Source organism: Ooceraea biroi, chromosome 6 (genome assembly GCF_003672135.1).
Source record: "Ooceraea biroi isolate clonal line C1 chromosome 6, Obir_v5.4, whole genome shotgun sequence".
Classification (NCBI taxonomy): domain Eukaryota; kingdom Metazoa; phylum Arthropoda; class Insecta; order Hymenoptera; family Formicidae; genus Ooceraea; species Ooceraea biroi.
The window spans coordinates 2,002,326-2,238,266 of NC_039511.1; the positions used below are offsets into that span (position 1 = coordinate 2,002,326).

At 42.2% G+C, this 235,941-nt stretch overlaps 26 protein-coding genes, 3 long non-coding RNA genes and 1 other non-coding gene across 47 annotated transcripts; 16 read left to right on the top strand and 14 right to left on the bottom strand.

Moving 5' to 3' along the window:
- Positions 1-2,563: 2,563 nt before the first annotated feature.
- On the bottom strand, positions 2,564-13,648 carry LOC105276410 (ubiquitin carboxyl-terminal hydrolase 8). 2 transcript variants are annotated; one of them, XM_026970815.1, is made up of 12 exons: positions 13,017-13,648; positions 12,593-12,937; positions 12,140-12,501; positions 11,125-12,025; positions 10,731-10,900; positions 8,559-8,694; positions 8,284-8,439; positions 6,033-6,263; positions 5,813-5,917; positions 5,532-5,744; positions 5,018-5,376; positions 2,564-4,840 (listed from the first exon to the last, which is right to left on the bottom strand). In XM_026970815.1, exons 2-12 carry the CDS (start codon positions 12,854-12,856, stop codon positions 4,726-4,728), a joined length of 3,012 nt encoding a protein of 1,003 aa, XP_026826616.1. In that variant the 5' UTR covers positions 12,857-12,937; positions 13,017-13,648; the 3' UTR covers positions 2,564-4,725. The 2 variants fall into 2 exon arrangements, with proteins under 2 accessions (XP_026826616.1, XP_026826617.1); XM_026970816.1 differs by lacking the exon at positions 8,284-8,439.
- Positions 13,649-13,799: 151 nt separating this feature from the next.
- LOC105276553 (splicing factor 3B subunit 6) lies at positions 13,800-14,703 on the top strand. The gene is made up of 3 exons (XM_026970817.1): positions 13,800-13,960; positions 14,079-14,197; positions 14,295-14,703. Exons 1-3 carry the CDS (start codon positions 13,928-13,930, stop codon positions 14,518-14,520), a joined length of 378 nt encoding a protein of 125 aa, XP_026826618.1. The 5' UTR covers positions 13,800-13,927; the 3' UTR covers positions 14,521-14,703.
- Positions 14,704-14,768: 65 nt separating this feature from the next.
- On the top strand, positions 14,769-20,066 carry LOC105276408 (SCY1-like protein 2). Its single transcript, XM_011333985.3, has 7 exons — positions 14,769-15,701; positions 15,808-16,046; positions 16,203-16,541; positions 16,660-16,962; positions 17,095-17,479; positions 17,646-18,021; positions 18,130-20,066. Exons 1-7 carry the CDS (start codon positions 15,278-15,280, stop codon positions 18,665-18,667), a joined length of 2,604 nt encoding a protein of 867 aa, XP_011332287.2. The 5' UTR covers positions 14,769-15,277; the 3' UTR covers positions 18,668-20,066.
- Positions 19,225-21,113, bottom strand: LOC105276409. The gene is made up of 2 exons (XR_893399.3): positions 20,663-21,113; positions 19,225-20,580 (listed from the first exon to the last, which is right to left on the bottom strand). It is a non-coding gene; the product is annotated as an uncharacterized LOC105276409 (long non-coding RNA).
- Positions 21,114-23,392: 2,279 nt separating this feature from the next.
- On the top strand, positions 23,393-42,116 carry LOC105276552. The gene is given in 38 exon segments (XM_026970426.1): positions 23,393-23,460; positions 24,013-24,085; positions 24,088-24,164; positions 25,039-25,305; positions 25,526-25,730; positions 25,886-26,107; positions 26,247-26,396; positions 26,533-26,881; positions 27,340-27,470; positions 27,546-27,791; positions 27,877-28,132; positions 28,207-28,425; positions 28,602-28,779; positions 29,028-29,201; positions 29,425-29,566; positions 29,675-31,001; positions 32,662-32,825; positions 32,985-33,029; positions 33,116-33,225; positions 33,325-33,541; positions 33,609-33,774; positions 33,842-33,994; positions 34,142-34,482; positions 35,183-35,255; positions 35,502-35,692; positions 35,836-35,877; positions 35,946-36,055; positions 36,253-36,463; positions 36,758-36,935; positions 37,002-37,154; positions 37,305-37,521; positions 38,538-38,685; positions 38,900-38,944; positions 39,031-39,140; positions 40,277-40,490; positions 40,608-40,788; positions 40,988-41,140; positions 41,290-42,116. Coding segments are annotated over 38 exon segments (7,662 nt in total). The 3' UTR covers positions 41,646-42,116.
- LOC105276407 (neuralized-like protein 2) lies at positions 41,923-44,128 on the bottom strand. 3 transcript variants are annotated; one of them, XM_011333984.3, is made up of 4 exons: positions 43,969-44,128; positions 43,460-43,850; positions 42,781-43,113; positions 41,923-42,691 (listed from the first exon to the last, which is right to left on the bottom strand). In XM_011333984.3, exons 2-4 carry the CDS (start codon positions 43,800-43,802, stop codon positions 42,570-42,572), a joined length of 798 nt encoding a protein of 265 aa, XP_011332286.1. In that variant the 5' UTR covers positions 43,803-43,850; positions 43,969-44,128; the 3' UTR covers positions 41,923-42,569. The 3 variants fall into 3 exon arrangements, with proteins under 3 accessions (XP_011332286.1, XP_011332284.1, XP_011332285.1); XM_011333982.3 differs by having other exon boundaries at positions 43,430-43,850; positions 43,969-44,126; XM_011333983.3 differs by having other exon boundaries at positions 41,923-42,688; positions 43,430-43,850; positions 43,969-44,125.
- A 2,177-nt stretch (positions 44,129-46,305) lies between these two features.
- LOC105276551 (hydrocephalus-inducing protein homolog) lies at positions 46,306-56,094 on the bottom strand. The gene is made up of 25 exons (XM_026970427.1): positions 55,953-56,094; positions 55,650-55,868; positions 55,323-55,524; positions 54,227-54,383; positions 53,833-53,960; positions 53,541-53,742; positions 53,259-53,445; positions 53,062-53,186; positions 52,876-52,969; positions 52,576-52,795; positions 52,135-52,292; positions 51,759-51,998; positions 51,516-51,643; positions 51,198-51,381; positions 50,871-51,109; positions 50,629-50,742; positions 50,436-50,519; positions 50,066-50,286; positions 49,697-50,013; positions 49,410-49,615; positions 49,123-49,202; positions 48,756-48,957; positions 48,119-48,344; positions 47,757-47,993; positions 46,306-47,588 (listed from the first exon to the last, which is right to left on the bottom strand). The coding sequence occupies exons 1-25, from the start codon at positions 56,067-56,069 to the stop codon at positions 47,454-47,456; spliced, it is 4,422 nt and encodes a 1,473-aa protein (XP_026826228.1). The 5' UTR covers positions 56,070-56,094; the 3' UTR covers positions 46,306-47,453.
- Positions 56,095-56,436: 342 nt separating this feature from the next.
- Positions 56,437-56,978, bottom strand: LOC113562114 (small proline-rich protein 2B-like). The gene is made up of 2 exons (XM_026970425.1): positions 56,786-56,978; positions 56,437-56,639 (listed from the first exon to the last, which is right to left on the bottom strand). The coding sequence occupies exons 1-2, from the start codon at positions 56,854-56,856 to the stop codon at positions 56,456-56,458; spliced, it is 255 nt and encodes an 84-aa protein (XP_026826226.1). The 5' UTR covers positions 56,857-56,978; the 3' UTR covers positions 56,437-56,455.
- Positions 56,979-57,073: 95 nt separating this feature from the next.
- On the bottom strand, positions 57,074-69,744 carry LOC105276398. The gene is given in 10 exon segments (XM_026970423.1): positions 57,074-60,151; positions 60,276-60,726; positions 62,057-62,222; positions 64,847-65,013; positions 65,545-65,807; positions 65,911-66,203; positions 66,447-66,819; positions 67,106-67,227; positions 68,711-68,936; positions 69,353-69,744. Coding segments are annotated over 10 exon segments (4,923 nt in total). The 5' UTR covers positions 69,539-69,744; the 3' UTR covers positions 57,074-57,475.
- Positions 69,745-69,866: 122 nt separating this feature from the next.
- On the top strand, positions 69,867-72,291 carry LOC105276399. Of its 3 annotated transcripts, none has more exons than XR_003406670.1 (3): positions 69,867-69,951; positions 70,491-71,311; positions 71,662-72,291. It is a non-coding gene; the product is annotated as an uncharacterized LOC105276399 (long non-coding RNA). The 3 variants fall into 3 exon arrangements; XR_893397.3 differs by having other exon boundaries at positions 69,926-71,083; positions 71,151-71,311; XR_002193062.2 differs by having other exon boundaries at positions 69,926-71,311.
- Positions 72,292-72,975: 684 nt separating this feature from the next.
- Positions 72,976-132,130, top strand: LOC105276401 (ELKS/Rab6-interacting/CAST family member 1). Of its 2 annotated transcripts, XM_026970419.1 has the most exons (18): positions 72,978-76,403; positions 91,190-91,339; positions 93,826-93,922; positions 94,928-94,983; positions 114,758-114,769; positions 117,780-117,947; positions 119,181-119,348; positions 121,211-121,474; positions 122,595-122,981; positions 124,431-124,733; positions 125,622-125,774; positions 125,863-126,051; positions 126,243-126,382; positions 126,569-128,798; positions 130,811-131,068; positions 131,212-131,399; positions 131,547-131,601; positions 131,852-132,130. In XM_026970419.1, exons 1-18 carry the CDS (start codon positions 75,603-75,605, stop codon positions 131,885-131,887), a joined length of 5,655 nt encoding a protein of 1,884 aa, XP_026826220.1. In that variant the 5' UTR covers positions 72,978-75,602; the 3' UTR covers positions 131,888-132,130. The 2 variants fall into 2 exon arrangements, with proteins under 2 accessions (XP_026826221.1, XP_026826220.1); XM_026970420.1 differs by lacking the exon at positions 114,758-114,769 and having other exon boundaries at positions 72,976-76,403; positions 131,852-131,939.
- Positions 132,131-132,193: 63 nt separating this feature from the next.
- On the top strand, positions 132,194-142,111 carry LOC105276402 (putative leucine-rich repeat-containing protein DDB_G0290503). Of its 2 annotated transcripts, XM_026970421.1 has the most exons (6): positions 132,194-133,664; positions 133,896-134,485; positions 134,696-134,865; positions 135,076-135,229; positions 135,303-135,439; positions 135,785-142,111. In XM_026970421.1, the coding sequence occupies exons 1-6, from the start codon at positions 132,941-132,943 to the stop codon at positions 135,867-135,869; spliced, it is 1,860 nt and encodes a 619-aa protein (XP_026826222.1). In that variant the 5' UTR covers positions 132,194-132,940; the 3' UTR covers positions 135,870-142,111. The 2 variants fall into 2 exon arrangements, with proteins under 2 accessions (XP_026826222.1, XP_026826223.1); XM_026970422.1 differs by lacking the exons at positions 135,303-135,439; positions 135,785-142,111 and having other exon boundaries at positions 132,195-133,664; positions 134,696-134,904; positions 135,076-135,169.
- A 980-nt stretch (positions 142,112-143,091) lies between these two features.
- On the top strand, positions 143,092-151,351 carry LOC109610795 (adenylate cyclase type 10-like). Its single transcript, XM_026970424.1, has 22 exons — positions 143,092-143,298; positions 143,494-143,617; positions 143,806-143,944; positions 144,301-144,548; positions 144,676-144,979; positions 145,065-145,192; positions 145,268-145,429; positions 145,502-145,607; positions 145,801-146,217; positions 146,323-146,414; positions 146,528-146,704; positions 146,976-147,061; positions 147,436-147,585; positions 148,518-148,633; positions 148,710-149,030; positions 149,199-149,338; positions 149,510-149,799; positions 149,921-150,119; positions 150,244-150,383; positions 150,461-150,572; positions 150,794-150,932; positions 150,994-151,351. The coding sequence occupies exons 1-22, from the start codon at positions 143,112-143,114 to the stop codon at positions 151,138-151,140; spliced, it is 3,924 nt and encodes a 1,307-aa protein (XP_026826225.1). The 5' UTR covers positions 143,092-143,111; the 3' UTR covers positions 151,141-151,351.
- A 958-nt stretch (positions 151,352-152,309) lies between these two features.
- On the top strand, positions 152,310-154,024 carry LOC105276397 (PEST proteolytic signal-containing nuclear protein-like). Its single transcript, XM_011333971.3, has 3 exons — positions 152,310-152,464; positions 153,025-153,221; positions 153,343-154,024. Exons 1-3 carry the CDS (start codon positions 152,428-152,430, stop codon positions 153,583-153,585), a joined length of 477 nt encoding a protein of 158 aa, XP_011332273.1. The 5' UTR covers positions 152,310-152,427; the 3' UTR covers positions 153,586-154,024.
- On the bottom strand, positions 154,024-155,226 carry LOC105276396 (40S ribosomal protein S26). The gene is made up of 3 exons (XM_011333969.2): positions 155,122-155,226; positions 154,411-154,719; positions 154,024-154,110 (listed from the first exon to the last, which is right to left on the bottom strand). Exons 1-3 carry the CDS (start codon positions 155,122-155,124, stop codon positions 154,078-154,080), a joined length of 345 nt encoding a protein of 114 aa, XP_011332271.1. The 5' UTR covers positions 155,125-155,226; the 3' UTR covers positions 154,024-154,077.
- A 590-nt stretch (positions 155,227-155,816) lies between these two features.
- Positions 155,817-156,769, bottom strand: LOC105276395 (protein aveugle). The gene is made up of 3 exons (XM_011333968.3): positions 156,532-156,769; positions 156,318-156,431; positions 155,817-156,128 (listed from the first exon to the last, which is right to left on the bottom strand). The coding sequence occupies exons 1-3, from the start codon at positions 156,568-156,570 to the stop codon at positions 155,952-155,954; spliced, it is 330 nt and encodes a 109-aa protein (XP_011332270.1). The 5' UTR covers positions 156,571-156,769; the 3' UTR covers positions 155,817-155,951.
- Positions 156,770-158,006: 1,237 nt separating this feature from the next.
- On the top strand, positions 158,007-170,867 carry LOC105276394 (E3 SUMO-protein ligase RanBP2). The gene is made up of 13 exons (XM_011333967.3): positions 158,007-158,478; positions 159,283-159,508; positions 159,627-159,803; positions 159,880-160,192; positions 160,372-160,682; positions 160,759-160,856; positions 160,951-161,074; positions 161,163-167,531; positions 167,701-167,937; positions 168,089-168,445; positions 169,137-169,489; positions 169,569-169,694; positions 169,785-170,867. Exons 1-13 carry the CDS (start codon positions 158,407-158,409, stop codon positions 169,830-169,832), a joined length of 8,811 nt encoding a protein of 2,936 aa, XP_011332269.1. The 5' UTR covers positions 158,007-158,406; the 3' UTR covers positions 169,833-170,867.
- A 153-nt stretch (positions 170,868-171,020) lies between these two features.
- LOC105276393 (3-ketoacyl-CoA thiolase, mitochondrial) lies at positions 171,021-173,737 on the top strand. The gene is made up of 8 exons (XM_011333966.3): positions 171,021-171,228; positions 171,550-171,716; positions 171,815-171,946; positions 172,148-172,412; positions 172,579-172,754; positions 172,854-173,054; positions 173,200-173,354; positions 173,438-173,737. Exons 1-8 carry the CDS (start codon positions 171,210-171,212, stop codon positions 173,520-173,522), a joined length of 1,200 nt encoding a protein of 399 aa, XP_011332268.1. The 5' UTR covers positions 171,021-171,209; the 3' UTR covers positions 173,523-173,737.
- A 46-nt stretch (positions 173,738-173,783) lies between these two features.
- On the bottom strand, positions 173,784-176,533 carry LOC105276391 (odorant receptor Or1). The gene is made up of 6 exons (XM_011333963.3): positions 175,804-176,533; positions 174,698-175,233; positions 174,415-174,514; positions 174,241-174,348; positions 174,023-174,178; positions 173,784-173,957 (listed from the first exon to the last, which is right to left on the bottom strand). The coding sequence occupies exons 1-6, from the start codon at positions 176,059-176,061 to the stop codon at positions 173,904-173,906; spliced, it is 1,212 nt and encodes a 403-aa protein (XP_011332265.1). The 5' UTR covers positions 176,062-176,533; the 3' UTR covers positions 173,784-173,903.
- On the bottom strand, positions 175,370-175,441 carry Trnag-ucc. The gene has a single exon. It is a non-coding gene; the product is annotated as a tRNA-Gly (tRNA).
- A 152-nt stretch (positions 176,534-176,685) lies between the features above and the next one.
- LOC105276392 (dihydropyrimidine dehydrogenase [NADP(+)]) lies at positions 176,686-185,087 on the top strand. Of its 2 annotated transcripts, none has more exons than XM_011333964.3 (17): positions 176,686-176,791; positions 176,950-177,293; positions 177,721-177,831; positions 178,342-178,674; positions 179,765-180,073; positions 180,236-180,562; positions 180,770-180,980; positions 181,084-181,268; positions 181,345-181,560; positions 181,640-181,804; positions 181,941-182,093; positions 182,180-182,300; positions 183,456-183,718; positions 183,908-184,084; positions 184,230-184,454; positions 184,531-184,688; positions 184,783-185,087. In XM_011333964.3, exons 2-17 carry the CDS (start codon positions 177,252-177,254, stop codon positions 184,832-184,834), a joined length of 3,048 nt encoding a protein of 1,015 aa, XP_011332266.1. In that variant the 5' UTR covers positions 176,686-176,791; positions 176,950-177,251; the 3' UTR covers positions 184,835-185,087. The 2 variants fall into 2 exon arrangements, with proteins under 2 accessions (XP_011332266.1, XP_011332267.1); XM_011333965.3 differs by having other exon boundaries at positions 176,694-176,791; positions 177,145-177,293.
- Positions 185,088-185,100: 13 nt separating this feature from the next.
- LOC105276388 (phospholipase A2) lies at positions 185,101-189,156 on the bottom strand. The gene is made up of 5 exons (XM_011333958.3): positions 189,070-189,156; positions 187,203-187,516; positions 186,334-186,493; positions 185,841-185,981; positions 185,101-185,610 (listed from the first exon to the last, which is right to left on the bottom strand). Exons 2-5 carry the CDS (start codon positions 187,498-187,500, stop codon positions 185,532-185,534), a joined length of 678 nt encoding a protein of 225 aa, XP_011332260.1. The 5' UTR covers positions 187,501-187,516; positions 189,070-189,156; the 3' UTR covers positions 185,101-185,531.
- Positions 189,157-189,348: 192 nt separating this feature from the next.
- LOC105276389 (differentially expressed in FDCP 8 homolog) lies at positions 189,349-193,546 on the bottom strand. Of its 2 annotated transcripts, XM_011333959.3 has the most exons (9): positions 193,213-193,546; positions 192,987-193,044; positions 192,612-192,818; positions 192,146-192,437; positions 191,881-192,051; positions 191,732-191,782; positions 191,054-191,295; positions 190,621-190,856; positions 189,349-190,115 (listed from the first exon to the last, which is right to left on the bottom strand). In XM_011333959.3, the coding sequence occupies exons 3-9, from the start codon at positions 192,813-192,815 to the stop codon at positions 189,893-189,895; spliced, it is 1,419 nt and encodes a 472-aa protein (XP_011332261.1). In that variant the 5' UTR covers positions 192,816-192,818; positions 192,987-193,044; positions 193,213-193,546; the 3' UTR covers positions 189,349-189,892. The 2 variants fall into 2 exon arrangements, with proteins under 2 accessions (XP_011332261.1, XP_011332262.1); XM_011333960.3 differs by lacking the exon at positions 191,732-191,782.
- Positions 193,547-193,650: 104 nt separating this feature from the next.
- On the bottom strand, positions 193,651-199,304 carry LOC105276390 (protein FAM122A). The gene is made up of 5 exons (XM_020030748.2): positions 198,671-199,304; positions 197,871-197,934; positions 197,269-197,663; positions 196,953-197,096; positions 193,651-196,714 (listed from the first exon to the last, which is right to left on the bottom strand). Exons 1-5 carry the CDS (start codon positions 198,781-198,783, stop codon positions 196,486-196,488), a joined length of 945 nt encoding a protein of 314 aa, XP_019886307.1. The 5' UTR covers positions 198,784-199,304; the 3' UTR covers positions 193,651-196,485.
- A 6,745-nt stretch (positions 199,305-206,049) lies between these two features.
- Positions 206,050-209,780, top strand: LOC105276387. 2 transcript variants are annotated; one of them, XM_011333957.3, is made up of 7 exons: positions 206,050-206,742; positions 207,333-207,632; positions 207,755-207,863; positions 207,965-208,312; positions 208,399-208,720; positions 208,820-209,385; positions 209,491-209,780. In XM_011333957.3, exons 2-6 carry the CDS (start codon positions 207,355-207,357, stop codon positions 209,344-209,346), a joined length of 1,584 nt encoding a protein of 527 aa, XP_011332259.1. In that variant the 5' UTR covers positions 206,050-206,742; positions 207,333-207,354; the 3' UTR covers positions 209,347-209,385; positions 209,491-209,780. The 2 variants fall into 2 exon arrangements, with proteins under 2 accessions (XP_011332259.1, XP_011332258.1); XM_011333956.3 differs by lacking the exon at positions 206,050-206,742 and adding an exon at positions 207,004-207,238.
- Positions 209,781-210,086: 306 nt separating this feature from the next.
- On the top strand, positions 210,087-214,908 carry LOC105276386 (lysosome-associated membrane glycoprotein 1). Its single transcript, XM_011333955.3, has 5 exons — positions 210,087-210,244; positions 211,294-211,742; positions 211,932-212,151; positions 212,233-212,421; positions 212,542-214,908. Exons 1-5 carry the CDS (start codon positions 210,196-210,198, stop codon positions 212,679-212,681), a joined length of 1,047 nt encoding a protein of 348 aa, XP_011332257.1. The 5' UTR covers positions 210,087-210,195; the 3' UTR covers positions 212,682-214,908.
- A 3,279-nt stretch (positions 214,909-218,187) lies between these two features.
- LOC105276384 (ADP-ribosylation factor-related protein 1) lies at positions 218,188-219,547 on the top strand. The gene is made up of 5 exons (XM_011333943.3): positions 218,188-218,392; positions 218,463-218,633; positions 218,802-218,883; positions 219,099-219,270; positions 219,354-219,547. Exons 1-5 carry the CDS (start codon positions 218,300-218,302, stop codon positions 219,451-219,453), a joined length of 618 nt encoding a protein of 205 aa, XP_011332245.1. The 5' UTR covers positions 218,188-218,299; the 3' UTR covers positions 219,454-219,547.
- Positions 219,548-220,731: 1,184 nt separating this feature from the next.
- Positions 220,732-232,306, top strand: LOC105276385 (AP-1 complex subunit gamma-1). Of its 8 annotated transcripts, none has more exons than XM_011333945.3 (16): positions 220,733-221,102; positions 222,453-222,560; positions 222,928-222,989; positions 223,260-223,452; positions 223,554-223,700; positions 223,799-224,114; positions 224,841-224,858; positions 225,563-225,973; positions 226,047-226,277; positions 226,354-226,575; positions 226,721-226,848; positions 226,928-227,174; positions 227,442-227,718; positions 227,800-227,960; positions 228,059-228,151; positions 229,012-232,306. In XM_011333945.3, the coding sequence occupies exons 2-16, from the start codon at positions 222,541-222,543 to the stop codon at positions 229,111-229,113; spliced, it is 2,628 nt and encodes an 875-aa protein (XP_011332247.1). In that variant the 5' UTR covers positions 220,733-221,102; positions 222,453-222,540; the 3' UTR covers positions 229,114-232,306. The 8 variants fall into 8 exon arrangements, with proteins under 8 accessions (XP_011332253.1, XP_011332247.1, XP_011332251.1 ...); XM_011333949.3 differs by having other exon boundaries at positions 223,269-223,452; XM_011333946.3 differs by having other exon boundaries at positions 220,733-220,936.
- Positions 232,307-232,504: 198 nt separating this feature from the next.
- LOC105276382 (COP9 signalosome complex subunit 5) lies at positions 232,505-234,464 on the bottom strand. The gene is made up of 5 exons (XM_011333940.3): positions 234,145-234,464; positions 233,840-233,997; positions 233,522-233,756; positions 233,254-233,448; positions 232,505-233,044 (listed from the first exon to the last, which is right to left on the bottom strand). Exons 2-5 carry the CDS (start codon positions 233,989-233,991, stop codon positions 232,571-232,573), a joined length of 1,056 nt encoding a protein of 351 aa, XP_011332242.1. The 5' UTR covers positions 233,992-233,997; positions 234,145-234,464; the 3' UTR covers positions 232,505-232,570.
- Positions 232,978-233,389, top strand: LOC113562214. The gene is made up of 2 exons (XR_003406727.1): positions 232,978-233,113; positions 233,225-233,389. It is a non-coding gene; the product is annotated as an uncharacterized LOC113562214 (long non-coding RNA).
- Positions 234,465-235,941: the final 1,477 nt, after the last annotated feature.

Genomic DNA, 235,941 nt, shown 5'->3' on the forward strand with positions numbered 1-235,941 from the left:
CACGAAGTTTCCCTTTAAAAAGCGTGAATTGTTGGTACATTGACAAAGAGCCATTCTTATATTATATATTTTCCTTTTTCTTCCTCCAAATAGTTGATTAAAAGGAAAGAATTATATAGATATATAATTCTCTGTTCAACCAACACTTATATTTGAAAGAAAAAAAGGATACGTGAAGATAATGCATTTTTTTGTCAACTGGTTAGCTTCACTAAAGATCGAATACTTGGTCTAGGTATATATATATATAATTTTACTTTTTACAATATTCACATTTTTTCAAATTTATTGCATGTGGTAGGTTTTAGAAACATTTCTGTTGCAACATTTCATATGACATATTGCGGAATCCTTTTAGAAATGTTGCATATGAAATGTGAAATCTTGAAATGATTTTAAAACCTTCCTGAAAGCTTTCTGTATTAATCGGTGGTGTATGGGAACCAGATCACCCGTTCACAGATAGTTTCTTAACTTTCCTCGTATATCTATAAAATATCAAAAAATATATTTTAACATCGATTCTGCACTCGCAACTATATTTTATCATACATATTTTGTCCTCTTTCGTCTTTTTCTTCTCCAAGCCCGCAATAGAAATATTTGCCGTGCCTTTGCAACAGCTGCGATAAATAATTTCCCTATCTTTCAGTTAATTATTACAATTCCATGCCGTCTACTTGAATGCTGAACGATTCGAACAAGATGGCTAACCGTTAACTCAACCCGAAATTCAACTCGAGACTGTTTGACGCTTCAATGCAAAAACTTACTAATCCGATATTATAAAATAGTGTCATAGTTTAAGACGCAACGTCCGCTCGTCGCGGTACATGTCTATCATAAAACAATTATTAAATATTTACCAGAATTGCTATGCAATTTGCGGCGTAAATAACAACGCGCACCGAAATTCCAATATTCGCGCACTATCTCGAGATTCGGCAGTATCTCAATCAAAGCCGCGACGTTCTTGGTGCTACGAGCGCCATCTAGTCGCGACGCGGCGAACTATGTCGCCACTTGCAGTTACTTATCATCGGATAAAACAGTTCGATTACTTTAAAACCAAGCTTCTGCATGAACCTTTTTTCTGCATTTGTATCCCTTTTTTCGAATAACAACAATGAAATAAAGAATGTTTCGATTTGTTTATTTATATTTATAGTTCATCGCGTCTTTTCGACATGTCAGTAATGTTAATCACGATTTTGTAGTTCCTAAATGATGCTTTTGAGACATTTTCAATTAGCGTTCGATTAAATATCAAACTATTTCAACGAAATCAATTAAAAAACAATATTTATGCAAATTAACGTCAATCAAACAATAAATTAAAGACCTGAAATAACAATTTTGTTCTCAAATGCAGAAGGGAAGAATGTTAACGACAGTTTACAAGGTAACTGTAAAAGATGTTTCAACAAGACGATAATTACAATCCTGGACTGCTGTTCAACAATATAGCAAAATTACACAAAGTTCTCGTGCTTCATCTTGACTTCAATCCCTCATCCGAGACCCGCATAACGACTCCCGGACGCCTCCGCACAACTCTGGCACGGAGTATTCCCTCATTTTTCGCGGAGCGGTCGGAGGGCGAGAGGCGGCCCGAAAGAAACACTCGTAAGCAGGCGGTGACACGCGCGGCCCGCTCTCATACTCGTGCAGTCACGCGGTATTGATTTCGAATAAGTAGGGTGATTAATGTTACGAGAGTTTTTGCGACTCGTAAAGTGCCGGCATACATAAGCGCGCGCGCGGTCCTTACGTCGCCCTCTTCGCTCTTCCAGGGGGGTGGGGTGACGGGGACCCCGCCCACCCCCGGGGGACGAATACCCCAGCGGCATATCGGCCTCTGTAAATTTATCGCGGTGTTAAGCCGTTAATATTCGCACGCCTTCGGCGGCCGGGCCCTTAAATCAATGGGAAATATTCCTAATTGGAATATGGAAAAAGTTGGGCCGAGCGGGCGCCCCCGCCGCCTGCGGGACGCAGGAATGGGGGCGCAGGGGTGGGTGATGGGGGCGCGAGTCGCATTAAAGGATAAGAGAATATAAATTGTCTTAACGAGAACGGCGGCGTGAGAAAAATGGCGAGAAGTTTCCGATTAAGGCTCCGATCGGCGCCGACGTGTATTGAGCTACAGATTGCGCGGGGGTGTTATTAACGGCGCGACGAAGTTTGGCAGTTCCGCGAGGGGTGCCCGCGGAACGGCCACCCCATTGCTAATTGCAATGACATCAGTCGTGCGTACATCCAGCCTGCACTCGGCGCGGAAAAAGGAAACAAAATAAGCGGATACGAAGCGCATATGCAGGCGGCGTAAAACAATCCACCTCGCGAAGCACGTCGATCAGAACGTTAATCGTCGCGGAAAAATTCATAAATTCTGAGCGTATCTTCATTCTGCAAATAGAGAATGGAAAACACTCCAAGTTTTTTTAATGACAAATTCACGATTCGTGAATTCAATTTTTCTTGTTACGTTTCGAATCGTGGAACGAGCCGTATCGTAGCGTCTAATTGATGCGTCGCAGGTTTTTCATATCGCACACCGATGTATCTAGAAATATTTAATGAGACTCGTTTCTCAGATGTATACATGGAGATTGATAAAAATACATTGAAATATGCTCATTTGGAAAAGTCGATTTTCTTGCCTCACACATGTTTGCAGAAGTTTGAGATTTCGCATTGGCGATTAAGCAATTCGCACACTTCGTATCGCAATCGTGTTCAGATATAAATCAGCATTAAAAGACTATTAGACAATAGTGCAGCGAGTCCCCCTCAGGACATCCTGCTGGACGTCCCGCTCTCCCTGGCAGTTGATTACATTTTTTTTGTTTCTTCGATTACTCGAAAGTATCAGCACGTCGGTCATTAAACATTGTAATGGCAAAACTATATGGAACGCAACGTCAAAGTGCAGAATAAGAAACGTGGAAACAATTACCGCACGCAGCTACACTCGCTACTGACACACAAGAGGGAGCGACCAAAAAAAAAGAAAAAAAGTACATTGCACAGAGTTGTGTATTGCTGTTATTAACATAATAATATCCATCAACATCATTATTATCGTGACATCAGACGTCGCGTAACGTCTCGTAGGTAACGATAAAATATATCGTATATGGCAATAATGCGCGTGACAAACTAGCTGAGTTGAGAGTCTGGCGTAAAGTTCTTTGAAAATCTAGAGTCCGTGAGTGTAAATTGCTTCTCACACGCTGGCGATACCGAACGCACAACACAACGGAGTACATCGACTTGCACTCGAGAACCTTAGGCATTACACGTTATATTCTCGTTCATTGACACAATTTTCCAAATATCAAAACGTTACATTCGGGGACCGTTCGCGAAACGTAACTCTTTGGGCTGCTCGCAATCGATCGTGCGGTGCTCGCGCAACGGGGTTGCCCACGTAACTCCGTTTCCCTTCCTCGAGGGGCTCGCGTTCTCCAGTGAAGCGTATCGTTATCAAGTAGAAAACAGTCGAGTCGCAACAATACTGGCAGCGCGGGAGGCAGTTAATGCTGCTAGTCGATCTAAAGTGTACGTATGCTATCTACATCAGCTAGTTTACATCAGCCAACAACACCGTTCCTTCTCGTTTACAATTTCCAAGACGATTTGTGCAAAATATGACGTTACAAACACGACAGACTTGAAAAACTCGAATTCCACGGATTATTTCATTCGTAAGTTGACGCTGAGATAAGGCAAGGAACTATGGCCCCTTCCGCTTCCGCTTTCGACGTACGCGTAAGCGAACAAAATCAACTTCCGACTATTAACTAACACACGATGCTGCGAGATAACATTGCTAAAAAATAATATTGCCATAAGTATAATCTTTGTCTACTATATCTAGGGATACAGGATGTAATTATACATTATACATCTATTCGTTCGCATAGATTGACGCATACATACACGCATACGTAAACACAATCGTTCGCAAAAGTTGAAAATACATACAAGTATGTTCACACGAACGTTCCAGTCAAATGGGAGATCGGTTGCAAAAAATTTTCGAAAGAATAAAGAATCATTTTACATACAATGTATTTCTCTCCTGTTTTATCCTGCGTGTAAAATTATTCAAGATGATCAAAAGCGAATATAAAATATTTGACTTTATACAGTACATCATTGTTATTTTATGCACACATAAAGTATAAACATTTTTGCAATTTTCGCGATTAAATTTTTTCACTTTTCGATTATCTCAATATTTTTTTTTAATTGTTTGCAGGAAAGCAGAAAAGATTGTTACACGAGGAACTTTCTATGTACTCTCAAACTTTGTAAGTAACATTATCACTTTATGCAATCTCTCTGTATATCGATCAATTAATAATTATATGAAGCTATACAACGTATTAAAATATTCTCGAACACAACTATATCTCGCTTTCTCTCTCTGATGCGAGACTGCAATGGAAAATCAGGGAAATTGCCATAGTACATACCATCGTACATATTTACATATATCGTTAACGAATGCCATCACCGATAAAGCTTTCAGTGCCGTCACAGCCCCTATACGATTTTTCGCTCGTGCACAGAATTTATCATACAAAATAGAATTGTTTAATATCTACAGAGCGTCGAAAATCACATTTCTGTGTAATCCATTAAGTGATGTCACACTGAAGACTTTCGTCACGATTGAATCTTGATCACGTCGGACTGACCGGACGTGTCCTCATACTACATAATCTTGTTCGGGAATGATGTGTAAAACAGTAGATAGGCACTCGTGTTTTGAGACTTTACTTGGCTGGATGACACCTCCGTGACAGTCTGGTCGTCGTACTTGTACCATCTGCAAATATATTTATTGAAAATGTTCATTATATTGCCGCCACATCAAGAGTCTCTAAATTCCAACATTTATATTAAACAATGCACATATTACTAATACAACAAAATATTTATCAAAAAAATAAATAAATAAAATAATAAAAATTCCGTCGTTAGCAAGTCAATGCTCTCTACGTACTTATTCTGAGTGGCGTTCTTGCAGAACGCCGTGTAGTGGCCGGCTTCCATCGTCCCGTAATGATTCGACATCGCGTACAGGGTATAATTGTAATTGCGAATGTTGTTCGCTGGTATCGTGTTTTCCCTGTTCTCCGAGACGAGGTAGGGCTTCAGATTGAAGCCCACGAGGGGAAAATCTACGGCGATGTTGCGCTTTTCGAACCAGCCGCCGTTCTCGCCAAAACGGTTCAAGTGAATCACGACGATAGGCGCGAGCTTGACAAAATCGAACTTCTTTATGGCGTCACGAGGCGTTTGACACTTTGGACACTTCCATCCGTTCACTTTCTGTCCCGACACGAACTTGTCCATGCATTCCTAAAATGGCAAAGCAAAACGCTCGGATTACGCATGCTTTTTCATCTCTTACTAGATTTAATAAGTAAAATAAATTTAGACAATTTAATTATATATTACACATAGAAAAATCATGTTATCATCGAAAACTCAATCGTTTAATGTAAAATACTCACATTTAAAGTACATCGATTGGACTGAGACAAAGACATTGTTAAACTATTAAACGTCTCGTACGTAATACTCGCTTGCTTGCAGAATAAACACGTGATAGTGGATTTTAATTGTCCGAAAAATAAGTCTGATATCATAGATTTTTGGTAATTCATCGACTTGTACCATTCCTTCTCCGCGCCAGACAGCGAGGCTTGTGTCGGAATTCTCATTTCCTACGAATAAAGTTCCAGTATCTCTGCAATCAATCTTCGTTATATCGTTAATCGCGGGTTTTTTTTACCTTCTTAAGTTCACCGTGCATCCATTCTAAGAGGAACATGAGAAATTCGTGAGAATCTTGTTGCTCCTCAGTCTCAAATTGCACCTTGTATTGCCCTACCGCACCCTGGCAATGATGACGAATGAGAAAATGATGATATCGACATGACAAAAATCGAGCGCGCTTACTTGAAAAACGGGCAGAATTAAATCGCGCGATTCGGAAGTGAGGATCAAGGTACCTTTAGGTCGTGAGGAGAGATGCTTTTGTACTGGCCTCTCCATAGCGCTTTAATTACTTGCGCCACCTCCTCCACGACTTGGCCTTGCGTATTATCGTAATTCGTGAGATCGTCAATGTACGAATCATCGGTGAAGTACTTGGCCAAGTTCGTAGTGTTGCTCAGACACTGAATGATGCTGTTCATGTAACAAGAATTGCCCAAATTCTTCAAGCCGGTTATGCCTGGGTGCTGCAAGTACAACAGGCCGATTGTCACGCCGGTAAGACGCATCGCAATCAATCGTAACGTAAGCACATACACTCGCGCGCGCGCACGCACGCACACACACGTTATGAGAAAAGATGATACGTTAATTAAAGCCTTTCATCGAAAAGTCTAAACTTTACCGCTTGTCTCTTATACATAGTATTCCATTTTCAGTTCGCATGCCTTTTACAGGCGTACATCCGAATGAAGAAAATAAACTTTGACGAGCACGAGTTGTAGCATTCATATACGGCAAAACTTCGCGCAAAATTTTGTATATTATGAAACTGTTCCAACGCGATTCGCGCTATTGCGAAATTGTTGGACAGAGAGAGGGCAACTGCACGAGCGACTGATCCTTTTCCAAAATGCGAATTTCGCAGTTGCTGAACCGCACGAACTACTTTCGCATAACGTAATAAGCGACGACGGGTTTATCGATCTATTTACATGAACGCGCGATAGACAATCAAATCTTGTAAGACCGTTGTTTGGTGCGCTGACACACCAATGACCAATCTGTCATTTATTATGTTTTCAGAGATTTACTGCTGTTTTCACAGCACGATTATTTTTTAACGGTCAAATATAGTATTTTATGAATACAGTCGTAGATTCTTATTAATATTTATTAAATTGTTAGTTTCGCACGATAAATAAGTATAGTGCGAGCTACCAAGAAAATCGTTAGATGTAATAATTAAAAAAAAAAACAGAAATACATTTTAATACACAGTTTTACGTGAAAGAATAACAAAGGTAATTAAAACTAAGTAAAACTATTAAAATTTTAAATAAAAATCCTCAAATAAAAGTCCCCTTAAATAAAAATCCTCAAATGTATCACCTAAGCATTAAAATAAGATACAAATCGCAGAAGCACATTCTGTTTCTCCACCATTAATTACCTTCCTAAAGTAATTGAACAATTGTAACGGGGTGCATTTCCTTTGCAGATACCCCATAGTCTGGCATTTTTCATCACATTATTCACATTTGAATTATAGCTCGTATTGATAGATTAATATTACAAATATATCGTTTAATTGATCTCGGATAATCAACTTTTTATCACGATTAGCTTCCGCCTTCTGATAATAAGCGTTTTTTTAATAGCGTGAGACAAAAACTCGCGGGTACTTTTGAAAGCCGAGACCAACATGCCGCGACCGGTGATGCTGGATCTGGCAAACGTTTCTCGTACACTGGCACGTGTGTATCGTAGCAATAATCATCAGTTCATCTGCGGATTGGATTGAGAAACCCCGCGAGTGTCAAGTTGTACCACGTGCGCACACCTGCGCGCACACATTTATTGTGTTACGCTGCATGTGCCCGTGCAGTGTGACGCGTGACCCACGAATCGCAGAAATTTCATTCTCCCGTGCGATAAAGTCGCACGAGAGAAATCGAGACACGTGCCAGAACTCGCTGATTTCGCGCGTGTTTGCCGATCCTGATGATAGTGATGTTTACGTAGATGTTACTGTCAAAATATTGTAAGAGAATTAAAGTGAAGAAAACTCGGGCAATTAGTTTTTACATTCTTTCAGCTATGCTTCAGATAAAGAACAAATATGTATATACACAAATGTAGAACTTTCATGTATCCATGTAATCCTAATGACTACGTTAATGGTAAAGGTAATAGTAAAATAAAATAATTATCATACACGGGAGGGAGGAGACAAACAGTACCGTATCACTATATTCTAAGTAATAATTACCATGCTAATGTTAAAATATCACACTCGCGCGCGCAGCACACGCAATTTATGCTAAGCGTTACATAAAGAAGAAGAGTGAGGACCCAACACCACGATCGTTAAACAATAAATTTGGAATAAATTATCACATATTTTGGAACGTGATTGTCATCAGATCTGAGACCGTCGCGGTAAGTGAGAAAGCAAAAAGCTGCGACAACGTTACGATCACAAATTTGCAATTTTGCCGGAAGCGCCCGTACGATTCTTTTTTTTTTGTCTGGATAAGTACTTACAACACTGCCGTGAATAGGAGTCATTCGTTCCTCCCGACTCCCCCAACTAAGAGGAGACACTTTGACGTTTTCATTCCCAATAGATCCATTCTTATTGCGAGGCGATATACGTGGCTTAGAAGTTCTATCTACCCGAGGTGCTTTACGATCTCCCAACTAATGGAATTGAACGTAAGAAATGTTCGTGTGTAATTATGCGGTTGCTATTGTAAATGTAGATAAAAAACAAAAGAAAGTGGACGGGGTAGGTATTGTACCCGCGGGATTTCTCGTACCTGCAGGAGATTCGGGCTCGAGTAGGAGCGCTCCAAGCCGCTGTTGATGGACGAACCATCGATTCTCAGTGGTTCTTTGTAAACGTCGACTTCATTTTGCTTCGTTCTTTCCCGGTATTCCCTCACTAACAGTTCTCTGCATCCACGTATGAACATGCCAGTTATATAAATAATAAAGAATGTGCCCCATCTAATCACAGATTTCATTAACAAGGAGATTTCGCGAACTGCTAACTCAACTTGCGAATGAGCCATAGTGCATTCGAAATGAGAGGTCGAGGGTATAAACGTTATACGTGTTAGAGCTTTTGGGTGTATAGGCCTTAGGTTTTGGAGAAAAATGCTAAATGTGAGCATTTTCCAGCTGTAAGGGAAGTGTGGGTAGCTAAAATTCAGCTTGGAGCGCGCTAGCTTAATGGTTAAGCGTGGGTCTGGTCTTTTTGCCATCCTTGCAAGCTGGGTTCGACCGCGTCGTGACAATTTTTTTTCTTCGGACGTCTCTGTTCAATTGTTTTATTCTTTAAATAATAATTTATTATGTAAATGATGATTTATTATACTGTTTTGTTAAATATTTTGCAGTTATTTATGTGTAATGAAAAATAACAATAGTTTTTGTATATTTTTTATATCTTTTTTAACTTATTAATTCTGACATGGCTGTACAATTTTGATAATCTATATAAAAACATTGAAAACATGTTTCGCACACCATGAACATTTTATAAATGGAAACCGCGTGTTGCAGACACGTGGTACATTTATTGTTACGTACATCGGGTGGAAAACATAACTGATCAATGTGTTTATAAATATATACAAAATATTTACCTTTAAAATACGCAACGCTATCAACTAAATTTTCTTTTGAATCTTTTCTGTTGAAGATATGTTCTTTCAAGAACGGATTCACACTTGCTTCCATTTTTACAGCTCTACAAACTCGATGTTTAACGCAAAGAATAAACGGAGACTAACAGAGTCTCGAGAATAATGACCAAGAGAACCCAACACAGTCCTAACGGTCGTTGTTGCACGCATGCGCTAGAGAGAACAAATATTTTCCAGAAAGTATCTCAAAAAATGATTGAATTCGCTTGGTATGCGTCACAGTTAGCACATGCAAATTATCACCCGCAACACTGTACAGCAATGTCAGATTTTTTTATATAATAAATAAATTTTTATATTATAATTTTACATTTTTATATAATAAAAAAACAGACATAAAAAGACAGAAACTATTGTTATTCTTCATTATACATAAATAACTGAAAAATACTTAACAAAACCTCATAATAAATAATTATTTACATAATAAATTATTACTTAAAGAGTAAAAAATTTTAATTGAACAGAGACGTCTGAAGAAAAAAATTGTCACGACGCGGTCTCGAATGCCAGCTTGCACGGATGGCAAAAAGACCAGACCCACGCTTAACCATTAGGCTAGCGCGCTCCAAGCTGAATTTTAGCTACCCATACTTCCCTTACAGCTGGAAAATGCTCACATTTAGCATTTTTCTCCAAAACCTAAGGCCCATACACCCAAAAGCTCTAACACGTATAACGTTTATACCCTCGACCTCTCATTTCGAATGCACTATGGCTCATTCGAAAGTTGAGTTAGCAGTTCGCGGTATCTCCTTGTAAGCTAACACAATAAGAATCATACGAGCCATGGAACGTACAGAACGAACAAAATCCACTTAAAGTAATACGAAACGATACTAGCATCAAGATGCGAGTCAGAATTTTTAATATATCGAGTCACTTGATCCATATCGGTCTATTGTGTATCACAAATCTGTGAGCGTCTTCATGCGTGTCAAATCACTCGACTGACTGCTCACTATTTACCATTTTCTTGGGCATAGGACAATGTAAACAGTGACGAACGGTGATACTTAACCGATCGCTTTATCAATATCATCCAGAGTGGAAAGAAGCTAAGCTTTTTAATTTGAAAATGGTAGGTGTTCCCAGCCAATCGCTTTTCGTTGCCCTCGCACCGCGCGGGAAAATAAAACCCTCGCGACATGGATACGGAAGAGCGTGAATAATAGAGGAAAACGCGGCTACCACGTTGCTTGTGGCTCGTATTGATTCCTTTTGCTGTTAAAATGTAATAGAATTCCCCTGCAATATTAATTAACCGGTACGTGTACTCACTCCTGCAACTTCTTCCGATCGCTCTCGATGTCTTTGATTTTCTTTTTCAGCAGAGAGAGATTGAACTCGAGGTTTGTCTTCTCGTTGTCATCGGTGGGGTTGAATTTGATCGCGTCCGCCTCCTTGCAGTACACGTTAAACTCATTCTCGACTGTCAGGTACATCTTGTGCTGCAACAGAAATAGATCGATAAAAAGAAGCCAATCGTCGACGATCGATAATTTATTACGATCATCCCGAGATTGATTATGGCTCTTGAACGTATTTTGCGGTAGAAATGCAAAGCAGTGTCCACCTACGGCGGTGTTGCCACATTTTGCGTGCAAGAGCCAATGGATCACGGCTAATGAATGATCGAACGACTGAATTAAAAGTAAGTAACAAGCGTAAGCACCATCTCGTCCAATTTGCCTTTCAGAGATTTGATATCCGTGCGTATGTACTGCTCGTCGCTGGCGCTGTACTTGTCGTCGCGCAGCGAGTAGAGCGCGTACTCCTGGTTGAACAGCTCTTCGGCCAACTTAGACTTGGATTTCGCCAGCTCGTTCAGCTCCTTCATGAATCTCAGCACCTCCTTGCATCGCGGATCGTACGTCTTCAGCGCGGCCGGTTTGCTGCTCCGATCGATCACGGGCTTCGCGTTGATCTCGTTCTGCGACGGTGCCTTGTGCTGAGCAGCTGGCGCGTCCGGGTTCTCAAACTGTTGCGCGTTCGCGGCATCGCCGCGGAACGGCAACTGTTTGCCGTCGATCAAAATCGTCACGTGACTAGTGAAATTCTTGGTCTTGGCCGGCGAGACGACGTCGTTGCTGTTCGACCTGGCGTGCTTCGACGCCGCGGACTTCTTGTCACCGTGATCCATTTCCATGTCCACGTCCTTGACGGCAGTCGCCGCGTTGCTCGGCTTGTTCTGCGCTTTCGTCGAGTCCTCGTTCTCTTCATCCGAATGCAACCAATCCGGATATTCAATCGGAATGAAATCCAAAATCTCGTTCGCGACGTCGTTGAACTCGGGCACAGCCACATTGGAATTCGTTGTAAACGTCGGATACGTCATCAGCCACTCTTGGTAGCCTCCGTTGAGAATCTTGATCTTCTTATACTTTGTGCCGGGATCCCATTTCTCGAAAATGTCCTTCAGTATGTTCAGATAAGTGCTGATCGTCAAAGTTTCCTGCGTAGTGTTCCAGTCCACCAGGATTATTACGTCCACGTACTGCGCCGACCGATGCTTAAATAAATCGAGTGACTGCTTGTCCTTATGAAAGCAATTCGCGAACTTGTAGCCCAGCTTTCTGAAAGCGAACACACCATGATGAACGTTCCAAGCGCGCCGATGAATTGAAAAAAAGGATATTTTATAAAATTAGAAAGTTATAAGCGAAAAAAATTACGCGAGATGTACTTACCCCGGTTTAATTTCCGATTGTGGAATGTTGATGCACTTGTTGAACGTCATTTTGGAACTGTCATAGTGAGCCTTCTGCCTGACGTCGATGATCAAATACTTGCTGTTATTTTTTTGCGATAGAGAATACAATTGATTGCACGATATAAAGTTGTCACTGTCGCCGTACAGAGGATCGTCAGTCGGGGTCTCTGGTAATTTCAAGCTAATATCGCCACTCGGCGCGTAGGCCTTTGCCGCATCCACTCCGTCCGTGTCCACCTCCATTTTCTCCACCGCGTCGTTGTGCTTCCTGGAACTATGCTCATAGCGTATCTCTAACTTTTGCCTCAAGTCTGCAAGTATGTTTTTCACTTCATTTATCTAGAATACAAACATTCATGTATTTACGCACGGCGGCACACAGTTATCTGGCTGGTCACTCTGGCATACACTGCCATACACTGCTGCTTACCTGATCGACGGTCATGTTGGTGGAGATGGACTTGCCGTCCTTGTAATCCTGAGTTTTCTTCAGCCACTCGACCGTGTCCAGCCATCTCTTCGAGAAGATATATGCAGTCTCGTCGTCACCGTTCCTCTTCGCCACCTCGAACTTCTGGCGCATAGTGGGAAGCCTCTGGTACACGCTGCGCGGTTCCTTCCCCGCATAATTGACTCTCGCCTGCTTCACGAGATCATTTAAGCAGGTATACCCCAAATTCGCTCCGTTGGGCATCGTTGCTCGCTCCCGCAGCCTCGATCCTCGCCGCAAGATTGGAGCATCCAGTGACACTGGCGACGTGTTCGGCGCGATGTGCTGTCGGTCCAAGGATACGCGTTAATCGCTTAATCTACTTAGGGCCTTAGCTCATAGTGATTCGCAGAAGGGAACGTACCTGGGCAGGTGCTCCGAAACGCCGTGCACCAGTGCCGTCATTCACGCCTTCCTCGGCGTCATCGTTCTCGAAGGAAATGCCGACGTGATATTTGCAGGTTCGCGCCGCGAACGAGAACGATCGCGCGACTTGAAATATCTTCGTGGATCGTACGTGTCAGGTTTACGTCGACGGATTATAACCCGTCCTGCCGCGAGCGACGACGTACCTCCAGGACGGCAACTCTCTCTCTTGACTAGGCGCACCGGACGACACCGCGACGTCAAACCTCTCGTACGTAACTCGACGCTCCGCCTGTTCCCCTCATTTGCATTTTCTGCACTTTTCCCGTTCCTCCTCTCGCTTCCTCCCAGGCGTGCCGCGTGAGCGTGTATTCACTTTACTCCAACCGTAGCGAGAAGTGTACGTAACAATTACACCAAGATAAAGTTTTGACGGCGAATTGTGAAGTTTAACCTTTTCTAGGAAATCACATTTCCGCAAATTTTCGCGAAAGTTTTTATTTATCGTTTTCTTTCATAAGAAATAATAATAAGATAACGATTGACAATTCTTGATTTTTAAATCTTGTAAATTAATAATTCTTGATCTGACGTAATCAAGTTTTCTTGTTAAATATCAACATTTAAATGTCACGTTTATATATAATAAAATTTTCTCTTCTCACTTTTGTTATAATTCAACCAAATATAATAAATTATTACAGCATTACATTACATTCCAGCGTAACCGGAAACTGTAGATATTTTTATCTGATTTGACAGCTCTGGCAGTCGGCTTTAAAATCCCTAGTCCCAAAAGTCCCTAGAAGGGACTCAACACCAAGCACTGATATTACACGCAAGTGAACGGTCGAAAATTTTGTTTGTAGAACTTTGTGTATAATTTATAGAAAAATCTAAGTTTCCAAAATGACTATGGCAATGTTGCAACGACGTGCGAACGTGAGTATATAGAAATTTACATATTGTTAACAAGTTTTACGATACTAATGCTACAATAATTTTATCTTAACCTAACTCGATTGTTTGCTAATACGTTAATAAAACTTTTATTGCATAGGTAAGGCTGCCGCCAGAAGTGAACAGAGTTTTGTACATAAGAAATTTACCGTACAAGATTACAGCTGAAGAAATGTACGATATATTTGGCAAATACGGAGCTATCAGACAAATCAGGGTGTAAGTAGCGTATCATGTACCTGATTAAATATTTTATATGTGTGAAATCTTATGTGAAAATTGTTACGTGTTTTCATCGTTATAATTCTTATTTTAGAGGCAACACAGCTGAAACAAGAGGTACTGCATTTGTTGTGTACGAAGATATATTTGATGCAAAAAATGCATGCGATCACTTGAGCGGTTTTAACGTTTGTAATCGTTATTTAGTGGTCTTATATTATCAGAGCAACAAAGCTTTCAAGAGAATTGATGTTGATAAAAAGATGGACGATTTAGAAAAATTGAAAACTAAATATAATTTAAATGATGATAAAAAATAATTGATTATACGTACATTTAAGGTATTAATATAAAACAAATTATATAGTTATATACAAATATATATATATATATATGCATATTTCCATATATATATATAGTTCTGTAGATAATCTAATCTTAAATTTTATACTAAATGTCAAATGTCGAGTATCGCACACGAAAAAATATATATTTCTTTTTGCAGTTTCTGCATTGTTTCTTGAACTCCCTCTCCTATAAGGTATATTTGTAGTTTCTGATTTTTTATTAATCCTGCTTCAATTTCATCTATATTGGCCAGTGATCTGTCAGAATTTCCTAGCAGAATTTGTTGATACTGCATAAGTGACAAAAATCATTCAGGCTGTAAATTGCAATTCTATAGATGCCATTCATGTTAAACGGGTTACAGGAATACAGGCGCGCGAGTAGCAGTAGTTCCAATAATTTCGCTAGATGACACCATGATCGACACCCCGTGTCTCAAGCTTATCTTTCGATTATCTCCAGTACCCCGTACTTGGCTAGTGGAAGTGGAGTAGCTGCGCTGTCATACGCGCAAGTGGTGCGATGCGAACGGATTTTGTGCTCCCGATATGATGATTCATTGTGGCGATACGGATTTTCGAAGCGCCCGTTAAAATAACATTCATTTAGGGTAATACGGTATTCTCGGAAGCAAATAATTATCACGATACCGCCGAGTAACGTCTCGCTGACGCTTTATGCGCGCGTGTATCTTCACGGAAGCGTTATTATCGAGCGCCAACCGACAGGATGGATGTTCTGAACAAGCTTCGTAACACAGTCAGCAACACTATCAGCAACACCGTCCAAAACACGGCGTACGGCCTGTCACAGCTGTCCAGCGTCCTACCTGGCAATCCCGTGACCAGGGAATTCGAGGCGACCGCTCATGTGGCGAGCGCTGGGCCAGGATTGTTGTGGAGGGTGTACAGCGGCTACAAGAAGTCCACCAAGCAGGAGGCTGCGATCTTCGTCTTCGAGAAGCGCATGCTGGAGAAATGGTCCACCAAAGCTGATCGGGAACTGGTGCTGGAGACCCTCAAGCGGGGTGTGATGCAACTGACGAAGCTGCGCCACCCACAGGTTCTGACCGTGCAGCATCCGCTGGAGGAATCAAGAGACAGTCTTGCGTTCGCGACCGAGCCAGTATTTGCCAGTCTGGCTAATGTATTAGGTAGACAAATAAGCTTTGACGCACATCAGTAAACTAATTTTTAAGAGATACTATGGGATCGTACTATGCTTCACGAGATTTCATTGAATTTGTTAAACTGTCTCAGGTAATCAGGAGAATATACCTCAACCAACTCCAATGAGCTTGAAAGGTTACAAGTTGCACGACATAGAGATTCGTTACGGGCTGCTGCAATTGGGAGAAGGCTTGGCGTTCCTACACGGCGACGTGAAACTGCTGCATCGGAATCTGTGTCCCGAATCGATTGTTATCAATGTCCACGGGGCGTGGAAGATATTCGGCTTCGACTTCTGTGCCTTAAATCAAAGTTCGGACAGCAAACAGGTATAATGATTATTAGCAGGTCATTAACTGATAAGCCAGGACTGATATCTCTGTCAGTTGTAGCACTGTAGGGCAATATATTTGTTAATCGATTATATTTATCAAGAAAGATATAAAGAATCATGATATCTTTATGCATTTTTCTCTTCTCCGTAGCCATCGTGGTCATATCTGGATTACGATCCGACACTCCCGGCTGTTGTGCAACCTCAATTGAATTACCAGGCGCCCGAGTGCGTATTAGCGAGCAGCAACGGGCCGCCGAGCGATATTTTCGCCTTGGGCATGCTGGTGTATACGATACATTCCTCGGAGCACAAGCCGCTTCACGAATCGCACAATGACTTAGGGAAGTGCCGACGTTTTCTAGAGAGTTTCAAGGGTTCCAACGTCTCGGCAAAACTGTTACCGATTCCCGAGTCTCTGCGCGATACCGTGAAACTCATGCTGAGTCACAGCCCGGAGCTGAGATTAGACGCCCATCAGTTCATCAAGGTAGCTTTCGCTCGCAGCAATTTTCAGTGAAATATACTGAATTCCTTAATTATTTTTTTCATCTAATTAAAAAATAATCGATTACGTGTCTATTCCATTTTGTATTGAATTCTTGCAGATTGAATACTTCACTGACATCGGTGTTAAAACGCTGAATTACCTGGACAAATTGTTCCAATGGGATAACCTGCAAAAATCGCAATTTTACAAAGGTCTTCCGCAGCTGTTGAAGCAACTGCCGCACAGAGTTGTACTGCACAGAGTGCTACCTGCCCTTTACAAGGAACTGGTTAATCCACCTATGATACCGTTCGTATTGCCGAGCATACTGCAGGTGATGGAGGTCACTGAGGTCGAGGAGTTCCGAGAACATATTCTTCCTAATCTGAGACCCGTTCTTGCTTTAGAAGATCCGCCGCAAGTAAGTGCATGCGGCTTCCATGAGGCCTCACCAAAATAGTAAAAATTTTCTAACCTGAAAAATAAAAAAAATAACGTTGATAATTAATTACGGTACAACGACAAGTAACGTGCGTGTGAATGCTCTTTGCAGATCAGCCTGGTCCTCATGCAGCAGGTAAATCTACTGCTCAAGCTGTGTCCCACGGACGTGATCAAGACCGACATAGTGCCTATGCTGCTGCGTGCGCTGGAATCCGAATGGGAGCAGCTGCAGGAGCTCTGCCTGTCGGCGCTGCCGAACATAGTGACGATGATCGAGGGACCGGTGATCAAGAACTCCATACTGCCGCGGATGAAGAAGATATGCATGTCGCCGGGGAAGAAACCCAGCAGTCTCGGAGTCCGCGTTAATTGCTTGCTGTGTCTCGCGAAGATGTTGCCGAGCTTTGACCGCTGGCTGGTGTTCGACCAGATATTACCGTTCCTGCAGGAGGTTCCTCATTCCGGCGAACCAGCCATTTTAATGGCTATTATAGGTAACGTCAAACTTTCATTTCTCTTGCGCAGCAGAGAGACCTACTTCTGGGCATTATCCTATTTTTCTCCAACGTAATTCTAAATATATAATAAAATATAAAATAAATATAATAAAAATTAAAAAAAATTAAAATTAAAATTAAAAAAGAATTTTATTGTTGACAGGTATCTACAGGATGTTACTCACTCACAGCAAATTGGGCATGGGCAAGGAGATACTCGCAACGAAGGTACTACCTTTCCTCTTGCCGCTCTCTATAGAGCAGAATCTTAGCATGTCGCAGTACGAGACGCTCTCCACGCTAATCATCGACATGATAAACCGAATAACGAGCGAGCATCGGGAGGCGTTACGACAGCTGGACGCGGTGCGCCGCGAGACGCAACAGCTCGATCAGGCGCTGTCTCAAGTAGCGTCGCCCACGTTTATGCAAAGTAACCACCTGAACGATATCAGTTTAACGCCCGAAATCCCATCCCCGAATGCTAATCCGAAACCTACGAGTATCGAGAACGGATTAACTATGGAAGATAAATTCAGGTGTGCATCAGCGAGTCTTTCGAAAATTTTGTTATAATTTTATTATTATTTTATTTTCTTCATTATATTGACTCGTAGCATTGAATATGTTGACGTTTATCTTTCCAGGTTGATTCAGCAGCAGGAGACCCATCAAAGGCTGCAATCTCAATCTATATTGACTCCCAAAGCCGTGTCGCAACCGACGAAGCCGCAGCCGAAGGATCTAACCGCGACGCTGCTGAAGAATAATCTGGACGAATTAAATCTGTCGATGTCGAGGTCGACCATGTCGCAGCCGGATTACAACACGGCCAAGAGCACCGCAGGTTTATCCTGGAACAAGAATAACAACGTTAATCAACTGCAGTCGCAGTTTCTGATGTCTCCGACGCTGAATTCGCAAGCGATGCAAGCGAGCAGGCCGATGAATTGGAATTCCAGTGGCATGAGCCCGTCCGTGAATTGGAACTCGCAGCAGTCCGCGACGATGTGGAACTCGATCGCTCCCCAGAACAACATGAATTTTACAGCGCAGCCGGAAATTGGGCCAAGCCCGATGAACTTTCCCGGAACGTTACAGCCTTTCGCGTCGCCGATCAATACGCAGGCCACCGCGAACAAGCCCAATTCATCTGCACAAGATATCATGGACTTGCTTAGTTAATCTAAATCTGGAATTAGCGACGGAATAAAAAAAAGAAGCAACGCGTATGAAAAATTGATGTAACAACGTTGCAGCAATTTTCTCCCTTTCGCTGCATTCTCGCAGCATTATCAAAGATGAAAGTCGCCGTTATACGTGATAACGTCACGAGAAGATAGATCGTCTTTTATACGAGCACGTGCGATCGAGGATTGCGGCGTTGTAGATATTTCAATGATTAACATTTTTATCGCTTTTAACACTTTATACGAAGAGATTTGTATAGAGTAATATAGTTGCAATCTGAAGGGATCTTAAGAAGAAACTGTCATCGTGAGAAAAGCATTTAGAACAGAAGTAGTATCTTCATATCTTCATACGATATTCTCGAAAGTGAAACGTTTTTCTTCGAAATAATTCTTTCGTGTCTCCAACATTTGAGGTCGGACTTTACGCGACGCAGTCTTGTATCGGCGTTCGCCTACGTTTCGCATACATTTTTTATTGCGATAATGTTATCGATAGCCGAAGAAGTTTGCATGTGTTGCAACAACCTTCTCTTCATTGTCAATTTTACGTTTTAATATTGATGAGCCACTGCGATGACTACTTAAATCGCGAGAGCTCCCTACTTGAGATCATCTTTCACGTAACATTAATCCGTACGCTAAACAGAAGATTAATTATACGTTACTACGACACGCGAAATAGTAGTAACCCGGAATGTGATAATTAAACGGAAGTCACACAAGTTTTGTACGGAAACGCATGGTGTCTTCGCCGTGATTTATCTCGCCATACCTGTCTCACGCTTACGTACGATCACGATATGTACATAGTCCGCTCGCGGGTCGAAGGGAAATTTAATATAAAAATTATTTAATGTAGATGTTGCTCACGCGGATCATTCGAAATCACGGATTGTCGTTTCCATTCCACATTTCGTGATTTCGAACGAAATCGCGTTGTTCGTGCGTATACATGTCGCAATCTGTAGATTTTATTGACACCAGTATCATCTGCTGACATCATTCATCATGTCATATCAACATATTAACTGCAGAAACAAGATTTTATTTTATAATGTATATTTCTATTATTGTAAAATATAATTAAAATAATTAGACGTTTATCGTTTGTGTTACGAATGTTTGAAGGTACGATGCATTTAATTTCATCCCGAAATTTCGTACTGTAAAGCATGCCCCTGAGTGTTATTTAATATAAAAATTAATATTCCTTTAAGTAGTATGCAATTGTTATCTCTTCAAGCAAATATTTTTGCAATTCCGATGAGATCGTAGGAAAATTATGCGTACTCGTAATCGTTACCTTGAATCTGTTCGTTATTTATTTCACTGTTGTGCATTATTGTTAACGATTACTATCCGAGTCTAATAAAACTGCTTTAAAAGTGTTATCCATTTTTTAATTTACCATTCTCGTCACATTCGTTACCTTCCTTTCATCCGCTATTAACAATTATATGCAAAAACTTTCACCTAAAATTCTTGAACAAATTTATAAGTATTATTCGGTAATTTAAATGCTCTCGCGTAAATTAGCTTTATCATCATCGATTGCACAACTTTTTTTATTTATAATTCTCATATCTTCTTTGAAAAAAGGAAGATAGGGAATACTGTTTATCTGCTAAGTACCAAACCTTTCCATCTTTCTTTTCTTCAATCAATATTCTCTTTTCATCCATGCAACTCGTTTTCTGCAATTGACGACGCGTGTAAGCTGCGTGTAAGGGACGCGAGTTCATAACCGAAAAAATAAGGGTTTGCGTGTTGAAGAGGGACAATCACCCCGCGTAGTAGTTGTTTTGTCCGTCATAAAGAGCCACCGACTCCTTTGTTCTCGGAACACCGCGCAATTAGGTTTCGCAGACGCCGATAGCCATGCGTGTGTGCAGCGACGGAGAAATGCTGAAAGTATCGATTATTCAAGCTGTACTATCGTCGCCACGAGCCGCTCAAGAAGAAGCACTGAGACGAAGAGAATACTCACCCCCTATGTCGAATAAAAAGACAATAAATACGAAAAATCCGTCGCAGAAAAAAATGAGGGCTCCGCTCGTTAATTGGCTGAATATGCCTACACAACCCTCCGTTCTCTTTGGACTTGCACCGTGAAGGGCTGCACAGAAGTGGTCTCGCACCCCGGGAAGTTAAGTGCTCAAACCCTCGTTTGTTTGAGAATGCATTACTCGCGATAATTATCGCTTGGTCTCGTTATCTGATGATTTATCGAGGAATAAAAACGCGAAGTGCTGGACAAATTTATTCTTATGTAAATGTAATTCTTCTCTATTCTTATGTGTTATCTTTATGTGTAGCCTATAAAAAAGAATAAAAGTACGTTTTAGTATCCTTAATACGTATCTTTATAAAAATCCAATTATTTTCTGGAATTTATGCAGTTATTTTTTTGTTTTAACTACATTTATATTATATTTATATTATATTATATCGACTATTATAAAGTCTTTAATAAAAGAGAGAAAAATGTAGACATCCCCATATACTCAATATACAAGCAATTTCTCCTTTCTCCACCAAATTACGGTGTTATATTGGCCATCCAACTTTACTAACATCAGCCCTTCTTCGTACAAATCACTCAAAGCCACCCCTGACTCCGGTGTTTCTGCAATTACTTCTTGGTCGTTTTCTTCGGAGGCAAGATATCGGATCATAATCCCCCCGGCTATTCCGAATTGGCCTTGCCTTTCCGGTCCCGAAAATACATCCAATGGCCTGACGGTGTGTATAGATCGGGCATTCATTCATAGAAGCCAACCTTCTGTCATAATGTGCGCCCCCGAGGCGCACCACGCCGAATGGCGAACGGGGGTGTGTGGGCAGCAACGATCCATCCCCCGTCTCGCGCAACACAGGGCAAGAGGGGTGGCCGGCGATCTCGGCTTCAGTCGCGATGTGCACGTCGCCACGCCGCAGTTGCTCTCCGTTTCGCGTTTCCGCAGGATACCTCGCCGACAAGCGAAAATTGCGCGTCGAATTTTCCTTGAATTCCGCTGATCTGTCGTAGCAATTCAAAACGAAAAAATGGTGATATTCGTGTGGTCTGATCAATTTATTAACGGAGACTCAATCGTTTACTTTTTGAGTTTGATGTAATCATCGCAGTGTCATCAACATCGGCGTTGACAGCAACTCTCCTCAGGAATATTTTATATTCTCTCGCGACTGAGATAGAAAAAGTCGCTGTGAACTTATTCAATCCAGACGTCTGCAACAACGCTGTCGTTGAAAGACTTAAATAAAACTGTTTGATTATTTTATTAACTAACAAAAGAAAAAAGGGAGAGAAGAGCCGTCGAAATAGAAAAGAGTGCCAGCTTCTTGACATTGTCCGATCCTCGTAAACATTTCTTGCCGGCGTTCTCCCTCTCGGCGGGAGGATAATTTCGTGTCCGTGGAGGGTTGACCCTCGGGGATGCGCGCGAGGGCGTTCGTACGGCGTGGATAGGCGAGCCGGCAATCTCGTGTGCGGCGGCCGGGCTCTCGATATCGATTCCAAGAGACCGCCGCCGTTGGAGTACTCGCGCACCCTCGCCGTCTTTCGGTCAGCAAAACAGTCGCTCATCGCTCGTCATCGTTGTCATCCATGCGCGCGGGATCGATGAGAGGCAAGATTGATCGATCAGGTCGGTGTCGGCGATCGAGCATCCACCCCGTATGAGTGATCTGCGATTCATCTTGGAGAAGATGCGGATTGTCTCGGGATAGAGCAGCCACTACGTGTGAGCAAAGTACGTTGACAATACGTAAAAAATATTTTTTAAAAAATCTAAAACAATCGCAACGATATTAAACATTGAAAGATATTGTTCGTAAAATTATTGGAAACATAAGTTTGAAGCATCATGAAAAATTTCTTAACTCGGCAGAAAGTTTCCTTACGATTTGTATGAAATATAAAATTAATACTTGGTTTAATATAAGGACAATTTTTACCGGTTCAATTATTGCGATTTATTTTACGTCATAAATCGTTGATATATTTTGCGCATGTTTCGCGACTATCACGTTTAGAGCACTCGAATGATCCCAACATCGCGCCTCTGGCAGAGGGGTGATGCTTATCCGCGATATATATCGATGTTAATCACCACTACGCGTGTCTGTAGCGATAAGCAATGCCTGTGTCTGTCTGCGTGCGGTCGGTATTCTCTTCGTACACGGCAACGAACTCATTATTCCAATTGCATAATCGATCCAAATACCGCTTTCTACGCCATTCCGACACGTGGGTTACCCACATTGGTGATCATCCATCATTATTACGGTCATTATTATAAATATACTGTATGAATTAAACAAACTACACGCTGATAATCACTTTCCTTGATTAAATAATTAAATAATGAAACACGTAACAATAGTATCGTGTTTTTCCCATGGAAAATACATGATAGGAAAAGTTGATTTTCTAAAAATTTATAATACAGATTTTGTTAGTAATATAAATGTCTCCGTAAAACGCATTCTTCGTGTGTGTCCCCTTTAAAAAACCATATTTTAACTGGAGAAAGGTATTCACACATAGATCGCATTTTCTCGTAAATTAAGAGAGGGATGCAGACAGTGAGAAGTCCCGATTTTAACGAGTACTTTTATGGAAGGGACGATCCATCCATCCATTTTTGTTTCGCGGTGAAAAGAATCCCCAGGGGTTTTGGACACCCCGCAGAGACCAGTCAGGTCTTTCACAGATATGCACAAATATTTTGTGGACACAGGCGGCATCGGAAAACGATTGAGACGAACATCACATACTTCGGAGTACCGGTCTCGGGGACCCAAGACAAAATTTTTTTTTCTTATATCATTACGTTATTGAAGAGCTTTCATTATTCATAATTTTTTTAAATTATTTTATCATCGATTATTTTTTCAAATCAATTATTATTTTATCGTCAAGTTTGGCAATGTTCTTAAAATGTAAATAAAATATAAACGGAAATTTCTATAAATACGTATGCAAAGATCATAACAAATATTATGTAAAACATGAACAAATTTATTATAAAATATTGCATATTTTAATTATTTTAATATTTTAATTATAATCATATTTTAATTATAATAATTATTACATTGCATTACGCAATGTAAGCAAACTATAATTTTCTTTTATTCAGTTATTGCTGTCTTTATATTTGCATTAACGACACAATAGGCAATTCTACATGAGACACATTGTTTATTAGATTTGTAAATATTACCTGTGCTATCCATCCTTCGCGTATATCACATCAGATAAAAAGTCGTGTCCCTTGATATGGTTGACGTGCAAACGTGTACGTGCGTTTTCTGAAACGGTGCACACTATAGGGACGCGGCCGATCGATACGGACGCGAAAGGACGATGCCCGATTTCGATTTCCCTCCGAGAAGCGACGCGGGGTCGCCCTCGGTCTAAGGGTGCAACACGTGCAATTATACAGGGCTGCAGATTTTCAGGAGCAAAGCGGGGGTTGCAAAACGTACACACGCAAGCTCGCCTCCCGGTGACTTTGATCGTTGGCCCAAAGCGAAATTATGCTACTCCAGCATCGGCTTATTTGCATCTGAGAGACTTAAGAAGCGGCGATGTGTTTTGCATTAATAAATCGCTCGCAACAAAATTTTTAGAATTAATATTCCAAGAATATATCTCATGGATTTTCATAAAATTGTTTCATGAAATGAAAAAATTTTCAACGTTTTCGTCTCGATTGTTCAATTCTTATCTAGGATCTTAAAAACTTAATATTAAAAATTACGTTTTTATATGTACATAAAATGTTTCCTAACACAACGTTAAAAAACGTGACCATAATGTGGCAGAATTTCTTAGAGTACGTAATGCTGCGATTGCATGTGCGATAGTAATCGTCGGGGTTGAGGGTATATCAGAAATTTTATAGGAACCTTCGTTAATCTCATACCGTGATGTAATCTAGGTTACTCTGGTTTACTTTAGTGTATTCTAATGTAATCTAGCATGTTCTACTTTACTATACTAGCTTAATGTAGCTATAGCAGTTTAATGCTATTTTGCTCCGTTTTATGAAAATTTTTTAATCATTTTTTCATCATCGCTATCGATAGGATAGGGGCGCAGAATCTTTGTTTTGTCCGGGTCGCCGAAATATCTCGGTCAGGCCCTGGCAATCATCAATGAAGAGCTGGACATGAATTGGACATCCGAACGGTCATCACTGGGATTATTGATCATCCTTCTTTTGAAATGTGGTAATAATACATACGAGATCGAACATATTGTGCGCAATCCTAATTAAATTAAATTAACGCGTCGCGACGCGTCATATGATTACGTGATACAATTAGCTTAGTAGAAAAGGTAAACAATTTTAGATCACGTTCACCGGTTTCAGGTATCACAAGATCGATGACAGACGCGAAGGAGCCGATACTATTAAAAGTCGTTGCTCCCCCGTCTCACACGGCTTTGTCCGGCGACGTGACCGTTTTTATTCTGGACACGGCGGAAACGCAATCCTCTACGGTATCTACAAGTACCGCGGTCACCAACGGCACAAACGGCGTAAAGAAAGATGAAAAAGAGAAGCTCGATCCGCAGAAGGACGAAGTTAACGTGGGTCGCGAACCGCTCGTGCTTAGGTATGTAAAAACCCCCATAAAATATAATAACGAGCACGCACGGCATTCCGAAATATTCCGACGTACATTTATGTAAGCAGCGACAAGCATCGGGACGAAATAACGTTACCGCATTCGTAATTAAATGTCTACGATTGCGAGACGATCCTCGAAGAAATTTAATTGCGATTAAAGTGATAACATTGAAAAAATTGCATTCCGTGCGCACGCGTGTTTCCAGAGTACTGTACGTCGATGGCCTCACGTCGGAATTGATCGGCGATTTCCCTCTGAAAACCTTACCGCATAAGGGTGAGAATACTTCTGTGATAATACCTTGTGGTGTCTTCTCGCGTGGCGGAATTTATTCATTACGGCTTCAGTACAAGTTCTCAACGGTGGCTGCCAGACACAACACTGCCATTACTGGGCTGCCCGAAATTGAGGTAAGCATCGATCACTTTCGAAAATATCTCTCCCCAGTCCAGAATTTGAATGGATTTAAATTTTTATTCGATCCTCTTCTGAAATACGAAGAATTGAACTTGATGTGTTACGTTATTCTCAAGTCGTTCATTTAATTGGAACGAAACCTGTCTAGATGAGCAGTGCCTTAGACGTAAAGTGGCCAATTCCTTCTCTGCTTCTGGAATCCCAACACCTCGGTACATATCCTAGTCAGCCGGTAGTAGCGACCATAAAGTACAAGGGAATCTCGTGCGTACCTGCCAATGGCGTTCCGGTAGCGGCTTATATTTTGCAACTCATATATTGCGGCACTACTGCCGCTGCCTGCGATCCACAAAACAATAGTCGCACTCAGGTAAGGTGTTACATACGCAAAGACAGCGCATAATATCACAAATCATGTAAAAAATACATGCAAAAAATATTCCGAAACCTCGCATTCGCTAAACTAAGGTAATTCCTCAGATCTAATCTTGTACTTAAACTCCTTTAAGGTGCTCTATTACGAGGAAGTGAACGGCTTCACCTCGCCGAGGGTCATCAAGTTCAAGTGTGAATTTTTCGGGCTGGCCGGGAATTACGCGCTCAGGCTGAAAGCCTCGGACGTCAATCCTTCCGCGCCAACGATCAGCGCGTACATCAAGGTAACTGCACCTCTCTCATTCTGATTAAAACACAATTACCTGAAAAAAATAATTAAACAGGTAATTACTGCTAAAAGCTTATTCCTCCAGAGACGAGTGGATTTATCTACGATCGCATTCTCCTTTGTGCTCGCAGGTGGAATGGTCCGACGAGTTTAGCTTCAACGTTCACGCGAGGTCTGTCTATCCCTGCGAGGGATCGACGGGCATACCGGTCCTCTTCCAATATCCCGCGTGCCGTCTTCAGGGTGATCGTGTGCGCGTCTACGGCCGTCTACGAGCGGACGTGAGCTCCCTGGCACCGCCCTCCGCGTTGCATTACGTGGCGGAATTGAAGGCGGCGCCGGGCAAGCACTCGCTGAACTTCGACTGCGATATCTTCACTGAGAAGTTCATCGAGTATTGCTTCGTCTACGTGAGCCAGGCGATTACCGGCGCGATGGCGGAAGTGAAGCTCGCGTGCATACCCACCTTCCCGCTTCTAGGTGAGTGGCATGCGAACGCGCCCGTTTAAAAGCTAGCCGGCGTTACCTAACAGATTTACCGCCTCGCAATTCTCCTGGAAATTGCGAGAGGCGATTTAGATTTGATCCTCTTAACGAGCCCCGCGATTGCTCGCTGCTTGATCTGGGTCAAAGGTGTGATATGCGCGCACGAACCTTTCAAGCATGCCAAAACTGAAATCAATTCAAAACGAAAATGGTCCGACTACGACTATTAATGAATTTATTGTTTTGTTAACGGTGTTTTAATTATTTCATATATTTTAGACTAAGAAACTAAATTTTAAAGAATTAAACTTTCTTTTAAAAGAAAAAGTTATAAGCATATGTTGTCCTCATAAATCTCTCAGATTGCAATTTTGGGCCAAGACAAAGGGCTCAGCTAGTAAGACACACCCCATGCACGCTTTTCTCCCTTCTTACATTAATTATTAATACAGAAAACGACGCGGCCGGTTGGGGTCCTTGGAGCGCGTGGAGTCCTTGCAGCAGCTCCTGCGTAGGTGGTACTCGCAATCGATATCGATTCTGCGACACACCGCCCCCGAAATACGGGGCGAAATTCTGTCAGGTGAGTTCGAGTGAGCTCGTAAAATCGACAGAAGTTAAACAAACCAATTGACCTTTTGCTCTAAAAATGAAACAGGGAAAGGCGGTTGAGACGGAATCGTGCGGCGGTACCAGCAGGATCGATTTTCAGGAGGCGTGGAACACGGAGGGATGGGAGTGCCGGCACGGAACGACGTTGGCGGCCGCGAGACCGGAAGTCACGGCACAGATCGGCGTTCAGTGTCGGTGCGGTTGTATTATCGATTTCCAGGATACAGCCTTGAACAAGATCCTGGCGGCGAACACCCAAGCCTGTCCCGGCCGTTCCTTCTGGCTGCTGCAGGTAAAATTCTTCATCACATCTTTATTATCAATTTTTTTAATATTTAGTGAACGTTTTACAATACGTTCGATTCTGGTCTTTGCAGGCGAAGGCGGATCACATGATCCGGTTGCACTTGGACCAAACGCAATTTCCTTGTCCGGGACAATACTTCCGTGCACGCGACGGCGACTCGCGAAGCGCGGAGCTCTTGACAGACATCGCGTTCGACAAGAGTGCACCCGCGACGAGAACGATATTCTCCACCGGTCAAAGTTTGCTGCTGGAGTTCTTCAGCGACGAGTTGACCGCCTCAGGGGATTCCTGCGTGGGTGGTTTCCTCGGACACGCGAGCATATTTCGTAAGCGTCAGATTAAGTGGATGTAAGCGTTAGCACGGTATAAATATATGTAATATGTATAATTATTTTTATAGAAAAATACGAGAAAAACAAGACGTCGGCGTCGCTCCCGTCGAAAACGAACTCCACCCCCGCTGTCGAGCAATGGTTCTTCTGGGGACCCGCGCATCTGGCGACAGCATCTCTTTTGATACTGATATTCTTTATATCTATTTTTCTAGCTTTGCAATTTGCGCTGAAATATAGGAAGTACCACATTGCCGAAGATATGGATACCTTGAGCGAACATTCCGGTGAGTGTCTGACAAATAAGAAATAACTACAAACTACAAATAAGAAATACAAATTTATGAGGAATAAGTAATAATTAATGACTAAATTAATATGTATGAGAAATATTATATATAAATTTATTTTCATACGTACATTGTCAATTGAGAATGATGAAATTATTAAATTGATTATTCAGGATGTAGCGATACGCACATGATGGTAGGACGTGCGAAATCGATGTCGTCTACGACGCTAATCTCGGAAGTTGCATCTCTGGTGGGGCTGCCAAGGAAGTGCACGCCAAGACTGTCGAAACGCAAGCTGGCTCCGTGTGCAGTGGAGGATGGCTACGATAGTTCGGATACTTTGGCAGAGTAAGTAGTGACTTAATACTGTGCACACTTAACATAAATATCTAATATTAACACATACACACACATTTCAATATTTTGGTGATTAGTGATATCCAATTCTTCATTTAATGGTAGTTAAATATTTAATATCTCAATCTTGTTCTACGCGAAATATGCCGCAATTTTGCTAAATTTGTTCTACGACCTATCGACCCGTTGAATATTTTATCGTGACCTATATCAGCGTTCTAAGCCTTACTTTGTAACAGGTACGAAGACGAAACTAGCTTGAGCTCGACTACCTTGAAGCCAAAGGATAACGAGGAATGCTCGGAAAGGAGCGTAATACCGAATAAATTAAATACTGATGAAACACCACCGACAGTATCGGCCATCACGTCGGCGATTGGTCAGCCGGAAGTAAAGTACGCCCAGCCAGTCAAGTAAGTATAATTAATTCATGATTTCGTAATGTGTTTTATTTAATATCTGTGTAAAGCAATCGAATAATAAACTGCGAAACGTTCCATTAATTCGATAATATTTGAGAGAATATTTTTTAGAAATATTTTTACGAGTAATATTAAATCACGCGAGTTCAACATAATCTACTTTTGATATGTATCTGAATGGAGTCGAATAACGTACGCGTCATTTACATTGCAGATTACGTACTCTGGGCTCTAACAGCCCTCTGATGGACAAATTGACGTCGGACAACGTCAGCTGTCAAAGCACAGCAAGTATTACCGGAAGCCCGCAGATTGCAAGACTTCACCGTTATACGTCCAATCCATTGCAATCCAAGGTAGAGATGACTAAGCTAGGATCCATCTGAAATCATACAAAGCAAAGCATGCAATTAAACAAAATAAGATTTTTTAATAATAAATCGATGATTAAAAATTGTTATCAGGATTCGGCGACAAGCAGTCCACTGTCGGTTGTCTCCACGTTGCGTAGCGGCAAGGAAACGAAGGACCGCCGAAACCGCGAGCGACTGCTCCAGGGACCGGGCTCAGAGTTCAGCCTGACAAATCCGGAGACGGATATGGAGCTGGACTATTACGATTATAACGTCGCAAACGCCGGCGCAGTGCCGGGCTCCTACTTAGGTATGGATCCAGCTTTTCTCCTATGGATTCCCCCGTTGTCGGTGTCCGAGGATTCTGAAGATCCGTCTGCGGATCGCCCGGATTGTTTTCAAGGCACGATGACGACGACGAGCCCGGCACTGTTCCGATTGCCGGAGAACACCGAGGGCGCAACCCTGACCCCGGCCGAGTACCGGCGGATACGACTTGGCGCCGAGGAGACCAAGCTGAGCTTCGAGCAGAGACGCCAGGACTCGACGTCTTCCTCGTCGTCGTCAAAGAACGATTCGTCGTCGGGTGGCAGCGCCATGTCCGAGGAAAGCAGCGGCAGCGAGAGCAGGACTGCCAGGCTGAATGAACGTCTGCTGCCGATCCACCGGATCCTGGAGGACTCCAGAACCCGGGTGAGCGAGGAGTCCTTGTGCAGTCAGCTGGCCGTCGACAGGACGCAGTACGTCATTCCCAGCCACGACGCCAAGTCCGATGCCTGCCAGGAGCAGGACACCTCGAGGAGCAATCGACGGGGCAGCTACGTGAATATCGCGGATCCCGGCCTGGCGAAGTTGGAGGATAAATCGGAGAAGTCGGAGAAGCGGGCCACGAAAAGCACCTCCAGACCCTACGCGACTCAGAAGACGAAGGACATTTCTCAGGAGGACAAGAGGAACCGCTTCAGGAATGAGAATACATCCAGATTCGCTGGCAGATCGACGGCAAGCTCGAAAACGCCGACAGCATACGTGGACAGCAAGGATAAGGATCTGGTTGCCAGGAACGACTCTAAGTCGGACGTACTTCTGTCGAACTTGAATGTAACGAGCGGCCAGTGTAAGTATCGCGACTTCACGCAATTCACGCAGCCCCGGGAGATCAACAAGCTGTCAGACTGCACCAACATCCCCATGATCGAGTTCTCGGGCCCGCGACTAAACTCACCGGCGACAGCGCGAAGATTGACGACGGACAATCTGAACATCAGCCTGTCCAAGAAGGAGATTCAGAGTCCGGATTACGGCGTTGAGAGCGACATGAAGGCAGAGTCGCGCGAGTCCTTCTACGATCTGATCCGTGAGAGCGAGGACGGCATCAAGTTTGCGGATGATGACGAGGAGTACATCGATAACAGGGCGAATCTGTAAAAACGACTGTGTTATAACTGGCTGCATTGTGAGACTGCAATAAAGATCATTGCTAATTCTACAGCTGGAAATCAGTATCGGCGCGGTTTCAAGAAAAGAAGGATGTTTTGGCACGTTAAACGCTGTTAAAACCAGCTTTAAGCGATTATTGTAGATATTGTTTTAGCCCTTCCGTTATTCTGTATAGCAATGTGCGATGTAATATATTGCAAATGTTCCGTGTAACTCTGCGTTCGTAGGATAAAGAATTATATATTATATTACTGAGGAATAACGTGTCGGATATATACATAATAATTATTATATAATAATTATATATATATTATAATCATTATGTAAGTAAAACTAATAATATTAATTTATTCGCATAAAGATAAGTAACCTTTCTGTAAAAATTCTTTAAGTTGCGCTTTCGATTATAGCTATGCTCAATGCTCCAACAATCTAAAGCGTTCACAGATTATAATAGCGATTAACGTGTCAAGTCGTGTCCGATGGCTGCAAACTTCTCTTTTTTTCTTTACGCGTAAGGACGGAAAAGCAGGCGTTGCTGTAATCGCTATTTTTGTAAATGTGTAAAGTCTTGCACGAATTATGTAAATACTCCGTCCATCGCATTAAACTACAGCAATATCAAAACTCCTTAAATCTGCTCCGATTATTTCGCTCCGCTCGATATTTTTATGTACTTATAAATTTTTAGAAGAGCTCTTCATGCTCCCGATCGAAATACTGTACAAAACTTTAAGAAACATTGTCAATTAACTAGAAAATTAGATCTCATCGTATTTTTATCATGCTGAATTGAATCTTATCCGGAATAATATTACGAGTTTTTGCACAAAAGTCGGCGCACTAAAACCTAAACGCACCGTGTATTCGTCGTAATTTCTATGATGTGTTAATGTTTTGTGGAATTACTGCGTGTACACGAACTATAAGAATAAACAGCTTTCGTATATACATAACATATACACAGCTTTCGATTAAATTACTCATAATTATTCATCGTTACTCATAAACATAAGATGAGACATTTTGGCTGTAAAGGTAAGTAAATCTCTTTACATAATTTTACAATGAGTAAAAACGAAAGACTTCATTTTTACTTATTTATTTCATTTTACTTAGCGATAAGCAAATCCATAGTTTTTGTTGCATAAATCATATTTTACATTTAATATTTAGTAACGTCGGGTTTCTTTATTTCATTATAGTTGTCACACAGCTCTCAAATCGGCGTCAATGTCTCATGGGGGCGTTTGGCGTATCAATCGGTATCGAATTTCACGAAACGCCTGAATTATTCTAGAATTACACTGAAGAGAAGTAGTCGAACCGGAACCGTTGTTTCGTACCGATCAAGATGAGAATATTGCAGGTGTTCGGACTTTTCGTTATCTTACCGTTATCTTGGCAAAATAAAACCAGTATGTAAAACAATCGATGTTTACATCAAAGTAAAATTAATTGTGCTACTGTTTTTAATTAAATATTTAGTTCAATAGTAATTTTTACGTTGTGATTGTATCTCGCTTTGCGAGAATTATTCTAATCAAATACAAGATCTGAATTAAAACTATCGATTTTTGAATGATATTTGAATTATATTGGCTAAAATTCTTTTATTAATATTTTTTCAGTTGCCCTTTCAATAGTGAAGATTCCAGAAACGGACATTGTGACACGAATGTGCAATAAGCTAGAAGCTAAAACCCCTTTATTACGTCTTAAGAGGTATCTTTTTTGCAATTATGACAACGTTATACGTCCGAATGATCACAAAGCGGTTACCAACGTCAGTCTGCAGCTGATGCCAAAAGCGATGGATTTCGTAAGTGCATTATTCTAAAAGAAGTATAATATATATCACATATGGATATGGAACAAAGAAACATATAACGTTAATTTTTACATTCAGCTTATTTTCCGCTCCGTAGTTATTAAATAATATACAGGAGAATGTAAAGAGGAAGAAATGATTTTCTTTAAGGAGGTGCGCGCGGAAATATTGAGACTTCACACATGGATAATACTTGTAAGCGTACAACTTCTTACGTTCAGTATTTGTTTTTTAAGAATTTTAACAAAATATTTTAACAAATATTTGTACGTAATTAACAGTCCTGGACGGATACACATCTCACCTGGTCGCCGAGAGATTACGATGACATCACTTTTATCCACGTGATGAGCTGGAATATCTGGCTCCCCGATCTATGCATCTTCAACACGTAAGTTGGAAAGAAGGAGAGAAGAAAATTGATAGAAATTAGTCTAATCCTCTTCACCTTACCGGACTTTAATTAGACTGATCCTCCCGGTGCTTTCAGTGGTGACATGGTGCAGGATCAATATGATATGCTTTCGATGACGGAGTGCGTGCTGTTCAACACGGGTACCGTCAGTTGCGTCCCGGCAATGAGATTCATCTCCAAATGCGACACCGATCTCACGTACTGGCCCTACAACACGCAGCAATGTAACATCTCACTCGGTTCATGGGCGCACACGGGGGAGGAGGTTGATTTCCAGCTAGTAGGAAATGGGGTACGCGAATAGGAGCAACAGATTGTGAAATTCGTGTAGCCAATTTTCCTTTTCTATCTGTATGTAGGTCAACATGGAAGACTACGTTCATAACTTGGAATGGGACTTCAAGTTCATAGGCTCGATCAAGCATGTCAGAAGGCTAAAGAACGATACTTATCCAAAGATCGACCTCATGTTCTGGATGGGCCGGCATTACGACGTGTTTCATATGTCAGACATCGTACCCATTAGTAAGCGGTTGCTCGCAGAAGTAGAAACTCTGAAGCATATATGAATCTAAATAACACTTGTTTCTAGCTCTGATGCTGCTTACTATGACGGTGCTCTGGCTGGATGTGAAATCGTTTGAACGGTTGGCGATAGCGAGTCTAAACTTCCTTTGCCATACAATCTGCACGTACCATCTGCGCTGGCAATTGCCGTACCATGGCATTAAGCCCGCCAATATAAGTAAGCCGCGATATCCCAAAGAGTCCTGTAAAAAATGAAAATTTATATTATTATATTAATTAAATTTATATTATATTAGATATTATATTACATTATATTATATATTATTATAAATCATGTTGTAAAATCCTCCCGTTCACCTTGTAGTGCTGTTCTACCGTGATTCTTGGGCATTGGCTACTTTTGCGTTAATCCTGACAGCGTTACTACGCAAACTGCAAGATATAAGCACGGAGATGCCAAGTTGGGCTTCGTCTACGACGATATTTGTCTTGAGCAACCGAGTTGGTCGATTCTTGATCCTAACGGAGGAGGAATCTAAGGTGGTGGAGGGAGATAGGACGACCGACAGAAATTCAGATGTTCCAGAATCCGGAGTGACGACGAGGAAATGGTCTTGGAAGCACCTCGTCGTTATCGTTGACTGGTTATCTTTCTTCTGCGTGATTTTCACTTATATCATCATGCTGATCGTTCTTATACCGCGGGTTCATCCGTGATGAAAGACATTAATGCTGAAATATTTCCTGTGGCATCCGCAATCTGTTTAAAAAATTTATTCTGTTCATTTTTGTAATATGTTGAAATACCATCGCATTATCCGTCAGCTGGCTATAATATAAAGCCCTATCTCGTATTGCAGATTATGTTACGTGAAATATGTAAATATATACTATTTATCGCATTAAATTGCAGTCATATTTATAATACACGTCTTGTAGATTATATTTTACGATAATAAAAAATATTTTCAATTAGTCAAGAAATTATTTTATTTTCCTCTCGATTTTTATTTAAATTTAATTATTCCTCTAACTCCTTTATCACTTATTGTTAGTTTATTAAAATCAACTCTATGGCAATTTCAACTGCAATTATTAGCTTACAGTTATACAGTTTGCTTTTAATATCTAAAAAAAGTTAAAAATCGTTTTTGAAGTATTCTATAACAGAACTGATTAGTTCAAAACAAAATTTACGAAATAAAATAATAAAAATTTTGTTTTTTGAGTGTATGCATTCTTGAGATCGATATTTCATTGAATACAATGTTTTTAATTTGTTGGATGTCATACGGCTTCAAATAAGTATAGATACCTTGGGGGCGTCTGGTATATCAACAGTGTTGAATTTCATGAAGACTGATAATCATTCTGTTGCTATAATGAAGAGGATTAGTCGAATCAGAGTCGTCGGCCGATGAAAATGAGGATACTACAGGTGTTCGGATTTTTCGTTATTCTCTGGCAGACTCAATTCGGTACATGTGCAACAAATGTCTGTCTTCACTAGAATAATAATAATTGTGTTATATTTTCCAAATTTAATAATAGAAAGCCAAAAGTTAAAAACTGTCATTATAATTACATTTATCCCCACAAATAATTTTAATATTATAATAATAATCATTTTTAGACGTTCTCGTGTAGTTAAAAAAACATACATAATTAACTGTACAATCCATTATTGAGATATTGATGCAAAGTATTCATTCTTATTTTTCTAGATCCTTTCGCAGCTGCCACAAGTCCAGAAAGTGATGTTGTGATACGAGGATGCAAAAGTTTGGAAAGTAACACGGCTCGGTTGCGTCTTGAAAAATATCTCTTCTGCGATTATGATAGCTCCCTCCGTCCGAATCATCACAAAGTAGTTACCAACGTCACAATAAAATTGATGCCGAAGATGATGGAATGGGTGAGTGCATTATATAAAATGCAACATTATATAAACGGAATCATATAATTTACACGAAAATATATTTATGAAACATAGTTTTATTTTCGCGATTATTAAATAAGCTGTAGCAGCACGTGAAAAATTATTAATTAAACTTACAGAGCGGTCAAGACAGTATAGCTCTCCACACTTGGATATCATTCGTGAGTCTGGAACATTTTGTTATATTATTATACATTATTCTTATTTTAATGAGACATTTAATTAACAGTCTTGGACGGATGGACATCTCACCTGGACGCCGAGCAATTATGACGGAATAACTTATATTCATGTAAAGTCCTACAGAATCTGGATACCCGAGCTATACGTCTATAACTCGTAAGTAAAATCTCTGTAATTACTAATGTACATCATGCAACGTCCACAGAAAATTATGCGAGAATGGTTTAATGAATTTCTTTTAAAAACTATAAGAGGGAATTAATCTAATTGTCTAATTGTCCATGCGCTGTCAAAATTTAGTCTTGTAGCGGCACGTAATCAAAATAAATACGACGGATTTTATGTGCTTTCAGTGGCGATATGTCGGAAGATTCATTTTTGACCGTAACAAATTGCTTGCTCTTCAATACGGGTGCTGTCAATTGCATATGGGCTGCGAAGTACATTTCTAGGTGCAACGGCGATTACACCTACTGGCCTTACGATCAGCAGAAATGCCGCATTGTTTTTGGCTCGTGGTCGTACACGGGAGAGGAAATTGATTTCCACTTGGATGGAGATGGGGCACGTGAATTCTTTGACTTGCTGCAATTACCGATCTTTGATCCCTTTGTCAACGTTATCGCTTACCAGGATCCTGAAAAATCAATACAAAATTTCTCAAAAATCAAATCATAAACTGACAATAACTTAACTATATATAAGATTAATTTGACGTGCCTAGAATTAGCTCAGAGAGATCCTTAGAGAGATCAAACTTAGTATTTTCTTCTCCGTAGTACATTTACTTGCATAAATGAATTTATACTTTATAAAAAGATACTTTAAGAAATAAAACTATGTGACTATGTTTCACAGATTCTCATGGAGGACTACGAGAATAACACAGAGTGGAATTTAGAATTCGTGAGTGCAGCGAAACGCGTGAAAAAATATGAATGCTGTCCGGATGATACTTTCCCAACGATCGATTACACGTTCTTGTTGACTCGCTATAACGGCATACAACAGAAGTCTCAGATCACACCGGCCATGAGTAAGTAATCGTTCGCAAAAAACGAAAGAGACAAGACGAACCTAAGTTGCGTGATGCTCTTCTCAGTTTTGATATTCCTCACCTTGACGGTGCTGTGGTTGGACTCGAGAACGACCGAGCGGGTAGTGATTGCATGCGTAAATTTCTTCTGCCACATGTTCTTCCTTTTTGATTTGCATTGGCAATTACCTTACAATGGCGCTAAACTTCCTAACATATGTAAGTATCAAATTTATAAATAAAATCTCTAAGATATTTTCATTTCATATATCAAATATTAATGTATTAAAATAAGCAAGCAGAAAAATCACGCTAAGAATATATGATTATGTTAAATATTAAATTATGCTTCTTATATTTATCTCGTAGTGCTGTTCTATCGCGATTCTCTGGCGATGGCTACTTTCGCGGTAATCTTGACGGCGTTATTACGCAAGCTGCAAGATATAAGCATGGAAGTGCCAAGTTGGATCTCATCCACGACAACGTTTGTCTTGAGCAACAAGGCTGGACGTTTCCTGGTCTTGAATGACGAAGAGTCCAAGATAGCGGACGGAGTGACTGAAGAGAACGCGGATCCTCCAAAGTCCGGAATGAGAACGAAGGAATCCTGGAGACACTTCGCCGCAATCATCGAGTGGTTGTCTTTCTTCTGCGTGGCCTTCACTTATCTCATCATCTTAATCATCCTTGTACCTACGTCCAATTACGAAAAAAAAAACAATCTTAACGTTCAAAATACTCTGACTGGTTTCATTCATTAATAATTTTTCATGTGCTGTTACAGCTTATTTAATAATTGAGAAAATAAACCTATGTTTCATAAATATATTTTCGTATAAATTAAAATAGATATATGCTATTTTTAATTTCCTAAAATAGCTATATCGTATTTTTCATTTTTCTGTGCAGAATCTCATTAGTGCCACCTTTTTTCTTATATAAATAACTTATATAATTTGAATATAATATTAGATAGTCATGTTTGTAACAGAAAATATTAAAAGATTATTGAGACAATTATATAAAAATAAAAAGATAAAATATATGATATATATAACAAAATGTTAAACATTATACCTACAACAAAATATCAATAAATTTATGTAAAATAATCATAAACATTTGAATTTCTATTACACTCTTCTACCCTGCCGCAAAATACTTTCTATAATTAATACAAAGATAACAATATTAAGTTATCGCGATATTATTTAATCATTTCAAAAACTATGACCTAGCGAACCGTATCTCTTCGAATTAAAAATGAATAAAATGATTAAAAATGATCTTTTATCCTTCCGGCGAAATATACATATTATACGTAGCTTATGGCTGACAAACAAATAGGATTGTACGAATTATTGAGCGCGATAAGCGTTGTTGTTGAGGGGGCGGTCTTCGGGACTTGCAGTTTTACATTTCATTGGGCGTATAATTATCGTCAGTTCGGCTCCCACGTAATCCATCGTCGTGCAACGCAGTCGTCGTAGATTCGTTCGTTACTCCTCGTATATCCAGGATGGGCAGAAACAATCTTCTTCCAATCTCTTCCTTGATATTTATCCTCGTTGTCCTATGCACTAGTGCGACAGCCAGAAGTGATTGCAATAATGTCGAGAGCAAATCGACTATGTTGCAACTGAAAAGACATCTCCTCTGCGAGTATGACTCCACAGTAAGACCAGTGAAAAATAACAATAACGTTACACACGTGACATTTACCGTGACGCCGCATTTTGTCGAATATGTAAGTATTCGCGAGAATTCTCGCAACTAAATTAAACAATTCAATGTCTTAATGTCGATACAAAATACTTCAAATTACATAATACTTGAGATTTCTGCGCAGTTTTAAACTGTATATATAAATTGCGTGTAAGCTGTATAATCAATAAGATAATAAAATATAAAATAAAATTCGTTAACTCGCATTAATTTTGAGGCTGCAACTTCTTTTCTAGCAACAGGGAAGAGAAATTTTCGAATTACATACATGGATATCGATGGTAAGCTCACATAATAGCATCTAAATAATAGGTACATACGTGTATTATAATATTTATTACATCTATATGTTAATATATTGGAATAGATATGGCAGGATGAACATCTGTCATGGGATCCCGCGCAATTCGATAATATCAAATGGCTAACTGTGATAGACTATGAAATTTGGACCCCAGATATTGTACTACATAATGAGTAAGTACCCAGTAAGCAAAATGTGTGCAATCTGCCAGCAGATTGGCAACAGATTACTGCAGAAGTTGATAGCAAATTGGCATCCGTTATGTCCGCATTAGGATAGTGATCTGTCAGCAGAGCCTGCTAACAGACTCTGACAGCGGATTGGCGGCAGAAACCGAGCAGGATCTGTTAACATCTGACGGCAGATTGACGGCAGAAACCGAACAGAATCTGCAGCTTTTGGCCATTCATATTTACGATATATTAAAGCATGTGTTTACTTTTAACACACTATAAATTGCCATTTTATATTACCATGTGTTAAAAGAACGCATTTGTTTGTTTGTTAAATTAAAGTACATTTGGCTTGATGTGTCTTTCTGACAGTTCGTTGCATAATCTCTCTCTTATTGTTAATTTATTCTAATCCGAAGTCCGAATTTTGCTTTCGAACTTCAGATTGCTCGTGGCGTGCGTGAACTACATGGACGTTGTCCATGGGAGCCTCTGTGCCGCAAGTGCAAAAATTTTCAGAAAAATTAATATTATCGTGCCAAGGCGCGTATATTAACTTATATAACTGTTAGGCTAAATCCTAACATCGAGTAAGAACTCGACGTGTGCACCGCATAGCGGTGCGGAGCGAAAACACATATTCATAGCCGTGTAAATTTGAATACTGTCAAAAGCTGCAGATCCTGTTCGGTTTTCTGCTGCCAATCTGCCGTTAGATTCCGCGCGCGCAGATCTTGCTCGGTTTCCGCTGCCAATCTGCCGTTAGATTCCGCGTGCGCAAATCTTGCTCGGTTTCTGTCGACAATCCGACTTCAAGCCATGTTTGCAGATTCTGCTCGGTTTCTGCCGCCAATCTGTTCTTAGATTTTGTGAGCAAGCTCTGTTACATTTCTGGCACCAATTTGTCGAATTAATCGCTAATAACAACTTCTGTATCAAATTTGTTGTCTTATGGCTGGCAATAGTTGATAGCAGATAGTTAGCATCATCTGCTTTCGGCAGACTTGGCTATCTGGGTACATATGTATACACAATATATATTTATATATTTTATATAATTAAGAACGCTTTAATCTAAATTTATTAATAACTCGACTATAGTTCTAAAACATTTATTAAATTACTGGCGCTTTCAGGAAAATTGGAGAGAGCACGTCAAGCTATCGTGGTCTGGCAAAGTGTTGGGTTTCGGAGAGTGGCTTGGTTCACTGGTTAATGCCAGTGAAATTTTCCACCTTTTGTGTCACGGATACCACGTGGTGGCCGTATAACATCATGAACTGCACATTACAATTCGGCTCGTGGTCGCACGCTGGTGACGAAATCAGTTTCTCGTCTCTTCAAGATACAGTACGAATTATCTATTTTCCATCAAGATCAAAATTCACTTCTCTATTTAGAAATTTACACCTAATGGTAATTCAATTTACTTTCTTCTATAAATCTGCCAATTAAATCGGTTTGTAGATATCGGGCGAAATTCTACAGGCAAAAGATGTCGAGTGGGATTTATTGAAAATTTATGTAACGGAACAGGAAGTAACGTATAAATACAATTCGGGTACCACCACCAGACTGCTGTCTTATCACTTTATTTCACAGAGGCATTGGGGTATCATATGCATTGCGTATGTATCTCCCACCATAGGTACGCATCCTTTACGCATACTTCAAATGTTTAAATTTAATTTCCAATCATCTGAAAAAGATAACATAATATAAGAATAAAGAAAATAGATATACAAGTACAGAAAATTTTCTTTAAAGTTTCTCTTTCAAAGTTTGTTTCTTTCATGCTTTTTTAATCAATATTAAATGTTACGCTTTGTTCACGCAAATGTTCACAGCATTGATGGCGTTGAGTCTGACGACACTGTGGCTAGAACCGAAATCTCAGGAACGGATGATTATTGCTAATCTCAACTTTATTTGTCATTTATTGGCTTTGCAAGATGTGCATTGGGAAGTGCCGAAGAGCGGAATTAACATTCCCCTATTGCGTGAGTATTATATAAACAGCAAATAAAACATATAAATTTTATCGCTTATAACATTTTCGTTTCTTGAGTCTCTTACTTTTTTTATATACTCACAATTTTATTTTAATTAACAGAAATCATATATATTAATATTTCTTCTAATTTTACAGTCTCTTTTTACGAGAAATCTCTCGTGATTGCATTGTTCACGATCATCCTTACCAGTTTCTTGCGGTACTTACAAAACCTGAGCAGCGATCCGCCCGTGTGGATCTCAAACGGCACGACGTTCGTCCTGCGTAGCAAAGCCGGCCAGATTCTTTTAATCAACATTTTGAATCCGGCCGCGACAGCCAAAATAGAAGCTGATGCCGATGACAACACCGATCTCATGCCATCGGACGGTAAAAAAATGCCATGGCTGTACGTTACAATGCTCATCGGGCGATTGGCGTTCCTAAGCGTGGTGCTCGCTTATATCGTATTGTTAAGCATGTATTTCCCGACGTATCATCGAATGAAGTAGCGTAGCTCGGTGTGCTCGCATTCACAGAGATATTAACACTCGATTTATTAATCCTCTGATTTTTCTGTGCGTAAATATAAATTTCACCTGCAACATAACATAGACGAAGAATACTTCTAATTATTACGAATTTTTGACTATGCTGTTAAATTAGTATCTGAAATAAAAAGAACAAATTATGAAAAAGATATGAAATGAATCAAATATAAATGAAGTATATCAAAAATGTCTATGGATTCAATTACGATCGGTTCATAGACTGCAAATCCACTTTTTTCTTATAAATCCATTTATTTTGTAAAACAGGTTCTTGCTTTGGATATTTGTATACTACATTATCGTTCGTTCTTCCTCATCTGCTCAACAACAGCGTGACTTACTTCCTATAATTATATCTCGTAATAAATAGAGAGAAGTAATAGAGAAAAGTAATAGAGGAGAATTAGAGAATGGAGCAAAAGTAACTATCCAGAAAAAAAAAATATATATATATATGTATACGTTTGATCTATGGTTGCATGTTACTGCCCCATAAACGATTATCACCGGTAAATAAATATAACTATACTTATAATTACCGAGCTGTTAATGTAATTTCGCTGAATTTGCCATTCCTGGGGGGAATCAACGTTACGCTACTATTTACACATGACGATTTAACAATTTCTCCTTGGAGAATACAATTAAAACTAAGACAAGAAACAAGAAGCGATGTCAAGAAAATATAAATCGGGAATTCTTCATACAAAAGACAAAATTCGCACGAAGTGCATCAGATCGTCGAGTTTCGATCTCTACAACAAAATCTGTCCTTTGTGATGAGCAAATTCCACAAGTCAGAAAGAGAAGGAAGGAGGAAGTAATGGATGTTCCGCAAACGCGTTACGCGCGAAGATATATATATGTACAAATGGAATGAACTTCTCATTGCGACTGGTACAGCAGATAGTCCTTCAGTAGCCTCGGCAGGGGAAGCGAGTTCACCGCGTTCCTGTTGGTGTACTGCAGTATAGCGTCGCGACACGCGCTCTGCAGTGTCGATACTGCTGAAACATACAAAGGACATGTACAATTTTTTTATATTACTCACTGCGCAGCTGGCTGCGTAACGACCCGCCAATACATTAATACTTACCGCCATACAATTGTACTATCCGAACTTGTTTCGTAGTACCATACACGTCCACCACCGCGCGCAGCGGTCCCGCCTTGTAGGGGATGTCCTGTCCGCACACGCCCTGATCCTCACCGTTGATGATGAAGTGCATCTCTGCCTTGTCGGTGCAGCCAGCTTGCGGCACATACATGATGCCGATGCGACTACCGGCGTCCGTGGGTAGAATACACTGGGCCGAGCCGTTTATGTTCGGTTTCAGGGTGTTGAAGGGAATGACCCCGCGCGACGTGTGCACGTTAACTCCATCCGTGACCAATTTCTTCTCTCGGGCTGGGATCCCCCGTCGTATACCTTTAACAAATCAGAATACAACGTTCAGCAACACGGCACGGAGATGTAGCAGTGACTATTCATTCCTCCCAATTGCAGCCTCTGAGAAATCGAAAGAAGAAAACGGAGGATAAATTAAAAAAAGTTACTTATGCGTGCTACTCATCCCGAGTTCTGAATCTATCTGCAACTATGCAGCGAACACTACTGTTAAGTATAATGCGACCTGAACGTACACATTACATCAACTTGTACAGATATCTCGCTAAAGTTTCGATACAACAGAGCTTTTACAAAAATTTCTACGAGAAGGCTATCGATCTCCGGTAATATTAACCAGTAAGAGAGGTGTATGTAGATGACAGACCACCGTCAAAGTTATCCCAGATAGTTTGATTCCTGGTTATAGCAAGGAGCCACGTGTTGCCTAGTCTAACCAAATTGGGCATCGCGTACTGAGGCAGGCTCTGGTTCACCGAGGACGGATCGATCAGGGTAAGACCCAGGCGCATGTGTCCGCTCCATCCTCTCTCCGTCTTCTCGATTTCCACGAGGAAGATCTCGCCGGGCTGCAGCGGCTTCTCGCTGAAAGCCACCGAATTGGCGAAGCTCGTGGTGCGCACCGCTACCGTGCGGTCCTCGCACAAGCTGATGTTCTCCCCGTGGATGGGATGGAACCTGGTCACCAACTTCTTGCACTCATTGCTCATGGTGGCGGGATATCCGGCGCGATCGCACGTTCATCCGAAAAAGATCGCCTGTGGGTGACGATGCGGTATCAATCAGTTATGTACAACCTAACCTTCACCGGATCGGCGAGGATGCAAGTGGGCAAAGTACGTGCACTACGCGTCGACGAGACTCGCGCGAACTTACCGTGACGGGTTGCGATTACGACTTGACGCGAGAACACCGGTTGCCGTGGGACTCAATGTTAGGAGAGACTTTCGTTGAAATAGACTTCTTCGTCAGCGCCGAAACGCGACTTCGCAAATATCACATTTTGTCTGTTTACGAAGCGACCGGACGCCACTGCAGGAATCGCAAGGATCGCAGGTGACCAATGACAGCTATATGTTGACAGTCGGTCCATTTAACGCTGCAGATGCTTCAAAACATTTTCTATTTTTCTTTTTCTTGGAACGAAAAAAAAAGGAAAGAAAGATCTCCCTAGATTTTTCTCTATATAAAAACTAGTATTTTTTCAGCTTATCGTGTAGTCGTGTAGTTAGCACTGCGGATTCTACGAAATACTTTCTATCCTTTTTCTACTTTCAAATGAGGAGAAGGAAAGAAAGTGATTTGTAGTGTTCGCAGTGCTAACTGGACTACAGCCAAAGACATTGAGTTATAACAAAAGTTCGTAAGGTGATGTTAATTCTGTTTTTACGAAAAAATCATTCGATGGACGGAATCTCATGAAGCTATGGCAGATGATGGTGCAACAAACTGGTGAGTACATAGTACATTAAATATTTATGCACACCTTATGTAATATCTTGGAATTTAATTTAAAAAACGCTACGAACTTTTGCTACAATCTAATACTTGTCACTAGCCTTTGTCTACGTGTGCTAACAATTAGCTACCGTATTTATTAAAACTTTCGGTACCGGCCAGATGCGATCAAGGCCTATACCTTTTTGTAAATGAAAAAACTGTAATTAGTACACAAATGGGATTTTATTAACTAAATGAAATATTTCACATACTACAACACGAATATAAATGAGCGTCAATTAGTTAAGATTTTTATAAGTTTATAATTTTTAACTGCTGCACACGCAGGATGAATTTCAAAAATTCACGCAAGCGATTGATAATATTTGTACTTTTATTGCAAACCTTCGCTTTCGATATCAGCGGCATTCGATTCATATAAAAATAGAAGGAGATCGAAAATTGTCGTATGCGCCTCTTCCGCGCGTAATTTAGTCCGCGAAAACTGACGATCGGTTTCATTTACGGCGAGATTATCGCTAAATAATCTTTGATGGGTTCGTGTGTGTTCGGTCATGGAAGGCTGATCTTAAATTAAATTTCGAAGTCTTTTGTCAACAATCGGCAAAAGTGAAAGTAAATTTAAATTACGATGCAAACAGTGGTAATGTTTACGTTACGTGACCTAATCATCTCGAAACGATAAAGTTCGAACAATTTAAAGCATTGCGTGAAAAAAAACCCGAAACAAAGAAGAAAAGAGTATGCATAGAAGCTTAAAATTCATCCAACTACAGTAGACAAATATTTGAAGAAAATAGAAGAGGAAGAAGAGCCCAGTAAGCAAAATGTGTGCAATCTGCCAGCAGATTGGCAACAGATTACTGTAGAGTTGATAGCAAATTGGCATCCGTTATGTCCGCATTAAGATAGTGATCTGCCAGCAGAGCCTGCTAACAGACTCTGGCAGCAGATTGACGGCAGAAACCGAGCAGGATCTGTTAACATCTGACGGCAGATTGACGGCAGAAACCGAACAGAATCTGCAGCTTTTGGCCATTCATATTTACGATATATTAAAGCATGTGTTTACTTTTAACACACTATAAATTGCCATTTTATATTACCATGTGTTAAAAGAACGCATTTGTTTGTTTGTTAAATTAAAGTACGTTTGGCTTGATGTGTCTTTCTGACAGTTCGTTGCATAATCTCTCTCTTATTGTTAATTTATTCTAGTCCGAAGTCCGAATTTTGCTTTCGAACTTCAGATTGCTCGTGGCGCGCGTGAACTACATGGACGTTGTCCATGGGAGCCTCTGTGCCGCAAGTGCAAAAATTTTCAGAAAAATTAATATTATCGTGCCAAGGCGCGTATATTGACTTATATAACTGTTAGGCTAAATCCTAACATCGAGTAAGAACTCGACGCGTGCACCGCATAGCGGTGCGGAGCGAAAACACATATTCATAGCCGTGTAAATTTGAATACTGTCAAGAGCTGCAGATCCTGTTCGGTTTCTGCTGCCAATCTGCCGTTAGATTCCGCGCGCGCAGATCTTGCTCGGTTTCCGCTGCCAATCTGCCGTTAGATTCCGCGTGCGCAAATCTTGCCCGGTTTCTGTCGACAATCCGACTTCAAGCCATGTTTGCAGATTCTGCTCGGTTTCTGCCGCCAATCTGTTCTTAGATTTTGTGAGCAAGCTCTGTTACATTTCTGGCACCAATTTGTCGAATTAATCGCTAATAACAACTTCTGTATCAAGTTTGTTGTCTTTTGGCTGGCAATAGTTGATAGCAGATAGTTAGCATCATCTGCTTTCGGCAGACTTGGCTATCTGGGAGAATAAACAGGTTGAGTAATATATTGCGCTTTTTATCTCGCATGTAATTCTATGTGCGTAACTTTTAATGTGTAATTTTAGATGAATACAGTTGCAGCGATTTCGGACACGAAGGATGATGAAAATTACCTCTCTTGGTGCGGCGCGCGTGACCAAAGTGATGACAGCGAGCGGCTGCATCCTTTTTACTCGGAGACTTGCGACATTTGCCAACAATGTTTGAATAGACATCTGGTATAGAGTAACATAATTTTTCTAACATTTGGAAATTTTATAAAAATGTACATGTCTTTGCTATTTATTATGTAATAGACGATTTAATTAATAAGCATACATTTTCTGTCAATCTTAATCGTCGGTTTCTCAGGATATAGAATATATGTTCCCCGCAAATGAACGTTTAATTACTAATATGTTCTAACAGAAAAAGGATTAGATGGAACAGAGAAAAGGAATATTAATATCTGTGCCAACTTCACAGAGCTAAATTTGCATTTCTTCAATTCTTTTGATTCTTTTTACTTTTTTTTGCAAGGTGGACAAACAGCAATTATACGGGTATATATCGTTCAGTGCGGGGACACTTTCCTTTTCGATTGCTTCCGTTGACAAGGCGTACGCCATCTCACTCACTCACGAGGCTATTATAGAATTCCATTAAAAACGACGGCATTCTCTCGCCGAGTTCTCGAGATGATAATAGGATTTCTTCAACCCCGTAGTAACGAGTCAGAGCCTCGGCGAGTCGCTCCTCCTCCAGAAAAAGACTGCAACGCCGTCGGTTTATTCAGTAAAGTACGTTCCACGCCATTTCACCTATCGCACCCTCGCCCTTACGCTGTTATCGCGGAGTTCGAAAATAGTGCGATGTTTTTACGTGGCAATTCCCACCGCAAATGCGTAGAGTCCTTTCTTGTTGATTTTTCTCTTTCTTCATGACCACCCGGCTGATTCCCGATTTATTTTAATGTCATGACGATCACCTGTCGAGCTGATGCCAAGACAATTCCACGGGATAATCGCGAGCATTCTCGATGCGAAGTAGAATTTTGTATACCATCGCGATGTAATCCGAAGTTAGTAATTGGATCGCTGATGTCCTAATTCTGCGGAATGTTGCTTAAAAATATCGTCGCGTGGGACGCAGGGGATACTTTGTGGATAACTCGTGACGCCTTTTGCAATAAGGATCAACGGATCTTCATTAGCCACCTAAATAATGACACCAAGAATGAAACAAGAATAAGAAGACATTTTAAACGTTCAACTTTGCTTTAAGATATTCGTATTTTATATGCAGCAATTCTCGCGATCATGGTAATCCACGACTAGAATTTAATTCGCAAAGTTTGATTAGTGTGCCGTAGTACTGTAACGCACCTGTAGCTCGAATTCAATCTGGAAAGCGCCGTGCACTGTCGGTTGGAACTCTATCCTGATTTTCATTGACGATAAAGGATCCAGTAGTCCCTTATTCGGCTCGACTGTTAACGCACTGATTGCGGAGTCACTTTTTTCTGTGTCGGATTCTAAATCCCTCTCGTGTATCTCGTAGTTCAGGCATATTCCGCTATGGTTCTCCAAGATAAAGCTCGACTGACACTGTTCGCCGAACAACTGCAGCATAGTTCGATAAATTGAATTAATAAAAAAAAAACTATAACCAAGTACAAGTTTTTGTTGAAAGAAAAAAAATTATCAAATGTGCACTAATAATTAAAATAATTCGAGAGATAATTTACCTTTTGGCCGAAGTCGATAATTTGCCTGTCAACGGAGTATCGAACGTTGTCCGCACTAGCGAATACATTTACTACTTCAGTAGGTCCCTGAAAAATCTCGCAGAGCGCAACAGCTTTCACTTGCATGGGTTCAGAACCACGGAAGATGAAGCGCACACGTTGCGAAGAGTATGGAACGAGAATTCCTTCGTGCGGGACGATATCAAGTATCTGGATAACATGTAAGCTTTGCGATTAGACTTAATATTTCAGCGATATCATTTATCTACTTCTCGCGGAAACTCGCTAGCTCAAGTAAGCTTTTTGTCTCTCCAGGAAGATGCCTTTTCAATACTTTAACAAAGACAATGCTACATACAACAAATTATGAGAAATTAATTATAAGTGCACCTTTTTAATTATTACGTCAACTATCTTTAATTTTATCTCGCATTCCGAAAGACTGTTGTCAATTAACGAGCAATTACAATTTTAGGTGCTTTCTTATGTTTCAACTTACAAGAATTTTAAATTTGTCGTAAGTAACATCTGAATTGTATGAGCAAATGTGTGAGTCACTGCATTAATATAAATAATTTCTAAATAATATCGCAAGCTTATAATTTATGCATGCAACTAATTAAAATAAATATTTTACTAGAAAAGCAGACGAACATCATCAAGCAACTCCTTCAATTCGAAATCGGGATCCATCAGAGCAAGAATTTCTGGATTCTTCAAGCATGACAAGCACATTTCGGTCGTCGATGGAAAAGTGCTTCTTAATTTTTCAAGCGTTTCGTCCAGCGTTTCTGACTGAATTTTTCCTAACAATTCATCTAACTTCGATTTTTGCAGTACTGCAATACAAGATATTTTCACAAGTTTACACAGAAAATGAAACTCTCACGAACTAAATTATTTTAAATATTATTAACAATTTTGAATTATGATAAATCTGTATATATTATCCTCAATGTTAAAAGAATGCGTCAAAAGAGAGGAGAATATTGAATTGCACGTACCACGTAATGTTGAAGTGGATGCGGCAAATATTTTCGTAGTTCCATTTCCATTTTCACGAACTGCTGAACTTTCTCTATTCCTGTACAAGCGCGGAGTGGACTTTTGGCTTCCTATGTTAATTTGAAGTTTCGAGGGATCCATAATATCCTGTAAAAAGTATTCGCATAATTATATTGCCAGTTATTTAAAATAATAAGAAATCATCAAGAATAATTGACCTGCAACAAACAATTTAATAATTTTTAATCCTATTTATGTGTATATATGTATATTGATATTTCAATGCAAATTTACTCCAACATTGTGCACTTGACGTTGAATATCGATGCTCTCTCCGGCCCAGAGAAACTTGTACATCGCAGGAACTGGCCCATTATTAGTCATCCTCAAAGTTTCCTCGGCGCTTGAGCCCGAAATGCAATTAATTATCAAATCTTTACAAAGCAACGTGATATTCGGAAAGTTCACGGTACCCCTACATCGAATCTTGTCCTAAAAATAAATAAGCGAAAGTTTTACAAATTAGTTCGAATGATTTACAAATGCAAATCCTGCAAATTTTACATTTTATACCTTGTTAGGATGCTCGTAATATTTGAACCAGAGAACACCGCTATAACTTTTCGAATAAGGATTATCGGGATTTACATTGGGCAAGAATTTTACTGGAATTATCGTGGTGGTCCCGCCCATCAGGACAATTTTCCTTTTGCATACAAGTACTTCCTGGTCTTTTATCAAATAAAATGGAGATTTCACGTATAGTTGGACGTTTAAATTCAACTGTGATTGATTTGTTACGACCAGTTCGTCTAAAAGCCAGGAAATCGGTGGTATTATTATTATTTTACTCAATATAATAATGTTATCGCGTGATATAATTAAAGTTTTTAATTATTCCTCATCAAATAAATTCCAAAATAGTACGCAGAATTTGTCTACCTGTATCTTGCGAGTCTTCTTCGGGATACATATCGATGCGAAATGTCAATTCTCTCTTATCGAACGCGATTTGTGGCTTCGTAAAAGTAGCCTTAAACGTGGACATTCCTACAAGTTCCCGTTTGCCTTTCCCGTAAATCTGTCCGAATATGTACCAATTTTCTGTCAGGACTTCGTTTCTGTAATGTGAAAAGACGTTTCTCAATAATATTGAAGATTGTAATTATAAAACAGCAAAAATTGTAAAAACATTACTTGATAACATAAACTCGTGAAACTTACAAAATGCTTTTCTAATCAAAATTATTTTTGTCAATCAATGTTTTTAAAATTACAGAGTAAAATTTTGATTATAATTGATGATACTTACACGTTCCAATGTATTTTACATTGAACTATATTCGAACCACTGGCTGGTACCTCTACAGAATTTGGTTCAATTCGAAACTTGCTGCTATAAGATTTTTAATGTTCCACATAACATAATTTGCATAATAATGCAGCAAATCTATGCACTTTTGATAATATTTATTTTTTACGTAAAATAAAAACTATAGGCTTACGTTGAGCGACAATGATTTCTTTGAATACGCACTTCCGGCACGTTCGACCATATTATTTGATAAGAATGAGTACCGAGATTTTTCATAGTTATTGGCAGACTCTGATCTTGATGACTGTTGAAGATATTAAATAATTTTACAAATATTATATACATACATAAATACGAGTGAAATAATTTCTCTTTCTGTCTCCGTTATTATCTGATATAAATAAAAATAAATATTTTACCAATTTGTTTTACCTAAAGAGAAAACCCATATTAAATATTGGAAATATCTGTGGTTCGAAAATAATGCTGCAACCGGTTCCTGTCGCTACCACGTTAATAGAAATCGATCGACTGTTGAGAATGTGCACGATTATGTTGCCAGAGTATTTACCAGCATCGCGTAGAAATATTTCAACTTCAATCTCTGCAGATTCGTTTGGTCCAACCTCGCCGGAAGATGGTTTAACGAGCCATGACGAATTTTTCTTACTCTAAACGATATAATTAAAAAATGTTTACCCTTTACAAGTATCACTAAAATAATCAATTTACTTAAAAAGTTATGTGAGAGATCATTACTGTTATCTTGAATTGTGCAGATATCGGCGAGTCATTAATGATACGAAAATTCATGATTTTCTTTCGAAGCACCTCTGACTCTCCGAAATTCAGGTAATTAGGTTGTACAGATATTACTGGTCCCTGACCGTTACATATAATCGAACAAGCTGCAACAGGAGCTTGCTGACCCATCGTTAGCATACTGATAAAAATAAGAAATGATATTTTAAAATATATTTTACGTTAAAAGTTCGATAAAAATTTTATTAACTTTCGAAACTGCATTCTTTTAGTTTTCATAAATTTGTTCAAAAATTATATATAATTATTTTATACTTTAATGTAATCGTCTGTCTGCCCAAAACTTTTGTAATAATCGAGACACTGATCGTCTTCGACTGTCGCGCCTTTAAGAAACCTTGATAGCATGATAATGAATATATTACGGGCATATCCTCAGATACCTAAAAAACAAGATTATTAGAGTTTATAATAATCGCAATAGAAACATTAATATATGCTTCTCGTATATTAAACTCGCAAAATATTCGTAAATTCAGGAAATAATTTAGTAATTACCATCTGCGGTATTATGCAAAAGTATCCATCCAAATCGGACTTGTTCCCCACGTTAATTGAACGAGAATAAGGGAAATTGATGAAACAGAATCGAATGGAGATCTCAGCGGGATTAATCGAAAGAGAAGGAATGACACCACAAAACCAGATCGGTAATATTACTGGATCCGAATCCGAATCCCACATATCGACTCGAATAATTGACCGTCCACATCGAGCCACATTCGCTGTATAGGTCACCTGCATGTTTCGATATAATTTAATGTCATACCTTTTCGTGTAATTAAGATATTTGTATAAAATTCGATTTTATACAATTTGTATAAGTTTCGATTTTAAAGATTTATTAATCATATAAGTAATTCGAAAGATTTACGTTTAATTGGAGTGAACTATGCGCTTGCACCACTCCTTTGTGTGGATCGATCGTAAACTCGCGAGGATTACTCGGGAAACTTGGTTTCGCCTCAGATCTGGCGAATTCCTCACGAGTAATAGGCGCTTGATCGCCATCTTTCATCACGGATACGTTGAACGAAACTGGCACCAACGATAAATTACGAAGACATACCTGTTGTTTTTTGCTGAATCCTGCAAATGCGTGTACGAACAATCGCGGTTTTGCTAGATGCAAGCTGCGTCAGTTATTGCGAACGATATACCTAAAGCAGTAACGCCAAAGTCAATGGTACTCTTGTCGAAATGCAACGTTGGACATATAATGCATCCCCTATGAAAATGTTCGACGATATTAATTAATAATAAATTTGTAATGAATTTTCGAGACGCGATAGTAATCAAGATAAATCGTACTTTACATGCAAAGACACTACTTCCAAACTCTCTTTAATTACGAAGTCAACTCGCTCCACGAAGTCTCCCTTTCGGTTTGAAGAGAATGATAAGTTGAATGACTTGTACTCGTCCGGGTTCAGCGTTAAAGCAGATGGGGTGACATTAATAGCGCCCCCAAAGTCTGTCGGTTTTGCTTTATAAATCAACGTACCGCAAATGTGTCCCTTATTCACCGCCACAATCTAAGATATAGTTTTATCCAACTTAATCCGAGTGCCGATAATTCGTCTTTCTTTAGACGCAGGCGAACTTATAGCGCTACCTCGTAATTGTGCACGGAGCACAGGAAAATATTCTTGAAGTCGATCGTGATCACATTGAGATAGAGAACTGGTCCCTTGCCGGTTCCGCGGAGGCTGCCATTGGAACGCGAAATTAAACGAGAAAATTCTGAGAATAGAAGGAAGTTTCTAAAGACGTTAGACTTATTGTTAGTTCTCTCGGTAACCTCAGGGGTATCCTGTCCTCGCGACCGGTCACCTCAAGATAAGCGGCGTTCGATATTTCTCCCACTTTCGTGGCTCGAAAAATCACTGTAATGTCTGCGGTGGATTGCGGCCAAATCTCACCACTCTGAAAATTACATTACTGGGAGCACTAAAAGGAAAAAAAGCGACAGCAGTCGTGAAGTTATTACGAGAGTACCTCAGGCATGAGAAGGAACGACGTATGATTATAACGGAAGTTTTCATTCTTCAGCGAAGCAATCTCGTCGGCGTAAATCCGTTGGCAAACGAGCTCGTGAATATCCGGCTGGCAAATATTGTAATAAACGAGATTGACGTGTCGCACCACCTCCATATCGTACACCAGTTGAAACAATCTTTCGTATCTGTAAATAAAAAATAGAGCAGTCGCTGATCAGTAATTTCACGTAAAAATTAGTTGGAAGTGCTTCAGTGAGTGACAATAACAGCTTTATCGTACTCCTCTCTTCGCTGTGTATCCGTATCGGTGTCTTTGAAACGCATCCATTGAAATCTCACGATGTAGTCGCTTCTATTGTGAATAGTCAAGATCTTGCTTCTAGACAAGCTTAAATAAGTTTCCTCCATATTGATACTGTCTCTCTCAATCTGGATCGTGCAATTTATCGCCGAGCTCCGCAACGTCAAGCAAAATTTCTCTCCTGTCGATAATTTACATTATTGTACGACGTTACGATACACGACATTGTATAATGTCATTATATATATATAGTATAGTTCCTTGTCGATACCTGACTCGTAATTAAGAAAAAGATCTGCTTCAAGATCGCCAGATTTCTCGGATAAAAACTTCGCAGTGAGTTGCATCATCTCTCCTTTGCTTAGCATACCCTTCGACGGCTCGACGGAGAAATACGGACTGTAAATAATTATTAATTAATGAGATAAAGTATCATTTATCTCAAGGGAATAAAAATACTCTTCATTTGTCGACATCACTTATTTTAACAGAATAATAATATATATGCGCGCACGTAATATTATACATTGAACAAATCATATATTTAATAATTAAATATCTTAACATACCTTCGCGTGTCTTCTCATTATTGCATTTACATAAAAAACTCAAGTCCATTAAAGCTTGTTACAAATTTTCATAATTAAATTAATCTCTTAACGTACTTGTTTACGCAAAAATTGAAGATTGCCGGCGCATCGCCCACGTTACGCACCGCGATAGTCTTCGACGAGGGAATTTTCACCGCAGTTTCCGGTATCTCGATTCGATCAGGAATATCTAAGATCGGTCTCGGGCCGATCGCTGGAACAATATTAATTTAGTATACAGGGTGAGGCACCTAAAACAGGCCACCTGAATTTCTCGGCTGTTATTGGTGATAGAAAAAAATGTGTCAGACCAAACTTGCATGGTTTCGAGGGACACATAATTTGTTCTAAATAGTTTTTTATTAGGTGGACGCGTAGAGGTCATATGAAGGTTACCTTCGTTTTTTTTAAATGGTATGATACGTAAAAAAACATTTTTACGTACCATCTTTGAAGATGCGCACATTGATCTACGGGTCAAAACATTCAAGGTCACTGAAGGCCAACTGCAAGGGAAAATAATTTACTTTATATTGCCTAGAGTTCTCTGCTATTAAAAATACTGTAAACTCAGAAATGAAAAAGTTCTAACCCTTCGAAATTTTTTCTTTTTCCGCGAAGTTCTGAGTTGTTGTTATCATTATTTTTTATATTGCCTAGAGTTCTCTGCCATTGAAAATACCGTAAATTCAGAAATGAAAAAATTCTAGCCCTTAGAAATTTTTTCTTTTCCGAGAAGTTCTGAGTTGTTGATATCTATATTTTTTATATTGCCTAGAGTTCTCTGCTATTGAAAATACCGTAAACTCAGAAATGAAAAAGTTCTAGCACTTAGAAATTTTAGCCTTCAGTGACCTTGAATGATTTTGACCCGTAGCTCAATGTGCGCATCTTCAAACGCTCTACTAGATGGTACATAAAAAAACATATCATACCATTTAAAAAAACGAAGTTGACCTTCATATGACCTCTACGCATCCACCTAATAAAAAACTATTTAGAACAAATTATGTGTCCCTCGAAACCATACAAGTTTGGTCTGACACATTTTTTTCTATCACCAATAACAGCCGAGATATTCAGGTGGCCTGTTTTAGGTGCCTCACCCTGTATAATATTCTGCATACCGCTAGCTTTACATGTAAGCACAATGTAATAATCTTCTTTCTCTCACCGATTACTGGTACCGCGAATACCTCGACGTCGCTGACGAATGCGATGCAATATTCGTAATCCCGCTTTTCCATCGGGCTGAATCTAACATTATAGACGTGAACGAGACCTGGTGCTATCATGCCACGGCAAATCGATCCGTTATATTCCACGGAGAAAAAAGGATCTGGGTGACGAGAGATCTTCAAGTGCCGCGACGCCTGCGGGGCGACATTTAGAGGGTGAGATCGAGCTCATGCATGTTGCACGATGAATGTCGTAACGAGAAATGCATTCTAAAATATGTATTAACAAAGTGTACAATGATAGAAAGGGGGAACTTTACTTTCGTCACGTTCCGAATCGTGAGCGTCGTGTTGTACACGTCGCCCGGCACGAATTGTTGAAAGAGGAGGATGCGGGGTGAAACCTCGAAACACTGGCTCTCGCAATGATCAGACAAAGATCGTACGTCAATACTGCGATCTGGTTTCAGCAAATAACCGATCCTCTCCTGACAGCTCATGAGCATCTGCTTCATGTATTCGCTGGGAAGTATGCTGTGCTGCAAGAATCGACGACATTGACGAGCGTGGCGCAGACACGAGAGTAAAATACGCTATCCCGTATATTACTTTGATTCACTAACTTCTCGTGATTCCGGATGGCATGATTTGCCGGTTAGAACCGCGAATATTTTCGCGGTATCGTGTATCATTGGATAACACGTGGCTGTACTTCTCTGTGTCTCGGTCATTCTTAACATGGGATTCTACGAAGACATATGTATGCTTCACGTCGCTATTTTAGCAATACGTCATTGATACATGCACTGAGAAACAGTGGAACGTTACTATTCGATGTGATCATGTCACACTGGAATAACAGAAACATTAAATAATTCTGATACAATTAGAATAAAATTGTTATAGAACTGTGCCATCGAACGGGAAATTTAATAACGCAAGAATACAACAATAGAATGTGCAATTGTGCTAAGTAATGCGGATTTTTTATTTCAATTTCTTTAATGAAAACAGAAATTCTCATCTTCGAAACAAGAATCTTGTTCCTCTGGGCGGCTATTGCTTACGCTTCCTCAATTTATTAATCTAATATGTTTATCGATAAGGAATCACAGGCCGCACTGCGTTAATATCGCTTTGAACGACATGGCATGTAATGTCGAGGTGGACAGAATGGCGTTGAATGGCACGGCATATTCGACACGCAGCAAGGATTGCAAATTGCTTTCGAGCAACACATCCCGGGACATGGTCCTCGCGGGCATCCCAGGGGAGGACAGCTCACGTTGCAGATCTCGGGCTCGGGCTTTCTGGCAAGCGAAAGAGAGATTTTTGTGTTTCCTGAAGTTTGTCATCGCGTTGACAATCTTACCCAGTCTTATTCCAACCAACAGACGTATTTTTAACACACTTTCTTTATATTTGTAGATTATGTAGATTTACGAATTTCACTTACAATCTTTCTATCTCGCTTATGATGCCATACATTTCGTCCATAAAATTTCGCTTCTGCTTGCAGTTAGACATATTCGCACTTGTTGAATTTTCTATAAATTTTGGATGCTGAAATTTCACTGAACCTGTACGCACGAAAATTTACGAGGCAGATGATAATAGATTTTCATCTGTTATATGTAACAAACGACTTTGCGTTGTGTCGTTTATTTCGTACAGCGTTGGCTCGTTAAAATTAATTGAATTGATAAATTAAAAGTATTTGTTACTGAAATAAATCGTGAAAATCTTGATATTTTACATATTTATTATATCTTTTTCGAAAACATTTTAAAAAACGTGGACATTTTAGTGCTTTGTGTTTGGTACACAATGCAACATCGAAAACCAAAATCCCTGAAAAAAACATGTATAACAAAAATAAAATCAAAGAATAAACGCGTCAGAGATGCAGGATACACCTACACAATGACATAAAAAAAGAACACCACACCCATTAAAATATATCTTACTGTATAACGAATTAATTAAATCACGCTGTTACTTATCTAATTTGCAGTTAGATTATACAAAAACATAACACTTGATTTTCAAGATTCCAATCCTCACTTTCTCCATGAAAAATGAAAAACTGAAAATGATGTAATACACAGTGGCTACGTCAAATTCTGCAAACAAAAAATGGATCCCATTAAAGTATTCTTGGAGGTTGCAAGTGTCCGCTCGCGATCAACTGATTCGGCGAAACAATGAGATTGTCGCAAGCGTAATCGGGCTTCCGGGGTAGATATGTGACACCTCCGATAGTCCTCGTCTCGCGGACTTCCGGCTGACCGTTCGTTCCTCGCATCGTTTCCGCTATACTCATATGCTTCGTCGTCTCTTCAGCATTCAAGTTCTCCACCGTGGTATCACCACCGGCACGACCGATCCTCGTCATGCCTGGTGCATCTAATCGTTGCGTACTCGCAACATCACCCTGGCCGCCATCGCGGTCTACTGAGTTATGTTCGTTAAGATAATATCGCCGCTGCAATTGGTAACGGTGCTGAAGTGGAGCACCACCACACTGGCTCATCATCGTGAGGTGGCTGCCGCAGGGATCTTGCGCTGCGGACGCGTTTGGCAAGCCGCAAGGGATCGATTGCGCACCCTGCATACAGGAAACCACCCTGGCGTGATCTTGCTGCTGCGAGGTTGCGGCGGTGCCGTTCTCCCTCTCGGCTTGCACGCTGTAACGCGTCCCCGCGTTCTTCCGTTGCCGTGGGTACTCTGGCATCATGGACTCATCGACTCTCTTAGGCCGTAGCATCCGTGGCGGAGGATTGTTAGGATTTCTTCTGTTCTCCAGTCCGTTCGCGTAGGCCCTCTTCTGAATTTGGACGGAAGTCGCGGGCAGTCGCGATCGCAGTTCGTCCGGGATCTCTCCAGGATCCTGCGTGCCATTCAGTTTCACCGTAGGCTTCCTCTTGGTCAGATTCGCAAGATATTCAAGTCCGCGTCTGCTCGTCGGGTCTTTCAGCGCCTTCAGCGCTTTCTGGATAGTCTCCGGATCCTGCAGACCGTCGTTGCGCCTCTGGGGACGGATCATCTCCTTGTACACTCGCATCTTCAGCAAGCTGGAAGGTTCGACCTGCCTCTGCTCGCAGAAACGTGCGGGCTCGATGAAGACTCTTTGATCGTTCATCGATTTTAAGGAGTTTGGATCGTGCTGCTCAGACCAGGTCTTTTGTTGCTCGGAATGGTAATATGGATTATGAGGCATATTACATGAATGTGGAACGTTTAACGGTAGACTCGGCTGACAATATAAGCTGTTCGGCACGTTCTGCTGATGACCATGAGGACAACAGACCGCGCCTTTGCGCGACCAAGCAGCCATCTGCTGTTGATAAGGATTTGTCTGAAAGTGCATTTGCTTAAGTGGCACAACTTGATTGGTCATCTGTTCCTGCTTCGGCGGACGATAATTCTGTTGCTGGACATGCGTGCTACCGATTTCTTCCAGCGGTTGATCACCCATCGTGCATTGTTTCTTCAAGGCCTTTTGCTGCGCTCTCATCATCTCTATTTCGTAGTACGATATTCGGGGGGGTGTGATATGCACCATCCATTCCGGTTTCTCGTCTCTCTCTCTTCCTCGCGCGGATTGATCTAATCTTCTGATCTCCAGATCTGCGTCTTCCGCTTGTGGGATCGCTTGAATCTGCGCGATATAAGCCAGATGCCGGCGTTGCTCGTTCAATAACGCGTCGAACTGGCGGTGTATTATATCATCGGGCACACACTGCTGCTTCAGCGTGGCGATCAGCAACTCCTGATCACGTATCATGTCGGGCGTGAACCTCACTATCGTTTTACCAGCGTCTTGTCGATTCTGTGCTGCTACGACCGACTGCTGACTGGTAGATCTGCGATTCCGCGGCGAGTTGGACCGATCCTGATTCCTAAAACTCTGCTGATCGAAGTTGGCGCTCGACGCAGCCTGCACTTGGCGATAACACTGGCACTGCGATGATGATGGCGACGACGGCTGCTGAAGCGGAACTTGCCGACTCTGGCTCGTCGTCTGCATCCATCGATCGTTTTGCGGCCACGCGGCTTGGAGATTGACGGGATACCCGAAACTCTGCTGATGCGTCGGCAGACTGTGCCGCATCAGCTTCATCTGGCTCACTGTCATGTCCTGCGGCGACGTCATCCCTTGTCCGCAAACTCGCGCGGCTGACAATTGCCGATTGACGTAATGAGCGCAGAGTGCTCCCGGAGCATCGTGCGTTTGCTGCTGCTGTGACGATTGCGGTTGACTGTATGGTTGCTGCAACGTTTGCGGATGATACACGCTCCGCTGCATCTGCTGATAAACTCGACGAGGATTTTGCTGGAACGTGTCGTGCGGCTGCATATGATGACAGTTACTCGCAGATCGGACATTCGATGGTGCGTTCATATCTCGCGAATCCGGCGCTTGCCTCTGTTCCTGCAGCTGCATGACCATTTGTCTGTGATTGACCGCATTCCGGCCGCCAACCGGTTGTTTCTCGCATGCATCGAAAGCGGAAGTTCCGTCACGATTTTCGTCCACGACTGCGCGCGGATCGTTTGAGAATTGTTGCATTTGCGATGGCGCGACCTGAGTTGAAGGGCTTTGAATAATCTTTGGCTGATTCATGATGGCCGAATTTCGTGGTGATCGATCGCGAATGACCGATCCTTGAAAAGCGGTTGGCACGAAAGGACGATGCGCCTGTCTTTCCGGGGACGTGATTCGACGAGTCAGCAGGCTTTCTGATTGCGGATTTGCTTGACTGATTTGCTGATGATTAGCTGCAATCTGTTGCTGACTTGGGCTAGATGTACTTTTCAACTGGAAATGTGATATCATGTTAATCAAAATCATTCTATTTGATAAAATACTTATCAATTAAATTAGAATTTATCAATTAAATTATAATTAGAATTAGAAAATCAGGGCTCGTTAAAATTTAAACCTTTGGCTGCTGGTAAAACGACGAGAATTGAGCAGAGATTGCATCGCCGTGACCGTTGTTGCTTCTGGCAACCGAGCTGGCGAAGAAGTTTTTGGTTTCCCGAGGATCTTGTTGCACGAGTAAAGCGCCGACAGATTCGGGCGAGAACATTGGTGAATTGTCTAATTTCCTGATCTTTTCGGCAGGGAAGCTTTTGAGTCGTGACGAGGAAGTCGAACGTGCCTCCTTTGATCTATCCTGAGGAAGAAACTTGGTTTTCGGGGGTTGCATCTCATCCGGCAGCATTGTCCGATCGTTTTCAACGGGATTATGCAACAAGTCCGACTTGTGCGAATTCTATGAACGGCGACTTCGTGGATCGTTTTTGACGGCTCGTACTTCGCAGACTTGCCGTAGTAGTCAAATGTCTGATGATCCCTTATATTTACGATTCCTCTCGAATGAGATTTTCCTGAGAAAAGATTTTTCGAGATTCACAATTGGACGACTTGATATACAATTTCCAGAAGCTTACCTAGTTTTCATTATCGTAAATTTTGCTTGGGTAAATTTGTGTAGCGTGACACTTGCCGTCAGAAGATTGTATAACTTGGTGAAGGAATTCTCAAATCAGATTTTGTGCTACCGCCGAAAGGAGATCGCGAGTTTTGACGTTTGAAGAAAACAGATAGTTGTCATGGCTACATGGACATGAAATTTACTGAAATTATAATAGTTACGCACTTCATGGAATATTTATGTAGAAATAATAAAAAGATAGAAACGGCATAAAATTAGATCCTATAAAACTTATGAGTGGTAAAAAGTGTTAATAATAAACACACAAATATAAAATTGATAATTTCATAATAAGTTTTATTAACTTTTATATATCTTTTATATGTCAATTTATATGGACGATGGGACATCAGCAATATAATACTTTATAGTAATCTAGAATAACAATATTAAATTTGTCATCACTAAACAGAGTTACAAGATAAATTTAGAAAAATATTACAAGTCGAGTCAACAATCCACTTAAGTTAAGTTAAGAACATGTTTCTATATTACTTAGACTCTTAGAGAATAATGCTCTGTCTACACAGGTTGGTTGATCATCCTCCAGTATAGACAAGGCATCGGATGAGCCACAAATAGGATCATCCTCCAGTGTAGACAGAGCATGAATAGAGATTGATATCAGTTATTTATTTTGTGGATATCAGTTGAATCTGCTCGATTGAAGTTGCTCTCTTTCAATTATCAACAAACTGATAATTAAAGTTATCTTCTTCGAGATATTTTCTTAAATCAATCTTCTTTTTATTTACCATCAAGTGTTTCTTGAATTACTCGTTTCGTTCTCTGTAAAGCAACGAAATGTTACATTATAAATTATTACTCAAAAATAATAAAACGTTGCATTTGCTCAACAAATAAATAAAAACGCAATATAAGTAATCGCATGAATTATATGTCATTTTTATATGTATTGCATAAAGAATCTCAACTATATTTACTTTATTGACGTCGGAATTTCATATAAGTTTAACTGCGTGATTCAAAAAGTGACTTTTACTCAACAAATATTTTCCGCCTTACTTACTCACATAAACTCCTAGCGCGGCCTTTGCGTGTAGTTACATAATTACCAGCCGGTCGTCAATTAGAGTACTCTCTCCTAGCAGGGCGGACAAGGTACTGCAGAACGAGAAACTCACATTAATCTCGGCAACAAATCCTCATAACAGAAAGTATGATAATAAACTGACGGCACAGTGGCTTGCAGGGTAGGTCACGCGGGGGTGTCGGTGGTGGACAGAGCACGCAGGGAGCGCAATTCGTAGGCTGAACGTAAAAGCAGCTAACTGGAGGAGGAGGAGGTGGCGGGCACGGCAAATATGTCACTTCCATTTTCGGTGGACAGGGTGGCGTCGGGCAGCGTGGACAGATGGGTAGATAAACCTTCGACAAAAAATTCTTTCTTAAAACAATTTTTTTCTTTTATTGCTAATAAAGCAGCGATGTTACCGCGGAGTTACCCTGTCAGTATCGAGCAGATAATTTTTATCGCAGTCTCGTCTTATGTATTTTTTATTGCATATATTATGTATTTTAGGTAAGAAAATTACTGCGCAACTAGTTCTCTCGAGATTAGAATATTGTGGAGAAATTCTATAATAAAATTGATATAAATCTGCTATTTATATAAATTGATCTGTTACATCTTTAAAGAATAAATGTTATCTTATCTCGCATGAGCAATTTGAAAATAAAGTACATGTTGAATCATTTTCCACGTTGCCACTTAAGATGCCATTACGATGAAGCACTTAGATAATAGAAATTGATACTTTGTGTACAGCAAACATACTACTGCCTTGATTGGTTTTGGTGCAGCTCGCGGCGGAGAAAGTGTCCTGCATGGGACACGTCGCACGTTAGGCATGCAGGGGTAGCTCACAGGTGGAGTGCAACAAATTATAGGGCACGGAGGTGGTGAACATGGTGGTACACAGAATGGAAGCTGACGCGAAACGTTATTACTTCTGCAACAACTTAGGAATTATGCAGATTATTAAACAGACACAGATAATTATTGGGAACTGGGGCATAGTTGTAGAAATTACTAAATAAAAATTATAATATTTGGTTTAATATAAAACTAATTATAAACAAACGAATTTAAAAAATGTACAATAATTGTATTATTTACATTAAATAAAGAATATTTCACGCTGTGTGAGTGTGTGTGTTCTAAATTGATGATCTGATTATATAGAAGTTTATTTATGAAAAATCGGAAATTTGAGATTTGCGTTAGCGTGTTTTCTCATTAGAATAATGTGAATCCAGTAAAACTTACCCTGACATGATGCAACGCGACTAGAAATACACTGTAGATAATGTTAAAGAGTAATGACGTCTTTGTGTACAAAAATGATTTGTGTAGAAGAAAGTCAAAGTCAAAATATCAATAATAGTCGATTCAGCGAAAAACAATCGATTCCGTTATTGCGAAAAACATTCATAATTACTTTCAATTTTGCTAATTGCTGACAAGAGACACTTCGGAATTTAATTTAAGATAGGTCTTCCATGACCGTGAATACAAATAAGCCGATCAAAGATTATTTGGTGGTAACCTTAGTGACCGTAAACAAATCGGTTGTCAGCTTTCTCGAGGACTACATTTTGCGCGGGAGAGGCACATATGGCAATTCCCGGTTCTTCTTTATTTTTACATGAATCGATTGCTGCTGATTTAGAAAGCGCAGTTTTGCAATAAAAGCACCAACTTTGAGTAATATTATCTATCGCTTACGAGAATTCTTGAAATGATATGCACCGGCTAAAACTCATAAATTTATGTAATTCTTAATTTAACACGCAGCTGTATTCATTGTAGCATGTAAACTATTTCATACACGATCCTATCGGGAAAAAATAATAAATAAGCGCAGAATCGGTTTAAAAATATCTCACAGTTATATCCGAAATAAGTGATTAAAGCTACCATCTCTAATCTTTCCCCTGTTAAGAGCACATTATAATAATTAAACGTTTATTTATGAAGAATATTTATATTGTTAATTGGCATATTGCCTAGAGTTTTCTGCTATTGCAAATACTGTAAACGCAGAAATGAAAAAGGTCAATCGCTTAGAAATTTTTTCTTTAACCGAGTAGTTCTGAGATATTTATATTGTTAATTGGCATATTGCCTAGAGTTCTCTGCTCTTGAAAATACTGTAAACGCAGAAATAAAAAAGTTCTAACCCTTAGAAATTTTTTCTTTTTCCGAGGAGTTCTGAGATATTTATATTGTTATTTTTTATACTGCCTAAAGTTCTCTATTATTGAAAATACTCGAAATCCAGAAATGAAAAAGTTCTTGCCGTTAGAAATTTTTTCTTTTTCCGAGTAGTTCTGAGATATTTATATTGTTATTTTTTATACTGCCTAAAGTTCTCTATTATTGAAAATACTCGAAATCCAGAAATGAAAAAGTTCTGGCCGTTAGAAATTTTTTCTTTTTCCGAGTAGTTCTGAGATACTTATATTGTTATTTTTTATATTGCCTAGAGTTCTCTGTTATTGAAAATACTCGAAATCCAGAAATGAAAAAGGTCTAGCTCTTAGAAATGTTTTCTTTTTCCGAGGAGTTCTGAGATACTTATATTGTTATTTTTTATATTGCCTAGAGTTCTCTGTTATTGAAAATACTCGAAATCCAGAAATGAAAAAGGTCTAGCTCTTAGAAATGTTTTCTTTTTCCGAGGAGTTCTGAGATACTTATATTGTTATTTGGCATATTGCCTAGAGTTCTCTGCCAATACTTCAAATCTAAACAGGAACTTAAAGGAAAAGAATTACTAAGTCGTTGCTACAGCCATCTATTTTGTCTTTACGAGCTTGTGCGAGCTTCTCATATATTTATTACGATCCGTGTTTATGTGACAGCATTGAGTGTGTAAGATGACAACTCGCTTGTGTTTCTCATGCTCGGTATGCGAGGATAATACACAATTTAAACAAGTATAAAACAAGTACGTCTATTAATCGGCAACGAGTCAGCTACGCCACGCAGAATCCAGCCCCATTCGGCGGCTGAGCTGGAATTCCGCGTCTGTTCATACGGCAAGTGTGCTCCTCCAGACGTTCAGCCGCCACGCTGTTTTCCTGCTTGCTGAAGCTCCACAAACGTTCCGCTGCTGCGCTGGCGCGTGGCCAGATCCTCGGATGAACATTGTTCCTGAAAGTAAAGTAATGCAGAATTGTTTTTTGCCTGCTAACAAAGCTGATCGAGTTACCGCGATTCTTTCAATGCTACCAAAAAGTAGATATCAATGTAAGGTTCTCTTGACAAGTGGCTCAGAGAGTTTCTTCTCCACTATGAATAAATATAATTAGAAAGTATATTGAAATATTTATTCATAGTGGATGTACGAACCCGTGTAGAAAAATTAATAGGGTCTTAAAAAGTCCCGATTAATTTCCTCAATATTAATATGGCCCTAAAATGGCATGTAACAAATATTTTTTCGGGACCTTATAAGGAAATAATAAAAAATATTGTTTTAATCATCTGTCCTATCGGGCCACGATGTGGCAATGATAGGGCATCCCTTTTTAGGACATCCCTATTTATTCCTTATAGGGGCCTTTACTTTCTTATTAGGCCCCAACAATTTTCTGCACGGGAAATGTTTTACTCTAATCTAAACCTTTTTTCGTCGATATGATTCGCCAACATGATTCGGATTGGAAAAGGAAACACACTCACTTGTCCACAAACTCCGACCACATGCATGTCTCGCCGCCGAGCATCAAGTGCGTGGCGTTAGCTGCATTGTCGAAGTCGAAGGGATCGCAGTTGTAATACTTTTCCCAATCACCACCGCCGGCAATGTGATCCAGGTACCAGCAGGAGGACAATAAGACCGGATGTCCCGCCGTCGTCGCCCTCTCCAACTCCTTCTGCCAATTTGGCAGCTTCCAAACGTGGACCACAGTGCTCGCGGGCAGCACGACGCCGTTATCAAAGACCTACGGATAGCATAATTTAAATACATTTATTCCTGTATAATAAAAATGCAATTAACAAAGTGGGAAAGGTAAGAGAAGAAAGTAAGAGAGATAGAGGACTCACCTCTTGCCATACGATCGTGCTGGCCTCCAGCATATCACTGATCGTGAGCACTTTGCCTATGTACTCGTTCTCCAGCAGCTCGAATCTTCCGACCATGTTATTCGCTTTCATGTACTCGAGAATTTCAGGATTGCTGGCCCAACAATCGAAAGGTACCTCGTCGCCACCCAGGTGGAGATATTGATCCGGGAACACTTGCACGATCTCCGAGAACAGGTTCCGCACGAACTCGTACAGCGTCGGATTCGTCGGGTTCATGGGGCCTAGTTTACCGTTCGGTTTTCCGGAAGTGTCTGAAAAATGCGAGTTAATTTACATAACTCGTCGCCGCGGAAACTTTAACGGGAACTAATGATCGCTTCATCTATCTTGCTTAGTTAACAGATCAAACGTAACGGAATAACATTATAAATAAAATATGCAAGAAACGCGTGGATCTTCATTCTTGTCTTTCAGCATTTCAACTATCAGACTATTATATTTCAGACTATCGCAAGCGTCGTAAGCGAAGGAGAATACATCGTTCTTTTACTCACCATAGCACGTGGTCAACAAGTCCGGATAGGCCTGACCCCATGACCTGGTGTGCCCGGGTGTGTCAAACTCCGGCATCACTCGGATCCCTCGTAATCTCGCGTAATCGACGACTTGCTGCACGTCGTTGGGCGTGTAGATCATCGAGGAATGGTAAGCACCTTTGGCGGACAGGTCAGGATACCTGGTACTTTGATAGGGGAAGCTGTTGTCGTCGACGATGTGCCAGTGAAAAACGTTCAGCTTGTTGTACGACATCGCGTCCAACGTCAGCAGGATGTCGGATAGCGGCAGATAATGGCGAGAGGTATCCAACAGGAGGCCGCGATGCGCCAGTTTCGGTTTATCCTCGATAGTCTGGCATTGTACTTTCAACTGCAACACATGATGAAATTTCAAAGTTTGCTTATACGAAAAGATTGCAATATTTGTGAAACGAAAGTTCGATAACTGAATATTTATGTTTTTTCAGACAAAACAGTTTTCTGCAATTTAAGCTGAAGGAAGCAACGCGCAATGTTAATGTGGACGTTGTGAGGATCAATGATGCGCCGACGAAGCATCGGCATTTTTCTTTAGATGTTGGGTCTCGAATATTTTGACATTTTGCGTAAAGATTTTCTTGTTTGTGATAAGGAAGTACGAATATTCATATATTTACGCTCGGCCCATCGCCGGACGGTGCCAGTATCTGCGAGAAGGTTTCGAGTCCTCGAAGGATTCCCCATACGGATTCCGCCCAGAGAACAGCGATCGGTGATGTCTCGTTTATCTCGAGCTTATCTGCAACAGGCGCGATACCAATCGTTAAGTAAATCGACTCATCTCATGTAAAAGAACGCAGGTAAAATCACAAAATGATGCCGCATGCTCAAATTCTGTTTGCTTATCGCAGATTACACGGTATTTGGTATTTGGCTTCAAGTTCCAAGATAAGAAACCAAATAGCAGATTATAAAGAATTATTTTATTGTCTGTTTTCGTTTCAATCATTTCATTGATTGCACTGCTACTGCTACATCGCTCAACTCGCTCACATATCTTGCACATGTTCGATCCGTATGCGTCATTTCGCCTTTATTTAATCATACTAAATCAATCGTAATAATTCTTTCAGTTGAGCGGTCGTAACTATTGAGAAATTTTAAGGATCTCAAAAGGTTTCATTATATTTATTATCACAAAACAAAAATGAAAAAGTTATTAACTGTGTTATTTTGCATGTAAATAACACGTTCTTTATATAGAAGCTTATAATTTTGCATTTATTATGAAAATGCATGAACATATATATGTGTGTGCGCGCTTTGCAATTTAATGATATATTCTGCTGTACTCGTTACTCTCTTATCACTTATTCATCAAACGATGTACCGTTTAATGCAAAATGCTTTAGTCTTCAAGTCGATATTAAACCGGTTGGCATTGTGATAAAAAGAAAAACATCAATACCGTAAAAATTCAAGTTCTGCGTACGCAAGTATCGACCCAAATAAACGAATGCTAGATCCGAAACTACGAGATAGTTGCTTATTAACATCATTTAATTACTTTACTGTTGTATTACATGTTAATCTCTAATGTTATGCATAATAACGAGGCAATTTTGCTTGTTAACACAGAAAACATGCATTCAGTTACGATGGTAAATCTTAATTAAACTTACAATAAAGTATGGGATCTTTCAGTCTATCAGCTAAATAATTAAATAATCGGATTTACTCGTCGTTTCTTTAAGAAGATATTTCCATTTTGAAAAGAGAGAAATTTATTCATTTTTTTATAATATATTTTAAAATTATATAATTTTGTAAATGTGCTTCTACAATGATACATTGAGCGAAATGAAAGAACGAATTCAAGCGAACGCCTTTCAGATAGCCAAGTAAGTCGCCCAGCTGCCGAAAAGCAAACCTCACGGGTTCGAATTTGTGAATAATATACGTCCAAATCCGTCTGACAAACATAGTATAGAAGCGTCTTTATAAAGACCTTTTCAAAAATGACATCATGAGTGATTGCTGAGTAGTGCGTTTGTTCGAATTCGCTCTAGCTGCATTATTTCGCTCGATTCGGAAAACAGAAATTCGAAACTCTATATCTTATAATTGTTCATAAAAGAATTTTCTAAAATTATCTATAAAATGACGTTTTAAAAGGAAGAAATGTCTCCTTAATGAATATAATTATTAATCCATTATGCAAATTTTTATGAAACAGAAGATTGATTAGCAACTCATTTTTGTGTAGCAACTTGCGAACTTACAGGATTCGTTCATGTTCAAGTGCGGCCAATGCTCGCCGTTTTGCTCGCACGGCTGCAAAAGCCGGATGCTTAGGGCCTCAAGAATCCCTTTGAAGTGAGGATCCTCTCGGACGGGTGTCCTTGATTGCCCTTCGGTAACCAATCTCGCTATTCTAGCTTCAGTCAAGATGATTCTCATGTACCTTTCTATCGCTTCGATCACTATGTCACAAGTCTCGCCGTGTACCTTGACAGATCAGAATTTTCATTATACAATGCGATACGCAAGACTGAAACTGAAACTGAATATATTTCGCATTCAATTTTCCCTTTAAAATTATCCATTCTCTCGTGTTAAACTCTCCGCCTCGTGATTCGAGATGAGACGATTAACGTCTCGCGCGTGCACGCGCAATCTTTTTATTTCATAATCATCAAGAAAACGACACGATAGCATGACAATGACGAGTACGTGACAAGAATACACATTACTTCTTCCTAAGACAATGCAATACAGTTTCACATAGAACCTTATATAATACAACAATCACACAAGAATCTATTCTTCTTACATCTAAGAATCTAGACTTCTCTCGAATGAAGCTCATTATCTAAAATATGAAAAAAAAGAGAACGATGAAAGGAGACAATACGAGAACTCACCCGCATGTCGAAGTTGGAGGGTCGCAGCAAGTAAAAGTCTTCCTTGATCAATCGCTTATTCGGCCTGGGCCAGACTTCGCCCTTCGTCGCCTGGACCCATGGACCCGCGTCCGAGTGCAGCGAGGTGACCTGCCAGGGCACGGCGACCACGAAGACCAGGGTGACCGCGAGATTCCACATGTTCATCGCGTCCAGACTCGGGAGAGCGAACGATTCAAGCGCACGATCGAGGAACGATGCGATGCCACCGGGTGGTCATCATCTACTGACGAGTGCAGGATGCGATTGGAGAACGCTACGCATATACGTACGACAGTGGTAACGACCTTAGCCCGCGCCACTTAAGTTTTATCGCTTTGGTCCCTCGAGAACCTCACGGTCAAGTGGGAATAACCAGTCCTCTCCTGGCCGTCTCCGTTTTTATCCTTAAATCTTGGCCGCACGGCCGAAAAAACGTTCCGCCGTGCAGCATATAAGCGGACGGGAGGATGAATGAGCGTGCTGAGAATCGTGACTGCAGTCTTCCAATTTCTGACGAAACTCAAGGCTGGAGTAATCTTCGTGTTACTACATCGTCAGACGAATAATTGAATTACAGTGTAAGGCTATATCACTATATATAAAATAACTTTCCTGAAAGCAGTAATAAAAGAATTTTAAATACGAATTTATCAGAATTGAGATTTCGTTTGTCTTTTATAAGATTTTTATCTATCTTCATGTTGAGTAAACAGAATCCTAAGAGACTTTCGATAATGCTGATATTATCAATCGATTTTGATAATCGAGAAGTGCATCTCGAGGAGTGATCATTGATTTGATGATGATTAAGAAAATATTTTTAATTAGATGCGACTTGAATGACATTAATCTTTTAATACTTCATCTTTAAAACTCTTCAATCTCTATCTATTCATCCAATTTGTGACGATATCAATTAATTATCTATATGCGTCGACAGCTTTAATATTCTTATCGAAAATGTGACGTCGCAAAACACTTTTAATTAAATAAAATCGCTTTGTTTATCCAAAGCTTGTTTTCTCAAGTTGTTTTTATTCTTTTTTAAATTTAATTTAAAACAATAGTTGGAAGAAACAAACAAATCTGATAATGAGAATAATACATTATTTTGCAGCCATCTTTAATGTTTAAATGTGTGCAATAGATATGCGTGTTGTGCTCGATATGTCTCACATCTATAAGAAAATACGAAACAAATCTTATCTCGGTTTATCTCGGCGGCATATTATATAGAAATGATGTCAAGTAACTCGTGACCAGCACGAAGTATTATCACAATTATATCATCACCAAAACATTGACTGAAAGTTATAAACAGTCCAGTACAAGGGTTAACGGTATCTCGATTGCTTCGGTATCGACGTCGGCGAATTGTTACTACGACGGAGCGATCAATTGTCTGATAATATTCAGGATAGCTTATCTGATTCATCCAATTTTTCCACTCAATATTATTAAACTATCGCAACATACAAGGTAATTAATTTATTTTCGTTTCAATGTCTAGATTTTCGTTATGTCAAAATATCGCATTTCCATTTCATTAATCGTTCTTTATTTCTACGTATTTACCAAGAACAAATCAATGAATGTCAAAATAAATCAGTGAACAAATCAATCCAGTGAGTTGTAATCGAATCCCGCAACAAGAATAAAACGGAGAAAAAAAGGAGAAAGAACAAAACTTAAAAATGAATAAAGATCGTCGTACGTAATTGATTGTTAAATTTACATTTTACGTTTAATCGATATTTACTTTATCCATTTCAAATAGATTGACTGATTTTTCTGCCAAGACGCGATAAAAACTAGAATGATAGGCAATGCGCTGTAATGACGTGTAATCAGGAATGCAATTACAATCAAGACAAAACGTGATGTGAAATTGCATTCATTAACCTGGTCGGAGACGCACAGAATACTTTGATAGATATGGTAATTATACATTCGCGTTATTAGCATGAAGTTATGCACGTGATTCACTATTTACTCACGATACTTTTTCAACGAATCCATTTAACTATTTGCAGAATAGGGAAAGGCATAAATAAAATAACACGAATAAAATCATTTTATAGATTAAAATAATGAAATGATAAAGTAGATTTAAAAACACAAGATATAAGCTAACTGCAATACAAATTAATTCGCAAGAGCATATGAACTTCTGACGGAAAAGTTCCCTTGAATCTAGAAATAATATTAATCCATTAAATTTTTATATACTGATATATATATATATATGTGCTATTTATATAATAATAAAATTTTTTATTTTATTGCAGAGTGCATTCAGAAATTGTAAAGTCGCAGACACGTCAAGGAACGATAAATTTCAACAAGACGACGCAATCAGAGAATCGCATCAGCTGACATTAATTGACCGCCTGATGCATTCCAAATGGTTTTCCCCGAGCAATTCGCGCGACCGTTGTAAAAGCGATATCTCTGACGTAACGAAAGAAGCATTGCGTGAAGAGAACGCGGTACCGCTTTGACTACGTCAGAGATACCGCCTTAATCATCCAATTCTGTGATGATACGCTACTGCTCGGTGAATCGTAGCTTCATTGATTGCGACGCTCGTAAGCCGGGTCGACGGTCGTCAGGGGGAGAAGGGAAAAGAGATTTCAAGTGGAACGTGCATTTTCAGGGTTGGAATAAGGGGTCGAAGTGCCCCAGGGGCACTCACGTTCCGATAGTCTTTCCCACGTAAAGTCCGTTTGCGTTAGGAGCTGTTGCAGCAACAGATGATAATGCACTTCCGATTAAAATCACTTCAGTGTTTGGGCTACAAACCTCTGCGAATGTTTTTGAGATTCTAGAGCATGTATAACAAAGTTTTATGTTAACAATTTGAAGTTTGATTAATTATTTGTCGCTACAAAATTGCGTTGCAAGTAAATGGTTTATTGTATAATAGCTTATGCATGTATTTCGGAAAATATTTCTTTGGAAATATAATTGTCATACGAACATAGCGAGCATGAATGGCGGGAAACTGCATGCATGAGACTATTAAAATGAAATAGCGCATAATAGTGTATAAATATATTCTATGTATATATATTACCGTTATTCGATATGTTTCCAAATTTGCGATCGACGATACCGTGTTAATGGTCACAAATAATGATATTAATTACAGTCATAGAGTGATCTTGATGTGAATTACGTTATCGCCTGTCACTGTAGCAACTCCGAACTATATTGCATTTTCAGTGCAATTACTTATCCCGATTAATTCAGAACCATTTGTTAACTTGTAACAAGTTTCCGACTTACAATTATATAATAAGTAATTTCCCGTCCAAGTAACTTGCTACTTCGGTCTATCTAAACTGTTTTTCGAATGCCGTCGCTTCCGTTTCGCCAACTCTTATCTCGGCACTTCGTTATTCCGTTAATGCGACGCGCGCCCGCAAAAGTTCTCTCGAAACCCGAGAATTTTCCCTCAAAGTTTGCCGCCTAGTGGCATCGCGGTACCCTCTATGGCACCCTGACACCCTCCTCCCCGCGCACAAAGATCTGCGCGTGCATCTGCGCGCTGGAGAACTACCCCTAGGTGGGGTGTCCATCACAGAGCCCGCTGCACCGCCGATAGGGTAGTCAGGAACGATCAGCGGCGAGGGGGTGCTATCAGAGGGGAGGCTTACGGGAGAATCGAGCGGGTGATACGCCTCGGCGTGGTGGCCGTCGCAATGACGTCGGTGACGTCGGTGGTCGGTGGCGCTGCCGAGGCTTTTAACTTCATCCCCTAACGCGTGCGTGTGGGCGTGTGCGTACGTGTGTATGTACATGTACGCGTACATGTGCACGGGTCTATGACGACACGGTGATGTACGTGGATCGTACGCCACCGGGTAGGGACGTGACTCGCGATAACGTTTCTAGGAAGGTGGCGCCAACGGACGGCCGGCGACGCCGGCGGTGGTGGTGGTGGTGGTGGTGAGCGGTGATGGTGGTGGTAAGGTAAAGGGTGGCATCTCTCCTCGTAGCCGGCATTAGGGTATAGTTCCGTTAATGCGCGTGGACTTGTCGCGCGTCGCGTGCCCAAGCTTCTTCTCCTCGTTTCTTTTCTTTTTCGGCGGTGACCGGTGACGCACACAGACAGCGCGTAAACGCACGCGCGTGCGTTTGCCGTCGTCCGGGGGTGTAATCGCAAACTCGCGCAATCGCGACTACCGTATACGTTCCTGTGTGTGCATGTATGTGCGTGCGTTTATGTGTGCGGGGTGCTTGGCGTGCGTTTGACTGCGCGAGCGATAGGGGAAAGGAAGGACCGAAAGAGAAAGAGGAAGAGAGAAAGAGGGGAAGCAAGAGAGAGGGAGGCGAGAAAAGAGCGACGGCAGGAGGCAACACACAGAGGGTGGATAAGCGCGAGGGTGGCGGCGAACGCCGGTGAAGGCGTCAGTGCACGGGAAGTGGCTGTGCTCCAGTAGTGGACGGTGGATAGTGTAGTGAGATTGGTTGGTTGGATCCGGTCGGTCGGTCGGTGGGTTGGGTCGGTCGGACGGTCGTGGGGTCGGGTTGGTTGGTCGGTGGTTAATAAATTCATCCGCTTCGCATCACTATCGTTTCTCTGCCGGAAGTCTCCCGGACGGAGGGGTATCGTGCATCGTCCACGAGGCTGGAACAGTGATATCACGACGGGAGAAGGAGAGAAAGAGAAAGGAGAGAAAAAGAGACGAGAGAGAGAGAGAGAGAGAGAGAGAGAAAGAAGGTAAGAGAGAAAGAGAGAAGCAAGGGAATAAGATCGATAAGGAGAGACCTTAGGCGCTGGTTTCGCGAAACGGGAACGGCAGTGTGCGACGTGTAGATAGAGAAAAAGAGAGAGAGAGAGAGAGAGAGGAAGAGAGACGGAGGAGAAAGGAACAAGAGAAGATATATCACCTCCTCCGTTTGAGAGAGTACGAGTGTGTAGTGCGCCGACGACGGGCGCACGCGACGAACGTACGAGAGTAACGACACACGCGCGTTTACACCGCACACGAGGGTGGAACGCGAGGAGGAGAGCGTAATCAGTTCGTCGACTTGGCTCGCTCGCGGAAGGGCGGTTCTTGGATCCGGCGCGCCGCAGCCGGTGGCCGAGGGAGAGAGCGGGAGAGATCGGAAAAAGGGAACGAGAGAGAGAGAGAAAGAATCCACACGAGAGGGGGTTCGTCCGCGTCGGCTCGTAAAAACAGGAAGACGGAAGAAGAGGAAGCCGACCGCCTTTCTCTTTCTCTCTCTCCCCCTCGATCTCGATTCAGTCTCGATGGGCTACACCGCCGAAAGAAGGTCAAAGATCGATTCTCGGGCCGACGAGGGTCGTGACCTCGTCGTACGCCGCCGCCGAGTATGAAGTGACTCACGCGCGTAGTAGTACTATCCGCTAGTAGTAGTACGCGTCGGCCAGTAGCACGGAAGTTATACTCGGCGAGGAGGGCGACGGCGGCGGTGGCCAGAGAGAAGATCGATCGGGCTGAGAGAATCATCGTCGCGGCGCGAGGATGAGATCGATCGACCGGCAGAGGAGGCACCGAACCGGCTGAGAGAGAGAAGAGAACGCGGGGAGAGGGAACCTCTCGGTGCGATCGGTGAACAGTAACGTTCTCTTCTCGTCAATGCTCGTGGTTCGCGAACACGCCATCGTACGTAGAGTAGAAACGTCCTCGCGCACCACCGGATGCACAAACTCGAAGGGAACGGATCGACCAGGGAACGTCATCTGGCAGATTCTGACACGCGACCTGGCACACCTCCATCACCCGCACCGGTTGCCCCGAGCGAACCCTCGGACAACGAGCACGACGGCGGTCACAGGACCCTCCTGTCCGGCAATCGGACAGGAAAACGCTCGTTGATCGAGTCACTCCTGCGGACGAACGAGCTGTGATATGAGCGTGAAAACACCCGGGGGACACGAGGGCGACGAGGGACAGGGCAACGACCTCGAGGGACTTTAGAGGTCCGTGGAGGGCAGCGGAATCCTCCTCGCGAGGAGGTCGGGAAACGAGCACTGCCACACGAAACACAAACGGACCGCACAAAGCGATCGCGCGTGGAGAAACGGGGAGACCGCGGATCCCGGAAGTCGCGGACGAAGAGGAGCAAGAAGCATCATCCACCGAGGCGGAAGTGACCGGAGCACTGACAGGACTACTGATTGACCTGGGACGAGACACTGATCGGGACGACCGCACGCCCAAGCAAGGAACGGCTTCACGGAGAGTGTTCCCGTAGAATGTCACGGGACCCTTACTCAAGCGGAAGTGGCGTGGTAGGTCCCGCTGGTGGCACACGCTCGCCACGCAGCGGTCGTCGCGTAGGCGAACTGCCGACCGTTGACCGTAGTCCATCACGTAGTTATGCGAGTGGTCGTGGCAGCCCGCTCGGTGGTCGCAAGCAACGAGGTACTCGCAGCAGCAACAATTCGCCGGAACATCTCGGATACGGCGGCGGCAACTACCATCACCATCAGCTGGGCAGCCCGTACTACTCCCGCGAGGAGGACCTAGGCAGTCCCGTGATGCTCGAAGAGAGGGGTAGGAGTATGTCGACCGGAGGCGGTGGGGGCGGCGGACACCACCGATCCAGAAGCGCCTCGAGACCCGCCATGTCCAGCTCGGCGGGCATGGTAGCGCGTTACACGAGCCTGGACCGTGCCTCCGCTGGTGTTCTGGACCATGATCGGGAATTCATGCCGATACGCGAGCCGCGCGAGCGTAGCCGCGACCGCGGGCTCTACCTGGAGGACGAGCTGTACGGGTCCAGGTCGGCGCGTCAGAGCCCGAATCCGCACATGCTGCGCGACGGCGGAGGCTACATCGGCGAGCTCCAGCACCAGAACAACGATCTGCAGCGCGAGCTCGGCAACCTGAAGAAGGAGCTCGAGCTGACGAACCAGAAACTGGGCAGCTCGATGCACAGCATCAAGACGTTCTGGAGTCCGGAGCTGAAGAAGGAGCGGGCGCTGCGCAAGGAGGAGAGCACCAAGTACAGCCTCATCAACGAGCATCTCAAGCTACTCAACTCGGAGAATCAGGTCAGGGAAACTGCCTTACACTGTATGTACAACCCCTCACGGAACTTGGGCGCGCTGAGCGCGCTGCTGGTCGTAGCGTTTCCAAGACGTGTCTTCGTGACGTAGACGCGATGTGTTCAGAGATCGTTCTGTTCAAATTCATGAATGTGTTCTCCTGAAATTCGTGTCCTGGAAAATCGTCACGTGCATTACCGATCTTTGGTGAACGCATTTCGGCGAGTCCAGATGTTTAATTCAACCCACCACCAGGGGGTTAAATCCGTCTTATCGACTCGGTTGCTCGCCCTCGGTGTGTCGCGAATGCGTGTACGGTCTCTGTTATGCGTGCGGTCGCCTCGTTGCAGGATTCGATTATCGGATTCCACTGGTCTCGCATACGGCTGCATACATTAGCCCTGGGAGAAGCGTCGCGGTTGAACGTTGCAAAGTGTTCCTCTCCCGGGAAGCCGTGGAAATGCTCGGAACGTCGCGTCGTCCTGGCCGAGTCGTCGCGACCCTCACGTCACGAGCGTCCTTGTTAGGGAAGGCCGTCCCTCTCGGAATCAGGTCGCGGGATGCGACCTAGTATGCTCCACGTTGACCCTTCGAGATGCTACATATTTTAACAGTTTCGTGATCGGTGAATTCGACGTGATCCTAAGATAGCGAGGAATTTGCAATTAAAACAAGAATAAAAGATGAGAAATTTTTGCCTTTGCGTATATCGTGCTTTCCGACTCGCTTCTTGTTTGAATTGTAAAGAATATTCTTGGAATTATGAATAAACAAAAGGGGGATGCAAAAATTGCAGATGAATTAAATTTGAGGAGGCAGAAATGCGACATTTTGTCGACGCGATAATTGTCATTAGCACAGATTACGCGCAATATTATGTGTTTATATATATTGTACGATCAAATTTCTGCGTGAAAATTTTCCTCTCGAAAGCCAGAACTATCGCATTGCGTGCTCATACATTTTCACTCACTGACGTCACTGTGAGTCCACGAGGAAATCTCGGGCAGTCAAACATCCCCGAGCGAATTAGTCAAGTAACATGGTGATTAATGCCGCAGTAATGTGCTGTTGCAGAATCTCATTATCGATCGGCTAAAAATACAACCCGGCGGAGGGGGGAGCCACCCTTACGTCAATTTCGCGAGCGTCACATGATCGTCGGCGAGACCGCGGGCGTTTTCGCATTAATTGATTCATCAAACGCGATGCTGCGCGTTTACCAGATTCAATGTCAATTAGCACCGCGACGGTGCATCGCGTCACCGTCGCGCGAATTGTAATCGCCGGGCGGATCATTCATAATTGGCGCGGCAACAAGTCCCGCTCACGCCGTAATTTGTTCTCGCGATTTGTATCGCTTTACGGTATCTCGCGGCGAATCACGTCGCACTAATTAACTCCCATTAGGCTCCCATCGAGAGATTCGTCCAAAGTTTCTGTCAGATTTACGACAATCGAGAGTAACTCGCGGCAACTTCCTCGTCAGTCTCCTGCGATTCCTGAAATATTGTGCCGTCCAAAAATAGAACAGAAGTCCTCATGCAAGGTGCAATCTCCGCCATCCCTGAGATAATCAATACGCACAGGGGGACGGCGAGGGGGCGCGTTCCCCTCCCGATTTGGATGAGCCTCGGTACGGTGTGCTGCGGTACAGCTGGAAATAAGGAAGCATTGAAGCTATTTTATGCATACGTCCGCGTGTACGTACACGCGTTTCACGTACGTGGTGTCGGATGAGTCATTGACCCCGCGAGTGGCGGAATCTCAAAGAGTTAGATATTCCTCTGGCCGGTTGCCCACGTTCGTGCCTCCGTTTCCGTCTGTATCCCCGTCTGCGTCCCCGTCCGTACTCGAATAAACGCGCGTGTCTGTTAAGCGTTCCCCGTGTGCACTCGGATGCTCGCCGCACTTACATCCATCCATTGTTCCCGACTTGCTCGCCTCGCGCGAAATTCGCGATCGTGGGCGAGTCCGGAACGCTTGTAAATTACACCGACGATCTTTTTTCAATGGTCGGCGACAGTGGGATCGCGATTCAATTAAAATAGCAAGTACGCGAATACGTTGCGCAACGAAGTAAATTAGTACAGAAGGAGGGTTGCGTTACAAATGTAAAATGCGTGAGGGAACCGCTACGTGCTCTGCTGTTACGCTATTTCGTAAAATGGGGAACGATCGCGACGTGAAAGCATAAAATGCGCCGCGTATGTATAATGTGTGTGTACTCTTGGTCCAAAGAGGTCTGTTTCATCCGAGCGTATTGTACTTTTTTGCCTCCCGCCCTCTCGCATTAAGGCACGCATTTGTCGTACTGCAACTTCACAATCTCGCGCAGTTAAACCTTTAATTAAGCGCTCGAACAATCCGCTTTAAAATACTTCTGGCGGCGCGGCACCCGCGTAGATGGCATCCGGCGCCCGGACCCGAAAAATTTCGTGGAAGTTTAATTTCCACTTGCAACCAACAAGAAATTCGTGATCGCACACGTCGGGTTACTCGTTGCGGAATTCCCTTGCGTCTCTCCGATTCGCTTCCAGGGGTTGCTCCGCGAGGAATCGCGTGTGATTCTCCGGAAGGGTCGCAGGAATCAGCTAAACGAGCTAATAAAATCGCACACGAGAAGAAGAAGCATAGTGCAAAGACAAGCGTCGAAAGAAACAGTTCTCGTTCGTCTCGTTCGACATTGCCGAGAGAGAAAGAGGGAGAGAGCGAGAGAGAAAGAGAGAGAAAGTGGCGCCTTCGATCGATTCGCACGCCTCCAACGCGAACTTCTCCTCCAGCGCCGTTCCTTCCATCTCAACGTCGGGAACCTGAAAAAACGCATTAAAGTGCCGAGGGGTGAGAGAAAGACGCCCCCGAGCGCGGAGTTAATCTCAGCCTCCATCCTCCCCCTCGTGCGACCGCTCAAAATTCACGTGCACACGACTCTCGAGTAACGTCGCTTGGCTTGCACAATCTTGCGACACTCCTGGTTGTTATTGTATGTATATGCATGCATGCATGCAACTTCCGGTTCACCTCGCTTGACCGAAAGTAGCAAAAAAGGGATGGGCGGAATGCACGGCTAATAATAAACGAGTTGTGTAATCTTAAAGTCTAACGTAGGTCGTTTCTTGCGGCATCCACGTGCAGGCAGCCGCGATCGTGAAGCTGCTCCACGTCTGAATGCCGACAATACCGTCTCTCATCTCTCATGAATGTTCGCGCTGTCACTGTAATTCATCCCGAGTCGCCAGCTGCCATCTCAGGCTCGTGGTTGCACAAAGCCGCTCGAATTTCGGGAACGAGGCGTTGCATGTATCGTGCTGTCGCCGGATGGAAAGAACGCACAATGCGGTATTCCTGATTTCTCCTTTTCATCGAGCGTTCTTAATTAATTACGATCTTATTATTTAGTTATTCGCGTCCTATTCAGCCCAGCCACTTTCGCTGTCACTTTCTTCCAATCGTTCGTCCTCGTAATTGCGCTGACGTAGCTCTTCGAGGTCTTCGTTTCGATGTGAATCGGCTTGGCTCCGATGCATGTATTTATACGTATGATTATATCATCCATTCCGATCAATAAACAGCTCTTAACGTCCCACCGGAAATTCGACTGATTTTCTTTCAGAATAGAATCTTGACGAGAATATTAAAGGTCTTAAACGAGAACCTGACTTAAATAGAAGGGACACTTCCCTCCCTTTCCTTGTAGAATGTTTAGTCCAGACTCATTGAATATTCAAGCGCCTCAAAATCCGCTTTCCGGAGTTAAGGCGAACCCAACATCCAATGAATATTATTAACTGCTATTAATTGATCCTTAGCAAGAAGCCCTCTAGCAAATAATCATTTATAATCGATCGTTGTTGACACATAATTTTTTATATACATTTGAACATGATAATTTTCGTTACATTGTCGTTTGGTTCATACGAGGATACTACCGTTAATTTCCCGGCGGATGTGGCATCCCACATGTTGCATCCTCCATAATAAGGTTCCTTCTTCGTTTAATTGCTGCCGGGTCAGACAGTGATCCGCCCCATTTTTGCGCCCAATGGATCTCGTCGAATTCGTGAACCCCTCATTGCCATTCTCTTCTATATACGTCCGCTTTCAGCCGGATCGGGATTCTCATCGTCTGGTTACTGTGCCCGTTCTCCTCGTCCCTCACCCGACATTCCGTTTTTCACCGTCGAGCTCTCGTCTACCGGCGTCGCATTACAATACGAGGATGACGCATACATTAAGGGCCTTAAGGGAGCTCTCGTAAAGTCCGTTCGAGGGAAAATTCCCTGAACTTTCACGCTCTTATTCACGTTCGTGGATCTTTTAACTTCGAGTTGCCAATGGAATTTTTAATGCGAACATATAATCATACAATGTACCCATAGACCATCCTGGAAAATGAATGACTATAATATTAATAATTAACTTATACTCCATTATATTTGAAAGAAAAACAAAACAGAATTTTTTCGAATAGAATTTTTTTAATAGAAAGAAAATTATGCAAATATGACAAAGTAGATTGTAATCACGTGAGAATGAAATGCTTTTTCTCTGAAGTCATAATCTCCAAGTTAAAAGTACAAAGTTAATCGCTAAAATAATTAGTTTCTCCTCTCGCTGTCCCTCCTGTCGGCCGTTGCGATATTACATCCACGTATTTATTTTATTTCGGTCGTGCGTATTGATCGAACTGACCACTGTTTATTCTGACACCGCTGATGAATGATGAATGATAGTAAAATGCCAAAGGACACGTGGCGGAAATCGGCGACAATCAGCGACGGAAAGCACCCTTGACACGCTGAAAACGTTTCTTCGCGCGACGAGGGCGAGTCGCTGGCTTAGTCGAACGGAATTCGAAGCAATGCGGTCGCGCCATACTTATGCCACATGACACAGGGCCTCGTTAATCCGCCTCGTTATATTTAGGCCGATCAATATAAGCGGATATGATATATTGTACTTTTACGCGACCGCAATCGTTTGTGCGAGCGTGGTCAATGCGAGAACGTGAATCCTCGATCAATGGCGTTCCAGGCAATGGATTACGTAAATTCGAATGAGCAATTTTGAGAAGACTCGCGTGAACTCACCCGGGAAACGCCACAAACGCTGATAAGAATCCACTTTAGCACAATTTTCCAAACCCGATTTCCTGGCTTCAGGAAATCGAAACGATTCAATTTGATCTCTCGATGTAGATATTCTCGATATTTCATGTAATAATAATATTACCTCCTAGTAACAGAATATTACATTTACGACGACACTGTGCCAAATTTCTCGCTGACTTAATCGCCAAAATTAATTTTATGCACGACATATACATATATATAATATACATATATTACATATAATAATCTACATTATTCGCGTAATATATTCATGGATCAATGTCTAACCGACTCGCAGACAATGCGAAAACGTCACGGCGAGATGAAAAGTATGCGTAGGATTTCTTGATATTACATTATATTAATATTTTCATTATCAGAAGCCACACGCGTGATGTCCCGCTATGCAGATGCGTATTAGATGACGGATACTGAGCACCATGAACCGCAGTTGGCCGACATGCGTGATGTGCATGTACAATATTCTTGCTATGCTACCTAATAAGAAACTAATTTCGAATATGTCAGTATATGCACACCAAGCCGAGCTCGATTTAACAATATTGTTATGTCGACCTGACACTTTCGACAGTTGATCTTTCCGGGTCCGGAAAATAAATCTGTAGAATTGTAATTAATTTGCAGAAATCGCTTTGATTTTTGTCAAATACGTGGAAATGAATAACGTTTGCGAAAATTCATGAAAATATCTCCCACACGAGCCACAATCGATTACGGAAACTCTTTGAGGCATGGAAAACATGATAACTAAGTCCAGCCTCGGACACGATCGATATCGAACGGATTTATAAAAAACACTTCACCGACTTGGCCGATAATAGACTGAGCTCTAGATAAACGCGAATGTCAAAGCAGCAAGTTACATAAATTTTGTAGCAAGTTTTAATGGATAATAAACTTGGCCTATTTCGTGCCGCGCGACAATTTTCCATTGATCTCCGAAGAGCATTAACATTCTTCCTAGCGAAGGGTGTATATGACATTTTATGTCTCGAGATAGTAATTTTCCTTACGAGAAACTCAGTGTCAATGAGAATCTCAAGATTTTGTTAATCTTTTAATAATTCGTGTATATAAAAAAATTATTTTGCGGATCAGTAATTACTTACAAATGGGTAATTCCATTTTTCCTCGTGTACATTACAAAAGCTTCGGTTATTTCGGCAATCCAGACATCAAGTAATGCGAGTGACAGGCGTTACCACCACGTAAACTCTGCGGAATATCCCCCTTGTTGGAGTTATTAACCCTTGCCTTGACACAGAATATAGATCGCTATAGTTTTTATACGCACACATGTTGCCGGCGTATATACTATAACAAGACGTGCTTCACGTAAGAAAATATTGAATCCACAAGTCGCAAATAACAAGATGTCTCTTGACAAACTCTGCATATATTGCAGCGTTAGTAAACTGAATTCCTTGACCAACAATTGAATAATAATCGTACAGTAATTGTACGAGTCACGTTGACGAAACGTAGCCGGATGGGGGACAATCCAGTCCAGTCGCTCATTAAATTCGTCGCGATCTGACATTGATTTTTCATACCGCGAATTTAATTTCTCCGTACTCGTTCAACGTTCACTCGCGACTCTCGCGTATCGTTCCTCAATTAACTCGGCTGTGTTATCAATAAATCAGGAACATGTCGCAACCTCGAGAATTCGTTTCATTGGGAAGCTCGCTCTTCTATCTGGGTCGCGTGCTGGGACATCTGGGTTATATCGAGGACACCCGATAAACTCCACTTTTATTCGACGTTTACGATCGATGGTTCCACCCGCGCGTTATCGAGGAAAACGTTTATTCTTCCGTGTATATGCGACCTGTACTCGCCGATCGAAACAGAAACGATCGGTATGCGCGCGAGTATCGCTGCGCCGCTTAATCAAGCGCAAAAATGTCCATCCGATCGGCGGATGTGCTACACAGGGCTAGCCCCCGTTATCATCCCTTTCGCGATTTTCAAAATGATTTCACGCGCGTTTGGGACCGAACGCATTCTCGCCGGCATTTCACTCGCCGGATACGTCCACCTTGCGTGAATTCCATCCTAAAAAAATAGAAGTAAATTTGCGTTTTCATGCGACTCGAATCTGGCCAAATGATTACTACTACATTGTTTATTTTATTCGATCCTGTTTCACTCATCGTTTGCATACGTATAAGGATGCAACTGCAGATGTCATCTCGATGTTTATGGCAGCACGTTATCACGGGGTGTACTGCTCGTAACGGAGGCGCGTTCGCGACGATACAAGTAGCGAAGAATCGTAACGAGCGGCGAAATTGCCGGGGCAATTGTCGGGGATGTCGCACGGCGCTTATGCACGGCAGCGCAGACTGCAGCAATTGTGTTGCGGAGGGGGAGAGAAATCAATTGTGCCTCTTGACATTCGTCGGCTGGTGGACGCGCGCCGCGAATCGATGCGACACGAGCGATCCGTTTCAGTTTCCAGCACAGATTGGAATAGATTCGCGGCCGCGCAGCGAGAAAGAGAATGAAGGGGAGCTGCCAATAGACGTCGGGCGTCGCGAGGCCGCTGTTCCTGCACGATGAATAAAAATAGCGTCGACTGCGATTTAATCGATGCGCCTCGTTTGCCATTCCACGGGAGGAACCGACGAGGCGAGTCTGGAAAGAAAAGACGACTGGAGGAGAGCCCTCGAGAGACGAGTTTCTCGGGTTTCTCTTATCGCAATTGGACCAGGCAGTTTGCAGCAAATATGAATAAATGCATAGACAAAATGTATCTTACAACTATAGTCTTACTGTGATATAATAATTAATCTATTTTGATCTTTGTTGAAATTAGATGATTTGCGTCTCGATTCGCGTAAATTCCGGTTTCTGATCCCTCTCTTTTTAATTTCTAATAGTTTGAAATATTTCGTCGCGATACTGGATGGAAATCATGCGGTATCTTGGATTTCTTCGTGTCGTGGGCGATACGATATCGATCCGCACGAACGCGCCGGGCAATTTTTTAACTTGATGCTTGATTCGCCGCGACGATACCACTTTTACCACGTTCCCCATGTACGGTCGTAATTACTGTGCCGGGTCGCAACGTGCCGTCGTAATTTTAGAACGACGACGATAGAACAAGATTTGCCGAGCGTTAAAAGGTTGGAGAGATCGCGCATTGAAACACGCAGAAATTGCGAAAGGTTAAAATAAAGCGCGTTCGCCTGGATGGATAAATCCTCCACCGAAACTATTTCGAGCTTTATAATGCAATCGCTCGAGTGCCGCGCGTGCTTCTATTTAATATACAAAAGCTTATCACTTATACTACCACGTTGATGGTTCTATGATGGAGGAAATATGCATGGAAATCGACCAAAGAGATATCCGCAGGAAATATCTCGCATAGCTGCTTAAAACATTTAGAAGCCAAAGTATCGCTGAATATCTCAGCTCGAAACTGCTCCGTCTTGTGCTATTCATTGCGAGCACTCTAATTAGTTATTTTGAGAAGAACAAAGTTCTCGGCCGCGAAAACTTGATGGCTCCACAAGTGGAACTAATTGTTGCGGAAATGGTGCAACTACAAAATCGCCAAGTCACGAACAATTAGATTTGCACAAATAATTTCGATTTAGGCAAGGAATGCGAGGCTGTATAATTCCATGATGTATAAATTAATGTGTAAATAATGGCAAGATTCCTGGTTCCTAAGTAAAAATGGAAAGTATTTTACGATAACAAAATTATATACTTTGTTATTACATGCGTCCAGCACATTTATCCTGCAAATATGTGCATGTATGCGTGTATGTATGCAAGGACGGTATAACGAAATTCGCGACTTTTAACGAGCACTCTTCCAACACACACTATCGATCTAACGAGGTAATAAATTTTAAAATCAAAGAGATATTTTACAATCGAAAATTCCATTCCAAGTCTCATTCTTTTATGGACATTTGAGAAGAAGGATCAAGGGTGATTTCAAGATGGAGCCTTGGGAATCGGTACACTTGAGGTAGAGTTTTTCGCCTTCATTTCAAGGGAAAACGAGAATAGTTGGTGAGGAAGGATCAAAGAATGACAAAGGGTGATCTTGGCAAAACATCTGATCAGCTGGCCCACTTGTCAGCCGCAGGCGAGTTTCTACGTAACTCGCTTCTCGATTAATATCGATTCCTATAGTGTCTCACTTTCTCCAGCGCGATACGGTATAATTTAACAGCGCCGGCTCGTTCGACGTTAATTATTCCCGCGCATTCATATAACGCGCCGAAAACTTTTTTAATAACATTTGCCGTGTTCAACAGGTTGCGCCGATAAATCCGTTCAACTTCTAAACTCCGCGGTCTTTATTAATTACATTTAACAATTAATCAATACAACCAACGGGGCATGCTCGTGTTCATCGTTTGTTAGTCCAAAAATTTGACACGCCCATTCTTCGCTTTAAAACTGTAACAGAATATTCCGACATAGTTGTAAAATAAAAATACTACAAACAACAATATTCTCAAATAAATTAGACAATCGATTTTCTCGTTAATTGCTTGAAAATTTAGTACATTACGAATTGCAGCATTATAAAATGCGTTGTTGTTTTTTATTTGCAACATAAAGGAACCCGAAACAACCCCGAAAGAGAGATCCAAGGGATACTGACAGCGTACTCATAAAACTTAAAAGAACAGAGCCATCCCCCGTGCCTCCGAAGACCCCGTGACCGCGAACGAGCTGTTATCTCATGCAACGTTACTCATGTTTAGGATGTCTCGTTCCATTTAGCTGTCGATGATACATGAGCGGTGATCGAGGTGGTCGGAAAACTCGAGAGTAAAGTCCCGACCGGCGTACTTTGGTTTCTTTCTCGTTGCTATAGCATGTAGGCGACGAGCGTGGGTGGAACAAAGAGGAACGATAAAGGGCACCTGACTAAGGGAACAAGAGAGAGAGAGAGAGAGAGAAAGCTCAAAGAAGGATGGAGGGGGACGAGTCGGTATCGCTCGATAACGTTCCTGCTCCGCCATCATCCCCCGTCTCGTTCTTGTTCTCTCGTGCCCACCCTCTCACGGCGTGCCTTTTTGGTTTTGGAGCTTTAGGATGCACGTTTAAAATTGTAAGGGAGGAGGGAGAGAAAGAGAGAAAAGCGCACAAGTTTGTTTTCTTCAATTTTAGCAGTTATTCAGTTTAACATCAAGTGAGTTAATGGAGATTGATTACGTAAAAGAAGCAATGATTTATGAGTAATAAGCAAAAATATGTATTAAATAAAATTATCATCCAATTTGATGAAAATATATATTTTTGATGAATGTACATGCTACTTTGACTGAATTTCAAGACGCGAGTAAAATGACATTTTCCCCATGGCAACGATTCACTGTCATTAAAATGGCTTTAAGTTCGACTAAACGAGGCTACCATTTACGTAATCGTATTGACGTTTGATTCGCGACACGAAACGTGGGTGCAGCTTTCGCAGAAGCCTGCTGCGAGGTTTTTATATCGTTCCAATCCGGAAAAAGGATTTTAGCGTGGGAAGCGATCGTGTTACAGGATTGACGACACCATGAAAATGCGTTCTGCCCGCGTGGCATTATCAATCCCGATACACGATTGCATTCTCGGCTTTATCGCATTTGCTCGCAGGTTGGTTACTCGTAGCCAGATTTCGCAGGATATGCGACAAAGGAGCCGCACATCGATCGATGACAGTCCTTGTCGGAAAGCTTGCTCGGAATGCAACCGATCGAGAGGATCGGAGTCGAGTTCTCTTCGGCGAGAGTGAATATTCTTACGAGGGATGAATCACGACCCCTTACGATTCGCGCGTCATTAAAAGACGAGCACGTAGATCCGAGATATGCGTGAAAAATCTCGCCGAGATCCGCGGCTTTCACCCACTCAGACCATCGTGAATAAATATGAGCATTTATCACCCTTCGCTTATTCAGCGCGACAACTTGAGCCCCGCTTTCATCTGAAATCTCTGAAAATTTTTTATAAACGCTTTGTACGAATTTAAAAAAAAATAGCGTGTCGGTCGATCATTAAAAAAAGCTGTCACCTCTCCTACAACACAGAAGCTTGCAGCAGCATTGCAATAATGTCGCAACGTTGCTGCAAGCTTCTGTGCTGTAAGGGTTGTAACGAGCGGGAGAAATATCAGGATCTCTCGCCACGTGCAATGCTAACATCTTAAATGCTCGGGTTACTCCGTCTTTCGCACGCGGTCGCCGTCAGAAATTGAGCGATCATCTCCACCCCTGAAAACTACAGCTATCTCCGGATGTAACACGTCGCCTCCCGGGATAGCTACCCTTCGGGTTTCCACCCCGTCGAGCGAAATCGATCCGGTCGACTCATCCATGATTTCTCGCGTCTATTTTTCTGCGTACCCGCGCAAATTGATGAGTGTACATTGGACAGATGTGTGTGTGTGTTCATGTGTGTAAACTTCAGGAAAGATTGCAAACACGAATTCTGAATATCAGATATCTGATGAGGGATGAAAGAACGCGAGGCGATCTTTTACTCGCCCAAGAAAGTTGACCACACGCCTCTTTTTCTTGCCTCATTTCGTGAAGATCGATCTGCCCTTAGAACGACCCTTCTTTCCTCCCCTAAAAGAAGCACGCAGAGATTGCTATAGCATACAACAATGATTACGTGTTTCGCCAGGTGGTTTATATTGTCGGAATCTCGTTTAATCTGCTTTTACGCTTGTCAAATTCAATGTGTACGTACGTGCGACCAAATGTAATGACATTGGAAACTAACATAAGTTGGAGAAATGACATTTAGAACTGAATAACTACAGCCACGAATATTTGCGATAACCGGCAATTTTCACGGCAAAATGGTGAGACGCGTGTTCGTTTATTCGCGTTTTCTCGTTCGTGCCACAAACGCCAGCAAATGCACATCACAATCTAATCGTGTGGATCTGAAGTTACCTGAATACCGAAAGAATATCGATATCGATCACATGATAATACCCTCGCGATTCTGCGCTGGCTGATTAAAATCACATCGCGGAAATCGCGTTTCGTTGATCCGCGGAATCTGCCGCCCGCCCTCCGAACGCAGTTCCAGTCTCCGATAAAATCTGCTATAATGCTATTTCCCGCTAGGTCAGCAACGATCGTTTACACAGTTGGTCGGGATCGCGCAAGACGTACAATCTCTCAATGGAAACTTCAGAAATGCTTTTGCGTCTGTTTCATTCGCTTCAATGTTGCGTGTGGTCTTGAGATTTACGGAGAAAATCTTTTCATTAACGTCTAAAATAATAATAAAAAAAGCGAATTATTCTTACTGAAGTTGTTGTTTTATCTACAACGACTTTCTACTTAAGTGCAATTAATCCAATGACGTAATCTGCGGAATTACCAAGATAAATGCGAGGGGTGCATGCAACGCGCGCACTTACACAATGAGAACTTTAAATGATCATTGCGAGACGTTATCGCGAGACGTCATCCGATTAACGTTCGCGGATATCCTGATTAACGTTACGACTCGTGTGGCGGCACGTGAATATCAGTAGCACTGCAGGTCGGCGATTTTTATGTCAGAAGTGCGTTCATCACATCGTAAAAGACACGGTTGGCTCGAGCGTTAATAGGATCTTGTCTTGAGAGGGGCTTCGGTTGAACAGTTGCGAGCCCCGATCTTCTTGCCTCCTTCTTCGATCTTCAAGATGCCGCACGTGTCACGTCTTGATAAAATGTTTACGCAACGTTTATAGCGGTCTCCGATCGGATTATATCTGACGCTCTAATTATCGCGTCTAAGAATATTGAAGGCGGCGTTCCTTATTTTAATGGTATATTTAATTTTCAAGGACGTTAGATAATACGCTTCTGTCTTTTTTATTCACGTTCGTCGAAATTCGTGATTAAATGAATTCCTGGAAATTCATAATAAATTTTATTTTGCATTCTTGCTATTAGCAAAAATTACACGGTGACTGTTGAACGCGCAACGTGTGCTTGACAAAGATACGAGCACTTAACTCTCTTCGATTTTTACGTTCCGTGAATATGTATCACACGTGCGCACATCTGACAATATCGCCTGTCCTTTTATCGCGTATTTCACTCGCAATATTTCATCTCATAAATGTTTTGTAAATTTTAATAAAAGGTGAACGACGCGTCCGAAGTGTACACGAAATTTATAGCATTCCTGACAGCACCTCGGCGAAACTTTAATCAAATTTTTAGCTAACAAGAGCCGTTTCGCGTGAAAAATTCAACAACTTTGGCAAATTAAATTCTCGACACGAAATCTATGTTTCTTCCCCTTTCATCTCTTGATGCAATGTTTAATATCTCAAATGTTAAGCAATAACCTTCAACTGGCTTGAAATCCATCAACGTTTCATGCTTTATTACGTGATTTTGTCCTCATAATTGGATACTTTCGCAAACAAATAAAATTCCATCATAGCACGAACAGCTTCGGGCAACACCGACGCCAACGGTGGACCAAGGATTGAAATGACGTCACGTATGTCAGAATGCAATACCCTGCCTCCGCATCTCATCCACGATGACGTCGCATAGCGTTGATTCCACGCACGTCGAATCAGGTCAATCGGTAATATCGAACATATTGGCTTCCGTGGGAATATTCGTTCATCGTTCTCTCTCGTTACGTGTTCGCAGACGCTCTGCCGTTGCAGCACGATCCTCCTCTGCAATCGACAGCATCCAGAGAAAACTTTCGCATGCGCGCACATGTAATCTCGTGATCAAGCCGATTGTCATCGTTTACCGCGAATCCTGTTATCACGTTGCATTACGATAATGACTGTGCGGCAGTTGAAGCTACGACCATTGTTTCGGATTAAATTTGCATCGTACAACCACATTTTCGTAAACACGTATACTATTACAGAATAAATAAGCTAATTAATGATCCAATTTCATGGCAATTTTGTAACTTCACACATTCATTAAGTCGGAAAGCGAAACAGTAATTTCCTCTTGATTCGCATATATTATAATATTATAAACATAATTTTGTTAATGCCACTCGAGAGTGTCGATTACATTTGTTTTCAGTAATCGAGAAGAAGAAACTTGATTGCAAAGCTGTAAGATATAATTTGCTACATATCTAAAACTATAATTTAATATATAAAATATAATCGCTTCCAAAAACAAGAGGGTCCCATGAGATTAAAACACTCGTCGTTTAATCATCGTGACGAGCAGACGCGTACCATGTCCGCAAAGTGTTTAATCAACGAGACGGCACATCGGTGCGTCGTGCACACGTTTTTTAATCGCGCACCGGAAGTGCAGTCGGGACGTTCTTTTTTCTTCGCGACGCGAAGGAACTTTTGTCCACCCACGCGCTCGTGTCGCGTCGCCGGTGCCATTAACGATGTCTAACGAGCCCAGACCGAAGAACCGCTCAAACAATACCGTACTCGAAAGTACATCTGCGTAAGAGCGGAGAGTTCTTGCGACAGCCACAAGCCAACGACACTTCCGCTGCGATCATCGACGCGCGCGCGAATGAATTTGCAACAATCGTGTGTTTCTTCTTAATATTTTTCGAGAGAAAAATTCAACAATGAAAAAGTTTCCTATCTCGAGAAAATTTTGAACTATAATTCTTTTAATGTAGCGTGATATATCAAAACATTTATTCATAAATTCTGAATTGCAGAAACAAAACATGATGGTCCGTCAACTGGAAGAGGAGCTCAGAATGAGGATGCGCGACCCGAGCGTCGAGATGCAGCAACAAATGGAAGTTTTGTACAATGAGAACGAGCATTTGACTCGCGAGATCGCCATACTCCGTGATACAATAAAGGTGAGTGACATTTGTGAGAGCATGCATTAGCATTGTAATAACATTCAAAAGTTATTGCAACTCGCTTCGCCGCGCGGGTCGGCAAACCGCTCGTAACCTTTTTTGTCGCGGCGCAGAATTATCTCCTATCTCGCGAAATGAAATCTGCAATCCTGTATTTTCCGTCCCGGAATTTGACTTTTCCCGACAGAAAGCTAATTCTCGCGCGTTTACGAGATTAATTTTAATTCTAACCGGCGCGGTGCCGGTTCTCCGCGAAATACGAAAATAATGCAGTCACCGACTCGAAATAGAACGGCGTGTCACCCTCGCGAAAATCAGAACAATTCTGGAGAAATCGCCCCCTCGAAGGGAGCGGAAATCATTATAACTCGGGTATAAATGGGGATAAGTGCAAAAATAAAAGTGCGAAGTTAGAGAAGAGGGAAGACATCTCGATCTCCCCCTGAGTCGACGATTAAATTTAAAGGCGCCGTTTCCGCGTTTTCATTTTCTCTGCGTTCTCTTGTTTTTCCTTTCGATCGATCGAAAGTTCTCAAGAGTTCCCCGACATTTAGAAAATTCTCGCGCGAGAGGATGTATTATATATTGGATGTCGCGCTATCTTCCGATCTTCCGGCACCGAAATGTTTGTCACGTGCTTCAATATTACGAGCGCGTTCAAGAAACATTGTACCCCTCGGAATCGCATCCTCCTCTGTCTTATCCGCGAATTTCTCGAGAATTCTAATGAGGTAGATTCGATACTTCGATCTACTTGTAGCTTCATTCATGTTGAAACTAAAGGGAGACAGTAACGTCGCTGAGCTACTAAAAATTTGATCAAGATTCTGTTGAATACGATGATACTATTGATGTACTTCAGATCACTTTGTATGAATAAACGGTGCATCGGTAGATTGTAAATCGAACCGTTCACGAAATAATGCAGCAACGTGGTTTATCGACTTTCTAGAGTCGCGTGGAGCAGGAGCTCGGTTCAGAAATAGACTCGGGATTTAGATCGCGTATGAGGTAAACGACCGATTGTCTGCGAACCGTCCAGAATGCTTCCGGGAATCTTGGCAAACGACGCGAAAATCAGCGTCCCCGCGATAAATCCGTTCACCGCCTGCGACCGAAGGAAGCCGTTGCACCAACGGAATTGATATACCGCGTCTAGGCATGTAATCGAAGTGTCGCATTTTATATTTAATAACCGGCGCAATGAACGCAATCGACAAGTTTATAAAATATTTTGTTTCAACAAGCAATAATCCTGATAATTAAACAAATACTTAAAAAGGCATGAGTAAAGAACCGATCATGTTTCTCCGGGAAGTAGGTTCATCTCGCAGGGGACAATGCGAATATTTCCCCCGCGAACATGACCGGTCTGACCGAAATGTCGTAACGGAGGAAACGTACTACGTGCGGGACGCAACTGGTCGCCTTTTGGCGACTCGCCAGATTATGCAGTCGGTACCTCGTCCGCCCATAAATTCTCATTACCACACCCGAGGAGCGAGAAGGAGTTGATCGGCGCTGCGAAATTTCCAGCGGAACGTCCAGAGAATACCTTACCATGTAATTTTCGTGATGTAATTTCTGCTCGGTGCTCACACGATTTTATAGACAGAACATACGCTTTTTCTGCAATCTGATTATTTATGTCGGTTGTAATATCCGGTTCATATTCTTGCGTCTTCTTACGTTCAGCTTCGCCCGTCGTCCAAGTGACATTGTATTTTCTCCTCTGTACGACAGGAAAAGCCGGTGGAAGGTTAGCAGCGGGTGTCTAATTCCAAACTAATTACTTTCCCGTCGTCAAAGAGGCGTGCTAAATTTGTTATGCGGACGCCAGGCGGTGACGGTATCCAGCGTTGACGTTCGCGCGAATCAAGCGCATTAGATGGTTACCGGGTCATCGCCAACGTGTTGACGAAACTTTATAAAAATAGCTTTTTTTCTATGATAAATTTGTTCTTCACTTGGTGAAGAAGGAAGCGCTACTCTTGTCATTCTTTTACCTTTAAAACTTTATGAAAAATTATGAAATAACGTCGACATCTCGTTAATTAATCGTATGTTACACTGTTTAGAGCCTTCTTCTTCTTAATCTTTGTGATCCCGTAATGGTATCTCGTTCGCAGGTGCCGAGATAATTTTGTAGTCTTGATATAGTCTGCTGGGGTATGAGCGTAACCAAGTTGCCCGTTATTCTTGATGAAGTCCTAATTACGACGCTCCATAACTGGTTTTATGGTGACCGCATTATTCACATAAATTTTAGTAGATTGAGAACAACGGATTGTAAAATGCTAGAATAACACGCGTGATCCTGTTGTCAAATGTGCTGCAATTTACATAACGATAAATTAAGTCGTGATTTTACGGTTCAGTTAATATAAATATTATATTACACGGATGGCGACAGTTTGTACAAAGGAAACAATTTTAATTAACGTAACTCGTTCACCATTAATTTCTTGACTCTTCTGTTGCAGGAATTAGAATTAAGAATAGAAACGCAGAAACAGACGCTGCAGGCTCGCGATGAGAGTATCAAGAAGCTCCTCGAGATGCTCCAGAACAAGGGGATGGGTGAGGCATTGTTTGCAATTTTTTTGCAGTACATTAATTAATTAATTAATTATTTCAACACTGCGCTTTCTCAAGAAAACATAAAATCCACATATGACTTTAGCTGTTAACAAATTCGCAGAATACTTGCACATAGTAATTAGAAGTCTTTTGAAAGAGAAATATTATTTCTCTCGACGGTGCGCGAATAAGATTTTATTTTAATTTTCACGAGATTTTCCCGACAATTTCCCTGAACGTGCACCGGCCTGCATCATGTTAATCAGAGTTAACTTTGCGAAGTCAACGCAATACTTTGTTCGCAAATGTTTTCTTCGCCGGATGCTTTCTTCTAACGAAGGGAATACTCGATTTTTTCTACAACAAAGTTATTTGCACATTTTGGTTGCTCTCGGCGACTGCTCAAAGATGAGACAAATTACCTCGTCAAGTCTACGGACTTGTTTAAGCGGGCAAATCTGTGCTCCGTCGTCCATCTAATTGCGATCCGCACAAACGCATAGTTGTCTCGTGGAAATGACAGCACGCAGGAAATAACAGGGCAAAAACAGCGCTGCAAGAATGTTAATTCTGCGAAGTAGTTTCGTGAATAGACATCCGTTTGAGAAACTCCGTCTTAATTTAGGATCTCGGATTGAGACAATAATTAATTAAATAGCAGCATTCGGTACACGTAAGTGCAGCTCGAATGTGTCACATCAATATCTATAAACTTTTTACCTTTAATACATTACATAAGCTCAGATTGACTGAAGAACAATAAGCACAACGAGAATTTATCTTTTCTTTCTTAACTTCCATTTTTATTATTGGTTTGCAGTACAAATGCAATTTTTATGAAGTATTAAGAGAAAAGATTGAGAGACTCGAACTATTGCGATAACCGCTAGGATCGGATATCCACGTATACATACACACACACATGCACACGTACACCGACGACATCCGAGAACCTGGAAGCAGACAGTTCCTCCAAGAATTCCCCGTTACTTTCTGCTGTTCTAGGAAAAGAGGAGGAAAGGATCATGTTCCAGCAGATGCAGTCGATGGCCCAGAAGCAGGTCCTTAAGCAATTTCTACCCATGTCGTCATACATATAATCATAATTATATAAATTTATATATATATATATATATATATATGTATACATACATTATGCCTCGCGCACATATATGTATATACATATATATGTGTCATCCTCATTATGTTCAACGCTCATTACGCATTTTCGACGCATACGTGTACATATACGACACATTAAAATTACCCGTTTGTCTTATATTTATACATATTCGCACATATATTATATTATACACGTATACATACACGTATGCGCTGACATTAATCGCTGCCCATCGTTTTTGTACGAGTAGTTGCTTGCAAGTAGCTTGCAGTTATTGCACTGCCAGTGGCTTTACTTTTTCGCCCCGTGTGTCGTGCTATCACGCTTGTACTTCTGTGTCACCTAATCTGAGAAAAGCAAATGAGAAAGAGTGGAACGGACAAAATACGGACAATGGGGAAAAAGAACGGAGCGCCAGGAAGTGCGGGCGGATTAGCCCCTTATTCTTAAGGGCGGCCCATTCTCGATTCAGGGGCTCGGGGACAGCAGGGTTTCTCCGCCCCTCGTGCGACTCGGCTCGATCGTTGCCCCCAAGATCGATCGGGTTCTCACGAGCGACGGAAGGGTTCCCCGTTCTGTGTTCCGCAATAGAATGGCGAGATTAAGGTACGGTATTGCACATGCGAGATCGCGAGACGGCGATAGGCAGAGCCGGTCGAAGTACTAACGCGATACTTCGCTCAGGAGCCACGGAAAAATCCGCAGGTTGAAAATCCGAGGACACGGAGGGCCGGAAGTCTCTTCCGTCTGCCTGGCGACTCGACGATCTGCCCAGGATCCTGGGATCTTGGGACACGTAAAGTTCTCACTCGCTCTCGAAAGACGCCGAATCTGAAAGTCTAAAGAGAGATATCGGAGCTAGGAGTATCTCGGAACGGATATCCAAGAGAAAATAAGAGATCCGAGGAGCGTCCGAGGATCCGATGACCCCGACCATTCAAGGAGCGCAAGTTCAAGTTCCGAATACGCTCGAAGATCCTAGGACCCCCAAGAATTCTCGTGCGTGGTGGCGCAGCTTCGAGGACGTTCGACGTACCCGGCATAGGTCGTGACGATCGTTCGGGATTGTCGAGAGAATATTTCTCTGCCTCGGTACGATGTGTACGAGTATATTGGAGTGCCGCTCGGTTATCGGAGACTCAACTCGTCAATCACGTTGCATTTTACATTGCTTCTGTCGCTGTAATTATCGAGAACGAAAATCTACGCGAGGCCGAGTTCAACGGTTGGAACTGAGAGTAAAGATCCGATTTCCGAGCATGATTTATTCAGATCCGATCTGGGGAATCTCGTTTTGCGATGTAACCCGACGTACAATCGGCTTATCACTATTTGCAGTCAGGAAGTACTTCGAACTCCGCGTACTTCGAGGCAACGCTCATGAGATTCTGTTTATTCCGGCTCGGCAGTGTTTCCTCTCCTATGGAAGAAAAATCGAATCAGAGGTGGAAAATCAACGTCGCCACTCAGCAACTTTTACACGTGTACTTATATGCGCGCAATATATTACATATATATATATATATATATATATATATATGTATGCAGACACGCGCACACACACCCCTCGTTCTCCAACGTAACACGCACGTAATTCGCACTCACATTTCGCGTCCAACGAAAGCACGAAAATCACAGATTTACTCTCTCACAGTGTCTCGAACGCGCACTTCCCTTCACCGTCGCAAGATGTTTCAAAAATTCACGCCCACGAACGCAACGACGACGTGCCGTATCCACCCTCATCGCAGAAGATCGCGGAAACCGCCAAAAAGCGCGCCGAGAAAGAGCCATGCGCCCGTCAGTCAAGTCGCCGCTCTATTGTGCGAGTGTTGCTTTACCGTGTCGTTTATTTTTATGGATTTTTCGATATCCCACGGCGTCACGTGCGTGCTCCGACACCTCATAAACTTCAATATAGGAGGAGTAAAATGCACGGCGACGTGCAGGCGAGAATCTCCGTCGCCGAGTTGCTGATGCCGCCGTAAATAACAGCTGTAAAACGGCTAATCGCGATCGCAGGATTATCGCAGAGGAGCCGCAGGACGGCAAAAGGGCCTGCCAGATACGTACCGTCACGTTCGGATATCGCAAACGAGTAACGTTCGCAAATTACCATCCGCGTCGGTGACGTTTACCCTTTTCCCCCGTCGACGGAACCGGAAGGCAAGGGGAAAGTGTGCGTGTTAAATCCGACATACGCAGGAATCATGCAGGATTAACGCCGACGTGAATTTTTGAAGTGCGTCGATATGTCGTGTCCCCATTGCTTGCTCTCTCACTCAACAACTGTCGCTGCTCTCCGCCTGTGCTGTCACTCCGCGAAACGCGCGTGTCTGTGCCGTTTGCGCCGTAAAAGAGTTCCTGAGCACACCTGAGCACCTGCCACCGCGTCATCGCCAGCATCACCATGCCATGTTCGCTCTGCCCCTACGCAAATTCGTGTTAGATGGTCTTTAGAGCAGATAGTAGCCATGTACCCCCGAGAATCTACTCATTCTCACGTTCATAGCCTACCCTCTCGTTTATACCTACGTACATTCTCGGTACGTGGATGCGAGGTCGTTCGGAAAAGCCGCTGTTATCTCGCCCGTTATGGCCGTCGGGCTCCGCTTCTTCCGTGCTTTTTGACCCACTTTCTTCACGACCGCGTTATTTGGCGTGGCCTGTTTACGCGCGCTGGCCTACGACGTGTTCTCTCGCGAGATTTCACGTCCTCGCCATGCAAGTCTCTCCCGCCCGCGCCGCAGGTGTGTTCCGTGTTCCACAAAAATTAAATAAATAATGGATAAAATTCAGGGATTAATCGGTAAAATTCACACTAAAGGGATTCCCGAAAGTGATTCTGTCTTTCACGCTTAATTTGATTATATTTTTATAACTTGTAGACTCTCGTTTCCGATCAATCCCGGCGAATTTCAGAAAAACGTAATGTTTTGTTAATAACAAAAACTTATTTAAGCGCGCACGTGTCATGAAGCAAAGGGAAGATGATAAAACCAGATCGCTCGTGGTTGTTGATTACGACTAAACGTTTTTCACGAACAACGTCGCATTCGCCATCTCGCTCGGTCTCCTTGCACTCTCGTGTTCCCATGCCTGTTAGATCTAGGACTTAGACGGAGTCTGTGTAGCTTGAGTGGCACTCGAAGCCAGAAGCGATTCGATGGTACGAAGAATTGACGGATCCATCGCACCCTCCCCGCAGTGCAGTTTCGAGCACGAATTGGTCGCAGCGAGCACGTCAACATCTCTCCATCAACGCAGCACGAGAAATCCCCATCTCTCTATCCTCGTTCTTTCTTTCTTTCTCTCATTCTGCCATCGAAATACCGTCACACGATATCACGCCTCGCTCGCCCTTTTCCTTTGTCCCCTGGAAAAAGATTGTATTTGACCGAGAACCGTCGAGCAAACTCTCGAGCAAGCCACTTGCACCAAGCACCAAAGCCTGTCTCGTTGTTCATTGTGCCAATAATTTAGCAGCACGAGCATTGTACCGTGTTATCACCGCCGCCATAATCGTCTTCACGCAATCCTCGACCAGTTAGTCTTCACCGATCCCTCGAAATCCCTCCAACAACTTCCTCGTGTTCCGCACGGGTGCTTAAGACCGGGCAATAACCGGGCTGAATCGCGGAATTCCGTACTCCTGACGGTGCTCTTGTCGGCCAGGGGTGCGGAATCCGGCGCAAACCATCTTCGAATCCCTTCGCTTGCGTCTTCGAACGCGAGAACGAGCCTCTCCGCGTCCGTAGTGCGCCCATGAATTGAAGATCGAACTCGCTGAGATTACAATGCGGTGCCGGTTACTGGCTTTGCTAATTACTTGCTTCTCCGACGAGCAAGATCTCCGTAAAATTCCGTTGTCTCGCTGCGAAGAAGATCCGAAATTCTCCCAAGTCGACGAGCGAGCGTGCGGAAGACGCGCCGATTAGCCCGAGGGAGCGGGACACATTCGAGGTGCCGAGAGGAAACTGCTCAGTCCAATTTCCTCTCTTTTCACTGCGAATTTCTCAGGCCATAACCCGATCCCGGCGCGACAGACGCGCGCGCTGCAATTAATAGCTGCAATCTCGTTGCGCGTAATTAATTGACGTAATTCGAGCGAGGTCTCCGAAGTAAAATGCGCCCAGAGCATCGTAGCAGCAGCAGCAGCAGCGAAAAGAAGTTAATTTCTTGAGCTAGAAAGAAAGGGAATTATTAAGACATCCGTGAATCCGGCACGATTAAGTTGCTCGAGTCTGCTGGACTAATTATATGACATTAACGTTTTTCTCCCGCTTGTGTGCGTTACACGTTGGTGTCTCTCAAGTACAAGTACAAGTCGAACTGAATTTTCATGTTTACAATCATGTAGAGCCATTTAATTTTTTATAAAATTCCCGCAATTGTAATCATTGTTTTACTGTTATCCAAATTGTTCGACACAAACTTCGCGATAAAGAGAAGCCGGTAATTACTCGCCAGTATCGAAGTACGACTCCTCGAAAAGCGTGCAATGACTGATTTTGCAAAAACCGAGAACGCGCACCACTCGTATCTGAAACCACACGTCCTCCCCTGCTCTTTCTATGCACCCTGCGTATCGAATAACTGAAGACACGATTCGTCCAAGATCTCTTCATTCGATGACTTCAGCGAAAGGAGTTAATTCATCTAGCAAATCACACTCTTATCTAGTAAATCACACGCAGTTAATTCACGCAGGCATACATGTGCTTTCCGCAAAAAGCGAGGAGAGTTCTGCGAGCATAACGCAGCTGAATCATGCGATTTGTCTCATTAGCCTGATTCGCTCGACAGCACGGACGTTAGATGAATCATCCAATTACACGATACGTCATCGAATCAACGAGACATCGGACGAATCGTTCAGCTACCGTCGAATATATTCGGATAAAACGCCGAGAAAAAAATAAAATGAGCGCTCATTTATAGGAGACGTGCGAACAAACGATCAAACGCGACGAAGTATTCGTTTCGAAAGTAACGACGACAATTGCGATTGGAATGCGTGGAATGAGCTGCTTTGGATGTCTAGACGATAAGATACGTTTAGCCAGCCATCCCCCTGTTCGCGCGGAGAGGGGGGAGACATCACACCCGCATATCCGTCCATCACTCGCCCCGTCTGACCACAAGTACCATCACTAATACGTCATACACATGATCAGCCATCACCATCATTGTCACGATCACTAGTCATCGCTTAAAACACGATTACCATCGCTTATTACTATTACAACGGCTACTATTACTGTTACAACTACTACAAGCACCACACCACTCCGTAGCTCGAAATTAGCGGACACCAACACGCACGTGACCTTCCCTACCAGGCCCCGCCGTGGAGAATCCCACAGGTACACTAATTATACACGTTCATACTATATTATTAAACCGACCTAGGTGCAAAGGTGAACAATCGAATGGCTAATTATTCGCGAGACTCGCGCGTTCGCGAACGAAACTCGCTTCGACAGAGAATCCCTCTTGCCTTCGACGAGGAGATTATTTTTCACAGCTGCACGGAATGATCAAGCACTCCGTGAATAATTGGAAGACCACGATGTATACCTAAAAAGATCTCGAGAAAAGATGATAAGGCAATCAGGTAACAGAGTGAGAAGCTTGCAAAGTGCATAAATTTGCTAACTATTCACGTTGGCTGTGCGATCTAACGAGATTGAGGCGCGAAGGTTCGCCGCGCGCTCGATTAAGAGACGTTTACCCCGTGATGCTGAAATTATTCCGCCGTGATGGAATCGCGTTGCCGTAAGTTCGCTGGTAGTCATCCGTCGTGAGTCGCACGCGTGCACGCTGAATCAGAAGCTGAATTATATTATAAATGCCGCGTCGCGCCTCCGTTGCGAGCGCGGATAATCGGTTTCAACCCTTCAATCCTCCGTGCGCACATCGAGATTATAATACGCGCTCACTCTCTTCGCTACCTAAAACTCTCGTCGAGATTGCATTCATCGCCGTGTGCACTACGTCTCTCTCTGCGTGTGTCTGTGTGGGCACAAGTGTGCGCACCGTATTCTCAATGACTCTCGATCATTGGCACGCGCTAATTCACATAAGTCATCACTAATACGTCAAACGTGCACGCGAACGCTGCGACACGAGAGTATCAAGATAGCTGCAGGGGAAAATCGGGTCTGCTCGAGCCTGCGTCCAAGTTGGCCCGTTGCTAGTCATTCATTCACAGATTGGTGCAATTTTACCTGAATTTAAAAAATTCAATTAAAAAGAAATAATTACTTGAAACCACATCGGTCAATTTTAGCATTCGTTTGGTTCGCTCGAATTTGCGAGATATTCTGTTAAAAAAAGGTAGCTTATTGGTAACGTACCAGCAATTTACCGACGCGACCAAGTGGACCTTGATCTTCCCGTTGCGCTTCGAGAGAATCGTCGCCGAGGGAAACTGTCAGCTGGCAAAATTCTCCGACAGACACGCATCAGCGACGAGTGATCACGACGTGCAGTCGCGTGCCCGCCGAAGAATTTGATCATCGACACTCACCCTCGGAGGGCGATACTCTCAAACGATACGTCATGGCGCTGGAACTCATCCCTCACCTAGCCGATGACCCCCCTAGCGCGATCAGTCTGAAAAGTATACCTCGAAGGGTGACCAAAAAAAAAGACACGTCTCTCGCGTGCCCGCACCCCACAGAGAAAGAGAGAACGAAAGAATGGTCATCGACGACATTCGTGTTCCAAACGACATTCGGCCGAGTTTTGACGATCAGGAGGATGGACGGGACACGCCACGAATGAATCGACGTCGGTCGCAGTGCGAGACTTTTGGTTCCGCCCCGTAAGAGAACAACTTTCATATCTATATATTACACACACTTCTCTTTCCTCGACTTTATACATATGACTATATACGTATATATATATTATCTTTCTCTCTATATATTATATATATGAACACCAATACCGCTGCCATATACAGGGTGTTTCCTCTAACTGTAGCACTTAGAATATCTCTGCTTCCTTTGATGATATGAAAAAAGTCAAAGGACGAAAATTGTTCGATTCAAAGAGACTAGTACTCTGGTAAGAAAATTATTTTTTTTAATGTGACCTTTCACAAGATATCAAGGTCATGAACATTTTTTTAAATGAGATGGTATATTTTCCTTAACGAAATGATGTAGCTTGTAAAAAAACAAATTCAACCATACAGAATATGTTGACCTTCAAATGACTTTGAACCACAAAAATCACGTTTAGGAAAAGAAACTCTATTTATTGCATGTATAACTACAAAGATATACCTTTTTTACAGATGTTCGAAACGATTGTTTTACGTTTTTGAGAGATTCCGGAGTAATTGCGGTGCACGCACGCTGAATTCTTTCTCGCATATCTTCAGGTGTTGTCGGAATATCGCGATAAACTTCATTTTTTAGGTGTCCCCAAAGAAAAAAATCAAGAGGCGTAAGATCTGGTGATAGAGCCGGCCAAGAAATTCTTCCACCACGTCCAATCCAGCGATCAGGAAATGATTCGTTGAGTATGTTCCGTGCAAATGAAGTTTATCGCGATATTCCGACAACACCTGAAGATATGCGAGAAAGAATTCAGCGTGCGTGCACCGCAATTACTCCGGAATCTCTCAAAAACGTAAAACAATCGTTTCGAACATCTGTAAAAAAGGTATATCTTTGTAGTTATACATGCAATAAATAGAGTTTCTTTTCCTAAACGTGATTTTTGTGGTTCAAAGTCATTTGAAGGTCAACATATTCTGTATGGTTGAATTTGTTTTTTTACAAGCTACATCATTTCGTTAAGGAAAATATACCATCTCATTTAAAAAAATGTTCATGACCTTGATATCTTGTGAAAGGTCACATTAAAAAAAATAATTTTCTTACCAGAGTACTAGTCTCTTTGAATCGAACAATTTTCGTCCTTTGACTTTTTTCATATCATCAAAGGAAGCAGAGATATTCTAAGTGCTACAGTTAGAGGAAACACCCTGTATATATTATCTTTCTCTCTATATATCATATATATGAACACCAATACCGCTGCCATATATACACACCCCTCATCCCTCTGCGTGTATATCTTATACATATGGAATGTTCCGACTCTTTATATGTATATATATATGCACCGGCTCTCACGTTGCGTACATACGTGCACACACGAGCGGACGTCTCCCGCGTATGTATGTACGTATGTATGTATATATGTACAGACATCATATACATTCAAACACACACACCCCCCTCATACATATTTTTACATATTTGTTCCATCATCTCTCTCGGCTGTGATTCACTGAATGTAACGCTCAGTTATGTATTATACTCTCTCTTCTCGTTCTTGTGTACGCCTCAGACACGTTCTTGCCCATCACGACTTACCGCTATCATCGCCAATCGTCGTTATCGATGCACGAGCAGCGGGGCGGTCCGAAAGTCGTCAAGTCGCGTGAAGGCGAGTCGATCCCCGGCCCAAGGGAGGACTTTGCGACTGTTTGGCACCGGCCTGATGCGAGACGCGATACGACGTCGTACTCCTCGCGTAATCTTACTGTCTTATCCTACCATAACACCATTCGTATTTCGCCGAGATGGAAGTGCCGGCAGCTCGACGTCCTCGCGATTTCCGGATTTCCTTGATGAAGCGCTTGTTTAACACGCCTGGAACGGAAGTCTCAATCGGTAATCATTCCACTCGTCCAATTATCACTTGTTTCACTTGCGTTGATTTCATGTCTCCCTCACCCTCTGTATGGTATCGTTGCTCCTATTTCACAATCTGAAAATTAAAAAACTGTTTATGCATTGTCATTGTAGTACATTGGAGTGAAAAATTGCTGTATCGATTCATTCAGAATTCATTCAGAAAAATTCGTCGGTCTGCTCGCACTTCCACGATTCGTCATACACAAACTCATTCAGATGCGTATCCGCGCGCGATCGTTTGCCTCGCAAGCGATGAATAGCGAATGTTCCCCACACCGGCTCATTGGTCGATGAAGTTCCTTCATGTTGCACTTGATAATCTCAAATTCACCTCGCACACGATCGCGGAAACGCCGATACGCATCCGCACGTGCATCCAAAAGAGATCTTGTCCATACGACGTGGCCGCGTTTCGAGCTGGCGATCATTATGAAATCGCGAATCGGCCCGCTCTCTCGATCCAACGAGGTCTTCAATCAAAAATATCACATCGTTGATCGCGACTGAAATTCGCGCCTGAAAAAGAAAAGAAAAATATAAAAAAACGAGAAAATCGCGAGAATCTGAATAGTTAGCAAATTTATGCACTTTGCAAGCTTCTCACTCTGTTACCTGATTGCCTTATCATCTTTTCTCGAGATCTTTTAGGTATACATCGTGGTCTTCCAATTATTCACGGAGTGCTTGATCATTCCGTGCAGCTGTGAAAAATAATCTCCTCGTCGAAGGCAAGAGGGATTCTCTGTCGAAGCGAGTTTCGTTCGCGAACGCGCGAGTCTCGCGAATAATTAGCCATTCGATTGTTCACCTTTGCACCTAGGTCGGTTTAATAATATAGTATGAACGTGTATAATTAGTGTACCTGGGATTCTCCACGGCGGGGCCTGGTAGGAAGGTCACGTGCGTGTTGGTGTCCGCTAATTTCGAGCTACGGAGTGGTGTGGTGCTTGTAGTAGTTGTAACAGTAATAGTAGCCGTTGTAATAGTAATAAGCGATGGTAATCGTGTTTTAAGCGATGACTAGTGATCGTGACAATGATGGTGATGGCTGATCATGTGTATGACGTATTAGTGATGGTACTTGTGGTCAGACGGGGCGAGTGATGGACGGATATGCGGGTGTGATGTCTCCCCCCTCTCCGCGCGAACAGGGGATGGCTGGCTAAACGTATCTTATCGTCTAGACATCCAAAGCAGCTCATTCCACGCATTCCAATCGCAATTGTCGTCGTTACTTTCGAAACGAATACTTCGTCGCGTTTGATCGTTTGTTCGCACGTCTCCTATAAATGAGCGCTCATTTCATTTTTTCTCGGCGTTTTATCCGAATATATTCGACGGTAGCTGAACGATTCGTCCGATGTCTCGTTGATTCGATGACGTATCGTGTAATTGGATGATTCATCTAACGTCCGTGCTGTCGAGCGAATCAGGCTAATGAGACAAATCGCATGATTCAGCTGCGTTATGCTCGCAGAACTCTCCTCGCTTTTTGCGGAAAGCACATGTATGCCTGCGTGAATTAACTGCGTGTGATTTACTAGATAAGAGTGTGATTTGCTAGATGAATTAACTCCTTTCGCTGAAGTCATCGAATGAAGAGATCTTGGACGAATCGTGTCTTCAGTTATTCGATACGCAGGGTGCATAGAAAGAGCAGGGAGGACGTGTGGTTTCAGATACGAGTGGTGCGCGTTCTCGGTTTTTGCAAAATCAGTCATTGCACGCTTTTCGAGGAGTCGTACTTCGATACTGGCGAGTAATTACCGGCTTCTCTTTATCGCGAAGTTTGTGTCGAACAATTTGGATAACAGTAAAACAATGATTACAATTGCGGGAATTTTATAAAAAATTAAATGGCTCTACATGATTGTAAACATGAAAATTCAGTTCGACTTGTACTTGTACTTGAGAGACACCAACGTGTAACGCACACAAGCGGGAGAAAAACGTTAATGTCATATAATTAGTCCAGCAGACTCGAGCAACTTAATCGTGCCGGATTCACGGATGTCTTAATAATTCCCTTTCTTTCTAGCTCAAGAAATTAACTTCTTTTCGCTGCTGCTGCTGCTGCTACGATGCTCTGGGCGCATTTTACTTCGGAGACCTCGCTCGAATTACGTCAATTAATTACGCGCAACGAGATTGCAGCTATTAATTGCAGCGCGCGCGTCTGTCGCGCCGGGATCGGGTTATGGCCTGAGAAATTCGCAGTGAAAAGAGAGGAAATTGGACTGAGCAGTTTCCTCTCGGCACCTCGAATGTGTCCCGCTCCCTCGGGCTAATCGGCGCGTCTTCCGCACGCTCGCTCGTCGACTTGGGAGAATTTCGGATCTTCTTCGCAGCGAGACAACGGAATTTTACGGAGATCTTGCTCGTCGGAGAAGCAAGTAATTAGCAAAGCCAGTAACCGGCACCGCATTGTAATCTCAGCGAGTTCGATCTTCAATTCATGGGCGCACTACGGACGCGGAGAGGCTCGTTCTCGCGTTCGAAGACGCAAGCGAAGGGATTCGAAGATGGTTTGCGCCGGATTCCGCACCCCTGGCCGACAAGAGCACCGTCAGGAGTACGGAATTCCGCGATTCAGCCCGGTTATTGCCCGGTCTTAAGCACCCGTGCGGAACACGAGGAAGTTGTTGGAGGGATTTCGAGGGATCGGTGAAGACTAACTGGTCGAGGATTGCGTGAAGACGATTATGGCGGCGGTGATAACACGGTACAATGCTCGTGCTGCTAAATTATTGGCACAATGAACAACGAGACAGGCTTTGGTGCTTGGTGCAAGTGGCTTGCTCGAGAGTTTGCTCGACGGTTCTCGGTCAAATACAATCTTTTTCCAGGGGACAAAGGAAAAGGGCGAGCGAGGCGTGATATCGTGTGACGGTATTTCGATGGCAGAATGAGAGAAAGAAAGAAAGAACGAGGATAGAGAGATGGGGATTTCTCGTGCTGCGTTGATGGAGAGATGTTGACGTGCTCGCTGCGACCAATTCGTGCTCGAAACTGCACTGCGGGGAGGGTGCGATGGATCCGTCAATTCTTCGTACCATCGAATCGCTTCTGGCTTCGAGTGCCACTCAAGCTACACAGACTCCGTCTAAGTCCTAGATCTAACAGGCATGGGAACACGAGAGTGCAAGGAGACCGAGCGAGATGGCGAATGCGACGTTGTTCGTGAAAAACGTTTAGTCGTAATCAACAACCACGAGCGATCTGGTTTTATCATCTTCCCTTTGCTTCATGACACGTGCGCGCTTAAATAAGTTTTTGTTATTAACAAAACATTACGTTTTTCTGAAATTCGCCGGGATTGATCGGAAACGAGAGTCTACAAGTTATAAAAATATAATCAAATTAAGCGTGAAAGACAGAATCACTTTCGGGAATCCCTTTAGTGTGAATTTTACCGATTAATCCCTGAATTTTATCCATTATTATTTATTTTTGTGGAACACGGAACACACCTGCGGCGCGGGCGGGAGAGACTTGCATGGCGAGGACGTGAAATCTCGCGAGAGAACACGTCGTAGGCCAGCGCGCGTAAACAGGCCACGCCAAATAACGCGGTCGTGAAGAAAGTGGGTCAAAAAGCACGGAAGAAGCGGAGCCCGACGGCCATAACGGGCGAGATAACAGCGGCTTTTCCGAACGACCTCGCATCCACGTACCGAGAATGTACGTAGGTATAAACGAGAGGGTAGGCTATGAACGTGAGAATGAGTAGATTCTCGGGGTACATGGCTACTATCTGCTCTAAAGACCATCTAACACGAATTTGCGTAGGGGCAGAGCGAACATGGCATGGTGATGCTGGCGATGACGCGGTGGCAGGTGCTCAGGTGTGCTCAGGAACTCTTTTACGGCGCAAACGGCACAGACACGCGCGTTTCGCGGAGTGACAGCACAGGCGGAGAGCAGCGACAGTTGTTGAGTGAGAGAGCAAGCAATGGGACACGACATATCGACGCACTTCAAAAATTCACGTCGGCGTTAATCCTGCATGATTCCTGCGTATGTCGGATTTAACACGCACACTTTCCCCTTGCCTTCCGGTTCCGTCGACGGGGGAAAAGGGTAAACGTCACCGACGCGGATGGTAATTTGCGAACGTTACTCGTTTGCGATATCCGAACGTGACGGTACGTATCTGGCAGGCCCTTTTGCCGTCCTGCGGCTCCTCTGCGATAATCCTGCGATCGCGATTAGCCGTTTTACAGCTGTTATTTACGGCGGCATCAGCAACTCGGCGACGGAGATTCTCGCCTGCACGTCGCCGTGCATTTTACTCCTCCTATATTGAAGTTTATGAGGTGTCGGAGCACGCACGTGACGCCGAAGGGTTTGCCCGAGCAAAGTAGCGCGTCGCTTCCGAGCACGCAGCTCGCGAAAGATGTCTAGTACGTGTTAATTTAACCGTGCACGAACTTGCGAACTTTGGATACGAACTTTGCAAATTGCGTTCCGCCCGACACTCGGTGCTCGGACGGCTCGGCAAATTGTTATCAGAAATTGTTATCCGGGCGAAAACTGTTATTCGTCGCGAGTGATCGGCCTAACGTTGATACCGCGCGCAATTTATTCTCCCCACGAAATCGCGTTCGCATCCTCTTCCTCTTCCCCGCTAACTTTCCCGTCTTCCTTCCTGGAGGAGCCTTCAGATGCCCCGGCGGATAAGTTAACGTAAAAAAACAACAATGATGCCGTAAGTGCATCGCATCCGCGGCGCCGAGCCGCGAGGTGGACGTCGTTTTACTTCTCACCGACTCTCGTTCGTCCAGGTGCACGACACACGTTTTCACGCGTACCTGTTTTCGTTACCTCTCGATATCCTTTTTCTCGTCACGCGGCATCCCGAAACGCAGAGTTCTCTATTTTTTGATCTCAATTGTACTTAGACGTGGTAGATTTACAGGGTGAGTCCTTAGCCGGTAGAGTGTGTGAGCGCAGGGCGCTACGCGATGGAAATGTATTCGCGTATTCGTGGACGAGACAGGACTTCCCACCCCCACCCCTCGGACAAGAGAACGGAGTATAACAATGTATCATTAATTTTTAATGTCAAAAGTTGTGTGACGCGTGCTATTAGCAGGTCGAGTACAAGCTGCACGAATCAAATCGAGTTACAGTTATACCCTCGGGTAGAATAGGACCGAAAGGAGACACTAACTTGTATAAATATATTACGACGATATTTTACGAAGAATCTCGTGTATTCTACAGAGCTTCGGCAAAATTGCGATCCCCAATAAAATCCCCAACAACCCCAACAGCTCAATCCAACATATCCGTCAACACTTGTACGCACAACGCAAAATGGTGTAAATATCTCACGGCAGGAACGTAATCCTGTAAGTCGCTGAACGACTCCGCTGAAACTCCACTAAAACTAATAAAACTGCTGGAAATTCGCCGAAGGTTCAAACGGCTTCGCCGAAGAAACAGCCGCAATCCGATAAACGTGCGTGCCAGGTCCGAAGTTTCCTCGACTACCAAGGTAGTCGGTTTCTCGCTCGCGTAACACGCGATCATTTCCAACGCGAGGAATTCCCAGGTTGCTCCCTGCAGATACACAGGCGTTCACATGTCGCTCGGAAAGTCCCTCTGTGTGCGCAGCGCGATAAGCCTTTGATCTTCCGCTAACTTCCGATAATGGCCCTCCCGAGGGCAGACAGGGGAGGAGGACTATCCGCCTTCGCCATTCGCGGAGTCTACTGAAACAGGACCGATGCAGCCAGACGTCCGATAGATGTTCTTGGATACCTGGATGTTTGGATAGCATTAGACCAAACGTATCGTTGCAAACCTGCATTATATTAAACGAGACATTATTATCATTAAATCACAGGAAAATGTAGCAACAGTATAATCCATTTAATGCATTTTGTGCACCACCATGAAGTATCCCATATAAATAATGTGTGTTAGATGACATGTGACTTGTCTGTGATCATTTTTGCATGAGTAATTTTTTCCTTTTCGTATAGTAATATAATAATAATAACAATAATGTTAGACTGGACACGCAGAAATCTGTATACCGCGAAATTGGACTTGGGCATGAATGAATGTCCAAGAGTGTTCACCGGATAAGGCGGATCGCGGAATGTCCGATAAATCTAGCGAATATCTTGGGTATCCGTTGGATAGCCAAACGCCCGGAGAACTGGGCATTCCGTAGAGATCCAAGAGCATCGGTCGGATGCCGGTGCTGCACGGTGAAGCGTCGTGTACGAAGAGGCGCTAGACAAGTGGGAGAGAGTTGGTGGTACGCGAGGATTCCGGGTGTGATCCCGCGGTGAGAGAAAGTCAATGAGAAAGTCACGCATATTCCGGTAGCTTCTGTCGCAGCGCGTTTAGAGACGTTTAGGTGCGTACCTTGAGATCCTTAGGCCTTAGCTAGCGAATTTACGAGGATACATTGTTGAATCCCACAGAGATGTCTATTATATGAGTGTGTGATGTTGTTTGCGCGGCGACAAGCCGAAGATGATGAAAAGGGATGGTCAGCCGCAGACAAAAATCACGACGCAAAGAGAGATATATATATATATATATATATATATATATCTATACACACACACACATATATATATATACGATAAATGTAAAAATGCGTGTGCGTGTACGATGCGTGTGTAGGTGAGGAAAGGGAAGGAAGAGCATATATATACTCGACGCTTCCGCCGGTATATTTTCGTAGCTCACAGCGATTTAATCCTGCACCCCAGTTTACTCAGCCCCACACCTCTCCTCCCAACACCCTCCGGTCAGCTGACGCGTATGGGCTACCCCTGAATTAACCATAGGCCAGTAATAACAGTAGAGTCGAGTCGAGTCTCTAGAATAGACGTTTCTCTCGAGGTTCTCGTTCTGCACCGGACATATCACAAGCTCAAGCTCACAGATCAATTCTCGACGATCCCACCGGCCGAGGCCGTGTACCGTTTCGCGTTCCGAGGTTGTGACAATCCTTATTTTTCTACTGTGTATCGTAGCTCATAAGAGGTGTCGTATCGCTGAAACGTTTCATTGTAACAAGAAGATCCGTTCAGATCCGATCAGATCCGATCGGACGGATCGCCCGTGCGTCGACGAGAACGGCGTCCGGACGTCGATCGATCGACGCGATACTAATTCGATTCGCGATTAGCGCGATCGCACGGTGGTCCAGCTATACCCTGAAAAAATCTCTCTATTTTATCCTTCCCTGTACCCTACCGGCCGAAACCCTCCTCCCGTTTCGTCAACCGAGACAACCGAGGCCGCAACAACCGGGATCCTTGAAAAGACGATCCCGTGGGAGAGCGATCCTTTTAACGACCCAGGTGATTTTCCTGTCGTCTCGGCAACGTTCCGCGATCTCACCCCCGCGGGAGACGAATGCCGTCTTCCGGCGAAGCCGACGGCGACTCCATCCACGTTCGCAAGGTCAGCCTCATCTTTAGAGCTTACACAAATGAGATCCTCTTCGGACTGCGCGTCCCGGTGACGGGAGACGAGCGAGAAACGCTCCCGCGATAATGAAACCGGCACTATCGCTAACGATGAAACTGTTATAACTATGCTGAGAGATGCTGCTGATGATGATATGATAATAATAATGTGATGAAGGAAAAACGGAAGAAGCAGAGTTTGTTTTTGCGCGTTGCCAAACCTCTCGTTTCCGTTAATTCTCCGCGGAGTCGATTAAGATCCTCCTTGAGATCCTCGACATCAAGACCCGGACGGATACCACTGTAAAGGAGAAGAGACATCATTGATATTTCTGATACCACGGGGCCGTATATCGCTACGACCCATCCATCGCAGCTCGTTTCACTACGTTGCGATTTCAGTTGAAATTTACAAGAAATTTGCAAAAAATGTTGCATTTTTTTATAATTGGTTTTTATAATTTATAATTACATTAGGCTTGTTAGAGCAACGTTATTCTTTTCGACAATTTGTATTACATTGAAATGTTATGTACGCATAAATACATTTGGTTTTAGACAATCACACAGAAATATTTTATAAATATTTATTTCAACATAATCCTAATCAAAATTATGTGATCTTTATCTTTGATAAGGATTATTGCTGTAATATGAAACAATTAAAAAATTTTTAATGACATTATATATGACGTAAGAGCTTTACGTCTACTCAAAAGGAATATTATTTTTTCTTATGTTTGCCTCGAACAAAGAAAATCAAAATGAAATTGTAAAAAAAAGACTTAAACAGCGGATGTAAATTTGTCTGCGCAGGTCGACTCCTCGCAGCTGAGACAACTGTATTTTGCATTCCATAAGCAAAAGTCTCGACATGCGGTTCAAACATTGGTAAATTTTCGTCGAAAATTTGTGCTTTTGCGATTTTAATGAAATCATCCGCAAGAATCCACAAATATCAGACATGATTTGCAGACGTGCAAATCGTGTCAACAACCAACTTACCGGACACCCGGGAAGTTATCAAACATTCCAATTACCTCCAACTTACGATCTCCCGCAATATCACATAATCACGACAATCATGACAATCACAAGAAAAGAAAAAAAAAGAGAGAAAGAAAGGATCTGTTCCAGCTTCTTTCACAGCTTACATCACTCGATGTGGACGTTCCTCGCTTCCTTGGTCCTCTCCTCTTATCCTCCCGTCATTCGCCATTTTCCCGTTTTGCTCACAAAAAGAACGCATCAATTCACATCGACTCACATGCATCGATACTTGCATCGGTACCACCATGCGACACGAAAAAACGATCGGTCAAGGATCAGAATCATCACGCACTCCATTCTTTCTGTCTCATCTCTGTGTCATCTTTGTATCACAAGATCAACCGACAGTCACAGGCTAACAGTCACTCGACTACGGCAACCGATCTTATCACACGGTAGCATTATGTGATCCAAACTCATCGACGATCTCATCATGCTTTGCCTTCTTTAGATCGCTAGATCGCTAGATTGACGTTCGGCGTGCTGCTCTTCGAGTTGCCACAGAATCATCCTATCCGATCATCAGTCACACTTATCTCTTCGCAATCATAGTGGAGAACGTGGCGCGCGAAGTCATCTCATGAGACAGATCGGCGGTTCTCATCACCGTCTCTCTTCGAGTCGTGCGATTCGCATGGGAACTTGGGTCTAGCATGTTGCATGCGTCGTTAGGAGTTTACGTGGTTCTAGTGTACGTATCATCGTGCGAGCTACCACTCATTATCGTTCACGTCGTCATCGTCGTCATCTTCATCATCGGTACGCGGCGAACCGCTCGTCGAGGTTCCTCGCGACGCCCCTACACACACACGCGCGCACACAAAACGTCGTAAATCAATAAAAATTCGAATAAAATATTTCAACGTAGAAGATCACTCGGTGTCATTAAAAAAAGTCATGGTCATCAATTTGGAGCACGTGTCGCGCGATCTTGAACGAACCGAGAAATCGCGAGGAATTTCGCCACGAGCTCGTTCGTCCGCCATCGGTTCCGTTGAACGTCGATCGGTCGAAGCTTTCCCGGCGAGGCCGCGTCATCGTTTCCCTCCTCTAACTCGTTCGTTTCGTGTCGTGATCATCGAGGCTCGTCGTCGATCGTGATCGCGAGGATCGCAGGTGCGGGCGCGCGACTGAACGCGACCGTTCGCGCGACGATCACGCGTTTCATCACGCGATTCGCCCGCATACGTCATCGGCAAGTATAAAGTAACGAAAATCCATCCCGTCATTGTTTTCACCCCCGTGTTTGAGACGTTTCTTCTGTTATCTACTCATCCCCGTCCATAGAGACTTTGATGTCGCAATTAGAAAGACGCATGTGCCCCCCGTTGCAATAAACCCTTTCAACCCTTCGCTCTCGAGGCGCTGTATGCATGCTGCACGCGCGCGCAGGAGAGTACATCTGTCATGTAGCATTCGTTCGCCGAATAAGACATGCGTGGACATCGGGATGACGATCATCGTCTGCGAAGGTCCACGAACGTCGGATCACCTGTCGGGAGAGCCCGCCGATTCGGCGGCCCGTCCATGAGAGACGGAGAGGTCCATTTGGTTCGTCTGTGAGTCTCGTTGTTTCTCGTCAATGAAATGTCTCCGATCGTAGGAAGAAAAACGCATCTTTCTATCCTCAGCTCTCTCAGCTGTAATCTGTAAACCAAATTAGTACAAAATTAGAGGTAAAATAAAGTTTGAGATTGTAGTGATTTGATATCAATATATCACCGAGATTAAATAAATAATAGTAAACATTATTGACTTTGCATATCGGCTTTGTCTATACAGTTTATTAGACAATTTGTCGGTGGTTTAAACGGAGTTCTGTATTTTTTGTCTTATTTCGCGAACCTTTTCCTCATCTCGTCATTGGCGAGCAAAGCTGAGAATCGACTGATGACATTCGTGATCGATGCAGATGTGACTTTACACTTTTATTCCGGCAAAAAAAACCGAAGAACGAGACGATGAATTTAACAGCACTCGCGAACGAGCCAAGTGCTACCTTTTGCCCGATAGATCTTAAGGTATAACTAGTACTTAAGATAGAGTTAAGTTAGCCATAAGTCAGCAATGGACGGCAGTCCCCAATTCCGCAGAACTCTTCCGATAATCAGATAAATCGGTAGAGAATATCAGCCTTGTCCCTCGTCGTCGGCGCAATCATCACTGTCCACTGAAATTGGAAGATGAATTGAAAAGTCAGTTTCCCACGTGGACACTCCGTCGCCGAGTTCGCGAACGTTGCGAAACCTGCAGGTTTCCAAAGGAATCCGCATCCGCTCCGTCGAGAGTTTGCCGAGCAAAAAATTCTTTCCAAGTCTGCCCGGGAGAGACAATCAAGTGGTCGGGAAGTCTGTCGTGAAAATTAACGTCAGAGATTCCGCAACACCTGAGACACAACGACGCATAACGGGCGGACACGTTTCGCTCGGGAGAGGGACGGCGGAGTTGGGCGGCCTTCGTGGTGAGCGAAGCATTATTAAACGTGGTGCCCCCAATATTCTAGCTTTCTGAGGAGGTAAGGAAATTCTTCACCCACCCGAGAAGCTCTTCCGAGCCATCACCATCACCACCACCAACCACCAACCACTATCACCACTACACCACTAATCACCTTCCTTCTTCCGTTTCCTACGTGATTACCGTATTACGTAACGTTCGATGTATACCGTAGCCGTTGTACTTGTTACTTTGTATTTCTCTTTCTGTCTCTGTCTCTTTCTCAAGCTGTCTCTTTCTCTGTCTTTCTACTGGCGTGAATCGTTGATCGACTGTCTCGCAATCATCATCTCACGCATCTCACGCAAGGAACTATATACACACCGGTCTCTAGAACGCTACCTCGATGTGCTCCCTTAGAGAAAGACCGTCACCACCATCATCACCACCATCAAATCACCTCTTTCCCCCACGCCCCATCAGAGTCATCATTAACCGAAATTCATCTGTCCCGGTCGGAAGAGCGAAAGGAACGAAAGACTTTCGTTCACCTCCACCCTCCGCCCCCTCATTGACAGTGCGTCGTGTGCGTATATGTGTGGGCGTGTGCGTGCGTGTGCGCGTGTCTGCGGCCTAGTGACACCGTAGTTAATCATATAGATGTCATCGTCCCTGAAGCGACAGAACGGTGCGCCCTTCGTCGCCTCGTTGACGATCCTGAAAATCGACGCGGGGCGACATCGCCACCCGTCATTAGATGCCGTGATAGCCGCTGTCGATTAATTGATAGCTGACGCTGGACGGGAGCGGGCTGACTCTACGGATTTCCTCTCGCAAACGCACATGCAGATTCTTCAGGTGTCATCCCGTTTGCGAAGGGAAGTGCGGAAATAATCTGCCTGCTCGTCGTCCGGTCTTGATTAAATGTAGTGCGAGACGCGCTCCCGCGATCCTCCGTCGCAGTTACGTCAGCTACGAGCTGTTCTCTCAATTAATTTAAATTGCTTTTGTACACGTGAAGTCGCGTTTGCCAACTCAAGGGATCAAACAAATTATTTCATCGTAAAATTTCAAGGTGTTATCACATATCCTGAGCAGCGTAAAATATTGGAAAAAATTTCATCGCAGCAGTATTATTCATTGCAGTAAGATAAGAAAACAGCCGCAAAGAAAAGATAAAAAAATTTTATTTTTCATTTTATTTTTGTACACAATATCAATTTTCCGTACAGAGAATCCATTACACACAAACGGTTTTACGCTGTTTAGGGATCAATCGCTTTCAGACGAGTCTAAATCTTTCGTTCGCCAATCGAGCTGACGTTTCATCCGCGAATTCGGGAGTCCCGAATCCCACACGATCAGGCTCGCAAAGAGGATCAGGCGGGATCGCAATCTCCTTACGTAGTGATTAGCTAGTAGCAGCTGTTACGTATATTACGACTCTGCTTCGAGACCGTCGCGAGATCTCGCCAACGGCGATATGTCGGGACGAGCTCCTTCACACGCGGCCTGCCGACAACACCAGAGTAGATGAGACGATCGTAGGTACGTACACGAGAATAAGGGAGACACATTAACATGACAAGCTCCGCAAATTCATCCCCGTGATGATCCCCTTCGCTGTATCATACGTATCTTTCCATTACACTTGGCTATACATGTATATGTATATATATATATATATATATATATATATATACTTATATATGGATATAAATATATAAAATTAAACGTATATATAAATATATAAATATATATGTATATTTTACACTCGAAAAACACTCTGTTTGTAATTCTTTGTGTGTATCGTTGGCCTCGATTGCGCTGCATGCTTCGTAAAAATCCTGTCCGAGTACGACGACGAGATTTTCCTGTTTCTTTCACTGTGTCTTTCGATTGTTATACACCGAAGAAGTTTGCGTGCGCCAGCAGAGGTTGCCAGAACGATCGAACAATCGTCTCTTCAACGAGTTAACTAACTCTACTAGATCGTATCCCTCTCTAGATCCTAGTTCTAGCTGTAGATAGAGAAAGAGAAGTTAGTTAACAGCAATCAACGTTAATATAAACGGTGTTTTAGAATTTTTAAATTCACTGATCTCTCTATTCAAGAATCGGACGGTTTTTAAATCTCGTCCTGACCGAAACTGGCGCGCACACGTAACTTTCTGTTTGACTTTACAATCAGGACACGCTCGTGACAATTCGAGTGTAAATCTGCTTCGTTGATCCGATCACCAGGCAAGAAAGAGGTATAAACAAACTGCAAACAGCGGTGATACCGCGAACGGGACACGACGCGATGCGATTTGATTTTTCATCCCCGATCCGGCCAAGTCTTTGCGAGGTCGGACCTTCTCGCGGCGTATCGACGTAATTTTAATTAAAGTAACCTCGATCTTTCTCAAGAGCGGCTCGTGTCAAAGTCCGACGGCAATTAACTCCATAGTTATATCCCACGCTGTTCGCTTGGAAACCAATTTCGCGCACAATTTGGATCCGGAATAATTTAAGCTGTGCGTTAGCGGGGACGGAAAATTCTCCCTCTAAAAATTGTCGATACACAAAAGCGCAGAACGAAACTCTCTCGCTGGAATCACCACGGTACTCTTTGCAAATATTGAAATAACATCTTATCGAATGAGGGAACACGAAAATGTCAAAGTCGCGAAAGCGATTTAAAAAAAACGGATTGAGAACGGGGACGTTGCATTTATTAACAAACCAATCAGACCGCCAGGATAATCCGAAGCTTGACAGCTTGACTTTATTTTCTCTAGCGTGTTCACTTCGTTTAACACTCGCTTAGCAATTTTTACTTTATCAACTGAAAATTTCGAGGCCGGTCTCGCAAGAAAAAAAAAGAGAAAATAATCGCGTGTAATAATCTTTACCAAATCCTTGTCATCGTGAAAACGTTATCGCCGTCGTCGTACTCGGTCGTGGCGGAGAGCCGGCAGGCATCCCGACGCCTCCGTCGCTCGTCGCCGTCATCGTTACGCCGTCTGTTGCCGTCGTCATCGTCGTCGCCGAGACGGACGGGGCACAGGGACTGATCCTCTCCTGGACGACGAATCTTTTCGCAGCTGGACGAGCTCCGGACGGAGATACAGAGGCGGGACCAGGAGCTGCTGGCGATGTCGGCGAAGATGAAGACGCTCGAGGAGCAGCATCAGGATTACCAGAGACATATCGCCGTGCTCAAAGAATCCCTCTGCGCCAAGGAGGAACATTATAATATGCTGCAAGCCGATGTGAGTATAATCTTCTCTCTCTGTTGTATTTTATTGTAAATATTTGAGAATCCGTGTCAACTATGCGTTGCAAATACGATATATCTGTGTGCTTTCAAAAGAAAATAAATTTTTCACAGCACACAGCTTTTAAAAGCTGCGTTAAGTGACAATTATTGGCAAATTTGGCGAATATGTTTTCGGTAAATAAATTTACCACCGGTTTTGTTGTTCACACCGAAACTAGAACACAGCCGAGCTCGGGAATCGATGCGAAATTTCTCACCGCAATCCCTAAATTCGAATGTTTGTCGTATACAAGCTCTATGCAACGAAATTCCGTAATTGTCTCTAATGCCATTACCTACAAGCTAATATAAAGGATCGTTATCTTGAATGAAGAAATCGTCGATCCAATTTTTTTACAAGCTCCCACGAGTCTTCCTCGAACCTTTAAAAGTCCATAAAAGTTAGGGTATCGGTACAAGGACCTGAAAAATTTCATCGAAAGTCTAACGTCGTGCAAAACTAGAACAGAGTCGCGAAATCGAATTTGAACGAGATTGTCGGAAATGTTAGCCAACTCACGTAAAACCCATGAATTCTAAAACGATCGCTGACGCGAAAAAGATCCTCATAATGCATGTTTTGTTTCAACAAAAAAATCATACAATTTCGAAATTAAATTAAATTAATTGAAAACCTAAAAATTGAAAACCATCGTTAATGTATCCCACCTCAACAGTTGAAATAACTGAAACCTTCATCATCGAACACACCAAAAGTATATCAAAGTCTTCCTCAAATTAATCTACAGAAGTCTCTAAACTTGAAAGGGAGAGAAGAAAGCACATTATTACCCGAGCTTACCAAATAGATCTTTCAGGGCTTCCGAGGGCTTTGAACGTTAATTAAACCGACGTGCACGTGATTTCGACCAGGCCATTTGACAAATCGCTCTAATGAGTCGGCAGTCGCGTCGAAGCTGCAGCAGATCGCGCGTTGAGGGAGGTCACCGATGGGAGAGAAAGAGAGAGAGAGAAGGGCCAAGCCGTCGCAGAAAACTGGGTCGAGCTTCTCCGTTCTCTCCTCTTCTCCTCTTCTCCTCTTCTCATGCTCGTGGCGTTTCGTGTCGTATACGTGCGCTTGAATATTCGCGGATTGGACTCGCCTGAAAGCTCGTTCGCAAGCTCCGCCGTCCGGAGGGATGTCCTTCTACCGTTGAGCCAAGCTGAAAATGTGCATATCTCACAGGTCGAGGAGATGCGACAGCGACTGGAAGAGAAGAACAGGATGATCGAGAAGAAGACGCAGGCGGCGATACAGGCGCAACAGGAGCGCAACCGCATGAACACCGAGCTGACCGAGCTCAAGGATCACATGGACATCAAGGATCGCAAGATCAATGTTCTGCAGCGCAAGGTGAGTCTGCAGTCGCGATCGGTGGGGAGCAAAGGGCCAAGGGTGAATCTTACGTCCGTCCCATCGCGTGAAAAATATTCGACGAAGCAAGGATGAAGAAATTTATTGAAAATTTCAAGTGTGCTTGATTATATCAAACACAATTATCGCACAGAATAATATCGTACACCGAAGAGGAAGACGACGATTCAAAGCTCTGCGCACGATTTTGCAATTCCTGAGCTCGTTCCAGAGAGCAAAATCTAGATCTCATTGCTGCGATCGTGTCGTAGTCTTTCCTGTAAAACGCCGTTAAATAATACGCCGCGACTCTCACGGCTCTCTTTGTCTAGAAGGGCGATTTTCAGCTGGCTTTGACGGAGTCTCCGCCTTTGATTACCGCTTCATCAGCTTCGTGCGCGCGACAAAGGTTCGCCTTTCCCGCTCACGTTCGACGAGACGGACGCGAGATTCTCGGATTAGGGGCGCGCGTCGTGTACACGCGCAAAGTACTACCCCTCCCCTCCCCCGCTCCGTTGCATTAATTGTCGGCTGAAAGAGAGCGAAGCGTGCCGTGACGCGTCTGCTCGACGCGTCGCAGCATCCACCGTAATGATGATGCTGCGACCAGAGAAAGGGAGTGAGAGGAACAGAGAGAATGCGCATGAGTGTCGGGAAATTCGGCCGTCGATTGTGGACGACGGATTAGTGTGTGCGCGCGCCCGTTTGCGTGACGTTTCTTCTTGCGATGTTTTTGCGTTTTCCTAGTCAACGCGCTGCAGCCGCGGGGTGCAAACGCAGTTTGCGTGGACGTTGCGTTGCATTGCGTTGCGTTGCGTTGCGTTGCACTTTGCTTGCGCCCGCGCGCTGTTGCTCCCGTTGCCCTCATTAATTTGCATTCCCACTTCCGTTGCACCTTCTGTTACAGTTTGGCGACAGGGTAATAAAGTTGCGCTACATTCCTTCCTTATTTTCCCAAAGTACTGCTATTCCTATGCGTGAGGCCTCTCCTTTCGTGATTGACTGCGAGAGGAAGCCCATAAGTCAAACTTTTTCCGCAGCTTGCTATTATAATGTTGTTAATTGCGATTAATAATTTAATTTTGATTATGTTACATGTAAGCGAGAGGATATGTTAAGTTTAAGTTATTGAAAAAAACCCAATTCTTATTAAAATTCCATGATTCATTTGTTATCTATTCTGTAGCTAGCAGTAAGTGACTGTATTATACATTGTATTGTATCTAATTATGTTATACTACTTTTTGCATAATTTAATTTGTCCAATCGTTGCTTGCGTTCTTATTAGGCATATTATGTTTTAAGTTACGTGTATGCTACTTATAGAATCTATTATTTACTTTGACACGTGCACCGTATCTATTTTTACATTAGCGTGCCCGTCGTCACGATGACGTCTAAGTATGATTGTGTGAGTAAAAGAAGACCGACGAGAGTACGTTGGCAGGTAGGTAATCACGTGAAATTACGTTAATTAACACTATTGATATCCCGCGGGATTTCATTAGCGACACGGGGACAAACCGCGGACACGCCGAATTCACGATTCGCGTGAAAATCGCCCGGAATTTCGTCTGCCAAATGTAATTATCGCTTACGAGACTCCGCTAATCTCGATGTACTAATTTATCCCACTCGTCCCAACCCCGCTTCTTTTTATACAAGACACACAAATTTTACCTCGCTGCAATTATACCGGATTAAAAGCTTAATTACCAAATTATCAGATTATCCTAAATTACCAAATTGTCCTAAATTACGAAGAGAGGAAGATATCAAGTCGGCATTCGTACTAATAAAGCGGCTGACCTATCGATACAGCGCTCTTCTCGTTTTATTATTGAGTCCGTTGTTAACTGCAGATCGAGAATCTGGAGGACCTTCTGAAAGAGAAGGACAATCAGGTCGATATGGCCAGGGCCAGGTTGACTGCGATGCAGGCGCATCATTGCAGCAGCGAGGGTGCACTTAGTAGCCTCGAAGAGGCGATCGGAGATAAAGAGAAGCAAATGGCGCAATTACGAGAGCAAAGGGACCGAGCCGAGCAGGACAAACAGGAGGAAAGGGAATTGCACGAGAGGGAGATCGCCGAATACAAAATGAAGATACACACTTTGGAGTCCGAGGTGAGCCCCTAAAGGCTAAAAACTTTCCTTTTTTAATTCCACATCCTCCGGCCCGCGTGCCATCGACGCCAAGTGGACGACTGATTTTTTTGTGAGTTAAGCACGTTTCCTCAGAGGAAACAAAATCGGATTCTCGAAGCATGGTGATGAACAAACAAGTGCAAACTCAACTGTAATTGTCTGAAAGATGCAATTGGAATCCTAAAAATATTCCGATTGTTCAGGGTGTCTCTTTGATCTGTTTGACTTACTTTATAATGAATAGTTTACAACGCAATGAATTAATCAAGTTTATCGCGTGACTGTTATGTATTTATCCTTTCATAATAATTACATGATTCAAGAGAACTCTAAGGAGAACTCAAACAAAATTTCTGAAGATAAAATTCCTAAAGTATCATCTAAGAAAATAGTATGCAATAGTCAAGTGGCTAATTCCTTGTCTACACCGTTAAAAATTGTGCGTCCATATGTTAAAATTTTCTTGTGCTGCCCCATGTTTTGATTACTACTTCAATGTAAAATTAACATACAACTGATGTTATTATTTTTATAACAATTTTATGTTACATTAATGTTAACTTCATAATTTAGCATTTTGTGTATGTCTCTTAGAAATGGAATATTATTTGAAATGCTTTTAACACAATAATTTTAAACAATCAACATGTCACAAAGTCAGTTAACATTCTAAAAGAAGTTAAAGTAAATCTTCAAATAATCATGAACTTTGACATATAAAATAATCAAATTTACTAAAAAAATTTAATGTTTCTATCAAAAATAATTTAAGTTGAAATAATTACTATCATGTGTTAATATAACATAAAAAGTAAATGTTCATATTGTATGAACGAAAATGTTCTATCAACTTTTCTGATGAGTTATTGTAACTTCTCTTCCATGTAGTTTTCAATTACTTTGTATGTTATTTTTACATCACACTTAAAGTTACAATAACAAAAATAAATGTAAAGTATTGTGTTAATTACTTAACAGTTCTAGTTTGTCAAGAAGTAACATATGACGAATGAGTTACTTTAACTTAAAATTTAGAGTGGACTTTCTGGGACATGCAGAAAATGTTAAAATTAACATTTTATTTTTTACTGTGTATCAGGTGGAAAAATTGGGTGCGCGTCTGGAGCGAGCACAGGCGGAGAAGGACCGATTGGAGGCGAAGCTCGAGAGCTCACAGTCCGAGCTTGGCAAGAGCAAGGCCGAGCTGGACAAGGCCGCGTCCGAGGTCGGGCGCAGCGGCGCAGACTGGGAGGCTGCGAAGCAACGGTTAGCCAGGCTAGAGCTGGAGAACGAGAGGTTGCGGCACGACATGGAACGGTCGCAAGGATACGGTAGAAGCACGCTGAACTCGTCCCAGGAAATGGAACGCGTTCAGGAACGGGCCGACAAATCGGCCGCCGAGCTGAGACGGGCCCAGGCCGAGCTGAGGGTGACACAGGCGGACAACGAGAGGGCACGTGCCGAGGCCGCGTCTCTCCAAGAGAAGGTAATCTCCTGTTGTCAAATTTGTCACGGTGTGCATAAAAGATAGTCTCGAATCGATAAATGAGCGTTGTTGCAATAATAAACCACGCTTTAGGAATGTAAGATATTCTTTAAAAATATATCGTGATTTTTCTAATTCATGAAGACTGTTAGAACTTATATTTGAATTTTTTCACGAACTTGATGGAATTTATTAAAAGTGTATAATTCTGTATTGGGGAACTATTCGACTGATTTATATTTCATGGAGAGAATACCAATAGACGCTGTATCTTAGTACGAATAGGTATTTAAAGCACTATCAAAATATCCCGCCCTAAATCGTAAAAAGGGAGAAGCCCTCTTTCAGAGAGTATTCGAATCCCGCGGCGGCTTAAAATACCCCATGCTCTTCGGCGTTCTCTCGCCAGGCCGCTATTTATACGCCAATTACAGTGTTATCGATTGATCGGCAGAAAAGTAACTTGAACTACTTCGCTGGAGCCCGTACACACGTCGCCACTCGGTGGTCTATTAATGGACCACCGAAGAATCCGTTTCGGCAGTTTCATTCTGACGAGCACTTTCTGAAGATCGGGCCCGAGTCGGTCGCGTCCTCGCGTACAAACGGTTTTAATAGCGATCGACCGACCCGACCGCCGAGCGTACTCAACTCTAAGGGTGGTTCGCCCTCGATTCTCCGGCTTCTCCATCGTCTCATCCTTGTCCCTTTTTCTCATCGACATCTTTACTGGGGTGCAATGGGATCCAATTTCCAATCACGCCTCTTCGTCCTGCATCACGTCTGCAACCGGCAGCGCAATAACGATCCCGCCGCCTAAGTGACTGGAAAATTGCACGTGCGCATTACCATACCACCCGCTTACAGAACGCGGATAAACGGCGTACTTAAGTTCGCATTTTCCCGGCACTTCCCTCGCCGCGTTTGTCGCGACTTTTGTGCGCGAGAACACGAGCTAACGACGGGGAATCAAGAGTGTCGGAAATGAATAACGTAGATCCCGTTCTTACGCGAAAGCTAATGTAATGTTCGGTCCCGCGTTGCAGAAAATCTCTTTGTAATTAAGGAGTTCGGCTTATTAACAGCGTACGTGCGAAGGAGACACTTCGGCAGAACAATGCTAAAGGTACGCGTGGAATTTCATCCCCTTCGCGTAGATCGGCGCAAGAACTTTAGCTCTTTTCATCCTACTTGTGCAATTTTTGTTACATCCGGAGAATTTAATTAAAACATTTCTTGCGGCATTCTTGAGTTTAAGTAATAAAGTGATGTTACAGTACTGAGTTTTCTAAATGTAAAAATTCAAGCAGTAATTTCACTATACTTTATTGAAATAACTGAAAACGACCACAGGAAACCATTTAATAATTTGCGTGAACATTGTTTTTCAAGACTTTGTTGATCATATTTGCAAGAGGCATTGGTAAATTCTTCTTCTTTCTGTTAAAGGTGGAAAAGAGTCAGGGTGAGGTATACAGACTAAAGGCCAGATTGGAGAATGCTCAAGGTGAGCAGGAGAGCCTGCGTGAGGAATACGACCGAGCGCAGGCATCCGTGGCTCGTCTTCACTCCGAGAGGGACAAGGCGATCAGCGAGCTTGAAAAATCACAGGAGGAACTCGAACGCACACAGGCCACTCTCGGCAAAGCGCAACTTCAGCAAGACAAGTTGCAGAATATGTTGGACAAGACGCAGAGCGAAGTCGACAAGCTGCAGGAGAAACTCGATAAGACGCAGACGGAAGTTCGTAGAGTGAGTAATTTTCAAAGAATCGAAGTAAAGTAACAATCACATATTATTCATATATAAAAGTATTAATTTGTGCATATGTATATAGTATACAGGGTGAGGCACCTAAAACAGGCCACCTAAATATCTCGGCTTGGTGATAGAAAAAAATGTGTCAGACCAAATTTGCATGGTTTCGAGGGACACATAATTTGTTCTAAATAGTTTTTTGTTAGGTGGACGCGTAGAGGTCATATGAAGGTCAACTTCGTTTTTTTAAATGGTATGATATGTTTTTTTACGTACCATCTAGTAGAGCGTTTGAAGATGCGCACATTGATCTACGGGTCAAAATCATTCAAGGTTACTGAAGGCCAACTGCAAGGGAAAATAATTTACTTTATATTGCCTAGAGTTCTCTGCTATTTAAAATACTGTAAACTCAGAAATGAAAAAGTTCTAGCCGTTAGAAATTTTTTCTTTTCCGAGAAGTTCTGAGTTGATGATATCATTATTTTTTATATTGCCTAGAGTTCTCTGCCATTGAAAATACCGTAAATTCAGAAATTAAAAAGTTCTAGCCCTTAGAAATTTTAGCCTTCAGTGACTTTGAATGATTTTGACCCGTAGATCAATGTGCGCATCTTCAAACGCTCTACTAGATGGTACGTAAAAAAACATATCATACCATTTAAAAAAGCGAAGTTGACCTTCATATGACCTCTATGCGTCCATCTAATAAAAAACTATTTAGAACAAATTATGTGTCCCTCGAAACCATGCAAGTTTGATCTGACACATTTTTTTCTATCACCAATAACCGAGATATGCAGGTGGCCTGTTTTAGGTGCCTGACCCTGTATATTATACTCAATTTAATTACATATGAGTAACACACGACGATTGCTGCAGATGCAAGTTGAGAGAGAGAAACAGAACTACGACTTCGACAACCTCCAGAGTCAACTCGACAAGGCGCTAGGACAGTCGACGAGGATGCAGAAGGAACGCGAGTCAATTCAGCTCGACGTTGATCGGTTGCAGGACAAATACGAAAAGGCTCAAGTAAGTCGACTGAGATTTAATTAACAGAAAATTAATAGCACCGCGAAAGTTAATTTCACCCTGAATAATTAACTCGTGTGATTCTCAGGTCGTAATGCAACGGCTGCAAAAGGAGCGAGACAGCTTCCAGGAGGAAATGGAGAAGATGCACGAGAGGATAGAACTGCAGCAGAATCAGATAGCCAAGATGCAGCGCGAGAAGGAGAACGTGCTGTCAGAACTCGATCTGGTGAAGGAGAGATGGGAGAAGGCGCATAACACTCATCAGAAATTAACGGTGAGAAAATCTAACTAGTTGCTGTTATCATTGTAAATATTTATAGACTATCTTAAAATCGTTTTGATACGTAATAAAATACTTCTCCACTTCTCCGATTGGTGTATTATTTTACAAAGAATTACATTGATGTTGAAACGTTTCTTTTCCTGTTGTTCTTGGTCCATCTCTCTCGGTATTGGATGGAGCAGCTCGAACGAGACGACGCCATAACTGAAATCCAGATACTGAAGGAGAAACTGGATAAAGCTCAGTATTCAATGAACAAGGCTTACGAGGAACGAGAGAACACCACTAAGGAATTCGAGAAGATGCTGGAGAAATACGATAGGTAATACCAACCAGTCTATGTCAGAAAGGCGCAATTACTTCGAATATATCTCAATATTGCATCAAGTAACGATACAATTGTCTCAATATATTCTTATCAAAAGTAAAAATATCTCAAGTAGTTAGTTTCAACAAAATGGGGGTAAAAGAATGCTTCGAGGCTAAATATCTTACGGCGATGTGACAGGGCGCAGAGCGAGGTGTTCCGCCTGCAGAATCGCATCGATGTGATGGAGGCGGACAAGGACCGGCTCGAGTTGGAGGCGGAGAAGCAGCAGATGCTGGCGTCCAAGTCACGTGAGGAGTCGCGCAAGGCTCAGGAGGAGCTGTCCCGCGTGCAGGAGATGTACGATCGCGCGGCGCTGCAACTTGGTCGCACGAAGGAACACGAGGAGAAGTCAAAGGAGAACATTGATCGGCTGAGTGTCGACCTGGAGATGGTGCGCGAGCGTTACGAGAAGTCGCAGATCGAGCTGCGGCGCTTGCAGAACGAGCGCGAGAAGGTGGTGGCCGACAACGAGCGCATCAGCTTCGAGCTGGAGCGAGCGCACTCGCAGCTCAATAAGGCGCAGGCGGCGACGGAGAAGACGCAGGAGGAGCTCACGCGTATGCAGCTCGAGATCGAGAAAATGTACGAGAAACACGATCGTCAGCAGGCGGAGGTGAGGAAGGCCCAGGCGGAAGCGGAACGGCTGCGCGTCGAGGCGGAGAGCGCTCGCGAGGAGAGCGAAAGGTATGCGACCCGCTTCGGCAAGTACCAGGAGAGCCAGGAGCGGCAGAAGGAGGAGCACGAGTGGGCGAAGCTGGAGGTGGAGCGGCTACGTGACCGTCTGGAGAAGGCGCTGGCGGAACTCGAGCGCGCGCGGAAGGCCGAGCAGGACGCCTCGAGGCTGCGCGCCGATCTGGAGCGTGCGGAGGGCGTGCGAGGTAAATACCAGTACGAGCAGGAGAAATGGCAGAGCGAGGGTAGTAGGCTACAGCAGGAGGTAGAGAAGCTGCGCGAGCGGCTTGAGGGCCGCGAGGCCGAGCTGAAGAGGACGCAATCGGGCCACGTCGAGCTCGAGGCGAAGCTGCACGAGGCGCAGCTTCAGCTCGAGCGGGCGCGCGACGAGACCGGAAAGGCGACGGCGCAGCAGGAGCGCAACCGTTCGGAGATCGAGCGCGCGAGAATCGAGGCCGAGAAGATCCGCGATCGGCACGACAAGGTGAAGACGAGGGCGGAGGCCCTCGAGGCGGACAACGAGAAGCTGCGCGTCGAGATTGCGCGACTGGAGCGGCTGATGCAGACTGAGGGTAAGACACGATCGGAGAGCGCGAGCATCGAGGTCGAGCGTCTGCGTGCCAGCTTGGACAAGGCGATCGTAGCGCGCGATCAGGTCGAGCTGGAGGCGGGTAGGCTCGCGAAGGAGCTCGAGAAGGCGCACCTGCAGACCGCCAAGTATCAGGAGGCTACCGAGATCGCGAAGAAGGAAGTCGAGCGTCTTGCCGCGGAGTTGCAGCTGCTGCGAGATGAGCGGGAGGCGCTGCGCCAGGAGCTGCGTCGCGTGCAGCAGCAGCAGCAACAGCAGCAACAGCAGCAGCAACAGCAGATCGCCGGAAGCGAGGAACTCGCTCGGCTGCAGTACGAGCTGCAGGTGTCACAGCGCGAGCGCGATAAGATGTCGGCGATCCTGGAGAACCGAGAGAAACATACAGAGAAGATAAAGGAAAAACTTGAGGCGGACGCGAAACAACTGCAGGTGGAGCGCGATCAGTTGGTAATACAGCTGGAAAAATCGCAGGAGATGCTGGTGAACTTCCAGCAGGAGCTAAGCGCGAACGAGGCCGAGCTGGAGCGTCAGCGCGAGGAGGCACGCCGACTGCAGCAACGGGCCCACGCGCAGACGCCCGATCGCGCCGCCAAGGAGGCCCTCGACGCGCAGATGCGCGAGGTTCAGCGATTGCAGCAACAGGTGCAGAATCTGCAGCAGGCGCAGCAGAAGGAGCGGCAGCGCGCCGAGCAATCGGAGAAGCGGGTGCAGGAGCTGCAGAAACAGCTGGCATCGCGGGGCGCCGAGGCCGCGCAAACCGACGCGGCCCAGCTTGAACAGTGGCGGAAGCTGTGCGAGACGGAGCGGCAGCGAGCGGACACGGCCGAACGCGAGGCCGGCGACCTGCAAAAGCGGATACAGGCGACGGAGCGGCAGCTGCACGCGCAGCAACAGCAGATCCAGCAGATGCAGGTCACCATGCAGCAGCAACAGCAGCAGCTGCAGCTGCAACAGCAACAGCAGCCCTCGCAGCAGAACGGCCAGGAGATCAGCAGGCTGAGAAAGGAGCTGGAGCACTCGCGCGAGGAGATTAAGCAGGCGACCGTGGAGCGCGAGCGGTTCCAGGCGCAGCTCGAGATGCTGTGCCAGGAACTGGAGAAGACTCAGGTTAGCGGCCTGATCACGGCGGCGGCGTCGTCGACGGCGTCGACGCGCTCGCTCGCGCCGCTGACGGCGGTCCACACTCGCCATCCACTCAAACCACCACCAATCACCACATCTCCACCATCATCTCAACCACCATTATATCACCACTACCCCGTGCACTCTGCCCGCACCAAAAAAAAATAACATTAATAAACGCCACCGGTACGGAATCGCGTCGATCTTCGTGTCGAGAAAGCGGACGAACGAGCTTCCTTCTCCTCCTGTTCTCCTCCGCACGCGCGCGAGAAGACACGAACGCGCCCAATAGAGACTCGCGCACACGCCGCCGCAGAAAAAAGTATATAAAAAAAAAGATCGATGCATATATACGAATAATGCGCACATAATAAACCAATAAATATATGTGTGTACAAAAGTATATAGATAAGTATGTGCGCCACGCTGCACTACTACTGCATCACTCCGTCTCTCTTGTCTTACGTTATACACGTGTGCGCAACGATGCCCGCTGCATAGCGCAACGTCCCATTTGCAAGGAGATGATCAATCCTACAATGACCTCTTCTTCTTTTAGCTCCTCTCCTCTTCCCCGGCGATCTTCTTCCAAGCACCGCCATTTGTCGCTCATTGCTATCGGAATACGTTCGAAGTTTTCATTGTTATAATTATCGTCTTTGCCATTACTTACCATCATTGTTATTATTATTATATTCTTACCGTCATTATTCTGATTATCGTTGGTATCATTATTCTTATTATTATTACTGTCGTTGTTGTATCTTTGTTTGTTCATTCGGTACTGTGATCATTATTGTGACATGGTGAAGAAAGCGAGCGCGAGAAAATGGAAAATAGATAAGAGAAAGAGAGTAGATAAGAGAGAGAGAGGCTCACGCACACGCACATGGACGGAGTTACGAGTAAATGAAAGTTTCGATTCTCACGCGAGCGCGCGCTCGCTTTCCCGAATTATTATCACTATATTTAGTCATATTATTGTTACTGCTGCGCTTATATGTCGTATATTGGACACGACAGCAAGGAGTGATCGTGAAAGATCGTTTATGTTGGAAAGCATGCACTGCATCGATGAGATGAGGAAATACCGCTCTTCTTCTCCTGCGCAAATTATCTTCCTATGCAAATTATTTTCTCTCTTTTTTTCTCTTTTTTTTTCAAAGTAAATTTTGCATATACATGTGTTTTCTCTATGTTGTTATAGAATGCAACGATGTTTGCGCTTTTACGGATTAAAGTATTACTCATGTCTTTCTGGGAACGGTATCCTTTTCTCTCTGATTGGTGCACATTTCAGACGTTTGCTCATGTATATATACATACATATATATATTCTCATCATCGTAGACATACGTTGTTTTATCTTCGCCACGTTTTCTATCACGATATATATCTCTCTGTATATACATCTCGCTGTAATGATTAGATATGGAGGAGTGTCTGTGTGATGTCGCGTTTAATTAGTTTTTATTATTATTATTATTATCCTTATTCTTATTATTATTGTTATCGTTATTGTTATTATTATTATTATTATTATCCACTTGTATCATGCATTCATGATTTCGTCCCGTCGATCAGGTGACCGGTAGAACGCGACTCTCGATTTTTCTTGAGAAATTACTTCTTTCACGTTCGCCTTTACAGTAATCCTAAATTGCAAATTATCTGGAAAAAAATAATATATATAAATTATCTTTAATCGCGAGGGAGATCGAGAGTCGGCGTAGCCTTGCGATCTAATTGCACTTTGGGAATTGAGAACTCACACGAGACATAGCAAAGCACGTTTTCAGCCAAAGCGCAAGTAGACGGTCGCCGAGTTTGCATTTTGGAATGGTCATTATTATATAGTTCTTATACGGCACACATCAAGCTTCTCTTTCTCTCCTTGTCTCGCAGTTGATTTTCGGCTAACTCAGAAGGAAATGCGAAAAGCGTGCATGCGACGGGAACGCGCGGAGTGCGCTACAGCGATTTCTTTCTAAATGCAGGTGGACTTGCACGAGGCGAACAAGAAACTCCAAGTTGGAGTCGCGAAGGCTGGCGCCGATACTATGCAAGAGAGGAAACAGTTGGACGATCAAAAACGACAATTGGACGATCAGAGAAGACAGACGGAGGACCGGGCGAAGTCCATAGACCAGAAAGCTAGAACATTAGACGAGAAGGAGAGGACGCTCCAAAGTCTCGACCAGGATCTGAAGAAGAGGAAGGCGAGGATGGACCAACTCGAACAGCAACTACAGAAGGTGAGCGTAGTGGTGTATTATTACTAACAATAATCGATCAGTATTTTATAATTTCGTTAAATGTATCGTCGACACACGAATGAGTTCTGTCGCAAGTTTCCTCTCTTCTAAAATTGATTACATGATTCGATGTGTGCGAACAGAGTGGCGGAGCGCCGGACAAGAGATTAGCGGAAATGCAAAAGGCGCTCGAGACTGCCGAGAAGGAACTGGAAAAGGCAAAGGAAGAGTCAAGCAGGAGCGTCGCCGAAACCGAGAGGCTATTGCACCTCATGCAGATGACCCAGGAGGAACAAAACTCCAAAGAGAAACAGATCAGAGATCTTCACGAGTGAGTATACTTTAAGCACTTCAGACACAACAAAAAGCTAATAAATTTTCGTAATATAACTAACATATTTATCTATAAAATATGATTATATATATATATATTATCCGTTTATTAATGGTGGATTTGCTTGATTTCTTCCTTATACAGAGCACTCAAAGTCGCACAAGCCAAGTTGAAACAAGCTACAACTGCACAGCAAGAGGTCAGTATACCTCATACTTACTTATCTAATAAATATAATAATAAAAACATAAATTAATTGATTTATATTAACATACTTTTCTTAGACCTACTAACCATTTGTTTTTTTAATATTTTTCATGCTGCCTACGGATGCATACACACACATTTACACACGCTTTATATACATTCTTGGTTATGTATTACACGTATTTTCCTTCGGCTTTATATTAATGTACAATACGAAAACGTTTTCGAAACGTTGCGAGCAGGCGGGACCCGCCGGATTCCTAAAAAGCTTGTTCTAAGGTCGATTTTCGTTGGAAACGCCTTCTCCGTTCTTTTTAGTACAATTTGCATATTATAAGCGGAACTTGACGAGCATATATATAAATATATATATACATATATATATAAACGTACACATGAGGGACTTAAACGAAAGATTGATGTCGGTCCGCCGATGGACAAAACCCACGTCGAGACATATAATTATTTTACGTAAAATGCTGCGACCATTGTTAACATATATAATAATTATAGCGAGAGAATAATAACGATAATAACACAACAATAACTTGGTATATATATATAAATATAAATATTGAAAATATAAATATTGAAGATAAAAAGAATTTAAATATAAATTTAATTATACAGATATATAGATATATATATATACACAAAGAATAAATTATAAATATAAATATTAAAGACGACGCGAAACAAGACGACAACGGCAACAATAACGTTAATTAATTATTATTATCAAAGAGATCGAAATATATATAAATATATATATAAATACATGTACCTACATATTACATGTGTGCGACACAAGAAATACGAACACACGCGCCTCCGTCTGTACATACATGTAATACTTACACGGCCGCGGGAAGGATATACGTATGTAGATGTATATATGTATGCACACACATAAAATTATAAATATAAAAAACGCGAGTATATAAATCGGGAGGAGGGGAGAGAAAAAAACAGAAAGAAAGAAAAAGGAGATCAGAGACGGTGAACGGCAGACGCGAAGAAAAGGGAAGAAAGCAACGAAGAATGCGAGGGAAGACTACATGTAACATAACGGACGGTAATTCAAATATCGACTAAGCAAAAGAGAGAAACAAGAAAACAAGTTTACCACGATTCGTCCCGCAACCAGTCGAAGACGTACGTTCCTGCGTCCTTCGCATTATCTTCCTTTGCTCGCTCCTGTGTGCTTCCGCTTTTATTTTCGTTGTCCATCCCGGTACGTTTGGTCATTTCGCCACTTTGCCGCGAACACCGCTTCGACACGCATACAGCTAGTCTCAGGGATAAGCCCTCTCGGCGAGAAACCCTTAGAGATGGACGATAACATCCTTGATATAGAAACGAAGGTGGACAGACAGTGGATAGAAGAGCGTAAAGAACTGCGCCCGAATATACATACGTACATGAGATTCTTGTGGAATCTCGTGCGCTTCGAGAAATTGAACATCCTCAAGCTGGAAGAGCAAGTAAGCCGCTTGATGTTAAAGTGTGTGGACGACAGAAGGAAGAAGACTTATTTAAAAGACTGTGATGAAACAAATAACAGAAAATACAAGGAGGAAATGGACATACTGAAGTCTTGGTATTGGAAAGCGTCGGCGCTTTATGACTGGACTTATATATACAATTTGGAGGAGCAACATCAATATAAAGCGGATGTGCAGAAGTTGCAGGATGCGCATTTGCAGGATGCGGTCGACAGGAAGACCAACCAGATTATAGAACTGCAGAACGATGTCACTGAGCTGAGGGACGTCCTCGCGGAAGACATGAAGGAAATACAGAACTTACGTCATCAGAAGTCATTGCACATGGATCACATCTTGGTGTTGGAGAAGCAGCTCGAGCAATACAATTTCATGAAAACGAGAATGGTAGAGCTGGAAGAGACGGTGACGAGTCTGGAAAACTACGTCAGGGAGCACGACATCGACGGTCTTAAACGAAAGCTACAAGATCGAGAGTGCAGGATCGAACAGTTGTGGAACCAAGTTGTTGAATTAAAAGAGGTGTCGAAATTGAAGAAAAATCAATCAGGTAAATGCGAGTAAAAGGTTTAGCAAAATTATTATATTTTATAGCTTCTGTCGTTTTGCAGATATAAACAATTTGAGAAAGCAAAACGAACCAAAGAAAGAAAATGATTCATGACATGATTCTATTCTTTTGTGTCCTCAATTAGAAAGAAGGAATTGCAAACATATTAGTTTTATTTTTAGCCGAGTATTTATCATTATGACTATAGTCTTTTTTCTTCATTATTCTCAGGCAAGAATACATTGGAGACGAGCGAGTTGTCCGACAATAAAGTAAAGGAGAAAGCAAAAGGAGAAGAAATAAAGGAGATGGGGCATATCATCTCGGAAGAGGATGATAAAATGGAATGCGAGCAGCTGAATGAAATCAAGGAACAGAATGAATTCCTGAAAATGGAGCTGCGAAAGAAAGAACAGAAAATGAAGGAGATGGAGCACGACATCTCGGAAAAGGACAACAGAATCCAAAAGTACGAGCAGCAGGTAGTCGAGCAGCGGAACAAGATACTGGAGATGGAGAAAACGAAAGTCGAATTGGAGAAAGAGTTGCACACGATAAAGTTAAAGGGTACTGACGATAATAAGAAGGTGCAAGAGTTGGAAATAAAGATTCACTTTCTGAAGAATTCGCACGTCGAAAGAGTGAACACAATCGAGAAGCTCATAGCCACCTTGAATGAAAAGCAAAATATAGAGCTTAAGTTGAGGAACCATACCGAGTGTATTGAAGAAGAGAAGTGTATATTGAAAAGAACCATATCGAAGCTAGGAAAATCCTTAACACGCTCGGAATTTAAAGAATTCAATCAGAAATACAAGAAAGTGAGTTGCAAATCTTTACAATGTATTACAGTTTAAATTACGCACAACCTTTCTCTGAGATACGTTCAATTTATGTATTGATGTCCATAATGTAGTTTCTAAATCTGCTTATCTCAAAGTTCAATTTATTGTACTTTCGGTTTCTGATTAATTATGTAAGAAGCAATGCAATCATGTTTGTCAAATAAAAACTAGCTGTTGGTTTGTCAGATATTTGAAATGGAGAATAAGATTGCAAACCTGATGAAGCTGCATACCGATCAAATCACAGAATGCCGCAAGTGTGACTTGTTTTATCGCGAAAAGTCTTGCAGCATCCAGAAACTTACCCGGTTGAAACAGGAAATTGATGCCGCAATAGTTCAACTAAACCCATGCAAGTACGTGCTTTAAACAAATAGAAGAAGTAAAGACAGGAAGTACGCATAATGCTAAGTAGCATAGATTGTTATCCACAATTTTCTGTAAATTTTATCAATAATAAGTTCAAACAATTACTAATGATAAACTAATGATAAATCAATTGCGATCCATCCTGTACGTAGTGAGTGCAATGCGATTTTAATGATTTAATTTAATGTCGCTTGCAGATCGAACGATGTAGAAACTAATCTTCCTAAACAAGACGCTCATTCATCTCCGTTAAAACATTCAAGCGTTGGCACAATTCCGGCCCAAACGGAAGAAACCAAGAAACCAGGACTCGAAGAAAACACACTATCCAAAGAAGGAAAGGAGCAGAAGGTAAAAACTCTCTGTCACGATTCCTCTTGTGCATAATCCGAAACGATTTCGCTAGTATTGATATCTTCCCCAGGATGAAGAAACTACGAAATTCACATGGGACGCAATACCGCGAACATTTAAGAAAAACCTCGACGATAGTAATAATCGTGCTAAGGACTGCGCATCGAAAATTTGCTCAAGTAGCTCCACGGAACCCATCGCTAGCACGTAAGTCTCAAATAAACATTTGTTTCAAATTAAATACTGTAGAAGCGCGTGGATAGATAATCAAAACTGAAAGCTCTCAATTTCTGAATACACTCGAAGCATTCGAGCTTCGAGTAAAAAAGAAGTGCGATGTTAAGGTAAGAGGTAGGATTTCAAGTATTAAGGTACGACAACGTACAACAATTTATAATCCATGCTTTCATTAGCTACATTTACAGTGTCTTTTACAAGAACTCTCTACAACAAACAAACTTTGAGATATGATATTAATACTATCGAGCATTGTGTGAAATGATCAAGACTAGTTGTTGCCAGTATAGCAATAACAATAACGACACTTTACAGATCGCTGGAGTGGGAAGACTCGTTCGATGATCAAAAGGACCTCTCATGGGGCAGTTGTGGGGAGAATTGGGACACAGTTGTCTAACGACACAGAATAGCAGTATCTGGAGCCTTCTACGGTATTTCCAAGTATCGGTACCTTCGTTACCTCGATATTGTCATACGCACACACACCCGCGAACGTAGAGACAGCGTAGAGCATCTAGAGGCTTAGTGAAAGAGAAAACAGCAAAAACTACAGCACACCAACAACTACTACTACAACAATTGCAACACAGCCAGCTCTCCCGCCTACTCACGCATCTACTCTTCATCATCACATCATCGTCATCACCATCATTCGCCATTAATCAACATTTCATCATCCACGTGACGTATCGTGCTGGAAACAGTTGGCAAGATCGCGAAATCTGAAAGTTGATCCTTCTAGCAATTCAGGGAAGATTCAATGGTTCACGATGGATGAGGTGATCGGATACGATGACATCGGATTGTCCCAAACGTGCGCCATGAACGTTAATCTTCTTTCTTGTTCAACATCTGCGATGTTTAGATCGTCGTGTAGGCGTAATTTGTTATCGTTACAATAACGTATTGCGACATAAGTAAATTCGCGCGCAATGAGACATGTTAATTATTACGTAATTCTTTGCAGCGCGACGTGTGTACGATACGATGTACTGTTACGGAAATCGGAAGTTCCATCTAGAAGAGCTTGTTTTATATCTTGTTTGAGATTCTTAATTCTAAATAAATGTGTAATTACATAAATAAATTAGCGCTGCAAAGAGATAGAGATTAGATTATAAGAGGCCATTAGAGTGAATAATAAAAGACTCACGTGTTACTGCAACCTTATTTCACGGATTTCAATATTTTAATATCTACCAATGATAGAGAGTCTCGTCTTAAACTATCCACGATCGTTTCAAGCCTTGAATGCCCTTCGATCTGCAACGCGTCTACGCATTTAAAAGCGCATTTCAGGCTTGACATCGTCGCGAACGTATCGTCCATCGCCCGCAAGTCTCAACCCTGGCGACGTCGTTAAACACTCGCGATGCGATTTATATGAAAATAGATTATACATCTCACTTTTCTCCTTACGCTGGTAGCCACCGATCACTATCACGAAAACTGTCACAAACGACACGACATTGGACGTTGAAGAAGTGCTATCGCCGAAGAGAAATCGGCGAGCGATCCGAGATACGTAATGCAACGTTCACGTGCGAGCGCGTTAAATATCGCGTTTCTTCAGTGTCGGATAAACGGAGGATTTCTTCGAGGTGATAAAACGGTTTAAGATTAAACGTGTCGCAAGGGAAAAATGAAGAACCAGAGGAACAGCCAGAGGAAAAGCGGACGACACGTTTCTCGGTCGTTCGGTCTCAGTTCCGCCGTTGATATCGTCGCGTCTGCCATTGCGGTGAGTTAATTGCGCGAAATGTTGAAAGTGTAAAATTTTATCGTTAATACTTGAGGATAGGCCCACCCTTTGCGAATTTCGCGGGTACTTATTTCGCACTTATCTCGTTGCCGGTTGCCCATCCCCGTACATTCGTTTAACTCCGGCGCCTCTTTGCAACTCGACGAAACGTCTACGAACCACTTTAGACCCAAAAGACTTATTAACTCGACTCTAATATATATATATACACATATATATACATATATATATGTGATATATATATATATATATATTTAAACGTTAGGGCGACGTACTATACTATGTAAGCTGGAATCAAAGTGAGTATTATGCACGGCGTGGAGATTTGTCGCGGCGAAGTATCGCGAGTAAAATGCGTTCAGAGATCTGAAATCTCTCATTCGAGCGAATTATTTTAATTAAGTCAATTAAGATAGTTCTGTAGACATATATGTATTATTTGTATTATTTATTTCATTTTTGTGCTTATTAAGAATAATATTGAACTTGCGCATAAGCTAGATTTTAATTTCTTTCAATTTTGTATCAAAATTCGATAATACTTGGTTTATGAAAAAATACTTATATATTGATTGCACATCGCGATACTCGGCTGCAAATATTTTTGTCCGAGTGACGGCACACGCGATTGAAATATCTCTTCTTTTCTTATTTCTGCGCTTCAATCTCAATGTAGATGTACACATAATGATGATACAAGTCAAAATGAGATAATTTAAATAAATATTATTAAAAAAGTATGTAAAAATCGTTAAAAAGCAAAACTTATATTTATGTTAAAATTATGTAAGATTAAATCAATGTACTTTTTACACTTAACTTTCCACAAAAATTACTTGGAAATAATCTCTAATAATCATTATTATTTTTTCGAATTATATAATAACAATAAAGTCCGTTGTACTCAATTCTTGTTTAATTTTATTTTTCACGTCAATCGAATCGAGAAATAACAATGAGAGAAGCAAGAAGAAATGAAAAGGAAGAGCGATAAAAGGGAAATAACAAGAAACAATTAGTTAACGTGTGCCATCATCATATCAAGCCTATATCATCGTGTTACATCATATATAGCTAAATAAAAGAAATAATATTATCGTTAATTAACACAATTGTTAACATAGAACGAGTGTTTGATGCGTGAATGCGTTATGCGTCCGATAAATCAATTCCAAGCTTAAAACGACTGACGACATTATTTTTCAACGTGGAATTTCTCACTAATTAATAAAAAAACAAGCACTTGCTGTTATGCAGACATACATCGACATTCTTTTGAACTTCTCAGAAATTGCTCTTTTGATCAATGTTATAAATATTAAAATTTAAGGGATATTCATCTTTTGGACACACGTTGCACAATTTTCTCGACAGCGCATAATTCTACATTTGCAACGTTTTCCACTTCCGCGAGAAACCGTGCAAACGTAATGCGCTTACGAGGAGGTGACAATGACACGGACAAAGTATCAGATCGAATTTCTTGTTGACATATTAGATTCTACTCTAACGTAATATGATAATATAATAGTAACGTATTATCTCTCCGGTCACACACTCCACGAGATTCTTTCGATACAATCGATGTCGTAGAACTTTTATCGTCCGCGTCAGAAGAGCGAAAGGCTCGATGGTGAGAGAACGCACGAGGGGGAGGATGCGATTGGATTTTTGCAACAGATCGCGCCTAAATCCTTAGAACCATAATAAGCACTTAGTGTAAGAAGCGCTCATTAGTTAACTTTAAGCCGGACTTGACTCGGGACGATCATCGTTACTTAATTATATCTAAATACAATGTGATCCGTGATTCGGTATTGTTACGTTAAATAATTGACACTTAATTTCTAGACGTCCCCCCTTACGCCTAAAGTCGTTCTCCAAAAAGTGTCACTGGGCAGGATGCTTCGCTTAATCGCGCAAAATCACAACAGACCTCGTCATCGATTACCGGCGAATTATCGGCAATTATCGAGATCCTCCCCTCGAATCTCACCCTTTACAAGGTATTCGAGAGATCCTAAAGGCGAGACTGCAGAGTGAAATGAGAATGAGTGAGTCGCGTGAGAGTGAGCGAAAGAGAGAAACGGTCTTGATATTATTTTTCGACTCGTGACTGTTAAGTCCAAAGTGACTGTTAAGTGTCCATGATAAGAAAATACCAAAAAAAAGAAAAAAACGAACGATTTTTATGTGAATATTGCAAAGTGAACCGTACCGGTGTTGCTGCAACCCTTGTTGGATGTTGTTTTATAAAAAAAAGAAAATGATGAAAAACTGACGAGATAATGTTGAAGTTATTAACTTATCTCAGTGCGACAGCTGTGACAAATCAAGAACACAGGGATAATCGTTATAATAATTTGATTCCATGAGAAATTCAAATATGTTTTTTTTTATTGATAACGAATGTTCAAATCGGCAACGGAATTTCGTCAAAGATTTCATCAGTATCCGATGCATCCGACAAGGACCGACACCGGTACGACGTGGTTCCGCTCCTTTTCTATTCTCCAATTTTTACGTGTTTAATCGCTAAGTGAACAATAGATAAACGAGTCTAAGCGACAACGCGGAATACGCGGAGAAGGGAGGAAAACGCTTTGATTACATTATCGTGTAACGTGTTTATCATTCATAATCGCGAAGAATAGACACAACTTCGATCGCGTGTATATACCTAAGCGAATGATAATAATTTGACAACGGCGAAGTGTAAGTCAAATGTGTGCGTGAGTGTGCGTGAATCAAAAAGAAAATAAGAGAGAGAAAGAGGGAGAGAAAGTGAGAGGAAGACAGATTGAAGAAAGGAGAAGCAAGAGTGAGGTAGATCATGTTTCGCCTAGTCCTTGCGACGCTTGATTATCAATTAAGCGACGTATTATCTCGAATGAATGTTGCGTTATCACGCCGGAGATCATCGCAGCTAGTCTCACGTTCATTTTTTTATGATTTTTCTTCACGATGCTTCGATGATTTCCGGCCTCAAGCAGAAGTCGATGATGATTATAAATGAGAGAGCGAGAGAGTGAGAGAGAGAAGAAGAGGAAGTGGCGGATTATAATGAAAAGTGCGACGAAGCTAAGAATAAGTTTTACGTAAGTTAAGGGATAAGCTAATTAAAGTAACAGTTTATTGAAGTACATTGTTGCAACTGCCATGCTGTGTGCCATTATATAACGAGTCACGTTTATCGTAAAAAGCAAAAGAAAACCCAAAAAAATAAAATAAAATAAAATAAAAGAGAGAAGAAGAGAGAAGAAGGGAAGGAGGACGCAAGCGGAGATGCGAAGTAGCAAATACTCGCGCGCGCGTTCTCGTCTGCAGTCTGAAGAATCTTTTCAGTTTTACACCGCTTCGAAATTACGCGAAGCTACCCCGTCGTCCTCACACACGTCGCACGTCGGCACATCTTTCTCTCTCGAACGATGCGCAATGCCTGCCGTACGATTTCCGGAAAAATCACGAATTTTTCCATGCTAGACGAACGAAGGATTTCCGACTTCCGGTCGCGTATCAATTTAGCTTCTGTGAGCTTCAATAACGTGAATGCGTGAGTGGATATCATGAATTTCATGATCGACATCGCGCTCGATCGAGGATGTATTTTAGAGACAAGAGAGGACGGGAAGAACGACGGGGTAGACTTCCGGCAGCGCGAACATCGCCGACGATTTCGCTCGCGCTCGTCGAACTTGCGAATGTATGTACATCTTACCTGCAGAATGCGACAGCTTGGAAGCATCGTAGTATTTAAACATCGTAATTAAGACGAAATGAATCATGATGCTTAAGAATCTGCGAGAATCGAGATCCGGAATTCAGGAAGACGTTTCCGATGCGACGATCCGTTTCTGCGATGGCGATGGAAGACGATTGCCATGAAAGAGAAGAGGTTTTTCTGGAAGAATCCTGTAAATGTACTGTGATGGTCGCGACAATTACGATAATCGTTGAATCAAACATTTTCATTATAGATAAATATATACATATATAGAGAGAGAGAGAAAGAGGAAGAGAGAGATGTATATACGTACATATATACAATATCTGTTAAAAATCATAATTTATCGAGCGTCGTTTCGTTATTACATCGTGTTGCGTAGAAAATTTATCGATGTTATTGACAGTGTTGTCTTCCTTTGATAATTGATAATCCTGCGTAATTGCCGCGTCTGTCGCCATCGTAAATTTGCAGGATATTAAGAGAACGCAAAAGAAAGCGCCCCTTTCAATTTTTAAAGTTTCATTCTGTTAGAAAAATTATTAGAAAAATTATTCCAAGTGTGTGGAAAGTTTAATATATTCAAGACATATGTATATTTTAAATACAGATTCGAATACTCAAATATTAAATTTTTCAATTAAATATATAAAGTTTAATAGAAATTGGAGACATTAATTAATCTAATTAACATATAATTTGTACACATATCACCCAACAGGGAAAGTAGCGCTTTTATTTTGTGCGACAAATGCAGAGAATTAAAAATCTATATAGACATCCCATTACTTAATGAATTGTTTCATACAAGTGCAAATGGCAATTTGTCGATGACCACGTAGCAACGGGTCTCGATGACCGCGCGAGTCGATTTCGTGCGACGCGATGTCTCACATTAGCGTGTATAATCCAATCTTGTTAGTTGACAACCGACGTTGTGAAGAAAAAGAAAAGAAGAACCATCACCAACTAACCACGTAAAGCAAACGAGGTGTGACGTCGACCCATCATAGATTCAAGCACAATAAGGACTAGTAGGGCCAGGCACAATAAAATTCGGCCGTCACGTTGTAGGCAGCGATCTGTTAGAGCGATAAGTCGTATAAGTATCTATATAGCGAAACTATTAAATAAACACATATTGTCTATTGTCCGACAAGTGTATTTATTGTTGATGCTGATCGTTCCCTTCTGCAAGCCTCTAATCAATCCGATATTAAATTAAATAAATATCTTACGAAGGGAGAATTGTAATTTCTAACTTTATTAATTCTCCAGCTTCTCCTGAAAAGTTCCGTTTACAACATAGTATATTAAAAATTGCTGCAGCATTTTTGCGTTTATATTATTCTTAATACATTCAAAGCCTCCGAAGTTTGCTTACAATATTCACGTTTGATCGCTTCTTTTGTTTTAATTACTAATAGAGAAAAAAGTTAATAACATTAATAATTAATTATTCCATATTTTTTCGTAATAATATTTCTGAAATATAGACTGTATTATATATAATACAGAATAAAAAGAATAGCAGATATGTTTAATAATACGGATTCCTTTGCGACTCGTCGTGAAAGTAAGCTGATCATCAAAAATTATGAAAATTTGAGTTACGTTTGACGTGTGTAACCTGATCTTTACATCACAGAAAAGATCATAAATTTATTCGATTTATATACATCTAATAATAATAATCCTTATTACAATAAAAATCACTGGATACATATCTACGTAATGTAAAATTAGACACGATAAATCCCGATAAAATGATAATAAAATAAATAAGATAAAAATACGTAAGTAAATATAAAGAAGTAATCAAGGTGGTCGCTCATGACTAGCCCATAATATGGAGCGGTCCTCCATCCAGCTGGAGGAACACACGAAAATATTCGCGTCCATGTGCCCGGACGAAATCCTCGATCATTACGACGATTACGAGACCCGGGAGTACTACACCACCCTGATGCTCGGCGATGTTTCAGGTCGGATCACCGAGTGGTCCATTTCGTGTCCCGTTCATCGATCGTGCACGTTGGTGATCACGCGTAATTTTCGCTGCAGGCTTCACAGACCTCACGGAGAAGTACACAAAGACCGGCGTAGGCGGCCCGTCCAAGTTGTCGGAGACCCTGAACAGCTACATCGGCGCGATGGTCCAGGAGATCCTCTCGCACAACGGCGACGTGCTGAAATTCTCCGGCGACGCGTTCATAGTCATGTGGAAACTTGAGGAGGGTATGATCATGCGTGACATCGCGATGGAAGCGATACAAACCGCGTGTATCATACAGAAGCACTTCGGCACTTACGACACCGATGTTGGCGTCACCCTGAAAGGTACACGTCAGAGATTGATGAATTTTCAGATTTTCTGAAGATTCTCTCGAAGTTGCATCAGAATAATGTATAATTTTCCTAAAGGTTTTTTTTATTTTTGAAAATATCTTAGAAGATTAATTAGGTGTCTCAATGATTTTGAGAAATTTTTGGGGGATTTTTTGAGAATCATATTGATGATTATATTTTTCATAGTGAAGCTTGCCATCGCTTCCGGGAAAACGTACTTCACGTCTATTGGCGACCCGAAAACGATGTCACACTATTTAATCACTGGTAGACCGGTTTGGGACGTAAAACTTGCCGAAGGACTATGTCGGTATTATCGAAATATTGCTTTCAAATTTATACATTGTTACAATTCCGCATTGTATATTGTATAAATGAGTGAAGATCATTAATCTGTTTGTGTATTATTTCTATTTATAAATTTGTAATTTGTGTGACAACGATAAGAAAAGAATTAAGTCAAATGTCAAACTGCATGACTGAATGATGTCTATTCAGGGGTGGTGATATCCTCGTGACACCCAGCAGCTGGCAATGGGCGAATCCCAACGAATACATTTACGAGAAGTTACCAGACGGCTTTCACACGCTAATCATAGCTTGCTCGGGGATGTGGTATCAATCTAGGACGCATGATGTCGATAACGAGATGGAGAACGGCACGTAATTCTATATTGTGTCAAGAAGATCTTTGCTCTTATGACAAAGACAAATCACGTATAAAAATTTAAAAAAAATAAAAAATGATTAATAATATATGCATTGCAATCATCAGAAGAGAAGCACAACGAACAGTTAAGCAATGACAAAGATTCTGTCGAACCGTTATCAGTTGCCGAGCTACCAGTCACGAAATCTACAGCAGCCTTGATGAATCTGGCGAACGATAGTGTGAAAACTCGCGACATCAAGCAAGTCGATTACAGTCGTGAGTAATACAAGCGAAGAATACGTGCAATTCATTTACACTGGTTTACAAATCACGATGGTAAGATCATGTCTTGCAATCACGACGGTGCAGTAAGGCCGAAAGTCATAAAGGTGGCCAAAGCACACCTGAAGGATGCGCTGAGGAGCTACTTGCTTCGACCGGTAGTGCGATCCATAGAAATGGACGAGCCGCTGGAACATCTTACAGAGATGAGGCAGGTGGTCATAGTCTTTATCAACGTCATCACGGCAAATATAGAGAAGAAAGGACTGATCTCGCTCGTCAACGAGGCCTACAAGTTGGTCTGCGGGTAAGCACGACTCCAGAATCATACTTCAATCTGGTAAAATCTGGTAAAATCGACGCATAGAGAGAGAGAGAGAGACGCGAAGTTATTTCGGAGTGAAGAATCATTGATACTTTTGGGATTCATCAAGGATAGTCGGTCAGATGCAGGGATGCGTGAACAAGATGTCCCTCTTCGACAAGGACCTGCTATTCCTTTGCATATTCGGACTACGTGGCTACAAACACGAGCTGGAGTCGCAGATTGGTCTGAGATGCGCCACGAAGGTGCGACAAGATCTACTAGCGATGAAGAACATAAAATCCGTAACGGTTGCCGTTACCACCGGGATGACATATTGCGGCGTGGTCGGCCACGTTTTACGTAGAGAATACACCGTGATAGGAATGTCGGTGAACAAGGCAGCGCGTTTGATGGTCGCATACAGCAACAAGGTATCTTTAGAGAGATTATATTTTATTCATTAAATTGATTAAAGTAGATAACTGCTCAGCTTAGCAACAAATTTGTTTTTTCAAGGTAATATGCGATCGCGAAAGTTTCCTACATTCTCGTCTCGAAGCGAGGCATTTTATATTGCAAGAGCCGAGACACCTGAAAGGAATTACGAACGTCGGACCTGTCTACGAGTTTCAGGAACAGACGAAGTAATTTTTCTGGAATTCAATTGTCCTTTGCAAAATATTATTCTCTCAAAATTCTTAACACGAAAATCTACTCAGACACATTGAATCCGAATTAACATGGAGCAAGTATCCTCTGCTAGGACGAGAAGCGGAAATAAAGATCTTCCAACAAATCCTAACGAATCTGATGAAGTACTCTGCGGTGGACAAAACAGCGCAACGCGATTTGAGGGTCGAATACAACACGCTGGTTATAAAGCAAGTCATCAATACATGTAATTTTTATCGCAGTCAGCGCTAATATTTAAATTTAAATTTAAAATTCTTCAGGGGCAAACCGCGGATCGGCAAGACGAGATTGTTAAATGAAATCGCGCAGAACATTCCCGCGGAAATCCCGTGCAACTTCATCTCCTTAGTGATGAACGACGCTAAGGTTGACGAATCTTTTTCCGCTCATATTTATAATAGCATTGAGTAACCAAATCAGGAACGCTAATTTTTCTGTTCTACATAGAAATCAATACTCGTGTTACATTTATTTACCTTGAGCAGTCATTAATTCTTTTATCATCAAAACTCAGATTTGAAGCTAAGTCGAAAGCAATTATTTTCCTCTCTTAGCACAGGTCTCTTACAGCCTGATCCACCTGATCTTTTCCATGCCGTTGGGTTTCAACGTCACTTCTACGGCGAAGGAGCGCGAGGATAAACTGGTTTCTCAACTGGGCCACGTACGGCAACCCGAGTTTCTGTGCGCCCTCAATCAACCCTTCAACGTGCACTTCGCAATGAACGCGCGGTACAAAGCGTTGTCCGAGAAACAAAAGCACAACGTGCTGCAGAAGTTTCTGCTCAAACTGATGCGGGATTGCTTCAGGAAGCTGTGGGTAGTGATTATCGACGATGCCGAGTACAGCGACAATGATTCCATGCTACTGTTCGGCACGATGGTCCAATTGAACACGGTGTTCTTCGTACTTAGCGTTGGACATAAGCTCAATGCCCAGTACGAAGTGCACCCAGCTGTCTTGAAAAGAGCCCAAGTACGAGCATCAATTAGAAATGATTTCAGATATTTAAGTTGCCATTAAAATCTGAATGATTATTCGGAGTGATTAAAACGGATTAAAAATTTATTATCTGACAAGGTGATTGAACTGAAACACCTAGACAGATGGTACCACGCAGCACTCGTGTGCCAGATTCTCAATGTCAGCGGAATTCCTGCTGAACTCGAAAAGTTAGTCGTTTTCAATAATATAATATATGCATTAATAAATAATAAACTCTCTAGATAGATATCGACTTTTCATCGGTAATCTCTCTGCACATTTACATCTTATTTTTGTTTAGATTGATCCAAGAAAAAAGTTTCGGCAATCCGGGGTGGATAGAAAGTTATTTGGTGAGCCTTATGCAATCTGGCAGCCTCGTAATAATGCACGTCCGCCGAGCGGAAGCCGAGGAGATAGGCTACATACTTCCTCCCATCTCTATGCTGAAAAAGTTTGTCTTCAATCTTAAATTTAAATTTTTTTCATACATGTATATCATTGATATACATAATTAATTAGATAATGATTACTCAGATACATCGCAAAGAAACTTTTTATAAATGACGGCGAAGAAGAAATGATAGAAGAAGAGCGTTCAGACAGATGGATGATGTACAGAACAAGCTATCGAGTAGGCTTTCGCGCTTTCTCTCTTTAGGCAATAATTATTGTATATAATCGATATTTCAATTTTAGAATGACGCAATAACACTAGGTCGGCCAGGCATTCTCCGTAAATCGGAAACAATAATCGATGAAGAATCAATCACCGTATGCAACTTTGCGAAAGGATTCGTGCCAGAGGAGGGAAACACTGAAATGACAATGGACGGTAAGAAATTAAATCCCTTTTGTGTACTATCGTTAATTATAATTAATCAAAATGTATTTTATACAATACCGATTTTTTTATGGTGAAATTGATACTCGATTATAAGATAATACAACTTTGCGTTGTCAGTAATGATCATGAAGATTTTCGACTCGCTGACACCGCTGGATCAATTACTATTAAAATGCGCGTCAGTGTTGGGAGAAATCGTTAATAGAAGCATGCTGCAGTATCTAATGGAAGACAGAACAACGAGGGAAATTGGAGTCGGTAAAAAAATATCTATAACGCAAATGTAAACTTTCAATTGCGGCATGCAATTAGGAAGAAGTTCAGCATGGTAATGCTTGTAATGCTATAATGTATCGCCATAGCCATTCAGAAGCTCTTTGATCTTCGAATTTTTGGATGCGCACGAGGAGATTTTACTACGAGTACCAGACCGCTAATATTTTATAGAAACGTAAGGAAAGCTAGCGTCGAGGGGGAACTCGAATGCGAGTGTGTGGCCCTCGCAATACCAGGTATAAGTGAAAAAAAACTTAACTCAGAGGTAATTTATCTCATTAATTTTGCAATAAAAATAAAACTCGTGCAGTTGAGCTCGATGACTTGCCACGCTACGCGTCCTGCGGTCTGATGCGTTTCAAAATGTCGATGTTTCGCGAAACCACTTACAGGTGACACAATTAAGATGATGCTCTGCCAATCACATTAATTATTAACACGTGTGCTGAATCTAACGCTTGAAATATTATATAACAATCGATATTTTTTTTCATGTGAAGATTACTCACGGAAACGCAAAAGATGGACTTACACAGCAAGACGTTGAAGTACCTTCAGCGAAACACCAGACGCTGCATGACATGCGGCGAATTGCACTTTACAAAATTATTAGGCAAAACTACTCAACCGGAGATTGGTAAACGAAGAAGAGCAACTATCGAGTTTCCCAACACGCATCAACTTGATGAAGCAACCTATATCTTTAAAGAGGAAGGAGGAAACGGTATAATACATATATTCCGGATCAACTTGATCAACTTGTCATAAAATTAACAATATTAAAATTAACAAAGATTATTATTTTTATAACATGGTAATTTTATATACGTATACGTTATGGCTATTTTCTAACAAGATAAAATTATTACAATTGCAAGATATACAAGTGACTAGGAAGCGAATACCGTGTCTCGGCATTTTTCAAAAAGTGGGCAGAAAGTTGACGAAGACCTTTTCCAAGGTTGATTTCACCAACTGTCAGTGTCACCTGATATTAACGGCCGTTTATATGCAAATGTTGGAACATTGGCGTGGGATCGGTAAGTTGACATAAATCCTCATAAAAATGTAATAAATGTAAAAATATAAAACATATTATATTAAAAAAATTATTTTCTATAATTTATAAATTATAAAAATTTAATTGCTAAAAATATCCTCTGACTAGGAAAGGAAGACATGATATTGGCGGCGATATTGGAGTTTGTTGAAGTCTGCTTGATAGGCTACAACATACCTCAGGCCCGCAGACTTTTACACGACGCTGAAGTTCTCCTAAAGAAAGTAAGATGAGTCTACCTAAGAATAAAAATAATGAAATTAAGAGAAAGCAAATTCTAATATTGATTCTTAATTGCAGATGTTCGAGAGCAACAAGGAAGAAGTGGTGGTCCTATCTTATCTCATGGCAAAGATCCAGACGCTTCAAGGTAGATGTTATCTGGAAAACGGCTTGCTCTCCGAAGCGAAGAAGAAACTAAGAGAGGCAATCAATAGTTTAGGCTACAATTTTCCAAGTTACGAAGTTCTGATCAACTTGGAGACAACAATTCAATACGAATTACTAAAATGGCGTTTGACCTGTCCTATGCGATGGAAAATCAATACCACCGATGAACAAAGTATGGATTACATCGAGCTGCTGGCTAATTGCTTGGCACAGATGTTTGACGTTTTCAGAGTAAGGATTGTTGCTTTCTAAAATGCATGCAAACTTATAAATCCGACTTCCGTCAATGATTTATCAAATCACTCACTCTGCTCTCAGCACACTCTCAACACATCACGATATTAAAATTAATTTTAATGAATCATGAAACTCGATTATCATTCTTATGATATTTTGCAGGGAACAAGAGGAATGAAGAAACAGACACGTCTAGCGGCCATATGGAGCTTAAATGCTGCGCTGGATTCATCCAGAAATTTTTACATACTCTGTGCTTCCTTCTCGAACATGATGATCACTGCGCATGTTTTTAAAAACAAGTACGTGTCCAGTTTAATAAAATTAATAATTACCAAGTAATACTTTTATAATTGCTACTATCACAATTTAGTGTATATGCGCTTTGCATTATATGTGACGTTATATTAAATTTCTCCATTAAGAAACCATTAATGAAATCATTTGAATTTTATTTAACTATTTTTATACAGATCGATCATATCCTGTTTGGAAAACAGAGCTCTCAATATCTGTGCGAAGAAGCGGCACTCCCTTGAATTTCAAGAGCTCAACGCTATTGCGGAGGTTTATGCGGGTGTATTTTTCTTGCGATGGTCGAGAGGAGAGATTAGTAAAGCGATCAGGATCGGTTTTATCACAATAAGGATGGCACAAACTTTGGACTCTACATTTCTCAAATTACTCATATTACCGAGATTAGCGCATCTGCTTATGATTACGTGTCGTCATTCGGAGGCCGTAGCTTTGCTAAGAGAATTGGGTAAGCATCAAATCATCTTATCAAATGCGTCTATTAAATATAAGCTCTATAACAGATCAAGTAAATGGCTATTAAAATTAATTACATAACGAAGTGTATTTTCTTCGAAAATTTCATGCAGAATTTGTGTCGCAAAACAATTTGGACAAATCGGGCCGCACTTGGTACTACGCTAGCTGCGCGGACATGCAACTCGACACCGGTTTTACGATTCTCTCGTTTCAAAATTGCGAGCAATACTATCTCCGAGAAGGGGAGAGCATCATCAGCCTTCAAGATCCCGAAGCAGAGAGACGATACTTTACCTCGATGTGGTTGTGGTAGATTTAACACACAATTTCTTTAGAATTAATTAATTTCGCAAAAAGAAGTACATTAGGCTATTTAAAATCCAAATTTCTGAAATATGTTTCTACGTGATAATACATTTCTCATTGATGAAAGGTGCATCAGAATGCAACAGTGGGAAGCTACAAAAGTTTGGAATAGTAGGAATCTGACAGTCGAAAGCGCGGTGGACGAGCATAAAGTGGCAGCAACGATTACCGCATTGAAAAAATTAGAAGGTCTGCTACTTCTGTACGGTAATAAAAATTGGACAAGTATGTAATTGATGTACGATGTGTTTTGTCGTTATCAATTGCAAGTTGCAATTTTGCAGTAGGGGAAGTTAGTAATAGGAACATTAGCGCACTAAATACGATGGCGGAAATTAAAAGACAACTTAAAGACATCAAGAAAAATATAAAAATGGTGAAAATTGCAATCCCCAGGTATGACAAGAGATGTATTAATTGCAATCCGTTTTGTAGTACAATTTGTAAAATAACAGTGAATCTCTCTCTCTCTTTCATATATTTTCAGATAATATTTCATAAATACGTAAAATGCTTCAATTTTAATTTTGAATTATTTTAATTATTTAACGCACTACAAATTCTATATATATTTCTTTTTGTTCGAAAGATTATCGTGAAAAACTGTATGCTCGTAGGTATATGTTGTTGAAAGCTTACTATTATATGATTCAGTCGCAAAAAAGAGCTGCACTGAAAATGCTACGGCGGACGAAGAAATTATCCATGAAAGTGGACAACAGAATGATTTATACGTGGGCAAATCATTGTCAACAGGTACGATGCAGCTCTTTAATGCAATTTCGAGCATACCTGACCGTGACTGCGCTATTTCCAGGCTTGGCTGGGCGTCATGTCTTCCGTACGCGAGAATTTGTGGAAAGAAAAATCTGCGAGCAAGCTAGATGACGAATGGGATGAGATAGATGCCAACGACTCGACAGTAGTGCCTTTTACATTTCCGTTGCCGCGATATGTTCTATGAGTGTCTATAATCGTAGCGCCACATGTGTATCATAACGGATATATATTTACATTAATGCATATACATTATAGTTACAATTTATCATTAATTAATTTAATTTCTGAAGAGTTAATAATGGGCACTAACCCGTAAAGTTAAAAATTCAGTTTGAAAATATTACAATAATCGTTCACTGTAATTTGTTTATTTCATAATATACATCATTAATCTATAAATATTACCATTTTACCAGCCACGCTGTTTACTTTGTGAAGCCGACGTTAGAATCCACGTTTTGTACTCCTTCTTCTTAATCTGCGCTTGCTTGTGTCTCGGATGCGTTTTACACATTACAAACCATCTCTCTTTTCTCGCTACCAAAAAACAGTCCTTGCAACGGAGTTGCAACTGGGTTTTAAATTTTAGACCACATATTGAATTATATATGGGCAAGATAGGTTGCAAAAGATTGAATGTGCTGTGACCAGAAAGACTGCTTTGTGGATGATCCAATTTTCGTCTGTCGCATACGTAGTGGATGTTGCGAGCCGTCACACCTCGCACAGTTCTGATCGAGAGAATGTTTGAAATAGTGGAATTAATTGCTCGATGCATAGATCTAAGAATGACACCAGCATTCATTTTCGCTGCAAGAAGAAATGGATACACATCAATATAATAAAACCAGACACAAATAATATAACCAGAATTCGTTAAACAGAAATAAAAATCTATTCTTGGAAGAGCGATTGTTAAAAAATAAAGATATATATTTTATATGACAGTAGGTTCACATAACTTTTTGTAACATCATTGAAGCATTGAAAGCATTTGTCGAATAATATCATGCGTGCAGAATTATGTACTTGTTGATAACAACCAGCATAAGAGGTTAAGATCTTCCAACAAGTTTAACTTACTTGCTGCGAAATGACAAGCGATGAATGAACGAATTTAGCAATTTAGAAGTACACGAAGACAGACAATTGCATAATGCAATAACTGGCGAAAAACTTAAACAGCAGTTTTTTATATTCAAGATTGTCTCTCAGAAAACCCGCTGCGAACCTCCACTGTAAAGTAGTACGAATCAACGACGAGCGCTTGTCTAGTTAAGCAATTTCTAGGGATTTCGTCCCTGCGCAACTTCCTCACTTTGCGCATGCGTAAGATGCTAACAGGGAATTGTATATTGCAAGAACAAATAGTGGCAAACTGCGGCAAGCTGACGAAGGACGATTGGAGTAACGATTTTTAGGTTACGTCGCATAAACCTACTTCGAGCTTCGTTCGCAAGACACCGACAAAATGTCCAGGAGGAACCCCGAGGACGATTATAGAAAAGGTTTTGTTCACTTTATCTATTACGCTATTCTTAAGGATATAAAAATCACGTCCGTTTCGTGTTTCGATGAAAATGCTAGAACGATCATTTACGCAGGACGTTTAATGCGACGTCCAGAGAATTAGCGCGAAGTGAAATGCTACGTAGGATGATCACAGTAGAGTCGCTTAAAGATTAATAGTTTTGAGAGAAATGAGCAAAAAATTGACATTGCCTATGTATCTGTTAATTATGCATTGTTCTCTGACGCCACGTTTTGTAACTATGTAGTGAGTATAAATTCCGTTTGCACTAAAAGTATAATTCTCATTGTTTTTTTATAATAACGTTTTCTCTCTTTCTCACGCACGTGCAGATTGAAAAGTGTGTGTGTCGTGAAACACATCTGTGTTTTGCAGAATCTCTTAAGCGATCTTATATAATTGAACAGCTGATTCCTAATGAATCCATTTTTATAGGACACAAACACTGAATTAAGCATAAGACGCTTAAAGATTTCCGGTTAAAAAGTCAACTTTGTTTAACTTGATCTGAACTTTGCCAGTGTTTGACGTTGTCAGGGTCAAGTGTCTACAGAGCCGAGGATGACAGGAGACTGGATGACAGGGATCGGGACCGTTCGCCGCTTAGGTCCGAGGAGCGTTGCGAGTCAGACAACCAGCCCGATACGAAGAAACAGAAGTTAACGTTCGGTTTTGGAAAGAAGACCAGCAACGAGCAGAAGAAGGGAATTCAGATCAAACTGGGCTCGGGCTCCGTAAGTGAATCTGCACAGATCAAGTTGGTGCTTCATAGAAGCACATCCGTGTTCTCTGCAGCACGGGTTGTCTTTTCTGAGCCGTTCTCTTTTTCATAACATATTTCTCTCCGCACCGTAGAAGCCAGCTGCAAAAGTAGCGACAGTACAAAAACCAACGGTGGCGTCTGTGTTCAATGCGGACGATGACGACGAACCGGAGGAGATGCCGGCAGAAGCGAGGATGAGGATGCGAAATATCGGCCGCGAGACACCGACATCGGCCGGCCCGAACTCGTTCGGCAAAACGAAGCAGGGCTTTTGCGACTCGAAGAAGATATTTGAGAAAACGTTAAAAAAAGCAATGGAGGAGGCGAACAAATGACTTTCCATTGTGCTGTATACATATGGGGAAATTACTTGTACATTAATTTTACCTACTTATTAGAATTTTGCTCTCACTGGAATCAAATGTATGTATTTTTATGGAATGTAAGTAACTGGTTGAATCAGAGCTCAGATTTAACTGCAGTCTCGCTTGGAAATTTAGCAAATATATATATATATATATATATATATATATATATATAGATTGTGCATGCCTTCACATACACAATGCATAAATAAATATATCTTTATTCAAAACTTATTCGATTCGATAAACTTAACAATTCCATTTTTTTATATATATTATCGATTTATTAGATGTTAGGTTTTCGTGAGAAATTTGTGTATAAAAACACAATTCTTTTTCTCTTAAAGTGATGAAAGCAATAACAGTATGCTCTGTAATTTATCTGAGATAAATAAAGAATCCCAAACATTAATTTTATGTATTTTACTTTATTTAAATCGAAATTAATTTGACATAGTAAAATTATTTCCTGTTCTGCTGACCCTGGCGCAGATCCTATAAGCAAAGAAATTACATAAAATAGATTTTTAATCACATATAATAAAACATCTAAAGCTTTGTTATTGAAGAAATTAATTTTAACAATTTACAAAGCACAAATGCTTCATTATAATAATTATTAGATTTCTATTAAATTATTTCATTTAATTATTGCAAAGCACCGCAAAAAATTGATAGAGCAGTTTGGAAATCATTAAATTTACATTCATAATTCAAACTCTACTACTATTAAACAGATCTTTAAAATCTGCTGCAATTAAATAATCCAGAAAATGTATTTAAGTTTATAATTACCCTCGGGAAGTTGCGGACAGGAGGTGTTCTGATACGACGATCAGCCTTGGACCTGTTGCGCACTACCTTGGAGTGAATGGCGCAGGAGACGCAGTAGTGCAACTTGGCGTACAACTTGGGCAGCTGATACGACTGGTAGTAACTGGCCTCCGTGATATCTCGTACGGCAGCAGCTTCCACGATATTACGGATCACAAATTTCTTAATGGCCTTGTCCTTAGGGACGCAGCGGGCACAATTGGTGCAACGCACCGCGTTGACGTGGCCACGTCCGTGCTTAGCGCGTCCACCATTTCTGCGTTTGCAAGTCTGCAAGGAGATACACAAAGTTGAATACTTTTATGCACAAATATATATATATAGGTTAGCTTATTATTAATCGTGGTCGCGATCCGTCCTTGGATCTTTCCCTCGCGAATTTGCAATAAGTTACAATTATATGATCCATTTTAACGAAAATCGAAGAAAGTGCGCGTGAACTACGCGTTGCAAGATACTCTTGCAGTAATTGAACGAACCGCACGATAGCAGCCACATGGCCACCAGCCACCGAACTCTGTCTGATGCGAAAGAATATCGTTCCCCGAGGAATTTATATCTCCAAAATACACCTCGCGCTCGGCTTCGTTCGTTACAAAAATATTTTGCAAATTGTAAAACGCGCGATGTAAAAATTCAAGTAAATTATGAGCGATAAACAAAGCGAATTACCATTCTGTAGGCGATCCGCACAGGAGAGACTGCGAGGGACTCAGAACGGAAGTAAGCGCAATAGCAGAGTTGGCCATAGATGATGCAAAAGTGAAGAGGCGCAACTCTATGGTTCCATAAAACTTTTGGGCCGTTCTTGTGACGAGATTCTTTTTGATATTTTTAAACATACGGCTGCACGTATCGTGATAACTTTCGGAAACGATTCCGATCGGAATGATTCCGTTTTCACATTTTTCCCTAGAAAAAAGAAAGGGAGGAACAGACCTCCGGGCCTAATTATTAGGCCAACAATGACCAACAAACGACTCGTAAAGTCAAAAATTAAAAAAGTAAAAGTTGCCCGGCTAACTTCCCAGAGGTGAAGAACAGGGAAGAAAGGGACAAATGTGGAATCATTCCGATCGGAATCGTTTCCGAACAGTATCATAATACGTGCCCTGATTAGCTAACAAGTATCTTAAAATCACATCCAAAACGGAATATTATCCTTATATTTATATTTATTATATTTATCTTTACTATATTATTATCTAGATTTTTATCTTCCAAAGGAATTATCGAATTCTGTGTTTATAAATATACAAGAGCATTATATTAAATAAGATAGATACATATTAGGTTTAAGCATTTTTATTTTTATAAATTATATTAAAATTAAAATGTATTTTATATTATATTACATATTCAAAAATGCTATTATATATATATAAATGTATTCCTAAATACTATAACCGTAATATATAACTAAATATATACATTTGTTGTTCATAACACCATTGATATACATTCACGTATAGCTTAAAAAATATAAATGTAAAATATATTTTTCAATCAAAGTTCATATTATTACGCCTTTCTATGTCTCTAATCTCCAGCATCCCCGTTTTGAGATGTAATTTCATAATCTCTCTCCATATGTCCATCCTGTGTTGTTCGTTGTCAACGCCAAGACGCAGCAAGATGTTTTCGTTTATTCTTAACAATACTCTTCCTGTAATGTCATGCTAAAGAAATGTAAGATATTTATATTCATGCCAATCTTCTCTGACAGGAAAGATCAGAAAAATTAACGACTTTCTATGAACGTAGCATCTTACATAAATTATTACAGAGAATAAAACTGCTGCGAGGGACACAAATCGTGACGAAGCTTGGTAAGCCAAAATCTCAAAACAGGAAAAGAATACGCTTACGTGCAAAAACTTTTCGTGATACAGCTGATAATAGTCGCTGCAGTGTCGTCTCAGCCACTTTTGCACGTCCAAAACATTCCACAGGTATACCGGACGTGGTCGAGCTGTCTTATTCTGTATGCAGTTTACAATTACAATTAGTTAAGTTAGTAGATCTTACAAAATTCCTTGTACATGCAATCAGAAGAAGAAATGAATGCTCCAAACGTCTTACTTTCGGTTTATTACTGGGATTAATGATCTCCTCTACCATTGTGTTTCTAATTGTCGAAATGACAGAGCGTAAATTGAAATTTATGACGGAAAATAATCATCACAAAAATTATAATAAATTGTAATACATCTTTGTAATTCTGTCATAACGATAATATAACTTGTAACATATATTTCACAAGTCTTCGAGCATTGAATTGAGTCGTACTACTACCAGAGAGAAACCTGAGAGCGGCCACCAGCCTCCACGGGCACATTTCCTGACGTTTGACGCGCCGCCTAACAAAGTGGACGTGAACTAGTTCGTTACGCTCGGTAATGATACATGATTCGTGTCCAAACTATTCATAAGGAAGCTTTCCCATGTAAACTCTACTTTCGAACGAGTCATAGTGCGTTCGAAAGGGAAGGTAAAAATATTAATGTCGTGTTCGAGGGTTTGGGTGTATGAGCCTTGGTTTCGGAGAAATTTACATCTAAAAGTAAGCATTTTCCAGCGGTACGAAAAGTACCATGAATAGCTACAATTCGGCGTGAAGCGCGGTGGTCCAGTGGCTAAGCGCGAGACTCGTATTTTGCCATCCGTGCAAGTTGGGTTCGAGACCGAGTTGTGATAATTTTTTTTCTTCGGATTTTTGTTTCTTTGTGTTTGCATTATATTTTTTTATTATGTAAATAATAAATTATTATGTAAATAATGATTTATTATGTTTTATTATATTTTGGAGGTATACGTATATGTATAATGAGACATAAGCATATACATTTAACATTTGTAAACTTTTTATTTATTTATATAGTTTGTATACTGTCGAGTGTTTATTTATTATAAAATTCTGACTCATTAAAAAAAGTGTCACAACCTCTGTGCCTATGACTGTACAATGTTGCGGATGAAAATTTATATAAAAGCATTTATGTTTTTTATGCTTTTATATAAATTTTCCATCCGCAACACTGTACAGTTATGTCAGAATTTTATAATAAATAAACACTTGACAGTATACAAACTATATAAATAAATAAAAAGTTTACAAATGTTAAATGTATATGTTTATGTCTCATTATATACGTATACCTCCAAAATATAATAAAACATAATAAATCATTATTTACATAATAATTTATTATGTACATAATAAAAAAATATAATGCAAACACAAAGAAACAAAAATCCGAAAAAAAAATTATCACAACTCGGTCTCGAACCCAACTTGCGCGGATGGCAAAATACGAGTCTCGCGCTTAGCCACTGGACTACCACGCTTCGCGCCGAGTTGTAGCTATTCATGGTATGTACTTTCCATACCGCTGGAAAATGCTCACTTGTATCATTACCGAGCGTAACGAACTAGTTCACGTCCACTTTGTCAGGCGGCGCCAAACGTCAGGAGGCTGGTGGCCGCTCTCAGGTTTCTCTCTGCTACTACTTCCCTTTTCGTCAGTGGCGATTCGTAGCGGAATGTTTGGGAACCAACAAATATAATTCCCCAGACTAACGCTGCGAAATATAAGACGCCATCGCACTTCAGCTAAAGAGATGGTGTTCAAAAACTATATTTGTGCATGAACGCAGTTCAAAAAAATAATTTCACTCAATTAAATCCTTCCTCAAAAGATCGCCACTAATTTAATAAATTACAAGCCACATTCGCGTTGCCGCTTGACGGTCCCTAGGGGAATTTCGCGTTATCGATCGCCAGCGGTTGACGACGCTGAATTCGACGGTGCCGTTTGAAAGAGACGTGCGTTACGAGCGAACTCGCGCGATGACTACTGTGATGTGCGTGGATTCCTGAACGGACGAGATTGTTGTTCCTTAGTAGTGCGACGAAGGCAAGGCCGCGTCAACTGACGCATCAGTGCAGCCGACAACATGTTCCACTCCAAGAAGGACGTCGATCGTCACGTACAGAACATCTTCAGCAAGCTCCGGAACGAGAACGAGGTGAGGTTACGCCGACCGCACGCCCGAGAGCGGTCTTCTCGGCCGAGATCGCCGCGCGCGTGCAGCCGAATGAGCGTCCGCTCGATCTTGCGGGCGCCAGCAACGAGACCGGCCTCGATCGGACGCACCGTTCGATCTATTGAACAACATCGTGTCTATCGTCCGATATATACCGGAGACCTTGAGTCGTCACTCCAAAGAGTACGCGCGAGCGCACGTTGCTATATATGATGGCGAATTTTCGCGGGAAACCTACGCAATATCGATACTTCTCGCGATGACGGTTGATCGCTTGCAGGTCGCGACGTAGAGTTATTTGTAGATGTACCTACTAATCGAATCGTTTTTACGTAAACAGCTGTTGTTATTGCGTTTGCCTGATAACGGTCGTCGGCCAAACGCGCCCTTACTTTGGAAGGTGCGCGTGATACATCGCAGGGCGACGTTTGCGTAACGGTTGCCATCTTTCAAACCGGATTCAAAGTAGAAAGAGATCGTATTGTGATATCAATATCATTATTTCGATCAGTTTTTTGTATATAATTATTTTAACGATTATTTTGCTAACTATTTGATTAATATTTTGCTATATTGTAACAACTTGAAAATCTATTTAAATATGAAGCGCCTATATTTAATCACACCGATGATTCATTGCATGATTCATTGTTAAATGACACGTATATTTTTTTAAATTTTAGATTTAATTTTGCATGTAAAAAGTTTTTATTGAATTTTAAACTAAATATTGTATTAAATTACGAGATCTACAGTTTTTAAACTTAATTTAAAATTTTTTTGCAGAGAAATCTTAGATGTTACAATGTTGCCAAACTGTACTATCAAGTAAACGATTATGAATCTACAAAAAGATACGTATCCAGTTACTTAGAGGTACGAGATAGTTCTGCTAGCGCACATAAATTGTTAGGTCAGGCGTACGAGGGACTTGGTCAAAAGGAAGCAGCTTTTAACGAGTATAAGACATCCCTTGAGCTTGAAGGGAGGCAAGATGATCTCGTCTTAAAGGGTAAGAGATCAAAGATTGCTATTTTCTATTTACTTTTTTCCATTCTTTGAAACATTTTTACATTTCCTAAATGTAATATCTGTTTTTAAAATATATTTTCTTTTTTCATATTTTACAGTGTGTGAATTATTGGTTGACACGGATATAAGATTGGATGCCAGCAAAGTAAAATACTGGATTGAAAGAGCTGACAAACAATTTCCACATCATCCGGTTGTTTTCCAATTGAAGGAGAAATTGTTGACCGTAGAAAGACCAAATAACAGCAGTAAAGATCTTGAAGCACTCATCGCATGTAAGTGAATGCTGCTCGTTCTCGGACTAAAGATAATTATGGTACAGTAAAAATTATGCAAGATAATTTTCTTCAGCTGAATTGGCGGCGAGACCGACTGACGTCCAGCTTCGCGTCAAGCTGCTAAATCATTATATGTCGGAAAACAAATTAGATAAAGCTTACGAGCATGCCATTAGCGTGGAAGGCAGTGTTCGTCATAGAAACAGCATTATATGGTATCAACTATTGTACGAGTTACTGACAAAGTGCAAAGAGACCAAATCCAGCGACTGGTTTTTCTGGTTCTACTATGCATCTGCATCGGAGAGGTACGCAGCACTGTGTCTCAAGGAGCAAGGCAGTGAAATGAAGAAAAGCATTCCAGAGGCGACTCAGGCAGTATTTAAGTGAGTATATCGAACGATATATGTGTTGAATCTAAAAATATTGTTTTTAATGATTTTATTTTTAATTTAAAAATATTGTTTTTCAATTGTAAAAAAGATAACGAAACTTTTTCTAACGTACTGTACATAATGTGGTCTGTCACTGCCGATGTTCATGAAATGAAAATTACATTTCACAGCTTTGATCAAAATCTCAAGGAGATGAACTCGAAGGAGTTTTCAAAAGAGCAATACCCCTTTACGGAGTACTTGTTCACGCACCTGTGGGGTCAGTTGAATTTCCACCTGGCGTGTTTGCTGTTGCGCAAAACGAAACGCGAGCAAGGCAGCTGGAGCGAAGCAGGCAGACTGTCTGCGCCCCTGTTCTTGACGGCGTTGGACGTGGGTACATTGCCAACCACCGGAACACGCGTGCATCTAGTAGCTGACGAACTTAAAAATCACTACAATGCATGGAACAAAGAGGCATCGTATCGCTGTTGCCAAGCCGGTACGCGAAATGTCCCACAATATTTATTATATATATTGCATTGCAAAAATTTTTGTTAACATTATCTCGTATTTAGGTCACATTCTTCAAGACTATGCCAAGGACGATATGAAAAAGCTGATGGATAAGACAGATAAATTTTGTACGGGATTCTGGAGAGAGCGTGTCTTTCAGGTATAAATCCATTAAACTTCGCATGAATTACATTTTATAATTATAATAAAATAGTATCTCGTTCTATTTTTAAACAAATTTATGTATCTTCCAGAGAATTTTCCTGAACAAGATCTATGTTGACCATTCACGGACTTCATACTTTTGCAATTACTCAACTTCTGATTCCTTACCTCTCCGTTTCTGTACTGCGGCTCAACTAAGACTTTACTATCAACGTGCGTATGACCATGATAATTAATTGAAAACATTAAATGTTAAAAGATTGCTTTAAAAGTAATAGACACGGGTTGTTTCTATTTATAGGTGCGCAAATGGTATGGCCCGATTCGTTGCATCATCAAATTTGGTTCGGAATGAAATTTCGGCCTCACTACAAAGACAGCACCTTTCCGGACGCGTATTCGCACGTGTTCCCATCTCTGCAGGTCTCGGTGTCCAACACGAGTCAAGCGTCGCCCGAGAGCTTATGTTTGATGGACATCGACGCCTTTCTGAACATGGCGATAATGTGCGCTTCTGCCGTACTGGAGGAGCAACAACTCAACAGCTTCATGAATCCTGAAAAATTGCCAACATTGCCGGTCGACTTGACCTCGACACTCTCTACTAGTAATCAGGAAAAATGGTGGTCCGCAGCGTACAGGATGTACTCCAAGCAGGAAGACAACGACATCGGCGACATCGGCGAATTGCGGCAGGAATTGCAGCAGGGTCTGGAAGTCGTGCGCTGTATCGGCAATCACGGTCTGCATCCGGTGCTGCTGGTGCACTTGGCACGCATGTTCCATTACCGCGCAGTGCAGGGAAGGGAGAAGGAGGAGGAGGAGGACGTTCTGCCTTGGGAGGCACGTTCCGACATGTACTGGACTGCCGCTATACCGCTGTTGGGGAGATTGCAGAACAATCAGACGTTACGTATGTCTCCGTCGAAGCTGTTCAATTATCAGGGCAAAGAGATGAACACCAACGAGGTGGCCGACGCCCTCGAGGAGGGGAAATTCCAGTTGGCGCAGCGTTTCGTGCGCGAGAAGCAGTACGAGCAGGCAATCGACGCGCTGCAGCCGCTCAAGTATCCGGAGGCGTCGTTCCAGCAGGCGCTCATCTACCGAATATTCGCGGACGACATAGTGAATAACACGCCGCGCGAGAGCCTCACGTCCGAGATGCGATCGCAGCACATCATAATGCTGTCGAAGGCGAGGAACTGCCTTTACCTCACGCTCGACCGACTCCGCAGTCCCGGCATGAATCCTAAGCACCCTTTGAACGCGGAGCTCGCGGATCACATCGCCATCATCGAAAATAAGTTGAAGCGGATCGACCCGGATCTGGGCAGAGGCGATACCAGCAGGAATGACTGCGATGGCATATCCGACGAGAGTTACTCGCCCGCTCATAGTGCTGCAGACCCAACGGTGGCCACAAATCCGGCACCGCCGGTGATAACCGCGCCGATGAGCATCTCGAACATACTAACCACTCCGCAAAGGAATGTCCAGCGTGCGCCGAGGCATACCAGTACACCGTGCAGGCAGCAGCAGCAGGATTACTTGAACGTGTCGAAGAATCGGACGGAGGCGCGCCCAAGCCCGGAGCGTCTCGACGCTCAGATACGCCAGCTCGTACAATCACGGGACAACGAGGTACAAGAACTGGTGGAGCAGATGAAGGGAATGATGTTGCAGATGAAGACTTTGACTGAGAAGGTGGACAATCTGACGAAGGAGGTGGTGGAATCGCGTAAGGAGAGCCAGAAGCAGCAGCAGCGTACACACCAGCAGCAACAGAACGTCAATCCCTCCGTTGACCCTGACGATTTCTATGTCTTCGACGACGATGAATACAGCGATCTGAATACGTATTCGAATCAACCCGCTGGCCCACCCGCTTCCTCGATCTCCGGCAACATGTTTACGTCGCAACATCGGCATCCTTACTCACCGCTGGTGTACCCATCCGCGACCGTGTTCCAGGGATACTACCAGGGCGGAATACCGTTCACCGATCCGAACACGCAGGCGGCGATCTCGAACCTGTATCAGCACACCGTTTATCCGATGCCAGTGTTGTATCCCAATCAGTCGAAGGTGCCGGATAATCCGTTGCAACAGGGGCTCTTCGCATCGACGCTACCCTCACAATTGCCCGAACTCATGCCGGGAGCCGCTGCTGCGGCAGCGGCGGCGGCGGCGGCGGCGGCGGCGGTACCGAATCCGCCGTTGCAGATGCCGTTGCCGTTGCAACAGAAGATCGAGACGCCACGAACGAAGCCCGAGGCGACGAGAATCGCCTCTACTACAACCACGACAACGACGGCCATCAAGAGCGCGCCGGTGAACAAGGCGCCACCCGTGAACGTGGTCATTACGTCGTCCGACACTCTACCGACCACGGTGCCGCCCGTGCAGCCGATCCTGAGTGTCACTATACCGCCACAGTATCGACTAGGAGCACCAGGCACCTTCACCTCGACGCCCATGACGACGGCGACTACGGCGACGATGGCAACGATGGGCATGACGCCTACAACAATAACGAAATTGCCAACGTTGTCCGATGCACCGCACTGCTACCAGATACCCATGCCCTCGCAGGCTACTATACCGACTACTGTCAATCTTCCACCGTCAACAATCTACGTCACGTTGGGTAATAACATACCACCGATGTACACCAGCTTAACGTCTAACGTGCCGGTCATGACTACGCAGGCGACTCAGGAGACGATTGCTCCTTGGTCAAGCGCTCATCAGAACGAAACCACCACTAAGACCACTGATACCAATATCAAACCTATATACGAACCGATCGACTCGCCGAATACTTCCACGGAAGTATGCGAACAGGAGCATGACCCTATACCAGATTTCGTACCCGTCATACCGTTGCCTGCGAAGGTGAAGATCACCACTGGTGAGGAGGATGAAGTCTCCCTGTATTGCGGCCGAGCGAAATTGTTCCGTTTCGCCGACAAAGAATGGAAGGAGCGTGGTGTCGGTTACGTAAAACTGCTGCGCAACGCAGAGGACAAAGTACGTCTACTTATGCGTCGCGATCAAGTTCTGAAGATCTGCGCGAATCACATGCTAAGACCCGATATGGAACTCACTGCTATGCCAAATAACAACAAGGCTTGGTGCTGGGTCGCTAACGACTTCGCCGACGAGGAGGTGAAACTGGAGAAGCTCTGCATCAGATTCAAGACTGTTGAAGAGGCGACAGCGTTTAAGGAGGCCTTCGACCAAGCTAAACTCAACTTTTCTGCAACGTCGCCGGAGAAGTCGTCCAAGACGAGCGACAAGACCGGTTCAACTCCTTCCTCTAATGATAAAGACGCGTCCAAAAATCAGAAATCATCAGCGACGCAACAAGCGAAGATTACTTCAACAACGGAAGTAACTTCGACGGACAAATCGAAAACCGGCGCGACGACGCTAGGAGGGTTCATCTTCAGCTCGACGCCCATCATACAGGAAGTCGGCGATACCGATGCGAATAAGAACTCGAAAAAATCCGAAGAACCGGCGAAAGTCAGTCCATTCAGTGGATTTTCGTTTACCAAATCGTCTAGTAAACCCGAAACGAAGGTTACGACTACTACCACAACGAGTACTACGACACCAACTACGAGTTACGTTTTCAGCATGCTCGCGACTCCGATAATGACTTCGCAGTCTGTTCTGATGAACCAAAGCACGACACCGATATTTACTTCAGCCACATCCAGTCAAAATCCCACGGCATTGAGAAGACCTCGTCTGCCGCCACCTGGTGCAAAAGCAGACTCGTCTAATGACGAAGCACGACCACAAACTGAAAGCGAGGAGAAGTTGTTTGACGGAATAGCAAGCCTTCAATGTCAGGATGTGAACAACAGCAGCACTAAGCAGTGGAAGAACAAGGGCAAAGGATCATTGAAGGTGCTGTTAGACCTAAACTCTGGAAAGCTTCGTTTACTGCTGACAGATGACGGAGGAAGCAAGCTCTATGGCCATGGAATTCCACTGGAGATGGCATTTACGTACAAGAGCGGCGCTACGGTCGTCAATTGGACCGTTCCAAAGGACATCAAGGAGCCTGGCAAGGTCTGGTCGCTGTATGCCGCAACCTTCAGCAGTCCGGAACTAGCCTCCCGGTTCTACAATATCGTATGGAACTCTCAGCAGAAGTTAACTAAAGGCTGCAGTGCGAGCGAAGTCGCGAAGGAACTCGGGAAGAAGGCTCAAGCATCATCGAGCGAGAAAAAGCCGCAAAGCGTGGACAAGTCTCAGCCGCCGCCGTTGTCGGAACTGTTCAAGCCGCCGACTGGTTCCTGGGAGTGCAATAGCTGTTACACCAGGAACAATGCTACGGACATGAAGTGCGTGGCTTGCGAGGCTCCGTCGCCTTCGGCGGCGAGCAATAACAAGACCGGCTCCGCCGCAGTTACCGCTAAACCCGTTGATTCCACTGGCAAACCACCGTTGTCGGAGTTGTTCAAGCCGGCTGCCGGTTCCTGGTCCTGCCCGGGATGTTACCTAGTCAATTCCGGCGCAAATGTATACTGCGTCGCCTGCGACAAACCCAAGGACCCGTCGCAGCCACCGAAACCGCAGCAGAACGTTTTCCAACTGAGCGTGTCTTCGTCCTCTGCTACAGCGCCGATGACCACGTTCTCCTTCGGCATACCCAAGGACGCGGCCAAGAAGACGACAACCAACACCGGTTTTAGTTTCCGAATGGAGGATAAGGGTACGAGCGACAGCGCGAAGGCGACACCGACCAAGCCAGAAGAAACCACTGGCACTACCAACTTCGTGTTCGGCATGCCAGTGAAAACCGGCGGCATGCTAAATTCGGGCGACAAGCCGTTCACCTTCGGCTCGCCTACCAAATCGTTCAACTTTAATTTCGCGTCCAAGTCACCAACTAAATCGCCCGGTGGCGGCGGCGGCGGCGAGAACAGCGAAGACGAAGTGGTAGAGAGTGAGGATATTCATTTCTCGCCGGTCGTGCCATTGCCTGACAAGATCGAGGTGAAGACTGGCGAGGAGGACGAAGAGGTGCTCTACAGTCATCGAGCGAAGCTGTTCAGATTCGACACCGCGGTGAAAGAGTGGAAAGAACGTGGATTGGGTGACATCAAGCTGCTGCGGCACAAGGAAACCGACAAATTGCGACTGATCATGCGGCGGGACCATGTGCTGAAACTGTGCTTAAATCATCTGCTGTCCGCCGAGTTGGAATTCACACCGAAGGACGAGAAAACATGGCTGTGGACCACGGCAGATTACAGCGATGGCGAAATCGAGTACATGCAGTTTGCGTGTCGCTTCAAAACGTCCGAAATCGCGGCGCAATTCAAGGAAGCGATCGACAACGCCAGAAGAAGTATCACGTCATCGGGTAGCAGTGAGAAGGCAGGCAAGCCGACAAGGAAAGCGCAGGCGACGAAGACCAGTTCGCCAGTTCAGGAAATCGAAATCGTTTATGAAACAAAGGTCACGCCGGAAGAGAAGGCCGCCGCCCTAAAACTGCAGTTGCCGGAGAACTTCTACGCCTATAAACAGAAGGAAGATTGCCGCGGCTGTAGAGGCTGCAAGGAACCGGGCACAGTGTTGTATCCTGACACTACTGCGCAAGACTTGGACAGGAAATCCAGAGCGGAAGAGAAGAAATTCGTAACTCCGTCGAAACTCGCATCGAACGTGACGACTTCGCCGCCCAGCAATGCAGGCAAGGGTACTGAGATTGCTCAGAGCACGCCTCAGTCCACATCCGTGAAGAACGGATTCTCCTTCGCGATGACATCTGCCAAGACGACTCCCGCCACCTCGAACATCTTCGACGGCTCCACCATGAGCTTTGGCACCGGGGATCTAAAACTGTTCAATGATAAGAAGACCACGACTTTCTCTTTCGGCATGAACCCGCAGTTCAGTGCCAATGAGACAGCGGAAAAGCCTACAACGACAGCAGCAAACGCCTCACTCGAGAACGTCAAGATCTGCAGTCCCTTCAATGTTCAAACTGCGCAGACAACCGATTCAACCGGGCAGCCGGTATTTGGCCAAGCGACGTCGACAGCGTCGATATTTAAAACGCCCACTTTTACCTTCGATAGCAGCAAGAATATATTCGGTGGCGGCGCGAAAACCTCGACCTCGGACTTGCCGAAGACCCCTATCTTCGGAGGGAGTGGCGACAGCAGTTCCCTGCCGTTCGGTAATTCGCTTTCTCCCTTCAACATGAAGACGTCTACTTCCACCACCGCGGCGAACTCCTCTCCGTCGTTTACCACGAGTGCTCTGGGCAGTGGTTCCTTCGTCTTCGGTTCCGCGATCACGGGAAGTACCGCTACTACCACGTCAGCAGCCACGTTCAATGTGGCCAGTCAATCGAGCAATTCGACATTTGAGTCAAATACCACTAGTTCCTTCTCTAAGATGTTTGACAATAGTACCCCGTTCAGCGCCGCAATGACGACGAGCGTCTTCGGCGCAACGCCGGCGGCATCAAACCTCTTCGGTGGAGCGACAACGACAACGGCGCCGACAATGTCGAAAGTTTTCGGCACGACGCTACCGGACAATACTCAGAAGACTGAGGAAACCACAAATTTATTCTCGTCCAACAACGTGTCGTTCTCGGCGCTCGCTGCGACGGCGGTACAACCAGAAGCCTTCAAAGCCGGTACGTCATGAAATCATGATCATTTGTTCGAGGAAAGATATTCGCTAGCTGTTCAAGTAAATTGAGGCATTTTCTGTTTTTAGCTTTCATTGTGATTCCCACTTGTTTGTCCAATCGCATAACGAAACCTCTCGACACATTTGCTACTTCAAACTGCCCCTTTTTCCAGATCCCAACTTTAAATTCGCTGGTGCTGGGTCATCGGTGTTCGGCTCGAAATCTGGCGCATCATCGCTCAACAGCTCGGCAACAGTTCACAACAAGTCCCACGAGGAAGCGCAGAAGGAAGACAATGAAGGCGAAGGCGACGTAGAGAACGAGCAAGAACACGATCCTTACTTCGAGCCCATTGTACCTCTACCAGACGCCATTGAAGTTCGTACAGGCGAAGAAGATGAAGAGAAAGGTAGCCTTGGAGTATAAATTTCTAGTTAAGTTCCTGCATGAAGAAGGATTTAGATAACTGCAAGGCCAAACTCTCACCGATTTGCGAATGTATTCGCGATTGCAACGTCGATTCGACTTCTAAAGTTACTCACGTCCCGTTTCTTTCGCAGTGTTCTGCCACCGAGCGAAGTTGTACAGATATGACAACGCGACGAAGGAGTGGAAGGAGCGCGGCGTTGGCGAGATGAAGATCCTGTACCACGCGGGTCACAACAGCTACCGGCTGCTGCTGCGCCGCGAGCAAGTTTACAAGGTTGTCTGCAACTTCCTGATCACCCCGGACGTGGAGTTCCGTCCGCTCTCTACGTCAACCCAGGCCTGGATGTGGGCCGGTGTGAACTACGCCGAGCAGGAACCATGTGCCGAGCAACTGGCAGTGAAATTTAAGTCGTCCGATCTAGCCCAGCAGTTCAAGACGCACGTCGATAATATCCAACAAGAATTGCGCGAGAAGAAGATCATTCAAGGTAGTACATAGTTAAGCCGCGAACCCCGGGCACGCTTCTTCTTTGGTCTGCTAACTTTGTTCATGGCTTCTCTGTCAGCACGACACACGTCTATCGGTCTGTACCACGCATCTGTTTCACGGCCAGTCGTTTGTCGTTCATTTAAGTTTGAAGTATGAAAAGTGCTTATTAAATCTATTTATTATATCGAGACCGACAATGTAACTAGCGTACATGTGTTTATGTATATATAACTAGATATTTGCATTTAATACGATGTAGCCTGGAATCTTACACAAATTTTCTGATACATGTAATCGATGTTTATATCGAAGAATTTTCAACCTGCCTTGTTAAAAACTGTGTGGTTTATGTTAATCATTTCACGCACCTGGAATTCTATATATCTGTATGCCATGTATAACAACTACAAAATAAAAACTTACACATTCTACGCGCGCCCTTATGTTCAATCTTGCAAATATCTCTGGAGGAGAACTGAATTATAATCGTCGCTCTCTTATTAACACTTAACAATACTCGGAAAAAGTCCCTACGAAAAAGTCTCCCCTGTAAATATATGCTCGTGCGTTCTCAAACAAGATGAACGTATGTATCTTGATATCTCAAGTGCAAATGCATGCTTCAGTGAAATTTCTGTGAACCTGAGAGCATATATTTTTTATGACGATGCCTCTACATATTCTCGTAGATGAGGAGGGACGCGCCGATGAGGCGGAAGAGACCGAGGATCACGATCACGAGGGCAACGACGTGGACGAAGAGGACGAGGAAGAGAACGAAGAGGAAGACGAGGAGGATGAAGAAGTGGATGAGGACGAGGAGGAAGACGACGAGGACGATCAGCAAATGCTTCCCATAATCGAGAAACGTGCCACAGTATTTGCGAGATGGCCCGACGAGAGCAAGTGGGAACAGGTGGGCCTGGGAAATCTCGCGATTCACTACGACTCCGACATCTACGCCGAGAGGATCGTGCTTAAGCTCGACGACTCGGATGAGTACGCGAGCAACACCATCATCAGCCTCGATACGGTGATGCAGGTAATGCAATTTGTGTGAAGAAGCTACATGCGAATCTGATTTCGAAGCAACATTCTGCATTCCTCGTTTTATCACAAAGGTGGAAGGCAAGGAGTGCATCTGGAGCGGAATCGACTACGCCTTGGAACCTCCCATGAGAAGAGTCTTGAGGGCAGTCTTTTCGTCGGTGCAAGCGGCGCAGGAGATGCATACGTTCTTCGAGGATGTAAGTAAAGCTCGATTAAGAGCATTATATGCATGTGTATTGAGACTTGAAACGCGCGAACGAACTCAAGACGAATGAATTTCCTCACAGGGAGTGGACAGCGCGAAACAAGCGGGCGTCGTCGAATACCAAGAGTGAAAATCTTGAGCTGGCGGTAGAAGGTGGAGAATCATGTGGCTGTTAATATATAATCGCATTAACTTCCTATTTTAATATATAAGCGGGTCGCTGTCGTTCCTCTCAAAGTGTAAGAGCAAGGAATGGACATGTACCGCACGATTTACGTGAATAGCTTTCTTCTTCTTTTTTTAGAGCCAAGAGTTTGATAAGTACAAAAATTGTTGATGTACGCATACAAGTTCCCGTTATAACGTAATTTATGTGCTACGAAAAGGAAACCTATTTATAAATAATAACCGTGTGTACGGAAATGAAATAGAGAATCAAACGTCACGCTGTCTAATCTGTTTATATTAGTTTTTTTTATATAAGAGTCGTATTTTGTTTTTAATAAAATGTGATACGTGCCAATGGAAAGCGCTTTCTGCTCCAAGAAATGAAAGCACCGTTTCGTAATTATTAATGTATCGGTAACTATTTTTAAATCGTGATAATGACTAGTTTAAAACCCGTATATTTTCAAAATAGGCATACTTGTGGGAATCGTTGGTAATAAATAATATGTTAAATGCTCACGATACTGATAAGATAATAACACAAATGCACAAACTGATAATAGCCTACCAGTTAGGTAACTTAATGACCATGGCGAATCGCAGGAGTCTCAAAATCATGTTTGATTTGCTAAGTCGCTGTAGCTCTTAAAGTTAAACACCTATTGTAAATATTAAATAAAAGCTGACTTACGGCTACGTGTAATAATAAATCACGATTATATAGTTATTACTAGTAAGACTGAAATAGAAGTTGTCGCATGACGAGCATCGTTGCAGCATCGTCCATCACGTGTACAACGTAAAAGATCATTCGATTAAGCATGTTTTAAACTACATTCTCGAATAAGTCATTTTACACACATACATTACTGTCACGATGAAGTTTATTCAAATTAATATTAAGTTCGTTAATTTAAGCACGCATTTGTTACACGCATTATATGGGACGTTCTCGCCATAGGAGAATCAAGTTGAATAAATAAAATCCATTAACGAAGTTTTGCACTTGAACTCTCCACGTAAATGCGACACATATATTTATCTGCGTGTGTGTAAAACGTAGGCACGTACAAATAAATCTAAAAATAAGGTAGACGCGATAAGAGGAGCGAGGCATGACGTGACGTTAAACTCGAAAGTCTTCGCGGCAATCCGCCCCACTCCATCCATCCACTCTTGGCATCGTCACCATGATGCAGCACATACGTCCGATACGAGCCAAGCCTGGACTGGTTAATCGACGAGACAAACAGCAGCGGACTTTGATCCTGTTCGAGCGGCTGTATTATCCGTTTTCCTCAGATCCTGCTTGCAACATTTGCATAAGTGACCTGCCACGATGTCCGTCGTAACAAAAGGTAACGTGAAAAATTGCATATTGCGTCCCGTTCCTTTCATTAAAATTTAAAGGTACATCATATAGTATATACACGTTCGTCGGTCATGCAGATCCACCCCATGATTGATCCATGAGATCTACGAGCGACGTGCTTTCAAAGTAGATCCGCACTTGTCTTAACACTCTGCGTGTGAAATTAAATATTTATTCCTAAAAAGCATAAATTTATGTAAAATGTAGAAAGTTAAGGGATCATGATTGAGATTCAAAGGAGCAAAGGAGTAATCTTAATGCACTTGCTCTTTTCGAGAACTCTCACAAAGTATTTTCTTTCTTCAAGGCATTTTTATTGTCGCTGCAAAGCGCACCCCATTTGGCACGATGGGTGGCATGTTCGTCAACAAGGGTGCCACTGATCTGTCGGTCGTTGCATCAACCGCTGCGATGCAGGCGGCTGGTCTGAAGCCGGAGAAGATTGATAGTGTTGTATTCGGACACGTTATGACTGTAAGTGTTTGATCCATACGCAACAGGCGAAATTATGGATTTGCAACTCTTGTAAGCTGATATTTTAATGCTGATACTCTTTCACTCTTTGCCAACAGGCAACATCGTCCGATGGAATTTTTCTACCAAGGCACGTTCAATTGAAGTCTGGAATTCCATTGGAAAAACCAGCCCTTGGTGTGAACAGATTATGCGGCTCTGGTTTCCAGGCGATCGTCAGCGGAGCTCAGGTTGAAAGAAATTCTGCAAAATATTATTTAATTGGCGAAGATAAAATAATTTCATGTTAGAAAACAATATAAGATTGTTTGTGGAAAAATCAATTAGCTTAGTGGTAAAGAAAGCAAGATGTACATATAAATATTAACAAACAAGAATGCAGAAGTGGAAACTACCTGCACTCGTGACAATGACACAAATTTTCCTTACAGAATATTTTAACGGGTGAAGCAAAGATTGTCCTAACGGGTGGCGCAGAAAACATGAGCCAAGCTCCGTTTGTCGTGAGGAACGTTCGTTACGGAACCATGCTGGGTCAGAAATACGAATTCGAGGACTCGCTTTGGGTTGGATTACAAGACACTTATTGCAATTTACCTATGGGTGTGACTGCGGAAAAGCTCGGTGCTCAATACAAGTTGAAGAGGGAGGAGGTCGACCAGTTTGCGTTGACCAGTCAGCAGCGCTGGAAAGCCGGTAAATATCATCAGTGTCTTATTTAAAATGCAAGATATTCTCTTCCTTTATTCCAATTAATTGCCAATTAATTGATGAATGGAACGAAATTCGTTTGATCAATTACGCAATATTAAATCAGAATTCTCTAATTTTCCTAAGAGTCTAAAAAATAAATGTATTACAGCTAATGATGCGGGTCGTTTCAACGAGGAAATGGCACCTGTGCAAGTCAAAGTTAAGAAACAGGATACAGCCGTCAACGTGGACGAGCATCCGCGCCCGCAATCGACAAGGGAGACCTTGGCTAAACTGAAACCAGTTTTCCAGAAAGACGGATTAGTCACAGCCGGTTCCGCATCGGTACGCACATAGCAGCGCATTTCCCTCATGGATACAACACATAAGAAATCGTTGCATCATCACTCCCTTGAAACCTGATTAAATGAATCCTCTTCTCAGGGCATTTGTGACGGAGCGAGCGCCGTCATTTTGGCCAGCGAGGAAGCCGTCAAGGCGGAAGGCCTCAAGCCGCTAGCGCGTTTGGTCGGATACTCCGTCGTCGGCGTGGAGCCAAGCATTATGGGAATTGGACCTGCGCCGGCTATCAAGAACCTGCTCAAGCTCACGGGCAAGACGCTCGACGACATGGAACTGGTCGAGGTGAGAGTTTTCATTTCCATCTATGCCGCCAATGTTCGTTCGAGTAACAGCCGTGAAAACGCAATGAATGATGCGAGAAATAAATAGCGGTGACTTTCGAAATTTTTATACTCACTTTGTTATGCGTCACGTACATTTTCAATAGATCAACGAAGCGTTCGGAGCTCAAACCTTGGCCTGCGCAAAGGAACTTAATCTAGATATGAACAAGTTGAACGTGGACGGTGGAGCTATCGCCCTGGGGCATCCGTTGGCCGCTTCTGGTAGCAGGATCACTGCTCACTTGGTGCACGAACTCAGGTATTCCATTCACAAGTATTTTTCTCACGTGCATCCCTTCATCAGTACAAGCATACTTATGTCCATGTGTCTATTTCCTGCAGGAGACGAAAGGCTGGCAAGTTTGGCATCGGTTCCGCGTGCATCGGCGGCGGCCAGGGCATTGCTGTGATGGTGGAAGCGCTGTAGTTGACTGATAAGACTGTGCCACTAATCCTTTTCGAGATATTTAGCATACGAGATGCCGTGAAAATAACAAACATGTTTGATCGTTGAGGAGACTTTTCATACATGATGACGCGATTGTATGAACAGGTTTAATTGTAAAAACTACTTTTTTGTACAAAGATACATATTTTTATACAAATACGTTTATTATATATAATACATATTAATTAATGTGATTTTTTAAATAAGTTTAATAAAATCAGAATATCTTTAATCGTTTTCTTTCTCTGAAATTTTTATAATTTATTTCCATTCTCGGGGGAAAAAAAATGTATACAACTACCGAATCTGATGTTAATCTGGCGAATTCGTTAAGCGATATAATATATATATATATATATATTATTCGGTCGAACTTTGAAGTACCGTAAAAATGGAGTAGGACATCCGGAGTATCTGAAGTACATGGAAGCTGTTAGTTTCCGTCGCAGTTAAACGCGTTGAAGCAACAAATTACGAACCTGTACGAAAGTATCTAAAGACAGCAGCATGATGTTACCGGCGCTCATTGTTAACGGACGTTGAGACCGCACCATGACGATCTGCAGGCTGCGCTTGAATCCTTCCGTGCCGGCGAACCAGTTGCTCGAGTACGCGGCCAGGGCAAGGCGCAGGCTCTAAAAATCACCGTTCCCTGCAGCCGTGTACGTACACGAGAAAGTGGATTTTGCGTACTCACGTGGAGATGCAGCTCATTACCGTGCCAGCAGAAGATGAATATCTGATACGTCATACAGCACATGTACGTTAGCATACCGATCAACACCTCCGGGATGTAAACTTTCATCTGCCACAGCACAACTGATCAGCAAGAATCTACAGAGAAGCCAGTCGGAAGGCCGATCGCATTTACCTGCGACACGTTAAAGGCGATCAAACAAATAATTAGACAGTTCGAGAGAAACTGAAAGAAGATGATGGTGCCAAAGATGTCCTGGATCTCCCTCGTGAAACTGCAAATCGGTCACGAATTAATCCCAGTTACAAATCACTCAAGCTAACTCAAATCAATTAATCGCAATGGCATTCAAGCACTGAAACGAATTAATTAGTAAATATAACGCATGCAGATTCATTGATTTGAAATTGTAATGCGGCTCGCTATTTTCCATGATCATATCAGTGTTTAGACTCACTTATATATCAGATTGTTGTGCATAGCGCATCGCTTGAGCTGCTGATTAGGCGACAACGTTCCCTCGGGCACGTCCGAGTTGCCTTGATCATCCTGAATATCATTCTGAACTACACAAACAATTTTCTCATTATCAATCGAGAGAATGTTCCGCTCCAAGATCGCCAACTGGCAACAGGCAACTGTGATCAAGCCGGTGATCAGCGTGTCCATCGCCACGTTGTGGAAGCAAGCGATTGAGATGGCGATGCCCTGGTGCGCCGCGGTGATCTCGAAAGCCGGCGACGTTGTCGTGTTATAAGGGTACCATCCCTCCATCGGCAACTGGCGTGAGCGACCGGCGATCAAATCGGAAATGGGAGTGAAGCCCCAGCAGAAGACCGCGACCGCACCGAAGCTCTGATAGACAGCGTGATGGAAAAGGCCTTTCCATGTGTACTCCCTGAGCAAGTCCTGATGTAGCTCATCCCGACTGAGGCTGTTGGCTGTGTCTAGGAGTGCTTGAATCCGCTTCTGGCGATGAAGAACGATGATCGTCTGAGGAGGAAATTATTACATTAACTTTAAAAATTAATTATTTTTAAAGAGAAAAAAATTATTTTGAGACCAATCTTTCCTCCTTTGTAAACTGTTAGTTAGAAAATGTTGAAAACGATTGAAAAAAAATATCGTGTGCGATGGCCGGGAATCGAACCCGGATCAACTGCTTGGAAGGCAACTATGCTAACCATTACACCACCATCGCACTATGCTCTTAACTCTGAATTTAAGATATATCTGGTGCCTGTACAACCACACAATGATAATTATATTTACGTTTTAGAAACTGAACAATTGATTTTCACGGTCATTAGCGCGTAGCGATAAATATAATTATAGCAATAATATTTTGTATATATATAAGAAATAATTATTTATATTATTAATATAATAAAATCATAAATTTTATCGAAAAATTCACACGAAAAGTCCATTATAAATTTTGCGATTTCGCGCAATTTTCAAAATCGATATAAGCCTTGCAATTTATATGTCGTTGTTGCACTTGATCGCTCCGACCCAGTTACTTGCCAAAATCTCTCGCGTGAGAAGTAAACGCGAGATCACCTTGGAAGCGTGAACGCAGTTGGTCATGAGTATAGGCACGCCTGCGATGATCCTCGACAGGTCCGGCCAGTAGACGAACACGTTCGCTATCTCGACGGCGAGCAGGATACCCAGGATAAAGATGAAGCTGCAGACGGTGTAGACCAGAAACAGAGCCCAGTAGTTGCTCGAGAGTGGTAGCCACATGCCGAGGAAACGGATGATCGACAGGCTCACCCGCAGGTGAAAATTCGGCACGATATCTCGTTCTCTCGTCATTTCGCGATTGTGGAGTCGTGTGTCATACGCGATTGTTATTGTTACAATTCTAGTCTAATGTTGCAAGCGAATTATTTGCAGAGAATAATTTTATTTGATTGTATCAATTGTAATTTATTAATTGTAATAATTTTAATAATCCAGACTTCGCACCGCAACAAAGATCCTCGTTCAACGCGGCAATCTAGAGAGACAAGGGGACGTGCATTGTGCTACCGGTATCCAGATGTTCTGTTACACTTGAATTTTGAATTAGCCAAATTGAAACGTTCGCGTAATACCAGATGGTACCCTGTAATTCTCGAGAATTCAGAGAAATTCCATGACTTTAAGATATGCAAATTATGCCATCTTATCATATTATCGTCATTATCGTGCTGGCTTGTAATCAACTCGGTCGCTCATCTTTCATTATGCACGCTTGCTATCTGCAACACACGTTTCCAGGGAGTGCACAGTCCTGCACAATTACAAGAGCGATCCATATGTAATCTAAGTAGGAATAATTGATCAAGCCGGACTGACGCTCGTGTCCCCTTCGTGCGATTCTTGCGGAGCAAAGACACTAAGCAAACAGTGTCTTCTCGTGATAGCACGATGAGTGTTTACAGTTCTAGCATTATAAAAAACATTATAGCAGTAATATCACAGTGCGTTTTAAATAATCGAGGAATCGGAAAGACTTTTGCTAAATATGTTTTTTAATCAAAACAAATTACGAATCCGTGAGGTAAATATCATTGCCAAAGTTTCGAGAATTCAATTCAATAGCACTATCAATTAAAATCAATATTAATTAAAATGTCTATGAAAGTATGTGGAGCAACGTTTACGCGCGAATGCGCTCGAGTCTCTCCCTGTGTGGTGAACCAGTTTTATCTTTCTCAGATATTATTACCAGATTATCGAGGAATGACTTTTATCCGCTTATCTCCTAGTCCCCTAGTGCTTACTTCTGATGTTGAAAGGCCTCTACGTCATAAATTAACTCATCGTGACGACAGAGTAATCTCAGATTCAGTCGCATCGCACATGTCGTGGTGAACCGTCGCATTCACCAGAATTCTAATATTTCTTCGGCAGGTAAACTCGAGGCGAGTTGCTTCAGTTACCTGTCACCTCGATCCTGCGATCGAATCATTATATCGCTTCTTCCACTGTCAATTCGCCGTACACATTGATCTGCAAACATGATTAAGCATATGTACAGCAAGGATTCTAGAGATATAGAAGTAAGTGCAAACTTCTGATACGCGATTTCATAACATGAAGAATTAATTTAGATATCGCGATTTTTACTTCAACGAATATGTTATAATTTCCATATCACGATTTTTACTTCAATGAATATGTTATAATATTGTTTTTGGAATTTTTTCATTCATGTATGTTATCTAATATTAAATCTTTTTGTAACTCTTCTCTTTCTACTTTTTATATTTTTAGTTTATTGTGAGTGTTTGTCCACAAACTCGTTAACACGATTAAGCTGATATCATTTAATAAATAGATGTTTTCTATGGCGATATAAAAATTAAAAAGTTCTATTCAAGTATCTACTCTTATCTTTCGAGTTTTTATTGCAGTTGATATCTTATACTTTGTGATAGATTTCTGCGGCTAATTAAAGAAGTATAATATAAGTATGGTATATTTCAGAATTTACTGAGCATCAATCCAAAGTCCAAAAGTCACGCGACTCTCGTACCATCAGCGCGTACCAAGCAAGACAAGCAGCACTGGAAGAGAAACATCCATGAGAAATGTGACGTAAGATAGAAACCAAATCAAATATCAAATTCTACAAAAATATTTGAAATGTGTTCTCAAAATTTCACTTTAAAACGGCAAATTATGCAGAAATTCATTATAAAATGTATAATGCTAAAGAAATGTTCTTATATCTCAAAAATGCATAATTCTATCCGCAAAACACGAGCGATAAGATCGAAATCTCCTGTTACGTATTCTCTTGGAGCATTCGTGATTATATTAATCAATTGTGCACGTAAAAAGTGCACAAATGCAGATGCTAAACTTTGATTGAGTACTCATAAAAATTAACTGAATAAAATAATTGACTAAAATTCAGACAACACCAAGTCTTTCATTACCTTCAAGCAAAAACAAGTGTTTATCAGAAGGCATTAAATATTAGGGATTAAATATTATTTCATATTATGATTATACATACAGTCAATAAGATATATTTCATTAACATTCACCAAGACCGTTTTAGAATCTGCCTCAATCTTAATCCTTCTCAACTGTTCTCTCCAGAGCTGCGTGTCGCTGACGAAGAACTTCGACGACATCAAGCACACCACCTTGAGCGAGCGCGGGGCTCTGAGGGAAGCGGCGCGTTGCCTGAAGTGTGCCGATGCACCCTGTCAAAAATCCTGCCCCACGCAGTTGGACATCAAGTCCTTCATCACTTCGATCTCCAACAAGAATTACTATGGCGCGGCCAAGGCGATCCTCTCGGACAACCCTCTCGGTCTCACCTGCGGCATGGTTTGCCCGACCAGCGATCTCTGTGTGGGCGGATGTAATCTCTACGCGACCGAGGAAGGACCTATCAACATCGGCGGACTCCAACACTTCGCGATGGACGTAGGCACAGAATGCCCGAGGAAGTTACCCAGATAGCCAAGTCTGCCGAAAGCAGATGATGCAACTATCTGCTATCAACTATTGCCAGCCAAAAGACAACAAATTTGATACAGAAGTTGTTATTAACGATTAATTCGACAAATTGGTGCCAGAAATGTAACGGAGCTTGCTCACAAAATCTAAGAACAGATTGGCGGCAGAAACCGAGCAGAATCTGCAAACATGGCTTGAAGTCGGATTGTCGACAGAAACCGAGCAAGATTTGCGCACGCGGAATCTAACGGCAGATTGGCAGCGGAAAGCGAGCAAGATCTGCGCGCGCGGAATCTAACAGCAGATTGGCAGCAGAAACCGAACAGGATCTGCAGCTTTTGACAGTATTCAAATTTACACGGCTATGAATATGTGTTTTCGCTCCGCACCGCTATGCGGTGCACGCGTCGAGTTCTTACTCGATGTTAGGATTTAGCCTAACAGTTATATAAGTTAATATACGCGCCTTGGCACGATAATATTAATTTTTCTGAAAATTTTTGCACTTGCGGCACAGAGGCTCCCATGGACAACGTCCATGTAGTTCACGCACGCCACGAGCAATCTGAAGTTCGAAAGCAAAATTCGGACTTCGGATTAGAATAAATTAACAATAAGAGAGAGATTATGCAACGAACTGTCAGAGAGACACATCAAGCCAAATGTACTTTAATTTAACAAGCAAACAAATGCGTTCTATTAACACATGGTAATATAAAATGGCAATTTATAGTGTGTTAAAAGTAAACACATGCTTTAATATATCGTAAATATGAATGGCCAAAAGCTGCAGATTCTGTTCGGTTTCTGCCGTCAATCTGCCGTCAGATGTTAACAGATCCTGCTCGGTTTCTGCCGCCAATCCGCTGTCAGAGTCTGTTAGCAGGCTCTGCTGACAGATCACTATCCTAATGCGGACATAACGGATGCCAATTTGCTATCAACTTCTGCAGTAATCTGTTGCCAATCTGCTGGCAGATTGCACACATTTTGCTTACTGGGTACGTAACAATTCTAACGCAAACAATTCTTAATCGTTTCTTCTTTCTTCTTCCAGATTTTCAAACAGATGAACATACCTCAAACTAGAATACCCGGTCAGACGGTACCCCATGCGAGCACGAAGATCGCCTTACTGGGTTGCGGACCGGCTTCTCTCTCATGCGCGACGTTCCTCGCCCGACTCGGTTACGATGACGTTGCGATCTTCGAGAAGGAGAAGTACATCGGCGGTTTAAGCTCTTCCGAGATACCGCAATACCGGCTTCCGTATGACGTTGTAAATTTCGAGGTGGACCTCGTCAGGGATCTAGGAGTGAAGATCGAGTTAGGAAGATCGCTGTCTGAAGATGATTTGACGATAGAGGTAAATTTGAAATTAGTTTAAAAAATCTGGTATATCCAGAATAGTTGTTTTTTTCGATTTTTATTTATTTATCTTCTATTGTGCTATTTTGACAAGTATTTATCTGGAAGATTGCAATGAATTTGTGATAACGAATTACAAATAGATTCGAAAATGTTTCAGAATCTTCAAAATGCTGGATACAAAGCTATCTTTTTAGGAATTGGATTACCAGAACCGAAGAGTGTACCAATCTTCGAAAATCTCACGGCAGAAATGGGTTTCTTCACTTCAAAAAGCTTTCTACCCGCTGTCGCGAAAGGCAGCAAGCCGGGTATGTGCGCCTGCAGGAGTAACCAGGAACTTCCGTCTCTTCATGGCAATGTGATCGTCCTCGGTGCAGGAGACACTGCTTTCGACTGCGCCACTTCCGCTCTTAGATGCGGTGCGAAAAAGGTGTTTGTCGTTTTCCGAAAAGGCTTCACCAACGTACGGGCTGTTCCAGAAGAGGTAATCGTTCACGATGTTCATGAAATACGTGCTTTTGCTAAGAAAACATTGGAATCCAAACAATCTAAATTTAATATCTATAATTTTAATGTCTTTTTCAAAATCTGAAATCTTTAAAAAGTTTTGGAATTTAATTACTCAAATATATATACAGGGTGCCTCACCCTGTATATGCAGAATTTTGAGAGATTTTTAAAAATTGTTTAGATGGACCTGGCGAAAGAAGAGAAATGCGAATTTATACCTTTCCAATCGCCGAGACGAGTCGTTCTTCGCAACGGTAGAATCGCCGCGGTCGAATTTTGCAGGACTGAACAGAACGAGGAAGGCGAGTGGGTAGAAGACGAAGAGCAGAAGGTCATCTTGAAGGCAAACTTCGTGATTTCAGCTTTCGGTTCAGGATTATACAGTTCTGCTGGTGAGCAACGTCATTTCGTTCTTTAGATTATACAAGTTAAACGATAAAAAAATTAATAAATCAGAGAAAATAGAATTAAATAATGATTACTTTCGTGATAAAGTGAAGCGTGCCATGGCGCCTATTAAGATGAACAGATGGAATCTGCCGGAAGTGGACGAGACCACGATGGCCACTTCGGTAGCAGGTGTGTTCTGCGGAGGAGACCTGGCTGGCGTCGCTCAGACGACCGTGGAATCCGTGAACGATGGAAAAACTGCAGCATGGTACATTCACAAGTACATACAGGTGTGCAATTGATAATAAGTAAGAGTGATTTGTATTATTGTTTCTTCAGTTCTTGTTTCTCACGTATCTCGTCTAGGAATCTTATGGCCTGAGGGTACCGGAAGTACCAAAATTGCCAAAATTCCACACCGCCATCGACGACGTTGACCTGAGCGTTGAGATGTGCGGCCTGAGATTTGAGAATCCCTTCGGTCTGGCGTCCGCACCACCTTGCACTAGCAGTGCGATGATCCGACGAGCCTTCGAAGCTGGATGGGCCTTCGTCATCACGAAAACCTTCTCCTTACCGAAGGTAAACCATGAAATCATTGAATTGCAAGTCAAGTTTTTCTTATTTCTAAAGCTGTGCTCCGACAATCTTATTTCTGCAGGATCTAGTCACCAACGTGTCGCCGCGCATCATCAAAGGCACAACGTCTCGCCATCATCACGGACCCGAGCAAAGCAGTTTCCTCAACATCGAGCTGATATCCGAGAAGACTGCCAATTACTGGTGCGCCAGTATCGAAGAACTGAAACGAGATTTCCCCACGAAGGTACGTATTTTTGTTTCTTCAGCCCGAATCACGGTCTCATGTAAAATTAGAGAACAGTGCGATTAACAAGATCGGAATAATAATAAAATAGTTGAAAACGGTCGGTATTATTCCTCATTATCATCCTTACTGATAGATTGTCGTCGCAAGCATCATGTGCGTGTATGACAAGGATGACTGGACGTGCCTGGCGCAGCGTGCAGAAGCAGCTGGTGCCGATGCCTTAGAATTGAATCTATCCTGTCCTCACGGTATGGGCGAATCCGGAATGGGCCTGGCTTGCGGACAGGTTCGTCATCTATTACGCCTTTATTTGTTTTATTTATTTCTCTTTTAGTAGAATTCAAGCATTGCAGCATTGTAATTGATTTCTAGGATCCAAAATTGGTCAGAGACATTTCCTCGTGGGTACGTGAAGCTGTCAAGATACCGTTTTTCATCAAATTGACACCCAACATCACCGACATTGTTTCCATTGCCAAAGCAGCTTACGAGGGTACAAAATTCAAACATTCGTAATTAATATAATAGTAGATCATGCGAAAAATAAAATAAATATAGGATAATATAGGATAATACTGTAGGAAAAATAATTAAATAGAAAAAGAAAGAAAATTCTTTCTAAATATTTTAATTATTTAATTATTCTTTAACAATGTCGAAGTACTTAACGTAAATTTTTACGTAATTACTTATACAGGGTGGGGCAATAACTATTACCACCTTAAATATCTTCTAATTTATAAGGTCCAGAGGAAAATTTATGTAATCAAAATTATACGGTACGAAGGGGGCTAACATATGGCGATAATAATTTTTGTCCTGGTGGAGGCGCTTCGAAGATATCAAGGTCACCTTCATTTTTTTTAATAGGTTCGGTATGTTTTTTTTCCATAATTTTATAGAGGAGCTTAAAACAAGTACGGAACTCATGACACAAAATTATTGAACAAGATTAAATGTAAATGAAAACGATAAAAAATACATTTTTATATTAAATGAAATTTACGTTTAAAAGATGTACGAAATGACGCTTTATTAGTATGTTTTGTCGGAATGTTTTGATTTTGACATTCCTCATAAATGAGGATCAACTTGTTCTTCAAACGGATACATCGATGAAAATAAATAGTGACGTAAACTTATTTCAATGAAAACAAAGACCCTTTGAAGGCCATCTTAATAAGTTCACAGGATAAGATAAACATAAAAAGTAGTATCGATAGATAAGTCAATCGTGCAAGATGTATTCATTTGAAGAACAAGTCGACATGATGGAGAATGATCTCATTTATGGAGAATGTCAAACAAATTCAGTGAGAGCGCAAAATTTATACGCTGAACGATATCCTAATCGCACTCAGCCTTCGCGTCGAACATTTAAAATCCTATTTATTTTCATCGATATCTTCGATTTCATTGATATCTTCGAAGCGCCTCCACCAGGACAAAAATTATTATCGCCATATGTTAGCCCCCTTCGTACCGTATAATTTTGATTACATAAATTTTCCTCTGGACCTTATAAATTAGAAGATATTTAAAGTGGTAATAGTTATTGCCCCACCCTGTATATTTCGGCCTAGTTATAACTGTCGAAAAAACTTGGTGTATAACGTTTACAGAATTTATTCAATATATTAATATTTAGGTAAAGCCGATGGTGTTACCGCAATCAACACGGTGTCGGGATTAATGGGATTGCGCGGCAATGCGATTCCCTGGCCGGCGGTCGGTCTCAATAAGTCCACGACGTATGGTGGGATGTCGGGAAATGCTACCAGACCCCAAGCTCTGATGGCCATTTCAAAGATCGCAAATCGCCTTCCAGGATTTCCGATACTTGGCACCGGCGGAGTTGATTCGGCTGATGTAGCGTTGCAGTTCTTGCATTGCGGTGCGTCGGTCGTCCAGGTATAACAAATCAATGTAATTAATGCGAGTCATATATTATTTGAAGAAGAGGCATGGACTCTGCTCAAAAAAAGTACGTCACTATATTGCAAGAAAAGATGGAATACGCGCTTACGGTGAAAATTATATTACGATAAAAAAAGTTATACATTATATCAGAAACATTTTAATCGGATGTTTAATACGCAGATTTGTAGCGCTATTCAGAATCAGGATTTCACCATAATAGACGACTACGTGACTGGCTTAAAAGCGTTGTTATACTTGAAGAGCCTGGAACAGGTGAAGAATTGGGACGGTCAGAGTCCGCCGACGTTGAAACATCAGAAAGGCAAGCCTGTTTCCTTGCAACACGCTCTCGGCAAGGTAAATGTTATCAATAACTCGTTGATTTTTAAAACTGCAACATCAGAAGAAGAAGAAGAAAACGATCAGAAGCTAAATAACAATGCAAAAATATTAATATTAATAAAATCAGAAAATTTCTGTATTACGATAAACACTTCTGCAGCACGTACCGCATTTCGGGGAGTATCAAAAGCTACGCGAGCAGAAGACAGCTGAGCTGAAAGCGGACTCGAACCCCCTGGAGGAAGCCGTCGCGGTGACGCGGCCGGCTCCAGAACCGGTCGCGCCGATACCCAGCATCAGGGAAGTCATCGGCAAAGCTTTACCTCATATTGGCAACTACAAACAATTGGACAATAAGGAGCAAGTGGTCGCCTTGATCGACGATGTGCGTTATTAAGTGACTGACTTGAACGGCTAGCACACCGTTACCTGAAGATTCTCATTTATGCATCCTTTTGCAGGATATGTGCATAAATTGTGGCAAGTGCTACATGGCTTGCGCCGACTCTGGATACCAGGCGATCATCTTCGATCCTAAAACCCACATTCCCAGTGTGACGGACGATTGCACTGGATGCACGCTCTGTCTGTCTGTGTGTCCGATTATCGACTGCATCACGTAAGTAGTCGAAGTACATAGAATCCCCTTCACTCTCTATTTTCTGTTCGTTTTCCAGTTTGTTTTTATTTATATATTCTTTATTTAATTCCAGCATGGTCCCAAAAACGATTCCGCACGTAATTAAAAGAGGTGTGCCAGTTTAAGTTTATTGTGCACACTTCATATGTTGAAATTTCATTACAGAATTTTATTGTTTCGTGAAAATTGTATTGTATAAAACTGTGTGCATTGATGTACGAAAATTGTATTGCGATTTAGAATCAATAATACCGTTTTTCTACATACAATAATGAATGACTTACAATTGAGTAACTGTTAACATCAATTAAATAAAGAATTTTGTGTAAAATGTATGATGTAATATAGCAGAGAGAAATAAACGGCGGCTGAAAAAGAGATTATAATGTCGCTTTTTTAAATTATTTTATTAACTATTGCTAATAATAATTATTATTATTAATAGCAATTCAGTTTTATCTACATATATCGCACTTGCCTTACAATGCGTATATATAATATATTACAATGTTGCATTACGCTGTGTACAAAGGTAGCCTTCTAAAACCAATTACATTCGACACATTAAATTCTCGACTTTAATTCGACAATTGTGAATGTTTACAACGAATGGAAAATATTTATTTAAATTTTAAATTATAAAACGATCATAAATTTTCACAAACATAACGTCACGAATTAAAGGAAAATTGTTGTTATTTAAAAAGCGCGGTTACACAATTGCTTGAAAAACAGCACACATTGTAGAAATAGATCCTTAAATATTATGAATTGAAGAGTCCAGAATTGAAGTCAAAATCCTTTCCTTGTTTTTTATACATATTAAAACTGTATAAACCGTGGACTGCTAACCCATTGGTATTTCGTGCAGTGACCTTTGCATTCCGTGCCGTCGTCAAGCCTAAAATTAATATATCTTTTATTAAAAACTTAAGTCAAACCTTTAGCTAGAAAAAAATTTTAAGACATTAAATGCATTTTTACTATTATACATTTTCTCATTTTTCATTACAAAAGATAGTTCTAAATTCGGTTTCCTTACTTTTGCCAAACTTGTAATTAAACATAGACTAAGACAGAATAAAAATAAATGGATGGATTAATGTAATTCATTTTTATAATTGTCCTTACGCGCAATCCTCCGTTGGACACATGCACGAGAAACATTGCGGTTGCAGTATATCGAAATACATCGTTCCAATTTTAGTAGCGAAAGGGCTCGAGGCATTTTTCAAGCAATTGTAAAACTCTTCGTCGCACGAACAAGCAGATCTGTAATCATAAAAGTACAAAGATATCGGATCAGTAAATTCAATAACTTGTTAAAAGTAAAAACTGTCGATAAAAGCAATGAGGGTCAAGTAGTAGATCTATACTTTAAAAGGATTAAATACGCGATTTGATAATATGACTTACACTCGAATTATATCTCACGTCTGCTACGCAGAAATTATTTGATAAGAGAAGATTACACGAATACTAGCACACAAACGATACAGAATTTTTTTCAAGTGTGCTAAGAAAAGGTCTAATGAGAGAAGGTCTAGATATGAATATTATACGAGAGATAACGGAAGTGAAACTCTCGTTGTCTTACTCTCACTCTTGTCTTACGTTTAATTACCTCGTAAAGATACCATTATTCTTCAGATTGACCTCCGTATCACCGGCTAGGATATTACTCTGGCACTTATCATGTGCTCTGCAACAGGCGTCCGTTCTTTTGAGAAGCCCAAGGTCGTCGTCTTTACGTGCGATATCTCCACTGCCGCACCATAGTGTTCCTAACATAGGTATCAGGGTAGGATCCATTATTATCGTCAAATGTTTTAAGTTTCTCACTATGCAATACTGTGTTTTTTATGTATATATAAGAATTTAATTAATTTTACAATCAATATATGCGTTTTCTCAATTCAATTCTTTATAAAAGAATCGTTTTCATATTTATACTGTTGCTCCGTCTGGAATAGAAAATTTTATTTGAGTTTTTTCATCTTTAACATTGTCAATTCTTGGTAAAATCGCGTTTTTATCATTAATCACTCATGCATCGCCGTTATCTTGTTCCTGCATAAATGAAAAACCATTAATACCGGGTACGGCGAAAACCGACTTATTTGTAATGTTGTGCATATAATTGTAAAGATAATTCTATCTTTCGGAATTGTGCAAGCGTAAGCTTTTAATCCATCAGTCTTACGAGCGCTGCAATTATGACATTTACGGCAAACGAACACTATAATGTTTTGCAAAATAATGAAAACATCTTGAGTATTCTGTTTTACTTGTTCTCAAGAATCGTAACAGTCTATTTATATTTGTACTCCTCCATAAATAAACCGATAAAAAAATTCCTTATTTCTATATATATATAAAAATGCTATTTAATCAAGTAAATCTATCCGAGATTATTCTCGGCATTTATTTATGGTATTCTTTCCATCAATTTGATTCCTTTAATTATAAATTCATCAATTTGTATCAAGTTACCTGGGAAGATAACGTGGATTTGCTCTTCAAATCGGTTAAGGATATCACTCAAAGATCTTCTATTATTAGGTTGCGTGTTATTTCTAGGTCTAATATGACCAATGATGTTTCCCATAATATTTCCCGCATCTTCTATAGGCCTCATCAGACCATTCAGGAATCTTTCCAGCCACGATAAACGAGTTCTGACAGAACCAGGTGCATCTTCAGTATCGCAATCATTCTGACAATCACCGAATCGAATGGCGATGCTGAAGATGAGGAGGAGCATGCAAAGACAAATGTTTCGTCGTAACATCGTGCTGTTTTGTCACCTGGAGTAAAAAATAGAGACGATCTTCTTGATAAATGCAACGCATTGTTGCATTACATGCAGAACAGAACAGAAGAAAAACTTCGAGGAGGAAAGTGTGTTTAAGAGTGAATGAAGTAATGAAAAATTAGTTTGCACTTCCGCGAATAATTGTCTCTTGAAAACTATTACGGGAAAAAATAAATTATCATTTATAATCGCATGTGGTATGATCGCAGAAGACACACCTGAAACATAGCAACTATAATTTTCCAGAATGGTATTCATTCAAAAAATTCTTAATTTCGCATGTATCACAATATGTTCTATCTACAACGAAATGCAAATTTGATAAATATAAATTAAAATTCAAGCTTGGTATTCATATTCAAATTAACTCCAGTTCTGCAAAAAATGTAAAAATAAGATAATTCATATTCTCCGACATGTAACATTGACGCTTAATAATCTTATCGTAATTGATATATACCGTTTAAGAGACGCTTAAATAAAAGAGTTTGCAGCTAATAATAATTGTCCAGCTAATTCGCTATTGACATTTGATATTTCTTAATTCCAGTATTACAATGTGAAATATTCCACAGTAGAAATTCCAAATAAAATATAATAATAAAATACAAAAATAAAAATAATTTTGAAATTATAAATTTTAATTTTTTTATTAAAGATAAAATAAATGTTAAAAAATATCTTATATTTACTAGAGGGATAGTGTTATACAAAGGAATTTTGAAAACGAAGTGTTTGATAAACAATTTTGTAACAAGTATGCTTTGCAGTTGAAGTGTTGTTTTTCACATTTTCCATTTCACATTGCAAGCGTAGCAAATATTTTAAGCAAAATGCATATTCGTATAATATTTGCATGCTCATTTTATTTTCTGATACGCCAGGCTTTTTTTCTTGCGCTGATGGTTCTCTCTCTTTCTCTCTCTCTCTCTTTCTCACACGCAATGAAAAATCTTAATACACAAAAATACTTCTCTAATAAATAAAACATGAATAAATAGAAATTTTTATCCAAGAAATTTCGGTTTTACACAAAAAGATTTTGTTTTTTTAGTAGAAATTATTTTCATTTCTCAAGATAATTTTAATAATTGTACAACGAATAATGTAATAATAAAATTATCAATTTAAATTAATGAAATATTGGGTTGATCGAAAAGTCCGTGCGGATCTTTTTAGCAAAATACAAAAGTTATTATCAGAAATTAATACAAAATTCTATGTTAGTATTTTGTTACAAAAATCCGCAACGACACTTCGGTCAATCCAATACATGACATCGATGACATTAAAGTATGTATCACAGTATTACTAATTCATGATTATTTTACAAGCATAAATTCTAAAACAGTGCTTTCGCAAGAAAAAAGATACAAAAAATTATGAATTATATAAATATCCTTCAAATTCAACATGGAAAAAAGTTAATAACTCGATCGGCGAAAGTCATCCGATCTGTCATCTGAAAGTCTAGTAGATTCGACTGAGACGCGCTGATCTGATTGACAAAAATTGCACGGTGTTGCGCGCATCGCGTTCGCTTACCTGGCTGCAACTGACTGATGCGTTTCTAAGCCTCAGGTAGTCACACTTGACTTAAGTACTCTCGATACTCCATTCGACCGCGTTGATGACCATTGTCACTTAACACTTGTGCAAATGTCAAGGGTACTACCAAGAAAATTGCCACTAATACATACATCATATTGCATTATCTATGTAGACGATATAGATAAAATTTGCGATCGACGTTTGCTCGAGAGTGACATAAGCGCGACAAATGCAAAATAGAATAAATAATCAACAATGCGGGGACAATAAATGGCATGTGTGATATAACTTTGTTTTGCTTTCCTGTTTGTACAGATCATTGCAGCTATCAATGGATTTGCGCGCTTATGCACAATTGCGAGATAATTTATCATCGGCGATCTTGCGCGGGATGGAGTAAACGAAAGTAAACGGCGTCATAATTGATTGCTATTCCGCTGCGTTTAAGCAACGGCCGTACCATTTGCGTACACAAAATACACATCTTCGAATACGCTTTTACACACGTCATTTGCGTCATTATCAAAAGATATATAGCGGGTCTTGTTATGTCTGTACATTTGTGATATCAATGATTATTAGCACCGCGCGCATTACGGAATCGCATGATATAATAATAATATAAAAAAGAATTCGCGCGATTATATATATATACAATTCTGTACTACACGTTTGTTGAGGTATTTCGATTAGCGTATAAAAAGTGACGTTTCGAAACCGCTTTGATCCACTTTAAGAAAAATAACAGGTATAAAGTATAGATCGTCGTACGATTATATGCGGATAATATTATATTTTATATTGTATATGCCTGCGTTTAAGAGTCCTTCGCAACATTCTCCGCTATCGTCGTTATATCCTCCGCTGCCTGCTCCTTCAGAGCAAGGCGTTTCTGTAGACGCGGACACCGTGGGCAACAATGATTGTGCTTAGACCAACAAACGCGATGATGCACTGCTGAACATTGCTGACAAATGATCGAGCTCGCGTCCCACGGAAAGATGACGTCGTCGTTGCCACATATCTCGCACAAGTGTCCCCTATAAGTATCACAATTAATTTAATCCTTCAAACTTATTATAAGAAACAGAACTTTGTACCGATATAAATGTTAAGCAAGTTGTGTTACGTATATATGAATTATTTCAGGTACTGCGAATTTAATACCACTTACAGCCAAATGTCACGTAAAGCGTACCAACAATTACTATTGTTAGTACGCTTTACGTGACATTTGGCTGTAAGTGGTATTAAATTCATGTTGTTGTATAAAATAAATAATATGATGTTGCGTGCTACTTGGTAGAAACAATTCTACTCGCACTACTCGAGTGGTTTTCGAATCTTTAAATCGTGATTATCAGGAATCTTAGAATATTAGAAATTCCATAGGTAACTCATTCTGTTACGTAACTAATTCTGCACATTTATTAAATACAAAGAATGATAGCGATGAGGGCCTTCACGGATGAATTCAACATAAAAACTGAGCTATGTTTACAGAGTGCGTTCCTTCCTTGTTTAAATTTAAGTTTAAGTGATTACCTTGCTTTACAGAGCTCGCACTGCTGCATGATGTGCGTCTGCATTGCGTCGTACGTGATACGAAGCTCATCCAGGAGGACGCCATTCTGAAGATCAACAAGGTCCTTAACGGAATAATTACTGGAATTTTCGACCATGTGCGAACGCAGACTGGTTTTCCACGGTAACCCCTGGACGGCGGCTTCCGTGCACAGAACTAAATATTTCTTCATCATCTGCATTTCCTCTCGCATCCGCTGAAATTTTATATTTTTACATATCTCAGCATTTCTCCACGCCAATAATATTTTTAATCTGTCGATTTATTAATTTCCAGCGATAATTATTAATATTAATGACTGGAAATGCAAATATCATGATCATGATTGAAGCCGCATTATTTTTCTGTCATTAATTCCATTTTAATTCTATTTTAATTATGATGAAATCTCACCTTTACAAGCGCCAAATCCGGGACCAGGGTAAACAGCTTTGGATTCAATTTTTCCAACGGTAATACAGAACGATTCTCCAGGAGCGTTAGAAATTGTGCCGAAACGCGGGACACCAGACGCGGCTCCATATCCCAGTTTCTGATCACTCTCGCGGGGATGACCGTGGCTGTGTTCCAATGGCATTTCTGACAGTAGTACAACCCATCGTAGTCGCAGAGTCGCGGTTCTATCCACGCCGACTCTAAAAATGTTATTCTCTTGTTATAACATAATTATTATCTACATAATTATGAGTATTTCGGAGATATATCAGTATTGTATAAACACTTGCTCGCATTATTGATTTGATGAGCGATTGCAACTCCATATTTATTAAATTTTACAAAAATCTAGCTATTTCAAAGCATCCTAATGCAATTAGGATATATACAGATGTCAGTTGTGTTAAAACGGTAACACCGTGAACCTTGTTATCTCCATACAAATGCTTCATAGCTTTGCCTTTATTGAATAAATTATCAATCGATATATTATATATCAATTGATGATCCATTTAACTGATAAGTTTCGATATAAGCAAACTTATGAAGTATTTCTATGGAGATAACAAGGTTCACGGTGTTACCGTTAACGCGTTTAACACAACTGACATACGTATGTACATACATGTTAGGTACCTGTGTTCTTAGGTTTACCGAAGCAAGACAGTGATATTTCGCCTGACAAAGCTTGCAAAAAGACAATTAACGTTTAGATTAGTACCCTTGCGTATATTCGCGAGGTATCTCGGACGATTGCACTTAATGTAAACTGATCGCACACTTACTGAACGTTATCCGTACTCTACATTCGGCGCAACGGTAATTCTGTTTCGAGAGGCCTTGCTCGGGGCAGATATCCATCGTGTGGGTGTAACCGCCGGCCTCGCTGGCGATTACGTGCACGCACACGCGGCACACGTTCGCGAGACACTTCCAGTGGCAGCAAAACTTGCAATCTTAAAAAATGGAAATCGCAATGTGTGTTTCACGTTCCTCGCACAATTGGATTTTCGCGACTCGACTGGGCGTTTGAAACGCGAAACTTTTTACCATTGCACTTGTACCACGACTGCAACATCGTCCAAATCGTTCCGCTGCACTGATCGCAGTAAACAGAACCGGTCTTAATAATGTAGTACTTCTGCGGCACGAAGTGATGGCCCATTATCAACTGGGTCTCCAACAGCTTCTGGTCCGAGGCCTCTCGCATCTGCTGCACGCGTAAACGCAACTCAATCAATCGCCGAACGAGCCATTTACGCTCGTCCGAACACTCGGCGCTCTCCAGCACCATGGTTTTGCACCTATTCACCATATCCTGAAGTTCCACTTCAGTGGTCTCCTGAATAAAATAATGTAATTCGTAACAAACCGTTTGCTCATTAATATAAGCTAATGGTAATTAAAAAATAAAAATAGTACAAGTTATAATTATAAAATAAATTATATTAACATTGTTTAATCCCCTGTGTCTAAGTTTGATTTTCTTGCATGCTTGTAATAAATGTTACTGTACCTGCGACATCGAGAGCATGATTTCCACAGACTTCAAGCTCTGGGGAATTGTTCCTCTACTATCCGAACTATCCGCGTCTCCCGTTACATAGTCCGAGGATGAGGAAGGGCTCGAGGATCCTGGACTATAACTGTCGGCCCTTACCCTCGATTGATAGTACGGATCGTTCTCTTCGATAACAGAATTGCCCTTTATGTCTACCATTTTCTATGGGGCACAAGTCATAAAGAGATACATAAAGATAAAGTATGATACATGAAAGGAAATTCTTTTCATATTACCATTATACCTACTGGCGATGATAAAAGCGCACTGATATCTTAACCTACTTCCTTTCTCTCTCTTAAAGCAAAGGTTTCAATAGAATCAACTTACCGAAGAGTATTATGTTACTGTTATCGTTAGATAAACAGATTATCCTGATAATGATGTCCTAGGTAAATAAAAGCGTTCAGTGATTATTAAATATTATAGGAATGCAACTTAAAGGGGTATCTTATAAAGATTAGATTCGAAATATTGAGACTAAAACGTTTTTATGCACTCGTTTTAAAAGAAATGTCTCGACTTTACACCCAATAACCTAAAGAAAAACACGTACCGTCTTTGTACCTATATGCTTCTTGAATAAATTTGTAGCAAATTAGCGCCTTGACATGTAAATATGTGCAATACTTCTAACTGCCATTATTCATTGGGGAATAAGACAACAAATCCGAAATCCATCGCAAACGAGCGGCATGAGAAGCGAAATACGAAAGCTATGCCCATTTTTTTAGGTTATGTTCGATAAATTGTTTGGGTGTGTTCTGAAAGCAGCTGATTATCGCGGAGCGCGTTTTCACAGCGCGAAGTTGAAGTTGCGTAAGTTGCGTAAGCAAGCAAATCAAGGCGTAAAATTATCCTAACTTTGCTCGAGATTATATTGAGAATAAAAACGCTATTCCTTAACGATTTATATAATAATTGATCGATATTTATTATTAATTCGACTAAAGTTAATGAAACTTTAGCAGAACTTCGACGAAATAAAGTTTTACCTTAAAGAAATTTATTTGTTTCCTAAAAAACATTTCTTTTACAAAACGATTTAGTTAGAAAATCACCATGTAACGAGATTTTACAATAACATAAAATCTACGCGCGCACGCGCAATTAATAAATATTATTTTACAATTTGTCATTCACACAAACAGCATAAACAATTTCTAAATTGTCAATTGGCTCCACGAATATATTAAACAATAAAAGATCACCGTATTAATGTAAACGTTGCATTTAGTTCAAAATTGCATTGGCACACTTCAATCTTTCTCTCGTGCAACTACCGTTACAGAAAAAATATTATTCAATAAGTATAATTGTAGGTTCTAATATATCCTACGGGAAAGAGGCTGGTTTGTTTATCGTGTATGCCTTGCGCGGCGCTAGTCTCAGTCTTAAATGTAGGAAGCATATGCATACGCTTTTTAAAAATCCACTTTCCTGTTAAAGATTTAGCACGGCTATGTCAACATAATAAATAAATCATACGAAAAAATCCATTAAAAAATCCACCGTGCAAAGGGATGAAGAATTTTACGTTCGCATTTCTGGATCATTGATTTCCCATTAAAAATATGCGTCCTACATAATGACCATCCTATTCACATTGGTCTACACGAGGGATGACAAAGCTGGAACTGGTATTAAGAGCTTCAAAAGTCGATCAAAACAATTTGCAACTCGAAGCGGAGACGTGGGCTTTAATAAAAATCTTTCTCTATCTTGTCTATCTGAAAAATGAAAAAGTAACGTGGCCTACGAACAGGTTTATTAACAGGCGAGCGGAAATTTGAAATATACATCCTACAACGTATATACAAGATCTCTAAAAATTCTTTTCTGCACATATTACTAATAATATTTTCTGGCACAGATTCATAGCATTGATTCAGTCAAGTTACCCCTGAAATCTAATTTTATATAGATATACATAAATATAACCGGCGCTTTCTCTTCCTTTTCATATCTCTCTCTCTCTATTTATATATATTTATATAAATAAATATTTCAAACAAGTAATGCCCGATTAAAGTAGCGTAGAATTCTTCTCGGAATGCTCGTTTTGATTGAAAATCATTTTTGCGGAGAGACATTTTACTGGGACGTAAGGGCGTAAGGTCGCATGATCTCGCGCAAGCCAACCTGCGCATCGAATGAGAAAGAGGATGAAGAAATACTAACTGTAGTGCAAGACAATTCAAACTTAATACTTATGCTTTGGTTTAAATAAAGAAAGTATCCTGCAGAATCTATGTGACACCATTGTTCCTACAAAAAGCATCAAAGAAAGAGCGATATCCGTAGATAAGAGGTACGACATTATCAAGAGAAATCTAGAATAAACGCGTCTACACATTATTATTATTCATACGTATGACAAGATCGTTACTTCATGAATTACAACGGCGTTTTTATGCGTGCGTACGTACGTACGTGTGTATATGTATGTACATACATTAAACTATTCGATACTACACTGGAACTCGAGTTTCGTCCAGCCACAAATCTGATAAACCGATCCGATCCGATCGTAATCTGATAACGCGGCGGTCAGAAGCTAAGGAAGGCTAAGCAATTTTTCCCATTTCAGATCAGAAATACTTACGATCCTCGAAGGCAAAAGAGCTACGCCATGCCGAAATCACGCGGCAATGTTCTTTTAAAAACGACTCAGATAATGCGATAATTAATAAGATGTTTCAAAGAATACTACCTAATCTTCTCTAATCTTGCCCAAATACCTTCCCGGCATATTTTAGGTACTCTTAGGTTGCACGATTATAATCATCACTGTCTCAAGCTTTTCCAAGAATGATAAAAATCTACAAATCTCCCGTAATTTAAGGCTAAGTATACAGCCAAGAAATACGGGCGTGCGAAGACCTAAATTACACCCGCGTGGGGATCCCTTAGCGTGGTCGAAACCCCTAAGTCCCACCGCGATATACTGGTGGAAATAATGTAACGATGGACAAGGAATTAAAGGAGAATTATCGGCAATCAGGCATCGTCCGGATTGTATCTATACAATAATGCGGAGCCGATTAAGCGTGAGATTAAACGCAACCTCGATCATCAATACAATAAACACATCTTTGATTACAAATCATGTTTGCGAGTCGTTGAGTCGTAAAGTCGACCAACGACCATAACACATTGCTTACATATCGAATATTAAAAATAGATAACAAGAGTAAGGTCATTGAAGAGGGGCGGAGGGGGGGGGGGCAGAACAAAAGGAAGAGCGTGAAAGGACCGCTATCGCGCATATATATTAGTCGATACATCTACAATCGTACAGTACTATCTAAACGAAGAAAAAGAAGGGGGGAAAAAGGAAAACAAGAAAAAGGGAGGAAACGAACCATTTCAGATTTGGAACCCTCGAATGTTCGTCGCGGGATAAACCTTGAACCGAACGATACGATTAACACGCCACATAGGTAAAAAGCGTCTGCCGCGGATGTATATATATACATATATATATAGCAGAATCAAAGGGAGAACACTGTTGGCGCTACGTTTACTCGTATCTTCGAGGAACGTCAGTTGAAAGTGAACGCGTTCCAACTCCAATCCAATCTTCACGTTCGCACCCGCGCACACCGAAGTCCCCGAGCGATCTACAAACTAATCTATAACCGCCGACGAGTCTTTTCCCGAGGAAGAACACCGTTCTTCGTTGTCACTGAACGGCGAGACCGATGAGGATGCACACCGATTTGAGAATTCAATGCGGGATGCAATTATACATACTACCTAGACCACATTGAGAAGGATCAAAGTAGAATCTCTCAGCTCTCGCACGTCCGACGACGGTCTCTCGTATTCATCTGTGATTGTCCTGACCGATTTGATCAACTTGAACCGAGTCCATCGGTTTGCTTTGATTGCTTGCGTCCGACGTTGAATCGCTGTCGCTGTTCGGCGCGACGCGAACCGGCGACGGACTGTCCACTGGCCGGAAGGAGAAGCTGGGCGAGTCCGCGCTGGACAACGATTCGGGCGTGCCGACGGAACTAATGGTGCCTGGAAGCGGGCTCGATAGCGCATCCGACCTGTAAAAGTAGTTGTTACATTTTTTTAAACATATTTAGCATCGTTTTCTTCATATTTAGGAAAAAGTTTGCTCACTGATATGTTATTTGTTATAGAAAGTTAATTAATAAATAAAGATTCTTGCAAAGTAAATTGATTTATACATAGATATTGTAAATAAAACGAGATTAGATATTACATGTATTGGATAAAATTCACTTATAACTTAATTTTGACGAAGGAATATTATAGATTTACCTGGATGTAACCGATGTCAGCAAACCGGAGGTACGTTTTGCGGGCGGTTGCAAGTTATGGTCCATTCCAGTTTCATCCAGTTCGAACTTCCTTTTGACTGGCCCCAAACAACTTGGCCTTATTGCAATAGGACTCAGACTACGTCTGCGTACAATTCATTAAATATTAACACGACATAATTGCGCAGATTTTAACGAGATAATATAAAAATTTTAATTTTTTTTAAATATTTCTATCCTTTAGTTGTAAACTTTTAACAACCGTTTCGTAATCCAGCGAACGTTAGACGAGATAACGCTTGAAATGAATTACATACCTTGTAGCGAATGCCTTTCTTGTGGGACTAGGAGACAGGTTATTCTTCCAGATGTGAATGCTGGGTGAGTAACATTGTCTTTGATTAAATCCAGATCTGGTGGGTGAAGGCGAAGAACACAACGGTGGACCAGTTATGGACAGATTTAAACTTAGAGGATCTAATGGCCTCTTTGTGATTTGCCGTTCCATTTTGTTAAGCTGCTGCGTGGGAGACTCCGAGTCCTTGAATGACAGTCCTTCAGCCTCTAAGGTAAGGTCCTCCCATGATTGCGATATTTGCATGGCACTGTGAATTTCTCTTTCGTGTGCGGCCTCCCGACCGGCAACGTCCACGCATTCCTCTTGCCTCAATTGACTCACACGTGGTGTCAATCTAGGAACATTACCAGGGCTCTAAAAAGAAAAAGAATAATGAGAGAATGGATAAAGCATGAATCTAACAGAGCTGTGAATTCAGGATCACAATTTGTTTAACACTGCGAAAGACAACATTTATTATTTTATATAATGCAAAGAATTTAAATAACTAAATAATTAATGAGATAATTATTTTCTTTAATAAGTAACGAATCATAAAGAAAATATGTAATATGATCTTACGCTAGTGCTGAAGCGCCGTAGACGAGGTGAATTGGCAAATATATTGAAGGTTGACACAGCGTCCCTGCAAGTAATGAAGCCAAAACTGCTTAACGGATATGTTTAATGCACAACTGTGTCAGAGAACACTTTTAAATGGTAACAATGTATTTATATATTATAGTATGAGTTTAAGTATACGGAGCTGACTTCTGACTTGAAATGTATGCAGCACTTGAAATGTATACAACTAGAATGCTAATGGAACTACATTAAGTATTTTGATACGCCTGAAATATTGCTACCATTTACTATGCATTTATATATTTAGCAAATATGTTTATGCAAATTGCATATTCTCTAGCTTTGCACAAATACCTCTGGATATTTTTCAGTAATCTAATTGGACATTATATAAATGCATTTTATACCTATATCAATATATACATGCAGCAAATTTGCTTAGCTCTGCAACGCAGATCTTGCAGAAAGACTCAGACGTGTATTCAATCAACGCTCCATGCAGTGCTGCTACTTTTACAGCTCGTTAAGCAATTTGAGCGGGCACACAATCTCAATTATCCGCTCGTAAGACCTACCGGACTAATCTACCTTGGCGATGAGCCATCGCTCTAAAACTAGAACTACAATATTTACTAAACAAAAAAATTGACACTGGATGTCAAGAATCTCGAAGATCTTGAACATCCCAGGTGGATTCTCGCGTAATCGTTCTGAACGTCAGGGCAATCTAGAATTTTTGCGCGAACGCATGACGTTCTCGAACAGATTCTTCGCTCCAAGGGATGCTGAGGACATACCTTGACGACGAAGTGGACGGCGTTGTGACGGACATGGTCGCGCTGCTGATCTCGTTAATCATCGGCGCACTGCTGGATCGCTTCAAGCTAACGATCGGGCAATCAACGTCCATGATTGACGGAACGGACCGCGCTATGCTCAAGTATCCTACAACGTCGTCGTCGCGTGGCGTCCGCGTAGAGGAGACACATAGAAGACTACGTGACGTGTACAAGATCCGAAGAGCGCTCGACAACGTCCTCGTCGTCGCCGTCGTTGCTGCCGTCGTCGTCGACTCCCGTCCCCAAGTAGTACGTTGTTCAAGTCCTCGTCGAGTTCCTCGCGCGTACTCGGCCGGCTATCACTCTCGCGGCGTCCTCGTCGTCGTACGTCGTCCCCGTCAGCTGCCGTCGCCGCCGCGAGCATCGGAGGGGGGCTGTCGCCGAAAAACTACACGCGTCCGGTTCGCTATCGGGCTCCTCTCGCGGCGCACACGACTCGACTCATTCTCCGGACAATGGGGCGATATAACGCCGTGACGCTCGTACGCGACACGGACAGGAGCGCGACACGCGAAGATCCGGAGGAGAAAAGAACTGGACCACCAGGTGCGACCGAACGGGCGAATCAGCGTGGTCGAGCCGATCGCGAAGCGGGCGAGCCTCGTCAGGTCTGTCTCGCTACCATCGATAACACGGTCACCGCAGGCTGGACGCTGTTGTGTTTGTGCGGGCCGCGTTCGCCGATACGATGTTATCGACCAACCCGTTTTCAGCCCCAACACGCAACGCGCGGCGATACGCTACGCGGAAGCGCTGCGCGGAGCCAATCACCGGCCGCGCATGCCTGTCGTTTCCAGCGAGGCGAAAGTTCGATTGGCCGCCGCACGGCACCTGTTGACCCTAGGGGATAACATATTCCTAAGGTTTGTTCTTTTCAGCTGCACTGGTACTGCACTAGTTCTGAACTAGAACTGGCGAGGATAGCGAAAGTTTTCATAGGCGCAGAATAGTGCAGGAATACCATTGAACTATATCCCAACTGGAATGAGCACTGCTATTGTTCTCGGGTCACGTGACCCGTTTAGAAAGAGAGGGTGAAAGCAGGGTATAGCTGTCCTTTCCCAACCTGTAGCCGCCATTGCCGTTTAGACAAAGACGACACGAGAATGGGTATTACTGTCCTTCTTTCTCACTAAACGGCAATGGCGGCTTGGCGTTCATTCCAGTTAGGTTATAGTTCAATGAGGAATACAGAATTACAAGGTCTGTTCTTTTTAGCTGCACTGCTGAACTAGTGCAATACGTTAAAGTGAGACAAGTATATTTTTTCTCACTCTAACTTATTGCACCAGTTCAGCAGTGCAGATAAAAAGAACAGACCTACAGATAGGAAGGGAAAGAACGCCACAATGCAGAAATCAACATGGCGCAGTACATAAATATCAAATCAAATCTCTATTTATATTTATATTTATATTTCTTATATTTTTTACTTGCACAATCTCGAGATTTTCTGAACTGATATCTAACTTATTTGTGTATACTTGTACCAGAGGATTCTCATTCCGGTTCAATAAATAAATGAATAAAAGATCTTTTATTTATTAAACAACCCAGTGGGCCAAGCCAGCCGCGTCCAGGGACCGTACACCGGGAGCACCCGGCTTGCCAACGGGAGCGCCCGTCGGCCGTACGGATTGGAGTCGGGAGCGCCCGACTCCAAGGGGAGGGAACGGTAGGAGTCCCCAGGGAGCGTCCCGCGGAAGGAGATAGGGAACCCGCAGGTCAGCACCGCCGCGGGGGGGGAAAGGAAGGAAGGAAGGGAGCCCGCGGGTCAGCACCGCTGTGGGGGGAGGGGAAGGAAGGAAGGGAGCTCTCGGGTCAGCATCGCCGCGAGGGGGGGGGAAGGAAGGAAGGGAGCCCGCGGGTCAGCACCGCCGCGGGGGGAGGGGAAGGAAGGAAGGAAGGGAGCACGCGGGTCAGCACCGCCGCGGAGGGAAGGGAAGGAAGGAAGGTAGGAAGGGAGCCCGCGGGTCAGCACCGCCGCAGGGGGAGGGGAAGGAAGGAAGGAAGGGAGCTCGCGGGTCAGCACCGCCGCGGGGGGAGGGGAAGGAAGGAAGGAAGGGAGCCCGCGGGTCACCACCGCCGTGGGGGAAGGGGAAGGAAGGAAGGAAGGTATCTTCGTGGATCGTACGTGTCAGGTTTACGTCGACGGATAACCCGTCCTGCCGCGAACGATGAGCAACGACGTACCTCCAGGACGGCAACTCTCTCTCTCTCTCTTCATTAGGCGCACCGGACGATACCGCGACGTCAAACCTAACCTCTCGTACGTAACTCGAACACCAAGATAAAGTTTTGACGGCGAATTTTGGAGGTTAACCTTTTCTCGCCCCGCATTTTTGCGCATATTTAGGTTAGGGCCAGCGCACGTACATTGCCGTAGCACTTTATGCGACGCGTAAGCCATCGTGCATTGACGCGACAAACCTGTCAGTACATGTCGGCCGCGCAGGCAACGCACGATGGCTTACGCGTCGCATAAAGTGCTACGGCAATGTACAGGGTGGGGAAAAATTATTGGTCAAGCTTTCGCCAGTCGATTCTACTCGTCGAGATCGCCAACATTGCATCATAAACATGGTGCCGCAAAATTAACTTTCAAGGTCATTTTCAATGTCAAATTTTTTTATTGGCTTAGTCGATTCTACTCGTCGAGCTGAACAAAAGTCTCAAAGGGACCATATGCCGGAAATCAATATTTCATAGAGAAATCTTTGTTTGAAGTTTTTTTGCTTGAAATTTCAAAAAAATCTATTTTTATGAAGTCAGAAAATAAATCTGATGCTTATAAAGTTCTTACAATCAGTTCTGAATATCCTGATCATGATTAGTGAAAATCACCCCCCAAAATGACCCTGAAAAATCGTTTTCAAGGTCAAAAATCTGCTTAATCTACTCTTAGCGCTACCCAGGAACAACGACGTGGACGTGGTAGATTTCTGTTCCCTTCGGGGTGACTTGATTACAGTGAGTTCCCCTCGCCTCTCACCTCGGGGTGACTTGATTACAGTGAGTTCCCCTTGCCTCTCACTTTATCGTCGTCGACGCTACCTACGAACAAATAGAACTGACCCATCGGCTCCAATAGCTCTGAGCAGTTGTGCTTGTCTACCAGCTTCAATGTGACCACCACCGTTATCAATGCAAGCTTGGAGTCTCTCCACCAAATTATCTCGCACTCTACGGAGCACAGCTCGATTTCGTGCTAAAGTAGCAACCGCCTCTTCAATGCGATCTCGTAAATCCTGAGCTGTCCTTAAAGCCCTGCTTGACCCATAAACAATGGCTTTCAGAGCTCCCCAGAAATAAAAGTCCAGAGGGTTCAGGTCAGGTGAACGGGCGGGCCATAAGTGTGGCGCAGGATTACGACCGATCCATCGAGTTCCAAAAACTCGTTGTAAAAAAGCGCGGACTTGCCTGCCGAAATGCGGTAGAGCACCGTCATGCATAAAAAAATTCGATTACGGGCATTCCTCGGAACCATATGTCGCAGTCGATTCAGGAGAGTATGACGTAGAAACCGCAAATACTCAACGCTACCAAGATACCCCGAAGGGAACAAAAATCTACTACGCCCACTTCGTTGTTCCTGGATAGCGTTAAGAGTAGATTAAGCAGATTTTACATTCATCACAATTAATTTTACGAAATTTTTTGGCTTCTAAAAACTTCAAACGAAGATTTCTCTATGAAATATTGATTTCCGGCATATGGTCCCTTTGAGACTTTTGTTCAGCTCGACGAGTAGAATCGACTAAGCCAATAAAAAAATTTGACATTGAAAATGACCTTGAAAGTTAATTTTGCGGCACCATGTTTATGATGCAATGTTGGCGATCTCAACGAGTAGAATCGACTGGCGAAAGCTTGACTAATAATTTTTCCCCACCCTGTACGTGCGCTGGCCCTAACCTAAATATGCGTACGGATTCTTCTTTTTGAAGACATTTATGAAAAATGGGTCGGAGGTGCTACTTGTGCAGTAATTATAAGGAAAGAATAAAATCAACCGACACGTGATCGACACGAACCGTAATCCGTATGCATGTTTAGGTTAGGCTGATTGCAGAGAACGCGACGTAAGCGCTTACATCGGACGTTAACGTAGTACGGTCCGTCGGCCGTACGACGAACCGGGCGAACTGAAATCAGAGAGCGCCCGACTAGGAAAGACTGGGTGCTTGGCGCGGCGCGGCTTATATACCCCCACTCGGTGGTCGTGGTGGGGGTGTGACGTCACGTCGGCGGCAGTGGCGTAGCGCCGCGGGGCGCGGAGCATTTCGCGTAACGCGGAGCAGTAGCGTATTACACTACAAAGATGTATTTTAGATAGCTTCTTCGCGATGGTGCTGCCATCGTCGCACAATATTTGCACAATAAAATGCTTTTTACAAAACTTTGGCAATTTGTACGCACAAAATTGCAGCGGCCACCACTCAGGATAAAATAAAGAAATATAATGAAGCTTTTAGAAGTGACTTTAGAAGCGTAATAAAAGAGAAACGTATATGTGAAACTCATGTATGTATGTTAAGTACAAGATACAATGTATGTATAGGTACAAGATTTTCACATATACTTTTCTCTTTTATTACGCTTCTAAAGTCACTTCTAAAAGCTTCATTATATTCCTTTATTTTATCCCGAGTGGTGGCCGCTGCAATTTTGTGCGTACAAATTGCCAAATTTTTGTAAAAAGTATTTTATTGTGCAAATATTGTGCGATGGCAGCACCATCGCGAAGAAGTTCACTAGCATCTCCAGCATCCCCTTAATTAATGCGTTTGTAAAATTATATTTTATGTTATATTCGATTTTTAAGTTTCTGTTATTCATTTACTGTCGATCTACAGTAGTTAAAGATGGATCCGAGTTCTTGTAATTTAAAAACTATCAATCGAAAATCTAGCATTTTTTGGTATTATAAGTACCGCCGTATAGTTAGCAGACAAATATGATAAATCTTTTTTTTTATTGCAATCGTTTGGGAATTATTTGGGAAAGTTTAGAAAACAACTTTTAGAGTTTGGGAAATACTAGTTTTTTAATAATTAATGAAAATTAGTTGAGCGTATAGTTAGCAGACATCATTCCAAATAATTTTCTTTTTCGCTTCTTTCAACGCCAAATCATTTGGGAAATACGCCTATAATGTTTTCAGAGTTTGGGAAATAATGATTTCCCCTCAAAATCGAGTTGAAAGTCATCACCCAGACGTGCAGTATAATCTAGGGAATAATCTAGGGACTTTTTGACTATAGGCTATATAATGGAAAAACGTTTATAATCTTTGATATTTCTCATTGTTTTCCATTTCAATAATTTGGGAATCGTTTGGGAAAGTTTAGGAAACCACTTTTAGAGTTTGGGAAGTAATGGTTTTTTAATAATTAATGAAAATTAGTTGAGCGTATAGTTAGCAAACATCATTCCAATAATGTTCTTTTTCGCTTCGGTAAAACTGAAGGAGACGGGTTTCCTCACCGATTTCCTTCTAACTTTGCAATATCGTTTATTTTGATGAGAAAATACGATTGCGAGAAGGAAAATCGTCGCTCTCAACTAGAAAGAAAGTTATCACCTACTGAAAAATGACAGTTTCGGGGTTAGGAAATTTGTCATACCGGTGGTCTATGGGCGTAGAGCACACTGACCGAGCATGCGCGGTGACGTCAAAGTGCGCGAAATTAAACGCGTATGTACTTGCAATGCAAATTAGTACGATTCCAAATAGGTTTTCAATTCATGTGAAGCGAGGTTCGACGCAAAGCAAGGTTCTATATTGTAACTTCCACGCAGTACTTTTGGTCTTCTGAAAGTTTTGTTATTTTGTTTATGTGGAAGAGTACTAGGTGACGGGCGAAGCCTGTCTTCTCGTGCTCTTCCACCCAAGCATCTACTTTCCTAGTATAAAAAATTAATAATATTAAAGTAAGAAAGTTTATACTGGGAAAGTATATGCTTGGGTGGAAGAGCACGAGGAGACGGGCTTCGCTCGTCACCTAGTACACTTCCACATAAAAAAAAACAACTTTTAGGTGACCAAAAGTACTGCGTGGAAGTTACAATATAGAACCTTGCTTTGCGTCGAACCTCGCTTCACATGAATTGAAAACCTATTTGGAATCGTACTAATTTGCATTGCAAGTACAATTAGTATGATTCCAAATAGGTTTTCAATTCATGTGAAGCGAGGTTTGACGCAAAGCAAGGTTCTATATTGTAACTTCCACGCAGTACTTTTGGTCACCTAAAAGTTGTTTTTTTATGTGGAAGTGTACTAGGTGACGGGCGTAGCCCGTCTCCTCGTGCTCTTCCACCCAAGCATATACTTTCCCAGTATAAAAAATTAATAATATTAAAGTAAGAAAGTTTATATGTATTCTGTATTCTGTAAAGGAGAATACACCTTTTTTTTATTATGCTTCTAAAGTCACTTCGAAAAGCTTCATTATATTCCTTTATTTTATCCCAAGTGGTGGCCGCCGCAATTTTTGTGCGTACAAATTGCGAAATTTTTATAAAAAGCATTTCAACTGTAATTTTTGTATGTGTATAAATGCAAATGGCAACATTGTTTCACTAGTCACTCCAGGATCCTCTTAATTACAAAAATTATTGCTTCCCAAACTGTGAAAGTGCCTTTCTAAACTTGCCCAAACGATTCCCAAATGATTGCAATTGAAAACATTAGAAAACAATGAGATATATCGAAGATTATAAACATTTTCCATTATATAGGTTATGGTCAAAAAATCCCTAGAGTTTTGGCTTGACGTCTGGTTGATGACATGAAACTTTATTTTGAGATGCAATTATTATTTCCCAAACTCTAAAAACATTACAGGCGCATTTCCCAAATGATTTGGCGTTGAAAGAAGCGAAAAAGAACATTATTTGGAATGATGTCTGCTAACTATACGCTCAACTAATTTTCATTAATTATTAAAAAACCATTACTTCCCAAACTCTAAAAGTAGTTTCCTAAACTTTCCCAAACGATTCCCAACTTATTGAAATGGAAAACAATGAGAAATATCAAAGATTATAAACGTTTTTCCATTATATAGCCTATAGTCAAAAAGTCCCTAGATTATTCCCTAGATTATACTGCACGTCTGGGTGATGACTTTCAACTCGATTTTGAGGGGAAATCATTATTTCCCAAACTCTGAAAACATTATAGGCATATTTCCCAAATGATTTGGCGTTGAAAGAAGCGAAAAAGAAAATTATTTGGAATGATGTCTGCTAACTATACGCTCAACTAATTTTCATTAATTATTAAAAAACTATTATTTCCCAAACTCTAAAAGTGGTTTCCTAAACTTTCCCAAACGATTGCAATAAAAAAAAATAAGATTTATCATATTTGTCTGCTAACTATACGGCGGTATTATAAGTGGCTCCAAACAATTCTAACAATAATCTGATGTATTCTAATTCGACTTCTCAACTTAATTCGATAACTGTGACTTTATCAATTATATAATTACTAATTTGCAGCGTAGATTCCAATCATTTTAAAGAATGGAGTTGAAATAACTCGAGCAACGAAATCTAGATTGTAACGAATAAATTTCAATATAAAGATCTAGCTGATTTTTTTTTCTCCATCTTTCTTCCTCCTTCGCTTAATAATTTCTCATCAAATCTCTTTTTCTACAATAGAGATCATCGCTACCAAATTATAAAATTGTGTATCACTCGCATCAATATAATACTTACGACGACGCAAAGTCACAATAATTCCGCAAATCGCATGGCGTTCCGAAAGCTTCCTCCAATCTGCGCTAATACAAGACCGAACGATGCAAAAGTACGAAAGACATCGCGCGGATACCTAAAAGACATCCCAATTTTTTCGGACGTCCTCCGGGAGGTCCGTTGGACTCTCGTGTTGTTCGGCAAGCGCGGCGATTTTCCTCTCGAAAATCGTTGGCCCGCGCGCGGGAGCCGCGACGGGAGGAAATCCCGTGGGTGCCGCCGTCATTTATCCCGTTTGCGGAAACATCGCAACGTGAACGGTACGTACTTTCATCTATCACCGGATCGCCGTAATCGCGGCACGCGCGCCACAATAACTTCACCCCGTGCGAAAGATCCGAACGGCTCTAATCGCTAGCTAAAATCGCGGAGAGGCCTCTCTGACCGCCTGCTCGCCCGGTTCTTCCCGAAAGATTCGGTCTGTCTGTGTTCACGGTTCCCGATGTGGCTTCTGCCACGCCAATCAGCACGGCGACGCAACATAACCTGCTCGTCTCGTAGCCGCTCGAACGATGTCGTCGCTCGTGAGACGCTCGATCATTTCGATTCAAGTTTTGATCGAGCGGCGACAACGGCGACGACGACGACGATGACGGTGATGACGGTGATGGTTTCGTCGTCGCGTTGAAAATGTCGATCACGCTAATTTCCATTTGTCACGCTAACCTCTTCGGCGCGTTTGTTGATTTCGCCTCGTTAGAGATCCGTGTTTCATATCGAATTTCCTTGGGCCGATCGGGCGTCACGATGACGATGGTAAAGATAAATATTCCGGTCGCATTGATGACGGAAGAGACGCGAATCTTTGATTGATTAATTAATCAATGTCCTTTCCGCGATTACTGCACAGGCTATTGACTTCTGCCTCTACGATGGACATGAGCATCGACGACGACAACGACAACGACGATGTCTCTTTTCGTCTGGGAGAGATGTTTAACAGTTACAAGGAGCTGGAGCAAAAACTAAAGCGATTCTCAAGACACAGTCTGGTACATTACTGGAGGCGAGATAGTAGAACCGTGAAGGGGGCTCACATGAAAACTGCTCGGCCTATCAACGACCAACTCAAGTATTACTCTGTTAAATATGCGTGCATCTACGGCGGACAAAAGTTTCTTCCACGTGGCGCTGGCAGAAGGCAATCGCAGTTAGTCTGATATTTCTGAATATATCAATATATTATTGTTACTACATAGTTTTTTTTCTACAATACACACATATATATTTATTTATTTGCACATTTTGTACTTATTGATATGTGTTTTACAGGTCCATACGCACCAACTGCCCTGCTCACATCATGCTCAGGGCTTCCAAAGATGGCACAAAGCTGGAAGTGACCAGTGTCAACAACGAACATAATCACGAAATCTCAGAGGTAGACAAATTTTGCCTGATTTTGAGAAAATCGACTTTAGGTCTGCTAGAGAATCTATCTATATCTATTAATGTACAATTGGATTTTCTTTTATTAAATAGGAGTTGTTCAAGAATCTTCCGCAAGAGAGGAAGCTCTACGGTGAAATCAAAGAAGAGGTCGAGGATCTTATGCAGTTGCACATCGATCGTAAAAGACTAAAGGAGTACGTGCGATTGCGCACCAACAAGGTACTGCGGTCCAAGGATCTGTTTAACATAGCGGCGGCTAACAAACGAAAGAGGTTCATCACGCCGCAGCGAGCGTTCGAATTATACAGGAAGATTCACGACATCGAGAAAATGTCGCAGAGCGACAACGGTAGGAAGCTGTATCCCGAGTCCGAGGACGAGATTGCGCAGACCATAAAGAGAATGAAAAAGGAACATGAGTCTGCCTGGGGCCAAGATGTAAGATACTTAATTTGGTTTATATCTGCTCGCTTCGTATGTAAAAAATGTAAGAGGATAGAATGAAAAACGTGCCGTTTCCTCAGCCACTGTCGACGGAGTTAGAAGTAAGCGAGGGAAACGACGGCGAGGATTCCTACAGTGCTCAGTTGACGCAGGAGGAAGTGGTCGGCGAGATCGACGCGAACGAAGGCGAATTGCTGAGGGCGAACAACGAGGGTGACATAATAGCGGCTGACGGGGAGATAGTGGGCGAACTGGTGATGGAGAATGGCGATCCGTCGGTGATAGTCGAGTCCATTGTTAACGCGGACGGTTCGGTTTTCGTGGACGAGAGGGAGTTTAACAGTTACTGCGACAATCACTTGTCGCACACGGTGGATGATAGCCAGTCACCAAAGTCACGTGGTAAGTTGATTTTTATGTAACTTTTCATGTAGCGTTTTGTATTTATTGACAAAAAACAATAGACGTTCTGATAAATCGTTAAGAGAAGATGCGTGCTAGTTTTAGATATAGAGGCAATCGCTCCCACCACGACGATCGAGAAAGTGACGAAAGATACGTCTACTTCGCCTCACAAGTCGCAGAGCGAATCGTTGCAGTTGCAACAATCGCCAAAGTCGTCCGGCAGCTTCCACGAGGCGGACTCGAGGATTTGGATTATGAAGGAAGGCCCTTCCGTAGAAACGGAGGCGGAGAGCGGGCCTGAGAGCGAGGCGAACATAACGACGACCAAGCCGATCTCCATAACGGACGTGGGGGCTCCCGAGATGGTACTGTCCGACGAGGCGAGTCACCAATTGCTGCATGAACAGCTGGCAGTGTTGCGCGCCGAAAAGGGGAAACTGCATCACGAGACCGAAATGCTGAAGCTGAAGAAGGATAAATTAAAGTTGCAAATCAATTGTTACTCGAATGAGATAAAGAAGCAGGAAATGGAAAAGGAGAAGCTCAGACTCGAAATCAAGTTGCTCCAGTCGAAAGTCATGGAAGATGCCAATGACGTGTCCCACTACATTTTTGTGCCTTGAACGCTCGCACTTCGTTGCGAAAGAGATGTATATAAATATGTAAGTATGCATTATGTCGAAAAATTATACAGCAGTAATAATAATAATATATCATCAATGTACACGAACAAAAGTACCAAACTAACGGTGATTATCTTTTGCCAGCACCTGTGATCATCTTTTGCCACACGGGAGGGAATTTCTGACCAGCGCTACTAACTGTAAATAGTATCATATGTATCACTTGAGACGATTCACGCATGAATGACGAATGTATCCGGGGATAATGTATATTGCTGTGATCATGAACGAGATTCGGTCGGTTAGAGTAGATTTTGTTACTAATTTCGACGAAAGGATATTACATCCTCGCAAGGATATTGTATGTGATAGATAACAATATAACTATGCATCTTAAGTGGGAATGGAGAGAGTAAATGAAAATTTGTAAAGTATTCTGCGATCTTTTTAATTTATAAGTTAATGAAATCTACAGGAGTCTCCTCGTGCAACAAGTAATCGTGGAGTAAACAAAAAATACATCGAAGACGAGAGGACTATCCAACCCATCCTAGAATATCTTCCTTGTAAATCGCAAATCATTATTTAAACGTAACAGTCTCCAGTTGTCACGTCGTCTCACGAATGACACTTGCACGAGAATTTCCAATATTCCATTCGATGATTTTATTCTCGGTTGCCGAGAATTCAAACTGACCGCCGTCATAACCTCAACGTCGCGAGCGCGACAGATGGCGATAGGCGCGCCGTTCCCGTCCCGTCGTGGCTCCTCATTTTCCTGAATCGCGCCGATCGGTCTGCACGGACGCGCCATAGTTCTCAAGCTCGCCCCGAGTGCACGACGACGACATGCTGAAACCGCTGCTGCTCCTGTGCTGCGCGGCGACGATCGTGTCAGGTAACGAGCCACCGATTCGCAACCACGTTCTCGCCGTCCGCGAGCGCGGCAGCTGGCGCGCGTCGGGCCAGGGTATCTCCCCGTGACGTCGCTGATACCGCCGATCGGCGACGTCGTCTCCGCGAATCTCGCCAAAGCTCGGCTCCGTCGACGGGAAGGCGGGTGGACGAGGACTCGGCTCCTCCAGGAACGTACGTTCGGCGACGGGGCGACGGGCCTCTCGTCTTTCGGGTCACGAATTTAATTGCGTATCTGACTCGCCGGAGGGGCGCCATGATGAGGCGGATACGGCTTTTTCGGACGGGGATGTGTCGTTTCGGCGCGATGATAAACGCATCGGTGCCTCGTCGCCGTGATGATGATTCGATGATCGGGAACGTGCGCCGAACATCCGGCGTACGCGTGAAACGAATGACACCGACGCGGGTCGAGCCGGAGGGGAGGAAATCGAGCCGCGCACGTACTGTATTGTGTTACGCGATAAGCGGTGTATCGTTCCTGGAAGGATCCGCATCGCTGATTTAATCCGTCGCGCTGATGGTGCCACCGTTTCGTCTCCTCATCAAACACGTCGCCTTGAACTCGAAATGGCCTGGCGAATTTGTGCGATGGTACAATGTCGCGGCGTGCGGTGACGTTGACATTTATCTCCGTCTTTTTTACGTTGAACTTTGCTCCTCTTTGTTCAGCGGCTGACAGTTGCCTCGCGCACGGTTCCCCGTAAACGACACGTAACTCAAGTTGAGGGGAACATGTTGCGTATATAAATAATATGATATGCAGCGCACTGCGTTGCGAAATGTTTAACGCTGTTTACTGCGTATATCAAGTTTGTAAACTTTCAAAGTTAATTAGAGGCAATAGATAAAACGCCGGTTAATAAACAAAGATATTAACTTTGAAAACACACAAGGTATAATTATCCTTGCAAATTTTACATTTTTCTGCCATACATTGTAGCTCGTTTTAAACTACTTTTTAAGATTCCTATTGATACACGATTTTAAAAATCGAGGATTAAATTGCAATATCACTATATATGTATACAGTTTTAGCAGCTGATCTCAAGGATGTGAATGCAAACGTTCCTGCCAATTCGGCCAACAGCGGTGCAGCCGTAAATCCTCAATTGCCATTGAAAACTTCGGACGACAGCAATGCACACCTGCCACCCGTCGTTTCGCACGACTCGAATGCAGACACAAAATTGGATTCGGAAACGCTGAAAGTGGCCCCAGTAATAATCCCAACAATAATCCCAACAATAAAACCGACAGAACCTCCTACAAAACCGACTACAAAGGCGACCACAACCTCAACAACGTCAACTACAACCCCCACGCCTACTACAACCGCTGCTCCCACAACTCCGGCACCGACGACGCCGCTTCCTCCACCAAGCACTGGAAAGTGGACTGTCAAGGAGAACAACACGTTGTGCATCATCGTCCAAGTGGCTGCGCAGTTCAATGTTTCTTACACTAACGCCAAGAATGTGGTAAGTATATGGAAATGGGTCAAGTCATTATAGAGAAATGATAAATGACATTAATTTCAAATCATTATCGTGTTATTAATCAATCACTCGATAAGATTGATAAGAAAAAAAAAATAAAAGTACAATGTTTCTGTTTGTCTGTGTATACAAGCGCGATCAAGAGGTTGGTTAACTCTCTCTTCCTTGCAGACGATTCACAAAGCGATGGATATACCTAGCAACGGCACTGCGACGGGAAAATGCGGCAGTACCGAGCAGAACCTGACGCTGTCGTGGACACCGCAGGCCGGCGCTCTGTCGCAGGACAACTTCACGCTGCACTTCGTGAAGAACGAGACGGATAAGCGCTACTCTCTTCATCACCTAGAGATCTCTCTGGCCTCGGAGGAATTCCCGAACGATAAGTCAAGTACGAGCCAGCATCTCTTACGTAGATTCTACTTGCCCTTTGATCTCGCTCGTTTCCGCAATTCTTTTCATTCCGCTTCAGATAAAACGGTGACTCTGGTGCACGTCGCGCCGCAATTCAGCACCGGATTAAGCAACTCGTACAGATGCCTCAAGGAGCAGACGCTGAACTTGACCCTCCTCGGCAGGAACGAGACTGTCGGGCAACTCAAGGTGTCCGACTTGCAGTTCCAAGCTTTCAGGGGCGACAACACCACCGTTTTTGGTCTAGGTGGGTGTCGGCACAGTTTTATCTTATCGAATTACGAATTATCGATGCGATATATTTCTATACTGCCGGTATCGCCCGACTGAAAACTGATTTACGTTTGTGCTCGTTATCTCGTTCCAGCCAAGGACTGCTCGTTCAACACGCCCGACATCGTCCCCATAACCGTGGGTTGCGCATTGGCAGTCTTGGTGGTAATCGTGTTGATCGTATACCTCGTCGGTCGCAGACGAAGTCAGGCCCGCGGTTATCTTAGCATGTAAGCAGAGTTCCGTGAAGTTTCTCTCTCTCTCTCTATCTTTCCTTTCTCTCTTTTCCTTTTTTTTATCGTTAAACTCATATTTTTTATGCGATTCTCCATTAACGGAGATCGAATTGTCTTATTGAGAATTTATGTAGTTGTACTTTGTGTTCTATAGCCACGAGGGCTGTGACACGATTAAGGAAAAAAACACAAAATATATAGTTTATACATTTGTAAAGTTATCGCAGCGCGTTCGCGGGCGATAATAGAAAAAGAATAAAAAAAGATAAATGATGCCGTCGATACGTATCGCGAAGCGATTCAGATCGATGTTAGGGCGGGTGATAACTCTCGAAGCAACGTGCTCCGTTCCACAAGGGCGATATATTGTCTGATATGAATGAGCTGATTAATGTAGGCGAGTCGTGAGATCTGTGTTACATCTGCGTTGCCATTTCCACTCTCGACGGCGACGGCTGTTCGATTTCCCGTAAGCGTCGTTAACGGTACAGAGGAATAGGGAAGATGCGTTTCGGATCGGCGCAGCGTAGTTGAGAGCAACGTAGACACTCGCGTTGGATCCTCAGCTTCTCGAGACGGAATGTAACTTTTTTTTGTTTTTTAAAGGGACGATCGTTTCCTGGCTTTACTTATCGCGATATGTATTTATGCATCGTGCTCGATACACACACACACACAGCGATGTCTTTCCGTTACGTTCTCATACTATCGAATCCTTTTTTTTTTTATTAAACATACTGTGAGATAATAGCGGTTTATTATAGCCCTAGGTGTGCATGCGTGAGTGCGTCAGGAATAGTATGAAGGAGCACGAGCTTCACTCGTTGATTAACGTCGAAGTTGTGCTTCACTCGTTTACGTGCGAGCACGCGAATTGCAAGACACTGTAGGCGGTGCAGTCCTCTAGATGTAAATTCGTTAACTAACGTCGAAAGTGCGGGTGAACAGTAACTCGACTCCTGTCATGATACGTGGTCCCAAGCGTGACGAAAAGCTTTGTTCTCCTGGTAAGAGATATTTGAACATGTTCTACTTGACATCGTGAACAAATGTTGGAAATAATATTGGCAAGAGAGACGTAGCGGATAAGCTACGTGTACGTATACACCATGGAAGCACCAATTTTTAATGGGAACTGATACTTTTGTGATCCGCGCCGCTTTGTCGAAACACATTTCTTTTTTTGCAACGGTTTTATCTAAGATAAGAAGATAATACGAGGCTACCGGCGGTCTGGCGTTTGTATTAAAGAACCAAATGGCATTTCCGACACTTCTAAACGAGAATTCCGCGTGTGCACCGTGCTGCTTCATAAGTGCGTTGTGACAAGACTGAACGACGAGTGGCGATTGAAAGTGGAGGGCAAAAAGTAAGGTCAAACAAATTAATGAAATAAATAACCGAGTAAAAGCGCTGTAAATAAAAAACGTAAAGTAGCGATACTACTTTTGGATTACGAGCATGTATTGCAGCTAGATGAGATCTAAATCGTCAACAATAAAATGGAATATTTCAAGGATATCTCCAGGATTATATTATCCTTGTTTGCCTTATCGTCGTCCCTCCTTGTAATGTTCCTCTCAGCCCCCGTTCCGTTTCAATTAAAATTCCGTCTCCGAATAATAAAAGCGTAATTGACAGTTTGGGTCCATTACCGCTACACTACATGGTATGTCACGTGTAATGCTAAGTGTGGAGCTTGGAGGTGCGTTATCACGTCGCTCACGTGCGATTTAATGAGGCGAAGTGGTAAACGCGATCGCACGCGAGTTCCTTATCAGTAGCGCCCTCGCGAGTGCGGCGCTCGTAGCCAGTGATGGTTAGAGACACTAGAAGTAAAACTGATACTTTTGTGATCCGCGCCGCTTTGTCGAAACACATTTCTTTTTTTGCAACGGTTTTATCTAAGATAAGAAGATGATACGAGGCTACCGGCGGTCTGGCGTTTGTATTAAAGAACCAAATGGCATTTCCGACACTTCTAAACGAGAATTCCGCGTGTGCACCGTGCTGCTTCATAAGTGCGTTGTGACAAGACTGAACGACGAGTGGCGATTGAAAGTGGAGGGCAAAAAGTAAGGTCAAACAAATTGATGAAATAAATAACCGAGTAAAAGCGCTGTAAATAAAAAACGTAAAGTAGCGATACTACTTTTGGATTACGAGCATGTATTGCAGCTAGATGAGATCTAAATCGTCAACAATAAAATGGAATATTTCAAGGATATCTCCAGGATTATATTATCCTTGTTTGCCTTATCGTCGTCCCTCCTTGTAATGTTCCTCTCAGCCCCCGTTCCGTTTCAATTAAAATTCCGTCTCCGAATAATAAAACGTAATTGACAGTTTGGGTCCATTACCGCTACACTACATGGTATGTCACGTGTAATGCTAAGTGTGGAGCTTGGAGGTGCGTTATCACGTCGCTTACGTGCGATTTAATGAGGCGACGTGGTAAACGCGATCGCACGCGAGTTCCTTATCAGTAGCGCCCTCGCGAGTGCGGCGCTCGTAGCCAGTGATGGTTAGAGACACCAGAAGTCAAACTGATACTTTTGTGATCCGCGCCGCTTTGTCGAAACACATTTCTTTTTTTGCAACGGTTTTATCTAAGATAAGAAGATAATACGAGGCTACCGGCGGTCTGGCGTTTGTATTAAAGAACCAAATGGCATTTCCGACACTTCTAAACGAGAATTCCGCGTGTGCACCGTGCTGCTTCATAAGTGCGTCGTGACAAGACTGAACGACGAGTGGCGATTGAAAGTGGAGGGCAAAAAGTAAGGTCAAACAAATTGATGAAATAAATAACCGAGTAAAAGCGCTGTAAATAAAAAACGTAAAGTAGCGATACTACTTTTGGATTACGAGCATGTATTGCAGCTAGATGAGATCTAAATCGTCAACAATAAAATGGAATATTTCAAGGATATCTCCAGGATTATATTATCCTTGTTTGCCTTATCGTCGTCCCTCCTTGTAATGTTCCTCTCAGCCCCCGTTCCGTTTCAATTAAAATTCCGTCTCCGAATAATAAAAGCGTAATTGACAGTTTGGGTCCATTACCGCTACACTACATGGTATGTCACGTGTAATGCTAAGTGTGGAGCTTGGAGGTGCGTTATCACGTCGCTCACGTGCGATTTAATGAGGCGACGTGGTAAACGCGATCGCACGCGAGTTCCTTATCAGTAGCGCCCTCGCGAGTGCGGCGCTCGTAGCCAGTGATGGTTAGAAACACTAGAAGTAAGAGTCTGGACAATCTTTGGTTTTGAAGCAAAATGGCGTCGACAGTTACCGACTGTGGAGAGTAGGATGCGTTCAGTTATTCACTGGCAGTCACAGAGATTGATGAAACTGATAGCATACCACGTGTAAGTAACTATTATACCATAATTAAATGTAATGCTAATGTTAAATGAACTCGTTATATAATGTCAGCGGTTATACTTTGTCCAGAATTTCTAAGACGAATGTTATTTGCATTAATTGTTTAGAATCTGCAGGATCAAAAACGTATGATCCTACTACAAAATTTTCCAAATTAGTACAGCTTAAGTGTTATAGGACAATACATTATTTTTTGTCAACAATGCAACATTTAATTACTTTTACCAGATGGAAGTCATCTTTCGACGATACATTCCATATTTAAAAAATGTTAACTATGACTTGATTACATTTTTCATTGATAAAATGGCACGTCTGCACTGTAATGTACACTGAGGTGCATAAATGACTTCCTTTTTCGGTGTAAATGGTGTAGATAAGCGCGCCATCTGCGTGGTCGAATGTATGCTGCGCTTATCTACACCTATCTACACCGAAAAAGGAAGTCATTTATGCACCTCAGTGTACTTAAATCCTGTCATAATATTTCAGATGTAATAATGAAACGCTTTAGATTTAGGATTAAAATAGAATGCGCAAAAGGGCGTTTAAAAACACCTGTATTTAATAGCTTAACAATGGCAAGGCATTCTATTGTTAAATAAACATATTATTTTATGTTGTTAGTAGTATGTTATTTATTTCTCAAATCCAAACCCCGCCACGCGCTCATGGTGTATGGAGTGATGTGATAGCATTGATTGGTTCCGCCATTTTGCTTCAAAGCAATCTACGGCCAATGAAAACTTTGACAAGATTGTCCAGACTCTTACTTCTAGTGTCTCTAGTGATGGTACGCGGGACGGAATTTTCGCGCATGCGCGACGGTAGTCATGGTAATCGTCAACGGAATCAACAACGTGCCATGTCGGTTAGTTACGGGCGCAAAGAATTGGCGGGCCAGGCCAGCGTAGTTGAGATAGGTCAAGGATTTCTCGGTAAGATACATTTATTATAATTAATATGGATTCTAGCAAAGGAGCTATTGGTAAAACAGCTTTTCAAACACGTAGAGTTAGAAAATTTCAAGTTGCATGGCTAAATGAAAGTATATTTAAAGGATGGTTGGCTCCGCATCCTTCAGAGGATAGAGCTCTTTGCATGGCTTGTAATAAAACTATTAATTGTCGCAAATCAGATTTGATTAAACATTCACGAACGGTCAAGCATATTGAAAGTGTAAATTCGTCAAATTATGAAGTCCTCCCTGATAATGAGAATATATTGTCACATAAAGATAAAGATAAAGTCAAACGTGCCGAAATTAAATTAGCTGCTTTTTTCGCGGAACATAATGTTGCTTTTTCTACCGTAGATCATTTAATTCCGTTATTAAAGTACATTTGTATAAATCCTGAAATTGTACAAGATCTTTCGCTTGCTCGAAAAAAGTGTTCAAGTATTGTCAAAAATGTTATCGCTAAATTTGAAACAGAAAAGGTTGTCGAGATTTTAAAAGCTTCTAAATTTTCAGTTTTAATTGATGAAACCACGGACATTTCAGATAATAAAATAATGTGCATTCTCGTCAGATATGTTTCTCCTGTAACTAAAAAAATGAGTACGCGATTATTAAAATTATTGCATTTAGACGCAGCAGATTGTTCTGCAAGTAAACTTTTCGAGTCATTTAAAAGTTGTTTAGAAGAAGAAAAAATTCCCATTAAAAATATAGTTGGATTAGCTTGTGATAATGCGATGCATCCTACCATAACAGATGGTTATGGTAGGATGCAATAATTCTTTCATGACTCATTTAAAATCAGAAGTTCCAGAATTAATAACATTAAATTGTATTTGTCACTCATCTGCACTTATAGCTAGTAAAGCTTGCGCAAAATTACCGTCCTCTTGTGAAGATTTGATTAAAGGAGTCGCCACTTATATTTCGGGCAGTGCGAGGAGATGTGCAATTTTGGTTGAACTCCAGGAGTTTTTTAACACATACATATACATGTACGCGCATTGTATATATACACACACGAGCAAAAATATACAAGTAAAAAAGGAAATTTTTCGAAAATTGTTACGGGTGACTGGCGGTACGCACTGGCGGTTTACTTGATGCGTCATTGGGGCTGCGTTCGCCGCGCATGCGCGAAAATTCCGTCCCGCGCGCCATCACTGCTCGTAGCTCGGGCAGCGTGACGAGTGCGTCCTCGAGCAATAAAATGTAAACAACGCGCGGTATGTAAATCGTGCTGGGCAGCCGCATCAACGTGGAAGATGTACACGCTGCTGCACGGCCTGTACAAATACCTGGTGCAGAAGGACGAGTACTTCATATTAATTCTCGGGCTGGACAATGCAGGAAAGACGGTAGGCAGAGCACTTGCTCGGTTTTGAGGTTATGCCAACACAATCTCGCGACGGTGCCTGTTTCCTTTAGACTTACCTGGAAGCGGCGAAGACCAAGTTCACGAGGAACTACAAGGGGATGAATCCGAGCAAGATCACGACTACTGTCGGCCTAAACATCGGCAAGATCGATATCGCTGGTGTTTCCTTCAACTTCTGGGACCTCGGTGGCCAGGAGGAGCTCCAGTCCTTGTGGGACAAAGTGATTGATAACATCGTTTTTATAACTTAACGTCATTGTGTATTTTCTCTTCTTCGAGTGTGTAATCTTTCTTTTCTGAAAAATATTGAATCGTGTAACGCTTTATTACGCTCTCTGGTAGCATTCAAAAGAATGGTGATTAGATAATATTGTCTTGTGTGTTTGCAGTATTACGCAGAGTCGCACGCTGTGATTTATATCGTTGATTCGTCCGATCGCGACAGAATACCGGATTCCAAGGAAACTTTTGGTAAAATATAATGACCTTATGATTAAATTGAACAAACTGTTGCAAGTAAATGAATAGTATTGCATCCTTGTTAATATCAAAATCTCTATATTGATAAATTTGCTTGAAAGCTACAAAAATGTCTTAATTTAAGAATCTCAATTTTCTACAGTTTAAAATATGAAACGCTTGACACGAGCAATGGGAATGTGCATTAAACTTGGCTGTTATTTTAGATAAAGTAATATCGTCCGAGCATCTAACAGGTGTGCCGTTACTAGTGCTAGCAAACAAGCAGGATGTACCCGACTGCATGGGCGTCCGAGAAGTAAAACCGATATTTAATCAAAGTGCACATTTAATTGGCAGAAGGGATTGCATGGTAATGCCAGTATCAGCTCTTAACGGGTAAATAGAAACCAATTTAAAATGGCCTAATGTGTTAAGTAACTGTCCAAACAAACTGAAATGTGGCTTACATTTTGCAAAAGGGACGGAGTGGATGAAGGTATACACTGGCTGGTGGATTGTGTCAAGAGGAACAGTGATGTACGGCCAGCTCGCAACCGGGACGACAATTCCTTATCTTAACTAGCACATTCCTGTCCTACGGCTTCTGCAATAATATTGCAAAATATCTCGATGCAGTGTTTGTACAAATATAATATTTGTTTTTTCAATAGCACACGCGCGTCATTTCCTCTCAAGTTATCTCAAACATTAAAAACATCAAACGTGTGGGCAAAATGGGGAAAACATTGCAATTTTTTTGTAACGATTCCATGAAGAATGCGGCTGTGAGGGACGATTAAGACTGACAGAGCCTGCTGGAATTATGAAGACTGAATCTGTGTGAGTGTGAATGTCTGATATCACGGTAGGCACAGAGATAAGAGATAATATCCACACCTTATGCCTGCTACTCTATTATGTTAGTGATAAAGAACATACAAGAGTGATCGCACAGTCATACGTCGCTTGATATACAGGTTGTGATTTTTCTGCTATTTAAATCTTTTCAGTCTTGACTTTTTTATTTGTTTGCCTTTATCATGTGGCCTTACTACGAAGCCGAAGAATGGAGCGTCTTGCCACCGGAACTCAACAGAAGGTGATTTGTTTAATTTGTAATGCAGCCCATATACAGATAGGGATCTTATCACTTAGGAGTGTACATCGTACAGATGCTGCTCTCCGATCTTTCCTCGAAGATGAATATTACCTCGAGCATTGTATGAAATATCGAAGGGAGAGAACGATACTGAAAATAATAGATTATAATTGTAGTGCGCGTGTTCAAACGCTGCATTCGAAGCGCTAAATGCGGCTACCAATCCACAATTTTATCTCTCCGTGATGATTAATGATCCCTCTCGTCATTCTAATCGCACATGTCACATTTGCATGTGGCGGAGGAGAATTGAGGACAATTGATGGTATCAATCGTGCAATGACACTTGTAGGGAAAGAGTAATAAAGCAAAGTTTTATCGTATCGCATTTTGAAACTGAAGGAAAGACGGGTGTCGGGATGTGCTCTCGACGAGCCGCGTGCGAGCGATTCCACGGTAAGACGATCGGCGTGGAGCTCGTGGAAAGCCGATGCCGCCGGGCTTGCCCTCGCCACGTCGAATTTCGCGCCTTGTGCGCAATGGTGCCACGTTCACGGTTTCCTTGCACGAGTTTACTCTCGCGTTCTCGATCTCGGGCGGGCTTTCGTGCCCCGAGTCGAGCGCGTGGGTGTGAGGTTATAATTCGGCGAGCCTCGCGCCGATCGCGACAGGAGGGAGCACATCGTCTCCTCCTTCCGCCTCCCCCTCGCCCCGATGTTTCCCCATGGAAAGTCCCTGAGACGACGTCAGTGACAACGTCCACGACGGCGGCGGCGGCCATCTTTGAGTCGGCCGTCGCGCACGGAGCCACGCGAAATTCTGTCTCGTCGACGGGACGGGCGGAGAGAAAGAGAGAGAAAGAGGGAGAAAGAACGAGAGCGAAAGCCGAAAGCGTGCGCGGGCGAGAGAGAGAGAGAGAGAAAGGGAGAACGGTGCACGTCGTTATAGGCGGCTCGGCGGCTGGTGGGTTTTATCGCGCGGGCGGACGGACGGTGTGCGGTGTGTGCGCTCTGTGTGGTCGACGATCGTGTGGGTAGGGACTTGGCGCGACAAGGAGCTATGTTCATGGGGCTCGCGTCGCGAACTAGGGACTAGCCTCCGCCTTCACGGGACTCGACGGCGCCGCACGGTACGTATCCACGTCGTCGCCAGCGCGCCTCCTGCACACGGTGAACCCGAGGCGATACCCTCGACCCGGGTACGCGCGAGGGGGGACCGGTGGCGCTCCTCGGGCACCCGATACCGCGGCGGCGGGAGCGTGAGGGCGCGCGTATACGCGCGATCCTCCGGCTTCGTCGAGCTCGACGATTTCTCGCTTCGATCGCTCGAGGACGTTCGATTCCGTGTAACGTTCGGCGACGTCCCGTACGCGATGTAAACACAGACACCAGTGTCGACTCCGCACAGCGGTGGATAACCCCGCGAACGTTGCCGCGCCGGTCCCGTAGGAGGCGGGTATCGTTCTCCCGCGTGCCCATCCTCGTCCATTCCTGCTACCCGTGCAGGCTGTGCACGTCTCCACGACGATACGTCGCGCAGGAAGTGGCTGGCTTTCCGGGACGCTCATTCGCGACGATGTTCACGGCGGTGGCGGAGGGAGCGACGTTTGACAGCTGCGGATTATAACCCCGTACTCGCGCCGCCCTTCGCCGCTCCGTTTTATGTAAGCTCGCGCTGTTTTGCAATAACGCCGCACTCGCTCGCGGCCGAGTTGCCCGCTGCGGGATTCCAGCACGTGAAGTCGCGTACGCGCGCGACATCGCCCCGAGCTGGTTAATATCGCTGTCGCGCCGCGTCCGCGTTCCGATCTTGCATCGCGGTCGACGATGCGCTCCGAGGCCGGTACGTCCTTCACGCTCCTACCCGCGGGACATGGGTTACGTACGCGGCGACGTGTGCATCCGGAAAACTCGATACTCGATTCCAGAAAGTGCCCTGGAGCCCTCGCAAGCTCGACACTGCGACCTTGCATTCCGCCCTCCGCGTCAGATTGCGTTCAAGCTTGACCGAGTGCACGATTAGTCACCACGTAGTTATTGGTCATTTGGATTGATAAACTCCCAGTCAGAGTAATTTCGGTGTTTGTCCCGTCCTTAATCTGTTCTCAATAGAGTGTGATTCGTAAGGTTCGTCTACGTTCCTTGTTTCTTGAAAAATCGCTAATAAAAAGCTAACAAAATCTTTATGTTATACATGTCAAATTCAATATGTAATAACTGTGGGAAGAGTATCTCTCAAGTGATCAATAATTTTGCTATGCGAGCAAGAGGCATGAAGATAACGTTAAAGATATACAATTGAAAGAAACTGCAAGGTTACTTTATGGAATGGAGTATCCACAGTGAGGCAGATGTGAAATCCGAGCTGTAATTGTTGGCATGAAAGACTGAATTGTTCCTTGATATACATTGTCCCGATGCGTTAATGCAATATGGTGCTAACATGCTTTATAATACTGTCGTCGTCCTGTGTCCACTAGGAGGGATAGCAGAGCTCGTGTTTTGTACCTCGTCTGCAACTTGGTTTTCGTTGTGGCATACACTCAGAACTCAAGAAACTGAGAAACAATGAATGCCTCAGAACATGGGTAACGCATAATTATACAATCACGTACAACTTAAGTTAATAATCTTGACATGAGCAGAAATGACAGTGAGAGAGGAATCAATCTTTGTCTCTTTGTCTCTCGCATCGTCCCTGTAAATAGCGCGATCTGTTCCTTTGTTATTAATCGTAACGCGAAATATCTATTTCTTAACACAGAAGACGCTTACTGCAGAGATACAGTTGTAGTATTTTCCTTTCACGTTTTACATCGCAAGACATACGAGAGATTTGAAGTGGCTGCAGTTAAGTGCGATTTAATACAAGTGTCATTGCACGATAAGTAGATCCGGCAAGTAGGAACCGTTGCGATGCTCATATAAAACAGCATGGGTGTGTACTTTTTTCAGGTTTAACCCAGCCTTTAACATGGCCTCCATAAAGCAGGCTTTCAATGAGGCTGTAGAAAGAGGTAGGTGTGTTGTTGGTGTAATTGGCTCACAATGTACTGTAATAGCTAATCATTGGAACATCTGATCCCGCCTGTCTGCGTTTCTGTCTATCGCAATCACGCGTTTCGGCAGAAATACGTCCGGATCGAATCGCGCTGCGAAAATAAAATGAGAAACAGTTTTGAAATTTTATTTTTACGTCACCAACGCGAGTTTAGTCTCGCAAGCGGAATCAGTGGTTGCCAAGGATAGTGTCAATTTGTACTGATGACTTTTTCACGCTTTGAAAGTCTCAACAGTTAGGATGCCTGCACCGACACGGTTGAGGGATCTGATTAGACAAATACGAGCCGCACGTACAGCAGCGGAAGAGAGAACAGTCGTGAACAAGGAGTGCGCGTACATCCGCTCGACGTTCAGAGAGGAAGACAGCGTGTGGAGGTGTCGTAACATCGCCAAGTTGCTCTACATTCATATGCTGGGGTTCGTATCGAGCTCGTTAGTCGTTGCGGCTAATGTACCGTGACTCCATCAGAGTGACACTCGCTCTCGAGAGATACGCTAACGCGTTGATAACGTTTCAGGTATCCGGCGCATTTCGGCCAATTGGAATGTTTGAAGCTCATTGCCTCGCCGAGATTCACGGACAAGCGGATCGGTTACCTGGGGGCGATGCTGTTACTGGACGAGCGGCAGGACGTGCACCTCCTGATAACGAATTGTTTAAAAAAGTACAGTGCTACGTCCTCTCTTCAGTTAACGCTTCTCCAACGTTTACGTTCGCTCTCGAAAGAGGATTAATATTTCCGTTCTCTCTCTGCTCGCACAGTGATTTGAACAGTTCCACGCAATTTGTCATTGGTCTGGCGTTGTGCACTTTGGGGGCGATCGCGTCACCGGAAATGGCGAGGGACCTGGCGTCTGAGGTCGAGAGACTGATGAAATCGCCGAACGCGTACATCCGGAAGAAAGCGGCGCTCTGCGCCTTTCGGATCATCAGACGCGTGCCGGAACTGATGGAGATGTTCCTGCCGGCCACCCGCAGTTTGATCACCGAGAAGAATCACGGGGTCCTTATCACCGGCGTCACCCTCATCACGGAGATGTGCGAAAATAGCATCGATACGTTGAACCACTTCAAAAAGGTATATCCGACAGACAGATACCCGCCCTCCGACGCGCGACCTCCTAGTTAGCCGCTAGAGCAGGTTTTCGTAGAATACAGTTTGATGTGGTCAAAAATCTCCGCCCGTTCCGAGCCATGGTATTGCATCATGTAATTGACCAAGTGTGTAATTGTACAACTGTATAATTTGACTTATCTAGTATGGTCGATAAGTCGATCTAGATCAGTTAGTTGGTAGAGAAACCTGCTAAAAAAAACACCTAGTGTGTATCAGTAGAGGGGAGTTATTTATTAGGTGACTCGACTTGGAATTACTCTGTCGAGCGTAATATAATTGCGGTATCGCCGGTTCGCGACGCCAACGGAAAAGAATGCAGTTTTTGTTAGATTCGCACACAATTGTGTCGATGTAATTACACGGGGAAAAATATTTTACTGGCAGTTACGCAGTTATATATATATATATACATATTTCTTTATTACTACCGGAGGTCGTCGGGAAGAAGAAAAAGTGTTTCTCCGCGTTTCATGTTAATGTAACGTCAAAAGCCTGAGGACGTTTTCTTTCGTAACGTAATGTTGAATTCATGATACACCATATATATTATTCTATTTGTATTTATTCTCTTTTTTAATAAATATTTATCGATAAGGTGATCGTGCAGTGTATCTCGCGCAAACTCAATTCCGTTAAATTTCATTACTTGGGAATACGTAATATAAGCGTTGGTTTTGTCTTTCTTAGGAATGCGGCCATCGTGAGGTAATATAAATACACAAAACTCTCTCTGTATCTTTGCATGTGCTTTATTACTTACGAACTTTATTCTTTTATTTTACCTTGTCCAAAGTAAACGCTCAAGTTCAAGCCAAAACGCGAAGTCAGCGTCGTCCGCTTTGCTATGTTACGTTCTCCAAACAGTTAAAAGTTATCCAGATTACATATTTGTATTATATGTACATATAACTTGTTCTCGTATAGACGTTATAAATCTGTTAATTCATCATCGTGTGTATAAAGTTTCAACTCGTGGACGTAGTTATATGTTCAGAGGTATAAATTATATACAATAATAATAGCGATGCTCCTGTAAATGGCATGATGGCGCTCCATACATAGCTGCATGCTCATCTCAGCCCACTCGTAAATCGAGCTGTCTGTTTCCATCATTGTACGTTTAATTAAAACGGCTTGCAGCGATGTGCTATCAATATCAATACAATGGTACATGATCCATGTTGTCAAGTTCCAGTTTACCCTCAGTAATCAAAATTAGTCAACTTGTCAAACGCTCTTTGAATCAATCGTGTTTACGTTCATCTTTTGGTACATGTTACACATGAACGTGTGTGTCCACTCGCTTGTTCCGTCAATCATTTGTCCTCCTGATCCAACTTGGACATACATGACCCGGTTTAAGCTCGCATTCCGGAACGAACGGAGATAAATGGAGAGTCTTATTGCAGATCGTGCCAAATCTCGTAAGAATCCTGAAGAATCTAATCCTAGCGGGTTACTCGCCTGAGCATGATGTGTCCGGAGTATCGGATCCGTTCCTCCAGGTGAAGATACTGCGCCTCCTTCGTATCCTGGGGCGCAACGATGTCGACGCATCCGAAGCTATGAACGATATTCTTGCTCAAGTCGCCACCAACACGGAAACCAGCAAAAATGTCGGTAACACGATATTGTACGAGACGGTCCTGTCGATTATGGACATCAAGTCGGAGAGCGGACTCCGAGTATTGGCGATCAACATACTGGGTAGATTTTTACTGAATAACGACAAGAATATCAGATACGTGGCATTGAACACGTTGCTGAAGACGGTTTACGTCGACACGAGCGCGGTGCAGAGGCATCGATCGACGATTCTGGTAAAATACTCAAATTACCTGGCTCTTTCTTCTCAAGATAAAATTATTCATTGCAATTTCCGGCGTATCTTAGGAATGCTTGAAAGATCCGGACGTCTCGATCAGAAGACGCGCGATGGAACTGAGCTTTGCCCTCGTGAACTCCAATAACATCAGAAACATGATGAAGGAGTTGCTCCTGTTCTTGGAGCGCGCCGATCCGGAATTCAAGGCTCAATGCAGCAGCAATATCGTGATGTCCGCCGAGAGATTTGCCCCGAACAAACGTTGGCACCTCGAGACACTGTTTAAAGTGCTCGTCGCGGTACGTACCTTCACTTCTAAATCTCAAAGCAGAAACGAGAGTTACAGTTCTTGCAATCTCTTCTGTTCTGTTTCAGGCTGGTAATTATGTGCGAGACGATGTGGTGGCATGCACGATACAGCTAATCTCGGAGACGCAGCCGCAGCAGGGTTTCGCCGTTGGCGCGTTGTGGCGCGCGTTGGAGAAGGACACGTCCGACAAGCAACCCTTGGCGCAAGTAGCCACGTGGTGCATCGGCGAATACGGCGACATGTTGTTGTACGGTCCGCCGTCGGAGGATGCTGAAACACCAATCGACGTAAGTGCGACCGTGACCACGATACCGTCAATAGAATTTTGATAATCATCTTTCTCTACAAATTTCTATTGACGATCACTCGTCCATTTTTATTTAATTGTGTGATGACTTCATAATAATCTTTTAAATTTGGTTTCATCATCAGCTGACGGAGGACGAGATCATCGACGTGTATCAGAGATTACTTTGGAATCCGCAGAACACCGTGGTTACGAAACAGTACACCTTATTGTCTCTCACGAAACTGAGCACGAGGTTCCAGAAGGGTCACGAGTTAGTATCCGTGATTTATTAAAAGACTCATTTTCGCGTTGACACGTAACCGCAGTCACGGAATGTTCTCTTATTGCAGGAAAATTCGTCAGATCATAGATACGTTTGGTAGCAATTTGCATATCGAGTTACAGCAGAGAGGTATCGAGTTCTCGCAATTATTCCGAAAGTATGACCATCTGCGGCCCGCGCTGCTCGAGAGGATGCCGCCGATGGAGACCGCGCGGCCGCAGGCTAATGGTATCATAGGTTTGGTGAATGGCGAGCCGGAACCGGAAGACGAGAAGTCTACGATACTAGAACCAGTCACGACCACATCCGATTCAGTAAGTAACATTATACGTGCTTTCTCTAATTAATTAAAAATTATTAATTATTAATTAAGTAATTTTTTATTTATGTAGTCTTATTATTTTACATATTGTATTTCATGTTTAATTATGCTTATTTTCTTCATAACTTTATAATATTATGAATAATGGCACATAAAATAATATTCTCAAGAATTCAGATGTATCTCGCGACTGGAAATTAAATTTCAAAGGATGCAAGGCACATGGGACGGTATCTTATTTTCGTTTGTGGTTTTACAGAGTGCACTTTTAGATTTACTTGGAACTACGGATGTGGGAGTGACGATGCCAGCGACGGCCGCGGCGACGGCCAGTAAACATTCGTCGCCGAGCTCGGCCGCGGTAACGCACAATAACGACTTGTTAGACTTGCTTAGCTTGGATTTGAATACGCCCACGGTCGCCACTCCCACGCTACCGCTGCAACCGCAGCCATCAGCCACGCCGATATTCAGTCCCACCAGTACCAGCAACTTCTTGGTGGATGGATTGCTCAGTACCCCTTCAGCTCAAAATGGTTCGTCGAAAAATCCGAGAAAAATATTCTACATTCAAATGTAAGTCGCATAAATCATGATGATCATGATTGTCATTGCAGAAACGCCGACTATGGTCATCCTGGATAAAGCGGGGCTCAAGATAACGTTCAAAGTAGAAAGACCGCCCGATATCCCCGATTTGTTAGTCATAAATATGCTGGCTCAAAACTCCGGAAGCACCACTTTGACCGATTTTCTGTTTCAAGCAGCAGTTCCTAGGGTTGGGCACCAATCTACATACGAATTTATACACAACAATAATCTCGTCGGACGTAAAATAAACGTATAACTTATTCGCACTCTCTTTTTCACTTGCAGACATTCCAACTACAGATGTTGCCGCCATCGAGCACCGTCATTCCGCCGTCTGGTCAAGTAACTCAAGTGCTGAGAGTCACGAATATGAATAGAGTCAGTATTCCCGCATGCTTATATACAGGGTGTCCCGGGTTTTAACCGACAAACTGCGGGAGCATATTCTACTAGTGGAAATAAGAAAAAATTCTTATATCGAGTTTGCTTAGAAATGCTTTATTACAAAGTTATAAACCAATATTGAAAAGAAATATCAGATAAGTAACAACGGAACATAGTGTAGAATTTGGAAGGTCGAAGATGTTTATGTTACGTGTATTCACATGTATTCATGTTCACTATGTTGAAACGATTCAGTATGATTGTTACTTTCACAACAGTAGCTGTTAGATTTCAATCGTCGTGTCAACTAGCAATTACTATCAGAATGCCAAAAGTGTTTTCAAATGAGGAATACACTGATATTCATTTCGTGTACGGATTCTGTGACGGAAATGCACGAGCTGCCGTACGAGAGTATCAACGTAGATTTCCTAACAGGAGAGTACCAGATAGATTTAAAGCGACGAATTACTAATTCAGTTACTGAGATGCAACAAAATTTTCAGGAATGTCGTACCGTAACAAATTCTGTACTACGTCGATGTCTAGCTTGTATCGATGTGCAAGGACAACATTTTGAAATGCGTCACTAAATCATTGCGTAGATAATTTTTATTTTTGTGAAAAAATCCGTTGTTACGTATCTCATATTTCTTTTCAATATTGGTTTATAACTTTGTAATAAAGCATTTCTAAGCAAACTCGATATAAGAATTTTTTCTTATTTCCACTAGTAGAATATGCTCCCGCAGTTTGTCGGTTAAAACCCGGGACACCCTGTATACATTCGTAAAGATACTTCGAACTTTGAGCCTCTAATCGATCTCTACGATCTTCTTTTCTCTGATCCTCAGACGCAGTTAAGGATGAGATTGCGTATATCGTATACGGGCCCAACTGGACCGGTCCTCGAACAAACGGAAGTCAATAACTTTCCGCTCTCGTCGTCGCAGTGACAAGATGTAATAGGAACCATACAGAAACCATTTGTACATATGCCTGCCTAAAGAATAATTAATCGAGTCTTGAGCAAGGACTGAGATGAAAAAGAGGGGAAGACAGTTTTCCGTTTCATCATCATCAGGAACGTGCAATCTGGCAAGACGGATACATCCAACACAAATATTTCTATCAGTTAAGCGATTGAACCCATGCGTACGCGGCACGGACAAAACATGACCCAAGTTTTATAACTTAATTATCTGGATTTGCCAAAGCAAGGACACGCGACCGTCTCGTGTCTACGTCGAGAGTCGCGTAAGACTTCGTTCGACCGTTTTTCTTTGAAAAAGTCATTTGCGAGTATTGGAAAAGTATTCTCTCGGCGCACGCTGTTGCGATTTTATTATTTATTAAGGCAAATTTTTCTGTCGCGTGTAACACGATCTTAACCGGAATCTGGGTCTTTCGAAACTGAAATTGCGTTATTCTTTTCGCGTAGCTTCGTTGCAAGGAGAAGGGAGTGCAGGGAGAAAGAACGTGAAAAATGCTTTATTCGCGTATTGCGCCGCGCTCGTATGAGAAGAAAGAAAAAAAAAGGAAGATTTGTAAATATTTTTTCTAATCAAGACACGCGAGGAGAAATCGAGGAAACACTGTACTCCGATCTCGGTCGCAGTCCCGCTGTTTTACGGCTACTAATATAGCGCGTAATATCTGACCTAGGCTAAACGGAGATTGTAGGAAAAAAAATGAGTGAGAGGGAAGGCAACAGATACATCAGACCGCATAAACGCGTCACATTTGAGAGAGGGACGGGACGGGGACCGGTTCCCGTCGAGCTCGAAAGTGACGTCGCTGCCCCAATGGAATCATCGAACGAGAAGGCGTTCACAATAATTCTCACTGTAATAAATCGATCTTTTCTACCGTAGACGTTTGTAAGATACCGCGGATGATACTCGCGCGATCGTCTTGTAAATATTAGATAATCGCAGTGACACGAGCGGAGGCGAGAAAAAATTCTTACGAGACGGAGAGAAAATGGGAAAGAAAAAGAAAAACGAGAACGCGCGAAACGGGAGTCCTCCGTATGTGTACGCGATAGAGCTGTCAACGAGCACGATGATATCCACGTTTTCGTCTTCGAGGGATGATATCAGTTTGGGGGGAAGTACACACACACACACACACACACATACATAACACGCTACTGATGCACACCCGTGCTGATGCCTGTGATGCACGAGTGTGTTACGTACGTAGCACGATTACACAATTTCGAATTCGTATTCAGAGTACAGAGTAACATTGGAGGGCTGAATTCTGGTTGTCATGTTGTCTGTCGCGCTTAATTGTATTGCACACGTTGAATCGCATCCGATTGTTATTACGAGAGATGATCGGCGATGCGTTATCGAGTGATTGAAACATCCCTCTCGTCTTCGAATGATATTAATCCAGGCGAGGCGTCGTCGTCCCGACGACGACGTCGTTTCGCCTCAGTTGCATAATTTTATCGAGTTAGGTTTAATGGAAAGGAGTATGGAAAATTGTAAAAATGTTGTGGTACAAAACCAATCGTTATGAAACTTGACAAAAACTTAGTATGAGGTAAAATATGAATTTTAGTCGACAAAGCTGCAGTATTTGTGAGGAGCCATTCACGAACAATGTTATTTTATTGCCAAAATTAGATTATATAAGTGGTAAATGGCACTGCCGCCACACGATTCACTGGACACATTTTCTGCTTTTTGACCAGGATCCACTCATGTAGCCGGTCGATTTTAGTTAGATTTCTTCATATTTTACCTCATACTAAGTTTGTGTCAAGTTTCATAACGATTGGTTTTGTACCACAACATTTTTACAATTTTCCATACTCCTTTCGCGTTACACGATAATACGAATGAGCGTAGTTAATCTTCTTATGTGGAAAAATGAAAATTGCTGTACGGCGAAGAACGGGAAAGCGAAACGAATTGCAAACGTTTTTTTAAGATCGACTTCACGTAGCCTAATCCTGTGTCACCGCGTTTTTACGAAAGTCAGAATCGCGTAAAGAGAGTCCAAGGATAATTATGTATACGTTGACAACACACAGTGTACTCTTTGAGTTATCGTTTGCGTTGAAGGAAGCTTTCGCGATACGCTAACGTAAAATTAACAGCGAAGTAACAGATTTACGTGTATCCCCGTTAGCTTTTACCGCCCGATTTCTGAATCCTAACTTTGTTATACGCAATTCGAACTGCTTACTGTCCAAGCCAGCGCTCGGACGTAACGATACATGTTTCAAACGGCAAAGAGAGGCGCGTATACGAGTATGAATCGTTCGTTTCTGACGCAACGTTCGTACGGTTTTGCACTTGCTTTCGCTCGAATCTTTTCACGCGTGTAGTCCACGACGGACGGGCGAGAGATGTGACGAGAGTTCCATGATAGGTGATGCAGTTTAGGAGAGGCATAGGGCACGCCGGGAACAATAGATTTGGCAAAGCAGCAGGTCGATCCAGATGTCTATTTTCTCTAGACTTTCCTACGAATTATTAGGTTTAAAGGGAGAACGGACACGCTGTTGTACTTAATTATTTAATTCGCTCCGACATGTGAACAGCATTGTAGCGCGGTATTATGTAAGTGTAGATGTATGTATATACCATAAAAAGCTCACTCCAGGAGCAGCGTCGTTCCGACACTCTTCTCCTCGATTCGAGTCGCGTGCAACCCTTGATTTCTGTCCGGACATTCTTTGTACAACTTTTCGATTAGATTCACAATTGATTGGGTGTGCATATATATATATATGTGTGTGTGTATATATACACTCAATCATATATACATAACTGTGCATTTTAGCTCCGTCCCTTATATGTTGTGCGAGATGCGAACGCGCGCGCGCGCGGGAGAGAGAGAGAGAGAAAGGTGTGGGAGTATATATAAAAAATAGAACAGGTGGGTGTGCGTTTCTCTGAGTGGCCTTGTCCTTAAAGTCTGTGACACAGCGCGTCAGCCCTTCAGTGGGGGTTTTGCTCTGCCTACTTGTTCTGAATATATTATATATTAGTTTTATAAACATACTTATATTATAAATATATATATATTATATATATATACATACACGAGGATATTGATTAATGATAAAACTGCTGTATATATACTTTCTAGCGAATCGAGGTGTGAAAATAAAATGTATTTTTATTCCACTACGTTTTTTTAGAATATATGCACGCATTAAGCCATCTTCGTGAAGCCGCGAGGCGATCACTCGAAGTCACGTTCACCGATTGCGATATTAATATCTCCAAATTAATTTCCGGTCTTGATCCTCAAGGAACGACTTGGAGATCGAGCCAAGAAATTTCAGTCGAGTGTCTTATTGAGCAACTGTCTCAAACACGTTGATATCCGGGGGTATACACGCCTTTATTACAAATACATATTTCGCAGTAGATTTATTATCACATATTATTACTGTTGTTGCTCAGGATTGTGCTCCATGGGATTGCAAGACGCCTTGCTGCCAACGTGATTGAACAATCGATCCTTGATTATCTGCGCCATCAAACCGTGAATGACTTCGATGGTGGTCTTACAACTGTCTCTAGTCGCCTTTATTAGCTTCTCCACCGTGCTGCGATCGTGAGGATCCGTGCCACCCAGGACGAAACCCCTACCTAATGCCAGCTCCGACTGTTCCAGTTTATCTGACAGGTCAAAGATCTGGCCCGTGGTGTAGTCCGCGTTCGTCAACAGGCTGGAAGAGCTGAGGGTGTTCACCCAGTACTTGTTCCACAGTGAATCGAGCAACCGTCTGTCCAAGGATGACTTGAAATAAGACACTTCCAGCGAGTAATATTGCTTGCAGTGAACGCCGAAGTCCTCAATTTTGTTCAGCGGTATCGTTTGGTATTCTGACGGCTCCTCGTTCGCCGGTTTGTATCCCTGCAACGATTTACCATGATTTTCCGCAATGAAGATACGAACTCGGTGTCGCGCGAAATAATTTCAAATGTAAATATCAAATAAATATCTTTTTATTATATTATACTTTTATATATTTTATATAATTATACTTTATTTTATTTTTATATAAAAAAATATCTTTTTATTTTTTTCTCTTAGCACGATTGGTATCACAGTGCAGAATGTACCTTGGGGTAAGTTCTGAAGGCTCCTAAGCAGACCTTGCCAGCAGAGATGGTTCTCACGGGATCGATGACGATAGCGACGAACGGTTCTTGAAAGTTCTGATTAAGCATCTGAGTAGATACGTCGATACCAGACAACCAACATCCGTATCCAGGATGGCTGTGATACCAGCCGATCGCGTTCTCCTGCCTACCGACCTGAAAGAACCGATCATGACAGCGCAGGATTACGCTAGTGCTCTCTCAAACAAATTTTTGTACAAATACTTACTTGTTTAGCTGCTTCTATGTAGGCTGTCATGTATTCGTATGCCTGGGCCTGAGCATTTACTCTGGTTTCCGTCCCTTCGACCGGCAGAGCAAAGGAATCCATCACGATCATCGTGTTCGCCGCTACCTTGCCAAGTAACAGTCCCATTACCTCCAGCGTCCCACCGGATCGCGCGTGCATTACCATTTTTAACAGAGCTAGCGCAGATATCTTTATATCCTTGAAGAAGTGTGGGCTGCAAGCAGAAAGACGAGAGAATAAAACACACCTGGCATATTTTTAAGTACTCGTACACGTGTGCATCATCAATATCTTTACTCTTTTTCCCACGGTTTGGCAGTTAAAATGTCCTGCTGTTCTTTCCTATCGTATCTGTAAATCTCGTCCATGGTGCTGATCGCCTCAATATTATTTGACAGCTCCCACGTCTTCTGCGCGATGGTGCTTTGGTCAGTCGAGGTACTAGCCATTCCGCTCTAAAAAATAAAAATTATAATGGTAATAAAAATATCAGGAAATAAATAATATCGGTTATTAATAATGTTTATTGCATGACGAAGACGCATGAGCTACCGATGTAATAATATCGATCCTAAAGCGAGTAAATAAAGCGAGATGCTTACATATATTACAATATTTCGCTGGACAAAGGTTCTGCCGTGTTATGACAGATCGTCCTTAGGCAAACATAAACCGCTCTTCTTTTCTCTAGCCTATCACAAGACAGATTATATAGTATCTGCAATCTGTTTCAAATTATGTCATACAATTCTTCCAGTCTGTACTCTTTAATGAGCTCTTCTTTTATCGAGAACTCGTACTATTTCACTCGCTTTTCGTGAAACGGGAAACCGCTCTCGGTCGTTTACTTAGTTTACTATAGTCGCACTTCTTCATCTTTTATTCCGTGGAGGAGTAGTAGACAGTGGAGGCTCGTAGCGGAAATGTTTGGACTTAATTTGAAATTTTCGCTCGTTGCACGAGGCAGTGGCGGCATCTATCGGAGTCTCCCGAGAGCAATTAAAGAGCGAAGTCGCGTGCGCCTGAATGTCTTCGACCAATGTCTGTTTTAAAGTAGTACAACTTACAGCAGAGAGAAACCTGAGAGCGGCCACCAGCCTCCACGGGCACATTTCCTGACGTTTGACGCGCCGCCTGACAAAGTGGACGTGAACTAGTTCGTTACGCTCGGTAATGATACATGATTCGTGTCCAAACTATTCATAAGGAAGCTTTCCCATGTAAACTCTACTTTCGAACGAGTCATAGTGCGTTCGAAAGGGAAGGTAAAAATATTAATGTCGTGTTCGAGGGTTTGGGTGTATGAGCCTTGGTTTCGGAGAAATTTACATCTAAAAGTGAGCATTTTCTAGCGGTACGGAAAGTATCATGAATAGCTACAATTTGGCGTAAAGCGCGGTGATCCAGTGGCTAAGCGCGAGACTCGTATTTTGCCATCCGTGCAAGTTGGGTTCGAGACCGAGTTGTGATAATTTTTTTTCTTCGGATTTTTGTTTCTTTGTGTTTGCATTATATTTTTTTATTATGTAAATAATAAATTATTATGTAAATAATGATTTATTATGTTTTATTATATTTTAGAGGTATACGTATATGTATGATGAGACATAAACATATACATTTAACATTTGTAAACTTTTTATTTATTTATATAGTTTGTATACTGTCGAGTGTTTATTTATTATAAAATTCTGACTCATTAAAAAAAGTGTCACAACCTCTGTGCCTATGACTGTACAGTGTTGCGGATGAAAATTTATATAAAAGCATTTGTGTTTTTTATGCTTTTATATAAATGTTCCATCCGCAACACTGTACAGTTATGTCAGAATTTTATAATAAATAAACACTCGACAGTATACAAACTATATAAATAAATAAAAAGTTTACAACTGTTAAATGTATATGTTTATGTCTCATTATATACGTATACCTCCAAAATATAATAAAACATAATAAATCATTATTTACATAATAAAAAAATATAATGCAAACACAAAGAAACAAAAATCCGAAGAAAAAAAATTATCACAACTCGGTCTCGAACCCAACTTGCGCGGATGGCAAAATAGGAGTCTCGCGCTTAGCCACTGGACTACCGCGCTTCGCGCCGAGTTGTAGCTATTCATGGTATGTACTTTCCGTACCGCTGGAAAATGCTCTCTTGTATCATTACCGAGCGTAACGAACTAGTTCACGTCCACTTTGTCAGGCGGCGCCAAACGTCAGGAGGCTGGTGGCCGCTCTCAGGTTTCTCTCTGCTCACAGATAGTAGAGGAGCTTTTTATTTTCTAGTATGACTAATGTATTGGACAATCCTTTTATTTGCAGATAACACTACGCCACCACAAATCGCACAAATTATTATAATCAGGTAACGCGATCCCACACGGTGAGAT

What these genes read in the sequence shown, in the direction of transcription:
- LOC105276410 (XM_026970815.1), bottom strand. Translation starts at nt 12,856, where the DNA reads ATGCCCAACGGAGCGAATTTGGGGTATACCTGCTTAAATGATCTCGTG. An exon ending in AAGGCAAATTGGACGAGATG is followed by an intron (nt 10,901 to 11,124) that starts GTGCTTACGCTT and finishes TTTCTGTTGCAG; the next exon opens with CACAAGATGTACCTGACAGT. An exon ending in CTCCTATTCACGGCAGTGTT is followed by an intron (nt 6,264 to 8,283) that starts GTAAGTACTTAT and finishes TTGTACTTGCAG; the next exon opens with CACCCAGGCATAACCGGCTT.
- LOC105276553 (XM_026970817.1), top strand. Translation starts at nt 13,928, where the DNA reads ATGACTATGGCAATGTTGCAACGACGTGCGAAC. An exon ending in TGTTGCAACGACGTGCGAAC is followed by an intron (nt 13,961 to 14,078) that starts GTGAGTATATAG and finishes TTTATTGCATAG; the next exon opens with GTAAGGCTGCCGCCAGAAGT. An exon ending in GCTATCAGACAAATCAGGGT is followed by an intron (nt 14,198 to 14,294) that starts GTAAGTAGCGTA and finishes TTCTTATTTTAG; the next exon opens with AGGCAACACAGCTGAAACAA.
- LOC105276408 (XM_011333985.3), top strand. Translation starts at nt 15,278, where the DNA reads ATGGATGTTCTGAACAAGCTTCGTAACACAGTCAGCAACACTATCAGC. An exon ending in CATTTTAATGGCTATTATAG is followed by an intron (nt 17,480 to 17,645) that starts GTAACGTCAAAC and finishes TATTGTTGACAG; the next exon opens with GTATCTACAGGATGTTACTC. An exon ending in ACTATGGAAGATAAATTCAG is followed by an intron (nt 18,022 to 18,129) that starts GTGTGCATCAGC and finishes TTATCTTTCCAG; the next exon opens with GTTGATTCAGCAGCAGGAGA.
- LOC105276407 (XM_011333982.3), bottom strand. Translation starts at nt 43,802, where the DNA reads ATGAGCAATGAGTGCAAGAAGTTGGTGACCAGGTTCCATCCCATCCAC. An exon ending in TACATACACCTCTCTTACTG is followed by an intron (nt 43,114 to 43,429) that starts GTTAATATTACC and finishes GATTTGTTAAAG; the next exon opens with GTATACGACGGGGGATCCCA. An exon ending in GATAGTACAATTGTATGGCG is followed by an intron (nt 42,692 to 42,780) that starts GTAAGTATTAAT and finishes TGTATGTTTCAG; the next exon opens with CAGTATCGACACTGCAGAGC.
- LOC105276551 (XM_026970427.1), bottom strand. Translation starts at nt 56,069, where the DNA reads ATGTTAAGAATGACCGAGACACAGAGAAGTACAGCCACGTGTTATCCA. An exon ending in TTTGCATAATACCGCAGATG is followed by an intron (nt 51,644 to 51,758) that starts GTAATTACTAAA and finishes CTTGTTTTTTAG; the next exon opens with GTATCTGAGGATATGCCCGT. An exon ending in TTATCGACTTCGGCCAAAAG is followed by an intron (nt 47,994 to 48,118) that starts GTAAATTATCTC and finishes ACTATGCTGCAG; the next exon opens with TTGTTCGGCGAACAGTGTCA.
- LOC113562114 (XM_026970425.1), bottom strand. Translation starts at nt 56,856, where the DNA reads ATGTCTAACTGCAAGCAGAAGCGAAATTTTATGGACGAAATGTATGGC. An exon ending in ATAAGCGAGATAGAAAGATT is followed by an intron (nt 56,640 to 56,785) that starts GTAAGTGAAATT and finishes TTCGCTTGCCAG; the next exon opens with AAAGCCCGAGCCCGAGATCT.
- LOC105276401 (XM_026970419.1), top strand. Translation starts at nt 75,603, where the DNA reads ATGTCACGGGACCCTTACTCAAGCGGAAGTGGCGTGGTAGGTCCCGCT. An exon ending in TCGAACAGCAACTACAGAAG is followed by an intron (nt 131,069 to 131,211) that starts GTGAGCGTAGTG and finishes GTGTGCGAACAG; the next exon opens with AGTGGCGGAGCGCCGGACAA. An exon ending in CTACAACTGCACAGCAAGAG is followed by an intron (nt 131,602 to 131,851) that starts GTCAGTATACCT and finishes CGTTGCGAGCAG; the next exon opens with GCGGGACCCGCCGGATTCCT.
- LOC105276402 (XM_026970421.1), top strand. Translation starts at nt 132,941, where the DNA reads ATGGACGATAACATCCTTGATATAGAAACGAAGGTGGACAGACAGTGG. An exon ending in ATTGAAGAAAAATCAATCAG is followed by an intron (nt 133,665 to 133,895) that starts GTAAATGCGAGT and finishes CATTATTCTCAG; the next exon opens with GCAAGAATACATTGGAGACG. An exon ending in GTTCAACTAAACCCATGCAA is followed by an intron (nt 134,866 to 135,075) that starts GTACGTGCTTTA and finishes TGTCGCTTGCAG; the next exon opens with ATCGAACGATGTAGAAACTA.
- LOC109610795 (XM_026970424.1), top strand. Translation starts at nt 143,112, where the DNA reads ATGGTCCAGGAGATCCTCTCGCACAACGGCGACGTGCTGAAATTCTCC. An exon ending in TAGTGATGAACGACGCTAAG is followed by an intron (nt 145,608 to 145,800) that starts GTTGACGAATCT and finishes CTCTTAGCACAG; the next exon opens with GTCTCTTACAGCCTGATCCA. An exon ending in CTGAAGTTCTCCTAAAGAAA is followed by an intron (nt 148,634 to 148,709) that starts GTAAGATGAGTC and finishes TCTTAATTGCAG; the next exon opens with ATGTTCGAGAGCAACAAGGA.
- LOC105276397 (XM_011333971.3), top strand. Translation starts at nt 152,428, where the DNA reads ATGTCCAGGAGGAACCCCGAGGACGATTATAGAAAAG. An exon ending in CGAGGACGATTATAGAAAAG is followed by an intron (nt 152,465 to 153,024) that starts GTTTTGTTCACT and finishes TGACGTTGTCAG; the next exon opens with GGTCAAGTGTCTACAGAGCC. An exon ending in TCAAACTGGGCTCGGGCTCC is followed by an intron (nt 153,222 to 153,342) that starts GTAAGTGAATCT and finishes TCCGCACCGTAG; the next exon opens with AAGCCAGCTGCAAAAGTAGC.
- LOC105276396 (XM_011333969.2), bottom strand. An exon ending in CTGTCCGCAACTTCCCGAGG is followed by an intron (nt 154,111 to 154,410) that starts GTAATTATAAAC and finishes CTTTGCTTATAG; the next exon opens with GATCTGCGCCAGGGTCAGCA.
- LOC105276395 (XM_011333968.3), bottom strand. Translation starts at nt 156,570, where the DNA reads ATGGTAGAGGAGATCATTAATCCCAGTAATAAACCGAAA. An exon ending in ATCCCAGTAATAAACCGAAA is followed by an intron (nt 156,432 to 156,531) that starts GTAAGACGTTTG and finishes AACTGCATACAG; the next exon opens with AATAAGACAGCTCGACCACG. An exon ending in ATCACGAAAAGTTTTTGCAC is followed by an intron (nt 156,129 to 156,317) that starts GTAAGCGTATTC and finishes ACATTTCTTTAG; the next exon opens with CATGACATTACAGGAAGAGT.
- LOC105276394 (XM_011333967.3), top strand. Translation starts at nt 158,407, where the DNA reads ATGTTCCACTCCAAGAAGGACGTCGATCGTCACGTACAGAACATCTTC. An exon ending in GTATCGCTGTTGCCAAGCCG is followed by an intron (nt 160,683 to 160,758) that starts GTACGCGAAATG and finishes TCTCGTATTTAG; the next exon opens with GTCACATTCTTCAAGACTAT. An exon ending in CGAGAAGAAGATCATTCAAG is followed by an intron (nt 168,446 to 169,136) that starts GTAGTACATAGT and finishes ATATTCTCGTAG; the next exon opens with ATGAGGAGGGACGCGCCGAT.
- LOC105276393 (XM_011333966.3), top strand. An exon ending in TCACAGCCGGTTCCGCATCG is followed by an intron (nt 172,755 to 172,853) that starts GTACGCACATAG and finishes TCCTCTTCTCAG; the next exon opens with GGCATTTGTGACGGAGCGAG. An exon ending in ACGACATGGAACTGGTCGAG is followed by an intron (nt 173,055 to 173,199) that starts GTGAGAGTTTTC and finishes CATTTTCAATAG; the next exon opens with ATCAACGAAGCGTTCGGAGC.
- LOC105276391 (XM_011333963.3), bottom strand. Translation starts at nt 176,061, where the DNA reads ATGACGAGAGAACGAGATATCGTGCCGAATTTTCACCTGCGGGTGAGC. An exon ending in TCGCCTTTAACGTGTCGCAG is followed by an intron (nt 174,349 to 174,414) that starts GTAAATGCGATC and finishes GTGCTGTGGCAG; the next exon opens with ATGAAAGTTTACATCCCGGA. An exon ending in CTTTAGATACTTTCGTACAG is followed by an intron (nt 173,958 to 174,022) that starts GTTCGTAATTTG and finishes CATGTACTTCAG; the next exon opens with ATACTCCGGATGTCCTACTC.
- LOC105276392 (XM_011333964.3), top strand. Translation starts at nt 177,252, where the DNA reads ATGATTAAGCATATGTACAGCAAGGATTCTAGAGATATAGAA. An exon ending in ACATTCACAAGTACATACAG is followed by an intron (nt 181,269 to 181,344) that starts GTGTGCAATTGA and finishes TATCTCGTCTAG; the next exon opens with GAATCTTATGGCCTGAGGGT. An exon ending in TGCAACACGCTCTCGGCAAG is followed by an intron (nt 184,085 to 184,229) that starts GTAAATGTTATC and finishes ACACTTCTGCAG; the next exon opens with CACGTACCGCATTTCGGGGA.
- LOC105276388 (XM_011333958.3), bottom strand. Translation starts at nt 187,500, where the DNA reads ATGTTACGACGAAACATTTGTCTTTGCATGCTCCTCCTCATCTTCAGC. An exon ending in AATCCACGTTATCTTCCCAG is followed by an intron (nt 186,494 to 187,202) that starts GTAACTTGATAC and finishes TACCTATGTTAG; the next exon opens with GAACACTATGGTGCGGCAGT. An exon ending in TGTCCAACGGAGGATTGCGC is followed by an intron (nt 185,611 to 185,840) that starts GTAAGGACAATT and finishes TATTAATTTTAG; the next exon opens with GCTTGACGACGGCACGGAAT.
- LOC105276389 (XM_011333959.3), bottom strand. Translation starts at nt 192,815, where the DNA reads ATGGTAGACATAAAGGGCAATTCTGTTATCGAAGAGAACGATCCGTAC. An exon ending in CGGATTTGGCGCTTGTAAAG is followed by an intron (nt 190,857 to 191,053) that starts GTGAGATTTCAT and finishes ATAAAATTTCAG; the next exon opens with CGGATGCGAGAGGAAATGCA. An exon ending in TGCGAGCTCTGTAAAGCAAG is followed by an intron (nt 190,116 to 190,620) that starts GTAATCACTTAA and finishes TGATACTTATAG; the next exon opens with GGGACACTTGTGCGAGATAT.
- LOC105276390 (XM_020030748.2), bottom strand. Translation starts at nt 198,783, where the DNA reads ATGGACGTTGATTGCCCGATCGTTAGCTTGAAGCGATCCAGCAGTGCG. An exon ending in TACGGCGCTTCAGCACTAGC is followed by an intron (nt 197,664 to 197,870) that starts GTAAGATCATAT and finishes TTTTCTTTTTAG; the next exon opens with AGCCCTGGTAATGTTCCTAG. An exon ending in AGAAAGGCATTCGCTACAAG is followed by an intron (nt 197,097 to 197,268) that starts GTATGTAATTCA and finishes AATTGTACGCAG; the next exon opens with ACGTAGTCTGAGTCCTATTG.
- LOC105276387 (XM_011333957.3), top strand. Translation starts at nt 207,355, where the DNA reads ATGGACATGAGCATCGACGACGACAACGACAACGACGATGTCTCTTTT. An exon ending in GCTGGCAGAAGGCAATCGCA is followed by an intron (nt 207,633 to 207,754) that starts GTTAGTCTGATA and finishes TGTGTTTTACAG; the next exon opens with GTCCATACGCACCAACTGCC. An exon ending in AGTCTGCCTGGGGCCAAGAT is followed by an intron (nt 208,313 to 208,398) that starts GTAAGATACTTA and finishes CCGTTTCCTCAG; the next exon opens with CCACTGTCGACGGAGTTAGA.
- LOC105276386 (XM_011333955.3), top strand. Translation starts at nt 210,196, where the DNA reads ATGCTGAAACCGCTGCTGCTCCTGTGCTGCGCGGCGACGATCGTGTCA. An exon ending in CGCGGCGACGATCGTGTCAG is followed by an intron (nt 210,245 to 211,293) that starts GTAACGAGCCAC and finishes ATATGTATACAG; the next exon opens with TTTTAGCAGCTGATCTCAAG. An exon ending in CACCACCGTTTTTGGTCTAG is followed by an intron (nt 212,422 to 212,541) that starts GTGGGTGTCGGC and finishes ATCTCGTTCCAG; the next exon opens with CCAAGGACTGCTCGTTCAAC.
- LOC105276384 (XM_011333943.3), top strand. Translation starts at nt 218,300, where the DNA reads ATGTACACGCTGCTGCACGGCCTGTACAAATACCTGGTGCAGAAGGAC. An exon ending in TGGACAATGCAGGAAAGACG is followed by an intron (nt 218,393 to 218,462) that starts GTAGGCAGAGCA and finishes TGTTTCCTTTAG; the next exon opens with ACTTACCTGGAAGCGGCGAA. An exon ending in CCAGTATCAGCTCTTAACGG is followed by an intron (nt 219,271 to 219,353) that starts GTAAATAGAAAC and finishes ATTTTGCAAAAG; the next exon opens with GGACGGAGTGGATGAAGGTA.
- LOC105276385 (XM_011333945.3), top strand. Translation starts at nt 222,541, where the DNA reads ATGAATGCCTCAGAACATGG. An exon ending in CTCTACATTCATATGCTGGG is followed by an intron (nt 223,453 to 223,553) that starts GTTCGTATCGAG and finishes ATAACGTTTCAG; the next exon opens with GTATCCGGCGCATTTCGGCC. An exon ending in GGCATCGATCGACGATTCTG is followed by an intron (nt 225,974 to 226,046) that starts GTAAAATACTCA and finishes GGCGTATCTTAG; the next exon opens with GAATGCTTGAAAGATCCGGA.
- LOC105276382 (XM_011333940.3), bottom strand. Translation starts at nt 233,991, where the DNA reads ATGGCTAGTACCTCGACTGACCAAAGCACCATCGCGCAGAAGACGTGG. An exon ending in GCCAAACCGTGGGAAAAAGA is followed by an intron (nt 233,757 to 233,839) that starts GTAAAGATATTG and finishes TTCTGCTTGCAG; the next exon opens with CCCACACTTCTTCAAGGATA. An exon ending in ACATAGAAGCAGCTAAACAA is followed by an intron (nt 233,449 to 233,521) that starts GTAAGTATTTGT and finishes CGGTTCTTTCAG; the next exon opens with GTCGGTAGGCAGGAGAACGC.